Source organism: Amborella trichopoda, chromosome 5 (assembly GCF_054954075.1).
Source record: "Amborella trichopoda isolate Santa Cruz 75 chromosome 5, AtrichopodaSantaCruz75HAP2 v2.0, whole genome shotgun sequence".
Taxonomy (NCBI): domain Eukaryota; kingdom Viridiplantae; phylum Streptophyta; class Magnoliopsida; order Amborellales; family Amborellaceae; genus Amborella; species Amborella trichopoda.
The window spans coordinates 9751333-10025217 of NC_142340.1; the positions used below are offsets into that span (position 1 = coordinate 9751333).

General features: G+C 36.1%; 7 protein-coding genes, 5 long non-coding RNA genes and 2 pseudogenes across 29 annotated transcripts; 7 read left to right on the plus strand and 7 right to left on the minus strand.

Moving 5' to 3' along the window:
- Nucleotides 1–14522: 14522 nt before the first annotated feature.
- LOC18443683 (bet1-like SNARE 1-1) lies at nt 14523–32469 on the plus strand. The gene is made up of 5 exons (XM_011628559.3): nt 14523–15122; nt 22042–22192; nt 31617–31673; nt 31778–31837; nt 32188–32469. Exons 1-5 carry the CDS (start codon nt 15109–15111, stop codon nt 32275–32277), a joined length of 372 nt encoding a protein of 123 aa, XP_011626861.1. The 5' UTR covers nt 14523–15108; the 3' UTR covers nt 32278–32469.
- Nucleotides 32470–32658: 189 nt separating this feature from the next.
- On the minus strand, nt 32659–33069 carry LOC105421381 (pentatricopeptide repeat-containing protein At3g62890 pseudogene; annotated as a pseudogene).
- Nucleotides 33070–33208: 139 nt separating this feature from the next.
- LOC105421380 (pentatricopeptide repeat-containing protein At1g08070, chloroplastic pseudogene) lies at nt 33209–33796 on the minus strand (annotated as a pseudogene).
- Nucleotides 33797–45461: 11665 nt separating this feature from the next.
- Nucleotides 45462–47433, plus strand: LOC148781942 (uncharacterized). The gene is made up of 2 exons (XR_016055919.1): nt 45462–45684; nt 46104–47433. It is a non-coding gene; the product is annotated as an uncharacterized LOC148781942 (long non-coding RNA).
- Nucleotides 47434–76056: 28623 nt separating this feature from the next.
- Nucleotides 76057–127612, plus strand: LOC18443681 (tRNA synthetase beta subunit family protein). 9 transcript variants are annotated; one of them, XR_016055920.1, is made up of 23 exons: nt 76057–76181; nt 77117–77372; nt 77502–77557; nt 77664–77767; nt 81152–81281; nt 81383–81498; nt 84475–84541; nt 88931–88972; nt 99932–99973; nt 100381–100457; nt 106531–106657; nt 106770–106937; nt 111474–111602; nt 111743–111853; nt 112371–112505; nt 115164–115238; nt 124776–124883; nt 125029–125094; nt 125184–125301; nt 126506–126601; nt 126708–126791; nt 127069–127165; nt 127275–127612. XR_016055920.1 is itself a non-coding variant. In XM_006853863.4 (21 exons), exons 2-20 carry the CDS (start codon nt 77315–77317, stop codon nt 127135–127137), a joined length of 1794 nt encoding a protein of 597 aa, XP_006853925.1. In that variant the 5' UTR covers nt 76057–76181; nt 77117–77314; the 3' UTR covers nt 127138–127165; nt 127275–127612. The 9 variants fall into 9 exon arrangements, 3 of the variants coding, with proteins under 3 accessions (XP_006853925.1, XP_088723524.1, XP_088723525.1); XR_016055921.1 differs by lacking the exon at nt 125029–125094; XR_002282514.2 differs by lacking the exons at nt 125029–125094; nt 125184–125301 and having other exon boundaries at nt 126715–126791.
- LOC148781943 (uncharacterized) lies at nt 117542–117820 on the minus strand. Its single transcript, XR_016055925.1, has 2 exons — nt 117744–117820; nt 117542–117575 (listed from the first exon to the last, which is right to left on the minus strand). It is a non-coding gene; the product is annotated as an uncharacterized LOC148781943 (long non-coding RNA).
- Nucleotides 127613–132971: 5359 nt separating the features above from the next.
- LOC148781944 (uncharacterized) lies at nt 132972–134927 on the minus strand. The gene is made up of 3 exons (XR_016055928.1): nt 134188–134927; nt 133485–133604; nt 132972–133214 (listed from the first exon to the last, which is right to left on the minus strand). It is a non-coding gene; the product is annotated as an uncharacterized LOC148781944 (long non-coding RNA).
- A 5036-nt stretch (nt 134928–139963) lies between these two features.
- On the minus strand, nt 139964–143110 carry LOC148781945 (uncharacterized). The gene is made up of 2 exons (XR_016055927.1): nt 142978–143110; nt 139964–140405 (listed from the first exon to the last, which is right to left on the minus strand). It is a non-coding gene; the product is annotated as an uncharacterized LOC148781945 (long non-coding RNA).
- A 1879-nt stretch (nt 143111–144989) lies between these two features.
- LOC148781946 (uncharacterized) lies at nt 144990–146299 on the plus strand. Its single transcript, XR_016055929.1, has 2 exons — nt 144990–145484; nt 145977–146299. It is a non-coding gene; the product is annotated as an uncharacterized LOC148781946 (long non-coding RNA).
- A 3747-nt stretch (nt 146300–150046) lies between these two features.
- LOC105421373 (protein transport protein Sec61 subunit beta-like) lies at nt 150047–158758 on the minus strand. 3 transcript variants are annotated; one of them, XM_088867400.1, is made up of 3 exons: nt 158637–158758; nt 150616–150660; nt 150047–150512 (listed from the first exon to the last, which is right to left on the minus strand). In XM_088867400.1, exons 2-3 carry the CDS (start codon nt 150617–150619, stop codon nt 150235–150237), a joined length of 282 nt encoding a protein of 93 aa, XP_088723526.1. In that variant the 5' UTR covers nt 150620–150660; nt 158637–158758; the 3' UTR covers nt 150047–150234. The 3 variants fall into 3 exon arrangements, with proteins under 3 accessions (XP_088723526.1, XP_088723528.1, XP_088723527.1); XM_088867402.1 differs by lacking the exon at nt 150616–150660 and having other exon boundaries at nt 158652–158758; XM_088867401.1 differs by lacking the exon at nt 150616–150660.
- A 2422-nt stretch (nt 158759–161180) lies between these two features.
- LOC18443679 (uncharacterized) lies at nt 161181–177357 on the plus strand. Of its 2 annotated transcripts, XM_006853861.4 has the most exons (4): nt 161181–161654; nt 161884–161991; nt 174047–174214; nt 176900–177357. In XM_006853861.4, exons 1-4 carry the CDS (start codon nt 161553–161555, stop codon nt 177020–177022), a joined length of 501 nt encoding a protein of 166 aa, XP_006853923.1. In that variant the 5' UTR covers nt 161181–161552; the 3' UTR covers nt 177023–177357. The 2 variants fall into 2 exon arrangements, with proteins under 2 accessions (XP_006853923.1, XP_088723535.1); XM_088867409.1 differs by lacking the exon at nt 174047–174214.
- A 4711-nt stretch (nt 177358–182068) lies between these two features.
- On the minus strand, nt 182069–217745 carry LOC18443678 (RNA methyltransferase family protein). 7 transcript variants are annotated; one of them, XM_088867403.1, is made up of 12 exons: nt 217275–217745; nt 215542–215784; nt 210655–210819; nt 207580–207689; nt 202745–202853; nt 198949–199104; nt 190197–190312; nt 189910–190076; nt 186454–186584; nt 186160–186336; nt 182843–182920; nt 182069–182303 (listed from the first exon to the last, which is right to left on the minus strand). In XM_088867403.1, exons 1-10 carry the CDS (start codon nt 217599–217601, stop codon nt 186229–186231), a joined length of 1632 nt encoding a protein of 543 aa, XP_088723529.1. In that variant the 5' UTR covers nt 217602–217745; the 3' UTR covers nt 182069–182303; nt 182843–182920; nt 186160–186228. The 7 variants fall into 7 exon arrangements, with proteins under 7 accessions (XP_088723529.1, XP_088723533.1, XP_006853922.1 ...); XM_088867407.1 differs by having other exon boundaries at nt 202745–202899; XM_006853860.4 differs by lacking the exon at nt 182069–182303 and having other exon boundaries at nt 182675–182920.
- A 6577-nt stretch (nt 217746–224322) lies between these two features.
- Nucleotides 224323–225148, plus strand: LOC18443677 (small ribosomal subunit protein eS30z/eS30y/eS30x). Its single transcript, XM_006853859.4, has 3 exons — nt 224323–224371; nt 224656–224793; nt 224949–225148. Exons 1-3 carry the CDS (start codon nt 224368–224370, stop codon nt 224993–224995), a joined length of 189 nt encoding a protein of 62 aa, XP_006853921.1. The 5' UTR covers nt 224323–224367; the 3' UTR covers nt 224996–225148.
- An 18247-nt stretch (nt 225149–243395) lies between these two features.
- LOC18443676 (glycosyltransferase BC10) lies at nt 243396–260517 on the plus strand. The gene is made up of 2 exons (XM_006853858.4): nt 243396–244090; nt 259460–260517. The coding sequence occupies exons 1-2, from the start codon at nt 243581–243583 to the stop codon at nt 260096–260098; spliced, it is 1149 nt and encodes a 382-aa protein (XP_006853920.2). The 5' UTR covers nt 243396–243580; the 3' UTR covers nt 260099–260517.
- The last annotated feature ends 13368 nt before the right edge of the window (nt 260518–273885 follow it).

Genomic DNA, 273885 nt, shown 5'->3' on the forward strand with positions numbered 1-273885 from the left:
GCAAGTATTGATTGTTACAAGAAAATGGTTACCTAATATTCCGAATCAACCAGTATTTTACTTCAATGGTATCAAAAAAGACTCCCCATCATATTTAATCTCCTGTATTTGAGCTAATCGCCTCCTTCGAAAAGCGTGTCAAGGCTTTCTTGCCTATATCAAAGAAGATAGGAAGGAAGAGATATATTTGGATACCACTCCGGTTATCCGAGAATTTCCCTACGTTTTTTCGAAAGAGTTGCTAGGATTACCGCCTGACAGGGAAATTGAATTCTCTGTTGAATTATTGCCAGGGGTAGCCCCAATTTATAAGGGACCTTACAGAATGGCACCTGCAGAACTTAAGGAACTTAAACAACAATTGGAAGAATTGTTAGATAAAGGTTTTATTAGGCCCAGTGTGTCACCTTGTGGTGTTCCGGTACTGTTTGTTAAAAAGAAAGATGGGACTATGAGATTGTGTATCGATTATAGGCAGTTGAACCAAGTGACAGTGAAAAATAACTATCCATTACCTAGAATTGATGATTTATTTGATTAATTACAAGGATCATAAGTGTTTTAAAAAAGTTGATCTTAGATCTGGATACCATCAGTTTAAGGTTAAAAGTGAAGATGTTCCCAAGATAGCTTTCAGAACAAGGTATGGCCATTATGAATTTTTAGCAATGCCTTTTGGATTAACCAATGCAACGGCTGCATTTATAGATTTGATGAATCGGGTCTTTAAGCCTTTTTTGGATAAATTTATTGTGGTATTCATCGATGATATTTTAATTTATTCCAAGAATCAGAAGGAACATGAGCAGCATGTAAGAATGGTATTGCAAATATTAAGAGAGAAGAAATTATATGCCAAACTTAGTAAATGTGAATTTTGGCTTCAACAAGTGACAGTTTTAGGACATGTCATATCAAAGGAAGGTCTATCAGTTGATTTTCAAAGGTTGAAGCCGTTGTTAATTGGAAACAACCAAGTAATGTGACAGAACTTCGAAGCTTTTTGGGATTGGCAGGATATTACAGAAAATTTGTAGAAGGATTTTCTCGACTCACAACCCCATTGACTCGATTGACACAGAAAAATGTCAAATTTGAGTGGACAAGTGAATGTGAGGAGAGTTTTCAAGGACTAAAAGTTCGATTAACTTCAGCACCTATTTTAACTATTCCTGAAAGGAGTGAGGGATTTGTGATTTATAGTGATGCTTCACATAAAGGCTTGGGCTGTGTATCAATGCAAAATGAGAAAGTAGTGGCATATGCATCCAGATAGTTGAAAGAATATGAGAAAAAATATCCAATTCATGACTTGGAGCTGGCTGCAATAGTATTCACTTTGAAAATATGGAGGCGTTATCTATATGGTGAGTAATTCGAAATATACACGGATCATAAGAGCTTGAAATATCTCTTCTCTCAGAAGGATTTAAATATGTGACAGATAAGATGGATGGATTTATTAAAAGATTATGATTGTACAATCCATTATCATTCAGGAAAAGCTAACGTTATGGCCGACGCTCTAAGTAGAAAATTTATGGGAGTCTTAGCTCATCTATTGATCCAAGAATGAGATTGTTAGAGGAAATAGTAGATTGGCATTCGGTTCCGTCCATTAATGGTGTGGTAAGTATGATTGCCAACATTAAGGTAGAACCCCAATTAATCCAACAGATTCGATCGGCACAAAAGAAAGACCCTCAGCTTATAACAATTGTAGAAGAGGTGAAGCTGGGAAAGAGAGAAGAATTCTCTATATGTAGTGATGATTTGCTAAGATTCAAAGGTCGGGTTTGTATCCTGAATGATGAGAGTGTAAAGAAAGCTATCTTGGAAGAAGCACATCACTCTCGTTATACGATACATCCCGAAAGTATTAAAATGTATCAGGACCTGAAGAAAACCTTTTGGTGGAATAATATGAAAAAAGAGGTAACACTATTTGTGTTTAAGTGCCTAACATGCCAGTAAGTAAAAGCTGAGCATCAAAGGCCCGCTGGGTTGTTGCAGCCTTTACCCGTGCCAGAGTGGACGTGGGAGCACATCTCTATGGATTTTGTCTCTGGCTTGCCTAGAACAAATTCAAGACATGATAGCATTTGGGTCATTGTGGACCGGCTGACCAAAGCTGCCCACTTTCTGTCGATTCGCACGACGTACACTTTGGATCGACTGGGCCAATTGTACATTAAGGAAATAGTGCAGTTGCATGGAGTTCGTGTCAGTATTGTATCGGATAGGGATACTCGGTTTACTTCTAAATTTTTGGCTAGGCTACAGTCAGCCATGGGGACGAGACTCACCTTTAGCATTGCCTTTGACCCCCAAACTGATGGACAATCGGAGATGATCATCCAAACTTTGGAAGATATGCTGAGGGCATGTGTCATTGACTCTATAAGAAGCTAGGATGACCATTTACCCCTGATTGAGTTTGCTTATAATAATAGCTTCCAAGCCAGTATCCTGATGGCACCATATGAAGCCCTGTATGGAAGGAAATGCAGATCACCCATATGTTGGGACGAGGTTGGTGAAAAAAAGCTTTTGGAGCCAGAAATTGTCCAGGTAACCAATGATAAGATAGCATTAATTCCAGAAAGGCTAAGGACAGCTCAGAGTCGGCAAAAGAGTTATGCCGATAACCGAAGGAGAGATCTTGAAGTTGAGGAAGGCGATCGAGTTTTCCTAAAAATCTCACCAATAAAGGGCATTATGAGATTCGGCAAGAAAGGAAAGCTGAGCCCACGTTACATCGGACCATTTGAAATCTGGGAAAGAATCGGAGGTATCGCTTGTAGACTTGTCTTACCACCCGAATTAACAAATGTCCATAATGTCTTCCATGTATCATCACTATAAAAATATCAGCCCGACCCATCCCATATCTTGAAATATGAACCTCTACCGATCAGAAAGGTCCTATCCTTCATTTAGCAGCCAATTTGGTTATTGGATAGAAGGGCACAAGTGTTGCGCAACAAGGAAATTCCTTTGGTCCGTATATTATGACAGTGCCATTCAAGAGAGGAGTCGACTTGGGAACAAGAAGACGATATCAGAGAAAAATATCCCTTTCTTTTTCAGTAATCAGGTACACAAATTTAGAGGACTAAATTTTTTTAAAGGGGCGAAGAATATAATAATCCTAAAATTTCAAAAAAAAAATTAAAAATAAAAATAATAAAAATAAAAATATTTATTAAGAAATTGATAATAATAATAATAATATTAACGGTGTTAACAAAAATAAATACAAAATAAATAAATAAAATGATAATTATATATTAGTAATGGTAATAATAATAATAATAATAATAAATTTATACCGTTAAGATATTGCTATTTTTTTTTATATTAACAATATATAAAACGATATTATTGTTAATATACTTGAGGGTTTAACTTTATTTGGGTGGACCTTAGGTCCACCATCTTAAAACTTTATGTTAAACTCCTGGTACAACACCTTGCATTGAGGTGTTTCCTTTTTATTTGTCTTTCTCTCTCTCTCTCTCTTTCTCTTAAAGCATTAGCAGGTTTTTTCTCTCTCTCGTAAACAAAAACCCCATCAACGGGTTTTTCTCTCTCTCTCTCTAGCGTGGTTATTGTTTAGTTTATGTTTAGGTAATGATACTTGTGTGCTTCCTTTAAAGAAGATTGGGGATGTGAAAAAGAAGGAGGTTGTCGATTTAGTATGCAAAATAACTTTTGCATACACAACTTTCATTTGCTCTTGTAAATCACAATCCCTGTTAAGTTGATTTTATATGCTTTTTTTCTCTAAAAAAGATCCTTCACTCACATCGAGTCTCTGAAGAAAGTACCGATGTTTTTGTGTGGGATGGAACTGATGCTTCTCCAGTTTTGGAGTTAAAGTAAGTGACTTCATTATCTTAAAAAATAATACGTTCTTTTTAAAAATGAAATAAAATAATTATTTCTGCTTATTATCATGAATTTTAGGCGCGATAAATTTTATGCGCAAGCTACCTCATTAATTTGAAAAATAATCTTTTTAAAAAAATTGTGATATTTTATCTATGTTAGAAATTCTAAATGCTGTAAATTCTTAAAAATAAATATATTTATTTTTCTTGTCTATTGTTAGAAAATTTTAGATACTATAAAATTATTAGAAATAAATGTGATATTTCTGCTTTTAGTAAAATTGTGAGATTTCTTTCTACTGTTTTTTAATATTTAGACATTGTAAATTTCATGTACAAATGACTGCCTTATTATCTGAAAATTGATATTTTTGTAATTGATTATAGCATTGTCTGTCAAATATTTATTTGCGAATTGACATCCCATAAATATTGATGATTCCGTATTCTTGAATTTCTATAAGAGTTTTTCTATACATATTAGATTGGCAATTATGCTAGATGTCTTTACGAACTGCTACCTTTCTAAATTTGAGCCCAAAATACTTGACTGGTTATTTTTTAAATGTTATTGAAAGTGATTGTTATTAATGGTTTCAGTGAAATTCATATTGATAATTTCAGTAATATGTTGAGTACATGATATTGCTGCTTTCGAATGTTTAAAGAGATTTAGAAATACTTTAAGTAGACAAGTGGACTCATCCGGTTCGCCGGTGAGGTATAAGTGGACCTATCCGGTACCCCGGTAGGGATTAAGTGGACTCATCCGATACGCCTAAGTGGACCTGCAGGGATTAAGTGGACCTATCTGGGATGCCGATAGGGATTAAGTGGACCCATCAAGACATTGATGGGGTATATAGGTGACCTACTTGGGACGCCAGTAGGGTATTTAGTGAAATCCTTTGAATTATGCACTGCCGTTAAAATGTTATATGCATTTCAATTATTCGGATTATACTTAATTATGCATTTATTGAAAGTGAAACTGTTGATGCATTTCTGTTAATAGATCTCCTTTTTGAAAATATTGATATCTTTTAACCATGATTATTTTTAGGATTATGATGATCACTTACTGAGTAGCCAAACTCATCAAACTATGGTCAACATTTTTTCAAGATAACTGCGGTTTCATTTTGAGTGCTCGTCAAGATCAACCTTAGAAGATATTGTTGTTGTGCTAGCTTTCTTTTGTTACTTTGTAAGATCTCGCAACTGTAAATTTGTCCTATCAAGAGATGTATATATGTTTTGACTGTCACATCTCAGGAATATCTGTATTGTAAATTCTTGGGTGTGACAGATTTTGATATGGAACTGAATACTATTTAATATTTTTTTTAGTCTATTTCAATAGTCAAAAGGTTTTGAAGATTAACTCTTTATGAGTTGAGAGTTATCATATTTTTATCATGGGATGTTCAAGTTCTATTCTACAGTAAATTAAAAAGATGTGGCATGTTAAGACACATCTTTGAATTCTTCATTATGTAGACCTTTTTTATGACTCACTTAAAAAGGTTTTATAGTGTGCTATGAGTATGATTTATTATATTAAAACTTCAGAGAGAGGTAATACAGAGTTGACAAGACATGACACTCTATGTGAAGAGTATTTGATCTGGGAATAACAGAAAGAAGAAGAAATACAATACCTATAAATACATCTTGGTTTCTTTGAAATGAAGGGATATACAGAGAGACTTGATGGTAGCATAGAAACACTAAAGATCAGTGGGAGAATCGAAATTGTGATATTTGAAATAATAGGATGAAGAATATATTTTCTTCATAGGGTAAGACAGGAGAATCCAAGTGCCGAATAGATGAACACTTCGTGACATGTAAAACCAATGACCAATATATTCTCCATCAGTTGCGTGTACTTCCAATATCACAAAAGCTTGTCAAACAAGTAAAAGCGATAAATCAAAAAAATCCAGGTACCATACTATATGATTTTGATGTATGAAATATATCCCACATTATATGGTAAGGTCATATAGGAAATGGTCATATAGGGAAAGATGATTCAATAAGTTTGTTTACTGTGCTTTGATTATATTTTGGCTAATTATTTTATGAATATGTATGGAGTGTATGGACATTAAGTGATAAGTGCTAACAAATTTGGAAGTGCTGCTTTTGAATACATTGTGTTTTTGTGCCTACTTGTGCTTGAGTATAAACTACTTTAGGTAGTGATACACATGGAGATGTGATTTGATCAAGGGCTTTGAGCTCTAAGGATGAAACACGAGAGATGGGTGTGACTCATTCAAATATGTAAGCACAAAGGGAGTATTATGATGAAACTTGGTCTTGGTGACCATCATCTCAATAATGTCTATAATATGATGTGTTGCATGTGATGATGATCTCTTGGTAAATTCTCCATAATTGCAAAAAATGAAGTATTTTATCAAGGCTTTAATAGACATTATTTAATCGTGCTTTATTTTGGATAAAATTATAAGATGGTATATATGATTTGTTTTTGTGGCCATGAACTTGACTTGGTAGAAAATTAAAGGTGAATGCGGTAAAATGATTTATGAAGGTTAAACATGTATTTTAAATTGGATGATTTGAGAAAAGCCTAAGTATATGAATATGGTTTTGAGAAAACCACATAGTCTTGCAAGGTCCATTAAGTTTTTATGACAATCATTTTAAACTGTCATACTATTATATAACTATTGCTTGCGAATGCATATATATATCCCAAGTCAATTTTCTTTTTTCCTTTTTTTTTTATTAAAAAGAAAAACATTTTGTCTTGAAGATATTTATAAAAGTGGGAGAAAATCTATCATGCACTATTTTTTTTTAAATACCTATATGCCTTGACCCATGTTTCTGGTTATTTAGAATCCTCGATTACCTAAGACTTTGAACCATAGGGAATGTTGTAGGGATGCCATCATGTTGGGCTTCTCTAACACATATCGTGTTGATTAGGTAACTTAGTTTGTATGAATTTACTACTAAGATGTCTAGTGTGGTTAGCCTTTGTGGTTCAAGAGGGTTTGTGCATATTGTGAAACCAATGGGTATTGAATTACATATTGCATGAGACTTGATATGCTACCTCATGATCCATGCATAAGAATGTTGAGAATGTATATGTTGTATGTGCAATAATTGAGTGAGAGCTGCTACAGTCCCATGTTTTTTTAGCTGCTTGGATATTCAAATATACAAGTGCAAGCTATCTCACAGATTCAGATGATCCGAAGTCCACATCTGGATATGTATTCATGCTTGGAGGGGGTGCAGTTTATTGAAAATCAAAGAAACAGGATGTGACGAAGTTGTCCACCTTGAAGGCAGAGTACATGGCGTGCTGTTTGGTGATCAAGGAGGCCGTATGGATTGAGAAATTTCTTAATTGACTTGACTTTCACCTCATGCGTTGTGAGGCAGTAAAAATTTTCTACGACAGCACGGTGACGATATGCGTGTCAAAGGAGCCACGATTCCATAAGAACTCCAAGCATATAAAACCATGTTTTTGTCACCTGAGGAATGATATGAGATTGAGAAAGATCGAGATCTAGATAAACTAAATATTCCTGTGGGAGCACCTGCTAGTATTTGACATGCCAAATGGAACAACAAACTATAATGTTGTTCACCCATAAAACCCAAATGTTTGGTGCTGGTTGTATGGTTGCAAAAGGGAGCAACTTATTTGAAAAACTATTTTGAGCCCATGAACATACGACCCTATGCGATGAGGGTACATGATGGTCTTTTACGACAACATGTCCATGATTCGTGATGAGATGTGAAAGATGAGCTACGATCATTTTTTGGATGAGATTCGAGCAGCAAAAAGAAAAATGTGTTGCCTCTATAAATCCTTTTGTGAAAGGATTGATGGTGAAAGCCATGATTAATATATTGAGAGAATATATAAAAATGCTTGAGAGATATTGTAATTGGAAGAGAGATGAGAATAAGAGAAAAGGAGAAACAGAAAATGTAAGGCATTCAAAGGTCAAGTGGGAGATGTTGGGTTTATGTGGCCTTTAAAGGCCTTTTGAGTGCTTGTAAAATGAAATGATATAGTGAAACATGAACTCAGTGGAAGTATGGTCCCTCCATACTAAGCAAACGATGGTTTGTTGATATCAATATGTGCTTAACGATCTTGATCAGTCAGTTAGGAAAAACCCATATTACTGGGGCATGAAGAACAAACCGATGAGGGTTTATGGGTTAAGCCTTGATGAGGTTCGAGATCATGCCCAGATGAGTGAGCCGAGGGACTGTGTGACCCCTGTGTGTGATGGTAGCCTACAGAGACAGGGGTCAAAACCTCATCCATGTACCATCACACGGCATGCATATCGATAGATTGTTCGGGAAAGTCGGAAATCCAACTTTTAAGGTGAAGCGTATGCATGAGCAAGAGATACTCCTATGCGTCATAGAGTTGTGGTCGCATAAGGTCTTGGTGACCTTGACTTGTCTCTAGGGGAGGACTTGTAATCCACAGACTAGGATTGCGACCCTTTGGCTCATCCGTCAAACTTTGGTGACCCGCTAATGAGCCCCTGCTTGTATTGTGGGTCATGGAAAACACTAGGTCGGTTCGATAAGGCAAGTATGGTCTGCAGTCTACAGTTGAAGATGGAGTGCCCCATGATTGCAGATTAAATTCCTTAACCATATGGATCCATTCCCATCAAGTTACTTTAATTATGTTTGTTTTATTATATAAATTATTTTAGAATTATTATTTTAATTTTTATGAGTCATTTGATATTTTATTTATAATTTTTTGGACTTATAAAAATGAAGATATTGATTTTACAAAATTATAAAATTTAAATAATATTTTAGATTTTTTTGTTTGATAATTTAAAATTATATAAAATATTATAAAGGGGCTCATAGTGCACATGGGCCCACCATGTGTCAAGTGGGTGGGGCCCACATGTGCCACACATGGGTGGCACGCCTCACCCATTGGATTCTTTCTTGGAGTTTAAGTTATTTCATGTTTTGGTAATATTATGTTATGGCATGGAGTCAAATAAGATATATAATATTTTGACCATATATTGACCAAATATTGAAAGTATATATTGACTTGATATATATTTGGAATATTTTGTGAAAAATTATGGAATGTATAATATTTTAATTAGATTTAATTTATCTAATTTTCGTTGATGGGAAAATGGTTAAGAAAAAGGGGATAATGGTCCATGCACTTTCCATAATGTTGATGGCTCATCTATGGAACAAATGGCTCATATCTCTCACCCAACAAGTCACTCTTGATCAACAGTCTATGTTTAATCTCACAAGAAGAGGCAAGCCAAGGAAAACCCTAAGAACCTTGTTCAAGCATATAAAAAGGGATTGTCTCTATTCAAAATCTCTACATCTTATCTTTCTATCTCTCTTTTAATAAAGTTTCTCTCTCTCATGTTTGATCTCTATTTTCCATATTGTGAAAGAACCTAAGCGTTTAGGTTATGGAGTTCTTCTTTCTCATATCTCTCAAATATGGATTTATGGCTGAGGGTTTTAAGGTTTAGCAAAAAGAGAATCCATCTCTCTCAAACTAGGTTGCTAAGAGAATACACCTAGGGTTTGAGTTTGTGATCAAAGGGGTTCATGTTCCGTTGGTGTGGCTTCGTCGAAATTTTCTTTCTCGGTTCGAGAATGAAACTAGACCGTTGATCCTACGCCATCGGATGGTGGTGACTCGGTGTGGGGTGTAATAAATCCGGCTGAGGTAATCTCTAGCACTCTTCCTTTTGTTTCTTGCAATCTTATCTTTTATTCTCAAGCATAGTGCATAGTTGTTTCAATAACATCAAGTTATTATGATCTTGGTTTTATTGTTATGTTGATTTTATTTTGAAATTTATCTTATTATAATAAAGACCACATGTAAGTGATCTGCTGCCAAAAGAAAGGGGTGAAAAAAAAAAAAAAATGCATTTCCCGATAAATGATCACATAGGTCTTTCTTTCATCTAAAGCCTTGATTTCATCCACTGTTTGCTAGTTTCGATTCTTGTATCCGATTTGAAGACTGAAAATACAAGGAGTGCAGCCGAGTAGCTAATTTCCCAATAAGTTTTGTGCTAGATCATCACAAAATGAGTTGAGATGATATTAGAGCTCATGCTTTCCCAAGGGATGGGTAGTGCGAGCTTTGCAAAGAAAACACATTCTAAGCTAGCACCCGTGTTATATGGATACTAGCATGGGTGGTAGTGTCGACAATCGTTCAAGGTGCTTTGCACTTCAGGATAAAGGGTCGATAGGGGTTGACAAATTTGTATAGTTGTTACTTATAAGAAAACATTAGGAGCGTGTGTATTATGCTCCCTTGAGAGCATACCATACATTTGTTCCCTCGGGCAAAGTGCTCACTTCACATTCCCTCTAAAAATTTGATGGCTCCAATGCAATCTTACCCAAAATTTGAGATCGACAAAATATTCCTCACGTGTAAGTTTTGCCCTAGGGAATGGGTGGATCATGTACTCCCCCGTAAGTAGGAAAAATTATGGGACACATTATATATTTTGTTATATGGATCGTGTACTACCATGGAAGTAGGAAAACTTTCGGAAAACGGTATGTATTTTGTTTTATATATAAGGGATTGTATACCATGATACCATTTACTTTTGATAGAAGGTGGTCACAATTACTTACAACCATCTGATGTGAAGTTTAATAGCTTGGATGTATCATAAAGTTGGAAAAAATTTCTTTTGAAGTTTGAGCTTGGATAATATAATAATTGCAGCCACCCAATTTTACATCCAATGGTCAAGATTAATGTTTCACATTGTACCAAAAGTAAATGGTCTCATTCTATACTTTTTCTAAAATAAGAAAACACATAGTGATATCACTATGTATGATTAAATAACTCTTATCTTTATATCGCTTCACAAGTGACAAGATTGTTTCCATCACTCTAAATGAAAAAAGGTAAAAATTACCACATTCAATTATGCTCATCAAGCCAGCCACATATCAAAAGAAAATCCTAGCCATGTATCTTCCATATTTATCACCACTTTTATTTTTCTTTTAAAATTTTCTAGAATCTCTCACTCTGGCTCTCTCTAAATTCTTTATCCTAATCCAATGATCAAGATGCCAAAAATAATCATGTCATTTCTTGCTGAAAAACTCTTTTAAGTTTTATCTTAATCCCAAATTTGAAAAAGCAATCTAATATGGAGAAGAAATAGAGCCAGTATAAAAAAAAATGACTTGGAGCTTTTACATGCTCCTTACTCTTACCCAAAAAGTAAGTTAACAAAAATGTTAAAATATTTGACAGAATTTAAAAAGTAAAAAAATAAAAGAAAAAAAAAATCAAGGCTACCACCTTAAAATGTAGAATTAAAGGTGCACCTCAAAAATCCATCATAAAAGGTTGTTTGGATGTTGGAAAACCCTCTAATTGATCACTTCGACATTAAGATGTATGAATATGAAAAGAAAAAACGATTTCAAGCCCACGGAATAGTGTATCTTGCAACACATTATTTAGACCATCTATTTTCAAGATTTTCATGTGTCTATGGATCTACTTGAACCATTTTTAGAGTTTAAAATTTTATAATTAGAGATGAAAATAGACTCTCAAGCCATCCTAAGAATTTTTTTGATATCAAAATTACATTTATAATAAAATTCAGAAGTGCGCCCTAATTGGATTGTTTAATATTGCAAGTTTGCAACCTTATGCAAACCACACTAACTAAAATTAATCAAATGAAAAAATTATCTTCAGTTAGATTAAAATTTTCAAAAAAAAATTTCTACTTGATCTCTTAATATGACCATTGTGCATTAGCCCAAGTGATGCGAGCTAGTTCCTTCAAACATTTGATAATCTGCATTAGCTTTCAAACATGATTAAGAATTTTCTCAAGATGTAGGAAAGATATATTATCCTTAGAAGGGAGCTATTGGACAGGCTGTTGAGAGTTTTCACAAAACAAAACAAAACAATTAACACAAGATGGATGCAAGGCATGCTATCAAATTTCAAAAGAAGCCCTAGTGAGCACAAACAACACGGTCTTTGAAGGGTGTGGTTTCTATAAGGTTGCAACCTTAAACAATCCAATTAAGGTGCACCTCCAAATTTGATCATAACATGTAATTTTGGTGTAAAAAATTCTTAAGATTATCTCAAAATCTATTTTCGCATCCAACTATAAAATTTTAAACTCTAAGAATAGTTAAAATCAAGTAGATCTATAAACATATGAAAATCTTGAAAATGGACGGTCTAGATAATGTGTTGCAAGATGCACTATTTCTAGGAGTCAAAACCTTTTTTTTTTTTTTTCACATTCATACATCTTGATGTTGAGATAATTAATTATAAGGTTCTTCAACATTAAAACAACATTTTCCAATGGATTTTTGAGATGCATTTGTAATTCTACATTTTAAGGTTGCAACCTTATATAAACTTTTCCAATCTTTTAAATTGTTCCAATAAATAACATTACTCATGTCAGCTTTCTCACTTCTGATATCTCTAGGTGTTGTCACCACAAACCTTCCTCGGTTGACAAAACGTCCCGCTACTGACACTTGAAAGTGCTTTCAATGTGTCGTCGCTTTGGTGAGTCACTTGAGTCCTGATATATTTTCAAAGCCATGGAGCTAGCGAGACCAGTGAGCTATCACGCTTTCTTCAAAGTTTTCTTCATAGCTAGCACACACTATATTTTCTTTGCGCACTAGTGCACTGCAGTTTTCTTCACAGCTTGCATGCCCTATGGTGCTTTTTATGCCTCTTTTTTTTTCTTTTTTGCTTCAACCGCGATGGTTTTGACAAGATTAACAAAATTCAAAATAGATCAAGAACCCCTATTCTTGAAGTTAACAGCCACTTAATTAGAATTAATAAAGGGTTCAACAATTACATCCTTGGTTCAACTAGACCCGCGAGTGGAGTGCACATGTAAACTTTATCATAGAAGTAATATTACTCTTGTGAAAAAAAGAAATAGAAATAATAATACTTTTGTATAGTCTGTTTGAGTTTAATAGAAGGAAAAAGTTTATATAAGGATGCAACCTTATAATGTAGAACTACGGATACACCTCAATAATCCATTGGAAAAGGCAGTTTTAATGTTGAAAAACTCTTTGATTGATCATCTCGACATCGAGATGTATGCCCATGAAAAATAAAAAGATTTTAAGTCTAAAAAGTAGTGCATTTTACAGCATATTTTCTACAATGTCCATTTTCAAGATTTTCACATGTTTATAGATCTACTTGATTTTGACCTTTTGTGAAATTTAAAATTTCATAATTAGGTATAAAAATAGATTTTGAGATAATCTTAAAAATATTTTACATCAAAATTATATACCATGATAAAATTTGAAGGTGCACCTGGCCTCTACACCTACGGATGCATCCGTATGCCAACTGCACCCTTACTAGAATAGTTTTGACATAGTTTTTAGGGAAATTATAAGATGGGTGCGGTTGGAATAGAGCTGAGGCTCTAAACTATCAAAGTAGAGCGCACCTTCAAATAGTGCCGAAAAATGTAGTTTTAATACTGAAAATCTTTGTGATAGCCTTAAATATATTTTCATTTCTAATTATAAAATTTAACGCTTAAAAAACAGTGTAGATCAAGTAGATCTATGAAAGCATGAAAATCTTGAAAATTGTTCCAAAAATATATTAGAAGATGCACTGTTTCCAAAACTTGAAATCCATCTTATTCTCATGTCCATACGTCTTGATGTTGAGATCATCAATTTGAGGATATTTGAGCATTAAAATGACCTCTTCTAGTGGAATTTTTGAGGTACTCTCTAATTTGATTGTTTAAAGCTTCAGCTCTATATAAACTTGTTCCTTATAATATATAAGTAATGATCCTATGAGACCCTCCCATATTTATGTGTGTAGGACCTCAAATGATCACCATTAAATATGACACATATATCTAAAAAAGTTATCACATGAGTGTGGAACTTGACTTTTTTAAAGATCTGTGCTAAATTTAATGGTGATCCTTTGAGGTCCTACACACATGGTGTGGGAGGGTCTCATAGGATCATTACTCATAATATATCCCTCAAAGTTTTGGATAGTACAAATATACCAAAATTTCACTTTTTTACACTCATTATCTTTTTTAGTATTTTTTTTAATCATGCCCATTTTGCCTCGTTACGTACTTGATTCATCAATGGTGCTACAACCTCCGCGGATCTAATGTGAAAATTAAACACATTAATTAGGTCATGTCAAATTTATAAGATTTATTCAAACCAAACGGTAAATTACTGCAATTTTATTTCTGCAAGTAGCAGTGCCTCGTATAAACCTTTTCCAATAATAAAATTTATAGCTTTTTGTCTCATATTTCCTATTAGAAAAGATGTTACGGATCTACTATGTTCGTTGCGATACCGCTACAGATATAATAAATCTATGGAGATCAATTTTTACGATAAATCGTAACGGACCTATTTTGTCTATTGTGGGGGACAAAATCCTTTTTAGTAGGACTAAGGTTTGTGTTTGCAATTTTTCTTCCTAGGTATGTGTATGAAATACACGTGTTTGCAAGTAATGATTCTACACTCAATTTAGCATAGCCACAAAATTTTGAATGGGTGTGGTTTCTACAAGGTTTAACCTTAAAGAATCCAATTAAGGCATGCATCCAAAATTTATCAAGTAATTTTGGCGTAAAAAATTATTATAAATATTTGAAAATCTATATTCATATCAAATTATAAAATTTTAAAATCCAAAAATAGTTAAATCAAGTATATTTATAAAAAATAAGGAAATATTGAAAATAGACAATATAGATAATATGTTGTAAGATGTATTATTTATGGGACTCAAATTATTATTATTATTATTTTTTAATTCATAGGTTTGATATGGAGAAGATCAATTAGTGGATCTTTCAACATTAAAACAACATTTTCAGATAGATTTTCTTAGGTGCATATTGAATTCTACCCAGGGAACCCCAACAAAAAAAAACAAAAAAAAAAAACTTATATAAACTTTTTGCAATTTTAATTGAGCGAAAAGTATGTATACGGAATAGTGTCGGCGCAAATCTTAAGAAAATTAGTTAAAAATATCGTCTTCTGCTTCTAAAAATGTAGGGACTGATACACCAGAACAAAGCAACCACAGAACTCAACAATGAATTCCAGAAGGTGGCTTTCCAAACCCTAATTACCTTGTCTTTCACTTCTTCCAAATCTCGATCCGCTGTTGAATTCTGCATATTTTTATTTTTAATTATGATTCATACGTTCTCCCTCCCTTTTCCCTCTTTTAATTGATCGTTTGAATTTTAGGTTCCTGGAGAAAATATGACTATGTACTGGTGACAGGCCTTTTGTTACGTGATTTCTCTTTCCATTTTTGTTTTTTAATTTGTTGACATTCGTGTAAGAGGTTAGATCCCTATGAGTTCTCTTTCACAGATCAGATGACATTTGTTCCTTTTCCATTTAGGTTTTACTTGATGTTTAATAATATTGATTGATTTTCCTGTATTGTAGCCTAAGTTGAGAGTAATCACTGCTAGTTATGCTTCTTTCCCATGAGTTATTCTGTGTAATTTGTTGATACTATCTTTATAGGACGGGAATTCTGGATTGTATATTTAGTGCACTTGGATTTTGCATCAACTGGATGCAGAAAAAAAATAAATAAATAATTTTTATTATCATTAGTTGTTTTTGAGTTTATCTTTTATCTCAAGAATAGGATGTTCTAGATGGGCATATGTGTGAATTGATATCTTATCAATTTGTTGGTTAGTTTAGGAATGTAAATTAGATAAGGTTAAATCTAAGGGGAGTTTTATCTTTTCAACAATACGAAGCTTTTGAATTCGTGTCGTTAAGAGATCGTTTTTGGGGTGGATTCTCTTACCGACCTTGAGAGAGGGTATATTCTGTCAACTTTTTTTTTGTTTTGTTTTCTCCCTGTATCAATTGGTAAATTCTCTTAACCTTTCTTTTTTTATTGTTATTATTCCCGTGTTATTTTATCTGTGTAGCAATTGATATCAAAGCAAGTTATTTGTATTGTTGTTATTCCTGTGTTATTTTCTCCATGCATCAATTGGTATTAGAGCAAGTTAGATCTGTGGAGAAGTAAGAGCCAGAGATCCGGTTTGTTTTACAATGCCACCAAAAGCTAATCAAGCTAATCCTGCTGCTTCTAATCAAGCTAATCCTGCTCTTGCTATGGATGATCGTTGGGGACAAGCTATCAAAATTTTGACTAAAGCCCTAGAGCATGTTCGAATTGAGATGAAACAGAGGATGCACCGATTGGATCAGGAGATGAATCAGATGAATCAGGGGATGCAATGATTGGATCAGAGGTTGCTGCGGTTGGAGAATAATATTCCTCGTGAAGAGCAAGGGATGCAACGATTGGATCAAAGGTTGCAGCGGTTGGAGAATAATCTTCCTTGTTTAGAAGGTACTCACAACTACATTGATCTTGCATCAATAACTCCACGACAAACCCAGGGTGCTGATTTTGAGCGTAACGAAGATTACAGGTCAAATCTGTGTTCTATAGTGCGTTCTATAGAGCGACCACGAGATTTTAGTATTAAAATTGATCTCCCCAAATATCATGGTCAAGGGTGTTCATCGATTGCAAATGGCGCTTTTTGGAGCTGGACCCATTCTTAGTTAGGAATAATCAGACCAAACTCGTATTCAACAATTACTCTTGGAACACAGGCACAGGTAAAAGTCTTTCATCAATCTTGAGGAAATTGAAGAAAAAGTACCAAGGCTCATGGTGGGATTTTATCACCAACTTTGGAAAAGGCCCCTAAAATATTTGAATCAAGCTCGAGGTCGGGCTTTTCCCAACCCTGGGCAAATGATGCAAGAAAAAAAAAAATTAATTTTATTATTATTAATTGTTTTTTATTTTATCTTTTAACTTAAGAATAAGAAGTGCGCAGGGATAGTTAGGTGGGCAAATTTTGTTCGTGAATTGATATCTTATCAATTGGTTGGTTAGTTTAGGAATGTAAATAGGATAAGGTTAAATCTAAGGGGAGTTTTATCTTTTCAACAATACGAAGCTTTGGATAAAACGTGGGAAGCAAATCTTTTTGGTACGTGAGGTTCAGAGATAGGGATGAGAGAGAAAATAGATCTTTTTGGTATGTGAGGTTAAGAGATAGGGATGAGAGAGAAAAGATGGGGATGAGAAAGAAAACAGATAAAAATAGGAAAGTGTTTATCTTTTTTTTTCTATTTTTTAGTCTATTTAAGGGAGATCTCCCTTCATTATAAATCAGTGAATGAGTTGAATAGAATTTGGTCTCGTAAAGAGATTTTTTTTGGGGTGGATTCCCTCTCAGACCTTGAGAAAGGGTATATTTTCTCAATCTTTTTTTTTATTGTTATTTTTTCTGGTTTTATTTTCTCCCTGCATCAATTGGTATATTCTCTCAACCTTTCTTTAAAACCAGAAAAAATACTTTTTTTTGTTTTATTATTTCTGGTTTTATTTTCTCCCTGCATCAATTAGTATATTCTCTCAACCTTTCTTTAAAACCAGAAAAAATAACAATAAAAAAAAAAGGTTGAGAGAATATACGCAAGGGAATCCACCCCAAAAACAATCTCTTTACGAGACCAAATTCTATTCAACTCATTCACTGATTTACAATGAATGGAGATCTCCTCCCTTAAATAGATTTCAAAAAAAAAAAAAAAAGATACACTTTCCTATTTTTATCTACTTTCTCTCTCATCCCTATCTCTTAACCTCACGTATTAAAAATATTTGATTCTTTTTCTCTCTCATCCCTATCTTTTAACCTCACATACCAAAAAGATTTGCTTCCCACGTTTTATCCCAAACTTCCTATTGTTGAAAAGATAAAAACTTCTCTTAGATTTAACCTTATCCTATTTACATTCCTAAACTAACCAACCAATTGATAAGATATCAATTCACGCACAAAATATGCCCGCCTATTTATCCCTGCGCACCTCCTATTCTTGAGTTAAAAGATAAATTAAAAAACAACTAATAATAATAAAATGATTATTTTCTTTCTACATCATTCTCCCGGGGTTGGCATGCTTGACCTCAAGCTTGATTCAAATATTTTAGGGGCCTTCTCAAAAGTTGGTGATGAAGTCCCACCATGAGCCTCGGTACTTTTTCTTCAATTTCCTCACGACTGATGTAAGACTCTTTGCCTACGACTGTGTTCTAAGAGTAATTGGAGTAATTGTTGGATATGAGTTTGGGCTAATTATTCCTAATTAGGAATGGGTCCAGCTCCAAAGAAGCACCATTTGCAATCAATGAATACCCTTGATCATGAAATTTGGGGAGATCAATTTTAATACTAAAGTCTCGTGGTCGGTCTACAGAACGCGGAATCTGGCCTTTAATCTTCGTTACGCTCAAAATCAGCACCATGTGTTTGTCTTGGAGTTACTAATGCAAAATTAATGTAGTTGTGAGTACCTTCTAAATGAGGAAGATTGTTCTCCAGCCGCTGCAACCTCTGATCCAACTGTTGCATCCTTTGTTCTTCACGAGGAATATTGTTCTTCAACCGCAACAACCTCTGATCCAATCGTTGCATCCGCTGATTCATCTCCTGATCCAATCGTAATCGTTGCATCCCCTCTTTCATCTTAGTTTGAATCCAATCGCAGCAACCTCTGATCCAATCGTTGCATCTCCTGATTCATCTCCTGATCCAATTGTTGCATCCCCTGTTTCATCTCAGTTCGAACATCCTCTAGGGCTTTAGTTAAAAATTTTATAGCTTGTCCCCAACGATCATCCAAAGCAGGAGCATGATTAGCTTGATTAGAAGCAACATGATGAGCTTGATTAGCTTTTGGTGGCATTGTAAAACAAACCGGATCTTTGGCTCTTACTTCTCTGTAGATCTAACTTGCTCAGATCTAACTTTCTCTTATACCAATTGATGCACGGAGAAAATAAAACCAGAAAAAATAACAATAAAAAAAAAAGTTGAGAGAATATACCCTCTCTCAAGGTCTACAAGGAAATCCACCCCAAAAACAAGCTCTTCACGAGACCAAATTCTATTAAACTCATTCATTGATTTACAATGAAGGGAGTTCTTCTTTAATAGACTTAAAAAAAGTAGAAGGAAAACACTTTTTTATTTTTATCGATTTTCTCTCTCATCCCTATCTCTTAACCTCACATACCAAAAAGATTTGCTTCCCACATTTTATCCAAAGCTTCCTACTGTTGAAAAGATAAAACTCCCCTTATATTTAACCTTATTAGTATTTACATTCCTAAACTAACCAACCAATTGATAAGATATCAATTCGCGCACAAAATATGCCCACCTAATTATCCCTGTGCACCTCCTATTCTTGAGGTAAAAGGTAAACTCAAAAACAACTAATAATAATAAAAATTAAAATTTTTTTTTCTGCATTAGATATATTTGAAGGAAATCTTGCTCCTGTGAAATAATTTCCTTAACTTGACGAATGATTCCATTTCATGCCAAATTGATTGATTTTCATGTATAAGTATTCACTCCATGCCATTCTACCCTTTTTGATCCAGCTAAGTAGAAAATGATGTATCAGAATAATACAATGCAATCTATTCCTCTTTTCATTTAGTGATTATTTTGTGGTTATGTACCTCCAGACATGGGTACATTCGCTGGAAAAATTCTTCGGAAGTTGGAACTGATGAAAAAAATTATCATCATGCACATGCCTAGAAGGCTAGAACTATCCCTTCCACATAGTGTCAAATGTATTGTTTTAAGTGGAGGAGGGGCTGCAGATTATGTAGATGTGGGAACAAAGCATTACTGCCTGATTATTTGAAACCTATTGCAATGGGCGAAATAATTCTTTTGAATTATGGATATTGAAGTTTTGGTGAATATACTAAATATAAGCTGCCCCTGATTACGAGCAGCTCCCGTGAAGCAGTTGATTGCATGACAAATATAATAGAGCTTTAGATGATAGAAAAGGTGGTAGATAGTGATTGCTCCAAGTGTAACATATGCCAGATAATGGATCTCATATTTTATATGTTATATTTTCCTTGAGAGCAGCTTTGTATTGGTTTACATCAGCTTTCAACCAGATTTATGGTCTTGAAATCTTTGAGTTCGACAGTATAAAAGGCTTTGAAATAATGGTCCTGGAAGAAGTGGATGTGTAAAACCTTGGTAGTTTATTAGGGATCAACGGCCATTTCCTTTGATCCATGACTATGCAACTATGTAATTATTGGCGATTTTGGTGGAATGGTTGAAATTATTTGGAAGCCATAGATCTTTTGCATGAGGCATGGTGAAGGTTAGGACAGACTGCATGAAACAATGGGAAAGCACATTCAAAAAATATAACTTTTATAATCATGAATAATCCTTAATAAGAAATTGTTACAGATGGAAGAAAGTTGGTCAACTAGTTACATGGCTAATTTTATTACACTGCAACACTTGGTTGAAGAATGAGATTGATTCTTTTTCAGAACTTTAGCTGTGGTGAGATCTGCAATCATTCTAGGTGGTAAAGGGGTCTAGAAATTATGTTGAATTTAACTTTTCTGGAGGGGAGTGTATGAGCTTTTAGTGCTTTTCTCCTTCATACGATGGATAGGAGATTATAAGCCTAGAGGTATTGCTGTCCTTGCCATTGTTCAGGTCCTCAGAAATGAGTGGATTGTGTTTCTTCATATTTCAAACTGTGGATGGAGAGTTGGAGACGATAAATTTATCTTTAAGATGATATCAATAAGGCTGTATCTGCCATAATATAGATTATCGAGTCTTAAATGAGGTAGGAATTTGGGAAAATATTAATAATGGCTCTCCATGCTCTACTTTTAATGGTTAGTTTCTTATTTTCACCGTATATTATATATTCAAGCACCTATTGTGTAGAGATCCGGCATGGCGCTAGTATGTAAACTTCCTTTGTGGATTTCCTCCTTGTTTTGCATTGGATATCTCACTGAGTTGCATTCCTTCCCTTTTTGCTTTCGTTTTGTCTCAAATTTATGTTGTTTTAGTTTTTGTTTCTCATATTATTTTTAACTCCTATGCACTAAGGTGATTTTGTAAAGTGTAAATTACACACTGCATTTTTGTACCTTGGCCTACATTTGGTCACGTAGCAGAAGGTCCTTGTGATATCCATTAAATATAAGGTGTTTATAAGGTTGCAACCTTAAATAATCCAATTAAGGCGCACCTCCAAATTTTATCATAACATGTAATTTTGGTGTAAAATATTCTTAGAATTATCTTAGAATTTATTTTCATCTCTAATTATAAAATTTTAAACACCAAAAATAGTTAAAATAAGTAGATCTGTAAACATATAAAAATCTTGAAAATGGACGGTCTAGATAATATGTTGCAAGATGTACTATTTCTGGGACTCAAAATCTTTGTTTTTTTTTCATATCCATTCATCTCAATGTCGAGATGATCAATTCCAGGGTTTTTCAACATTAAAACAACCTTGTCCGATGGATTTTTGAGGTGCATCTTTAGTTCTACATTTTAAGGTTGCAACCTTATATAAACTTTTTCCTTAAATATATCCCTTTTTAGATTCTTAAATGCTATTTCCCTTAAGTTGTCATTGTATTCAGCATCTTGATATAAGCCCCTACGCCCTTCCATCTTGAATACAATTGGAGCACCTTTGGTCTAAGTGAATACAAGCATTAGGAATTGTAAGAAGAGTTATTAACTGTCCACATCAATCTGAAGTTACAGAACGTCCATTTATGAGTTTGTCATATTCTATCTCTGAGACCCATGTGCCTAGTATGCAGTCTCCATTCTGTTATGGAGAATCTTGGAGTTGTTTATGTAATGGTAAATACTTTTGCCGTTCTGGCTGACATGATTAGTATGGAATGTAATCCTTGATTATAGACTGTGCTTCTGCCGCTGTCATCATGGTTCTTGCTAGTCGAAATGGGTTTGTCTATTCTTAGAGCGTTTGCACTTGTGCAACTTCTACCAGATTGAAGTTCGAATAATTTAATTGCAATTGAATGTTACCCAAGTAATAAAAATGTTTGTGTTATGTTTAGGGACTACCGGAGCACTAGGAATGCTTTATTTGATGGAATTGAAGAAGGAGGAATAAGGGCTGCCTCATCTTACTCCTCTCATGAAATAGCTGAGCTTGATAATGATAGAGCAGTGGATGGATTGGAAGAAAGAGTTAATATTCTCAAGAGAGTAAGTTATTTTGGCATGATTTTTCCACCATTCTTTGTAATGATTTTACTATTTATCTGTGTTCTGAACTTATGTGGTAGGATTTGAGTGCCATTAGTTTCTTTTCATGATTATGGCCAGGGTTTCTGTGAAATTAAGAAGGTTTTGAAGTTGAAATTAGTGTGCACACACTTTAATTCAGTCGCACAACTATATGCCCGTGTCTGGTTGTGTAGGCACACATCCTGTTTACCTACTTTTGGAAACAATCTTGATCTATTTGACCATCAATTTCTTTTAATTTTTTTATATCAGGCTTGTAGTCAATCACTTTACGGAGCATTACTATGACAAGTACGTATGCAAACTGTGCCAAGGGAGTGAATACAAGTGTTTGCATCACAGATATACGGATACATTTCTTCCATTTGGATATTACCATGCTTCTCTTTCAGTTCACGCTTTGAAGAATATAGGGCCTAGACAGTCATGAGTCATTTAGTGCCTTATTTCTATTAATGTGAAAGTTAGCTCTCAATAGCTAAGGACTGTGTCTAATGTAGTAAGAATTATTGGACTACGTTTGATGTACGTGTTCTACAAGTTACAAAATCAACCCCATGCCAAACCCCAAATAATTCCCACCTCCTCTCTTTCAGTTGCTCTATTTCTGCCTTGTATGACATATTTTACTCCAGTATAGGAATCTTGTTTTCAATATTGTGAATCTGTTAAATTTGGGTTTGAATATTGGCTTTTGAAGTTGATAGTTCAATGCCGTATATTATGTTGCATATCTAATGTTTTTGGGATCTTTGTTTTCCTTCTCATGCAATCAGCCTCAGTTTTTTTATAAGCAGAGTATTTGTTTTGAAGTCAGAAATAGGTTTAGGAAAACTAGAATGTTCTGGTTCTTTTGGAATAGCAAATAGCTTAAGGAAGATTATGAGGATCGCTACGATGTTAATGATGGTTGTTCTTAAATAAAAGGATTGATGTTGGCTCCTAGTTGTTTTATGTGTTTTCCAAGCATCTGTCTTGTTTGAGAAGTGGCATAAGCCTATATTGTGATTGCAGATGATCACAAGCCATAAAACAAATGTATTTTTTTATTTGGAATTCACATGCACTATCTTTATCCGTCATTGAGTCAGATTGGATACTCATGCTTGTGACCATATCCTAGATTTTGAAAAAGGCTGAATAATATCCTCACTCTCTTCCATGTATCTCTTGCTTTATCTGTGCATCTTAGTTTTTATTTTTTTACTTTTAGTTTTTGATAGAGCAGAGTGGGACTAGGACTCATCTAGCTGATCCCATATAGTTCGGAAAAGGCTCAGACGATGATGATGATGATATTCTTTTTATTTTTAGTTCGTAATTTCATTTCAAGAGACATTTTCTTTACGAGTAGTTGGTCTCTATTTCCATGATTTTACTCTCAAATTTGTATGGTTTCAATTGTCGAGACTTTATATGCTTTATACTCAATATAAACGTTAACAGTCTACAAAAAAATAAAAATAGAAGGGCTTATTACATTTCGGATTAGTTGAATGCAGGTACATCTTATATACTAAGAACATAGATATCCCCTGTTGTATGGTATTTGTGATTCCTGGCTTACCTTAATCACCCATTCAGCTGGTTGTTATAGCTACTTTGTTAGCAACAATGCTTTTCACTTGCAAGGTTCCCAGCGATTGTTTCTGTGACTACTTTTGTATTAAGTGTCAACAAGTGTTATTTAAAGAATTGATGAGTTGCAGGTTGTTAACGTGATTTATTGCCTGATTGTTGTAGTAAATTTGTGTGGATAAAGTGGCATCAAGTCCTATGGCTTTTGGAGTTGATAGTTCAATGCCGTATATTATGTTGCATATCTAATGTTTTTGGGATCTTTGTTTTTCGTTCCTTCTCATGCAATCAGCCTCAGTTTTTTTATAAGCAGAGTGTTTGTTTTGAAGTCAGAAATAGGTTTAGGAAAACTAGAATGTTCTGGTTCTTTTGGAATAGCCAATAGCTTAAGGAAGATTATGAGGATCGCTACGATGTTAATGATGGCTGTTCTTAAATAAAAGGATTGATGTTGGCTCCTAGTTGTTTTATGTTTTTTCCAAGCATCTGTCTTGTTTGAGAAGTGGCATAAGCCTATATTGTGATTGCAGATGATCACAAGCCATAAAACAAATGTATTTTTTTATTTGGAATTCACATGCACTATCTTTATCCGTCATTGAGTCAGATAGGATACTCATGCTTGTGACCATATCCTAGATTTTGAAAAAGGCTGAATAATATCCTCACTCTCTTCCATGTATCTCTTGCTTTATCTGTGCATCTTAGTTTTTATTTTTTTACTTTTAGTTTTTGATAGAGCAGAGTGGGACTAGGACTCATCTAGCTGACCCCATATAGTTCGGAAAAGGCTCGGACGATGATGATGATGATATTCTTTTTTATTTTTAGTTCGTAATTTCATTTCAAGAGGCATTTTCTTTACGAGTAGTTGGTCTCTATTTCCATGATTTTACTCTCAAATTTGTGTGGTTTCAATTGTCGAGACTTTATATGCTTTATACTCAATATAAACGTTAACAGTCTACAAAAAAATAAAAATAGAAGGGCTTATTACATTTCGGATTAGTTGAATGCAGGTACATCTTATATACTAAGAACATAGATATCCCCTGTTGTATGGTATTTGTGATTCCTGGCTTATCTTAATCACCCATTCAGCTGGTTGTTATAGCTACTTTGTTAGCAACAATGCTTTTCACTTGCAAGGTTCCCAGCGATTGTTTCTGTGACTACTTTTGTATTAAGTGTCAACAAGTGTTATTTAAAGAATTGATGAGTTGCAGGTTGTTAACGTGATTTGTTTCCTGATTGTTGTAGTAAATTTGTGTGGATAAAGTGGCATCAAGTCCTATGGCTTTTGGAGTTGATAGTTCAATGCCGTATATTATGTTGCATATCTAATGTTTTTGGGATCTTTGTTTTCCGTTACTTCTCATGCAATCAGCCTCAGTTTTTTTATAAGCAGAGTATTTGTTTTGAAGTCAGAAATAGGTTTAGGAAAACTAGAATGTTCTGGTTCTTTTGGAATAGCCAATAGCTTAAGAAAGATTATGAGGATCGCTACGATGTTAATGATGGCTGTTCTTAAATAAAAGGATTGATGTTGGCTCCTAGTTGTTTTATGTTTTTTCCAAGCATCTGTCTTGTTTGAGAAGTGGCATAAGCCTATATTGTGATTGCAGATGATCACAAGCCATAAAACAAATGTATTTTTTTATTTGGAATTCACATGCACTATCTTTATCCGTCATTGAGTCAGATAGGATACTCATGCTTGTGACCATATCCTAGATTTTGAAAAAGGCTGAATAATATCCTCACTCTCTTCCATGTATCTCTTGCTTTATCTGTGCATCTTAGTTTTTATTTTTTTACTTTTAGTTTTTGATAGAGCAGAGTGGGACTAGGACTCATCTAGCTGACCCCATATAGTTCGGAAAAGGCTCGGACGATGATGATGATGATATTCTTTTTATTTTTAGTTCGTAATTTCATTTCAAGAGGCATTTTCTTTACGAGTAGTTGGTCTCTATTTCCATGATTTTACTCTCAAATTTGTATGGTTTCAATTGTCGAGACTTTATATGCTTTATACTCGATATAAACGTTAACAGTCTACAAAAAAATAAAAATAGAAGGGCTTATTACATTTCGGATTAGTTGAATGCAGGTACATCTTATATACTAAGAACATAGATATCCCCTGTTGTATGGTATTTGTGATTCCTGGCTTTCCTTAATCACCCATTCAGCTGGTTGTTATAGCTACTTTGTTAGCAACAATGCTTTTCACGTGCAAGGTTCCCAGCGATTGTTTCTGTGACTACTTTTGTATTAAGTGTCAACAAGTGTTATTTAAAGAATTGATGAGTTGCAGGTTGTTAACGTGATTTGTTGCCTGATTGTTGTAGTAAATTTGTGTGGATAAAGTGGCATCAAGTCCTATGACTTTCAAAATGTGAGTGTCCAAGTGATCTATATGCTTATATCGAGCCTTTTTTGGTCAGTTATTCTGCTTTGTAGTTGGTCAAGCAACAAATTAATTTTTTGCTTTTCCATGTTGTGAGCTTTTCTCTGATGCATGTATAGCATCCTACACTAGATCCCTGATGACATACATTGGACCCAATATTCAAAGTTTGCCCCAACATGCAAGGACCTACTTTGAGCATGTATTGTGCCTCTCTAATTTATTTTAGAGTCCTGTGGACTGTGTTGAGTTGCAATTCTGAGGCTGTGCATGTGGTTGCTTATAGTTGGGCTTGGTAATTGTGGGTTTTTTTTTTTGGGTAAGTGGTAATTATGGGTTATATGCACTTTAGACTAAATTCTATTAGTCTGCATTTCTTCATGTAGCTCTTTAGTACTAGGACCTGGGTTGTGCTTTGGGAAAATTGGAGTTTTACAAGATTTTGTTACTATTTGTTAGTAAATCAGTGTTGTCTTTATCCAATGTAACTCACCTTTGTTCAAAAGTTAAAAGGGGAAAGAAAAATAAAAATGTCCTTTGTTCAATGTAGATATCTCTTCGCGGCCTGACCATTTCTATTGTGGTGATAGTTTTTTCTTCTCAATGTTACACTGGGCTGTTGTAGATCTACTCGATAAGAATGAGTCCCCTAAGTATATCTTATTCATCAAGATGAAGCGCTCAATACTAGCTGCAGTGAAACCACTCATGACAGATTCAATATGTCTATATGATCTAGATGTTCTCCATCCTTAGTTAAATTTTTTGGTTCTGATTGGAATGATATTTTGTTCCATCTTATGGGGACAACCTACGTTGGATGCCAATTGCCAACCTAGTTACAATTATGATAAGGGGTTTAAAAAAAATCAAAGGACACACAGATATCATAATGCTTGGTTAGACAGTTTGCTAAGACAATTATGACTGGTTCCTAGGTTGACACATGGTTTCCTTATTTGCAAACACTTCTGAAGTTAATTGTTTTGAAGTTTGAACCAATGTTGGAGAATTTGCCTGCCCGAGCACCTAGGCTGCCTGCCTAGGCAGCAAAAGGCCCTGGGCGCATCACCCAAATGTAGGCGGGCGGGTGTGGGGGAATATGCTACCAGGCAGGCCCCTAGGCATCTGATGGTGGAAGGGGCTGTGATATAGCTAGCGATGATGATTGATGAAACTCAGTTTCCTTTATGAATTATGAGTTCATCATGCTTGTTTGAAAGTTGAAACATTGGATCAGTTAACAGTTTCAAAAAATAAAAAGTTGAAACATTGGATGCTTTTTGTTCTGATTTTGAACTTTAATACTTTTATCATTTTATAAAACATTGGATCATTGGATGATGCATGTTTTTTTTTTTGTTTTGTTTTTTTTTTCTTTTTTTGTTTTTTTTTTAACCCTGTTGTAAATCATATCCAGGGTATTTAAATGAACCTTGAAAAAAAGAATTTGACATTTTCATGCCCATGTCTCTAGCGCCTGCCTAGTGGCCTAGACACCTCAGCCCCTAGGCTCTGCCTAGCAACTTCTCCAACATTGGTAACTTCATTTAGGTGGTATAGACCACCTGTCTCTTGCTCTTCACTGATAGCTGCTCCATCATCAAGGCTTGGGAGATGCAAAAAGTTGGATAGGATTAGGAAGTGATGGAGTAATTATGAGATATTGGAGGAATATCAAGCTTCTATTGTGCAATAATAAGGGACAATTCATAAGTTTGCATTGTCTCATTCATACTTCCATTGAAGGACAATTGTCAAGTTCACTTTCCATAATGTTTGCTATAGAAATAGAAGTAGCAGAATTCATAGAGTCAAATTGAAATGCTTGACATATGCTTTGTGGCTCGATTGTTGATAACTTTCACTGTGGATTAATTTACGCCTCATAAATGGAAGTTAAGAGTACCTAAATGTGGACAAGCAAGCTTCGAGGGCAGGGCAACAACCTTGAAAGATGAAGCTGATGCATTATTGGCGCAAAATATGTGTTAGGTTTCTCATTATATTTCTGTGTCTATGTAGCATTGACAATAGATGGGCATGTGGTCGCGACCATGAAAACTATGGGCATCTCATGTCTCTTGATGTGGTTTTCCTGCATTTAGCCATTAGTTGCATTGAGTGAGAGCAGAGACCATTTTGCAGTAGTTTTCTGATCAGGAGTGCCATGGGAACAAGCTATGTGCACGTGTTTGTTATGTACAAGCACACATTGAGTCTTGTGTTCTGATTGGTTGAACCCTGCTATCCCATTCACTGAACATGGATCTTGCAGAGAACAAACAACCTGTTAGACTTTTATCATTTTATGCATGAGAAATCGTTATTGAAAGAGAGAATTTGGAGAAGCAATAACCAGGTTTGAACTTCACACAGCAGGCCTAACTGCACCTAGTTTCTCTTTTTGTCGGGGGAATCAGGTGGAGGAGGTCTTCAAAGTTTCAATGGCATGGATATAGTGAACTCAGAAGTGCCAGTTTGGATGTGCCCAAATTCTGTCGTTTTTTGGATGACAAGCAAATAAAATATGTTGAGGTGGGTTTGAGCCCATTTGGATTTCGCTAGATTTTTTGGATGCAAATTTAGAAAGCTATCAGTTTCGTACCAAAATCATTGTCCAAAAGAATTCCACTCGGAGTTGAATTTTTTTAGCTTGCTAGTATCTGGCTTGAAGTTATCTCTGCTTATCTGTTCGTCTTCTCACACCCACCCTTATCTCTTCGTCTTCTCACGCTCACCCTTATCTCTCAAGAAGCACAGCCCCCAACCCCCACCACCTCCCCCCTAAAACACCCAACCAACCACACACCCGAACGTTTTTTGTGCCCTGCGCTTCTCTCCTTTCTAATGGTGTTGTGACCGTTTATCTCCATAATCTGCTCAAAACCAGAAACAGAGGTAGAGAAAGAACCATTAGAACAATAATGGAATACAAGGGAAACATACTCTGCTGCTTGTTAATGGCAGTCTCACGCTGTGTATTTCTGCAAGCAATGGATATTGCTCTAGTGGCCCAGAAAGCACACCAGCCAGAAATCCATATTTCTCTCCTCCATAAAAACAATCCCCATAGTTCACATCAGGAGACAATTCACATCTGGAGATAAACCATATCCTCCCACAAATCTCTGGTCATCAGATTGCCCCAACAAAGTAGGAAGTCTAAGAAGCAGTTTTGAATATCAGAAAGCACCTAAAAGCACTTGTTTCTCCCACTAAACTCTAGAGAGAGAAAGAGACCTACTCTTTGGGATTGAAAAAGATGGGAAAGAGAGAGCAATAAAAAGAGTCATAGGAGATCTTGGTCTCTCACAGAGCTATGATATGCTCCTCCTTTTTCAAAAGATGGCAATAGAAACGCTGGAGCACTCTCTCTCTCTCATCAAAATCAACTCACTGCCCCATCTTCCCACTAGAAACTGTGGGAAATGGAACCACCTCTCTCTCTCTCTCCATCCTCCCACTCAAAACACTTGGAAATGGAATCACCTCGCTCTCTCTTCAAATCCAAATCTTCTGTGCTATGCTCCTCTGTTCTCTTTTCTTTTCTTTTTTTTCCCAATGTTAACTTGTATCAAAAGGTATGCGTATACAAAAAATTACCCCCTGATGGAGCAGAGGTCCAAATTGAATGGGCACTATACGGTAAGAACAGGAAAACAAAGCATTACAACATTCATTCGCTCAAAAAATGGCAGGTAAGGGTCTAAGGTGAGGGGATAATCTCTAACTGGGATTAGCACCTTCTCTGGCTACAGCATCTGCAGCAGTGTTTGCCTCGCGCCAAAGTGTTTCCATGACTGTAGCCCCCGCATCTATGCTCGATCATGTCAAAAAGATGGCCCAATCTCCAAGGGCTTGGGACATGGCCAGAGGCCCATGATATAACGTTCAAGGAGTCTCCCTCTACAAGCTACGAAGTGCCCCAACTGGGGTCAAGGTTCCTGACTCCGTTTAGGAGGGCTAAGGTCTCAGCAGTCTCCCCAATGGCTCTGGAAAAGGAAAAGAGGGTGGAGCCCTCATGGTCCAGTCCCCATGGGCTCCAGGTTGCCCAACAAGCAGCCATCAAAGTTTAGCTTTAGGGTGAGAGATGTGAAGTCAATCAGTTACATGGAATAAGGTAAAGAGAGAGACCCCTGCATAGATATAGAGACGGTGATATTCATTGAGGTTTGATTCGAGAGAAATATTGTTTTTGCTTCTGGAGTTTAGAGAGAGAATATGAGAGTGAGTTCTTGTTTGAAGAATGATGGAGCTTCTTTTTTCTGGGGATAGAGAAAGCAGGAAGGAAGGGTTTCCATTACTTCACAGGATTGAAGATAGAGATGGAGAGAATGGAAGGGTCTAGGAAAGAATGAGCATGGAAGAGATGTGAGGAAAATTTTCAGGAGACCCAAACAACCTTTGAGCATCATAAAATAGAACGGCAAGATTTCTCAGTTTAGGGCGAAGAAACTTGCAAGTTTTTTTAATGAAAATAATTTTAAATCATGCTTCCAAACTGGCCATAAGTTGTTTCGTGATCTGAACAGTCGTCCTAGGGGGTCTGCAACATGCTCTGGACTTTGATCTGTCAGTGGTAGTTCAATCCAAGGACTAAAAAAGTTTCTGTAATAATAGTTGTTACTTGTATGTTATGTTCTCCATTGTAATTGATCATATAACACATTTGTTACATGGTAGACAGTACAAAGAACAGTGGTAAACCATGACCTTTACCACGAAAGCGACGTTGTAATTCTTAAAACCTTGGATGCGACCATCCTACTGAACTCACACCCTCTGCTCATAAACCATTAGAGCACAACTTGGGGTAGGACTTGAGGGAATCTACTGGCAGGTTTTGGAAGCTCAACGGACTTTGGAAGGTCCTCTTACAAATGCAGCTTTTGATGATAAAATTTGAATTCAACAGCTATTATTGTAGGGTTGGATGGATTATCCCTAAATATTTTGTTCCAGCAGCTGGGTATCTTTAATTGACCAACTCTTTTACAGTAAGTTTAAGAAATTTCTTCTGTATGACGACTACATGATTAGAAAACATCAACTTAGGATTTATTCTTCTTGCGATAAGACGGGCTTTCCCTTACTAGTAATCTTTCTTAGTGCTACATATGATTATACCTTCTCAATGTATAATCTACTATGTTACTGAGCAGATAAATGTTCCTTGCTATCTTTCCAAAGGGCAACAGGCTGTCGGCAGTAGAGTACCAGATCAACTTATCTATTTCTATCTTAGACATATACTGACCTTACATATTCACAATTCTTATGTGCCGTCTTTAGGTAAATGCTTGCCATCCTTGATTAAAATGGAGACTGCACTTTCAGTTCCATCTGTACTAGACTGATTCTGATTGTTTGCTTGCCCCTTTGGAACAGTTGACAGGAGATATACATGAGGAGGTTGAAAATCATAATCGTGCATTGGATCGTATGGTATGCAATCTTGTTGTCCTAGATTGATTTCCTTTTTTTTTTTGCAGATGATCTAAAAGCTGTAAATGAGACTTCGGCTTTGCATTTTCTTTGATGTAATACAGGGGAATGACATGGACACATCACGAGGAGTCTTATCTGGAACTATGGATAGATTCAAGATGGTACATCAATAATGCTGCCTCTTATCCTCTCTTTTTGTTTTTGTGAAAGTATACTGCAATTCTATGGACTTCTGAAAAGCATAGTCCATGGGGCCTTTTCTCTCCATTGACACAATGGTGATCGTGACATAGAGTATGTGGGCAGGCATACCATTCAGGTGATCCTGTTTTGATGAGCCCACACTGTCACCATGTATCATTTCAATGAGTGCCGATGGCCCCGACATACTTTGTTTTTTCATAGCCCACTGGAACTGTATTTATTGTCTACATTTCATTTCAGAATAAGTGAAAATGTTTTCTACCAAGTAAGATTTGTGAAATGTTAAATGAAGTTTCAAAATTTGCAGGTATTTGAGACCAAGTCAAGAAGGAGAATGGCTACATTGGTGGCATCATTTGTGGCTCTGTTCTTACTCATCTATTACCTCACCAAGTAGTGGAGTGACCATGGTTAAGTGCAGAATGTATGGTGACTTGACTGCTACATTACTTAAGCTCTGTTACACCTATAGCAAGCAGTTCATAAAAGATACTGAACATTGTTATTCCTTTGTATGGTGTTTACATTGTTTCTCTAGATTTTATTCTCCTAGAAGAATTACATGCTAGAGTCCGGTTCTGTCCCTCAATTTTCCGCTTAATGGCTTCTTTGACGTTGGGAAAGTTCGTGGGCAAGTCCTTTGCATAAATTCCTTAATGTTTACATTCTCGTAGTTGATTATTCATCAATAATCCTGAGAAGAACATGATCCCTGCTGAAAGTGGTGGACACGTTTCCTATCCCTCCCTATAATTTCACGATTGTGAGCCTCTGAAATTTATTTGATGAACACACGACAGTCTCCATACATATTAATGTTCTTTACTATTCGAATGGGGATCATTGGACTCAAACTAAGAAGCCCAAAAGCAATTGAGAGCTTCTCAATATGGACTCCAATAGCATGTTCCTTTTCCTCATCTTCTATATCATACAACACTAGTGATGTATCAGGTTTATGCCCACTTTGCTTCACCTCTCTGTGCATCTCATCAAGCACGCTCTTGATTTCTTCGATTTGCCGGTGCAACTTTTCCCCGACTACAAACTCATGTACTACAATATCCACTTCAATTAAACTACAACCTGGCATCTTCTTAATGTTTCCATCTGCCATGAAATCTCCCACCCTTCTGGCCTCCTTCCATTTACCAGCACATGCATAAATATTAGATATTAGAGGATACATCGCTTCGTTGCGTGGTTTCAATTCGAGAACATGGTCAATCTCTCGCTCTCCTAGCTTGACATTTCTATGGGTTTTACAGGCAGCAAGAAGAGCCCCCTACACCATGACATTAGGTGGAAGCCTCATGGTTTTTAGAAGCTCATAGGCCTGATCGGCCTAAGAGCTCAACCATGCAGCCAAAGTGTTGGATACCAGGCTTCACACAATATTCCTCATCCATACTGAGGAAGTGACGTAAACCTTTGATCACCAAGCCTGCATGACTACATGCACTCAACACCCCTGTAAAGGTGATTTCGTTGGGTCTCAAGCACGTAATTGCTTTCATTTTCTCAAACAAATCAAGGGCTTCTTTGCCGAGCTCGTGCATGGCTTGCCCACATAATGTGGAGCTCCATGTGAGCACATTTCTTCGGGGCATCTTCTCAAACACTTGGAGAGCCGCACGCAAGCATCCACGCTTAGCATACATGTCAACTAGAGCTGTCCCCCAGGCTAGACTAAGAGGATCAAAGCCAATCCTTCCCGATAAGGCGTGCAACCATCTCCCTAAATCTAGTGCACCCAAGAGTGTGCATGCTGTGCGCACATTAACCAGGCTCACCTCATCCGGCTTCAACCCAGATAGCTGCGTATTTCTGAAGAGCAGTAACGCTTGTTTCGACTGGCCACTCTGTGTATAAGCAGAGATCACAGCTGACCAAGAGACAAGGTCTTTATGAGGCATTATAAAGGGTCCTTGCTAGGTGGGTAGCATGCGATTTTGCACAAGCAGAGACCATGGTGTTCCAAGTGACTCTGTTTTTGTGGGGTTAGTTCGTCAAATAAACGCTGGGCTTCTTGGAGGAGGTTGGAAGCTCCATAGAGGTGGAGGAGGGCAGTGACGATGTATACGTGGGAAAGGAGAGAGAGAGAGAGGTGCATGCATGCCTTGATTGCATGGAGGTAGGTGAAACTGACAGGCGTGGTGCCCTGGCTGTCCATCAGACGCAGGGATTGTTTGGGTGCGGGTGGACTGGAGCCATGTGCGCATGGGCGGTGGCCCAGTGGTTGAAGCATGGTCTGTCTGTGTTCAGCTTCTTAAATTCAGTAGATGTAGAGCTTAGCTTTGTTTTGGTGCTCACCATCTATTTTGCCAAGTTGGGTTTTTGTGGCCTATAGACTCCCTGCTTAAGATTTGGGTAAGACTTAGCTTAGGACTGTTTAAAGCAGTCTTCCAAAAATCGAACCTCTTAAGCTCGTTGTTGGCAGACAGAACTCCTTGCCGCCCTATTACTCCTCCCTCACTACTCTCTCCATTTGTGGTTAACCATTGGAAAACATGGTTCTATAGCCGTGGGCGATCCACATACCTTGTCCCCAGTTCTGCAATGGTAAAAATGTACAAACATCCTCTATCAGTGAATGATGTTTCTAAATTTGAAATAAACAAAAGTTCAGAAACCTCCAATTGTATACCATTCCAGAGCAATTACAATAAGTTTTGTGATTCTCAATGATAAAATTCCAGAGCAATTACAATAAGTTTTGTGATTCTCAATGACAAAAGTAATATGTTGTATATTGATATCTGGTTTTCTGGTTCGCCTTATCGCACTCATAAGTGTGCACATCCGTGAGAGCCTAGGGTTATCATCGGCTAAACACCATCTACAATGAAAGTTCCAGTCATATTACTCCCATTAAAGGACAATATTAAGCAATTTTTTGGAAAAAAAGAAGAAGAAGAAGAGAAAATCAAATTTGTACAGATGAAACACATCCCCTTAAAAAAAATAAAAAAATTCTTCATTACTCTCTAAATCATAGAAGAATGTTATCAGCTTGAGCACATTGATATAAATCCCCAAAAGGACTTCATACTTGGAACATCCTCGCACAGAGTAACATTCCAGCTGCATGAATTAAAAATTAGAACGGACACACTAGCATGTAATAGGACCAAAAGGATGGTTTATTCTTTCGATAAGTTTTCTATGAAATTGCTTCATGAGGAAGCGAGCATAAGAAGATTTAGAAAATCCTGAGCTCCAAGAGAAATGTTTGACCAAGGTAAATTCCATTTTGGTTCTCATTTTATGTGTCCCAGTTACTTTAGCTTAACAAGACAAAGTGATCAAAGCCAAATTTCGATATTGTTGTTGATTCAGTAAAGCATTGTAACTTATGGGGCTATCGAAAGCTCAAGAACGATCACACATTAACTTGAATCATGTAGGGATGTAGAAGTGCTTTAATTTTGTTCTTGTCCATCATAAGAAATAACAAGAAAGGTTCTTGTTTGAAGTTTCATGTCTAATATACAATTAAGTTGTCAAGGGAATATGCTAAGGTCCGTTCTCGTAGAAAAGTTTGCTTACAAAAAATAAACACACACACACACACAACTTCTGTGGGCACTTTCCTTTTTGTACTTGCTTCTAGTATTTAATAGGTAAATTATCAGAAATATAACTTAAATTTTGGTTTATTAGAAGAAACCCTGTCTTTTCATTAACATCGTCTATACCCGTTTTTTTACTTTTCGTTTTTTTTTTTTTAATCAAAATAGCATTCACGGTAATCATATGACTGTGAAGGCATCACGGTATTTTAACTACCATAATGAGGCATCACAATACTTAGAAGAGAAATAGAGGCATCATGGTACTTCAAGTACTCTTTGAGAACTATCACGGTACTTAGATGACTGTAATGATAAAGTACTCCTTGAGAAACATCACGATATTTAGATGATGTAATGATTCAATGATTTCCTTCAAAAAAAAAGGAAGACAAGCCCAAACATATTTCTTTGAAATCGAGAGAGATTCATGTGTCCTTAATCATGGTATCCTGGTTTTCATTGAAAGGTTTTAGAAATAACCTTTGGGATAGGCTAGGTCTTGATAGTTGTATATGGCTTTGGGTTTGAGGGCCTTGTTGATCAAGTCTTGAAAGGGAAATATTGATTTGGGACCTCCTCTTGTTTTATATATAACTAAATTAACTCTGGTTTAGATAGGGGAAGCCTAGTTCAATCAAGTTCTAGGGTCTGACTAAGATAGATGGTTTTGATTGCATAAGCACCATTAAAAGTAATGTTCTGAATCTGGACATGTCTAGCTATGTAGAAATGACAATTCGTCATCCATGTGTGCCCAGTTGTGCAGTTTAAAATAATTAAATTGTTTCATGCGGCTGGACTGTATTTCTACAATATGTGGTCCAAAGGTATAAAGCATTCATCTCGAAGATGGATGTAAATAGATGGTCCATCTAAAAACAATTGTAGCTAACGGTCCAAATATTTTCTTAATATAACTATTATTTCTAGTTTTTAAAATTTATTTATCTTTTCATATTCATGATCTCCATGCTAAAGGTTATATATTATCTAAAAATTAGGATCAAATTATGTTTAAAAAATATATTTAATGCTAAGCCCACATTTCTACAATACGTGGCCTGGCAGCATAGAAATCGTGTCCTTAAAAGAATAATCACATTGATTCAACATTTAGGAAGTCATGGAAATTTTTGCAATTGATCGTTGCAACCAAGAGCAGAAAGCAGAACTCATAAGGATAACAGGATTCAGAACAGAGGAAGCCCCCTTCACGCATAAAGAAGACCCGTTTGTTAACATATCTATATATATATATATATTTCAAAGAAATATGTTTGGGCTTATCTTCCTTTTTTCTCAAGGAAATCACAAAATCATCACAGTCATCTAAGTACTGTGATATTTCTTGAGGAAATCACGGTACTTTAAGTACCATGATGCCTCATTACAGTAGTTAAAATACCATGATGCCTTCACGGTCATATGACGGTCGTGAAAGCTATTTTGATAAAAAAAATAAGAAAATTAAAAAAAAGAATGTATATGAGGTTTATGAAATTATAGGGTTTTTTTTTCCAATAAACCAAAAATAAGGTATAGTTTTTATAATTTCCCAATACTATAACATGTATCCAACTCCAAATGTGATAAAATAACGGAAACCGTTACGGGTCATCTCATTAAATGGACCACAAATGTCAGATTGTATTATATCTAGAAGACCGGTTGCTCTCTTTGCTTTGGGAAAGGATTTTCTAGTTGATTGTTTAACTATACATAGTTCACAGATAGGCATGTCTATTTGGGATAAAGGCAACAATCCTTCTTTGGCAAGCCTAGTTTTTCCTATATGGGCAAGTCTACCATGCTATGTTATAAAGTTGTATGTAATATAAGAGGTGGAAAATGATGAAGATGTCATATAGGTGGAAGGAAGTGAAGCATTAACATCATCATCATCCAAAACAAACAAGTCATTCATAATCTGGTCATAACAGTGAAAACCATGTGGAAATGTAAATGTAGCATAACTAAGTATGAAACTAATGAAGCAACCATCTCTAACTAGACATAGAACTGAAAGCAAATATTTGTTTCATTCCAGGAGCATAGAGGACGTCCTTCATAATCGAAGTTAGTAAGTTCCTACCCCTAGCACATCCTCAGATGTGCAATTTCCCATAAAAATCTTCTGGCTTCCAACCGGCAAAGTTTGGAGTTCAACAAACCCTTCTCGATCTCTCGTTATATGCTTTGTCACTTATGAATCCACAATCCACCCAGTAAATTGTGAATGAGCAACAAGCACCTAAGTGCAACTATTTGCATAGCTAGGAAAATCAGTTTGTACATTTCTAAGTTCAGGACATTTACATGCATAGTGGCATTTCTTCTCGCAATTGTAGCAAATTATCTCATATTTGTCCCTTGTGCACCTCCCACGTCTATGCTTGGCCTTTTTTTTTCCTCGGCCTCTTGTTTAGGTTGCTCCTTCTTTTGAGGCGCCCTATTCTTTGACTTACATCGAGGTTTACAGCCTCGAGGCTTGCTTGATTGAGGAACTAGAGTTGTTCCAGCTCTAGAAGATGAGCAGAACTCAGCCTTTATCTCAAGGTGATGAGAAACTGGGAAAAAATTGTTACAGCTTCATTATGTAACATTAGTAACTTGATATTTTTCCAAGATTCTAGAAGAGACCTAAGCAATCTGAGTATCTATTGCTCGTGACTAAGTTTATTTCCTGCTGCCTCTAGGTCACGTACCATTTGAGACATTTTTCAAACATGGTTTGCCATCGACACAATTGGAGCCATTTTATGTCTCAAAAGCCATTGAAAAGGCTCGTAATTGAGCAGCGGAAGTGTCGACATATTTCTACTTAAGCGCATCCCATATGGCCTTTGCCGTGGTGAATCCCTTGAATTCATGAATGAGGCCATTAACTATAGCTCTTAGTAAAGCAAAATAAATGTTACGGTCAGCATTATCCCATGCCTCATATTCACAGAGAAGTTCCTCTATGGCACCTTGTTCAGGGTTTTGCTTAATGGTAGTTAGGTGTTCAAGAGTGCCTTGCTTGTTTAGAAGGTATTATAGTTTCCTATGCCACATAGTAAAATTTCTTCCACTCAACTTTTTGCCTTTAGTGGGATCTACGATTACATTTTTAGAAGCCATTCTAAGTTCAAGAAAAAAATTGTACCAATTACTATGGATGTCTGATGATTTGTTTGATCCATGATTGTACTAAGAGTATCATTTTTACGTTAGTTAATTGTTTAAGTCTTGATATGAAAATTTCGTGTGGCCACATTTAGCTCTTGCTTGTAATCAATACCAAGTTTCTTTATTGGATCTAGCATCTCAAATACCTCACAATTTGCAAGCACTCCCACAAAAAATGACTTTATATGCAGAGCCTTAAAACGCCAAAAAAATGAGTAGGGCATGCCATGCATGGCTTAGCATACGATGCCTATAAAAATTAGGTAGCGATGACACTCATGGTCAATGAGATATCAACTTGCATAGCCCATGCATAAGGCTGACAACTCCTAAATGCATAAGGCCTGCATGACTATGTGGTCAGTACATAAGATAATATCGTGCACATGCCCATGGTCTTAATAGAACCATCATGTGCACTTTGTAACATCATAAGCTAACCATAGCCAAGCCTTCAAAAGTAAGGCGTGAATGTTAATGCAGACACAATTGAGAACATGGTTCCGTGATGGCTCTGATACCAAGGTTGGAATTAACTGATCCAACGACTGAAGCGGAAGCAAAATAAACAACTGGGAACTGAGCATCATACTTGAGTGCTTGTAAAACATTTTTGGTGAACTAATATAGAAAGGAATGATCAACTCATGTAGGCAAGTTCAACAACTATTAGAATTGCAGAAATCAATTCCACACTGCAAATCCCGAGCGAGGTGAAGGCTCACGAACACTCTCACAAATGCTATCTGAGGAGCAGTCCAAGCTCGACTCTCTCATACACAACTCTATCTCTTAGGGTTGAGCCTCTCATAAGATCTCAAATGGGAGAGAGATTGTACTCTCTCTCTCGAGAGGAGCTCTCACACCTTTCTCGTGTGTGTTATTGTGTATGGAGTGCTCCACCCCTTCCCTTTTTATAATGAGAAAAAGCTCTCTCATTCATGTGGGAGTAACTTCTTCATGAATGGACACCCTAATGGTGCATGGTGCATGTCATTTATGAGAGGGTAACCCCTACATGAAGAGGTTAAACTTCTCCCCACCTCCTTCTCATGAAGTAACGTAAGTCTCTTTATAAAGGGAGTGTAGTCCACTTGGGTGTTCCCTTACACTAGGGATGTACCCTCATATCTACAAAAAGAATAAAAGCGACAGTCACTCTAAACGAGTTTCCACTTTCTGTTTATGGTTTTGAAGCTCAATAAATAATGCAAGTCTGATGATTTGAGGAGAAACAAAATTAACAACGAAAAAATAAATTCAATATAGTTTGTTCTTTATCTCAAATTTTCTTTTTAAATTCATGATGGCAGTGGTTGAGATGATCAACTTGCAAAATTTGAAACCAAATTTATCTCTAAGATGAGATTTTGGAAGGGAACTGCATTTGAATAGGTGCAACAAAACCTTACCCTTCGAAAACTGCAACTAATTGAATATGAATCAACATCAATCAAAATGAGAAACAATACCGGAATTTGTTAAAAACAATTACCATATATATGAGGAACATTTGGAGGGAAATAACAAAAGGGTGTTTTGAAGGAGAAAACTATGGAGATTGATTGGTTTTCGACACACAAGGAGTGCAACTTTATTCCTAAACACCAGGTTACTCAAAATCTATTTGAAGTTGCCAACCTTAAGAATCGACTTAATAGTGGACAAGCTAGTTAGGTACCACCGCAACATGACAGTTTCAAACTTAATTTTGATAGTAGCTTGTTGGGGAATCTTGGGCCTGCTGGTTTTAGTGGACTCATATAAGAGATTATACTCTCGTTCTAAGGGCCAAGTGGAGTATCCATGGTAAATGAGACGGAAAAAAGAGGATTTGCTAGAAGGACTGAGATTACTCTCACGACTAAATGTGGAGGGAGATTCTGGTAATATTATTGCATGGGCTAAAGGGGAGATGAAACCATGAAGATTGAACCCCTCTTTGATGAGATTTCTTCTTTTTGGCTTTAGGCTCTTTTGAGCTCCTCTATTGTTTTCGAGAGACTAATTCTGAAGCAAATTCTTTTCCTAAGGATGGTGTACACCAATCATTGTTGGTTGTAACTTCTTACGAAGATTAACATTTTTTTTTTAAAAAAAGAAAAAAACAACAATTACCATAGCTTATAAGTGCCATGCGATAGATAAAACACTTCTTAAGTGTGGGAGGATATGCAATGACATACACCATATTAATTTTTATATAATGCTGATCATCGTGCACCATATTCAGTTTTATATAATGCTGATCATGCACCATCTTCACTTTTATATGTTGATGATAATCGTGCACCATCTTCCATTTATATAATGATGATAATCATGACTATACTATTACCATGACCACATGGTTATAGAATACTTACGTAGTTACCCCTCATATCGAAAGCATATAAAATAACCATCCTTTTCTCATCAAAAGTTTAGGCTCCGAAAGTACGTGGCTGAATTCAAAATTATAAGAATCATCGGTGAAAATGACTAGAATATGATATACATTGAAATGTCATGCTTTTTACATACTTTAACTATGCTTCTCAAATATTCTTTTTCATAACATACTTCCATTGTGAATAGGCATTATAAATGTCCTCATTTTTTATTTGAACTTGCTCATTTCATACTTCCAAGTTAGATGATTTTAATTTGCAATCGACTTCATTTAATCCTAGAACATTGGAGGAGATTGAATGTAAGTTGATTATAAGCTCTTTTCATCTTCAAATTTTATAATATTTTAATGAGATTTCATCAATATAAGATGATTAGTTAATAAATTCAATATTTTACTGGCCTACTTAGAAAAGTTAATATTTTATTTTTGCTAGTAGAATTACACATATGTTGCACGTTATACAATAAACGATCATATAAATATTGATGTAAAAATGCAACGGATGATATGTAGATGCGCAATAAGTGGTCACGTCATATGCTTTTTAAAACAAAAATATATAGAATGGTATATAATTACTAATAACAAAAATGAAAATGACATGTGCATCATAGTGTATTCCGTAGTGATTAGGCGAAATTATCAAACAAAAGCTCCCAGAAAATATGTATAAATTACAATAGAGTGAAATTATCAAACAAAAGCTCCCGGAAAATATATATAAATTACAATAGAGTGAGACGACTAAAACCAAACCTAAAATTGCTTTTGCATAATCAAAATATCTATATATAAGACCAACAAGTATTATAAAAAAAAAAGAGTACAAAACATTAACGTCAATGGAAAATAATCAAAACAAAAAGAAAACAACAGTTATTTTACAAAATTTATTACTTCAGATAAATGAATATTATTGGTAAGATTAGAATCAAATTTGTTTGTTAGAAATGAATGCCCACATTCATCCTTATGATGAATAGCACATATAATCATATATCTGGCAATAAATAATACAAATACAATTGAACCATTGAAAGATAATATAGCACATAATTATATAGACAATAATTATACAATATATGATAAAATAGATAATATAGCACTTAATAGTTTTATTTTCCCTTTCTCTTTGATAAATTGTTTCCTGGTTTCTTCTAGGGGAAGGGTAAAAGGAAAGCTCTTGTATGATTTTCTAAGTCTCATATTTTTCGTCTCTATTAAATAAGCTCTAGGGGACAGCTCTCAAATTCGGGAAAGCTATTTATTTTTCTATCTCTATCTTTTGTTTGAATCTGTTTGTGAATCCGCACATTGCTGAATCTGTTGTGTGAATCCACACATTGCTCATGTTCTTTAATAGTCTTGTTGTGTTAATCCGCACCTTAATCTGTGGTGTGAATCCGCACATTGCTCATGTTCTTTGATAGTCCTGTTGTGTTAATCCGCATATTACTTATGTTCATATTACTTCTGTTTTTTAATAGTCCTACGTGCGAATTTTGATGATGGGTGCTTTGTTATTTAGAGCGAGATATTAGAGTTATTTATGTATGTTATTTAGAGCGAAATATTGAACTTAGTGATCTGCTTATTGTTGAGTATAGAGAAAGGTTTGGGTGTAAGAAAAGGTTTCTATGATGATGGATGCACTGCTTATTGCTGATGTTTATTGAGTATGGGGAAAGGTTTCTATACTTTTTATAGAAGATGTACGCTTCCCCTACCATCCAGCCATTCAATTTTGATTGAGAAGGCTATTTACCATTTGATTTTAGATCTGACATCTTAAAGTATTTTCTTTTTATTGTTTTTTAGACAAATTGTAAAAATATAAAATTTCGTACGTGGCATCTTGTCATTGGGGCGCAGCTATAAAAAATATTAAAAAATCGATAAAATATAATGATCAAAATACCCCTTGCATAGGTATTTTGGTCATATTGAAAATATTTTTTATATATATTTTTTCTAGTGTGAGTTTAATAGAGGATTGGACGTATAAAATTTGGTGTCAAAATAGTTTATAAAAAAAAAATTTAAAAATAAAATAGTATAGACATAATGGACGATTCGACCAAAGGACGTATATAAGTTTTATGCTAGTATAGAAAGCTTGCCCTTGAGTATAATCTATAAATTGCTTAGAGTTCTTTATTTGTGTGATTGCTTATGTTCTTTGAGTATAATCTAAAATTTTTTTATTAGTCCTACGTACTTGTTTTAATCATCTTAGTGAGTTCTGTTATTTAGAGTGAGATATTGGAGTTCTTTATATGTGCTATTATTTAGAGCGAGTTCTTTATGTATGTGAATCTGCTGTTCATATTCGAGTACAATCTAATGCCTCACTTGCTCATTTCTTTCATTTTGTCAGCCGTTTTTTTGTGTGTTTATTATCATTAAATAAACAATTTTCTTTAAAGTGCAAGTATCCTTTTCTCCACCATTAGAATGGCTCTCAAAATTTCATAAAAAAAAATAGCAATGGAATTATATACTTATGTGACCAGATTGTTTATAATGTGCATAGGCACATTGCTCAGTCAAACAAACAAAGGGATAGAGAGGTGCTAAGAGACGTGTTTTAGATCCGGACGAGTTCCGATAGGGGTGGCCATGTATCGGGTTGGGTTTGAGTCGATCTCGGCCTTGACCCGACCTGACTAGGTTTCACTTGGACCTAGACCTAACCCGAAGCCAGGTTGGATCTAAGCGACTCCGATCCAAACCTAACCTGGACCCCGGTCAAGTCCAAGTCATTTGGACTCAGACCCAGACCCACCTTGGACTTGGATCTAGAATTTTTTTTTAAAATAATAATATATATATATATATATATATATATATATATATATATATATATATATATATATATATATATATATATATATATATATATATATATATATATATATATATATATATATATATATGAGTAATAATCATATAGGACCCTCCCCTACCCATGTGTGTAGGACTCCAAATGATCACTATTAAATTTGGCATGGATCCTTAGAAAAGTTATCACATAGGTATGGGATTTGACTTTTTTAGAGATCCGTGCCAAATTATAGATCGGGCTGGGTTGACCTAGACTTGACCCAACCCGATAGGGTCCATGCCAGATCTGACTCGGCTCAAGTCCAAGCCATTTGGACCTAAACCTGAGTCACTGGGTTCAAAACATGAAACCACATTTCTCAACAGTGCACTTTACTTTGATTGTTTAGAGCCTCGGCTCTATACAAATGGTACACGAAATAGTCAAAAGAATGAATTTTGAGTGGTATGGTTTGCATAAGGTTGCAACCTTAAACAATCAAATTAAGGTGCACCTTTAAACTTTATCATAAGATATAATTTTGGTGTTGCAAGTTCTTAGGATGGTGCAAGAATATATTTTTTATCTTTAATTATAAATTTTCAACTCTAAAAATAGTTCAAATCAAGCAAATCTATCTTAATGAAATCTTTTTTCTCTATATCTATAAATCTCGATGTCGAGATGATCAATTGCATTTTTTCCAATATCAAAACAACTTTTTTTTTTTTTTTTTAAGATTTTATAAGTGCACCGTAATTACATTTTAAGTTGCCAACTTTATATAAACTTCTTCACTTTGGTATTGCCCTCGTATCATTTTTACGGTTATCAGTAAAGGTAGGGCCCTAGACCATCCATCTTAGTTATAAATAAAGATGAAGCTCCGGACCGTCCATCTTAGTTATAAATAAAGGTGAAGCTCGGGACCGTCCATCTAAGTGGTGGATGCATGTGAGTTTAAAGGGAAAGTGCTGTAGGAGTAAGGGACTTGCCATTTAAGATGGAATTAAAAGCAAAGGACCTGGACATTTCATAAACTAGATGGAGTAAAAATAAAAAAAAATATAAATATAAATAAAAAGAGTCCGAAATAGTCACTTTAGGGCGTATTTGATAACAAGAAGTTAGAAGAGGAAGAAGGACCTTTACCTATTACTGTTCATGTTATGTGTTTATAAAATGATAACTCCTTTTTACTGTTCACATTCCCACATTTTAGGCTGAAGTAAAGTTATATGGTAAGCCATAGAACTTGAAAATATAACTTTTTATTTTGTCCATGATATATATATATTATATTATATTTATATAATAGATATTTATAATATTATATAATAAAAATATATATTAATAGAATAAATATAGAATACAATGTACAATATACTAAATTATTTTATATAAATATATGTTATGTAATAAAATAAATAAAAAATACATTATTGTGTTTTATATATATATATATATTAAAAATAAATATAAAATGTTGTATATCATATATTATAGTATGTTATAAATATTATATATTTCTATTTAAATTATTATCTATGTAAATATAAATATAAGATATTTACCATATATCCTAAGAGTTATCAAACACACAAACTATGAACTTCTTAACTTCTCAGGGAGGTTATCAAACACAAAAATTATGAACTTTTTAATTAACTTTTAATTTCCAATTTTTTTAGTAACTTCCAATTTCCAGTTCATGTTCTTGCTTCTTGTTATCAAACACAACAAATATGAGGTTGTATGTGCATAAATCAACAGGTCGAAGCAGCTCGAACCAAGGTACAACATTTGGACCTCATTCTGGGTTCGGTCCAAAGGCATTCTTGGGTCAGTCCACTTTAGACCTAACCGTTATTGGGTTCTATGGGTTCTAGAGCACAATTATTGGGTTCTAGAGCACAGTTTATTTTGTCGAATCCAAAGTAATCATTTAGCACAATTCTAAAAAAGTTATCATCTAAGTGAGGGATTTTATTTTTTTTAAAGATCTGTATCAAATTTAATAGTGATCTTTTGAGGTCTACATGGTTATGGGAGCGTCTCACAAGGTTATTTCTCTATGAGTAATGATCCTATGAGACCCTGCCATGCCTATGTGTATAGGACCCAACAGTTGAGATTCGTTCAACGCGAGAGACACGCCTATGTGTATAGGACCCAACAGTTGAGATTCGTTCAACGCGAGAGACGGTGATGCCTATATCTTTCAGTTCATCTGCCCTCTCTCAGTTGATTTCTATTTGCAGGAGGAACCCGTGCCTGTTTGCTGATTTCTATTCGTAGTCGTACCTCTTTCATCAGAGCATCAGACCATTTGGATTTGCCCCTGAAAACAGGGGAAGCTATGCTCTTCGATGATTTCTATCTGCAGCCGTGCCCTTTAGCTGATTTCTATTTGCAGTTGTGCCTCTCTCTCATGAGATCATTTGTATTTGCCTGTGAAAACAGGTGCTTTTTGCTGATTTCTATTCGCAGCTGTGCCCCTTCGCTGATTTCTGATTTCTATTCGCAGCTGTGCCCCTTCGCTGATTTCTATTTGCAGTCGTGCCTCTCTCTCATCAGAGCATTTGGATTTGGATTTGCCTGTGAAAACTCCTTTGCTAATTTCCATTTGCAGCAGTGCCTCTCTCTCATCAGAGCATTTTGATTTGCCTGTGAAAACAAGAGGGCATTTCGATTTGCCAGTCGTGCCTCTTCGCTGATTTCTATTTGCAGTCGTGCCTTTCTCTCTCATCAGACCATTTCGATTTCCTTCTCTTCTATTGGTATTTTATTCATGGAGTCTACTTTATTCTAGACCATTTCAATTTCCTTCTACTTTTAAGGTATTTTTCTTCTATTGATATTTGATTCATGGAGTCTACTTCTCTAGGTTATTATGGATTTATAGATTTCTTTCTAGGTTATTATGGATTTATAGATTTCTTTCTACTTTTAAGGTATTTTTCTTCTATTGATATTTGATTCATGGAGTCTACTTCTCTAGGTTCTATGGGGTCTACTTCTCTAGGTTATTCTACACTCGTAGATGCTATGCGGTCATGCGACAATTTCTTTTTGTTTTATGCCATAGAGTACCCCAACCATTCTTGTTAGTGTTTTTTTGGATTCCATGTTGTTTGTACGTTCTTGTGGTTGGATGTGTTATTTTGATCTACCTCTTCTAATAGAAACTCTTCTGGTTAAGCAAAATCGATAAAATCTTTTGTATTCAGAGTTGGGGTTTTTGTATTCAGAGTTAGGGTTTCAATGTTATTTTTCCTTCGCTCTCTCCAACCAGATTATTTTGTTTTTTTTGTTGTTGTTTTTTTGGCACATATATAATTTACTGTTTTTTTGTTGTTGTTTTTTGGCATATGTGCTCATATCTGTTCTGTAAATTAAGATTCGACTGTGAGGATGAGGATGTAAAATGAGATGCAGACCCAAAATAAGATTCGACTCTTAGCTATCAATTTTATTCTAAGACCTGATTTACCAATTTTAAAAGTTGAAAATCTAAATTGCTACCAATTTCTAGTTCCCAGTGAGCACTATTTGGGGCTTAATACAGCTGAATTTTAGGTTTGTGCTTCAGATTTTAAGTGGAGATTAAATGTTTTTTTTTTTTTTTTTTTTGCACATATGCACATATGGTTACATAAAGAATCGTCAATTTTGTATAGTTCAATATTGAATCATTTGCTAGTGTAGATGCATTGCTCTGTAAACCTTGATCCTTGAAGGGTTATTTCCTTTGCTGTATTTCTATTTCCATGGCTCCACTTGAGGGCTGTGGCTCCACTTGATGGTTGGATTAATTATTTTACTTCTGTAGATGACCTTGTTCTATAGCATAGGTTATAATTGCTAATGCAAACGCTTTTTTTTTTTTAGCTTTTCATCATGGATCTTAAGTTTTTGAACCAATATTGTAATATGGATTACATAATATAGTTCAATGATGAATCATCAGAGATCTCATGGGAGAATGATCAATTTGTTTTGTTGGCCCATCTCATGGATGCAATTGCCTCAAGAACTGGGATCCTTTTGGTTGTCACCATAATTTATCAATACTTTGAGACCTTTGATAAGTAGAGAGCTCGCTCGGCTTCTTCGTATCTGTTTTGTGATAATTCTTGCTTATTTATTGTAGCTTGGATCTTATAGACAAAGAAAATTATGACAGTGTCAGTGTTTCACTCTATTCTGTCTTTAAATCTATGTTCTATGCTATTTGGCATTCATATCTGCCACCTTTTGTAATATGTCATCTAATGATAGAAACAGTTAAATGCATGAAGTGTGCTACTGAATCACTCCTTGTACGTAGAAGCTACTTCCTGCTCACACATTGTCATGGTACAAGGTGTGGATTTTGTTACCTTTTTGTGTACTATATGTATTTGGGGTTCAACCTCCTGGCTTAGTGGTCAAAGCATAAGGGCTTCAGCACTATGATCATTAAATCCTTTGTTTCTTTTATTTTCTTTTTTTTAGAAAACAAATAACTCTTCCTCATAGTGGTGGTTCTTATACTTTGATTCTTTGAAAATAGCATTACAACTATGATGTGAGAAGTTACAATTGACTTCAAATTTCCTCGGCTTGCATTTTTTTTAGTTGATGAGCATTTCGTTTGGAATAAGTGATTTTTCTAGAATAAATATAGATAAACAGATTTTGCATATTTTAGTTGATGACCTTTTGTTTGGATTAAATTCTTTTATAACAGAAATATAGATGGCAAAAGCATGAAAAGTGAAATAAGATAAGGGAGATACCATCAACTGACTTATCATCATTGTCATAATCTTAACTACAACCAGTTGATGCCACCCTCTAGTGCTTTAACTTCAAACCACAAGGACTAAAGAGTGGCCAAGACTTTAAGGGACTTCACCGAGGCCATCCAACTTGTGCCAGAGACTCAAACGAGTTAATAACTTTTCTCTCAAGTTCTAAGACAACATTAAGAGAGAGACACCATCTTAATCTCAAGAACTAAGACAAGATCGACAAGATAAAGGCAAAATTGAGAGACAATATTTATTGCATGATAAGATCGGCAAGACCATCTCAAGAATTGAGACAAAATTGAGAGAGGGAGAGTCCTGATGATAAGAGGGGAAGACAAGATTAAGAGAGAAGTCTGACCATGCAGTAAAATTTGTAATTTAAAAACTAAAAAATTTGCTCATAATGGAGAAAATTATGGGAAAGAAATCACAGTTGAGTTGGAAGTTCAAAACCAGCAATAGAGAAAAGAAATCATTCACACTAGGCTGCACTTAGACTCATTACTCATCACACTCTCTCTCTCTAAGATCTTTGGAATATCACATTCACAATTTTCAAAAGTGAGTAACATAGAGAGAGAGAGATTGCAATCTCACTCTCTCTGCCGATGAGAGAGAGAGAGGGAGAGAGTAGAATCCTACAACTACAACATGAATATTTTTGTTACTTTCAACTACAAGAACCATAATAGGAGAATGAGTTAGAATTCTACAATGGGAATAATTATATTAGTAAAAAGGCAACCCCAAAAACCTATCACATCATTTCGAATAAGGATTACAAAAATAAAAAAGATGAGCGCAAGCAAGCACATATTTATTATACATAAAAAATGCAAAAGTTGTTACAAATGTCCAAAGGCACTTAGTAAGAATTGTTGCAAACGCCCCATTGCACCGAGTATCGTATTCTGGCCAACACTTCTTTCTTCATCTTCTGATTCATTCATCGGAATCCTCTGTTGTGTATTGTGATTCCTTAAATTGACATTTTTCACAACAGTAACATAGCACCATTGGAATAACCCACATAATAGACACTTATGGTATATCCTGTTCGGGTTATTTGGGCTTGCCGATGCTTTCGTAACACAATCTATATTGTACTTTGGGCATTGTCAAGGTATATATCCTTGATTACTTGTAGAATGAGATGACATTGTTAGGGCCTACAATAATCGCATCAGAACCACATTATGAAAGACTAAATAAGTATGTACTTCAAGCACATCATAACATATTGCAAATATGTCAATGAACATAGTACATTTAAAATGTAAAGATCATGACAAATTGCGAATGCAAAGCTAAATATGGAAATATTTATTGATTTCATCTATAGAAGCAAAAGAATTATATCAGTCAACAAGTGGAACCATGGAAATAAAAATACATCAAAGGAAATAACCCTTCAAGAATCAAGGTTTACATAGCAATGTGCCTACACTAGCAAATGATTCAATATTGAACTATACAAAATTGACCACTTTTGATATAATCAAAGTATTACACTAACAAGGTCATCTATACAAGCAAATATGCAGAAATTTTGTCTTCCTCAAAATGCAGAAATTCCTTTATTATATTTGTTTCCTATTTCAAATATAAGGGATTTCATGACCCCGCCCCAGACCCTATACATCGGAGGGCATCAGGGTGCGGGATCGCGAACACAGAGGTCGCGAACGTCACTCAGGTGAGAGTGGCTAACGCATAAAAGACAGAATCAAGAGCAAACCACAAAATAAAATCTAAAATCCATTCACAAAAAAAAACAAATACATAATCCAAAAGCAAGGTCATAACCATTATACATTCTCCAAAATCTCTTTACAAACAATTTAAGGCACTATCGGCCCACAAAAGATACAAGGCTAACACATAACATACACATCTCGTTGGTCCGGCCACCAACACCTACTATGGACAGCTTCTGCAGGATCTCTTCTACAAACTCCAACTCCACATCGGCACGCGAGCCCGCTGCCTGTCTTCCAGGTCAAGACTATCACTCTACAATCATGAGAAAGAAATAGAATAAGCGAACAACCCAGTAAGTAGGTCTACACCATTGCATTCCGACCTATAATGGTAACAACAGTTAATAATGCTCACTAATATATGTGTCAAGAGGATTTCTTTGTTCATACTCGTGAGTACTGTAACAGTGCGCGAGTACAAATAGTTCAATTATAGAGTAATATGCAGAGTACGAGCCATCAGTCATTTAATTTCTAACATAATAGTAATGCTAACAAGCCCAATTTCACATAGTAAGAGCTAAAGGAGCCTACTCCTAATATAGAAGTTCCACTGATCAGGTCAAGTCAATCATGTAGCTTGGAACTTCTACCCTCGTTCAGGAGAGATGACAATGATAAGTGGGTGTCCCACTTCGTACTATCCTCACACATACACACACACATCCCCAACGCATTTTGGGGTATTTGATAGGCAATGGCCTTGCAAGACATGACCCTTTCCTTGTGCCCTTTTGCCAAAAGTGCGTTACACTACCATTAGGTGACCCTATGCGTAGTGCCTATATAATTCTGTGGGTGCGACCCTCCCAAATATTCACATTAACATCCTGACTCTCCTATCATGGGGAGTTAGGGAAAGATAGAAGCTGTCAGTACCATCATTCACACAGTAGGTGTCTATTCACATATCATATAAATAATATGGTACCATCATTTACACAGTAGGTACCTATTCACATAATATATATACAATACGGTAACATCATTCACACAATAGGTACCCACTCACATGAGCAGCATGGTATCACATTATAAAGATATCAGTATCTCATCATGATGGCAGTAATACCACATTTTAATAGCGTCACAATGTGTCACAATAACAGTATCACAGTAATAGTAACAACATCATAGTAACAGTGGTAGGCATTACAGCTCAATTTCCTACATTCATAAACAATGACAGACTCTCACAATCAGGGGCGTAACTTTTGGTCCATTTGGAGTTTAAAGATCGTTTTAAAACTAATTTTGTATTAAACGCACCTACCGTTCAATTAGGATCAGTTTGAAGACAATTGGACCTCGTTTGACCTCTTAAAGGTTCAAAGAGGTGAGGGTTAACTAGCTGCACCTTGTTGTGCACAGTGGACAGCGACATACCCTTCTTCATATTACTATAACTTTCAAACCGTGAGGAATTCTGAGGTAATTCCAAAATAACAATTCAAGCCAAGACATATACCTTTCTAACAAGATTAATTTGAAAGTATTTGGACTCCATTTGGTTATTTAAAAGTTCGTTCCAACGAGGCAATGGTTCTAGATTTTATCAAAATTGCCCACAGTGACATCCCCTAATAAAAAGACACGTAACTTCCAATATAAGAGGAATTCCAAAATAATTTATCATGCAACTTTTAGCCCACTCAATTATCTTTCAAATGGCTGGAGTTTGGCAGAAAATGAGCTTTGTTTGGTTAGTTAAAATCAGCGCCCACAGTGGTGTTAGTGAAAAATCCAGGAAAACAGTCAACAACGATATACCTTCTTATTTTGAAACATAACTTTATTTTTATAGAGAATTTCATTAGTGGACAAAAACAAAGATTTTACTAGACTTACACATCTTTCCAATAGTGGTAGTTTGAGGTCAATCGGACCCCATTTGGCCATTCAAACAATAACATATATAATTCTAGAAATTCACAGTGGCATATAACATGTCTCAAGAACACATTCCCTGACCTTTATTTCATGGTAAAGAACCTGATAACAACCATTTTCTCACAATGCACACACATAACATACATTTCCCACATAATCTTAGAATCATACATTCATTCACAATATCTACCATTATCATAGAATAAAAGCCCCAAATTTCAGTGAAAAAGGCGTAAGGATTTCATACAATACATATACTTCCATTACTCATTTCACATGCATAAATCTTCATGGATCCTTATGACTGCAATACAATGATGATGGATTCACTTACCTAAAAAGCAATGACGTCTCCAAATCCCCCCTTTCGCAGGGCCCTCAAGCTTTTAATAATGGCTTCTTCAAGGGAGCAACAATGAGCTCAAGGGTTGGTTCTAATGAGAGAGAGAGTAGGAAAATGAGTGGCGTGAGAGAGAGTGAGAAGGGCTCAAATACTCTTATGTTTGGGGTGGTGGTCCAAGTGTCATCAAAAGACTTAAAATCTGGATAAGTGGCACTTACATCAGCATGCATCTAATAAGTAGCACTCTCAATCTATGCATGTCAGAACCCAGCTGACGTTGGTCTCCCTCTCTCCAACTCAACCGGCGCTCTCCTTCTCTCCAACTCAACCGGCGCTCTCCTTCTCTCCAACTCGGACTCCTTTCTCTTCCTCAACTGACGCTAGCCTCTCTCTCAACTGACAATAGCCTCTTTCTCAACTGGTGCTGGCCTCTCTCTCTTTCTCAACTGGCACTGGCCTCTCTCAACTAGCACTGGCCTTTGGTGCTGGCCTCTCTCTCTTTCTCAACTGGCGCTGGCCTCTCTCAACTAGCACTGGCCTCTCTCAACAAGCGTTGGCCTCTCTCTCAATTGGCGTTGGCCTCTCTCTCAACTGGCGCTGGCTTCTCTCTCAACTGGCGCTGGCCTCTCTCTCTCTTTCTCAACCGGCGTTGGCCTCTGGGTCGTCACAGGGGAAAATAAATCACCAGAATCAATCTGGTTGTAGAGAGAGAAGGTGCACGGCTTCAAGCACATAATTGTATGATATACTACTATCTACAAGGTTTCAACTGCAATAAATCTCTCATTTGTTTGTAATTCATAGGGACTGTTGTATTCAAACTTGGAGATCTTGTGAGTTTGTGATACATGATGATATTCTTGTGTAAATGTGTAGGAAGGAACATTAGTTGGAATTAAATCTTGGCATCCTATTATGATCAATGCATAGTGGAAGTGAAACTATAGTACAGGGAGGGTCTTCTTCTCCTCCATTTTGTATTGATGATAAAAATGTCATTGCTTGAGAATATATCCTTCAAGTTATATGCGTTATTGCCCACTTGATCCAAGGAACCACATAATTAAGTTCTTGGAGTGTGCAATTTGGATGTGGAGCATTGTTTCAATAAAGATTCCAAAAAAATGGCACTACTTTCATCTTTATTATATTGAGAAGGAAGGATTACAATTCACCATTGGCATAAGGGTGGAATCTTGATATTTAAAGAAGGAAGATGCTACAGAAGTGGAGTCTTCAATCCCTAAATATATAATCTTTCGAAGGCAGAAGATGAGCTAGAAAGATTTGAAATCACCTATCGAAAAAATATAATAGGCACCAAAGTAGTTAGGAAACAGCCTGATGAGGTTTCGCATGTGTCTATCAATACTCCTAAAACATTGACAAATTGAGCTAAGGCATCTCCCTTAACCCAAGCTCTGAAAATTGTTCCTGCAGTTATTTAGGTCAATCAATTTCAGTTTTATATGAATTAACAAATGAAATTATTTCACTTTAAAAAACACATCAACTTATATGATCAACATGCCTGTCTATATGCAAATTATCTGATGAAATAAATGAAAACCATAGCTGGACACAAACCTTGGAAGGAAAATTCAACTGTATTAAAAACCAAATAGCGCTCACTGGGAACTAGAAATTGGTAGCAATTCAACTTTTAAAATTGGTAGCAATTCAGCTTTTAAAATTGGCAGCAAATTAGATTTTCAGCTTTTAAAATTGGTCATCAGGCCTTAGAATAGAATTGAAGGCTCAGAGTCAAATCTTATTTTGGGTCCTCTTCTTATTTTGGTTCCTCACCCTCACAATCGAATCTTAATTTAAAGAGCAGCTTCTCTGTAAATTACATATGTGCCAAACAAACAACAACAACAAAAACAAAACAATCTGATTATAGAGAGAGAAGGGGAAACCCTAACTCTGAATACAAAAGATTTTATCGATTTTTCTTAACCAGAACAGTTTCCATTAGAAGAGGTAGATCAAAATAACATATCCAACTACAACAACATACAAACAACATGCAGGAACAAAAAAAAACCCTAACTAGGATTCGCATACTCCGTGGCATAAAACAAGCATTGTAGCATGACCCCATGGTATTGATAGAGAAATCTACAAGTCCAGAATAACCTAGAGAAGTAGACGCCATGAATCAAGTAGCAATAAATAGAGGGAAAATACCTTGAAAGTAGAAGGCAAATCGAAATGCTCTGATGAGAGAGAATCACGACTGCAAATAGAAATTAACAATAAATAGAGGGAAAATACCTTGAAAGTAGAAGGCAAATTGAAATGCTCTGATGAGAGAGAATCACGATTGCAAATAGAAATTAGCAAAGAGGCACAGCTGCAAATAGAAAGCAAGGGGCACAGCTTCCTCTTGTTTTCACAAGCAAATTGAAATGCTCTGATGAGAGAGAGGCACGACTGCAAATAGAAATCAGCAAAAGGGCAAGGTTTCCTCCTGTTTTCGTAGACAAATCCAAATGCTCTGATGAGAGAGAGGCATGACTGCTAATAGAAATCAGCTAAGGGGCACGGCTTCCTCCTGCAAATAGAAACCAGCTGAGAGAGAGAGGCCCTGTCATGTAGAGAGAGTTGAGAGAGTGAGAGACCATATCGTGTAGAGAGAGAAGATCAGTTGAGAGAGAGAGGGGAAAACATGAGGTAGCATGCGAGAGAGGCCTGCGAATGTCCGGTTCTCTATTGGGTGAGATGACCCAAAAGATATGAGCATCATCGTTTTCCCTCGTTGAACGAATCTCAACCGTTGGGCGTTCCCATTTCTTGTACACGAATGGGCGTATGGAAGCATTTTCCTATATATATATATATATATATATCCCTTGTTTTTTTTTGATATATATGGAATGATGGTCCTCTATGGACAGAGGGGGGCACGGCCTCCTATGCATAAGATGCTTATGTAAGGTTTCTTCTTAAAGAGAATACTGCTTCATTTGAATAAAAATATTAGGTCTGTTTTTAAAGAGAATAGAGTTTCATTTGGACATAAACATTGTGACAGGGTCTCAATAGACTCCCGAAGATTGCGAGGCTTGTTTATTATAGAGAAGTGGTTCCCAATTTTGGGTGGTTTCCCTTTTAGTCAAAGAGAAAGTCATTTCCCTTTTTGGTTTTGGGTGATTTCTCATTGCCCTTATATCTAATAGTTGCCAGAAGGAAAGAGAAGGAAGGGAGAGTGGTTTAAAAGGGTTTGCTCGACTTGGGTTTTTGTCAAGGTTTAGAGAGGTAACTCTATGTTCCAAAATCTTTGATTTAACTTTCATTGGTATAGTGGATTTCAGTTTGCCATTCCTGCAGATGTTAGCCCATCTGGGGTGAACCACATAAATTTTTGTGTTCTTGTGGTATGAGTTTTATGCTTTATTTCTCATACTTTATTTACCAAATATTAACACGTCAAGTTAGAGCTTTCATGTACAAAACCTCCATGACCCACTGCTCCCCTACTCCTTTTATGTTTTGTATAGATTTACTTGAGACTTCTCTCAATCTAGGGCTCTCTCTCTAAACTGTATGCAACCGCCCCAACATCTTAAAAGGTCATAACAACCTCTGCAGCCATCTCTTATGCAATACTCCTTCCAACCTCCCTAAACATCATACCAAAGAGGTCCTTATATTTTTTTCCTTTTTTTTGGCAACTGTTACATTTTTTATTAATTAGGGATCTATTCAAAGCAAATTACTTCATCTGAAACCGAAAGAATAGACAGTGAAGCCCCACCTTTAGCGAGAAAGTCTGCTAAAGTGTTCGCCTCCCTATAAACATGTATAAACGAGACCGTCAAATACTCTACCAAGTCCATAATCTGCAGCCACCAAGATCTAAGTTCTCAATGACCTCTTTGCACCTTGTTACACCAATTAATTACATTCATTGAATCTCCTTCAATGACATAGCCGTTCCAATATTTCGGTTAACAAAGATCCTTAGCCCGTAGACCAAGAGAATTTATTCTTTTTTTTCAATGCCAATCCAAATGGGATTTAGTAAATACATGGGTGGAATTTTTTTTTTTAATAGGGAATTGGCAAGGTTGGAGAGACTTGCGGTCAGGGAATCGAGCAATAAGCATGAGAACCGGGCTATTCAACAAAGAATCATGTTCTCTAATTTTAATTCCTACTTTAGATGTTTTATTCCAGTTTGATCACCAAGGCAGACGAGGTGAGTAAGTTCAACTCCACAGTTCTAGGTGAGTATTCATAGTACTCAGATGAGTACAATACACATTCCCATGTATTCGAGTGAACACAGCCAAGTCGAAGTCGACTCGGCCATGTACTTAGCTATATATGAAGGCCAACTAACACAGCCAAGTCGAAGTCGACTAGACCAAGTACGTAGCTATATACAAAGGCCAACTAACACAGCCAAGTCGAAGTCGACTTGGCCAAGTTTTAGCATGCTGCTTCACCATGTGGAATTGAGAACTGCAATGGATAGGAGAAAATGCAATGAGGTCCCTTTTCTTCAAAATGCCGGTTGCATTTTTTGTTTGGTGCATTATCAATGCCTTAGGCTTGTTTTTGGTCTGTTTGTATTGGAAGACAGAGTAAAGAGAAAAAATTATTGTTTGCTAATGTTCTTATCTTTTTTATTTTTAGTATTATAAGAAGAAGAACCCATTGTTCAAAAGAGATCATTTGTTATTAGAAATATGAAAATGTTTGGTTTTGGTGGGATGAATTTGTTGGCTAATCTCACATCAACATTCACTTCTCCCTTTTACCAATGAAGAAAGTACTCGTTTTTAATGATTTAGAATGTTTTTCTTTAAAAAATATTTGCTGCTTTAGAATGGTTTCATTGTTGCGATGTTTTATCATGTGGTGTCAAAATTCATTTATTGAAGTTATATTCTTTGGTTGGCTTTGGGTTTTCTCTTAAGGGTCATTTGGATACTTGGAAATGGATTGTCACTGTTTCGGTAACATTTAGATGCAGCTAGGAAAATAAATTGCTACCATTTGGTTATGTTTGAAAGAAATATAAGAAATGCATTACCATCCAAATATGAAAAAATATGGCTATGTTTGGCTAACATGATTAGACTTTGGTTTCAACATGATAAGTCATTGGAATAATATGATTGGAATAACATGATTTTATTATGACAAGCTTTATTTTAATTTATTTTTTATAGAAGTCATTCAAATGTCTCTCTATATATAATTTCAACTAAGCAATAAATTTATGATACCAAAATCAAAATCTTTATGGTACGAGTTAAAAAATTGGAAAAAGTTTGATTAGTAAACTAGAAGGTTTGGTAATTACAGTAGAAAATTTTGAAGTATTGGAAGAGACTAAAGAGGTATCTTATTTCATTTGAGCTTTTACTAATCTCTTATGAGGATTACGTTGTGTGAAATTTTTTATTATGATTGTGTTGTGTAATTTTTCATCAATTACCAATTATTTTTTTTGTTTTTATACGAGAGTTGATGGCAGGCTACAACCCAAATTGAGGATATAGGGATATAAAAATTGTTTTTTTATGATTGCAGTAGAAAATTGTCCCTCATCATGTTTTACAACGGTTCAAATCAATTTAGATTTCCCTTTACTTTCATTTACCAATTATTAAAATTTTTTGTTTTTATATGAGAGTTAGATGAGGGCTACAACCAAATGATAGAAGGTTGTAGAAATTTTTATTATAATTGCAGTAGAAAATTGTCCTCGTACACCTGTTCAAATCAATTTAGATTCCTATTTTCATATCCCCTACTTTCAGCGTATAGTTGAGAGAGGGAAATGCTTTTTTAAACGGACTTGCGAGAGGAAAAATGTGTTTTTAAGTGGGGATAGGGCAGAGAGATGCACGTGAAATATTTCCAAAGATTACCGTCAACCTCGTAAAGATTTTTCACCCCTCACCGTGCGTGATGGAATTCGTGATTTTTTAGGAAATCTCCAATAATCTTTGGTAATGTCTTTCCATTTTCTTACTATTAAAGTGTACCCAAACAGTGTAAATGTCATATTTCCTTGTAATCTATTGTCACGTATTAGATTTTCACTTACCCAAACGGCCCCTTAGGGTGCCGTATGTATAGAGCCAAGGTTCTAAACAATCAAAGTGGAGTGTACCTTCAAATAGTGTCGAGAAATGTGGTATCAATACTGGAAATCTTTGTGATAGTTTTAAAATATATTTTCATCTTTAGTTATAAAATTTAAAGCTTAAAAAATAGTGTAGATTAAGAAAATCTATAAAAATTTGAAAATCTTGAAAATTGATGATCAAAAAATGAGTTACAAGACACATTATTTTCAAAACTTAGTATCCATTTTTTTCTCATATCCAACCATCTTGATGTCGAGATGATCAATTTGAGGATATTTGGGCATCAAAACAACCTCTTCTAGTTAAATTTTTGAGGTAGGCTCTACTTTAATTGTTTAGAGCCTCCGCTCTATATAAACTTTTTCTTTTCTCTTATTGGATGTAAGGTTTTGTGTTCTTTCGAATTTGAGGGTGTTAATGGACCTGATGGAATTGCCCAATCTAGTCAGGTCATTGTAGCCTTAAAAACAGGGTCGGACTGACCCTTCTTTCATTTTTTTTCTTTTGTTTTTGTTGATTCTATTTTGGCTTGACCTAACCTAGCCTTCTAGGCTGGGCCCAAGCCGGCCCTGTGGGAACTAGGGCCAGAGCTATCCTATTAGCCACTCATGGTACATGAGAATGAAGTATGGATGTCTGGGGATAAGAATAGAGTATAGATCTTTGCGGATGATACCAAAGAATGGGAATTTAGCTAGAACTGGTGATTATGAGAATGGAAGGGTCATGAGAGGTAAAGAAATTATGCATTTTATGGGCTTTAGTAAGTTGAAAAGGGTTTATTATGTTGGAATTGATTGATGAAAAATCAGCAAGGGCTTATAACATACACAACTATTGTGCATTCATATCAATATAAACAAGCAATGGAAACTGCACAATATCAAAGCAAGAACATGAAATGAAAAATTCAGCAACATTCAATCCACAGAGCGCAAAGATTTAACATGGTTCGGTCACAAATCGTGTCATACATCCACAGGAGAATGGCGCGAGACTTTACTTACTAATTTAGGAATATTACAAGGTGAAATCGAGCTCAAAATATCAATTTCCAGCAGTCATTTCTCATTCTAAACTGAGCCAAAAAACAAGGTTCCAAGAACACCCAAAAATGGGTTCTCTTTAATACTTTCTCTCACTAAAAACAGAGCATACCAAGCTCTCAAGAGAAAACCCAATTGCAGCCTAATCTCTCTATCTTTTTCTCACTCTTTCTCTCTCTAAACAAAAGGGTTTTAATCCCTTTAAAAGAGTAAAGTTTCTACAACACTACAACCATTGGATTAGATGCAATCCAATGGCCCAAAATAAAAGAGAAAAAAGTTAAATTAAACTCCCACATGTGTGATTTATTTTGACGCATGTAACAATCCCCCACTTAAAGACAAATTACAAAGTGTCTAAAATAATCACTAATGTACCACTCTCCATCCACCCGATGTTACGTCTCCTCCAATCCCGAAAGTCTTCTACATATCATATTCTTTTCAATTGAGACAACATTTGTCAACATAACAGCAAGGTTCTTCTCAGTGTGAATCTTGTCCACTTGCAAATCTCTACGCTCGGGGGCCAACCGAATAAAATGATATCTAACATCTATATGCTTTGTCTTTGAGTGATAAGTTGCATTCTTAGCCAGATGAATTACATTTTGGATATCACAATGCACAACATATTTATCATGTTTCACACCAAACTGGCCAAGTAACATTCCCAACAAAATCATTTCGTTCGTTGCCTCAGTCAATGCTACATAGTCAGCATCTGTTGATGACAAGGCAACAATATCCTACAACCTTGACATCCAGCTGACAGCATTACCACCAACATTGAAAATGTATCCAGTGGTAGACTTTCAAGTATCACGGCATCCTGCATAATCTGCATCTACATAACCAACAACTTTCAATGATGAATTTCCAAAACACAAGCATACATTTCGTGTCCCCTTCAAATACTAAAGAATCCACTTAACTGCTTGCCAATGTACCTAACCTGGATTAGATATAAATTTAGAAACAACTCCCACTGCATGGGCAATGTCAGGTCTAGTACAAACTATTGCATGCATCAAACTACCCACTACATAAATATATGTAACATTCTTCTTCTTACTTTTATCTACCTCCTTCATTGGAGAGTCCCTCTTAGACAACTTGAAATGTGCCACTAATGGCGTAGAAACAGGTTTACAGTCAATCATATTAAAGCGCTCAAGAACTTTACAAATATATTCTGATTAACTTAACCAAAGCTTACCTTGCTTTCTGTCCCTATAGATGTGCATGCCCAAAATCTTCTTGGTTGGTCCAATATCCTTGGTGGCAAAATGCTTAGACATATCAAGCTTTAAACGCTTGATTTCACTCAGATCATTGCTATCAACAAGCATATCATCAACATAAAGCAACAAAACAGTAAAATAATCATATGTTGAACCCTTGAAGTACACACAATGATCAAAATTGCATCTAGAATAACCTTCACCTAGCATAAAACTGTCAAATTTCTTATACCATTACCTAGATGCTTGTTTCAAACCATGCAATCCCTTTTTCAACTTGCAAACCAAGTTAGGATTGGTTTTGTTATCAAAACCTTCAGGTTGACACATAAATTTCTTTATCAAGATCACCATGTAAGGAGGCAGTTTTACTATCAAGTTGTTCTAGCTCCAAATCCAAGTTAGCAACCAAAAACAAAACAACTCTAATATAGCTATGCTTAACAACATGAGCAAAAATTTCATTAAAATCAACACTTGGTTTTTGCCCATATCCTTTTACCACAAGTTTAGCCTTATATCGCATAAGACTATTTCCCTCCCACTTAATAGCATAAACCCACCTATTCTTCAGTGCTTTCTTCCCATGTGAAAGTTCCACCAACTCCCATGTATCATTCTTATGCAAAGCATCAATCTCTTCCTCCATTGCCTTATGTTACCTTTCAACATTAGGGTAATAAATAGCCTCCTGAAAAGACTCAGGTTCTCCACTATCAGTATATAAAGCATAATATAAAGAAGGAGAATACCTTTATGTGGGCTTATGAGGATGTGTGGATCTTCTCAACTCTAGCTCAAGTGTAACTGGTAGTCCTTCTTTGTCTTGAATTAATTCAGTGTCATCCTCATAACTAGCATCACCTACATCAAAACTGCCTTGAGCTTGAGCTTAACTCTCTTACACTTGCCGATGTGAAACAATGTGATTTGGTTCTTGTATATCCACAACAAGCCTTTCTTGTTTTGACTCTTATTGCTTCTTTTCAGCAAACATTGCATTCTCATTAAATAGAATAACTCGACTTTTAATAGTCGTCTTTGCAATAGGATCGCAAATCCTATAACCTCTATCATCACCATCATACCCAAGAAAAACACATCTTCTTGACTTGACATCCAGCTTGGCTCTACTTACACTAGGCACTTGAACATAATTTTCACACCCAAATGTTCTCAAGTGTTCATAAAACATATTTTTTCCTCTCCATAAAATATCAGGTATTTTACCATTAAATGGTGCACTGCGAGGTCTATTGATCAAATATACAACTGTATTAACAGCTTTTGCCCAAAATTGCTTACCAATACCACATTGTGATAGCACTCTTCTTACTCTTTCAATGATGGTTATATTCATCATCTCAATGACACCATTTTATTGCGTTGTCTCAGGAAAAGTCTTTACTCTGCGAATGTCATTCTTTTTACAAAAAGTATCAAAAGCATTCGAGCAATATTCACTATCATTATCAGTTTGCAAGCATTTTATAAATCCCTTTGTTTCTTTTTCAACCTTGACTTTGAAAACCTTGAAAACTTCAAAAACTCCAAAAACTTGATCCTTAGATGCCAATGGATACAACCAATATTTTCTAGAATAATCGTCTAAAAAAGTGGCAAAATAAGAAGCTCCACCAAGAGATTTAATATTAACAATGTCACAAACATTAGAATAGATCAATTCTAATGCTTTACTTTTTTTATGAGATTCATTTATTTTAAAACTAACTCTACGCTGCTTACCCATGGCGCAATAATCACAAAAATCAAAAAATGAATGCTTAAAAATAAGAATAAGATTTTGAGTTTACAATACCTTCATACCATGCTCACTGAGACGACCCAAATGGCTATGCCAAATCTGCATATCCTTATGCTTACTAGCTGCAGCAACGATCTACTCTGTAGCATCATTCCTTTGAGTTGTGCCATAAAGAGTGTAGAGACTCCTATCTTTTTGCCCTTTCAACATTATCATGCAACCTCTTAAAATCTTCCATAACCCATTTTCAAAAGTTACTATGAAACCAGAGTCATCTAATTGCCCGGTTGAAATGAGATTTTTTTCCAACTCAAGAACATGTCTTACATTTCTCAATGTGTGCTTCTTTCCATCTTATTGCTTTATAACAACATTTTCAATGGCCAATATTTTGCAAGCTCGATCATCACCAAGATAAACCAAGCCACCATCCACATCTGTGTAGGATGAAAAATATGACATTTTTGGGTAAACATGAAATGAAGCATCATAGTTTAAAACCTAAGTATCTGCAATAGACAATATTGTGCATGCAACACTAAAAGTGACCCCGTCTTCACCATCTGAAACTGTAATTATTTCGGCATAGTTATCTTTGCCTTTGGCCTTTTGCCTATTCTTTAAAGCATAACAATCTTTCCTTGTGTAATCAGGTTTCTTGTAATACCAACAAGTTTGACTTGAACCTGCCTCTGCTATGAGATTTGCCCATGTTAAATCCATAGGGTTGGTCTCTATATTGTGTTCTTCCTCTATCTCTTGCTATCAATGCTTGATTTGATTCAGCAAGTATTTGTGTGGATGTCTCTCTAGTCTCATAATTTAACAATGAAGCCACAACATCTTTTAAATTAAACTTATTACCTAGTGTATTAGTCACAATGGTAACCAAGGTATCCCAACTAGCAGGCAAAGAACTTAGCAAAAACAAACATAACACTTCTTCATCCAAATTCAATTTCAAAAACCTCAATTGTGCAGAGATTGAATTAAATTCACTCATATGCAACCTAATTATAGCACCTTCTATTTTCAAAAGAAATAATTTTTTCATCGCATGCATTTTATTTGTACCAGATGGTTGTTCAAAAAATTGCTTTAAAGATTGCCAAAGCTCTGCAAATGTTTTACATTGACGAACATCAAATAAAATTGATGGTGAAATACATGGTCTAGTAGTTGCCAAACATTTTCGTTCGAGAACATCTCATTCCCAATCGTCCATTCCAACAGGCATGACCTCTTTACCTCGAAGTAGCCGATCTAATTCTTTTCCAACAAGATAATCTTTTATCATTATTTTCCATATTGGCCAATTACTTTGATTTAATTTTTCAAATTCCATTGCCCTTTCCATTTTCAAGGAAAATACAGAAATAACTACAATAGCAAAAAACCCCTTTCTTCACAGACACAATGAAGAACAAACCCTAGGCTCTGATACCAGTTGTTGGGATCGATTGGTGAAAAATCAGCAAGGGTTTATAACATTCACAGCTATTGTGCATTCATATCAATATAAACAAGCAATAGAAACTACACAATATCAAAGCAAGAACATAGAATAAAAAATCGAGCAACATTCAATCCATAAAGTACAAAGATTTAACGTGTTTCGATCACAAATCATGACCTATATCCACTGGAGAATGACGCAAGACTTTACTTACTGATTTGAGAATATTACAAGGTGAAATTTAGCTCAACATATCAATTTTCAGCAGCCCTTTCTCACTCTAAACTGAGCCCAAAAATATGGTTCCAAGAACACCAAAAAATGAGTTCTCTTTAATACTTTCTCTCACAAAAAACAGAGCATACCAAGCTCTCCAGAGAAAACCCAATTGCAGCCCAATCTCTCTATCTTCTTCTCACTCTTTCTCTCTCTAAACAAAAGGGTTTTAATCCCTTTAAAAGAGTAAAGTTCCTACAACACCACAGCCATTGGATTAGATGCAATCCAATGGCCCAAAATAAAAGAGATAAAAGTTAAATAAAACTCCCACATGTGTGATTTGTTTTCACACATGTAACATATTATCCATCATTGCATTACATTTAGTTTACAATCCAAATTGTTTCTCTTCTTGTCCTTACATCTAGTTGCAACGAGGAGCAATTGATAATCAATTAAAAAAGTTATAAATATTTAAAAAGATCCATAAAAGTGACATGTTTCAAATACATCTACATGATAAAGTTCAAAATATTACCTTGAACTAAGAAATAAAATTAGGTGAGTGCGTAATGGCCTGAGTAGCTACAATCTTTGGAGCATACAAGGATAGTTTGAAGGGAAAATAAGGCTCTATAGGTATAATGAAAGGGATGATTTTTCCTAAGAAGTTTAAATTTCTTTATCATATTCGTCCCACTCCTTAAATTGTATAAAGAGAGCTCCACATATGCATGTGAGCGGTATGAGGCAACAAGAACATAATCACAATCTAGGACAATGTGTAGGCATCTCTTTGGGACATCTTCTTCGATGCTTAATGCGGCCACCTCCTTCCAAACATTGTGCAGACCCAATTCCCATATTAGTAGCTTGCCATTTTCTAATTCAGGCCCTTTCTGAATTTGAACTAAACACACCTTATCGCCTCAAGCCATCAACCGGCACAAGTCGAAATCATCCTCTAAAACACCATCCTTGTCATATTTTAAGGTCGGAGGTAAAATAATATTTTCCCACTCTTCTATCTTCATATCAAGAGCTTCTAATTTGCGGTCAAGAAAAAGACCATAGGATACCTCTTTCATACACATGAAGGCCACATTGTCCCAAAAACTACAATTCCACCAACCGTGAATGTTGTGCCCCTCAATGCATTTCCAACTTCTACTTGATGAGCTGAATATCCAGTGCTTGGTAGAGATCTCATAACACGGTATACAGTTGGCATACTGTGTAGAGCTGACAAACCGTGTGAAAACCGTATGCCTGGGTGTTTCTTTTATTTTTTGGATCTTCTCATCAACTTATAAATTGTAAGGAGGCTATCAGAACAAAGTGAAATAAACCGTATTTTTCCTTCCTCGTGGATATAGGTTGTGTATAGTCGAACTACGTATATGCTCTTAGTTTCTTTCTTCTATTTTTTTGTGAATGAATGATTATTTAACATGGTATCAAAGTAAGGTTGAACTTATTTGGTAGAGCAATTCTCAGCTTTTGGTAGAGCAGATTGGTCTCATTCTTCTGTGGCATTTGTGGTTTTATACTCTCTTTGATTTGCGATTTGGCCTCCAAAATTTTTCTAGTCTTCCTTTCTCTCTTTTCCGTTTCTCTTACAAGGTAAAGGTGATCTGCACAAGAAAGGCAAAGTTCCTGTACATAACAAAAATGAGAAAGAGGTTTACTTTTTTGCAAAATGGAAAAGAGGTGGTCCATAGGGACCATATTATATCAAAAGCATATTGGAGCAAACTTTTCATATTTGAATGGTGTTTTGGTATTTTAAAGAGATCGACAATGGGTATTCTTTGAACCTTATTTTTTGTGCGCCTCTTCTAAGGTCAGTGATTTTATTTTGACTATATTTATTTTTTTCATCATGGCTGAAAATTAAAACCCAAATGACTCAAATCAAAACCTCAAAATTACTACTGAGGTCTTGAAAGGATGGATAAATTATCTTTTTTAGTCAAACTCAACCCAATTGTTTATAAGTGGAAAAGGCAAGTTGGGGTATTTGACCGGCTCTAAGAAACCTCCTGAAAAAGATGAACCATCATATGAAGACTGACAAACCAATAATGACTTAGTCAAATCTTGGTTATTAAATTCTATGGATATAAAAGTTGCCACATGACTTCAGTTTCTTCCTACTGTTGCTGCAGTTTGGAATAAAGCCAAGGATATTTATGGCAGAATAAATAATGCCTCCAAAATATATCAAATGAGGCAAAACTAATGAATTTTAAAAAGGGTGAGCAAATATTTGGAGAGTTAATTGGTGTTGTGCATGGTTTATTTGATCAACTTGAATACTATTTGCCTACTACTATGGATCTTGCAACCCTTACTACAAGAAAACATCAAGAGTTGATATTTGCTCTTCTGTCTGCTCTTGGTTCTGAGTATGAAAGTCTTAGAAGTCAAATTCTCCTCACATCCACCATGTCTGATTTCAACACCGTTTGCAATAATTGTGTCAAGAGAAGAAACTCGTAAAGAAGTTATGACTGAAACTCCAAAAGATAATCTTAACAGATCAGCCTTGAAATCTGAAGCTAATGAGGGTGCTAAAAAAGTTTCTAGTTCCAAAGTTTGTATTACTCGTGGTAAAGGACATAATTCAAATTGTCCCTACTGTCGTGAATGCAGAAAAGAAGGACACTCTAAAGATGATTGTTGGAAACACCACCTTGAGAAGAAAAAACAATTTTTTGAAAAAAAGAATGCTTCCAACATTACTGAAAATAATGCCCAACAAGCCCCTGAGAAGCTAGCACAACTTGCTCAAAATTTTGGTAAGGCTTATGTTGCTTCAAATTCACAAGATTCCATCAATGTTCTAGGTAATACATCATTGCTCTCTCAGTCTTTCGATTTTTGGATTATTGACTCAGGTGCCACCGACCACATGGCTGGTACTGACACAATTTTATCCAATTTTGATAAATCTCCTAAAAATGATCATGTCACAATTGCCAATGGCTTTACTGTAGCTGTGGAAGAAGGAGGAAAAATATAATTTTTCACTAATTCTTCCAACTCAGATGTTCTGTTTTTACCGAAATTTTCATCAAATCTTCTTTCAGTCAATAAAATTACTCATACTCACAATTGTGATGTTATCTTTACCCCGACCAATGTTACTTTTCAGGACCGGGCCACGAGAAAGAAGATTGGTGAGGGACGGTTGGTACGGGGTCTATACATTTTGGATATAAATTGCAAGGCTTTGATGACTTCAAAGGAGAAGGTAACTGATTGTCAAATGTGGCATCGGCGTTTTGGCCACCCATAAGACAGAGTTATTGGTTCAGTATGGTGTTAAAATTAAGATTTTACAGTCTGATAATGGAACTGAATATGTCAACAATTCTTTTTCTACATTTTTCACAGAGAATGGAATAATTCACCAAACATCTTTTAACAAAATAGAATAGCCGAACGCAAGAATAAACACTTACTTGAAGTAGCGAGGTCTCTCTTGTTCCAAAACAACGTCCTTAAAAGTTTTTAGAGTGATGCAGTTTTAACTGCTTGCTATCTCATAAATAGATAGCCAAATAAATTTGTGCAGGAAAAAACGCCAGCTAAAATGTTGAAGGGAAAGAAAAGTTCTCTATCAAAGTTCTCTATCACACTTGAAGATTTTTTGTTGTACATGTTATGTTCATAATCAAAATTCTGATAAATTAAGTCCAAAGGCAAGGAAAGGCATGTTTCTTGGATGTAGTCCCACTCAAACGGCACATAAATGCTATGATAGTCTTTCAAAAACTGTTATTATCTCCAGTGATGTTATTTTTCAAGAAAATGAACCTTACTTTCCTCAACTTCTCATGATTGTAATGCCAGACGTCATACACACGATTTGACGATTTACTGTGAGATTCAACATTTTACGCAAGAATCGACATGAGGTGACTGATTCCCGTGTTGACTCAAGCGACCGTGTTACAAACATCCCTCCCCATTTTCTTTCTCCTTATAGATTTTTCATTTGTTGATGGGCCAATGGCCTCGTGATAGGTTTTCCCGTTTTCTTTGTCCTTAGAGATTTTTCATTTGTTGATTGGCCAGTGGCCTCGTTATAGGTTCTCCCATTTTCTTTCTCCTACGAGAATTTTCATTGATGGGCCAATGGCCTCGTGATAGGTTCTAGTTATGTAACTGTAGTTATTTGGTAAAGCATTTTGTTTTTCTCTTGTGGAGGAGAGGTTCAATTGTTTCATCAAGGTCTTACAACAAAAAACGAAAGTCATTCCTCCTTATAGTTTTTATATATTAAATTAAAGGAAAAAGTTTATATAAGGTTGCAACCTTAAAATGTAGAAATAAAAGTGCACCTTAAAAATCCATTGAAAAAATATAGTTTTAATATTAAAAAACCATCTAATTGATCATCTCGATATCGAGACGTATGAATATGAAAAAAGAAAGATTTTATATCGTAAAAATAGTGTCTTGCAACACATTATCTAGACCGTCCATTTTCAAGATTTTCATATGTTTATAGATCTACTTGATTTTAACTATTTTTTATTTTTGAGGTTTAAAATTTTATATTTAGAAAATAAATTTCAAGATAATCCTTAGAATTTTTTACACCAAAAATAAATGTTGCGATAAAATTTGGAGGTACGCCTTAATTGGATTGTTTAAGCAGGCAACCTTAGAGAAACCGCACCCTAAATTAAATGTTCTTTGGAGGTCGTTTCTTATAAATGGCTATGTATAAATTAAACTTAGTTAGTTTAATCATTAAAAAAAAAGGCTGTGTATAAATTAAATTTAGTTAGTTTAATTATTCTAAAAAATTGTTTATGTTGGTTATGTATAAATTAAACTTAGTTTAATTATTAAAAAAAAAGCTGTGCATAAATTAAATTTAGTTAGTTTAATTATTCTAAAAAATGGCTTATGTTTTTTAATGATTTAGAATGACTAAAAACAGGGAAGCAATTGAAGGCTATAGAAGTTCATTGGATGGCTAAAGGTAATTAGTGATTATATTTGATTTAATTGCAAAACTATATTATACACACATCTGTACTAATTTGATTTTGATAAACACATCATGATATTTGAATCACGTTTTGATCTGGGAATTATTTCGTTCGATCTTTTTTAAGATTTTGATCAACTTTAGAAGGAAATTTTAATGAATTTATTCTAATTTGATCAATAATGCTGCTGAATCCACTTCAAATAATATATCATCTATTGTTGGTTTGGCCCAATAAAATAGGGTAGCACGCAGTTAACGTTGGGTTGTTGTAATGATGAACCATATAAGTTAAAAAGGAATGAGTAGGGGCTCAAATTCCCACCGACTTATCATTTTTTTTCTTTTCTTTTAGAATGGCATGAGGTCTTGATGGTAATATTGTCGAATCCATGATTAGGTCTTTAACTCCATTCTCACCAAGGGTAGGGACCCAAATCTCCACTGACTGAACTTTTTTGAGAATGGGGTTAAGGTTGGGGTTGGGGTTGGGGTTGTGGTGGTAGCACCAATTGTGTCCCAGCTAAGGTTTAGGCTTTCATTCTCACCTAACTTTTTTGAGAATGAGGTTGGGGTTGGGGTTGAGGTTGGGGTCGTGGTGGTAGCACAAATTGTGTCCCAGCTAAGATTTAAGCTTCCATTCTCGCCTAACGCATTAACGATTTCAAAAACAAGTAGGGGCTCGTCATCCCTAATGAATTACTAAAAAAAATCTTCACAGTCTCTAATAGGTGTGGAAACAAAACTCTTGAATGGAAATGGAAATGGAATGGAGATATAGCGCCACTTCCTTTGGACATGGTAATAACGTGGAAACAAAAGTCTTGAATGGAAATGGAATGGAATGGAGATATAGCGCCACTTCCTTTGGACATGGTAATAACAGTAAAAATCTCTTAAATTTGAGCTGCATAAATTTCAGCAACAATTTGATGGGAATTACTGCTCATTTTGAACAAGAAAAGAACCACAAAAATTGAAACTCAGCACTTCTGGGCCGGATCCGGTCCAAAATGGAAAGGAGACGTAGCGCCAGTTACTTTGGACATGGTAATAACATGAACAATCTCTCAAATTTGAGCTAAAGAAATTCCAGCAACAATTTGATGGGAATTATTGCTCATTTTGAACGAGAAAAGAACCAGGAAAATTTGAAGTAAACACCATCTGGAAACTCAACATTTTTGGGCCGGGTCCCATCCACAAAATACATCGGGCTTACTTGAGCAGCCTGCTGGCTTATCATGTGACTCAACTTGACTGAAATGGTCTCGGCCCATTAACACAAAGGGCGACAAATGCCGTTGGAAGAATAATCTTTAAAAGAGAAGGCTTTGGTTTGAGGAATAAAAAAAGGATGGATCGTCATATTTCCTAACATGAACAATCACTTGATGCAATATTGCTCAAGTTTATCATTGAGGCTTTTAAATACATAGAATCAAATGCACCAAAATAAGCCTTTCTTAAGAAGGAGAAAGAAAACCTAAAGAGTGTTAAATAGTTGACCTAAAGTGCTTATAACATAGGCATTTCAGAAAAGTGTGCCTCTAAACCATCAAAATAGAGAGCTCAACTTCAAATAGTGTCGAGCAATGTGGTTTCAATACTGAAAATCTTTGTGATAGCCCTAAAATATATTGTCATCTTTAATTATAAAATTTAAAGCTTCAAAAATAGTGTAGATTGAGCAGATCTATGGAAACTTTAAAATCTTAAAAATTGACAGTCCAAAAATGCGTAGATCCAGCAGATCTATAAAACCTTGAAAATTGACGTTCCAAAAATGCGTTACAAGATGCACTATTTCCGAAACTTGAAATCCATTTTTTTCTCATATCCATGCATCTTGATATTGAGATGATCAATTTGAAGATATTTGGGCATCAAAACAACCTCTTCTAGTGAAATTTTTTATGTGGCCTCTAATTTGATAGTTTAGAGCCTCAACTCTATATAAACTTTTTCCTTTAGACATGAGGACATTGGATATCCACATTACTTCAAGGACCGGGTTTCTATCATTATTTCAAGGATATCCACATTACTTCTCATGCCTCCACTAAGATTTGGCTTAATTTGATATGTGGCCTGCATGATCAAACTCTCATCAATGCAAGTTGATATAAGACTTTTCAATGCCTTTTTAACTCCAAATATTGCTTCCTCATGGTCACAAGCCAAAATTTCTGCCAAGTTGCCCTGATTTGGCTATTTGGAGCCAAATGCACCTTCTACACCAAAAGCTTTTATTTGTTTGAGGTTCTTGAGCCATATTGATTTGGCTATTTGGAGTTTCTAAGTTTGCTGGTGATTTAAAGTCCTCTTTTTTTGGGAGCAATGAGAGAGATGGAGGAAGAAAATGAGTGAGGAACTAAGATAAAGAAAGCTTGGGGATGGAAGAAGAGAGAAAGAGAGGATCAGGGGCGATGATGAGAAGAAGAAGACAGACGAGAGAGGGACAAGAGGAGTGTGAGCGGAGTGAAGGGAGAGGAAAGCGTGCTGGTAGAGAGAGAGGTGGGAGAGGACAAGAGAGAGGCCACAGTTAGGAGAGAAGAGCAGGAGATAGAGGCACACAGATTTGGGGTTTTTAAATTCATATAAAATAGGTCTTAATTGTAGGATTCTCGTGAACCCCTAGCTTGCAGAACCGGGAATCCCAAATATCGAGTCCCACCCAAGATCGTGTACATGATTTACTAAATGTGAAGTAAATGAATACAACTATAAATCGAGTACCAGAAATAAAGTAAACATAAAAAGCACACCACAATAACACACGATTTACGTGGTTCATCTTGTAGAGCTACATCTACGGCCTCAGCAACTAGAAATCCACTATCACAATGAAGATTACAGTTTTGGATTACAAGAGATAATACTTATCTCTAAACATCCGTAAAAGACCATCATCAATCTTTCTTTCGAAACCTGCTCTCCCGACCAAGTAACACTGTCGATCAATATCCTCTTTCCCACCGGAATACTGCTACTGGAAAGATAACTTCAAGAGCAATATAGATATTTTCTCTCTCTAGAAGTGGAATTTAATCACTCCAAAACTCATGGGAATATCGCCCCTCTCTCAGGGGCTATGTCTCTCTTGGGGATACCGCCCCTCTCTCAGGGGCCATGTTTCTCTTGGAGCCTCATCTCCATATTGGAGATCCATTTCCCATAACCCCCAAAGGGATGACCCTCAAAGGATGAATATTATGTCTTCTTTTACTCTCTTATAAAGATATCACTTTCTTGCTTCCCAAGAAAGTCAATTTTTTATTTCCCATAATACCCTAATCTTTGGAAGAAAATATGGGTATGGTGATTTAACTATCACTAAACTCACCAATCTTCGCCTTGATAGCAAAATCACCATAATTGTCATGATAACCTTCATTGAATAGATTTCTTGATTTCTTCATACTTGCCTCCAATGTGGAATTTTTACCAACACTTTGCCCTCATATTTCTCCTTTCTTGATTTCTTCTCACTTGCTTCCATTTTGGAATTTTCACAAACATTTTGCCTCCATATTTCTCCACCTCAAATCATGTATCCATCAAACTCCACCATTCATCATTTGTTTAGTGCAAGCCTTAGCCCCCCGTACACACCTTGTGTTGCTCTAATGCCAATTGCAGGATTCTTGTAAACCCCTAGCTTGAGGAAACGGGAATCCCAAATACCAGAACCCGCCTAAGATCGTGTACATGATTGACTAAATATGAAGTAGATGAATAAAACTATAAATCGAGTGCGAGAAATAAAGCAAACATAAAAAATACACCACAACAGCACACGATTTATGTGGTTCACCCCGTAGGACTACATCCATAGCCTCGGCAACTAGAAATCTACTATCACAATGAAGATTACAGTTTTGAGTTACAAGAGATAATACCTATATCTAAACGTTCGATAAAAGACCATCACCAATCTTCACTTTTAAACCCGCTCTCTCGACCGAGCAACATTGTCGATTAACATCCTCTTTCCCACTGCAATATTGCAACTGGAAAGATAACCTCGAGAGCAATATAGTGATTTTTTCTCTCTAGAAGTGGAAGTTAACCAACCCAAAACTCATGGGAATACTGCCCATCTCTCAAGGTCATGTCTCTCTCTCTTGGAGATCCATCTCCATATTGGAGATCCATTCCCATAACCATTAAAGGGGTGACCCTCAAAGGATGGGTATTATGTCATCCTTTACTCTTTTATAAAGATATCACTTTCTTGCTTCCCAAGAAAGTTAATTTTTTATTTCCCATAATACCATAATCTTTAGAAGAAAATATGGGTATGGTGATTTAACTATCACCAAACCCAACATTAATCTCATCCGTTGGATTGCTCAAGAATCCAATGGTTAAAATTTGGCCAACTCACCGTTTCATCATAATATGATACAACAGTTGCATCAGATCGCTTCTCGTCTCAATTGATTGTTTTTCTAAAAGCTTTATGTGACAAAATTGTAATACTGTACAGTCCAAGAGGGTCCTTAGGAATTGGGAATTCCTAAAAAAAGAGAAATCTAGATAATTATCTATATATGGTGATTTTTTATAAAAAAAAATTATGTGGTAAAATTGCTATACTGTACAAAATACAAACCAAAAGGGCAAATATTCTTACAATGTTTCTTAAATTCTATAATCATAAGAAAAGGCATGGCTATTTTTTTAGGAAGATGATTATTTAGGAGGATATGTTTGGTCATTACAAAAAATATAGATTTTTTTGTTTTTTTTTAACCGTCCATATTTTCAAACCAATGGATTTGACATCGCTCAAATTCTAGTCCTAATGCATTAGGGTTTAGGATTCAGAGATTAGGGTTTAGGGATTGGTTATAGCAAAAAAGCCAAAGTGGAATTGCATCCCTCTCCAACCTCAACCTCCTCTGTATACCTCTATTGTTTATTACTCTTTCCATACTCATCATCTTTTTAATTCATTCTCGTTTCAACTCTCTTACTTCATTCCTTTTTCCTCTGCCCAACAACAAAATCCTTCAAAGAAGACCGATTCCATAACAATTGAAAATATGACTGATTCCATAACGATTGAAAACATGACAACGAAGAGATGATCACAAAATAGGGATTGTATACAATGAGACCATTTACCTTTTGTACAAAAAGATTACAATTACTTATAATCGTCTAATGTGAAATCTGATAGCTTGGGTGTATTATAAAGTTTGAGATAATTTTTTTTTGAACTTAGCTTGATTAATGAAATAAATCCAGCCAACCAATTTTATATCCAATGGTTAAGATCAATTGTGATCACTTTGTACAAAAGGTAAATGGTGGTCTCGTTATATAATTTCCTCGCACAATAATAGTCAAACATAGTCTCTCTCTCTCTAAGTGATGCAATAGGTAAGCTTGGCTCTTATAAAAAGAATTCTTCCAATTCTCTCTCTATTGTCATGTTGAAATACAAGGACTACGGATTTGCCGGATCATAAATATGGGTAAGCTTTCTATGCTTCCCTTACAACATAAAACTTATATGTTTCCCCTTATCCAACCGTCCATTCTAAATGGAGGGCTAAGATTGCCCCAATCACAATATCACGTCGCTACACTATTTTATTTTTAATTTTTTATCTAAAATATTTTGACACTAAATTTTAGGCTTCCAATCCTCTATTAAACTCGTATTTGTAAAAATATAAAAAAAATATTTTCAATAAAATAAAATGATCAAAATACCCTTGAAAGATTCAAGGGGTATTTTGATCATTTATATTTTATCAAAAAATTATTTTTATTATTTTTTATAGTGCTCCGCAATAAGACGATGGCATGTACCAAATTTTATATTCATACAATTTGTATTAAAAAAATTAAAAATAAAATACTCTAAAGTGTTGGATCTAGGATCAAATAGTGTGACTCACTTGATCAAAATTGGACGACTGAATGGTAGGGGAAGTATAGATATTTTATGCTGCAAGGGAAAGAAAGCTCGACAATACATAACCTCTGCATAGAAAGTTCGTGTTTAATATAAGGCAACATGTGGATGGACCGTTCAGTTTGCATAACAAATGGTTGACATTAATAGTACCTCGGTGTTTGATATACGGGCAACTACGGTCGACGTCTTAATGTGGAGCTTGTAAGTCCCATAAAAATGCCAGTTGGCATTTTTCTATAAATTTTTTTGATTTTCTAAAATCTTGTTAAAAATTTTCAGTTTTAAAGAAATAATATTAAATAAAAAATTCCGTTTTTTCGAGAAAACTTGTTCGAAAAACTTCTTCCTTGATCGATCTAATGTTCTCATTTTTTAAAATTTCTTGAAAATTTAATTCTCATTTGTTTGAAATATTTGAACTTTTGTTTCAAGATGGCTTATTTAAGGTCGATAACATCAAGAATCTTGGCTTAATAAATTGACTATGGAACACCTATTTGATCCATCTTTAAAATGGACGCTTTATACCTTTGGACTGCATATTGTAGCAATACGGCCCAGCCCGAATGACACAATTTTCCTTCCCAGAAAGTTAACGGGCAAGGAACCCCGATAAAACTCTGGCTTTCTTCTGTCTCTCGCGCCATCAAAAGCGCCACCGCCCTCTACAAGGGTACTCTCTCTCTCTCATCTGCTATATCAGTTTCTGTTCCCCTTGGGCCGGGTACTTTGCAGCAGGATGTTTGTTCCTTTCTCTTTCTAAAAAGGTATATTCTCTCGTTTCCTTTACTGTATAGCTCTCTCTCTCTACAAAGTAACTTCCTTCCTTTTCATGGTATCTATGTTTCTTCTCCTTGTTCTTCGTGAATTTCTGAAATTTTCGTCGAGATCCCTTGTTTTTGGGATCCTATTGTTTCATGGTGAACTTTCTTTGTGGGATTCTCTCTCATGTGTAAGACGTAGGTTTTTTTCTAGGGTTTTGGGTCATAAGGTTTTTCTGTACGAGTCTCGAGAGACTTGAATTCGCTTCTGTATTTTAGAGTTTTGATCGAAAGGGCTCTAAATTTGGGCTCAATCTAGGGTTTTTGGCTCCAAGAGTCTGTAGCATTGGTATTGAAAGGCTTGCTTTTGGTTATGTGATTTAGGGTTTTAATCATAAGGGTAATGTGTTAAACTTTTCTAGTATTTTTTTTCTTATGTTGAGGGGTTTTGGGTTAATGGCTCTCTCTCTTTCTGTTTTGAGGTTTTGGTTGATTGAAGACTTTGAGGAGAGATTTGGGGTCTTATGGGTTATCTTCTGTTTTTTATTTTTTTTGCTGGTGTATTTGTTTAGTTTATTTTCTGCTTTGGATGTTGTGGCCCGTTGATTTCTCAATTTCTGGTTATGAAATTTGTTCTTTATTGGTACATATTATGCGCTGCACACAATGTTGTATTATGCTTGTATACCAAGCATTCAGAGTTTTGGGATTAGTATATCTAGCTATACAAGTTGTTGACGTTGTTCTTGTAGTAAAATTATTTGTGATACTTCTCTGAAGATTAATTTTCTTAAGTTACATAGATGTGAGATTAAATTCCAATCTTTACCATAAATGGTAAGAAATGCATTAGATAGGTAGTTGCAAGAAAATCATATTAGAAAATATACATTACAGGCATCAAATCATGGAAATACATAATGAATGTTTAAAACATGCAGCTTTGTGCTTTCCCAGCATCAACATTACCAAACAGGAGAAAGTAGTAGCACCACGGTTTATCAAACAGGTTCCCAACTTTCAGGCTACCTTCTCCTTCACACCTATGAACTCTTGGTGTCGCATGTGCAACTTCTCCCTTCTCCTTTTTTAATCGCCTCTCTCTTGCTTTCCACCTCTCTCTATCTCCCCTCCCCGCCATGCCTACAGTTAGCATTGGCAGGGATTGCCTCTTTGAAGAACTAGGAAGAACTTACAGTAAGTTTTCCCTCTTCCTTTACATCTCTATCTAGCTTCCTTTCATTTCATTATCTTGAGTTTAGAGCTGCTTGTTGTCCTATTCTAGGGTTTGATGTTTTCTTTGTCATGATTTCCTCTGACTCGCAGCTCAGGAGGAATTTGAGGAGCTTTGCTTCGACTTTGGAATTGAACTCGATGATGTAGTAAGTAAATTTCGCAAATTTGTGTTTAAAATGCTTTGGATGCAGTGAAGTTTCTCGCCATTAATGCATATTTACTGGTTTAAAACTTTGAATTTCTTGTTTGTAGACAACTGAGAAAGCGATTATTAGGAAAGAAAAGCATTTGAAAGAGGAAGAAGGAGCTGATGGCGATGAAGAAGTTATTTACAAGATTGAGGTGCCCGCTAATAGGTAATTGACGTTCAATTTATCTGATGACTACTGGATCATAATCTTATGAATACTTATATATATACATATGTATAGTGATAAAGTCTACGATATATATTAATATGATAAAAGTGATTACAAAAGTACTCACAAGATGTGAAGTATCGCTTATATGTGGCTCCAGAAATACTTTTAAATTGCAAAATATCTGCTTATCTGTTCATTTTGTTTAGAATTTAATTGCTTTTCAATTTAGTTGGTTAATTTCTTTGATAGGTGGGAACAATGGTCTAAAAAACGGATCGGTGCCTCGGATCGGGCACTCTAAAAACCCATCCGGATCAGTGAATCGGCGATCCGGATCGGGAATCGACCGACTCGGTCGGATTAAGCTTTAAAAAAATCCAAAAAAAGTATTAAAATTCATTATAAATGTTGTCTTTTAGGAATCCAATAAGAAATGAGGGTACTACATTGTTAACTTTCATTTTTTTCATCAATTTGTGAATATTGAGATGTTCTTTCCCTGTATAAACTTATATTAACTATTAAGTTTACATCGCACAAAAGAAAAATCATAGAATTATCATGGACAAAGTATATAATCATTCATGGACTACAATAAAGACTAGATTAAATAGATAAAAAAATGGCCACTGAAATCTCGAATTGGCAGAAAACCCTAATCCACTAAAAAAACCCAAATTATTACAACCTAACTAACTATAATATTATATTCTGAAATTAAAATTGTTGGTTTACATTTTAGAATTATTTTTAGTAACAAATCCAAAATATTTTATAATATCATCAAATTTAAAATATATTATTGACAACTATAAGAAAAATAGTACATTACATGATTTATAATGCAAAAATTAATAAATAAAATAAAAGATTTGGTTATCAAGATAGAAATTATTATAATGTGTACCAATTTTCGAAATAACACTTTAATTTTTCAAAATTTTAATTTTTTAGATTTCTAGAATAAATTTAGTGAAAGAGATTGTTAGTAGAAAGAGAGAGATTTCAAATGGAATATTTTTTTTTTTTAACAACTTTATTTTTTACTTAATTTTTTTTACAACAAAAATTTAAATTTTTTTTTTTTTAACGACTTCATTTTCTGCTTATTTTTTTTTACAACGAAAATTAATTTTTTTTAACAACTTTATTTCCTGATTATTTTTTTTACAATAAAAATTAAATAAAATTACACGCGCTGGTTAGGATTCGAACCTCAAACGTCTAATAGGTAAGTAGGAGTGATAACCATAAAGCCGAGTGATAACCATAAAGCCACGTCTCTGCATATGTGTAAAGTTTCCATATTAATAATACTTATTCAATTGTCTTAATTTAATGCACTGCTTGTGGGAATTATCCCACATTGAAGAATGAGAGTTACATATATGCATCTAAATTGCTTTGTCACATGATTCTAAGTGCGCGCGTGAAAGCGTGAGGGCATCTCGGACGGGTTGAAGGTTTGCGGCCACGTGTCGCCAACAGGGATGAAGGTTGTCACGTGTCGCGCCACTTGTTGTTGAGAATCGGCGATATTCTGACGTCATACGGGCTGATTCTGGCCGGTGTATGACATCATCTAGAACCGGGCGATTTCCGGTTTTACAAAATAATCGGCACGGGGTTACCGAATCCTGTGCCGACTCGTGCAAGTCCGTTGCGACTCGCCAATTTTTAAATCACTGCGTGGGAATAATAAATGCTATTTGATAGTCGACTGTCTATAGGTTGATTTTATGCTGGAATCTGTGGATACATCCTGTTTTGCAAATATTTGTTATCAATTTGAACCATCATGGAAAGAATGAGAAGAGAAATCTCAACTCTGTTAATAACCCGCTCATTTTTCTTTGCAGAGAAGTTATTATTATTTTCCTTCCTTTGGTGGGATAAGTGAACATTAATGGTCTATGAACATTCAAAAATCAGGGCCTTGTAGTTGTTCATGGTCACAGTTATGAGAGTGGCGTCCTTCTTATTATTACTAGTCTTTTGTCATTTTTTGGAATTTGTAGTGATAATTTGTGGGATCTAGTGCTCTAGAGAATTGAAGCTAAGGTTGCGTAAATATTTTATATGGTTAGCTGTGTGGGTCTTGCTGTTGGAAGAGATTAGGGCTGGCAAAAGGCCGGGCCAGCCCTGGCCCTAGTGTCCATGGGGCTGGCCTAGGCCAGGGCCCTGGCCCTGTGGGGGCGGGTGGGGCTGGGCCAGGCGAAATAAAATCACATAAAAAAACTAAAGGAAAAAACTAAAAAAATAGGCTTGGACTAGGCCAGGCCAAACAGGGCTAGCCGTGCCCCCTGCTAGGCCCTCGGGCCACATTATGGGGCCCAGGCTCTAGAGTTTGAGGGCCAGGCCACCCAGCCCATTACCACCTCTAGAAGAGAAGTAAAAATATATATTCCTGTTTTTTAAGAATCTTTAGTCTATTAGAATATGTCATGGCAGACTATATGGACGACTTACCTAGTCTTTTTCTTTCTTTTCTTCAAGGTAAATTTGTGGTGTGTGTTTGTTGAGCCTAGTGTTTTGGTTTTCTTTCTAGATAAATTGCATTTGCTTAACAAAGCTTTACAGTATTGACAAACACATTTTTCTAAAAATGCATTTGTTTATTGAAATTTGCCTCTAGAAATGTTCAACAAAAAATTGAATGTTTCGATAGTAGCTAATTACATGGAGATGAAGTTCTATATTTATGAGGTGGAGTGGATATGATAGGTTGCATAGTTGGGTTTTAGGTGGGTGTCATTGGAGACTTGGAGTAATTTTGCGGGATGGAGATGCCATAAGTACTCACAAACATTAATGGTCACATATGGAGAGTGCTGCCCATTTAGCCTGTGCAGTTTTTTGTACTTTTTAAGCTATGTTTTGCTTAAGGATTCATATATTAAATCCACTTATGGACTGTTTATAAGAATTTTTGGGAAGAAGCTTCTGATACATGGGTAATGCTTGGAACTTCTTCAAGGCATTATCAGTGGTAGTGTTATAAACGTTAGATTGAATGGGGACGCATCATGTTTCATTTGTTTCAAGTGTCGTACCATCCAAAAAAAAAGAAAATGGAAAAACTGAACACTTGAAGCTTACTTTTGAGTTTCTTCATTTTTTTACTATCTAAAAGACTAGGATTGTATAGCTTGCTTGCTATGCTGCGCACTTTTAGATAACTGCTATAGTGCCTTTGACCTGCCACTTGCAATACAATTTGGGTACTCTCCTATATGGTTGTAATGTTGTGCTTTGATGTATTTGTAATGATTTTGATCTTTTTTTCTTTTTGGTCGGGTGGTGAATAATATTTTTCCTTCTTATCAATCCAAAAAAAGAAAGGAAAAAATATTTCATATTTTTCGTGTTAATAAACAGATATGACCTGCTGTGCCTTGAAGGGCTTGCACAAGCCCTTCGGATTTTTGTTGGAAGTCAACAGACACCAACATATACTTTGGCTGACGTTCCAGTTAGTTCCATGCATAAAATTTACATACGGCCTGAGGTATGCTACATGAGGTTGTCTTCAAGGAAGCATTTCTAATTTGTATTATGAATTTGCAAAAAGATTTTTTATTTGTTCTTTCATTTGTTTATTCAATGCAGACTGCACGCATTCGCCCCTACATTGTTTGTGCTGTTCTAAGAGGGATCACTTTCGATGAAGCTAGATATAATAGCTTCATTGATCTCCAAGATAGGCTCCATCAAAATATTTGCAGGTAGTTAGATTCACAAAGTTAACTAATTTTTTTTTAAAGGCTAATTCTTTCCATTTCATTTTTTGTAGAACCTCGTTTGTGGATTATACGATACTTATTTTGTTCTTGTTTGGATTTTTGATTCAAATGAATCTTTACTGTCAAAAACATAAAAGAAGGCCAACTTGACCTGTAAATATTTATGATCTATATGGAAGACGCATTTCATACACTTCCTACTGATCTCCTACTATTGATTAATTGTTCATTTAGCTGCATTTCCTCTGATTGTTTCCCAACTGTTTCTACTTTCTAGTACACTTTTGTTGACTACATGCAACTTTTGGGGTGATGCATTTCTCTAGTGCTTTCTTAGCGTTGCATCTTGGAATTTCTTGTAATTTTTCTAGATATTTCCTTTTTCATGACTTGCTTCTTTTTCTAGCATCTCCTTTCCTAGGCATATTGTACAAGTTCTTTCTAGTCCCATCCTGGCAATTGTAATATAAACATATTCCCATTTTCTTGGTTATGAGATGTGAATATGTTTTTGGAGCCATAAAGGTCCAACAGTGTCCCATTTGCAATATGCGAATGACACTCTGGTGTTCTTAGACGCCTCCCTTAGGGAAGTAGATATCCTGAACCTTTTCCTCAAATGCTTCCAGGTAGCAACTGGCTTCAAAGTCAACGTGGAAAAATAAAAAATGATGGGGGTAGCAATTTCAAATGTTGAGATTAGAGGGCTCATTCCCAACTGGGAATGTAAAGTGGAGGACCTCCCTACAACCTATCTAGGTCTCCCTCTCGGACTAGGCAAACCTAAAAAAGGTCAATGGTCCCTTGTCATTGATAGGGTGGACATATGCTTGGCGGGATGGAAAGGTAGCCTCCTCTCTATGGCAGGCAGGTCGACCCTGATTAAAGCTACCTTATCTAACTCTCCAGTCTACCTAATGTCTCTCTTCCATATGCCTGCTCAAGTGGCTAATCGCTTGGACCAGCTCATGCGTAACTTCCTATGGTCAGGGCAGGCTCAGAAGACTAAATTCCATCTAGTGGCTTGGGACAACAATTGCATTCCAAAAAACCAGGGTGGCCTAGGTATCAGGGTTCTCAGAAAGCATAATCTTGCTCTTTTAGGCTAGTGGTGGTGGCGACTTGCAACCCAGCCTGATTCCCTTTGGGCTCAGGTCTTAAGAAACAAGTATGGGATACCTGAAGGACCATGGGTGCCATAGAAGTCCCACAGACATAATGCCTCAAGAGCATGGAAATCCTTCTCTTCGGCCTTGCCTCACTTCAAAAAACAAATTAGATATCATTCGAGAGAGTGTTCCCGTTTGAGATTCTGGTCAGATCTATGGCTAGGTTCTTCACCACTGTGGGAGGCTTTCCCAGCTCTCTACTCGCTGGCTACCAATCAAGAAGCAACAGTGGCCGAGGAATTGGTTCTTATAGGAGAACGAAGAGCCTGGAACCCTTCCTTTCGGAGAAACATAACCGAAGAGGAGTTTGACCACTTTCAAGTGTTGTTAACAGGCCTTCACTCTCAATTTATTCCAAACCAAGGGAGAGACGTTTTGGTCTGGACACCCATCCCTTAGGGTGAGTTCTCGGTGGCCTCCTTTTATAAAATCCTTTCACAGCCTCCCATCTTTCCGGCCAACCCCACCTCAGTCGCTTCGAAAGTGTGGTCTACTTTTGCTCCACCTAAGGTCCAAACATTCAACTGGCTAGCCTGCTCCCACAAAACTCTCACTACTGACCACCTCCAAAAGAGAGGGATTCCTTTCCCCAACAGATGTGCTTTATGCCAAAATGATGAGGAGTCAAGCCCCCACCTTTTCTTACACTGTGACTTCTCATTTGAACTTTGGGGGAAAATTTTGCAACTCTTTGCCATCGAATGAGTCACTATACCAACGGTAAAAGCGCTCATCTCCTATGAGCTTCATACTCCATGGCCAAAGGCTGGCAGAGCCCTTTGGAAAGCTACCTTAGCGGCAGCCTTGTGGACCATTTGGGTGGAAAGAAACAACCGAATCTTCCGAGGTTCAAAATTACAAGCTTCAACTCTCCTGTACAAGGCAATCTCCATGGTAACCTTCTGGGCCTCAAACCACAAGGCCTTCTCGGGTATACAAAGGACCCAGTTCCTCCCCCAATGGAAAAATATTCTCTTCCACTGCCCACGACAACCACAAAGATCCAGCTTTTAGCAACCGCCCCCAGAAGGAACCATCTAGCTAAATTTTGATGGTTGCTCCTTAGGGGACCCTAGGCTGGCGGGGGCTGGGGGGGTTTTTAGAGACCACCAAGGAAATGTTTTTCTTACCTTCTCAGAGCACCTAGGCTTCTTGGAAGTAGAAATTGTTGAAGCCTTGGCCCTCCTTCAAGGCCTGAAAACGTTTAATCGCTCTTGGGGATTACACCTCATCATAGAAGGAGATTAAAAAAATGTTCTCTCATGGGCTAGTAGGGCTTCCCTTCGGCCATGGTACCTAACCAATACTTTTGATGAAATTGATCACCTTTGCAGTGATATGGACGTCTCTTGGCAGCATACATGGAGGACGTCCAATGACTTCGCGGATCGCTTGGCGAAAGAGGGAGCTAATATGCATTTACAAGATCAAGCCGGGGTCGTCCCCTTTTTTGCACAAGACCTCTGGCTCAGCTCGCATCCATAACTCATCACCTGGCTTTTCTAGGCCTCCTCATTTTTTGTATATTTTGAAAGCTTCATGTAAAACATTTACATCGGGCATAAGCCCTTTTTGTATATGATACGCTGTCTGTATTTTTCCAGTCCACCCCTTAGGGGGTAAATTTGGCCTCTTCCATCTTGTACACTTCATACCAAGTAATACAATGTTAACCTTTTCAAAAAAAAATATGTTTTTGGAGCCATAGAACTGACACAACTTTTCATGATTCCTTGCAAACTTTCTTTATGCCAAGCTTTTGGAGTTGAAATACCTCTCTTTGTACCAGGAGGAGAACTCTGGTTGCTATAGGGACCCATGATTTGGATACTCTACAAGGTCCTTTCACATATGAGGTAATCAATTGATTATTTGCAATTTGTTGCTGAAGGCATCACATTTCTTTTCTTTGGTGGCTTCCCCCCAGTTTGCTGATCCCAAGGATCTTGTCTTAGTAGATGTATGAGAAATTGTTGTGCCTTACCAGTATGTAGACACTGATTATGTTTGTAGTCATTTTGTACTCTTGAAAATTATTAAATAGTTTCCAAGTTTATTCTTGAGTAATGCTTCCTTTGCCTTGTTTTCTTTGGGTTGATGAAGTGTTGAAAAATTACATTATAACACACACATACATTTGCATGCAGGTGAATCTATTTTGTGGCTGTTGTTGTTAATCATTGTCAAGAGTGCGTCTAAATTTTTTTGTATCAAAGCAATGCTTCAAACCAGATTTGTCTTGAGTTTGATACTGTGGTCCATGTAGTAGTAAAGAAGACTATTACTGTTTCATACATGGTTACAGGGACCTTATAAGGAGGGTGTCGCTCCCATTCCAGAAGCTCAAATGTTGATCCCATGTTCTGAGGCCCAGGATCTCGATTCCGGGCAAACCCATTGATTTAGGGATCTCGATCCTGGAAATGGAGGAACTAAATCCTAGGTTAATGGGATCCAGATCCTTATGCTCAAAATCATAGTTCCATGAGTAACTGGAACCATGATTCCACTTGTGGGAATCAAGTACTTCTGCTTTGGGATTGAGTTTCACTAGCCTTTTTTCTTGTTCATATACAGTTGAGTGTGGACCTTTAGGTTTTTTGTGACCTACAAATCTGATAGCTTGGGTGTGTCACAAAATTTGAGAAAATTTGTTTTAAAGTTTGAGCTTGATCAATAGAATAAATGTAGCCATCCAATTTCACATCCAATGGTCAAGATTAATTATGACCACCATGTACCAAAGGTAAATGGTCTCATTGCATGTAGATATGTGGCCTTGTTTCATGATCTATATTTGAGATAGATTTTGGATTTTATTTTTCAAGTTTATATAATCTCTACATGAAAATTATTAATAAGCAAAAAAAAAAAAAGACGTTAATTTTGAAAACGAAAACCGACAATTTTGAAGAAAATATTTAGGCCATTGATATATATATATATATTTTCGATGGACTATCATTATACATCCACCTATATAATTTTTTTTAAAAATTAAATGGTCTCTTCGTATGCTTTTCCATATATACTTAGTATTAAAAACACAAGGGGTATCTTTGTTATATCAAAAGCATGTCGTTAAAATTGTTACTAAAGAATGAAGGTACTTGTACTAATAAAGTTCTAGGACATTGGTTTTTAAACTACCATCTACTTTGGCAAAAAATATTTATGTACTCTTACTTAATAATTAGGCTACCTATAAAGAACTTTTTTAGGAACAAACAATGACTTTTGATAAATACACCCAGCACAACCCATTATAATATTAATCCTTATATGTATGTAATAGAGGGCACCGGTTGATTTGGCTCAATTGGAAGGGCTTTAAAAGGATTAGGAGAAGACCCAAAACGATATAGATAGAAATTTTGAGAAGTAATATGATGATTTGTGGTCTGACTGAAGGCATGGCCCTTGATAGAGCGGATAGTTGAACATAATTCGTATAGTTGATCCTTAATATTTGGGATAAATCTTAAATAATAATGATGATGATAATATAAAAGTGAGAGAGAGTTCATTGGGTTCTCGATCCAATTATGCATTTGACACTATGCTTTGTTGGGGAGTTGGGCCTTGCATGGAGAAGCATGGGCTTGACTTGGGTCTAATTGACAAGCCCAACAAATAAAGCTTCCTTTGGTTCTTTAGGACGTGGTTAGCATACGCGACTAGCCTGCATATTGTAAAAATATGGGCTTGGCAATCCTATATTTTTTAAATATACTTTGTTCCTAATTTTTAGAGTATATATAATCTTTAACATGGAGATCATCAATATGAAAAATAATAATAATAATTGAAAACTAGAAATGATAATTATATTAAGAAAGTATATATACCGTTAGTTACAATTGTTTTTAGATGGACCACATATTTGCATCTATCTTTAAGATGGATGCTTTATACCTCTAGATCGCGTATTGTAGAAATGCAGTCCAGCCTGCATGAAACAATTGTTCGGTTCTTTATGGTCATCTATTTTTACCACTAATTATATTTTATTAATATGAATAAGATTCCAATTGTTTTTGCCCCGTTCACTAACCATGCATAAAAGTGTTTTTCTAATAAATTTGTCATAGAACAGTTTAGTGAAATGTATGCTTAACTTCAATCTTCTCAACTGTGAGCCCCCTATGTGAACACACAGCAGTTGGCTACTAAAGTTAATGAAAAGTTGTTAAGCCTCAAGTTTATATTCAAAGTAACTAGAAAATATACTTACTAAAGAAAAATAGTCTTTCCTAGCTCGCCCTAAAAGAGCAAGATCAGGAAAAATTACATCTCTACTATATATTTGAATATGTTACAATTTTATACGTCTTGTGAATCATGACTTGCGACTAGTTTTAAAGAAATGCAACAAGAGAGGGATGGGAAAGAGAAGGAAGAAGATGGAAGGAGATAGAAGATATAGTCGAGTTGCCGTTCTATTCAAGGAATGAGGTTGGGATCAGTAGGATTAATTTCCTTGGGCTTAGTTCATTGGGTCCTGTTGACCTTTCGAGTGTTTGTCACCAGATTGAGCCACTCATGGGGTTGCCTTATGGGTGATGGAATAACATATATGCTTTGAAATGTGATGTCTTTCTTGTCTATATGTCCTTTAGCCCAGCAATATTTAACAGTAGAGAGCTATTGAGAATTATATGGCAATGTCTTTCCTTTGTTTTGTTTTTCAAAGGACAGCTTATCTATCACAACATTTCCTTTTGAAAACAATCTATTGCAACATTCTTAAATATCATCATAAATTAATAGTTGAGGGGGCAAGTCGTCCAATCCAACTGATTGGTGCCAAAAATAAGGTCGGGTGTCTACGTAGGCAGACTGATGTAGGTAGGTGTGAAATTTTTATGATGGACCCACATGAGTAATTTTTTTGAGTGAAACTTGCTTAAATAACAGTTGAATTGAAATTGCTCCTGAACTAGAATACCTTGGATAAGTGGTCTTTGGGAGAGCTCAACAAACCACGATTCCATTTAGTTTAGTGTTAGCTCCTCTGCAGTCGTGGAACGCGCTTCCTTAATGTTAGGAGACTCGGTCCCTCAACTACGGATGTGGTTCCGTAAGCTACAGATCTTTGAGTCTGCTTTGCTCCGGCATTCTCGCTTCCATCCTAGAGCTCCCCACTCTCCTGTTCCTGGTAACAATGGTTTCACATCATATGCTAGGATCTGATTTGATATATGTGGCATGATTCACATGTGATTAGGAAGATATACTAGTAAAAAGTTGGCTCTTTGTCACTGATGACCATAACCATAAGTGCGAGATGCTAGGTAGTTAGGTATTTAGGATCTTATAATCTTCAATGGGACTGTGAAAAGGCACAGAACAAACAATGTTGCGGAAATTTTTTATTGGTGAGTTTTATAATTTTATTACTCCCAATAAAAGCATTAAACTATGAGCTCTGAATTGGATTCTCTATGAACATAAGAACCATCTCATGTAGAAAAACAGAAAATATGCATCCAAATTTTGAGTTATATACCATCCATGTATCCTGAGAGGACGTTCGACTTGCATTCCACGGTTTCCACCAAATAAAGTTAAAATGGAGAGGCATAGGCTCTCTTTTTCAATTAGATGAAGAGGTGAACTCTTATTTATTCTAAATCTCATAAAGCATGAATTTTGCTTCCATATATATATATATGTTCTTTTTTTTTTCATATGTAAACAACATTAAAGTATGAATTATAAAGAAAGCCTAATGTGGCCTGCACTCCCAAAGACACCACCTCGACTTCATTGGCATCTCTTGGAGCATATGAAATTAATAATACAAATTTTTCCCAATAGACTCTAGATATTTTGTGAAAATTGTCTAGTTTGCAAGGTACTTGTGAGACACTTTTTAATAAGTTTAACAAATTTAACAAATCTTCTTCAATTTTAACTGGTCCTTCGAAGCTCCGGACCAAGATTTTTACTCCTTCAAGAGCTGCATTGGTTTTGCATCTTTCTTCTTTAATGGCTACAGAAAAAGTATGCTCACTAGTGGATAAAGATTATCGTGCGTTCTCTTTTTAGTCAATTTATTTTGATGGATTTGTGAAGTCGGTAATGAGTCATCGCTCTTACTTCAATTTTGAATGGTCTTAATAACTTCTTGTAATGTATACCCCTTTGTTGTTTTTTATAAGTCATTTCTTGGATCCTTTGTATGTGGGATGCCTACAGCATTTAACATAAATTGCAATTGACCTTACATAATTCTTTTCCAGGCTTTGCCACCTACAGAGATCAATTTTGTGCCATTGAAGCAGGTAAATATGTGCATCATTGATATACATTATATTTTGTTTGGTCATACTAAGTTACAACTTGCAAATGCTCTATGAAGAGATACCATTACCTCATTTTGTTTGTTTTCAAGCCTTCTCTGTAATTCTTTTTTTTTTTTTGACCGATCTCATCCTTCTAATATCCTTAACCTAGAAGTCAACTTTGTTACTAATTAGAGTTCTATTTCTGTGATTATTTTATCCAATTTTTCATTTTTTGTGGTGAAGAAATTAGCAGTGAGAAGCATCATCATAATTATCATTGGAGCCTTTTCCCAACTTTTTGGGGTTGGCTACAGAAGGCAGTGAGAATGCAATGAGTTGTTATTAACTATTGTGAAAATCTGACTTGTCCATTTGATAAAAGCATGGCTAGGGAATATGACCAGGCAATAATTGTTCTTAATCAATGTTTGGTTGACTGATTATGCCCTTGAACAATTTCGGAACTGCCTAGTCATTTGGTAACTGGGAGTTCTCTTATTTTTCACTAGTGTTATGCAAATGAAAGTTTTGCTCTGTAATTTTGGTTGCCACAAATGCTTTGTGTTTATTTGTTTCAATTAAAGGGTTGCTGTTCACATGTTATTTACTGTTAGTTGAGGACATTAGGGATCTAGGAGATCCTTGGAGGATCACAGTTCACAATGCCCTATTGGAAGCCAACTAAGATTAACAGCACATCCTTATGCAAAGCTGTGTCCTTTTTGTTGTTGCTTTACCCTCTTCTCTTTATATCTTCTTCCTCTTTTTTCTCTTTTTGCTTCACCATTTCTGGCTACGATCTTAATTCGATATGCGGGTTCCCTGCTTGCAGTATGTCTTTGTTTGGTCTGCACTTATTGCTGACTTCATTATAAGTCTTAAAATTCCCTATATTAACTCTTAAAAAAAAATTACAAAAAGGAAGAAAAACTTCAGAACTAAAAATGAAAAGGTCCAACAATTTAAGTTGTGGTGGATTTGGTGCCCAGAAAGAATATATTGTTAAAAAAAGAAGAAGAAAAATTTCAGAACCAAAAATGAAAAGGTCCAACAGTTTAACTTAGCTTTGCTTGACAGATGGTGGTGTTGCTTCGCAACACATCCAGACCATCTATGGGATGCTGTTATTCACTATAGGTTCCCTTGGGACAGTTCCCAAGGGTTGGGCCTGGGATTTTAGAAGATTATTTCCCTAAACGTCTCCAACTTCATGCAAAACATTCGTTTCAGAGTAAGGGTGGGATATATGGTGAGATTTTGGAAAGAGGTATTGGTGGGTGAAAGAAGCTTGGCAGAGTAGTGGCCAAAACTAACATGAATAGCAACCAATACAAATGCCTGGGTCACAGAGACCTTTGAGGTCCAAGGGGCTATCATTGTGTGGAACCCTTGCTTCATGTGGGCTCTCGATGACGAGGATACACATAATATCCTAGAGTTACTTCAATTCACACTATGGTCCCCAACAAACTTTGGCATTTTTTCGGTATCCTCCTTTTCCCAGTCCTTGGTAGTTCCCATGCCAAGTACCTTCATTTATGTATGAAGCATGGATTACCCCATCCTACTCATTGTCCAAGCATTTAATTGGATGGTATTGTCCAAAGGAGCCCTCGGGGTCGACCTGCTAAAAAGAAGAGGATACGAAGTTGCCAACCATTTCTTACTTTGTATGGAAGCGGAGGAGACCAACAACCCTCTCTTCTTACTCTACGTGCTCGCCGATCACTTGTGGGCTGCCTTGCTTCAAATCTTCAAATGGTGTTGGGCCATACCTCAATCCATTCAATAGCTCTTCTCAGCTGCTCTATTGACTGTGGCATGAAAGGCATAGCTAGGCTTTCAATGGGAAGGAAACTGCCTTCCAAGCCGTTGAAGACCAAATCAAGGTAGCCATCATAATCTGGGAAAGAAACTTCAAAGGACTTTGAACTGCCTCATTGGCTGATTTCACCACAAACTGGAAGGTGACAATATCTCACAAACCTGCGCCCATCACGAGATCTCACCTCTGTCGCTTGCCAAAGCCTTGATGCATTCAAATAAATGTGGATGTATTTTCCCTCTGAAATCCGGGATGAGCAGGATTCATAGAGATTTATAGTGACGATCTTGGTAACACTCCCTCCATATTTACCTGCTGCACAGGCATTAAGGACTCTAAATGGCAGTAATGGGCCTTTTCCACTTTGGTAGTGAACAGGGATTGAAAAAATGGTATCATTTGGGCCTTAGGGTGTCAACCGTGCCCCTGGAGACTGTAACACCTATTTGACCACATATTCTTCTGATGTTGCCAATCTCCAAGTGGTCTTCACCCACATTTTGTGGGAGGCCAATCAAGTGGCCAATTCACTAGCAAAAGAAGGGGTGGCTGGGGGGCCACTGGGCTTGGGTAGTGTCATCAACAGCCCACTGCGGCAATTGAGGACTTCACCTGCATTTTGGTCACCGCATCTCACTTTGGATACCACACTGTCTTCCCCTTCTTTTCTTGTCATAGTCATACCCATCCTTTTTCACAATGTAGGTTTCTGTAGTTCCTTCTCTTTGAATCTGTGTATAGAGCACCCGATTTGTGGGCTGCAACATTTTTTGTTTTGTGTTCTATAATTTATTTATATTTTACATATACACTGACTTCTTTTAAAAAAGATCAAATACATATTTTTGAATAGGAATCATCTACAAAGAGACCATTTAACTTTTGTTCCTAGAGGTCACAATCATTTTTATTCCTTAAATTTCAAAATGGGTGGTTGTAAGAGTGTCGTTGAATAGACACAAAATTACAAAAAAATATTCTTGGACTTCGTAACTCACCAAAGCCATCCAATTTGACATTTAATGAGTGAGAATGATTGTGACCTCCATGTACAAAAGATAAATGGTCTCTTTGTAAACAAACCCTTTTGTATATTACTGTTTAGGTACTTATATATGAGAATGAGTTATTATTCACAAATTTTATTTGAATAAATTTTTGTATATATAATAAATATATTTTTAATTTTTAATTTTGCATCTAAATATTGTTTGAAAAATATGCTTAGTCTTTCTTTTTTAGTATTTCTCCATTTTTATATATTGTTGTATGGGGGTTCCCTAACTAGGAAACTCCTAGCAAGCAACGATCCCATGCTCCTACTCTAGCTCTTGCTTCCAATAACTAATTTAGTACTCCGATTAAATGATCTATACCCTTAATTACAGTGTTTGCAACTTCAAAGCTAGGGTTGGATATAGGCTATTGAAGATTGTTCTAAATCTAAATGTATGGAGCCTATCTCACTTATATCGTTCTTAGGGGTTTATGAAAACATTCCTGATAGCATAAACCAGGAACTGTGTATTTGAGGACCAAGGATATGCGTGAAAGTTGGTCAGGATATAAATGGAGCACACAGATAATGTTCAGAGCACAATTTGAGTTAACTTGGTGATGAGCCTTAAGAGAATCAGGCGATTCTACAACTTTGTGGATGTGAAAAATGAGATTGAGAGAGAGAGAGAGAGAGAGAGAGAGGTTCCAAGTTGTTTCATACCCTTTTCAGATTGGTGGGATGATCTATTCATTTCCCATTTGTATATTATAATCAGGGTATAATATATTATAATTAGGGTAAATATTATTACAAACAGAATATATTATAGCTAGACTCCTTTACAACTATGAAATTACAACAATGGCCCCATACTACTCCTGCACATCAAAATTGCAAGACATGACTTCCTAAGGGTATAATATATTATAATCAGGGTATATTATTACATTAATACTTTTACAAACAGAATACATTACAACTAGACTCCCTTACAATTATGAAATTACAACATTGGCCCCATACTGCTCCTGCACATCAAAATTGCGAGACATGGCTTCCTAACAACCCTTGTCAATCCACTTGTTTGATCTGTGGACACCTTGGCCTGAAGAAACTAATGTTTGATCTTCATCAATGCCCTAGTAAAGACATCCGCAATCAGTGTTTCAAAAAATGCTGGGTGGCACTTAGGTAGTCTAGGCCATCCAGCGCCTAGGCGAGCCCCCAGAACTTGCGCGACCCAGTAGAAAGGAAAATGTCTCTAGTATATAACACATAATCCATAATCTATATTTCCATGAATGAGGAGAATTTAGATAGTCCATAATCCATATTTTCATACAATGCTAGAACCATACAAGCATACACACAACAGTTAGATAGTAGAAACTAGAAACTAAAAAATAAGAAAAAGAAAATATACAGTCTAAAGCTCAATAGTCAACACCAAGAGTCAAGCATCTTCATTTTTTAGTCATAATTACCATCATCAGAAGGAGTTGGGTAAGCCTCATCATATGCATCAGATTCGATGCCATCATCATCAAAGTCATCTCCCTCTTCAACGTAACGATTGTCCTCCTCTGTTTCTTCTGAATCTGTCTCTTCCTCCACTTCTTTTACCTCCCTCTTACTCTGTGCAGATGAGGTCCTAGGAGTCTTGGCTGCTTTACTTAGTGCCTCTTCACCTTTTTCTTTCTTTTTGTGCTTCCTTGAATTCAAATATTGTATAATCTCCTCCCAGGTAGCCTTAGGGACATTTTTACATAGGGCAACATGCCCCTGAATACTGGTAAGGTGTTTCTTGAACCAGTAAATACCCGCATTAGTATCTTTTCCACAATAATTATACCTAATACGATTTTTGTCATTCGGATTCGGGTTGTGATCATACTTCCAACCCGGATCACCACTTCTAAAAGAACCTGGAGATATTTTCATAGAACAAGGCTCATTTTCTTCCTTTTCTTGTTCTACTAAATTCAAATATTGTCTAATATCATCCTAATAGCTCCAAGAACTTTTTTATAAAAAGCAACATTCCCTTTAATACCGGCAAGTTGTTTCTTGAATCGGTTAATACCCCCATTGGTATCTTTTTCCCAAAAATTACACCTTATTATCGTTTGGTTCCGGGTGATAACCATACTTCCAACACGGATATCTCTTCTAGCAGAACCAGAAGTAGATGTATCTAAATAATAAGGATTTTGTTCCTATTTCTGTTTTACTGAACTCATGTATTGGTTAATCTCCTTTTTGATACCAACAAGATGTTTCTTAAACCAGTTATACCCTCTTTTGTATCATTTTCACAACAATTGCATCTTATACAATTTTTATCCAAAGCATTTATGTTATATCCAGATCACCACTTCGACTAGATCCTGAAGAAGACATCTCAAAATAATACAAGCAATCTAAGAAATAAAATTTTGTACTTCTTTTGATTGCTTAATCTCCAAACTTCTACCTCTAATATGTTTTCTAGTGGTAAAATCTTCAAAAACATAATCTAATAGGCTTAAAAAAACTCCAAAACTAAATATAATCTTAATGGGTGATGTTTGGATTCATTTCCCGTAACTTTGAGAAACACTTCGATCTAAAAAAAATAACAAATACTAGTTTTTTTTTTTTTTTTTTTTTGAGGCTTCTCTCTCTAAAATGGCTTTGGTGGGTTTAAGTTTCAAATGAACCTAAACACCTTTAAAAACAATTTTTTTTCAAAAAAACCCACAAAAGCCCCTCAACAAGGGCATTTCCGCCTCTAGATGGGGTGCAGGCCCTGGGCGCTCGCCTAGGCGGGTGTCCTATTGCCTTTGCCTAGTTTTGCCGCCTAGGGTAGGTGAAGCGCCCGAGCCTTCTGGATCGCTTTGGTGTTGGGCGGTTCACTTTTTAAGTCATTATCTACAATCTGATTTTCAGTACCAACAAACTTGGCTTAAATGTCATGGTCTTCTACTTTTCTCGAAAAGCTGTTGATCTATTTCTATATATTGTTTTGTTTTTACATGACTCATTGGATTCAAAGATGTGTATTACGCTTTGGTTGTCACATTCACAATACAATAATGAACCAATGGTGTCGGATTCACTTCGAAGTCTTCTTTGGTTTGATGAGAAAAACAAAGCCATTCGGTGCTTCGGGCGATTCGGGGAAGACTTCATACTTTTTTTTTAATTTAATATAAATAGATTAGATATTTATATATAAATATATAAAAATAGTGAAAAAATAAAAATATAAACTTCAAAAATAAAATAATAAAGAAAAACTATTTTTACCTAAATATTTATTTTCTTCAACCGAAAAAGCCGAAGCTTGGGCAAATCGACTCGAAGTTGACCTAAGCGGCAACACCAGGCCTCGCTTCGCTTTGGTCTAGGCCTAAAATCTGATGACTTCAACCTCTTCGGCCGAAGCAAAGTGGATCTAACAGCACTGAAATGAACTCTAGATATTTTGACCAAGTGAAGTGAGAAGGTGATGAATCCACACAATTTTCGTTGTAATAGTGTCCACTGATCTATATTCAGCTTCAGTACAACAGGTAAGATTGTTAAGAAATGCACAATATTCGGAACTAGACCTTTTTTTAGGATCTCTTACCCAATTTGCACGCAAAGAAGCTACTATAACAAAAGGTTGTTGATTAGCTAAGTGTGAAAAAAGGAAAAGAAAAGAAGAAGAAGAGAGATTCTGGTTAAAGGTGTGGCTATGTGGAACTAAAGGTATTAAATTCAAAAAAAATTTCTTTTACTTTTATTCCAAATACTTGAATTCCACTTACATGGGTCACAATATGTTGCTGGAAAATTAAAACAGTGCCCTAGATACAACCTAGGACCTTTATTTTTACTGCCAAGAGAAATAGAAACTATCTTGGAACTTTAGACTAACTTATTACATTTTTTAACACTACAAGTTTGTGGAAATTTACAGAAAATAGAAAAAAAAATTAAAATTAATTGTAAGAATTATTGGAAGATGCCTGAAGTTACCAAACTAGGACTTGGTACACTCCACACCCGATTCCCTGACCAATGCACACTTTTTATCCTTAAAGTGTTACTGGATAGTCTAAGATAGGGAAGATTTGTAGGCAATCTTTATCTAGGGTTTTAGAGAGCTTAAAAATAAACTAGGATTTATACAAACCCTGTGGGAACAAATTAGGGCTGATCTAGTAAGTTGATCTCTCTGTAAGGTGGTCTTTTCTCTTCTTTCAAAAATACAACAAAACTGTTTTTAATTTCCTCTTCTTTTCCTTTAAAAATAAACTACTTAAAATAAAACAAGACAGAAGGAGAGAAAAGAGTATGCGACTCTCTAGCATGGAGAGAGGTTGGCGTGATGTCCAAAAGAAAATAGGAGAGAGAGAGAGAGAGAGAGAGACATGAGAGAGAGAGTGCTTTCTGTTTTCTTGTGCGTGGAGGAAAGGGAAGAGAGTGCGTGAGAGAGAGAGGATCTTTGGGCGAGAGAAAAGATCTTTTTGTTTAGATCTCAAATAGGTCCAAACTAGGTCTTTAAATAGAAGTAAATCTTGAAGAAAACCTATCCCCTAGTTTGAATAGGATTTGCCCTATCTAATTTACGACTAAATCTTTTAGGATAAATTGAGAGATTTAATAAGAGTCATCCATCCCAAAAATCAGCTATCATGGTTTTGGGTGGAAAGAATAAGAACCTTATCCCCTTACAATTTGACCCTATCCACTCCTATTTAAAATACATCCAATAAAATTTAAATTTTATACTTTTTAAATTTGAAATCAAACTTATATATTTCCTATATAAATATTATTTAGATTTCTTACAATATTGGGAAACCATATCTCATTAGATTTCCCATTTTAGATTTAGCAACTTTAAATTTCAAACAAATAATGGGGCGTGCCCTATTTTACCAAGAAGGGGGGTTTAAAAGTGGCGTGCCACTATTTTACTAAAATAGTCGTGTGTTGCATGCCATCTATTTAAAATATTTTAAAAAATGTAAACTATTAATAGAGGGCGTATCCCCCTTGTTCCACAAATAATGGTGTGCTACTATTATGCTTTACAAAAATAGGGCGTGGCCGCTAGGGTGCACGTGGTCCCACATGTGTTATTTAAAGTTATGAAATTTCAGAAATACCCTTTTATGAAAATCTACAGCAGAAAATAATATTATAAAATTCTAAAAAAATATTTAAAATAAAAACCATTTATAATACCAAAAAAATATATACTAGGAGTGGACTGATACCAATGGGTCAAAATAAGCGACACTAAGGGCACTCAACTCGCCTAAAAAACTATGATCCATTACTGTTTTCTTATCCAATCCAACAATGTCTCTTGACCCACAGTCTCTTTACAGGGGCTCATGATTGGCTTGTCAAAGTTGGATGATAAACAATGGGACCATAATCTTGGAATGTGGATTTCAATTCCCCCCTTTAAGAGCAAATCAAGCATTTTTCACCAAAGTGCAAAGGAGGCTCTCTCAATGCATATGTACACAGGTCCTTCTAAAGGGCTGCTTCCCATACAATTGTCCTATGTACATGCCTTGTGGAAGTTTGTTGAGGATTTGACCTTGCTCTCCTAGGTCTACAACCCTGCACAGGAGACCACCACACAGTTCTTCTGGCATACAAACATGACCGCTGGGTATCTCTCCGACCTCAACAAGGGATGACCTTATGCAAACCCTTCTCAGTAGTGCCACATGCCCAGGGCCAAGGGTTTTTGGACAGAACTAGGGGCATTAACCACCCAACTTTTGGTCAGTCATCACACACACTCGCATTAAAGTGCATATTTCACTATACACATCATTTTTACAAGCTCTTTAGGCCTTTGTAGGCCATAAAACCCAACATATGGGTCCCCTGATTATGCTGAGAATATCTTTTATCCTTGTTTTGATACCATGTGAAAAATGAGATTATATTTTGGAGAGAGAGAGATAAGCTGCTCATTGTTCCACGCCCTTTTTAGATTGGTGGGACGATCTATTAATTCCATTTAAAATATTATAGCTTTAGGGCATGATATTCATTAAAAACCTAGAGAGAGAGAGAGAGAGAGAGAGAGAGAGCGAGAGAGAGAGAGAGAGAGAGAGAGAGAGAGAGAGAGAGAGTTGTTCCAACCTTTTTCAGATTGGTGGGACGATCTATTAATTTCACTGTATATATTACAGCCTTAGGGCATGAGATTGCATTAATACCTTGACAAATACAATGCATTACATCTACATGCACTTACAGTTATAAAATTATTCTCTTGCACTCTCCTACACATCACTTCCTAACAGTGAACGTGGTAAATATTTAATGCGAGTTGACTTAGATGAGTCCCTAGTAGTCTCATCCTTTTGGTAAAAAATTGTGATTCTAAGTAGTGAAGGAGTAGGAAACCAAACAAAGATTTCACATTGAGTTTGAGTGAAGCCAGTGTTATAAAATTGTCAGGCATGTGATTCTGGGTGACAATACCCTAAGATCACATGAGGCTTGGGTTTTTTGTAGTTTCTACACTTCATATATGTAAGATTGCCTGGTTCTACTTGACCTCGCGTTAATCAGACCTGGGTTCATGGTTTCGAGCCCTTGGTGAGTCAGCGTGCGAGTCTGACTTTTTAGACACTTATTGAGGCCATTGATCATGTATTATGGAGTTGTTGGGGCCTGTAGACATGTGATCCATTTTATTTGTTTGTAGAGGTGCTATGGTGCATGTGATGCACAAAGGTAGGAGGTATCCCGTTTATTGGCCAAATGAAGAAACATATACTTATGGTATGATCGCATAGATTGGGATTATAGCATCTCTAGAGCCAACTTAAGATACTACATACAACTTATAGTATTCTCTCGCTCACACTCTCGCTCTCTAAAATTAATGGTATACTGATAAGGTACTTGTGACTTACAGCATCTTAAGTTTTACTTACAGCATCTTAAGTTTTACTTTAAGTTGTAACTTAGTGAGATAAGAAACTACAAATAATATGCAAAGTGGATCTAAAGAAACCCTATGCTCACATAGATTGGGTCTTTCGATATCGGGCAATGACTTGATGGTTTTGGTTCGAGGTAGAGGAGTTAAATCTATGGGTGTCTATCCTCAACACAATTTTGAGTCTTAGCATATGGAAGCCCAAAGGGGCTGCTTTCAAGCTCCAACGGTAGCATACAAGGTAATCCTGTATCCCCCTTTTGTTCCCTATTGTTGGCAATGCATTTAATGTTAGCAGAAGCCTATGATGCTCATTTAATGACTGGATTTAAAGCAACCCAAGGAGGAATAACTATTCACATCTGCAGTATGCAGATGACACCTTCTAATTCTGTGATTCAGAGACTAAACAGCCAAATAGTTTGTGGTTGTTTTAAGATGTTTTAAGGCCATTTCTAGACTTCAGGTCGTTATTAACAACACCAAACTAATTGGCAATTTTATAAATGTTGCTGCTATGAGAATTTGTGAGATGCATTGGACGAGGAAGAGTGATAATCCCCAATAAATATGTTGGTTTACCTTTTTTCCCCGTCAAGCCCTAAAAGCCATTTGGGATGGAATTATTGAGAGATTTGACAGAAAGTTAGATTTATGGGAGGTCAAATACTTGTCCGTGGGCGAAAGGGTAACATTGATATGGTCATAGGATAGAACTGATAAAGTTCACTTTATCTAATTTGCCAGTATATGCTATGTTCCTTTCCTCCATTCCAAATCGCTTTGCTAACCATTTACATCGACTTAAATTTGTGATAAATTCTATATGGAATGGCTCATTTGGAAACCAAAGAATACATTTAGTGAGCTGGAAGAGGGTTTGCAAGTCAAGAAAAGGAAATTTACTTTTTTTTTTTTTGCTTTTCTTTTTTTTAAAAAAATTATAACAGATGATACTGGGCCATGGTCTGAGTTGTAATCTTGATTTGTTTTTCTGTGTTTTATGCGTTGATTCTCATAAAAAGAAGACCCTTCTCTGGGTAGGTAGGAAAGAATTGCTGATCATTCATTCTTTTTGTTTCTTTGAAAAGCATTTGTATAATGATTCCATAAGTATATTTTGATATGTCCTAAAAGAGATCCCAAAGTTTGACACCATTAATGGATATTGCTTACTTTCAGGTGAAGAATTTCAGAGCAGATGAACTCATGGACTTTTACAAGGTAAGTATGGTATAAGATTTACTATGTTGATTAAACAGGGCATTCTTGCACTTTTGTCCTGTGCATTGAATCTGTAATTGGTGCCGGCAAAGTTTATCTTTGTCTCTTGTTTATTATTATTGTTGTTAGTCTTGTTGTTGTCGTATTTCCTTCTTTTAGGTTAAGTGTATATTAAAGTAGCTGAATGTGAATGAACCTTGTACATTTGAGTCCAAGGTTTGATGCTTAACCATGTGATCTTGAGCCTCATGCAAATTTTTGGGAAGTAGCTAAATTAGTTTCGGGTTAGTTCCATGGTTGTCTTAAAAGCATTAGGTGATTGCTTACTCATGGTCTTTTTTTACCGTCTCCTTTGAGTTTTATAGTTTCCTGGTCTCTAATGTACTGTTTTTTATATTTCTTGGCAGTCGGATATGAAACTGAAGAAGTTTCTACATATAATTGAGAGTTCCCCTGTATATCCTATCATATATGATGCGAACAGGTATGTTGTGTTTCCTAAGGTATTGATAAAACCTTATTTGCTTGTCCATAGTTTAAGATATTTATTGATCATTTTTTATTATCTACTTCAAAAAGGAGAGTGCGTGAGCTACAATGAGCACATAGATTGTGAGTGTAGAGAGCTAAAATCTCTCGATGGGAATCCTTAATTGAAGTCCGTCCCAAATCATAGGCTCTTCCAGCCTTCCCCACACTAGTGTCTAGTTTGGTAACTATTCCTTCCTTGAATGGCCTCTCTCCCACCGAAACCTCTTAGAATTGCAATCTCCCATCAGCAATTACTCTACATCTTTAGTTGACATGTTAACGGGTAGGAATGGAACCCTTGACATCATGGCTCCGCCACCATGCCCACCTAAGCCAAGGGGCCAATTCCTTACTCTATCCCATCCCTGTGCCCTAACCTAACCTCCCAAATCTGTATGACTTCTACTGTCAATTTCTCCATCCTTAACCTTCTAAAACACTTGATAGCCTTAACCGTTCCAACAAAATTGATGTGTATAAGCCCGAACCCTCTTCCTCGTCTGGGACACAAAAGCTTCCCCCCATAATCTAGTTAGTCAGTTCAACTTAGGTATTTTTCAAAATCCCAAGTGTCTAAAACCTCATTTTCTCAAATCGTCAGTCTAAACATCCCCAAAATTCTCTTAATCCTGATCTCCTCCCCGCAATCTCATGATCCCTTAACCACATAACCTTTTTGCCCACCCCACACCAAACCAACGCCTAAAGAGCGCTATTAGGAGTTTGTCAATCACCCTTTTAAGACAAGATTAGAGAGGAAAGGAGTTCTCTACTTAAAGTGTCACTACTGCATGAGTTTGAGCTGAATGGAAATCTTCCATGGTGAGTTGCAGAATTAGCGAAGGGGGAAAATGGCTAATTTTTTGTTTTTTGATGAAGGGGAAATGGCTATTCTCATTCTCATCTCAACCTCAGGCTTAGCAAGCTCTCATGAATACCAAGCTGGATATCAAGGGAGCTTCGCTCAAACTAAATCCTTGTTCTATGTCTTTCTAAGCTTTGAAAATTCGTAGGATCTAGGTTATGGTCAATGGAATTCCAATGCGCACATGCCATTAAGAGGTTTTAAAAGAGATGGATAAATGCATGCAGAGGTTGTGTTTCAATGGATTGGAAGTCATTTGGATCTCTAAAACTGGGAGTGGTGCAAAACCATTAGGAGTGCTGCAAATATTGGTCCAAACCATGATTATTGGGATTTCGAACCAAGGGGTTGATTCTGCTTTGGAATCTCTCTATTGTGTCCCATGGAAGGAAATCTTGCTCCTCCAATTAAACTTGGAATCTTGATCCTTCCCTTACAAGTGACGCAGAATCCCTAGCATTGCGTTATAGTATATCAATATACTATAGTATAGTAGCATAGTATTGTAGTATAGTATAGTAGTAGGATCTAGCAGTGTGGTAAAGTATGGTAGTATACAATATAATATATAAGCATAGCATTGTAGTATAATATTGCAATTTAATATTGTATGGTAGTATTGTATAATATAGTGTATAATATACTGCCATATTAGTTAAGTGCTCTTAGGGGCCTCAATTTTTAAATAGATGGAGTTTGGTCCTATATAGTTTTATCATTCAATCCCTATTAAGTTTTGATTGAAGTTTTCATTGAGCTCCCCGAATATTTGGGATCGAGATCCTTAAATTTCAAGTTCTATGGACCACGATCCCTTATACAGGGAGTTCTTGGTAGTCATGATCTTGATCAGATCCTGGTAACTATAGTTCAAACCATTGATCCACATGCCATTCCGAGTACTATCCCACCTTGATTTGTATTGCTCTAACTTCAGACATCCCACACCATGGTCAGTACTATAGTGGTCACTCGAAGTCTCCAACCATCTTAGTCTTCTTCCTAGCCCTAGCTATCCTTGACAAATGCATAAATAGCCCAAGTTCTCCCCTCAAGACTCTGAAGCTGATCTTAACCATAGAGTGGATCATGATTGATGGTAGTCGGTTAGAAGCAGTATTGAAACCCTAACAAACAGAGAAATTCTAAGCTCGTACCATTTATATGGCAACAAGTTGGGGCCCAATAAGAAATGAGCTAATGAGAGAAAGCAACTTGAATCTCGGAGTCCATGTTTGCTGCAAAATGTCTACTTGGTGCAATACTTAAATTCAAATGATGGTGACCTTTTGAATGCAGAATTTACAGACCTGAGTGTTGATACATTTGTCATCTCACTCAGAGCGAGCTCCCTTCATCTCAACCATCCTTCTTGAGGCATTGGGCAATCCCAATCTATTGTCCTAACCCTACTCCACGTAAATCACATTTGCCCAATCGCATCCAAAGCCTTAGCCGCTCCAATCCCCAATATTTATTCAACCATCTCAAAATCCAACATTTAGGAAAGACTTTATTCTTGGGACATCACAGGTGCCTTATCATCCTGCCAGATGGTGTGCCCTGCTCCTAGAACTTATCCTCGAATGCTGATTGGAGACACCGACCTTGCTTCCAGCAGTGCCATTTTCTCTCTTGCATCGTCATGGGAGTGAGTGACCATGTTCTTTAAAGCCCATGGTACGGAGACCCCCCATCTTGGAAGGCGACAACTCACCTATAAGAAAATCCCTACAAGAAAGCGTCATGGGAGTGGGTGACCATAATCTTCGAAGCCCATGGTACAGAGACCCCCCAGCTTGGAAGGCGACAACTCACCTATAAGAAATCCCTTAGTGATTCAAAAAGCGGAATCAGGCCTAGGCGGTCCGAAAGGCCTGGGCGCATCCCCCAAGCCTAGGTGGCCAATCTAGGCGGTCAATTCCTGGCCGGCCGCCTTGGCGATACGGAACTCGCCTAGCGCCCAACCCTGGGGCGCCGCTCAGGGGCGGAAAAAAAAATTCGTGAGGGCTTCTTACATCATTTTTTTTTTAAACCTAAACCTTGTTTGAGTTAAATTTAGAGAGAGAAAACCACCAAAAAACTAGCTTATGGCGAATTTTTTAATACCTAAGGGTTAGTCAAAGTTAACCAAAATTGATCAAAACATCACCCATTGGTATTATATTTACTTTTTGATGTTTTGCAAAGTTAGTAGGGGTTTTAGAAGATTTGAGTATTTAGAAACATCTTTGAGGTGGAAGTTTGAAGATTGAGCAATCAAACTCAAAGAAAGTAATTTTTTTTATTGCTTTAGTAATTTGCATTATTTTTGAGATGTCTTCTTCGAGATCTAATAGGAGTGGTGATCCCGGTTGGAAATATGGCTATGACCCAGATCCTAATGATGATGAATGAATGTTGATTGTTGAATAATTATTAAAATTTGTTACTTTGAAGTTTGAACTTTGATTGAAGTATTGAACATTTGAACTATTGATGATTCTTTTGAGTCTTCAATTATTACTTTCATAGTTTTATAATTTGGTTGGTTGGAATAATTTAAGTTTTACTTGGATATGGATTATGGAGTATGAACAGACTTATGGATTATGGTTATGCTTATGGAATGTGTGCTAAATGCTAATATGTAGTATAATTTGAATATAACTGATAGTTTGATACTCAAATAACTGCAGAATCCTTATTTGTATTCAATTGGGCCGTCCAGGTTTTGGGCGCCCGCCTAGGCGCTGGGCGGCCTGGACCCCCCAATCCGCTTAGGACTGCCTAGCGGTTTTGAAACACTGAAATCCCTACAAGAAATTTTGACACTGCCAATTATCTCAGAAGTTGGTGTCAGCCCTCTTCTCTCTATCAACATGTGGCACCAAGCTCCAGCTATTCCCTACAGGGAACCATCATAGCTACCCTCTTGTTCCCCTTGTCTTACCCTGGACAATCTCTTCTATCCCCAAGACAATCCCTCTCGATATCTTAACTGTCCATCACCCTTGATTTAAGAGGCATATTGTTAACACCCACGCATTTACCTTGCGCCCCCCCCTCCCCTGCCCCCTCTTTTTCCCTGTGATGCAGATTAGAGAAGATCTGGTCCATTCCTTTAAAGGTTCTCCTGTGATTATCCCTGATTAATCCATGATACTTTCTTCCCTCCCCCCTCTCTCTCTCTCACTCCCCCTCTTATCAGCCACTTGTGGAGCAAAAAGCTCACATGCTTCCCATCACTTGCCCCTATGAAGCATGGATCCTCCCATCCATTTGCTCCTTGATCAAAATCCAGATCCCTATGGAACCAAAAATATGTGCCCCTGTTCCTTCTTATTCTCTCTTTTCCTTACCCTCTTTCTCTCTCTCTCTAAATCAACTAGTTAATATGCAATTAAGTTGACTGACGAAGCTTTTGAGGCCTATCTAAATGTGGGAATTAGCCCAAATCTTCTCACTCTCAACCCCCTCTTTGTTACTGGAACACTAGGTCTCTAGGAGGATGCGTTGCACATGTCATCAACTGGAGTCCAATCCATTATTCCCTCAACCATCTATCTTCCACGAGTGATTTTAGAAGACTTGAAGGCCCATATGAAGAGCCTCCTCAACCCCATGTTATCCCTTTCGCTCTCCACATGCCTCCCCCCTCTCTCTCTCTCTCTGTCTTGTACCCCACCCTTCTCTCTCTCTCCCTCTTCTCAATCTCCCTCTTTCATGTCCCCCCCTCCTTTTCTCTCGCATCAGACCATTACCAAAGTTCTATATCTATTCTTTTATATGTCCCGTATTCTAGAATCGATCTCCCTCTCTCACTCAGACCATTACCAAAGTTCTATATTGGTTTCACTATTCTTTTGTATCTCCCATATTCTAAATTCAAGCCTCCATCTTGTGTCTTTCTTTGTCATCCCAGCTTGCTCTGAGTCTTAGTTAATGCTTCCCATTCTCTTTCCATCTCATATCCCCTCTGGCCTCCTTCTCACCTCATTCCTGCGCTCAATTTCTTCGTCTCTTCCTCTTTTAAGTCTCAATCATCTCCCCGCCCCCCCTTGTCCATCTTCATTCCCTCCTTCCTCCTTCCCTTGAATTCGTGCTTCCAAAAGCCTCCTTCTCCCCATCATTGTTGGAGTAGTTCTTCCCAAGCTCACTCCATTGAGACCACAGAGGAAACTCTCCATCTCCTTCCCCCCAGGAGGACAGTCTGATTCCCTACCCTTCAATTCATGCCTCAAGCACAATGGAGTCAGCAAGGTTTTTGATGCCTCTGAGTCTTCTCAGTCTGAGTCAGAATCAGACAAAATGGAGGGCGACATAAATCTTGTGCTAAAGGCAATGGGATTTGAGTATGATGGTCTGGCCTCTAATATTAGCAATGCTAGAGTAATATGGAGAAGGTTACAGAGAGGTCCCTGAAACATCACCTATGACAAGCAGGAATCCTTCCTGTGGGTGGTTTCCACTCAGTGGTCTTCCCTCTTGGGAGACACAAGCAGAAGGCACTCACCTAGGCGCGTGCCGCCCCCGCTTTCCCCCAACCCTTTCCATCATGAGGGTTCTAGCATGGAATGCCAGGGGTCTTGCGACTCCATCAAAAAAGGGCAGCATCTAGCTTCTCATATTCCTACTCACCCAATATTGAAACCAAATTGGAACCTCCCAACCTGGGTTTAGAATGTTGTGCTTGGGGTAGAGGGGGTGCTCTTAGCCCATGGTGCTTCAGTTGGGGTCTTGGTTGTATTTATATTCAATTTTATTCAAAAGGAAGATTTTTACTGTGTCTCTCTATCAATGTTTGTTTTGTCAAAGCTGGCCTTTTTTTTTTCTGTTTTTTTCTTGTCTTTTCTTTTTTTAATGCAATGCATTGGCAGTACTGTCTAGTTCTTTTCTATGTTAGGATCTGGTAGACATTCAACTTTTAACTTTGCAAGTTTATGATAGAGTTGCTGAGATGAAAAATAATACTTGTTTTACTACTTGCTCCTTCAAATCATGGTTGTCACTTGTTCCTAGAATGTGCAAGAAATTTCTTTGACATAATGCTCGCAACAAGCTTCTTACTTAACCTTTTGCGGAATAATTTTGTTGAGGGCTATTTAGCTTGTACTCTTTCTGAAAATGTATCTTTGATCACGTGTTTTATTTAATTTGGCTTTACCCTTGCTTTCTACAGGACGGTGCTGTCCTTACCTCCTATCATTAATGGGGCACATTCTGCTATTAGTTTGAAAACAAAGAATGTCTTCATTGAGTGCACTGCAACTGACCTGACGAAAGCCAAAATTGTTTTAAACACAATGGTAGTCATGATATAGTATGAAATCTGTGCTACTGTTTTTCACATTGAGGAACTTTCTTTAGATGTTGTTTTATGCCTTCTTAGTATGTTATTTTTCTTTTGTTTTGGCAAAGGTAACCATGTTTTCAATGTACTGTGAACGAATATTTGAGGTTGAACCAGTTGAGGTGGTGGGTCCTGATGGAAAATCGAGCATGTGTCCTGATTTGTCAGTGTTTGAAATGAAGGTTCCCCTTTCTTATATCACTAGCTCAATTGGTGTTTCACTGGAAGCAAATGAGGTAATTGCCATGGTTTTTATACTATGTTTCTCTCTCTCTTCTCCCCACACCCGCCCCAGGGTAATGATGGTTCATTAACTGCTTGCAACAATACTTGTGCAGTTCATAGGATAGACTCTTTCGTGGCTTTTCTACCTGACCAATTAATCTGCATCTGAGTTTGTTAGATCTATATCCGTTTTGTCTTAACGTGATTGATATTCGAAAAATTTCTTGGAATGATTGCAATTGGATACAAGTTACCTATCTGTAGTTGTCATGCACTTTAATTTTCTACTTGTTCTGCATTGGTCTAGGCCTGTACTTTCAGATGGAATGATTTTGCAGAGTACGCATGAATACAGGTGGGGCTGGACCATAATAAAAATCTATAATGCAATATATTAATGTTATAGATGCAATTTGTCACCTGTTAAAGTTCCTTATGAGACGGTTACGATGTTAAATAAAATTTAAAAAAATGTTAAATGGATGTATGCGTGGAGTGGAATGAACTGAATGGTTGTTTTTTCTCGTAAGTTGGTCACATACAGAAATTTTTTTAACTAATTGTTTCATGATTGAAGATGGTAAGATTTCTGATAATGACGTTTTGCGATGGGTCTTCCAAGGAGCTTCTTGTGAGGTGGGACTTAATGAAATAGGGATGTGTGGGCAATGATATAGGAGTCGAAGGATACATCTTTTTTGGATGGTGAGGAGTGGAGAAGAGGGACGGAGAATGGGTTGTGTTGGTCATCTGGACATTTCTAAGTTCAATAGAAAAGGTAGGAGCAAAGATAGAGGTAGCTAGAGTGAGCATTTTCTTTTCGGTTGGCGACTTAATTTCTTTAATTGTGTGGAACTGTACATGTGTATCTCTTTGACAAACAATCAAAACGAAATCGAGGAAAGGATGGTCAGCTTAAGTCTGGGCTATTGCGACCATTAAAGCAGTTCAGTTCATTCCCTGTCTAGCCAGCAACTCTGCCGCCTCTTCTGACTCCCTTCAAATTCACAAGCTCAAATTGGACTCCTTCCAAGTTCAGGGTGGGTTGGAGCCCTTGGACAAAGCTAGGGAGGTTCTTGGATTCTCTTTTCAGGAGAACAGGGTGCATCTGCATTAGTAGCACCCCTCTCCTGAATCTTTGAGAATATAAAGAACTGGTTCCCAAAGCTGATGAGTCTTTCCTGGTGCTAATTGTTGGCAGAGAAGCAGAAAAGAGAATGCACAAACATGTAGAAGTCATTCATTTTCTTTCATGACAAGGATCGGAAACTTCACTTTCAGCATGCAAAAGGGGCATTTACTGTGGAATATTTGATGAACCTGGCAGTCCACAAGTCATTGTGAAACACAATAATGTTGGAAATTGGTTTTAAGTGCCAAATGCAGAGTCTGTGAACTTTAGTTATTTATTGATAGGGTCCTGTGTGAGGTAGGCAGCATGAAACTTTGCCACATCTTTTTATGAATCCTGAACCTATGGCCTGTGATAGAGAAAAATGGCGGAACCGGATCTGTATAGCCGACGCCAAATAATTGGGATAAGGCTTGAATCATGATGATGATGATGACTGGCATCCTTGAGAAGAGGCTGTGCAGTTGGTGAAGGAACTGGGTGGGAGGAGTGTGGAAGAAGAACCTACGTGCATGCTAATGTGGAAGGGTGGGGCTTTTCTTAGCGAGAGAAATCAGTGGTGACTTTGGGTAATTCTTTTTCATTTCGAATTATACAGGATCTAGTAAAAAACTATGAATGAGAAATTGGAGGGCCTCTCCGAAGTAAAGAAAACTTCTATGCACACCCCCTGAGGGAGCTGAGGGGAGGACTTCTATAGAAAACAGAAAGGGTGCATTATGGATATATGTGACAGATGGTTGAGTTCAAGAATTGATTGGTAACTCGTCTCAGTGGGATATACCATTCCTGGTAACCATCTTTATATTTAAATGATATTGATGAAAAGTGTTTTTCTTATTATAATGTTGACGTTTAATTATAGTAATAAGAGAGAAGTAAAGAGAACTTCTATGCGCACCCCCTGAGGGAGTTGAGGGGAAGACTTTTATAGAAAACATAAAGGGTGCATTAAGGATGTATGTGACAGATGGTTGAGTTCAAGAATTGATTGGTAACTCGTCTCCGTGGGATATACCATTCTTGGTAACCATCTTTATATTTAAATGATATTGATGAAAAGTGTTTTTCTTATTATAATGTTGACGTTTAATTATAGTAATAAGAGAGAAGTAAAAAGAACTTCTATGCACACCCCCTGAGGGAGTTGAGGGGAAGACTTTTATAGAAAACATAAAGGGTGCATTAAGGATGTATGTGACAAACGGTTGAGTTCAAGAATTGATTGGTAACTCGTCTCTGTGGGATATACCATTCCTGGTAACCATCTTTATATTTCAATGATATTGATGAGTAAGTGTTTTTTTTTTTTGGATACTGTTGACGTGTAATTATAGTAGTAAGAGATTACAGAGTTTGAGAGAGAAGAAGCTAACCACAGAGGAAAGCACTAAGCACAAAACCCTTATGAAAAGGGGGATGAGAGAGAAGAGGCTAACCACAGGCAGAAAGCATAGAGTACAGAACCCTTATGAAAAGGGGGGACGAGAGAGAGTAGAATAAAAAAGCCATCTTTTTAATAGTTACAATGAACGAGACAAAGCAACCAGAAAAAAGATGTTGATCCCCAAAAATTAAGGATGAACTTGTGCTACTCCTGCCTTAGCAGATGTGTCTGCTGCTAGATTTCCTTCCCTCCAAATATGCCTCCACGAGACGCGCATATCCCTGCAAAGATGGTGAATCTCATAAAAAATATGAGCGATGGTCCATGGTGGGGTAGAGAATTTTGACGTCCAAGTGTTTACATTATTGGAATCTCCTTCAATACTAAAGCACTCAGAGTGGAAGGGAAGAAGTAGCTTGATCCTTTCAAGAAGCGCAATTGCCTCCACCTCCATAGAATATGAGTGACCTATAAATTTGCATAAGGATACTATGGTAGAGCCTAGGTGGTTCAATTCCAGTAGGGCTTGGGTTTTCGAGCAAACAACTGTCAAAATTTAGTTTGAAGTTCCCTGGCTCAGGAGGTCCCAAAAAGACAACCGAGATGGACGCTGCCTGGTATGCCATAAGATTGAAGTCCAATCCAGGAAAAAGGATGACAGGGGGATTCCTTTGAAGCTTTTGTGATTGGCTGCCCAAAACACAATGGAGGATTTGAGCTTGGTAATAGTATCGTATCAGGGGGAGAGCTCTCCTTGGAAAATTCTATATTTATGCTCAATCCAAATAGCTCGAATAGTGGCTGCCACCGCTGATTTCCACATTAGAATCCTAGGCTTGGACCAGGGATAAGGTTGCACTGAAGTAAAGATGAGGGCAATGGAGGCAGGTAAAACCCACTCCACATTGAAGAGGTCGAGTAATTTACCCCAAATACTAAAGGCATAAGGGGCAGTGCAAAAATAGGTGCGCGAAGGTTTCCTCGTCCTCCATACAAAGAGCACAACGATTAGGTATAGGAATGCCGTGTCTTCGTAACAGGTCGACAGTGAGAACCCTCTGAGAGAGGGCAATCCACATGAAGATCTTAATCTTTGGAGGGGTAAAAGAGGACCAGGCTAAGGCAGTTACTGATGGGGGTGAGTGGGGGAAATGTTGGCAATTGGGTGAGTTTAAGTTAAAAGGACGAAATAGTGACAAGTCTTGAGGCATTTGAGGTCCAGATAAGCCGATCATCTCCCTGAGGGGCAAGGAAACAGATGTGTAGGGTTGATGAGAGTTCCAAAAATAAAGAGTATCAAGGTCATTGAGGAACTACCTAAAATTTCGATTCCAGAAGCGAGAATGTCCCGTGGTGGTCATCTCATCAGTAACTGTAGCATCAGAATAGCAGGCTAACAAAAAGAGGGTTGGGTAACAATCCCTAAGAGTTTCTTGTCCTAACCAGAGATCAAGCCAAAACCGGACTCGGTTGCCTGTCCTCAAATGTAAATGAATGCAAAACTGGTAAGATGAACAAAAAGATCTCCAGAAGCCAGATGATCGATTGCAAATTCTCACCTCGGGGACCCAAGGCATAGAGGGGATGCAATATTCTTGTCTGATGATTTCGATCCACAGGTGGTCCCTTCGGGTGGCAAGACGCCACCACCACTTACCAAGTAAAGCAAGGTTATGTTTTTCAAGATTCTGATACCAAGACCGCCTTATCTTCTGGGAAGGCACAATTTGTCCCGAGAGAGAAGATGGAATTTTTTATTACCCCTTCACCAGACCAGAAGAATCTACTGAGAAGTTGTTTAATCCGAGCGCTCACCGCAGCCGGCACGTGAAAAATGGACATTTGGTAAACATGGATATTTGCTTTAATAAGTGTTAACCTTCCTCCCCGCTTTACTTTGTCCTTCTGATTGATGAAATCTTACTATGGGCAAAAAGAATATATATGTATATAACATTAAAAGAAGGCCGTAATGTATGTTCACGAAGCAGCTTTTTCATGCCTTTATAATGTATCTCTTTCTCCTAGGTTGTAGGTCTACTGAACAGAATGCAACTGCAATCTGATAAATCAAAATCAAATGATGGGTCTTGGGTTATCCATTTGTCTGTACCACCAACCCGAAGTGATATTCTTCACGCTTGTGATGTGATGGAGGTATGAGATAGCATCCTGATTATGTTCGTTCTTTGGCTAATCTATGTTTCATAGGTCTTGCAATTCATATTGGGATCTTGTATTCTGGTCTCCGGTTTGTTTGATGCTTACTTGAAAATGATGTATTATTAATATGATAGGATGTTGCAATTGCTTATGGGTACAACAAAATCCCAAAAACGAAGCCAACCTCATTGACCCTAGGGCAGCAGCAACCGTTGAATCAGGTCACTGATCTCTTAAGATTGGAGGTAATGAAGACTAGTGTGTATGTTCCTATGAAACTATTTTTAGGTTTGTTTATTTTCTTTTGTTTTATTTTATTTATGTGTTTCCATACTGGACAGTGCATTTGGTCTATTTTTATCTTTCTATTGATCTGTCAAAGTGTCTCTCTCTCTCCTCTTGCTCTCTCTCTCTCTCCTCTTGCTCTCTCTCTCTCTCTCTCCTCTTGCTCTCTCTCTCTCTCTCTCTCTCCCCCCCTCCCTTCCCTTCACACACACATATATCCATATAGTTGTTAGTTAGGTTCAGATGTCATATTCACTGTTCCTGTCAGATGTTTTTGTTGCAGTATTGTTCTTTTCAATGAATCCTATTAGTTACATAATGTGGATTGTGCATTCCTAGTCATACATACTAAATTCATATTATGTAGGAATTTAAGCCATCATTATGCAATTTGAAAAGGCTAAGTTGATCCTTGTGATACATACAACAAATAGGGCATTCTACTGATGCAAGATCTGCTTCAATTTTCTCTTTTAGGTTGCAATGGCTGGATTTTCAGAGGTGCTAACATGGATTTTATGTTCTCACAAAGAAAACTTCTTGATGTTGAACCGTAAGGATGATTCAAAAATGGCAGTTGTCATTGGAAATCCTCGTTCTTCAGATTTTGAGGTTTGCTTTCTTGTCAGAACATCTGCATTTTATTCTACATGCCCGACTTCGCAATTGAATTTGTGAATTTCGTTTTCCGTTCTTGTCTCATAAGGTGATGACACCAAAAAAATGGACAAGAGAGAAAAGGGTAACTTCTCTTTTTTTTTTTGGGAGATAAGTTCTCTATAATTGCATTACACATAATAGTAGAATTTACAAAAAGTGGTGACCCAATTGGTCACATGACACAAGTCCCAGAGGTTCCAAAAAACACAAAACCAGCTGCTAGAATGGGAACATAAGGCTTCGCAACGGCGCAGAAGCCCAAGCGGAAGAGGTAAGGCAGGCCCCTACGAGAAAAGAATCGTGTGAGATTAAATCTTGCATTACCCCTAGCTGAAATGACCTTCACCCATGCCATGAGCACTGTCACCTATTTGCTCTTAGCATAACTGCTTTTTCGGGCTTTCTATTTCAGGCCTTCTGCCATGCCACAAGTGCCAATTTCTTATGTAGACCACCTCCTTCTCCTCCTCCCTTCCCCTCCCACTGCTCCCCCACTTGTCTGTTGTCATTTAGCTTGAGCGTTTCTAAGGACCACAAGATTGGAGGCACTGCATTAGCAACCTTGGCACCAAAGAGAACATGGCATTCTTTTTCACCAATTCTGCATTGTCAGTTCCTGCCATATGGATGCTCCTCCCCTTTTAGGGCTTCCATATTTTCTATAGGATTATTAGTACTGCTTCTGCGTAATTTTGAGGACTCTACCTGATGATGAGCATATGATTCTCTTATGCTTTCCTATTGCAACTGCAAAATCATCACCATTTTCGATCTTCCAATTTCAGCATTAGTGGCATCTTTTTCTCGCAGATTGCATCATGAGTCACAGGCGGTTATTAGTATCAGTATTACTGTCTGGCATTCCCATTTAGGTTTCATAGGAAATCATATGACTCTTATTTGTTTGGGTTCTATTCACTTCATCTATGTATTCCATATTTTTATAAAAAAATTGTTGTGGGTGATCAGGCTGATGGCTGCTTGTGAGAGGAGTTATGAATATTCTAATTTTTTCTCTTCAGCTTTGTTAGTGTGCCAACCATGGATGATTTAATTTCTAAATATAATATAATACTCGTGTTTGTATTTTTTAAATCTCATATGGATGGGGACTTCCATTGGTGCCTTATAAGTTAGAGAATCTCATGAGCATGCACTTCTGTAATAACCTTTTACAGACGCCTTGTTGGTGGGTGCATCTTGCAATTAAGAAACATGATCCTTAAGAAATCTTGTGCTTGTGTAGCATTCCTACTCTTCAACCTGATACATAAAATACTGTGTTTACTTGAGGATTATCTCTCTGGTTACTCATGCGCTCCACACCACTATGTTCCTTTAGGGACATTTGGTTCCTTTTACTTCATTATAAACAAAAGGGCTGTACGGAGTTGCTGTTTCTTATGCATGTACCTTTTTACTAAAATAAAAACGCACTAAGGGTGTTTGGAAATTTTCACCCAAAACAAATTATGATGGGTTACTGCAGTTTCAATACTATAGAAATAGCTTACAAACACTTATTGGCTCAATTCCGTTCATAGTTAGTAGAACCAATGGCTGTTGGATTTGAGTCTTGTAGTTATTTGTTTCCAAATAAACATCTTTGTCTTGCAAGCTTTTTTGTAGAAAGCTTTATTTAATTGCGCCTTTTCTTTTTTCATTTAGTTCTCTGTGCGTTTACCAACTATGAAATAAATATACTTATCAGTTGTGGATCTTTATTAATCCATCATTGAGGGAATGGAAGTAACATTTTCATGGTTGTCTATTTACATCCTTGAAGCCCTTGAGAGGAAAAGCTTGTGTAATTAACATATTAATCCATGTTGTTATAAGGGAATTACTGTTCAAACTATTTATGCAGTGGCATGTCAAAGTTTTTCTTCAAACTTTTGGCAACCTGGAGCATTATTGTCATGTAAATTTGTGCTTATGAAGCACATTATTTGCCAAATTTCACTGTATATTGTTTCTTACACTTTGAATTTCACAGTTTAGAATATGTGAGATATGCTTGTCAATCTGTGGAAGTTTGTTTTGTATTTAATCATTTTAAGGGTTGAATGGACATAGTTCTGAGCTCAAAAAACTAGCCTAGCATGTTATTGTCAAGGTGGTTCCGTGCTTTCAATGAACGAAACAGATCAAGTTTCATTGAGGTCCTTTTCTTCATGGGTTGCACCTTATTAGTGGTACAAGGGTATTTTTATTCGACTTGTTTGTTAATGCCTATAATACATTTAAGGGCTAACTTACAGAATCAAAATTTCTATGCCAACTGCATATTAGGGGTCACTATGGCGTAGTCTTTTAATAATAAGCAATAGACACTTGTCCACTGTATGACTGTATCCCATGCTTTGAATCTCAACTTGTTTCTCGAAGAACAACACTATTATGGGCGAGATTTCCTTGAATTCCTTTCATGACATCTGCACGCTACCAACCAAAGGTAAAGAAATACTTTCTTATGCCTCTATTAGATATTTATGTTAAGGGCCTATTGAAGTTCTATAAATGCAGCACTGCTGAATTTCATTGTGCTTCTCTAGATCTTGTGAGCTATTTCTGAAGATGATACACTTGCTATTATCACTTCTTTCTCAGGTTGTTCGAACAAGTCTCATGCCTGGCATCTTGAAAACAGTGGGTCACAATAAAGATCATCCAAGGCCTATTAAGGTATTCTATACCAAGTTCTTAATTGTGGTACAATTCCATCATGCAATTGTGTTTCTCTTCTTAACTTAGTTCAGCTATTTAATTTCAATGGGTTGGTGACTTTGACTGTTCAGTTCTGTCTTTGATAGTTAATGTTTTTTCACCTTGGAATGTATGAGATTTACATGTATTAGACTCAGTTCATTGAAACTGTGGTAAGGACACCATTACAAAAGATCATTGCATGTGGAAAACACAATAAAACATGTGATGGGGTTTAATCTTCAGGCGTAGCTGTGATCTAACCACGTGTAGTTGTGATCTGCTCACACCCTCTTATGCTACAGAATCCACATATATATATATATATATATATATATATATATATATATGGAACCCATGCCAAGTGTGTCTAAAGAATTTTCAAAATTTGTGCATCCAAAACTGTCATCAAGCCGATGAAGTAGTTTTTCATGGGAATGCCATTTCCTTTTTAGTTCAGGAAATTGCAGAGTCCCCTTCAACAAATGGAGGACCCCCACTCTGCTGAAAATAACTTTCTGCCTGTTAGCAACTCCTGCACCTCAGCCTCACAAAAATAATATATTCCAGCTGGGCCTGAGAAGCTAAAGGCAGAGAGCCCCATGTGTGCTCTGAAAATGCCTCCCAAGTCTACTACCCCAGGGGTTTCCTTGTGAGGCACCATTAAATTTCTTATTGATGATAGGAGGCTGTTACCAACTCGAGGGTGTCTTTGCTGAGGGACACTGCTCCAGGTTATATTTCTCCACTGCACCTCCAAGTCCACTATCTGTAATCCCCAATATTCTTTCTTCCCTGAAACCCAGACCAAAATGAAGGGGTTGATTTTGTCCATAAGCTTTGAGTTGTATAAATATCCACCTTCAGAAATTCTTTGGTTTCTCTCCAGCCAAAGTGACCATAAGGTGCCCCGCTGTTAAAAGCCCTGTTTGGCAGTCATCGATTGTGAGAACCATTGGTGAAAGTGGGTGTGTCTACAGAGGCCAGGCAAGCCCAAGAGAGGTTGAAGGACCCCAGATGGCTGAGGCCAGTGTGCGGTGTAAGTGCATATGGGTGACAAGCTCCAACTGCTCCTTGCAGAGGATGCATCTATTAGGGATAGGTATCCCCCCTTTTGTTGGTCATCTACGGTAAGCTGTTTGTCAAGCACAGCCAAGTGCCCACTACACAAAAGAAAACATCCTATATGGGACCGGAATTCCCAAACTATTCTATGGTCAGGCTTTGTGGCGATAATGCAGTTTGGTTAGCACTTGGTAAGAAGACTTGAGAAGTCCCGCGTGCTATTGGGGATGCAAAGAATATTTATCATCTCTAGCTTCTGAGCAAACAAACTTGCTACAAGAAGCTGCGTAACAATGTTAACTGGTCTATTTCCGAGTCTCTTATGTTTCTTCTAAATAAGGTTTCAAAAAACGGCAGGCGGCCAGCCTAGTGCCTAGGCGGGCGTCCAGAACCTCAAGCACTCTGTAGTACAAATTCTTTAGATATATACATATATGTGCTGTCCAAACACACATAGATGTATATATTTGTGTTAATTATGTAATTTATCGCATTTGTATGTATTGTAACATCCTTTTTTCATTACAAACATATCACATGTTAAGAATAAACCTGTTCAAAATTTCAAAACTCAAATCACAAAAAATTTTAAAAAAATTTTAAAGTCTGGTCTATGTATTAGTAATAGTCTCCAATTCTCCATGTTCTGTAATAATATGGACTCCAACTCTCCAAGCTCCAATAGCACCCTAATAATTCCAATGAGAAAATAAAAATTTAGGATGCTTCTTCAAACCACAAAAATACTTTAATTCTCAGAAATAAATATAGCTAAGCGATTTAGGGCTTATGGAAGTGTTTTTTTTATTTTTAATTTTGGGGGATTGAAAATAACTCCCATAAAATCGATTTAGACTTTTTTGGGGGTCAAAATTACCCCTTTTGCCCTTTTGGGCATCTTTAAAAATTAAAAAAAGGCCCATGGCCATGGGCGACCGCTGAGAGCTAGGCGCTGGGCACCTGCCCAGGTACAGAGGTCTCTAGGGCGCCTAGGTGTGCAGCCTGGGGTCTCACCAGACAGGTCCTCCACATGGTCTGAGATGGCTGCATTTGAGTTAGTGGCAATCCGAGAACAGTTGGGGAAGCACCTTTCGAATACCTCCTCCCCAACCAAAGGTCAATCTAGAAATGAATTATGGTTCTATCACCTTGAACCCAATGCTGTTTGTGAATGTGCTAGATGTGCATGCATCCTTACAGACCCCTTGACTCTTAGATGAACTTGACTATTGGCAAATCACCCACAGCCACCTGAACCATATATGTCAGAGTTAAATGTTTCAAACTAGTTTTCTGCCATCACAAACCTCCATAGCGATTTTTCTAAGAGTGAGATTCATCTCATTCAGCTGTCTGAAACCTAGTCAATACTAGTAGGTTTATAAACATTATCCTATTCAACGAGGTAAAATTTATTACCTTTGATTCCACTCTGCATTATTTTTCATAGGAGCCTTTCGATTTTGTGTACGACAGGCACAAGCATCTTGAGCATCGACATATACTAGATAGAGTGATCGATCTTCAAGAGAGAGATGTAGTGTCTTCAATGAGGCTAGTCTTCGCTCAAAGCATTCAACTGGATCCCACTGTGCCTTTCATGGCCTGCACAAAGTGAAAGGCTTAAGTATTTTTTCGTTAAGACTTCTACACTACATCCCAGGGTGACTGCAAGATGTTGCAAATTACCACCACTTACCCAATATCTGATAAGGTAGTTCTCTCCGTGTTTACTCTTTAACTTTGAGGCATATTTGAAGCATATGAGGAATATTGCTAGTGACCTTGAGGCATGATGCATCTTAAATCTAGAAGAAGAAACCTGGAAGGTTCCACGAAAACCCAGAACAAAGATTACTTATCAATCAAGGAAATTTCTAGATAATTCTCTGGAGAAAGACCCAGAAATTTTCTGGGAAACTTCTCTCTAGAAAAATCTCTCTCATGAATAGAAACCTACCAACTCAATGGCCAGGACCTTGCCTGGCTGAGATTTATCAACCTTTGGGCTACCCAAATTAGCCCCAAAATACTCCGCAAAAGGGACCATTCCTGTGGATTAGAAGTTGAGCTTGGGTCTTACGTCGGAGTGAGAGATTCCTCTCTAAGTGGTGACTGATTGCCACTTGGGGTTGGGTGGTTTCCCCTTGTTCTTCCCTTCTTTTCTATCAAATACAATTGTATTTTGCTTCGTTTTGAAATAAAAGAGTAGTAGTTCAGTCCATTGTGTCCTCTCTTTAGTTTTGTGCTTTGGAATATATCAATTGATATTATAGCAAATGATTCTATGGTGGGGTGAGCAAGACGTGGTCAGGCAGCTATTAATGCAACTACTTTGGTGGAATTTACTGAGCTAAAAACTCTAGGGGAGGATGTGGTTCATGAAGTGCGTAGAAGTGGGAGGAGTTCCAACACCCCTGGTAGCCAAGAAGAACATGTTTTTGTTGATAGGAACCTATTTCCACGAACAATTGGTAGGTAGCAAAAGTTAGTACTAGAGAGGCTGAATAAGGCTATAGAAGGCAGTGACAAACTTTCGAGTTGATGTTGAAGATTTCTTAGGTAAACTCGATTTCGATTATGTCGTTGATTGGTGAATAGAGATATTCAAACATTTTTTGAATGGTGGGATCTACTAGCACCTAAGAAGGTAAAAGTCTGTCGCCACTAAACTTAAAAGGGCATGCTCTGATTTGGTGGAAAACTTTACAACATGACCGAGTTCATCTTGGAAAAGAAAATATGCATACACTAGTGAGAATGATGGAGAGACTAACTGTCTGTTTCCTTCCTTGTTACTCCAATCAATCCTATATATACAAGGTTCCATCATCTAAAGCAAAAGGTAGACTAAAGTGTGCAAGCCAAGTTTTAAGCTGAGCTAGGGTTCTGGAAAGTGATGAACAATTAGTCACTAGATGTGCTGGCTGAAACCTATGTTACAAGATGAGCTGACACTATTGCACCTATGGGATATGAATGAGTCTTGTCAAATGGCCTTAAGAGCTGAACAAAAACTCAAACTTTTCTTGTCGGTTGGAAAGAGGAAACCCTTCAAATGCTCCAAGGGTAAACTTAACACAGGTGCATAACAAAATTCTAGTTTCCCAGACCCTCAAGTATAATGGAACTAGGAGAATGCAAGTAGCTCAGGGCCTGTTTGATTGCTACAAGGTAAATGTTCCTCGAAAACTAGAAGTTCTTTTTTCTTGGGAACTGGTATGTTATCTTTTGGGATTGTATTGTAAGTTTGATAACCTGTCTGGAATGTTAAGTTCTGGGTACTTGTGTTTTATTGACCCTTAGAAGTTTCAACTGTTCATTCATTTTGTAGTGATATGAAGCCAATATGTTTTGTGTGAAGGAGATAATTAAGACACTAATAGTTGGGTACACATCTTTACCAATCCGCAGGAGAAATTCGTGCAAATGCTTCTAATTGTCCCAAAACATCATACCAAAGCGTTTAATTTTGGCACCAGAGTTTTGGTCATCCCGACGAAAAACTCAATTCATATGAACCTAAAAGAAAATGAGGAAAATGAGTTAGAAGCATCACATAATAAGCAAGGTAAGAATATGAAAACTCATAGTGATCAAGGACTCCAAAGCTCCATCTTTGTCATATATTCCATATCACACTCTCCAGTTTCAATGAATTCTTTGTTCTTGTAAACACCAAAAAAATAAAACAAAAGAAAAAAAAACCACCAGTTTAGTGAAAACCGAAATCTTACTTGTGGGTTATGGGCCCGCTGAGCTCTTGCCTGAAAACGACCCTTAACACCCCCGGCTTGCAGCCACCAAAGCCCGTTAGTCGATCCTACAAACGGCCTTTTTCTTTACTTATCTCTTTCCGGCCTAGTAGAATCTTATAAAGGCACACTCTAACAATGTTTTGGGAATATCAGTGAATAGGTTTAAGGACAGAGAGTAATATTAAGGCCTTTAAAAAACGGTTAAGCACACAAAGCAAAGTTGGAATCAACACACCACAACATATTTTTATTGGTATAAAACCATCTGATACAACATGACTCTACTCCCTATAAGCTTTGGGGGTTTTAACAAGCCATCAAGACTCAAACCGAAGTTTCTTACTCTATCTTACAATCCCCAGCCTCAGCTGCCCTGTTGCAACCGCTGGTTCTCCTTATATAGAGCTTTGTTTCTTACAACCCAAGCAACTTAGATTCATAGGTTCTATTGCTGATGCCTTAGATTTGTCAGTGCCGTCCTCCTTTAAGGTGCTTTTGATAACTTTTGAAGATGTTCTTGTCATGGCTTATTCTTACATCATGTTTTCAAGATTCACTAATCTAAAATCATTTAGGCTGTTGTAAAAGTCATAGCCAGATTCCTCTATTATGGGTAGTCGAGAATTTCTATCGAACTTTTCTCTCAAAATTCTTCAAATCTTTGGGCTTCCTTTGACTTGAGCAGCTTCAATAGTATTAAGATATGTCCAAAAGCTTTCAAGTCTTTTTTACCATTCTTGGGGCATTAGGAAAGACCATTCTTGGGGTATGATGACAATTACTCTTCCATGATGATGGATTTCCCATATATTTTTATGTGATAATATTATTTCATAGCCGTTTTTGAACCCTGTAGCTCTTCCTTCTGGGATATCTTTCTCTTGATAAGATAATCCCTTTGAGGCTGGAAGCGGAACTATTCTTTTTTCTTCTTGATTATAATGAAAGTTTGATGTGCCCCAATATAACTTGCCCTGATATATTTCTGGAATGGCATTATAACAAGTGATAAAGAGTGGACTTGATAATATTTTAAACAGGAAGCATCTACGCAATGCCTATGGGCGAAATGCTACAATGATTTCGCCCATAGGCCAATTGCCGTCCAAAAAAATTGGACGGCTTGCATTTTTGGATTGCCACGGACATGCTAGGTCTGTGGCGGTCCAAAAATTCACACGGAACCGTGTATGTTGCGGGTCCGTTCAATAAACCGCCAAGGAGATAGCAAGTCTGTGACGGACGCGAAACACTGTAGCATTTTGCCTATAAGTGTTTTTTAGGTTTTTTCTTTTAAACAAGATAGCATTCTTGGAATTCCATTTTTCTCTCTGTTGTCCACTTGGAAACCGAAACTAATCCTATTCTCATTAATAATTATTTTTCTTCATTTGTTTGGAGATGAATTCCTGGAAATTTGTTTTTCCAAATAATCATTTTTTCTTTGTAATACTTTTCTTTTTGAAAATACTTTAATTTTTCTTCAAGATGTTCTGTTTGTACTCTCTGACATATTTGTTTTGATATTTCTTCTGGCCATTGATTTTGATATGAACTTTCTTCTTTTTCAAATTTTGTTTGCGTTATCTATTAGCTCCTTTTCTTTGTTTTCTTTGGCTGTTCTTACTATTTGGGCTTGTGGTTATCTTTTTTATATTTTCTTCTATTGCTATCATCTTTTCTCCTCTTCTTCTTACCTCATATCCAAACAATGGTCTGTAAATATTTATTACTTCTTGGAAGATTTTTCCATAGAGGAAGGCTAATTCATCAGCTTTTATATGGTTTTTCTCATACCTGGAATGTTCTTCCTTTATAGTGTAAGCTTGTCTTCTTAGAGAATCATAGGTTTCCTCTTCACCTGCCCATCTCCAATTTCGTATTTCAGCCATCATTATAATTTCCTCCATTTCTCTTCTTTCGAGTCCTCTGATTCTATTTTGGAGTATACACTTTCATCTTCCGATATATCTCTTTCACTTATTGGTTCCAGGTTCTTTTCTTCCGCTTCATCAATCTTTCTAATAATCTTTTGTTTTTCTTTTTTATTTTTCTTTGGACAGTCAGTTGCTATATGTCCCATTTCGTTATTTAACCAGCATCTACATTGGGATTTTGGCTTTCCAGATGGGCGAGGCGATTTACCACATCTTTTTTTTTTTTGCAATATTTTTTCTTGGGTTATTCTTCTTCTTTTTATAGGTAGTATATTTTCTACAGCTTTTGGGAATTTCTTAATATTATTGAAGCTGCTCAAGTCAAAGGAAGCTCAAAGACCCAAAGAATTTTAAACGAAAAGTTCGATAGAAATTTTGCACTACCCATAATAGAAGAATCTGGAAATGACTTTTATGACAGCATTGATGATGTTGGTTTAGCAAATCTTGAAAATATGATGGAAGGATAAGCCACAACAGGAAGCATCTTCAAAAGTTATCTAAAGTATTTTTAAAAAAGAAGGGCGGCACTGACAAATTTAAAGGCATCAACAAAAGAAAATATAAGTTGTAAAGGTACATAAGTTGCTTGGGTTGTAAGCAACAAAACGCTATGTAAGGAGATTCAGTGGTTGTAAGAGGGCAGAGGCGGCACTGAGAAATTTAAAACTCGTTAAGTCTACAGGGAGTAAAGTCTTGTTGTCAGATGGTTTATCTATATCAATGAAAGTGTGTTAGTGGTGTGTTGATTCCAACTTTGCTTTGTGTGCTTAACCTTGAAAAAACGCCCTTACATTACTTTGTCTTGAAACCTATTCACTAATAATTCCAACAAGAGATATTAAAGCTACAAGAAAAATTACAATACATAGAAAACAAGAGAACTTATCCAGAATATTATGGAGAATATGAAGAAACAGTAGGAAAAAGAGAAGAACGGGAAACTTCTTATGAAGAAGTATATATTGACGTTATCCTTAGGTTTACTAAATAATCAGTTGAAGGGTCTATCTCCTTCAAACCTCACATATAAAGTAGTTGGTTTCAGCGATTTATCCCAATATTATGAAAATGACAGCAACTTTCAAGAGATCCTGAAGACTTGGCAGATTTCAAGGGGCTCATCTTGATTGCATCTTCCATGAAGGTGTTTATTTAAAGGAAGTCGCCTTTCTATATTTGAATAGTCCCTTGAAATCATTTGTGAACTGCATGGTGGTGGCTTAAGGGGACATTTTGGTCCAAACAAGGCCCAAGCTCTTGTAAAGAGAAGATACATTTGGCCTAAATAAAAATTGAATGATGGAAGGTTTGTCGAAAGATGCAGAATCTGTTAGTGCATGAAGGGATGTACACAAAATGTTGGTTTAGACACCCCACTACCCATCCCTATAGAACCTTGAGTGGACATCAGTTAAGACATTGTGGTGGGACTTCCGAGATAGAGGCAAGGGCTGGATGCTCATTTTTCTAAAATGGCCCACTTCTTACCGTGTAAAAATACATCAGATGCTACCCAGACTGCTATCCTCTTCTCTGCAGGGAAGTTGTGAGGCTTCATGGGGTGCCAAAACACATAACATCAGATCGAGACACAAGGTTTATGAGCCACTTTTGGAGTACATTATGGCGACTTGTGGGCACACAGTTGCACTTCAGCAGAGCCTATCACATACAATTTGATGGGTAGACAGAGATTGTCAATCGAACTTTAGGGTATCTTCTTAGAGGCGTGCAGCAGATTGACTAGGGTCATGGAATTTTGTGCTTACACAACCCGAGTTTGCCTATAAAAGTTGAAAGAACTGATCCACAGGGAAAGCGCACTTCAAATTGTATATGGGTGAAGACCATTCAAAACCCGGCTACACACGTAGTAGGAGCTCTAGTACAAAAAACTGGTGAGGGACATTTGTGAAGGTAGTAAGCCTATAAGAAATAGACCAACAACTTGGACACAGTAGTAGTGAAAGGAAAAGAGTGGGGGAAGAGAGAAATGGAGGGAGAGGAGAAGGGGAGGGAGAAGGAGCAATAGAGAGAGAGAGAAAGAAAGACTCCATAAAAGGCCGAAAAGGTGGCAAGTAGCATCATGGGGAAGGGGTGTGAGTCGTGGGCCCTTTGGCTGCACCATCCCTGGTCACCCTATCAGGGAGGTTATTGGTTGCTCTCGATGCATGGCAGACGACGACTTGGTTGTTCCTGCAAAGCATGTGAATATGTTCAAAAACATGAGCATGTATTTGAAAAAGGATATTTTTGAGGTCGGTGAAGTAGATTAAGGTATTTGAAAAAGCAAAAGACTCCATTGAATGGTATTCAAACACCAAAATTTTAACCAATGATATAGGGTGATTGAATGCTCTGATATGGGGTCGGCTCAGTAGGGACCAAATGAGTGCTTAATATGTGGGCTGCACTTAAAAATGCAATGTATTACGTGCTAATAATTGCATAGTTTTGGTTAATGCAATCGTGTAGTAAAAGATGCATATAATTAGTATCTGAAGAATTCAAGTTGGTATATGCCCTTGGTAAGCTTGTTTCCTTGTTGTTTGCAGGGCTCCTTGGTTTACTAGATTTCTAGAGATATTTAAGTAGCTTGACTTGAATATATCTCGTGCTTGCATATGTGTTTTGTATTGATATATTTGTCATTCTCATGACAAAATATTTGGTTCTCTTTTCCCTTGTGACAGATTTTTACCATCTAAGTTTATGTATTCTCATCCTTTTTGGCATGCTATTATTGATCACAGATATTTGAAGTAGGTGATGTTGTGTTCTTAGATGGTGAAAAAGATGTTGGTGCAGCTAATCGTCGCCAACTTGCTGCATTATACTGCAATGCTAATTCTGGGTTTGAGGTAGGGTTTCTTAAGTGGAATGGATTTGCATTTCTTTTATGTTCTCCAAAGAATATAAGTACACACAAAATCAGAACTGTTACATATTTCATTTGCAAGTTTTGTGTAAACATTTAGTAATGAATAAGAAAAATTTCATGTGTAAGTTTCTCATTATCCAAGGTTCCTTTTCCCTTCCTATCTGTCAGCATGTGATTTTTTTTAATTAACTGTAAGTTTAATGAATTATCTGAACTGACATTGATAGGCTGCTTTGGCTTTAGAATTCGATTTATTTATTATTGTAAATCCTGGATGCAGGAATATTAAATACTTTGGTATTGTTGGAGATGATATTGGGATTTCTGTTGGATGTGGGAGTAGAGATTTGATATGAAGAGTATTTCGTAACTTATTAGAATTCCATTTCCTGATATTTGTATGCATCACAGTTTTGTACAATTGTGGAATTGTGAGTATTAATTTTTTATAATATGTAAAACTTAATGAGCAGCCAGGATTTTTTGGAATGCTATGTTGTTTAGATATTAGAAAGTTTTCATGGACTCCATATGTTATAGTCAAAATGTAAAGCTTTCAGGAGCCTTTTGTTGATGGATGTGGTAAAAAAAAAGTAACCTGGTATTGTCCTGTGGGCTCTCATTTTTGAAAGACTTTTTTCACACAGTTACTGCTGTATAGGTTCCACTATTTAAGGAGCCTTTTGGTGATTGATGTGGTTATAGTTGAATGTAATTTGGTATTGTCCTGCAGTCTCTCATTTTTGACAGATTTTTTTCATGCAGTTACTGCTGTATAGGTTCCATTATTTATAGAAAACTCTTTTGTTTATGGATGCGGTTATAGTTGAATGTTACCTGGTATTGGGCTCTTATTTTTGACAGATTTTTTTCAGACAGTTACTTCTGTATTGGTTCCACTATTTTATATAAATGTGTAGAGAAATCTAGGGAGTGAATGGGAAACTCTTTCATTTGACTGTAGAGAAGATATGAAAACTTAGATGTTCCTAGAGAAGAAATGCGGCATGGAAGAAGTTCACATTGGTATGCAAAAATTGTTGTAATGATGTAGAGTTAGTTAAAACTTCCCTTTTGGGTTGGTTTACATGGTCAAATAATCTCTCTGCAGTTGACCCTATTGGATGTAAGATTCAAATATTGATGCTGAATAATGAATTCTTTACCTTAGTAAGCACAGGAAGTTGGTTTCTAAGCTAAAGATTTCATTTGTGGTCTCACTATTCCATTGCATTCTGCCATGCAGCTTAGCAGGAAAAAAGTCTTTTTCCATGCATTTAAAGATTTGTTTTTTTTTTTGTTAGGATCAGATTTATTTTCTATTCCTCTTTCCTTCACCTGCTTATAGTGCTGTGCCATAACAAAGCAAAAATATTATTTTAGAAGGCTTTGTTATGCTTGTGTGTTATAACTGGAAATTTTCTCCATAGAAACTGCTTCTGATATATGAGTTGGTTACTGATTTCTTCATTTCCAAAGTTGCACTATTTCCTTTATGGTTATGATATGCTTTCCTTTGGTTCATATATCATCGTGTTCTTAACCAGCATCACCTTCATTTGAGATGTATGTAGCCTGAAGTTTGTATTTCTACAATTTCAGGTTATCCATGGTTTGGTGGATAGGATAATGGAAGTACTAGGGATACCTTTTGTTCCAGTTGGAGATGATACGGGATATTACATCAAACCTTCTCATGTATTTATCGTTATAGTTGATCAAATTATCAAATTTTTCTGAAATTTGTGATAATTCTGGTCAATTTTTAGCTAATTTTAATATATTGTACTTATCTCTTTTGAAGGAGCCAGAGTTTTTTCCAGGGAGACAAGCTGTAATCCTTTATAGAGGAAAGCAAATTGGCCGCTTTGGTATTGTACATCCAGAGGTGCGACAACTAGTCTTTGTGATGAATCATCACAGCTGAATATGTTTTCAGCACAAAATTAAAATATTCAAAATTTAGTTTCATAGTGAGGTCTATTACCTCAGTGTGAACCATGTTTTCTCTACTCTTGCTTAAACTAGGTCTAGCTTGCAGATCTTGTTTTTGCCAGGTCTAATTTGTAAACTTGCATTTTATTGGTGTGTTTGTTTCTTTTACTCTCTAGCTGTTTATTGGGTGTGAAAAAAAGGTGGTTATTGTTTGTGCTTTCTATTTCTAGGTTTTGGCCAACTTTGACATCCCAGACCCATGTTCTCTGGTCGAGCTTAACATCGAGGCATTACTGTGAACATTCCATACATTGGTAGCCCTTAAATGTAAGCATTTCATGTCCTTTTGCTGCTGCTTTTACTTCTCGTCTCTCCTTTGCTTTTTGGATTCATCAAAGTCATTTCATATTGACACATTTAGAGTGGCTTTTTGTAGTTTTCCCTTGTGGCCGCAGGTTTTGTGGCTTGCGTGAGATGGGGATACTATAGTTGCAATTCATGAGAAAGTAAATTTCACAAGACAGACCAAGGCTGAATATCAAGCCCATGGTTTTTTAGCAGGAAATGATGGTTAAGATGCACCATGTGCAATGTAATTCTTAATATTTACTTGAAAATTTGGATTTAATAGATTATTGAGTTGCTCTCTTATAGTTCTCGGATACTGGCCTGAACCATGGAGTGGTTCAGTTTTGTTGATGTTGGCGATTTTGTCATTTTTCCAAGAACCTAATGTAAGTTGATTTAAATATCATGAAAAATGTTTTTTTTTTTTTTTTTTGGTGAAGTGATAGTTCCTGATGATGAGTGTTGTGCTTTTTTATTATTTACTTTTTGTTTAAGGAGTTCCTAATGATGAATATTGGTCCATGAAGTTGCATATCCTTTGTCCATCATTAGTGTATGATGTAGGGTTTCCTGAAAAAAGAATAAAGAAACGAGCATTTTATGGGCCACTGCAAATTAGAAGCATGTTTTGTAACAAAAAGGAAACTCCTACAGAGCTTGCATTGGAACAACTAAACTAGGAAAAAAAGCCCTCACTTGCCTACCTGAAGTTGAGGAATTCTTTTCGATTTCACAAATTTGTAATATTATTTAAGGAAATTCATTATGAATAATGTTCACGGTTGCCCATCTACAACTTTTCTAGCTCGAGATCAATGTGTTTCTTCATGGGTATTTTGAAATTAAATTAAGTGATACAGGCAAACGACTAAATTGTTGGGAAAATTATAGATGCCCTCTGATTTTGTACTGTGTGGGCATCCTCTGCCAACAATTTTGATACCACGTTACTAATCCGAATGTTTTTTTTTTTTTTGGAAAATTACAAAAACCTTTTTAAGCATATATTATTCACTCCATTTACCCTCACCCAAAATTTTCTTCACACTTTTTCTTTCCACAAGCTTTCCTGGCAAAAACCCCCTCAAAGCAAACGGTTGTAATTTTTGGGACAGGAATGTCATTATCGTATATGTAAAAATTCAATTGGCAGTCCCAAATTGCCTATTGCTAGAACGAAGAACAACGTTGGACCGTTATGAAATGACCGTCGGATTGCAATAGCCACTGTTGGAGCGCATTGCCACACCATTGGGGCGATGTGCTCCAAAGTGTATTGCCAGAGTGCATGTAGATATCGTCGAAGTGCAAAATGTATCGCCGGAGCGACGTACTAAACCATCAGATCGAAGTGGCTTACTGTCAGAGGGGCTAATCTGACTGTTGGAGCAGTCTGGCTCCAAGAGCTTGTGTGCCGAAGGGGTTGAATTGATTGTCGGAGCGCTTTGGCTCCAAAAGTTTGTGTGCCGGAGCATGTTTTTATAGTGTCGGAGTGCGTGGGAAAAGCTTCGGGTGTGTAGAGAAGGGGTATGAAGACAAAATGATGTTTTGGACCTTTTTGTACTTTTTTTAGGTTTGCGGGGTTTTTGTGAAGATAATTTGCAGAAGGGAAAAAATGAGAGAGAAAAGTGATAAGTTGAGTGAATAATATATTCTCGGGAGGTTTTTGTAATTCCCTTAGAAAAAGAAGTTTATTTTTTTTAACTAGAATACCCCCAGTTTTAACCTATATATTCAAAACATGATGCCCAATTTGTGTTGGTTTGGCACAAAATGTGTAGGACCAGTTACAGAGTTGGTCTGATATAAAATGTGTTGGCTCTGTACAAGTTGTGCCGATTCATCACATTTTGTGTTGGACTGGTTTAGATAAAGTGGCAAATGTAGCTAAAACGAGGGAATTTTGTTAAAAAAAAGTCGACTTTCGTACTTGAGGGTGGTTGCCAAAAAAAAAAAGGGATCTATAATGGTATCAAAAGTGTATGGTTCCAAAAAGTCTTGGGCATGAGAATATGAAATTGTCCACCAAGAAACACTCAACTCACACATAATTATTACATTTTCAAATTTTAATGTTTTTTTAGACCCATACTCGGATTTGGGTTGGGTCCAGGTCCATTGCCACCCAACCTTGCCCTATGTCAGTTAGACTGAAACTAAGATGAGAGAGTATAGGATTCTCTCTCCTTATCCATTGTTGCTTGAAAATGACATTCAGAGAGAATTGTTTCTTCATTGCTCTGTAGACCAAAATTGAGATAAAAAAAAAAAGTTTGTTTTGGGTAATTCAGCAGGGAAGATAGGTCCTACCCGTTGTGGTGATTAGAGTGTGAGGTGCTATCACCACGACCTTAACCTGTTACCAAAAAAAAAATAATAAGTGAAATTATATGGCATATGAGAATTTATGCCCCTATAAATCTTTTCACCCTTCTGAACATCGAATTTAATTTGGGAAAGGTTTTTACGTCTTCGAAATGGTTGATATCCAAAAGTAACCGGCATGAGGAAATCCCTTAGATATGGTTAAGGCTTGAAATCAATTGAAAATTAGTATTTGGTATTAGACTCCTAGCATATACAGGAAATGAATGCAAGGATTATGTGCCCAAGCTGGGTCATTTTTGGAGAAATATGGATTTCCTCTTGAGCGAGAAGCAGGTGCCTTCAGTGCAGAGAGGCAAGGCCTCTGGAAAGAGAGAAAGTGAGAAGTGCGCTTCCTAGAGAGAGACCGAATGATGGTGCCTCCGGCAAAGATAGAGAATAATTTTTATGGAGAAGCGGTACCTATGAAAATTTTGGACAGTAACTTTTTTAGTGGGAAAAATTATCAGTTGTTATTAATCTTTTTTTGGACAGTGATTTGGCTGTTGAATAGAGATGTTTGATTGACGGTTGATGTCGGGTAGGAGAGTTGGTCTGAAAGAATTATTCAATTGGGTTTTGTTGAGAGTTAGAAAGATAGTTTTGTATTCCAAAATTGATGGCATAATTGTCGATAAATTTTAGTTTGCCATGCTTGTGGACGATGGCTCTTTAAGGTGAACCACATTAATTTCTGCGTTCTTGTTGTATGCTTTATTTCTCATGGTCATACTAGATTTACACTAATTTCTTTTTAGCCCATTAAGTTTAAAATCTTGGTGGGGATAATAATATTTAAAATTATTTTTTCTACATCTATACAGAGCGATTGGTTTAGTACATGGCTTAGGTTTGAGCATTTAATCAGAAAAAAAAAAAAAAAGAAAGGAAGGTGCATAGTGAAATATGCGTTGGTTTTGTTTGATAATGGCCAGCGCAAACTTTTTTAGTAGGAACAAGTATAAGGAAATGTGGGAAATAGCGTCAGAAAAAATAAATATTATCCTTCTTGTTTTTGTGCAAGCAGCAGCGTTCTCTCAAGACTATATTTGCCACCTTTTAATCAGAGCCTATAATCAGAGCTTATAAATTGGGCAAAGTCATCCTCACGATACAGGACAAACAAAAGGTTTCTAAATTTGTTAGAAAGAGAATGGAAGTTTGAGTTAGAGAGAGTGATAGATACTCGGGTAGAGAGATAGAGAGAGAATGGGAGAGTGAGAAAGAGAATAAGGATCCAATTGGATTAGCCTCATCAACGGTTGTAACAGTTACAACAGTCGGCTCGGCTAACAGTCACTTGATTACGACGACTATTATCACAGCCGTTGGATGTGCAAAGTGTGCCATCAAATGCCCTTGCATGTGCATGATACACTTCGCCCGTGCCAAACACTTTCATGCTTTGCATTAACACCCACACTCTCACCTTTGTTCTAGGAGAAAAAGGCATGGGAGCGCTCCTACATAAATACGACTTAATCCTCTTTCAAATGTTTAATGTGAGACTAAAACACACTACTTTCTCAAACAACATTATTAAAAATTAGGAGGCAAAACAGATGCTATCATTATGACATTCAATAGCGTAGGCATGATGAATAAGCCGTTTTTGATGCCAAGGTGGAGATTTCTGGCTTAACATCACTTGCATAAACGAATCTTTTATTAAAAGGGATCGACAAATCCCTTATTAAAAGGGATTGAAATTATTAATGTTTAAAATCCATTTAAGTTTTTTATTTGGTGTGGGTTTCCTAATATATTTAAGAATGAGAAAAACGAGTATGTGCACCCTAGTTGAGTGATCTTGTGGAAAAATGAACCTTCTTTGGAGAGAGAGGCAAGGGCCTCTTGCATGGAGAGGCAATGCCACCAGAAAGATAGAAGTGGGAGAGAAACGGTAATGGCGGTACCCCCCACAGATAGAGAGGATGATTTGTTATAGCAAAGTGGTTCCCACACAGATTTTGGGTGATATTCCTTTTATCAAGAGAAAGACATGGTTATTCTCGAGGTTCTCACCCCAGAAAATGATTCGGCTATAAGAATAGAGATGTGTGATCAGCGGGTGATATCAGTAAGGTAATTAGTCTTAAAGGATTGTTCCACTAGATTTGTCCAATGTTAAAAAGATAACTTTGTATCCTATTACATGATCTTATTTTGTATCACCTCTCGTCCATATTTTAAGTCATATTATATCAAAATTTTATTTTTTGAGTCATTTTCCTTTTATTTTACATCAATTTGAAAGGGAACGACGCAAACTACAAAAAAAACTAGTGTAATTAGACTGTTAGAAAGTCCAACTTCCATAATTCGTGAAACATGTGTTTGGGCAATTCAGAAATCTAACTTTCCAACAACTTAAGCCACAAAAGAGGGATGTATTGGGTGCAATTCAAAAGTTGGACTTCCACATGCATTATTACATTTTTTTTTTTTTTTTGGAAATTATCATATACCCTCAGAAACTTGGATACTTATAAAGAATTCTCCTAATATTTTCGTTCAATAAAAATTTACATACTTTTATATCCTTTTTCTCATTTTTTTTCTCCTCCTATTCTTTTTCATTTAAGAAGAAATTACTTGAAATTTCATTTACCCTATATCCTTTTTCTCACCTTCTTCCAAAATATAACATTGTTAATATGATTCGATGGATGTTGTAAGACTCGTGGATCCCTCAATTTTCCCCTCTCATGTTTTTTCTTATATATTTTCCTCGACATAAATCACACTTGGTAATAGAAGAGTAACAAAACCCATCTTTCAATACTGGAAGGAGTGTATATGTGTATAAGGTTAATTATAGAAAGTGTAAATTCAGTGTATATGAGAAAGATAGGTGCACTATCGTGTAATTTTATTGTAACTGTGCGTATCATAGAGGTGTGTTTGATTTATCTGTAATTTTATGGTAACTGTAGTAGAGTATTATCTATACTAGACAAGCTTGGATATTCATGTTGATTATTTGACATAGAGAGTCTCTTCATAAAAATGTGAGACTCTTCACATAGCATAAGAGCAAGTTTCATTTTGACCTTGCTATTGGAGTATATCCACATCTCACTATGTGTTATGTCAAGCAATTTTCATCAGTTATGTCAAGCAATTTTGCTCTTCGATTCTACGTTTTCTATTGGAGTTTACCACATCCCTCTGCCTGTTATGTCGAGCAATTTTCAGTGGTATTGGATGCTCATGGATTCTACGTTTTGAGTGCCCGTCGTACCACGTGGTTGGTGTACTAGACTGATCGATACTCTACTTTTCGGATCTCGCACCTGCTCCCGGCCCGGTTTGGTACCCAGCTCTTAGTGGCTTGGCTCTATGTCCGGTCGTGGGTGGTGAGTTTACGTTAGCTTCATATTGTCCAATAACTTAGCCTAATATTATTTGGATGGTTCAATGATCGAAATTGAGAAGTAGCATTATTAATGCCAATTACTAACCATTGTTAAAGGCCGATACCCAATTTATTAATGTTTCTTTCATTGACAGACAAAAATTAAACAATTCATAAAAGATCAGCTGGAAATAAACCACCAAGCTAAGATTTCAAATATGAGCACTCGATAAAACCAAGCAAACAACAAACCAAACGAATTGAGATTCACATCATGAGAGCATTCATTTTCATCCCATAAGTCACCTGTGAAAACAAAAGAATGATAAATTGACAAAGTTAATATGCAAAAGCCAAGCAATATGTAGTGAATTTAAATAACATAAAAAAAAATTAGTGGTAAACAAAGAAGAGAAAGATGGGGCAAGAGCAAGATAACCTAAAAAATACTTACCATCACCCAGAAAGAAAAGAAAAGAGACTAATAGAAAAATGAAATTATGATTTAACAAGATGAATTTATTGACAAAGATAAATCCTCGCATTAATAGAGGCTTAGAGTAAAGCTTTACTTACTCGAGATATATCTATCTGCCCCAAGATTTCCTTTCCCATTGGTTTCTCGTTTTTCCATCTACCTCTCACTTTCCTTTCGGCTTATTTTCTTTTTCATTCTCGTTTACTGTTCATGTACATCTGTTTTAATGAAATGAATTTATGTTAATACCGAAAAAAGTATAAATGAAATTAATTTCTGTTAACACTAAAAAAAAAGTATTAAGGTTAGAGAAAAACTTTGACTCTTGAGTACATGTTTCGATAAAAATAATGGATTTAACCAATAAGTTAGAAGGTAATATGAAATTTAAGGCATCTATCTATATTATAATGCTTTTGCATTGAAAGTATACTACTCTGAATATAAAATATAAAATAATTAAATTAAATTTAAATTAATTAAATTTTAAAATAAAAAGCTAGAAAACAAAACTCAATATTTAATAGATTTATGAAATGTCAAATTAATCTTCTAGTAAATTCCTATTTAAGATCATAAAAAATTAAAATACTAAGTATTTAAATTATGAATTTTTAAATCTAAAAAATATCACTACAAACTCATGTGAAAGCAAGAGTTCAGATCAAATTATCATTATTATTTATTCTATTTACTATACACCATGGCTAATTTTAAATTTGCTTAGAAAATAGGAAAAACAACCTTAAAAAAAAAAAAATCTAAAAATGGCATAACAAATTCACAATAAAAAATACATACCATAGCTGCAGTAATACATTAATAAAAAAATCATATCCCTTCATTCTCCTTCAATACCGCATATACCCACCAAGGCTTCTAGTTTACTACCCATATATCTCGTGACTCTTTTGGCATTTTTAATTTGATCAACTGCATTAGCCAAAATTTATGTGGATAGAGACCCTGCTTGAAAGGATTCTAACGAATGTAAAAAGAGCAATTATCACAATAAAAGCATTTTATTCCAAAACCTTATCATGTTATTATGTTGAAGGCATGTGCTTTTGAGCAAGGAGTTAAAGGCATGCAAAGGAGTAGTCAGTTAGGGGAGTATGTAATATGGTATGTTGGACCACACCAAACATTTGTTTTACACCCCAAACACCAAGTTGAAATATTTTTTAAAAACCTTTTCGAACTGTCACTAATACGTTGGATACACATATATACACACACAAACACACACACATATAAACTACCATTAGGTTGGCAATGGAATCCTATAGTCATCTCAGTTAGCTTCTCAATTGTTAGATTTGGGTCAGGTGGTCAAGAATGCATATCAGTTAATTCAATATCAATTTTTTTTACGCATTGATTTGACTTCAAATTTGGGGGTTATATTTCTCACCTTTTCTCGGATGTATATGGCCTTTCAAAGCCTCAACATATTGTACTCATAGTTGTTTATGGTACCATGTGGGGGCGGGGACCCAAAATGGGCCCAATTTTGGGTGACTCACCTAGCCTATGCATTTTGACACCCCGGATTCATCAAAACACAAAATCAGAAAAAATCTATGCCTACGGGGATTTGGCTCAAGGCCCACATAAGTACTAGTGAGAATTTGGGGTTATCCCATGGTATAGGTCGAAGATATCGCCATGGCTTGGCCAAAGGGTAGAGGAACCTTGGCATGGGGAGACCAGCATGTGAAGACGAGGGCTAAAGCCTGACCACATGTGCATATAAACTAAATACCAAACAAGAACACTCAACACAAATATCGCCCAAGTGGCCAGATGTATCTAATATTCAACCACGTGGGGTCCACATGGTTTTGACATCATCATTGACACAATCAAGGTTTTAAAATTCAGCCCCTCAGATCGGAATCATCCGATCCAAATCGAAAATCGTGAACACTGTTCTGATTCTCTCAATATATTGAGATTCGATCGAGTCCATCCTAAACCGACAGTCCTATCAGAAATCGGCTGACTCTGTTAGTTTAGAACCAGCCGTTTTGGAGGATCCCGTTTGAGAAAATTTGAAATGTATTTTTTGAATTTCATTCTCAAGGGCACTTTTGAAATATTCTTCAAAAGTTTGAGAAGCTTTGACAAATGTATTTTTTAAATTTCAGAAATATTTTTTCAAAATAAAAGGCCACCTCTCAATAATGGGCGTCACCTTAACGTGGCACACCACACCATCAGGTAATACCTTCATTGAACTTTCGATGTGGGACAAATAGTCCCATTTCTTCTCATTTCCTTGCGAAAAAAATAGTCACAAAGTGCAATACCTTCAATAAATTTTCATCCGAAGTAGGACTATTTGTCCCACATCTCAATTACTTTGGCGCCCCTCTCAATTACTTTGGCGTCTCCCTCTCTCTCCTTCGCACCCCTATTGGTCTCTATGTATACCTCTCGTAAAAACTTCCTTGAGGTTCCTATTTACTTGGACGACAATAACATCCATTATTTTGAAGGCTAATTATTTTTATTTTTTTTGGGGGGATGCAAATAAAATATTACTTTCTAATTAGTGACACAGTTGCCTCAAAAATAACAATATTCTATTATTTGATTATTTTTTAATGTTAAATTATGAAAAACCTTCAATACAAGCTAGAATTTAAAAGTTTGAAACCTAACCATCATTACTTAAAAAATACATTTGCAAACTTATCATTTATATTTGTAGTTCATGTTTGAAAGAGATTTAAAACTTCCTCAAATTTTCATTTGATTATCTAGAGGATGTGGTTTGTATAAGGCTGAGGTTCTAAACAATGAAAATAAAAAGCACCTTCAAATAGTATTGACAGATGTTTAAGTACTAAAATATTTTGTAATGGCCGTAAAAACTCCATTTTAGGATGAATGTAAGAAGGCCTACTTAAAATTCCAAAAATGCTCAAATATTTGTTGTTAAAATTCAAAATTAACCATATGCCGATCCACCGATCCGATACGGGTTATGAAGTGGTCGATCTAAGTCATTGATCTGTTTTTTTTTAAAAACAACCTTGACATAGAGCAGCCCATTAGTTTTGCCCGTGTTTGGTTGTACACTTATCGTGAATAAGTGTGTATGATGTTTAAAAGGTAAGGGGGACCACTTTACACGTGTGAAAAATGTATTTTTTCTGGAAGGGGCATTGGTTGATATTTATCTAAAGAAAATGCTTCTATCTGGCTGCAGCCCTATCGCAATAAATAAGGCCACATCCTTCAACTCTATCTATTTGTTTTGGACGGTGCAGATATTCCTCATTCTAAATAAGAGTGACCAGGCACCTTTGGTTTTCTTACCCGTACCCTTCTCATCTACAAGACTCTCTCTTTTACATGCTATTTGAGAGGGAGTTTCCCTCGTTTTTTCCCAGGAAACCCAAAACACCTTCATAAGAAATTCTCCGAAAATGATCAAAGATATTGATATAAAATTGATTAATAAAACTCATTATATCTTTATGATTTATTAATAGTAGAAAAAAAATAAATTTTAAGTTAGAGCAAAATGATTTTTTAATATTTGTAGAGTTATACAATATCGTTTTAATGATGAATGGAAAAAATAAATTTCTTAAAATTAGGGGATTTTATAAATCTCTTTTTTATTTTATATGTTTTTTTACAAAGAACATGCAGAGCTTTCCGTAGTTGATCGTGTCCACTTGTCCTTTCTTCTAATTCCTCTGCTCCTTCATTTACAAATTTCTACAATAACATACTCCTTTCATTTCTGACAGTGAATTTAGATAACCTACCAAATACTGTCATCATCAAGAAAAAAAGAAGAAGAGAGAAGCAAAAACATCAGATAAATAGATGAAAAAAATTATGATTTAACAAGATGAATTTATTACAAAAATAAATATATTTGAAAAAAAAACTCGCATCTATCTAATCCTATTTCTTTCTCCATTTAACCTTTCCTTTCGGCCAATTTTTTTTTTTCCATTCCTTTCAATTGTTTACTGTTCATTGCAATTCTATGTTATGAAATGAATTTACGTTAACATTAAAAAAACTATGAGTTTAGAGAAAAACTTTGACTCTGGAATGCACGTTTAGAAAAAAATAATGGATTTAACTAATAAGTTTGAAGGTACTGTGAGATTTAAGTCCTCTATCTATGTTATAATGCTTTTGCATTGCAAGTATACTACTCTAATGGACTTGCATTGAATGTATATTAATTACATCAAGCATAAAAAATATAAAATTAATTAAAGTTTAAAATAAAAAGGCAGAGAACAAAACTCAATATATAATTGATTTATGAAATCTCAAATATATATTTTAGTAAGTCCTATTTAAGATCATAAAAAATTTAAATACTAAGTATTTAAATTAAGAAAATATGAATTTTTAAATCTAAAAGATATCACTACAAACTCATGTGAATGTAAGAGTTTAAATCAAATTATCATTATTATTTATTTCTTTTTACTATAAACGATCGCCAATTTTAAATTTACTTAAGAAATAGGACAAACAACACTAAAAACATACGTAGAATTGTCACAACAAATTCACAATAGAAAATACATAACATAACTACAGTAATATATTAATAAAAAATCATACCTCTTCAGTCTCCTCCAATACCATATATACTCACCAAGACTTCTAATTTACTACCTATATATCTTATAACTCTTTTGGTATTTTTAATTTGATCTACTACATTAGCCAAAATTTATGTGGATAGAGATGCTTGAACCCTATATATCTTATAACTCTTTTGGTATTTTTAATTTGATCTACTACATTAGCCAAAATTTATGTGGATAGAGATGCTTGAAAGGGTTCTAAGGAATGTAAAAAGAGCAAACCAATAATGGCTTATCACAATAGAAGCATTTTATTCCAAAGTCTTATCATATTGAAGGCATGTGATTTTGAGTAAGGAGTTTTTTTTATTTTCTTTTATATAAGTGTTATGAACTTTTATTAAAACAATGCTTCAAGAGCATGAAATTACAAAGATTGGATTAAATCGTTGGAAACTTGCAAAAAAGAAAGAGAAACACTAAGTTTAGCTATCCCATCGGTAGCATCATTTGTTGCGTGCATGGTGTGACCGAAGCTTATCCTCAAATTAGGTCAGGCACATAGGTTTTGAATTTTTAATCAAAGAGTAGATAGGGATCAGGGGATTCTTTGCTCTTTTCTACACCAATTGATAACATTCAGGGAATCCCCTTCACCGATTCAAAATTGTTGCAAAGAAGCCCACCAACAACTGTTAGCCCTGGATTTCCAAATGAGCTGCCATCAAAATTAAATTTGAGGCAAGCTTCTAGAAGTGCAATCCAAGTTCTAAGGGGGTGACTAGAGTGAGAAGAGGAATGAGCCAAAAATTTCAGATTGATATAAATATCAGTTCGAAGAGCACCCCGTCCTTCAGGCGTGGAGGAAAACCAGTTCCAAAGATATTGTAAAATGAGATCTTTTACCCTTATAATACTCAGAGACACCCCATCAATGGTTCTCCTGTTACGGTCTAACCAAATTTACCATAAAATTGTACTTCTGAAAATTTTCCAAATCACAACTCTTTTCTTTGGTATTCCAATGGCAGAAATATGGTTAATAATGTTGATGAGATTCAAATGTATCATGAGGAAAAAAACCCAATAAAGAGAAAGCCTAGAGCCTTAAGCTAGAGGCAAAAGGACATCGAATGAAAAGATGAGAGTAGGATTCTTCATCATTTTTGCACATCAACCAAATGTTTGGAAGAATTTTACCCCTCTTTTGTAGATTTATTGTTAACCATTTCCTTTGACAATCGACCCATATGAAGGCTTGGATTTTAACTTGAATTGGTCATTTCCAAATAGAACCCAGAGAGATATCAACAATATGGACCTGATCCATAAAAAGGAGAGCCTATACACTTATTTGACATAAGAAAGTTTGTCAGTTTTTTATTCCTATATGACCAAGTCTTCAGCATTAGAAGAGATGTAAACTTGTTCAAGTTGTTGGAGAAGATTATGAAGCTGCGAAGTAACCATGTCTGGTAGTTTATTGTAGCGGCATCCGATGTTCCAGACCATACAATTAGACAAATCAACTTTGAAAGATTTGCATCAGGTGGATCAACTCTGGCAAAGAGATCAGGATAAGTAGAAGAGAGAGATACATCACCAAGCCATTTGTTTAACCAAAAGAGAGTGTTTTCTCTATTGCCTATTAGTCATCTGATGTTGCTGAAAACAATATTTCTGCAACTATAAATATCATTCCAAATCTATGAGGTGAATTTGCCTCCTCTACCCTTTTCAATCAAGTGGGTGAGATGATCGAAACCATATTTAACAATTTGCACATCCTTCCAGAGATGAGAAGAGTCTTGAAAGATTCTCGCCATTTATATAGAAGTGCCCAGTTTACAAGTTTAGCTTTCTGATACCCAAACCTTCTAGCTTTGACGGCGTACAAACCTGGTCCTAGTTCACCAAATGAAACTTTCTGTGGTTATCCTCCATATTACCCCAAATGAAGTTTCACATATATTTTTCAATAAGCTTGATTACTTTACTAGGTATTTGTAGGACTGGCATCAAATAAATACGAAGATGTGCGTAGGTGGATTTAACCAAAGTGATACGCCCATTAAAAGATAAAAGTCTTGGTCTTCCATAGGTCAAATTTAACTTGATACCTATGAATAAGACAGTCACAGGCTGCACAGGTGAGCTTACGATTAGAGATAGAAACGTCTAAATATTTAAGGGGAAGCTTCTAAACTCTGCAACCCAAAATTGAAGCAAGAAAATCCAAAAGTTTGTTAGAGTAAGAGATGCCCACAATTAAAGTCTTATGAAAATTTACTTTGAGGCCCAAAGCTAGTTGCCAGCATAGGAGGAATGTGCTCAAATTCTACATTTTCTCTTCATTGGCGTCACAGAAAATCAAGGTGTCATCTACATATTGCAAATGTGAAATTGTATGCCCAGATGAAGAAACTTGAAAACTTGTAAGAAGACCTGCATTTACAACATTCTTAAACATCAGGCTAAAACCTTCTGCTACTAAGGTAAAAAGAAAAGGAGATAGAGGGTCTCCTTGTCTAATGCCCCTATAAGCATGGAAGAACCCCTTAGGAGATCCGTTAATAATAACCGATAAATGGGCCGAAAAAAGACACCTCATAATTCAAGAAATCCATCTGACACCAAAACTCATTCTTCTCATAATCTCACTGAGCACTTATCATTCAACTCTGTCAAAGGCCTTCTCCATATCTAATTTAATAACTACTCCCAGCTGTTCAGAAAGATTTCTAGAGTGAATGCATTATTGGGCAATAAAAATGCTATATGTGATCATACGGTCTCTGATGAATGTTGATTGTTCACCAAAGATCACAAAAGGGATTACCAACTTTAGTGTCTATGTTAAAACTTTTGCAATAATTTTATAAAGACTAGAAAATAGGCTAATCGATCGAATATCTCAAATATCAGCAATTATATCTTTTTAAGGAATTAAAGAAATATAAGTAGAAATAATACCCTTGAAAACATTCCCAGTGGACATAAATTTCTTAATCATTAAGTAAAAATCATCATGTAGAAGATCTAAAAAACGTTGAAATAAAATAAGCGGGAAACCGTCAAGGGCCAGGGGTTTTATCCTCAGAAAGAGTAAAAATGCCAGTCTAACTTCTTCCACAATAACATCCCTTTCCTTATCAGAAACCAAGAAAGGTGGCAGTGATTTAAAAGGAACACCATCTAAGATAACCCCAATGTTAAAATCACTAGAAAAAGAAGACTCAAAATGTCGAACAATGACCTCATCACGAGCTAAAACGTTGTCTTCCGATACACCCAGTAGAGAAATAGCATAAATATCATTTTTGCCTTCTACACATATTCGCGATAGCATGAAAAAATTTGGTATTTCTGTCACCGTCCTTAAGCCATTTAACTCTTGATCTTTGTTTCCAATAAATCTTCTCCATCCTAAGGAGATCATGTAGCTTATTAAGCAGATAATTTTTATTAACAATCAATCTCATCAGATAAAACTTAGTTTTCCTGAATAAAATTTTCAATCATCTCTAAGTCCATCAAAGTAGTATCAATCTTACCTTGAAGTTGGTACTGGTTTGTTTTTTTTCAAAAGATTAGTTTGTGCTTCAAGCAAATTAGCTTCTTATGAAGATGGAAGCCAAAACTGCTCAAAACATAACAACTACCCCAAATTTAATTGATGTTATCCACAACCTCAAGCTCATCCAGCCAGTGAATATCAAAACGAAAAGGTCTAGGCCCAAATAAGATCTTCTCAGTATGAAGACAGATAGGGAGGTGATCACAATAACATCCCTTTCCATATCAGAAACCAAGAAAGGTGGCAGAGATTTAAAAGGAACACCATCTAAGATAACCCCAAGGTTAAAATCACTAGAAAAACAGACTCAAAATGTCAAACAATGGCCTCATCATGAGCTAAAACTTCACCTTACGATACACACAGTAGAGAAATAGCATAAATATCATTGTTGCCTTCTACACGCATTCGTGATAGCATGAACAAATTTGATATTTGTACCACCCTTCTTAAGCCATTTAACTCTTGATCTCTGTTTTCAATAAATTTCCTCCATCCCAAGGAGATCATGTAACTTATTAAGCATATAGTTTTTTATTAACAATCATCTCATCAGATAAAACTTGGTTTTCCTGAATAAAATTTTCAATCATGTCCAAGTCCATCAAAGTGGTATCAATCTTGCCTTGAAGTTGATACCGGTTTACTGTTTTCCAAGAGATAAGTTTGTGCTTCAGGCAAATTAGCTTCTTATGAAGATGGCAGGCAAAACTGCCCAAAACATAACAACTACCCCAAGTTTGATTGATGATATCTACAACCTCAGGCTCATCTAGCTAGTGAATATCAAAACGAAAAGGTCTAGGCCCAAATAAGACCTTCTCAGTATGAAGACAGATAGGGAGGTCATCAGAGAAAAGTTTGGTAAAAGCATTAACCTTGACCAAAGGGAATACTCTTTCTCAAGATTCTGAGACAAGAAAGCGGTCAATCTTGAACATAATTAAATTGGAAGTACAGTTCTTGGATCAACTAAACCTGTAGTAGGAAGATTTAATAAATCACTTCATAATTAAGTCATTAAATAGATGCATACGATAATTAAATTGGGAATGAATGGAGATGTCATTTGGGTGGTGCATAAGGTTAAAATTCCATCCAATGCAAACAGAAAGTCCCGAAGAGGAAATGAAAGATTTCAAACCATCCAAGAAGACACCTTTGAGGTTAGCAATATTAAGCTCATAGACATTAATAAGCACCCAACGGAAGCCCTTGACAGGACCTTCAAAAGTAATTGCCGAGAACCTATCAGATTTAAAAACATCCAAGCAAAGCAAAGATTTAAAAACCCCCAGAAAATTAAATGGCAACCACACCCTCAAAGCATATAAAACCATTATCCCACAGAGTTTTGACATCCAAAAGAAAGGGGGAAGCACATTTAGTTTCTTGCAAAATAAAAGCAAAATGTTTAAATTTAGAAATCAAGAAATTGACCTCTTTATTGCGTCGATCAGCACAGAGACCACACACATTTCAACAGCTAATCTTCATGGGCGAGATGAAGGTTCACCGGGTCCCTCGAAGCCACATCTTCATAGGGACGAAAAGAGCTGGACGAACAAGTGTTACCGCTACTAATAAAAGATGATTGGTTTTTTTCTTCGAAGTTGCACGGCCTGAAAATCACTCCACTTGAAGGAGAAGCTTAAGAGCCACGAGTAGCCACTCTAGCCGATGAGCGCATAGCTTTAAAGTCTGCCTTTAAATTGGATTTCAGTATCACCTTAAAGGCAGGTGAGGAGACCCCCAGGTCATCCGTCAGACCAAAATAAACGGACAAGGAGCACATGGAGCTTGGCTAGATTTGTCCGAGTATCATCCTTCAATTTTTTGGACATTTCTTGGACCACCTTAACCACTGCATCCATGCTTGCAAGCACCACGTCTAGAGAAGCAACGAAAGTAACACCCATGTCCTTAAACATACAATTGAAAATTTCATGGCTGGGGTTGCTTGGTAGAGTATTGGAATGCTGCTCAATCAAGCATCTGGCTGAATTTCAAGGGCCGAGCTTGAAGAGATATAGGTCAATGAATCTGAAGCTTCTGCAAGGAGTTTTACAACCATCTCCGCTAGGAAAGCTTCATCAGCCAAAGGCTCACCAATAGTTTCCACCAAAAGTGGTGATACATTCAGTTCAACCATAAATAGAGGGACCGCAACAAACTCAAGATTATCCGCCACAATTGTGGCTCCAAAAGCCACATTATAATAGGATTAGCGTAAACAACCTCATCTTCATCAATAGAATCGAAGATATCAACAATCATAGCTAGTCAATTGGCAATAGGCGATGGTGTCCCTGGAACGCCTCGCGGAAATATGAAAAGGAAGAATCCTCTGATTGAACATGGTGAAGGAAAAAAGAAGAGCGAAAAGAGGATGACCAAGAGAGAAAATGGAGCAAATGAAGAGAAGCAGGTCCCCAGATTGAAAGGGGTAAGGAGCCTAATAGGAGAGGCTGACATCATTGGGAGAGAAAAAGCATGAGAAGATGATGAAGAGACAGAGGTGGTTGAAACAGACGTGAGAAGGGGCAAGGTGGACGATGGAGGCAGTATTGGGAAAAGGTGCGGGATGGGTAGGGAGTGGCAAGAGAAAAAGGGCAAGATGGGCGGTGGAGGCAAAATTGAGGAAATGTGCGGGATGGGTAGGGCGAGTCGAGAGAGGCAGTGACGGAACAAATGGAGGCAGCTGAGCTAAAAACACAGGATAAGAGCCCAAAAGATGGGCTTTGGACGAAGAGGCAGGCCCATAACGAGGAGGCTTAGGTGCGGCACCCAAAAAGGTAGACAAAGAGGGGTCAGAAACAGAATCAGAGAGTAAACGCTTATTTCGTTTATTTTTCAAATTAGCTGACGGTTTCAAGGAATGAAAGTCCAAAAAATCCTCCACAAAATAACTGCCAGTAGGCTTCCAAATTTTAACTTGTTTGGTGGAGGAGGAAGAAGATCTAAGCGATTCAACCTCAAATCTATTGCCACATGGCCTTGCCAATCTGGGGTTCAACCGATGAGGACCATGTTTTTCCAATGGAGGTCGAGCCTTAGCAGGTCCAAGAATAGCTCCAAGAGGTTGAACAAGGGGTCTAGCTTTAGGCTTTCTAAGAACCTCAACCCAAGAGCGGTCTTCCTTGCCAACAGAAACTTCAAGAGGGACCATAGTCGGAGGGTTGGCAGTCTTCAAACCGTCATTGGTGACATCAATGATAAAAGGTATGAACCAACAAAAATGTTGATTGATGAGGGAGTCAGGGCCTTGGCACATCTAAGAATATTGATTTTAATAAAAGAGAGATTATGACCCACAATGCATTCCCTGTCAATGTCAATAAAAACACCCACCAAATTAGTTAGATGTTGAAAGATTCCCATATTCCAAGCATGGAGAGGGATACCTTTGACCGAACAAGGGAAGCATGGAGTGATATTAACGTGATCCCGCAGTTTCCAAGAATCCACCGATAAGAGTTTATTTTGCACACACCATGTGATGCGAATAAGGAGGACTTTACAAATGTCATCAGCAGAGGAAAGAGAAAAAACGATCATATTTCTCCCAAAAGAACTGACCACAGGGGAGTAAGGTAGATTCCAAGCTCTCTTAGCCCAAGAGCTAAAACCCCAAATATCAGTAGAGGGTGGGGAAAAAAACCGATAACAAGAAGAGCAATGGCTTTAAGAGATTCAAAAAGAAAGGAAGGAGGTAATAGAAAGGCTTGGGAGATGAAAATCCATCTAGAGTCAGGGAGCTTCACGAATCATCCATGGATGGCTACCTTCCCTTGAGCATCACTCCTTCTCTCACTTTCTCTCTCTAAGGCTTGTTCGACCATGCAACTATCGTTGGATCGCTCCAACGATTGCCTCAGTGCAAAGGTTCTTGAGTAAGGAGTTAATGGCATGCAAAGGAATGATCAGTTAGGGGAGTATGTAAAATGGTATGTCGGACCACACCACACATTTATTTCACACCTCCAACACCAAATTGAAAGATTTGTAAAGGCTTTTTCAAATTGTCCCTAATTTAATGAACACGAATATACGCACGCAAACACTCACACATAGAAACTACTATTAGGTTGGCATTGGATTCCTGTAGTCATCTCGGTTGGCTTCTCAGCTATTGGATCTAGATCGGGTTGTCGAGAGTGCATATCAGTTAATTCAATTTCAATTTTTTTACGCATTGAATTGACTTCAAATTTAGGGTGTGTATACTTATCACCCTTTCTTGAACGTATATGGCCTTTCGAGGCCTCAATACCATTATACTCATACTCGCTTATGGCTACAATGCACAAACGTGCACCCGAAAGGGGCTCAATTTTGGGTGACCTACCCAGCCTATGCAGTCTAAGGCCCCGGATGTGGGGATTTGGCTCAAGGCCCATGTAGGTACTAATGACGATTTGCGGTTATCACTTGTCTAGGTCAAAGATGTTCTCATGGTTTGGCCAAAGGGTAGAGAGGAACCTTCACACGGGAGACTGCGTGTACGGACAAGGGCTAAAGCTTGACCATCATCTGCCCACAGCACGTGCATATCACAATTGCAACTTGAGAAGCCTCCTTCTCTATGGAAGTTCTCGAGAAGGCTGTGCAAATGTGCATGAGAGAGGAAACCCCTCCTCTAAGTGTGTTATTTGATTTGTCCTCGGGGGTGCAATTAAAATCCATTTTAGAATATGGAATCTTACCATCTATTGTTCAAAGTTGACAGATAAAACATGAATCCTTGTGTAAAATTGTGGATCATGGGTATGTTAAGTAGATCCGAGAAAGTGGTGATGGCTTTCATGTTAAGTCGAGTGAAATGTCCTGGCAGTATGTTTTTCGAGCCCTAGGTACCTGATTTCTCTCCATAGTTTTTTAGACTCCCAAAGCTCCAAAACCTTTTGAAAAACATATAAGTAATTTTTAGGGATTTTTAGAAATTTTAAATAATTTTTTGAGTCCAAAATAGCCTAACAAACTTGGTTTAATTAAATACCAAATAAAAACACTTGACACACATATGGCCCAAGTGGCCAGTGACCACATATGTATTCAAGATGTCCACCACGTGGGGTCCACATGGTTCTAGCATCAGCCTTGACATGAACCATAGAGCAGCCCATTAGTTTTGTCCGTGCTTGGTCATACACTTATCGTGTGTATGATGTTTAAAAGGTAAGGGGACCACTTAACACATGTGAAAAAGATACTTTTTCTTTAAGGGGGAATTTGTTATATTTATCTAACAATTTTGTAATTTTAGCCTCCAAAGTGATACATATCACATAGGCAATGATCCACGTAGATGACATAAGGCTTGTTTTTATTGTTCAAATACATGGGAGGCCATGTAAATTGATTAAGTTCAAGGGAATATATGTGTCACATTTAAACTAGAACCAATACGAGGCATCCAAAATGAGAGAGTGCCGAAACCCCTAAACTATTGTGATACGTCTTTGGGCAAAGATGTCTTCTCTAGAGATATCGGTCCCTTCTAAGCAGGGATAGCAATGGAACCGGACCCAACTCGGGACCCAAGGGGTAGACCCGATCAGGGTCTAGTTATGGATTCAAAAATTAGATCCGATGGGTTGGATCTAGGTCTAAATCTTGGACCTGAACACTATTCAAGTCCAGATCCATGATAATATTTTTGGATCCTAATATATGAAATATAATTAAATACATAGATAGTTTAAAATTATTGGGACGGGTCCGGGTCTAGATATATATCCCACATTATACGGGTCTGGTGAAGTTAGATCCGATCAAGTATGGGTCCGGGTCATATATCATTTTTCGGGTCCAAGTCCGACTTGATCTGACCTAACCCCTTGCCACCCTTACTTCTAAGGGAATGGGGTAGGGGCATCAGTGAATGGGTGCGAATGCCTCACTATGACGTCTCACCCTTCATTTCCACTTTTAACATTAAAAAAAAAAAATAATAATAATAATAATAAGATATTGGTTCCTTTTAAGAAATAGAGCTTTCTACATAAAATGTGAAAATGAGATTTTTCCAACATACATTCACTCCCTCGCATAATGTTACAAAAATTTGGACGTGGTCAAGTAGGGTCTGTGAAGTTTTAACTATTGGAGGTATATGAAAAAAATTGAAAAGAGGTCTTCTTATTTTTAGATACGTGAATGCACTATGGTAAGATAACGTTTGTTCCTTATTGATAATAATCAGCGTGCATAAAGTTCTTTGGACAAATTTGCACACAAAATACTTGAAAATAAAAATAAAAAAACTTGTATGTCCAATGCATGAATAGCAAAATCACAGTAGCACCAGAATTGCCTTTCTTTTAAAGAGAGAATGCGTTGAGAAGGAAGAGATTCTTTTAGAGAGAGAATGCGTTGAGAAGGAAGAGAGTGTGTAAACGTGTATTTTACAAGTAAAATGAGACTGCTTACACTTTATAAATGTCTTAACGATTTTGATACAAATCCAACATGTTTGTCATCCTCGCACATATGCATCCCTGACATGGCTAAGCGATGTGATGCTTAGTCGTGCACTCACGCGATATTGTGATCCAACATCCATCATAACCGGATCCAGGTCCGGGAAAGTTTCGGGACCCGACGGATCGAGTCTACATCCAAAAGACTAGATCTGACCCGGTCATGTCCAGGTTTGAGTCGATTCAACCCAACGCAACCTGGTATATACAAGTATAAAATACAGTGCGTGTTTGCATGTGTGATGTGTGGGCCCAACCTGGCCGGTGGGTTAGGTCCGGATCCCAATGACTTGGACCCAACCCGTCGAGTCTGGGTAAATGTTATACCTAGTCGGTTCAGGGCCAATCCCCCTACCCAACCTGTTGCCACCCCTAGTCCATCACCGGTTGTCGTAATTTTGCCAACGAGAAACTGTGCAACAACGTGATGCCGTGTAGACAGCTTTGGTTAGTGACCCCAAAAAGTAAGCGAGGTTAGTGACCCCAAAAAGTAAGCGAACTTGCAATGAACTGAATCAAGAAGAGCAGTGGGTTTTAATCCCACGTTGGGGAGCGAAGAAGAGAATTGAAAATAAATAAATATTTAAATTCAAAGATGAGAATAAAAAAATGATTTGGAAGCCCTAAACCATCTAAGTAAGACGCACCGTATCATGTTTACTATTACCAAATCCAATTTTTTTACTATTTCCAAATCCAATTTTTCTTATGTTCATACATCTTAAAATCAAGATGATTGATTTGAGATTTTTTGAACATGAAACCGACATGCGCAGTAATTTGATGGTTTGGAGCCTCACCCTTGTATAAAATTTTTCCATATTTCAATTGTGTTCTACAAACCAAGCGGCAAGAAAACTCATTTTAGAGCAAGTAGCCTACAATCCAACGGACAAGAAAGCTCATGTTGTAGCACGTGATATGTATGCAAATGAGCGGACAAGTGCTCCACACGACACGTGCTCCTACATCAGCCTTCCCGTCCCTTGTTTGTAGTGCATAATAAAAGAGAGTATTATCATATTTAAGCACGACTCTTCTTTCCCCAATGACGGACTAAAAAACCTCCATTCTTTCTATATTAATACAAACTTGCACTTCTCAAAAACTACGATAAAATGACATTATTTCGATATAACAGCCAATACTATTCCATGGAAAAATACTGACAGGTAAAACCCTATTTGGAGGTAATTTTGAGGACCCCAAATTTTGTAACCTCAAACCTAGCGACTAACTGCAAAAAAGAAAATTTCATACGGATTCCATGTGCCAAGAAAAAGAAAAATGTATTGATATCTTCCTAAAAACGAGAATGTCTTAAAGTTGAAAAAAGAAACACCTCTCCTGCCCCCATCCCCCAACAAAAAATCAGATCTAAGGTTCAGGAACTCCAAAATCCAACTTTTTATTTAAATTACTGACATGTTGGTTCTAGAAAGAATCCCAAAGTTGCACATCGAAATTTCATTTCAAGTAGGCTTTTGCTCGAGTTACAAAGTGTACACCATACACGCTCATCATATGTCATTAATTTTTTATCAGAATTCTCAACAAAGTTCTGTTTTTCTTCTATGGTTTTAAATACTGACTATTAGACATTAGATATCCCTATAGATCTCTATGAGATGAAGAATAGAACAAACTGGAAAGCACAAAGAATGCATACATTGATTGAAAGAACAATGTAAATTCAATCAGAATATCACAACACACCAAATATGTTAAAAACTTAATAGACAGACATCCATCAATACTGATGTAAATTCAATCAGAATATCACAACACACCAGTATGTGAAAAACTTAATAGACAGACATTCATCAGAGCTGGCCATCTAGTGTGGCTCAATTGCCAACATAAAACCTCCTACCATAATAATTTAACAACAACAAATTTGGTGACACCAATCCATTTGGAGGACGAAATTTATTGTGAATGAATATCACCAAGATGCAAAATTGATTTTTCAAACGTATGACATAACAAAGATGCACGCCAAAGAGGAGAGGTAATCCAGGAATCAGTGACTCAATAAGTATGGAGTTCTTCTCATCTTTTCACCAAGGAAATCAGCTAAACATGATAATTCGTTTAGGAATCTCAAAATGAAAGAGAAAAACACGAGTACAAAAAGGTCAAACCTGCAACTGAAAGAAGGCTAGGAACCCCAAAGCAATAAGAGAGGTCAAAACATTGGAACAGTCTCTCTCTGCTAGTTTGACCTCCCAAGATCTCTTGGGACAAAATAGAACTTGCCAACGACATGGAGAATGGCAACAAAAGCAATGAAACCTATGCTCATTACGAGGACGACAGTGGGGCTGATCTTGAGACCAGGGGCATCATCTGTGTAAAATTGCAACATTGTGTTGCCACCTGCTGCGGCTGCCCCAGACCCAGTACCACTGCCTCCAGCCCGACGTCTTCGTAAGTTCGCTGTTGCCGCAGCACTGCCTCTTGGAGGAGCCCCACCATTCGCCACCATTTTGCCTGAAAATTTCAGCACAAAATCAATAAGCAATGTGCTACTCTCTCTCTCTAACACACACACAAATGACTCGAAATTGTTCTTTGTTAATAGTAAAATACTCACACATACGGTAGCGGAAGCCTTAAGCAATGAATGTTTTAGTCATGACTGAGGAAGAAAAGTTAGCCATAGTTGAGCAAAAACCAACAAGCAACTGCATAACGAAAGACCTACATCTAGAACATAATGATAAAAGGTGTCCCTTGTGAAAGGTTTCTCAGGATATAATCATTAGTTTCAACAAAATGATGCCGTGCCCAAAAGTTTGATCTCGATATGGTCATCAGTTGCGACAAGATAATGTTTTTCTATTTGAAAACAAAATCCACATGGCAGGCCCTGGACTCTTTCACACTTTGGGCCGAAAATATCACTGAGCTAATGATTCAATCCTTGACCCTCTCTAAAGATAAGCTATTGCCTTAAAAAACCCTGCCCATTCCATTCTAACCAATGTTTTAAAACCCAAATTGGGAGACTCGATGGGTCATCCACTTGACCAATGTGGATCGCTGATCGAGGCTAGATCAGACTCCTTCTCCAGTATGATAATCGACTTGAAAACAATTAAACAATATTTCAATTTGAAAGAAACTAAATATTGAAAGGAACAATAAAAAATGAAATGGGTGGGAATTGGCTGATCTAGATCATAGGATTTCCTGATAAACTCGCCCAATTCTCTAATAGAATTAGGTGAATCCAGTAATTTAAAAATCATGGTCTAGATGGGGTATCGTCCAATCTAGACCAAGAGTCAACTAGATTGAACCAATCCTAAGAAAAAATCAGTACCGGCCCAGTGCCCCTGACAACACCTGCTTTTATTTTATTTTTTCCTCTTTTTTTTAGCTTTTCTAATGCTTTCTTAGGTATCTTAGTAAGTGACAAAACATAAACCCCTCTCTAAATTTTTCTTTTTTATTTTTCTAGATCGTCAATTCAGACCAATATGGATCACGGCCATCTGACACAGGATTAGTGAGGTGGACCACCGATCCGTTTCTTTCAAACATTAAGGCATGCCCAATGTTTAAAAACCCCCTGATCTGGATAGAGAACTGCCTATCCAGATCGGGAATCAATCCTAGAGGAACCAATTCCCGATTAGAACCGAGAATTGGTCTGATTCACGCCAACTCACCCAGTCCACTTAGGCAACCAGGGATTCATATCGACTGAATCACATGAATCCCTAATAATGTATTTTTTATCAATAGTTTTTTTTTTTTTTTTTTTCATTTTTTTTGGGTTTTTAATTGACTGATTCTCACATAAGAGAATTGGTTGAATAAGTGTTTAAAAAACCATTGATACAGATCGAAACTGCACAATCTAAATCGGTTTTAAGGGAGTCGGGCCGGTTCCCGCAATATATCGGGAATTGAGCGGTTCCAGGTAGGAACTAGCCAGTTCCCTATAAGAACTGGTCGGTTCCCTGACAGAATCGTTGGTTCATACAGAGAACCGGTCAATCAGACCTTATTTTTATTATTTTCAGTTTTTATTTTCTCAAATGTTGATTTTATTCATTTTTCTTATCTATCATAAATTTTAATTTTATTAATTTTTCAAATTTTTTATTTAACAAATGCCCTACACATCTATGTGGATGACCCCTCAACCATTTGGTGTGATGGGGTGAGGATGCCTAAATATTACAAGGAATGCCTCCAATTTTTCCCCTAAATCCACGATGTGAGTTAAAACTTATTAGGGTGCAAACTTACATCTCCAGCAACATATGCACATTACAAGTTTTGTCTCACATCGGGGATGTGGGGGAAAAGTTGGGGGCATTTCTTATATAAAAGACCACCGACATTTAAGCATCTTCACCCCATTGCAAAAAATAGTAGTGGGGCCATTCCTATATATATGTTGGGCCCTTGGTAAATAAAGTTTTTTGAAAAATAATAACCTTTTAAAATTTATAACAAATAATGAAATTGAATAAAATAAAAAATTGAGAAAAATAAAAAATTGAAGAAAGTAATAAAAATAGGGCCTGATTTGCCAATCCCCAAATGGGTATCAACGGTTCTGTTAAAGAACCGATCGGTTCTTACAAGGAAAAGGCCGGTCCCTATCAGGAACCACCTCGTTCCTGATATATTGCAAGAACCGGTCAAGCTCCCCTAAAAAGCGAGCAGATTAAGCGATTCCAATCCAGATCGGCTTTTCTTTTTAAACACTAACTCAGCCAATTCTCTGGAGCAAGATCGATCAATTAAAAGTGAAAAAAATGAAAAATGAAAAAGGAAAATTCAATAAAAAAAATAGTGTCAGGAATCGAGTGATCCGATCAATCAGAAACCCCCAATTCCCCAATTCCCATACAATTCCCTTTGGGAATTGGGTGAACTAGCGTGAACCAGACCAATTCCCAATTCCAATTGAGAATCGGTTCATCTGGGACCGATTCTCGACCTAGATCGGCTATTCTCAATCTGGATAAGAAGTTTGTTAAACTTCGGATTCACCCTATTGTATAAAAGAAATGAACATTTTGTCCATCCCACCATCTTGTTGTCAAGCCGCCAGATTGTTGATCTAGATTGGCCCAAATCGAGGATCTAGAAAAAGTAAAAAATAAAAAAATAAGAGTTTATATGTTGTCATTTACTAAGATGCCAAAGAAAACATTAGAAAAGTTAAAAAGAAAAAAATATAAAATAAGAGATCTTAGAGGAGCACCAGGCCGGTACTGATTCCTTCTCGAAAATGGATCATCCCGGCCAATTCTCGGTCCAAATCAAACGATTCTTCATCCAGAACATGATTTTTTAAATCAATAAACTCACTCATTTCTGTCAAAGAATTGAGCGAGTCTATCAGGAAACCATGTAATCCAAATCAGCCAGTTCCCACCCATTTCATTTTTTATTGTTCTTTTCAACTTTTCAATTTTTCAATTTTCAAATTGAAATTATTATTTAATTATTTTCAGATCAATGCTCCTACTGGAGATTCAATCCGATCAAGCCTAGATCGGCGATCCAAAACAGTCCAACAAGTGATAGATCCGGGTTTCAACACATTGATTAGAGCTGAATGCGTAGGGTTTTTGAAGGAATTAGCTTGGCTTTAGATAGGGTCAAGAATGGACTCATTGCCTCAGTGATATTTGGGCCCAAAAGAGTCCAAGGCATGACCATGGTGGATCTTCCTTTCAAATGGAAACAAATCAAGATCAAACCTTTGGAATGTGGCCTCATAATGGGGAGGTGAAACTAAACTTCAATGGTTTCCTTGGGAAATGGGAGTGAGATAGGAGGCAATTCAAGGTTCTGAAGTAGGGTACCGCGAAAGGCTAGAAGATCCTTATGGCAGGGAGCACAGCCTATACAATGCATAATGCATATCCAAGGGATTTTGATCCAACCTTTTGGGGATCTTGATCCCAACCTTCTGAGGATTACACTCCCAACCTTTTGGGACAGTGCGGGAAATTAAGATCATTATTTAATTTTACAACTTCCACTACAAATAATAATTGAACAGTGTATTCTTGAGAAATAGATGTTTTTAAGACTACAATGTTTAATTCTTGCAAACATCAAACATCATAATCTTCAAAAGATTGGATTGCTCCCAACCTTTTAAGATCTCTTTCCCCTAATAGTAGGAATCGAGATCCAAAAATTTAATAATCAATAGCCCCTGAAAATCCCTTTTTAGGAGTCCTAAAGGGAGATTCTAAAATGGAATTGCCACATGGGTTGAGGAATCCCAATGATCATGAGCCCAATAGGAATTGGGGGGGACTCTTCGGAGACAACTCATCTCAGATCATGTGATCCCTAAACTTCTTGTAGAAGACGACAAGCAGCTGTTATTTCATGGGCTTCCAGAACATCTCTTGCCCATGGAGACTCAAGGTCATCTTCAACCAATTTTTTGATGTCATTAAACCAATATATGCTGCCTTAGATAAGATGAGAGATTCTGAAAACCAATCCCCTCAAAGCCGATTCGGGCAATTTCGATCCGGATAGCCTTTTTTTTTAATACTGGTACGAACCAAATAAAGCCTGGATTCTTGATGATAACCAAGCCTTGTTAACTATAGCTGGTTGGGCTGAATTGAGGTTGTGAACTTGGCGAAATGAGGAGACAAAAAGGACCTAGAGGTGTTCAAGGTGTGTAACATAGTATCTCTACCAGAGCAGGAGACTATAGAGCATTCCTGAGAGATAATAAGGAACTAAACTCATATATTTCAGGGTCCAAAAGCCTCCCCCTCAAAGTGGAGGATGAAATCACCTATCTTTCAATGACTTTGAAGGGTTGTCCAACTGCAGCCTCCTGGATACTTCCAGTAGAGAATAGCCTCGGGTAAAGTGATTCCAAGGAGGAGGGGTGGACCCAAAGGTCTTTTCACAGCATGATTTCACACCCATTTTGGCCCTAAACCCATATGTTGTTAATGGAATTCAGGTCACCAAGGCTATGGCCTTCCAAGCATTTGAGGCATTGAGATTTTCTCGACCATGGGGGAGCAACCTGAGCTAACACGCCCGTATATGTGACGGATCATTTGCTACCACAAATGGCCCTCTTTGTTCGAGAAACACCACCACCACTTCCTCAAGAGTGCTGAGTTACGCTACCTCACTTTCCTTATTCCCAGCCCTCCATATTTCTAAGGAGTACAAATAATGTCCCACTTTACTAGGTGGAAATTTCGGGCACCCACCGTACCACACCACAAAGAATATCGTCAATCTCTCTAACCTATTAATCAAAGACATCGGCATCCTATAGAGGGGCAACTGGAAAACAGGAATCTTAGAGCGAGTCACTTTGATGAAAGTGACTATGTTGTTTAAGAAACGACAGCAGCAGTTCCAAGCTGCAAGTCTCCTGCCGACCACTCTGTGACTCCTCCCATTGGACTTCACGATGTCTTCCACAACAAATAGGGAAGCCTATGTACTGGCACTGAAGGGAATCCGTAGTAGAACCCAGTCTTTTTGCTACCATCGATGCCTCACTCTGGCGCTATCCCAGCAAGCTTCTTGGTTTTGGCCACGGTCACCTTAAAAGCAATTAAAACTCAAACTGAAAAGAAGGAATGTCACATTGAGGTTCAAATCCTTGGTTAGTACCAAACAAAAGAAGGCAGGTCACATTTTAAGATTCTTGACAATTAAATTAACAATCCAGATGCCGCATATAATCAAAACAAAAACAATTTCAAAGAGATAGGTGTCAAGCCAATGAGCATCACATGGATTTGAGATTATATATTACTTTCTTCATTATTTCAAACCAAGAAGAACATTGGCTGGATTAATAATAGTTCAGATATTGTTAGTTACTAGCTTAGGGCTCCCTTTCTCCATATAGGCATGGTCCATGCATTTACTCAAATGAGACTGCCGAAGTGGACCTTCCATATCAATGCATTAGTGTTGCAATGTCAAAAGATAAGCCTCCACTTTAACTAGTAAGCTCCATGCTCATGAGGATTACCTCCAAACATCAGGTAACAATTTCCATACATAGCACATTGCCGTTAAATCCTAAAAGGATCTTCTGTTGAAAAATTCAGCAAGAAACAGTACCACAAGATACAAAATTGAAAACATTGAGGCTAACAATGCACTTCAAGCAACATTGTCCCACTCAAAAGAGCAATCAGCTGGATTAGAGATTCAGAGATGGCATGGATGCTAGCATTAAAGTAAAATTAAGAAAAGGTTCTTTACACACACAAGCATGAAAGAAATAAAAGGATAAAGAGGAAAGTAAAGTAATATTTTGAAGCAAAGAATTGAACTGGTTTAATATTTGCATGGTCAGGTTGTGTAAAGCATTAGGCTATCAAGCACTAAATATAGGTCCCAGAAGAGATGAATCAGCATAAAATCAAAGCCAAATTCTTCTTATGAGGAGGACCATAATGATTATGGGTTCAACTCTTTCCACCTACTTTGGAGCAGCATACTTCGGGAAGACGTAAAAGTTCAACTAACTTCCCAAGATGAGATTGTTTATGAACTCTTGTTGTTAGATACCTGTTTACTAAAATTTTGTTATTGGTAATGACAATGTCTATTAAGGGAACAAGCAGAAATTAACCATGTTCTAGGGGAAGCCAACAAATGAGGAAGATTCCCTGGCCAAAGAGGGGGTTTTAAGAGTACATCTAATGTTAAGGGATTCTATCCCCTCAAAATCAATGTTATTAAGACCAAACCAGATTGTCTGATTGGTTGGACTGATAACTAGTCCTGTCAGATCACCAACCAAAAATTGTCCAAAGCATGTCAAAAACAGGCCTGAACCAACTGTCTCTATCAGTTGAACCAAATGGTTCAAACTGGTTTGAACAGTTTTTTATACTTTTTATTCGTATTTCGCAGAACAATGCAAGTCCAAAGATTTGGACCGGACTGGTGTACACGCCCCTTTTATGATGGGTATGGTCCTAATAACATTGCTCTGAATGTGTATACGGCGCTGTTTGCCTGTGCCTTTCCCAACTTGATGCATGCCCAATTAAAAAATTTATTGTGAAGTCAATCATCTAAAACAACAAGAAGCATAGAAAGAGTCTATAGAAAGTAGGAGTGCATTTAAAAGCAAGATCGTGTGGGGCAAATTGGAATCCAACAATAGTGAGGGGTAAATCGAACCCAACAACAGTGTGGTTAAGACTATATGATTAAATGGCACATATCTAGGTTTAGGAATTTCACTGAAGTTCCATAAAATCCCTACTAGAAAGAGAACGATCAAATCATAGAAACAAAGAAAATTCCAAGAATTTCGTAAGTTTTAAAAGGGGCCTTTTACTCCCAATTGCAAAGTAAAATCACAATATGCGTGCAAAGGAAAATCTCCTTAAATGAAATTCTCATGTCAATTATAAATTAAAATCAAAGTTTAGAAACTCGGCTCAGGCTCAAGACTAGGCCCTTGCCTGAGCCGAGTATCTCAGGCGAGTCCTAGGGGACTCACTCAAGTAGTGTATGAGCATTAAAAAGGCTCAACTAAGAAATAATTTAATATTTGATAAAAATTAAAAAGGGTAAAGCAAATTAAAAGGAATTCAAATTCTATAAAAGATCGAAAATTTGCATAAAAGATGGAACATGGAAGAATTTGATTTATAGCTCAGAAGAATTTGAAAAATATAGATTGTAATAAGAAAATTTCACAAATCATGATAAGAAACCAAACAAAGCATATGAAAATACATTTATACAGCATTGATTAGTGATTAAGTAATATTAATTGTAGAGAAATAATAGAATTTCTATAACCCTGAGTTTGTAGATACAAACTTGCCTCAGCACCCTAACAAGGCAGGCCAAGTCCGAGTGGACCTGCCAGGTCTCAAAACACTGATTAAAACAACATACAACAACAATTCTTCGGCAGAGAACTGGCACAAACAATCCATCGCATGATCCGAGCCCTTCTTTAACTAAACTCAGGAATTAAACAACAGACTATAATTAAAAAGAGAATTACATACTAAAAATATGTATCAATTTGGAGGCAACAAACACTAGCATAATATGCCATTTCAAAAAAAAAAAAACACTAGCATGATATAAAGTGTCCATTGCGCCCCTAAAAATCATCATACAACATGTTCAAGAGTCAAGACCAAAATCCACACTGCATATCTTTGAAACGTTCATCCCTAAGATAGGATATTATAATGCTTAAAATGAGAAATCTATATTAAGCATGAACAAGCACATCTACCATTTCTATAATTTATTTTCCAGCATTTTGCACTGTTTATTAGGAGGAAAACCCATCAATAAAGCACAAAAACGTATAAGAAATTCTGGTTAAATAAATCCTTACAGTAGCCCCAAATGCACCATAATTTGCGCAATAATCTAACTTAACTGCTCAGAAACTCCATAGAGCAAAAATCGGAGGATCAAAGTGAGAAACATAAGCAACAAAACACGCAAAAACAATCGAGATTCATGTGAAATCAAGTAAATATTGATTAATAGATACAGATTTAAAGGAAATGAGACCTTAAACCCTATTAATCTAATGAAGTAGATGAAGTACAGATCTTGAAAAGATGAAAAACATGCCATACTTACAGAAAAAGATCCTACCCGAGACACTAGGGTTTTTTGTACATCAACCTAACAGATCGCCCTTGAGGAAGCTCAGGATGTTAATGGCGGCTAATTGATTTATTTCTTCTACACCCCACGGGACTCCGTGTGTAATTATTATATTCTATGGTATATGGTACACGTGTCGTGTAGTTGTCTTTTCGGAAGACCCTACTATATACACGTCGACTCGTATAACAGGACGTGAGACCCGAATGAGTTATTCGAGCTCGGCCAGCCGGGCCGAGTACGTGGATGAAATCGTGGATAAAATCGGGCTAATTAAGAAAAGGAACAGAGTGCGGTTTGTATAGAGCCTAGGTCCTAAACAATCAAATTAGAGCCTACCTTCAAATAGTATCGAGAAATGTGGTTTTAATATTGAAAAATCTCAATGATAACTTTAAAGTATATTTTCATTTTTATATGAAAACTTGAAAATATTTGACAGTCCAATAATGCGTTACAAAATACACTATTTCTAAAACTTGAAATCCATTTTTTTCTAATGTCCATACATCTTGATGTCGAGATGATCAATTTGAAGATATTTGGGCATCAAACAACTTCTTCTAATTAAATTTTTGAGGTAGGCTCAAATTTGATTGTTTAGACCCTCGGCTCTATATAAACTTTTCCCAAAGGAAAATGCTATGATAGAGTTGCGGAATATCAAAAGGGATCGTGTACAGTGAGGCCATTTACCTTTTATACAAGGAAGTAACAATTACTTGCAACCATCCAATGTGAAATTTGATAGCTTGAGTGTATCATAAAGTTCAAAAAAATTTCTTTTAAAGTTTGAGCTTAGTCAATGGAATAAATACAATCACCCAATTTCACATCCAATGGTCAAGATCAATTGTGACTACCTTGTACTAAAGGTAAATAGTCTCATTACATACTTTTCCATATCAAAATGAGTAAAAGCATCACTTCAAAATCTTTTTTTTTTTTTGACAAATGTCACAAAATTTATTAGTAACAAAAAATTACATTGTCAAATTACATCATTTAAAACAATCAAAAAAGGCAACGAACCACCAGATTACGCAAGATCATCTGCTCAATCATTGGCCTCTCTATACACATGAAACAAAATAATCCTCGGCACAGCCAAGTCCAAGATCTCATTCCATATAGAGTTTAATTCCCATGGCACCCTTTGTTCCTTAGGGCACCACTTAATAACATTCATAAAATCCCCTTCCAACATGCAACACTCTCCCAAATTTTTACTCTTGAAAAGCTTCAATCCATGATATAGTGATAAAATTTCAGCATGATCCACAGTAGCAATACCAATGGATCCTGCATAGGTGAAGATCGATGCCCCTCTCCAATATCTCAAAACCCTTCTTATACTTGCTGGCCCAAGATTGCTTGCTTAACTCCCATCGAAGTTTAGTTTGTACCAACCTAGGTGCGATGGAACCCAAATACTTCGTGGCATGCTTATCACCAAGCCCATTTTGAACAAATTTGGTAAATTTAGTGAGACATACACAGTCGCTCCCCACCCTTCTTTTGTAATAGATAGTATATTATTGAGCACTCTATCAAATGGTAAAACAACTCCTTCGAAGGTTCGTCTGTTACGTTATTTCCAAAGTTCTCACATAGTCTTCTCCTCTGGCAATCTTCCACAAAATACTACTTTCGGTAGATTTTGGAAGGCCAATTGTGTAACAATCCCCACAACATTCTCTGGCAAAGCGGCTCTCATATCCATCATAGAGAATAGAATACACCCAATTCTTGAAGTAAGGTGGGATCCAAATTCTCCATCCTGCTTTTTACATAAGACAAATGTTAAGAAAATTTTTACCTCTTTTAATTAAGTAATCTATAGTAACTATTTTTTCTCGAGCCGCTAGCTATAAGAAAGCTTGCAACTTGTGGGGAATCGGCCATTTTCACACTTAAGCAATCCGTGGAAATGATCACCACCATCTATCATGAAAATAGTAATCTATACAATGTTTTCACTAAGAATTCCCCATCACTCTCCATATCCCAAATGACTTCATCTTCCAAGCTACGAGGAAAATAAACTTGATCAAGGTCCTTCAACAATGCCCTTGGACTGTAGAGCACTTCAATAATCATTAAAATTGTAGTTTTGACATTGAAAAACTTTTAAATCGATCATATTAGCCTTGACCATTATAGTTGTGAAAAAAAATTAGAATTTCAAACCTTAAAAATTGTATGTATTGTAAGACATTATCTAGACCATCTATTTTGTCTTAAAAATAAGTGTTCACAGATTTATAAGATCTTTATTATTTTTTAAGCTTCAAATTTCATAATTGATATTGAAACTTAACTTTAGAGGCATCATGGAGATTTTTATACTCGATGTGCTTTATGGACAAGGATTTGAGATGATGCTTTATTTTGAAAGCCTTGGCCTATAAAAACTATATACTCAAAAAACAAAAAAAAACAAAAAGAAAGAAAAAATATCTCTATACCCCCTCTCATGCTTAGGTAAAACTTCAAAAGATCACCACTAAATTTGATACCTATCTCTATAAAAATTAAGTCTCATGCGATAATTTTTCTTTTTGTTCGAGATATACGTCAAATTTAACGGTGATTCCCTTAATTCTACTTGATTCATCGATATAAAAAAATGTTGGGGGCCGAAGACGCCGGGAAAGTTAGAAATTTAATTTCCTACATTTGCTTGAGTGCTCTTTTAACATTTTCGACTGAAAAAAGTGTCGTTTCCACGCAACATCTCTCTCTCGAACAATCGAAAAACATCTCTCCGTATTATGTTTGAGCATAAAATCAGTATTCAAGCAGCTGCTTTCTCTTCCTAAATTCACCATCTGCAAAGCCATTAACCTGGCTCTTTTAAGGCTTCGATTAACAATTCAATAAACAAAAATGGTGAATTTGATGTTAGAAATCAAAGGTGACTTGGAGAATCTCACCAATCTCCAGCCGCAAGGTGGATGTGACGACCCCAATTTCTCTTACTACTTCAAGGTAGGTTTACTGTCTGTTTCTGTCTCTCTCTCTCCTCTTCATTTCGCTGATAATCCTCTTTCTCTTCTTACTTTTTTGGTTTTGAATCTTTGCATTTCCATATCTCTTGGCTCTTATGTGTCAAACATGATTGCTATTCTCTCTCTTTTATTTATGGGTTTATGGATTTTTTTTTGCCATCGTTCTTTCCTTAATTTTTGAGGCATTTCACTTTCAATTATGGTAACAGGTGAAATGTGGGAATTGTGGGGAATTAAGCCAAAAAGAGACCTGCGTTACACTCTCAGAAACAGTCCAACTCCCCAAAAGCAAAGGCTCAGCCAATCTAGTTCAGAAGGTAGTCCCTTTTTCAGTTTGTTATTTGTCATTTCATTTCTCAACTGGTAATTTTTTATTTATTTGTTTTTCTTATTTGATGGTCACTTTTGCTTTCCTGGTTTATTTCATATGCATCAATACATGTCAAACTTTTTCTTTTATTGCTTATTTTTTTTGCCTTTGCTTTATTGTGTAGTTGGGTAGGTTAAGAAATAGAATGAGCATGAATTGTAGTGGTTGAGACAAATAGTTTTTTTTCTAATTATTTTTATGCTTGTCTTTTGAAATATTTGTTTTGTGAACTGTGGTTATTTAGCATTGGTGGAGTTTTTCCAACTGCAGGTTTAATGATATGGTTAGCATAAAGTGAGGGCTGTTGTTTTTTTGCGATTCTGGTGGATTGGATCTTTCTTACTGTAGGTTATTTGTCGGGCAAAGGTTAGGAATAAAATATTTGGGCTTCTCTGTGGCTTGAGTGGCTGCTTGATAGCATATGAATTTTTTGTGGACGCAATGGACTCCATTGAAGCTGCCTACTTGTCATCATCATCATCAGGGCCTTTTTTCAACTAATTGGGGTCGGCTATACTAATCCTGGTCCACCATTTTGCTCTATTAAGGGTCATACCCTACAGGAGGCTATAGGTCCCCGTATTTTTACTTTCTACTTCTAACCATGTCCTTTTGGGTATACCCCATGCCCGTTTTTGGCTTTCCACTTGAACTAACTCTCATCTTCTAACAGGTGCTGTACTGGGTCTGCACCGAATATGGCCAACCCATCTAAGTCTATTTTCTCTCATCTTATCGCATATTGGTGCCACTTCTAAATTGTCACAAATATTTGCATTTGGAATTTTATCCTTTCTTGTCTTGCCACTGATCCATCTCACCATCCTTATTTCCGCTATACCCATTCTATGGGTATATTGTTTTTGACCACCTAACATTCTACTCCACAAAGCAAAGCTGATCTCACAGCGGTCCTATAGAACTTACCCTTTAGTGTTATTAGTATGTAGAGATCACGTAATATTTCGGTTGCACATCTCCATTTCGCTCACCCAATTCTAATTCTATATGTAACATCTTCTCCAATCTCTCCATTAGATGCAAAATTAGATGACTAGTGTTGGTTTTTCTTTAAACTTTGAGAGCAATCAACGTTACACTCCCAGCCACTTGATTTGATATCTGAAGGCTTGGAGTGGTCATAACCTTTTTGTATGAAGGTGATGGTTGTAATTGTCTCCCTATGATTTTTCCCATTTTTTTGTTAGGTTCCATACTTTTATGTTTTCTCTATGATTATAACTAAGTCAAGGTTGTCCAACTTGATGTATACCTGTTCTCTACTATTGGACCTCCTAATCTATTCTTGCCTTGGTCCTCCTCTGGGGCTCATGTTGCAGGGGTTAGAAAATTAGTTTTCATGGAATGTGCAATAGGAGAACATAAGCACTAGACCGTACACAGATCTGAGTTGAAGTGAAAGAAGACACTGTTCTTTCCAACTAGGTTATAGTCATTTGGTAACATGAAATGCTTAAACAAGTGATAGAATATATCAAAATTTTGCTCAATATGCTGCAGATTAGGACATAATAGCAACCGATATATTGGAAGAATGAAATCAAACAGTACCAAATCAAAGAAGGCCAACAAGCAGCAGGAACATGACAATGGTCAATGGTTGCAAGTTCCGCCATATATAACCGATCCAACCACTCCAGGCTGAAAACAAAGAGCTGTCTTCTATCCCCTCCAGCCTTGGATCTAGATTTGATTCCCTTGTTTATGAGGATGCATATTTAGTGGAAATTCAATTGTGGGAAAGTTTCAAGTATTCAAAGTTCCAAGAAAGAAAAAGTTTCAAGTATCCAGAATCCCTCAATCTTGCAGGAAAAAGTAGAAGAAACACATCAGATGATGAAGAGGCTGTTTGGCCGACTATAAAAAGAGAAACATCAGGCAAAAACTTGCTTGATAAACGATAAAATAGTGAAAAAGCATGGAAGAAAAACAAAATTAGTGACCTCAAATTTTAGGTTGAAAGAACCGGGAAAACAAGATACTATCAGTGATATGTTACTGGAAAAAGGAGAGCCTATGATGATTGTAACATAAGAACTCCTCTTGCAGAATCCTTGCCACAAATATAGTTTGACGTTGTCAGGAAAAAGAAGGGGGCATTAAGGGTATCAGAGACATGAACAATAAAACCCATTCACAAACAAAAACAATCAACAAGGTCTGCATCAACCATTGGCTCAATGCTTATTAATTATGAAAAAAGTAAATGTCCATTTAGTCTCTTCATTGTCAGAAAGATGGCTGCTAATGACCTTACCATTAACCTAATTTAAGTTCAATGAGGCACCATGTCAACTAATCATTCCTATTATAATAGCTTATTTGATGAAATGATGAGAAAGGGTAAACTGGTCATCCATATGACAATGTTCCAAGAGGCAAACTAGACAAAAAAGAATAGGAATGGGACAATTACTGTTCCAACACCATTTCATGTACTTTATATTTGTGGCATTCACAAAAAACTATCCTAGGACTTCTTACATTGTACATTTAAGTCAGTTTTAGATAAATACAGCACAAGCATAGTACAAAAGTATTCGATTATTCATGAAGGACAAATGTGCCCTTATGGGTCAAACCTGTCTACGCTTTCTCTTAAGTTGGTGATTAAATTCTATGAATGCCCAAGTTGCTAATTTATCCCAACCTTCCCGCAAAGTCCTTTAGTAAAAAGGTTTGCAAGCTGTTTAGTGGTCTCACATAAGAATTGGAGATTTATTTGAAGTTACTTTGTTATGCACGTAGTGATAATCAACCTCAATTTGTTTATTGCGTTTTTGGAATCTTGGGTTGGTTGCTATGTGGATGATAGCCTGATTATCACAATATAGAGGGATGGACCCCTGAAAATGAAAACTCATATTTTTAAGGCTGCTCTCAACACACACCAGCTCATTTGAAGTTGATGCAATAACTTGATACTCTACTTCTTCATTGGAGCCAGCTACAAAATTTTGTTTTTACTATGTAATGTAATAATATTTCCCCAAACAAAAAGTGCAAGAGTCAATGGTGGATCGCCTTTTAAGAAGAAATCCTGCCCAATCTACATAGATATATCCAATTTTTAAAAAGCGGAGGTGGCATACAATTTTTAAAAAGCGGAGGTGGCCGCCGAGGTGGGTGCAGGTATCCCTACAAGGGGGGTGGGGGTGAGGTGTGGAGGGGCATCTATTATATCTAATATATGTATGTATGTATATATATAATTTCTATATATGTAAATATGTATACATATATAAGTGTGTGTGTGTGTGTGCGCACGTGTGTGCGTGGGTGCATGTGTGTGTGTGTTGCACACGTGAGGCCTCGCATCAAATACTTAAAATTCATCTTCTTTTTTCTTGTCTGTTTTCTTATATAGTGTATGTGAGAGCATATGCACCTGTGTGAGAGAGAGAGGTCTCAAATTGAACACTTGGAGGACATGTTCATGTTTCCTTCTTTTGATATGTGGAGAGAATATGAATTGGTGAGAGAGGGAGGCCTCACATCGAACACTTGGAGGTCATCTTCTTTTTCGTCTTCTTGTTATATATAGAGAAAGAGCAGATTAAGGCCTTAACTATACTTTTTTTTTTAAGGGGACATGTTTTTTTTTTTTTTTGTTCTTTTTTTTGGTAAATTTATGGGATGACACTAGGTGTATATGGTTTTGGGGTCTAGAATAGCCCCTTAAACCCTTTTCCCCCGTTTTTTGGGGAAAAAAGTACTTTTTTGACCTTGCTGAGGGCATTTTCCTCATTTGGCTAAGTTGCATCTGGTCTCTGCTTAGGCGTCTGGCTTAAGGTGAGAGCCTAAGTTGCGCCTTGGGCACCTAGGAGCACTCCCACCTAGGGCACGTCTAGGTGTTTTTAAAGCGTAGGAGGCCAGGTGGCCAAATTCTTTGAAATTGGATATATCCACATAGATCAGTCGTGCATAACTATCCTCTTCTCTGGCGGCTGACTTTTTTAACATTGGATATATATTCATATATCCCCATAGAGTAATGTGAGTGTTGTCGTGAATAAGTATCCTCTTCTTGGAGATGATTTAGTGCGATTGACTAGTTTAAGATGGCTAGCAGGTGGAACATGTATGAATTGGGTCACCAAGTTAACTGCAAAGATGATGTTTGGTTGAGTAATGGTCCCACCAATCACTGGTACTAACCAACATCCTTTAATGACATACTAGTGCTGAGTTCTGGTTTGAAATTTGGGTTTACTGGTATCCATGGGATGGCCTGCAAACCTCAATGCCCATACTCCCATATACTTAATATTGACCTGCGCGTGCATATACTCCTTAAGCTTTTGGGTTTCTTTAGTATACACCCAATGAGAATGATATCACCAACACATACAAGTAGAATTGCATCCCTTGTTTTTGTTTCTCACAAACATGGAAAGATCTGAGGAGCTACTTGTATATCTGACATGTATTTTGGCTTGGCTTATTTTCGCTTTCCATGCTCGAGGAGATTGTTATAGTCCATAGATGTTTTCTTAGGATATAGGGCCTGGTGGTGCCTTGTGACCATGACCTAATGGGCATTGCATGTGGACATCTTCCTCTGAATCTCATGGGGGAAAACATTATTAACATCCCATTGGTATAATTGACAATTCTTATTTGCTGCAATAGAAACCCGAACAATTCCTATCTTACCGACAAGAGCAAATGTCTCATGGTAATTGAGTCTGTAATACTGGGTAAAGCCCTTGTCCATGAATCCAGCTCAGCACAAATCAATGTACCAATTAGGATAGTCTAACCTTATATAACCATCTGCATCATGCTTCCTTCTTTCCCTTAGGCAAAGAGTCAGATCCCAAGTCTATTTTTTTCAGGCGCCCTTATCTTCCAAGGCATTTCTCCATTTAGAAGATTTTTGGATATGAAATGGCATCACTGGAAAGAGTGTAATGCATATAGGATATAGCTGATTAGGATACAATATTTTCAATTGGACGAGAATTTCTTTTTTCTTTTGACAAAGCAATAGGTCTATCAGAATATGATAGGGATTTACTGAGTCATGACCTGATTGCTGTGAGGTGTTAAGCGAAGACAAGTCACCTTGTGGATATACATGTTGTTCATCAGTAGGACTAAGCTTTTATTATAATTAGGGGAGGAGACTTCTTCTGTGTGGTAACTAACTTAGGAGGCACAGATGGTGAAATAGAAGTTTGTGAAATAATAGGATCCTCCCCTCAAACACGTCATATGATGATGTGGGTTCCTTAGAGAAATATGACCCTTTTGTCAAAGAACCTAATGTTTCTTGAAGCGTAGTGCTTTCTCTTTTTAGGATCAAGACAGTCATATTCTTTTTGAGTGGAAGACTATCCTAGAAAAATGCACCTGATAGATTTATTTTCCAATCTAGTAATTTCTAGTAAAACCCTAAAATGCTCTAAAGATTGTTTGCATCCAATCAGCTTTTCTAAGGGTGAAATATGACTGATGATACAATGATAACCCATTTATTATGAATGATGCAACAGAAGAAACAGAATACTAATAAATTTTGAGAACACCATTTCCTTGAAGTGACTCAGTCATCTACCAATTGACGAACTCTGTTCCGTGATCAGAATGTAGAATTCAAAGTCTAGCATTGCCTTGGGTTACAATCATTTGAAACACTTTAACCACAAGTACTCCTTCATCTTTAGATTTAATAAGGTAAATCCATTTAGTACGAGAACAATTAACAATAAAACTAAGAAAATGCCTATTACCAACAAAAGATGTAACAGGGGTTTGGCCCCATAATTAAAACGTAATCATATCAAGTAGTATCACATTGAATTTTATTACGAGAAAAGAGAATATGAGATCGTTTGGATTACAGAAACACTTCACAATTTTTTAAGGGGTTAGACTGGACTTTATTTTTGGAAATAAAATATGTAAAACAAGATTTTATGGGTGACCTTATTTGTGTGCCCTTACTTCTCCTCTTCCTTGCCATTGGGAAAATTGTAGACATTCGATGATGTAGGAGAGCTTGAAGAAATATAGAAAATCTGCAAGAAGCACTTTGACACAAGCAATTTTGGAGCAACCCTAAGGCTTTCTCCCACCTGGAGCTCAAGCCTTAGGATTTTTTTACAAGACAAAGTCTTTATTTTCTTAAAGAGGAATACATGAATGCCTCTCCAACCCATCCATGCCTTATTTATAATAGAAACTTATTCTTTTGGACAATATTTGTCTATATGATTAACTTTTGACCAAAAGGTCCTAACTTAAGTATAAATTTCGTAATACAGTTTTACCCCTGTGAATAGTACCATGAACATAAATAGTACTTGTGAATAGTATTCATGAAATAAATAAAAAAATTATAAATTCCCTAGAATTCCTAAAAACTAAAAACCCTAAAACTAAAATTATAATATGCATCCTTTAAAGTTGAACAAAAAAAAAAGAATAAGAACAGTTTTTCCCTCCATCATTCTCGCATGCTTGGAGAAGACTCGTCCTCGAGTTTTTAAGTGTGCCAAGATGAATTCAGCAACAAAAACACCTTTAACCTTCTTTTTCTTTGTTGGCTCAAATTTTATTCGTGGTAAAGGTAATTTCTTGAGAAACGGATCCTAACATATATATTGAGGAAACAGGGCCACAATTTGCAGATTTTGACTCGACCATACTTCCACTGCACTACTCTAGTTCCAACACTCTTAATTTATTGAATGCACTACCACTTTGATATTAATGAGATCTTCAAAGGCAATGATTTTGATCCGTCCTCCTGCTGCCGTCTCTCCATCTTCACCCTCTTCCAAAATCTCTTCATCATCATCTCGATCCTTACGTAGATTGGATCTCCTAAAAAATCGTGTTGTTCATCTGAGTATATATCAAAGATTGGTGGTGAATCTTAATCAACAATTACTGACTTTCCATGCAATCTGTGTCAAAATAAAAAATCTCATCCTTCAAATCGAAAACCCTAAAGTGATGTTCCCACATCTACATCTTCTATCGCTATCCTCATCACCTGACTCCACACTCGGAGTGCAAACGTGAAGAGGCTTGCACTCGAGTTCTTCTTAGGCTGAAAGATCACCGTCTTGCTCATTATTGAGGCTCGTGAATTGTTGCGCTAGCTACTGTACTTGCCTTTCAAGTTCCTCAATGATGTCATCTATATAGGATCATGTAGTAGATCTACGAAAATCTCCCTTTTATGACCCCTTCTCACTGCTATAAGTTTGTGAAATCACAAACCCTAGGTAAATATTCAACAAAAATGTATTGAAATCAGCAAGATCTAGGTTGTTTTGACAAAACTTTGGCCAAAATCAGCCCTAGACCCCACTATAACTTCCTCTCTTTGTTGTTGATATAGGGCACAAAAGTAGTGGTGCTACAGTAATTCCGTACTTGCTATAGTAACTTCTGTACCTGCTACATTAACTTTTGTACTTGCTATAGTACCTTTTGTGTAGGTCACGGGGTCTGATGCCACTTTATGTAAGAGCACTTGAAGAAACATAGAAAATAAACAAGAAACACTTTGACACAAGCAATTTTGGAGAAACCTTAAGGCTTTCTCCTACCTAGGGCTCAAGCCTTAGGCATTTTTACAAGACAAAGTCTTTTTTTTCTTAAAAAGGAATACATGAATGCCTCTCCGGCCCATCGACGCCCTTATTTATAATAGAAAATTATTCTTTTGGACAATATTTGTCCATATAATTAAGTTTTAACCAAAAGGTCCTAACTTAAGTATAAATTTTGTAATGATAGTTTTACCGCTGTGAATAGTACCCATGAACAATACTCGTGAATAGTAATCATGAATATTACTCATGAAATAAATAAAAAAAAACCCTAGAATTCCTAAAAACTAAAAACTTTAGAAACAATTTTCCCCTCCATCATTTGATCAGACAAGTAGAGCCCATTGACTCCATGCCTTCTTCAATTTTACTACCAATTATCAGATCCTGAATAACACAATGTGTAGGATAGTCATGGAGCAATTTTTGTTCTTGTTAATGCTACTAACAGAGAGAATATTAGCAGAGAATAAAGGCACATGGAGAACATTTAAAAAAAAAAACTTGGAGAAACCTACATGCTCAACTTTGAGCAGTTGATCTATCAAGAAGAAACATAGTTTGGGGGGAAAGATAAGAGTATGAAAAATACTTGGTTTCAATGGTTCGGTTGCCATGTGATCAGTACGTCTTGTGAATAGCACTCATGAACAGTACTGCAAACAGTGCCTGAACAGTACTGTGACAATACCATTAACAATATAGAGTGTCAAAACTAGAGAGAGAAAGGGAAAAGAAGAGGCCGAGAAAGACAGAAGAGAGAAAAGATGAAAGGGAAGAGAGGACAAAGTGACATGAGATTCGTTCACCCCATACCCCACTAATATCTTTATTTATAATGTTTGTTTAGGGTTTACAAAGGACAGAAATACTCTCAATGAAAATAATCCTAAACTATATAGAAATGATAGAATTCCCCAATACAAAAACGAGTTATTCTTTAACATGGCCCCTCAAGCTGGAGCATAGATGTCACCCATGCCCTGCTTGGAACAAATCTGCTGAGTTTGATTATGACTAATCGCCTTGGTGAATATATCAACCAATTGATTTGATGACTTTACATATGGGGTTGTTTTTTGCGTGCGGGTCACCTTCTAATGAATGAAGTGGCAATCCACGTCAATAGATTTTGTTCTTTATGAAAAACTGGATTGCTCGCAATATGAATGGTTGTCGGATTTTCACAGAACATCTTCATTCGTTCAGTAATTGAAAAACACCCATTTCCTGCATCAAGGTTTTGAGCCATATTAACTCACTTTCGTATGAGCTATAGCTCTATACTCAGCCTCTACACTAGATTTGGCTACCACATTTTGTTTCTTGCATTTCCAATTCACCAAATTTCCTCCAACAAAGGTGTACCAGCCTGTAGTAGATCTTTTATCTGAAGGTGATCCTGCACAATCAGCATCATAATAACTCGCAATGTCAAAGTGACCATTCTTCTTCTAGATAAGTACTCAGCCTGGGGCTTTCTTCGGGTATCTCAAATGTTTCTTACTGCTTCCCAATGTGGTGTTCTGGGAGAATACATAAATTGATTGAGGGTATGGCCCTTGATAGAGAAGAATGGAGGAATATGATTTGTGTAGCCAACCCCAAATTATTGGGATAAGGCTTGGATGATGATGATGATGAACCATGTAATACAATTCATAATTTGATAATTCAAACTCCAACTTAGGCTCAATTAGTCATTGGGACTCGGTGACTCCAGTCTACCAGGTTGGTCAAGCACCCTATAACAATAAATTAATTTTTTATGAAGTAATGAAAATATAAAATAAAGAAAAATATAAAATCTTAGTCTCATTCCAACTCTATATTCCCGTACATTCAATTAAAAAATTAAATTCCTATGCATATTCACTTTTATGATTTATCATTCATCATATGTTTTATCCAAATTCGAAATAAAATTTATTTTATGAAAGGTCATTCTTAATGTAAAATCCAAGTGCTGGTGATCCCATAATCCTATCAATCATTGTCTAAAAGTAAACATTCACATGGATTGTAGTTCTTTTAACTGGATTACCTGTTACTGATGAGCTTCTTGTTGAATTTTATAAGGACCTGGAAATCTCCTCCAAGTCAGATGTTTGTATAGGATTTAGTTTACGAGGTAATGGACTTGCATGTTGGACCAACAGCTCCTCGAGAAAAGGCTTGTTAGATGCAAACACATCTGTTCAGTACTGCCATTTTCATGAAGCTATATGTGCTCTGTATTCACATGTAAACATTGATAATACAATGTTTGCACATGTGCAAAATCTAGACATATGTCTACAAATTTGACGCACATACCCAAATTCTGGACTCGTGTATCTTAGTATTTGGACACCCATTTTCATGCCGCCTGCTTCGGGGGACATTATTTTTCACCCAGATATTCATTTGACATGTTCTGGTACTTGTTTCGAGAAAATCTTCACATACAATTCCACATTTCGTTTCTGTGGGTATGTACAGAACCAACTATAGGGATTCAATTTGGTATGTGAACAGTTTTGGTTGTACTGATGATACAAAATCAACTGAAAAAAAAAAAAAGGAAAAGAAAAAGTTAGAAGTCCTATTCCCTGTACTCTGGCTGATTTCGGTAATTTAGCCTCAAATTAACCCCCAAGTTCAGTGATGGGGTTGTTAGGGTAGTTTATGGCTGAAGTGTTAGAAGTGGGATGTCTGTTTTTGTTGGGACTGTTCTGGGATTTTGGTATTTATGATGGGAGATCTATATGATTAGAATTTCTCACGAGGATATAAATAGTAGATAGAAGCTCATTTTCTTTAGTTTAGAATATTTGATATTTGTACCAATTTTGTGTGGAAACAGGCAGGGGCCATAGAGCCCTGGCTAGGAGGTCTCACACAAATATGGTTTGTTTCCCATGTTGATTCATTTCCTTTGCTGTACTTGATTTGACTCACAGTCCCCTCCTTTTCGACATACAATAAATGAAAAGGACAAACTCAAGAATGTCTAGCTATACTTCCCAAAGGTGTTGGCATGCATATCTAACAGCTCGATACATGTCTGACATGTTTCACTGGCAAACATCCTGAAACATGTCTGCTCATAACTGTGTTGCATCGTTTCGGATTATACCATGTTTGCATTTAGGAGGAAGTGTAGCCTTTTCCACTCAAGGATACTTCAAAGTTTTGGTTGTTTTAATTGGTTCTTTGTCTAGGGCAAGGTTATGATATGAGGAGCAAGGCTCTGAAATGAAAGTTCATGAAAAATTTGTAAAGTATTATTACAGGTTATGATTGAAACGAATTTTTGTTATGGTTTTATGAGCAACCAAATAAGGAAGCCTATGATAATAACAGAAATTTGGTCTTTAGGTGATTAGATGCATATGGACAAACTAACATTTAATGCCTTCGCCTACCAGGAGTATCAAAATTATGCCTTTCTATATTGGTTTAATTTATGCTTCATCACTTCATCTATATATTCTATGGTCTTTCTTTGTGGCCACTACTTGGATGATTTAACTCAAAGAGTTTTACAATCTAGCAAAAGCCTGGAAGAAATTGGCCAAATCTCAGAAAATAACCTGTCATAAAATCCCGACAAGCTTCGAAAATTTTTTATATACATAATTAATACGCATTAAAACATTTCTGAGGTATTATGTCCTTTTTCTTATGTATTTGAGGTAACATAAAGTTATAAGAACTTTACTTAACAAATAGAGATTTATTTCGTTTTTTTGCCTTTTCGTTTTTTGAGTAGTATAATATATATATATATATATATATAATTTTCTGGTAATTATTCAAAAAAATAAGCTAAAAAGTAGCAAGATAATGAGGACTCCCTAAAAAGATGGTATAGCATGTAGAAGACCTTAGTTTTTTTTTAAAGTTTTAACTGTATAAGAGACCTTAGTTTAAACACTTATTTTATATCTCAGTTTTTTAGTCTCCATTCTCCACTGTTTAACACTTAAAACAGTGGTGACATGTTCAACTCCCAAAAGAACCTAGTGTTCTTTATGCAAGTTTTTCTATTGAAAGGACCGGACAGAAAACACTTTTGAGGCCAGCAAGTAAATAAGATTTTATTCGTTCTAATAATAGAGCGAATTCAGTAAATTTTACAAAAAACCGAATTTTCTATGATATGTTTGTTACCTGTACTGTATTCAATTCATTCATCCTGTTAACTGTAGATATCATATATTCATATATAGGATTTTTTGCCATTTCTTGCTGTTGTAATGCACCCCCAGACATGTAGATTTACATGCATGGATGGGTACATAGACATCACTTTATGAGACTCAGGAGAATATCCTAGCTTTGTTTATTTTCTAAGTCAATAATCCTCTGTCAACAAATTAAGTGTGTCAATGATGGGTTTAATAACCCTGGTGAATATGCTTTTTTCAGTGCAAATTTTGTGGAAGGGATGGTAACATTGTAATGATCCCAGGACGAGGCAAACCATTGACTCTTGAAGACAGTGAATCTGGAAAATATGTTCCATTAATGATGTTTGACTGCAGGGGCTTTGAGCCTGTGGGTTTTTCTTTTAGAGATGGATGGGCAGCTGAATCTGTAAGTATATGCCTTAATAAAAGATGTTTGGCATAAGAGCATAAGAGCATACACAAGTTGATAAAACAGGTTTCTTAATAGCAAATTAAATTTATGTCGCGATTTTAGGCTATAAAATGCAAGTATAGGGTTTGTTTAGAAAGTTAATACTTTTTGTTATTCTTATACTCTTGATGTTATTGAATCATGTTGCCTTTTTTTTTCCAAGAAAGAATCTTGGTGCCTTTTTGTCTTTCTGTAATATGGACTCTTACCGATAGAGTTGCAGGAAATCATGCACTATTACTTCAACAGGCCCATTGCGTCATATGAAGATAATCTATCATGAAATAATGTATTTCCAGCAGGTTAACAACTTAAAATAATAATAATGTGTTTCCAGCTTTCCATCAGGTTGCCATGCTCGTTGATGACTTTCTATTCTTTTTTCAATTTATGTGGGCGAAATCCTTTTTTGTAGTATATGCAAATGATAGGAGTATTCCAAGGTTTAATTTGCGTCTGCCATATAGACTCTAATTGGGACACTGTTGAAATATACTTGATTTGATTGTTAAGTAATATACCAAAGGCTTCTAGACTGAATTTTGCTCAGATCAAAGGACTTAATTGGCTAGTTATGATAGTAATGCTTTTCAAATAAATGAAAATTTGTACATTTATTTTGCTCTACTTAACCAACTTCTCTTAGAAAGCAGCTGGTCATGAGCTGCTGAACTTACTTTCCGTAGTTTGGTTTCCTCCTTGAGGAAGTTGCCCCTCTTTGGTTAGAGCTTGAGCAGGCTGTAAGGAATGCACATTCCTAACAGGTGTCAAAAAGGAGCTCCTCATCACTTCATTTCTCCCAGGGTAGTGAGACAATTTAGACACAAAAGTAGCATGTTTTATGGGCCTCTAGTTACTAAATTGTTATCTTTGAAGCCTGTGGATCTTTTATGTGTTTTTGAATGAGCTAATATCTGAGACACGCGTCGACATTTGCATGTCAGACAAATTGTGGCACTCCAAAGACAATCAACTGAGTTACTTCTAAGTGAAATCTGGAAAATTGGTCCCATATGGAATGATAACCCATCAAACTCCTTTTGAATTGGGAAGCAACCCAAAGTTTTTTATACATTGGCACTCAGTTAATTTTCTCTTTTTAGATTGGTACAGTAGCACTCAGTTATTAAGTTATGTCAATGATACAATCAAGGGGGGCCATAGGTATGGAGCAGATATCATGGGAATGGATGATTGCCTCCTATAGATATAGTTCTTTCCCAACTCCCACTTGTGCAAGGGACCTCTCTGTTTGCTTCCCCAATCACTTGGTAGAAGGAAATAGACATCCCGTCCCTAATATGAAAAGTCTGTGTTACTAGCTTTTCCGAGAATAAGTCACTTTTTCCTCTGCCCATCTGATGATGATAAGCAAAATAGCCAATTGCCTTCAACCATGAATGAACCGCAGGAGGACTGAAAGAATACCCTAAGACCTGTCAAGAGGGCTCTATTGTGTGCTTTAGTAGAGTCGTAGTTGCTCTTAGGGTCAACAAGGATTCCAGGTACCTTGTCTTAGGAATCCCTGAGTAAGCATCAAAACCTTAGTGATCCTGGATTCTGGTGGGACTGCGGTGGAAACTTAGCTTCCAATAAAGGAGATGCTTGAAAGTTAAATCTTCTACAAAGATTGGTAAAGGAGCGAGTATTAAATACTAAAAACAGCTGAAGGAACAATAAACAGATTTGGATGTTGTAAAACAATTTCCGAAAGGTCACATAGGCCATGGAATATGGAGAGGACATGATTGTTGATTGAAAGATCTATAACCTTTCCACAGTTCAGCCTAAACTGAAAAAGTAGCACCTGTTAACTAGGAGACAAACGGTCTCTTTCATGCCATAGAAAGGCATAAAACATTGCATCCCTCGAAAACTAGAATGGAAAAGTTTGGGTTTAGCTGGTGAGTTTTTTAATAGAAGGCATGTTATAAAGGGGGGATGGCATTTGAGCTACTGGGTGTAGTTTTAACTCAATGCACCTTATGTGCATGGAAGAATCGAGGATAGCTTTCTTGAGATATTGTGAGGTGATCTCGACACTTACATTCTGCTCAAGAGGTACTGGAGTCATAATGATAGCCCTAAAACAATGTTTTAGTGGGAAGTTTTTCCCTTGGGCCAGAGTTTCATTCTTTATTGCTGGGTTGGGACTTGGAGTTTATTAGGGATTAGGGGGCAGCATTATGGGCGTCATCATGTTGGAGGGAGGTTATATGCCTCTATGAGTTTGGAGGCTGATACACAGACTCAAACTCGTCTCAAGACAGTCATAACCTGGTTTGTTGTCTGCTTTGTACAAGATTTCTAATGTGATAATGGCAATTAGTATCATACGCTTCTTTCCCTTCAATTTATGCTTTGATCAGAGGAATTCTCGACACTACTTTTCCTTCTAAAAATGAGCCAATCAGAATGAAGAAAACAGGCTAAGAAACGAGCACACCCTTAATGGCTCTCTAAATTCATTCATATTGATTTCATAGTTATACATCCTTTTGTGTTTTCTATCTGTTTTAATCATTTTAACACTTAATATGATGTTTATGTGAAACTTCTTCCATGTTACTGCTGGTCGTGTTTGAGGTGGAGAGATCTCCTAAGGGTGTTTGACTGATTGTCGTACTGTTCTGTTTTTAGACTTCAGGGACTAAATTTGGAGATATAGACTTGTCGGAAGGTGAATATGTGGAGTATGATGAGAAAGGACAATACCCTGTCGGAATATCCAACGTCCAAGAGAGATTTGTTGTCGTTAAGTAGGCATTAGCATCCCGATAGTTGGGAAACAATCAAAAGGAAAACTCTGATGGGCAAGCTTCACCATGAATTTTCTTATGATTTGGCCTTGGATATGGCTTTTGGAATCGCCTTCTGCATCATAAACTTGTAACAGATTCTGCAATTGGTGCTATGATATTGATTAACACATTGTTGAAGAGCTTTTGTAAATTATAAATGCTTGTCAGTCTTTTTGTCTTCATTCTTGAAGAGGCGTTTGAATCACCGAAGGCGTTACATGTCTTGTTCATTACAGAACTCATAGTTAGTCATGTCGCAAGCTTTCTTTGAAATGAAATATGGTGTCTTGAACTCAACTGTCCTAAACCTCATACTTGCACAGTATTATACCTCCTGCAGCGGCCAATGAAGAAAACGAAAAAATAAAACCACATTTGTATTGATGAGAATTTGTGCAACTAGCATTCAAGTCTGTCTTTATGATGTTGCATTTATCAATTTATGCCCCAATCTCTGATCCCTATGAACATGTGTGTTTGTGTGTGTGTGTGTGTGTGTGAGAGAGAGAGAGAGAGAGAGAGAGAGAGAGAGAAGCTTCAAAAACAGTGCAGATAGTACCTGAAATATATCCCAAATCTTTTTATCTTGAGTCCAGCCTCAGATCCATGAATTTGAAGCTTCAAAAACAATACAGATATGATCTTTGAGGAATTAATATGATGAGTCAAGAAAAAAGTACAAAATGGCACCATTTTTATAACCCAAAATTCCTGTTCATTTTTTTTATAACCCGAATAAAATAACCCGAATAAGTCTTGGATGATGATGATTCTTAGAATGGTAAAGTCATCGTACAAGTCCTTTGCAATCACTTCCCTGATATTCCTCGCATATGAATATTACTATGCATTATTTCCTATCATGTTTGCGCAGTCACATTCTAACTAGTGTTAAAGAGTGTTGCATCACATGGGCTGGCAAAAAGATTCAAGAATAACAAGAAAAAACCACTAAAAATATGCACTGAAACTTAAGTGTACCAATAAGATTAAATTCTCAAACTCAACGAACTAAGTTTGTGTTTGGATTATTATTTTTTATTCTATTACTTTTCTGTTCTGGATTAAATGGTTTTCAATTGAAATTTTGTTCCTAAATCATATAAACTTCATATATCACATCATCATCCTTTGAACCTAATCCCAACTGTGGGGAAACTACTGCATAGAAATGGGTAGATATTTTGAAAATTTACCCAATAGCATGGCGTATAACAATGCCGATCAGAGATGGCATAAGGGGTAAATCAAATTTGAATGTACGTATTTCGTTTATTTAACATTTTATGATGTATAAGTTCTCGTCTTTCAACATATTTTTAGAATCTACCCAAAAAAAACATTTCATGAGAATAACACTATCTTGCTTATTCTTGTCGAGAAAACAAAATTATCTTGCTATCTTCGTTTCACCATATCCCATTCTCTTGCTAGGGTTTATTGAAATGAGACTTAGGTTCCAGCATCCCGATTAGGAAAGAATATTTTATTAGGGTGTTCATATTATAGAGTATTTTATAATTATACACTTATATACTATTGTTTTATAATACAATATTTTTTTAGTATCAGTATTTTTTATCAATTAGAAGCGTTTTGACATCATCCACATGGGATGTGACATCAACCACATGGAGCATCAAATGTCACTGATGTTCTTCATATGGGTGATGTCACATCCTTCCTAATGATAAAAAATACCCTTAATAAAAAAATACTCCATATACAAAATAAAAGTATGTAAGTGTTTAAAATTTGTTAAGTACAATTATAAAATGCTCTATAGTGTGAACACCTTAATATAACCCCCACAAAATATAAAAAAAACACATAGGCATGTGGTCTAATTAAAGGTCCAATTTTTTGAGTTACGTGCAATGCAAAACTTTCATGGTGATGGAAGATTTTTGTACTACTTTGAACTGTTTACCTATCTCCATGACCCGATTCTCTAGATGAACAAGCTTATATCAGAGAATACGGCATCAACCTTGCAGACCTTGGGTGGGAGGGGAGGGTGGTAGAATGTGGTATTCGGACAAAGACCCTTGTGTGAAGCCCTAGGCAAGATGGTAAAAATAAATAGTTAAGTTAGCATGACTTAATGGACTACTGAGACCAACAGGTTAAGGCTGGTCAAACAATGGACAATATTCCCTGTTAACATGTGCATGGTTCATGTGCAAGAGGTAGTGGACCATAAAACTCGTTGGGCCAATGTTATTGAAGCAAAAGTTAGTGCGGGATTCAGATTCAAATTATGTAAGTGCTTTAAAATAGGCTTGTGCAATGACTAGGTTGTGGGAGTGGATAAGTGCTTATATAGTGGGCCTGGGTGATATAAAAGTGATACAATGATCATGCATGTTTGAAATGGCATAACTTAATGCTAATACTCAAGTGCGAGATTTGAATTTAAACGGTATAATTGCCTCATCGTGGGCTAGTGCAATCACTTGTCGCGTTCATCACTAGTATTAAGAGAGATCAAATGTCTGAAAATGATATGCATGAACAGTAATGACTTCAAGAGTGGGAGCGGGACGACGTTACCCCACCCCTTCCGCGCTTTTTGGCGAATTTTTGACACCTGTTGAAACTTCAGCAGTAGTCAATCCTGAGAAGGATGAAAGATCCCTTTCATATTTACCTTAAGTTCGTCAGTTGCATCATCAGTTGCATCAGTGTACAATGAGGATGGTATGTCGAGTGTTATATGTTGCTCAACATGCAGACTAAATAGAGTCCCAACAAGATCTTTTAAGCCCTTGGTGGTCAACTAACAAAAATCCCTTTTCCTAATATATTTGGATCACTATGGTGAATCATTTTTATGACCATTATCATCCTTATGCTTTGGCAAATTAAGAGTGTCATTTTCTCATTAGATATGCTCTGGCAGATCATAAAACTTGTCTTCCCTTTAATCTATACCTCAAAGATATGCTATCAATTACAGTATTTTCTAGGCCCGTACTAATCAAAGCATATGTCATGGCAAGCTTTTTATGCTTCCCCTACGACATAAAACTTATATACTTCCCCTTATCCAACCGTCCACTCTGAATGGAGGGCTAAGATTGTCCCAATCACAATGTCACATCTCTACACTATTTTATTTTTAATTTTTCCTATAAATTATTTTGAAACCAAATTTTGTACGTCCAATCCTCTATTAAACTCGCACTAACGAAAAATATAAAAACAATATTTTCAATAAAATAAAATGACCAAAATACCCCTAACAGTTTCAAGGGGTATTTTGGTCATTATATTTTATCAAAAAAAAAATTTAATATTTTTTATAGGTGCAACCCAATGAAAATATGGCACACACCAAATTTCATATTCATAAAATTTATAAAAAAAAAATTAAAAATAAAATACTTTGAGACGTGGGATCTACGGTCAAACGGTGAGTGGCTCCCTTGATCAAAATTGGATGGCTGATAGGGATCTTCTACGCTGTAGGGAAAGTATAGAAACCTTTTCCCCATAAGTCAGGAAGCCTAAATACAAGTACGATGAAATTATTTTTGGTGTGGCGGGGTACAAAAATGGAAGGGGGAGTTCTTCCATTTTTGTAAACATGGGGAGTTCCCAAATCGGTCCAAGACAGAAAAGTTTAACATAAAAATGGACCAAGTAGAGTGAAAAAAAAATTCATACCGAATCCCATGAAGGACTTATTTAAGGTGAAAGTATTTTCACAAAAACCTTTTCGTGCGAACCTAGCACAACATTACAAATTTGGAAATAGATTTGGGGAGAATTTGAAATTCAAAGGAAATATGGATTTTATAGGGAGATTTGGAACGTTTTGAATTCAGATAATTAGAGTAGAAAAATGGTTTGATAGGGCTGCAGTCCTATCAAAATAAACAAATCTTCATCTCATAATTTAGGAAAAATTGCAATTACAAATATTCTAGACTGTCCATTTTGCCCTAAAAATAAGTGTTCACAATCGCCAAGATTTGTAGATTTTTTTAGTTTTAAATTTTTTATTGTATCAAAATTTGATTTTAGAGCCATCATGAAAATTTTCGATGCCGAAGGTGCTTTTCTGAAATCAAGATTTGAGGTGACGCTTTATTTTGTTTTCATAAAGCCTAGGCCTTATATAAACTTCATCCTTTATTTTATTTAGTAAAAAACTAAAAGATTTATTATAATTCATAATTACACTTAAAAATATAATATAGTTTCTTTAATTTTACAATTCATTGCATACACATGATAAATTAACTTCTAAATTTCCCATTAATAAATGCATATGCATTCTTAAATTTTTCATATTAAATAAAAAATAAATATTATGTGTTCATTCTTTTCAAATTCTTATGTTCCAATGAGTAATACCTTGTTGATCTTGTTATACTTTTATTTTATTAAAAAAATTTGAATAATGTATTTAACATTAAGGAAAATTTTCTTTATCTTACACGACACTATAAACTTCCTTTTACAAGATGAACACTAGAATTTAATTTATATTTTGATCAAGGATCACTTAAATTAATGAATTTTAGATATGGATTTTCTCAGACGTTCACTCAAATCAAGAGATAACCCATCCAAAAGTAGGCGCGGAGATAAAACTCACCTATAACCAACTCAGTCAAAATGAAGGTCTCCATCTTCATAAAAAGGGCAGGCTGTTTTAAAATTTAAACAGCATTATTTACACTTAAAAATAAATAAATAAAAAGAAGCCAACCGAATTTACTTTGCCTTTCAACTTTTGATTTTGGGCCATTGTACACTCAATTATCCTCCTGGAGTGTGCTACACTGAAATATTCCACTAGGTACTTGCAACTGTGCAAGCAATATATCTGTTTCCTTTAAGCAAAGGAAAAACGTTTATATAAAGGTGAGGCCTCAAACAATCCAATTAAGGCGCATCTAAAATATTTATTAAAGGTGGCTGTTTGGATGCCCAAAAATCCTCAAATTGACCATATAAACCTCAAGATATATGGACGTAGGAAAAAATGGATTTTAAGTTTGGGAAATAATGCATCATGTAATGTATTGTTTAGACAGTTAATTTTCAAGAGTTTTCGAGTGCTACAAATCTACTCGATCTACACTACTTTTGACACTTTAAATTTATTATTAGAGATGAAAATAAATTTTAAGACCATTACAAAAAATTTCTGTACTGAAACATCTTCAAACACTATTTGAAGGTGTGCCTTACTTTGATTGTTTAGGGCCTCAGCCTTATACAAACCGCACCTGCAAAGCAAAATCCAAATTATTTCATTTCTCTTCACTGAAGATAGTTCTGGGGCTCCATTTTTTTCGTCTTTTTATCCCCTTTTATTTTGGATTGAAACCAAATTAATCTCATTTTTCGTGTTAGGCAATTATCTTCATTTAGCATATTTGCTAAATATGTTCAAGACTGTAAATGAAGTCGGTTCACTGGTATTTAGTTAGCGAGGATCATTTTCGAAATGTTAGTAACTGAGTGACATTTGAGAGAGAGAGAGAATGTATGTGTGTGTCAGAGAGAGGAGAGGTTCAAGCGCCCACACATTAAAACTAGATGGGAGTGGGAGTACTATTGAAATATTGTTATGCTGGGTTTGATTGGATCCAGATCGTTTTGGAGTTCTATAACCATAACTTTAATGGGGATTTCTATTCTATTGTTCTTTAGCTTTACAAATTAACAATGATAATTGAAGTTTCTTTCCTTTAGTTACAACAAGAAATTGGAGAAAATTGTCTTACAATAATAATAACACAATTAGCGGATTTCGATAACTCACCAGCAATTCGCCGATACATTCGCTGATAGCCTCAAATTCTTTTACTGTTTCTCTTATATATATTGGGATTACATTCACCTGCCAACAAATAAATAAATAAGTTAATCTAAGGTTTCAACCTTAAACTATAGAATTAAGGTACACCTCAAAACATCCATTCATAAATAAAAAAATTTGTTTCCGAAGTCGAAGAAGGCAACGAAACGAATAAAAGAGAAAAAACGAGAATGAAAGAAGATACTCATGAATTTTGGCAAAATTACTATAAAAAAACTTCAATCAATTTAGCAAATAAAACCTACCAAATTAGTAAAGACAAATCGCCAATACTAAACATGCAAAATAAACCAAACAAACAGAACATATATAAGGGAATGACTGCTTGTTAACCCCGGAACATCAGACTTGCTGTCTCCCAACTCAGAAACCACTGTAAGGCATTTGATTTGGAGCTCTGCACACCCCCGTACACAATGCCCACTGATAGTCCATATATGATTATGGCGAAATGTGAATTAGGCGCAGTTTTGAATCTCTAATTCCGTTTATTTTTTAGGAAACTGTTCCTAAACTCTAGGATAGTGATTTCCACAACAAAAAATGAGGGGGAGGGGGGTGGTTGGGGAGCTTTGACGATGTGGCAAAGCCAAGTTTCATCCCATGGATGTGGGGGATTGCTACTGGCACCCTCTTTTTGCTATCTGTACCCTATATTTTGATGGGAAATAGTAAAAACATTGATGCAAAGAACAATTTCCATACCTATACTCCATAAGCACTATGATAATTGCTGCGGTAATCCAATAGTCAATTACTTTTAAGATTTCAGGGACAATTCCATATTAGCCCCTTTATCGTGTTGTCAACGGAACCTATTCTTATCTTTCCCTCTGAAACTCTCATGAAGGGCTTCATCCCACAAACAATTCGGAAGGCATTCAAATTTTGCAGCAAGAGCTGCTTCAACTCAGTGAAGAGAGCAATTTTCCTCTTGAACCACCGATTTTCTCATAGGGGTGTATCGAGACATTGCAAGGTTCCAAATGAAATTAAAAATTCTATAAGGTAGAGAACATATACTCATCACCACCTTCTTAGAACTTCAATGGATTTCCCAGAACAATATTCTCTGTAAACATTTTGAGACAGTGAGGTCCAACAAACTAATATTAAATCATATATCTCGATTATACAGGGCAAGAGTCTAAAAAGGAATCCTAAGTAGCATAAATCAGATATGATGGCTACTGTGACTGCACCCAGTAGAGTGCAACAGATGAAAAGATTGTGACCTGAGACCTTTAGCGCACAATGAAAGATCACACCTGTGTTCCCTCAATCAAAGGTTCTCACAGTTTGACAGATTGAACTGACACAAGGTAAATAAATACCATCTGAGCTCATTTTATTGAAGGGTAGTGATTTTATGCAACGGTTGTATCATAGTATAATGTAACAACCTTCAAAAATCATGTTATGCCCATTTGTTTGATCCAAAATTTGAAATATACACTCCTTTCATTTTAATGAACAATCACAAAAAAGAAAAATTTGTAAACACAACCTAGAAAGTATTTTTTTAGCCTAATTAACAAAGACCGTTCATTTTGGTGAGATGCTTATATCAAGACTTTAGAAGGATTTTTTTCATTTCCAAATTTTTTGGATGGCTTTATTTATCATTAGATGAACAATGTTAAAAGAAAGAAAACAATGATTTTGAGTTTATAAAGGCTAAGATCTTGAAATTTACCAAATGAATGGTCTAGATTCGTTTTTGGAGGGGACTCATTTTGACCATATCTAGAGTTCAAATTGAACTTTCTTTTTTTAGGATTGATTATTGAGATGAAGAGAGTGTGTGCAAAATTTTGGATCATACAAATACACAAACATGGTTTTCTAGAAGGGTCGTTGTATTATACTATGATGCAGCCGTTGCATGAAATCATTGCCTTTTATTGAATAGTAGGAATGTCAAAAACCTTCATATTTCTGCATGAATGACCCATTTCGACCTGCCTCTAGCATTTTTTCATATTGGGCCACTCACCAGAGTTAACTAGAATAGATTCCCGTTCACACTTGAAATCCTCAGATAGATGATTTTTCAGGCTTCAAGAACCCACAAAAAAACCTGGTAATCTAGTTTTCACTAGCAATGAAGAAGCCTTCTCCATAACTTTGTTCAACGTGGGACAGATGCAACATCACCTTTAATCCCCATGAAATTTTCCACATAACAAGAAAGTAAGCTTTCTACATGATTACAAAATACAAAGCATGGTGCCAGCATCAACTACAGCATTTCAAATAAAGGAGATTTTGACAACGCTGCACCAGCTTTCCCATACGTACGGGACAAAATATTCAAAGATTGTCACTCATCATCTTGATTTTATAAAATCCACTTTGTGATGCAGCCCCTGTCCTTTAAATTTCTCAGCCAACATCGGTTGAAATCCCTTCTAAATAGTAGAAAAATTAAGTACAGTGGCCACATGTAACTGCATCTCCAGAGAGAGATTGGAATGGATGGCTACTAATCAATTAACTGTAAAGCCATTTTCCCCACCTAGGATTGAAATTTTCTTCTACCCTAGAAGCAAGAGAAAAGTTGATCCATTAATGTGACCATCGCGATTTTGAGATTGTAATCTTTCTAATTGTAATCCTGGGACAGTTCCCAATTGGCACCAAAAAGGATAAAAAAGGATGAAAATGTGCTAGAAATTTGAGAAGAAACTAGGATTTTGAAGAAACTAATAACAAGAAATCCCAGAAAGAATCAAATTAAGCAGCTTTTTATAGAAGTTCATCCTACTGGCTCAACCGTTTGGATGTAAGAGTAGCAATACTCTTGTCTAAGGTTTAAATTTCATCCTACTGGCTCAACCATTTGGATGTAAGAGTAGCATTACTAATGTCTACGGTTTAAATTCTGGCTTGCTCACCTAGAAGAAAAAAATTGAAAATGAGATTCTATTCCTCAAATCCTCCAAAGTTGTGCACACATGAGGACTGCTAAATCAATTCAAGATTGGGGGGGAAACTCTGGGCCAATTGTGCTTGAAGGTAGTATTAACTTTGATTTACGGAAACCAAAATTATCCAAAGGGTAGTAAATAATCAGCAGAATACAAACAAATAAACAGCAAGAAAAAGCTATTTTAAAAACTTGATGATGATGGAACTGTAAATCCTGATGGCTCTGAAGACCATGATGAGATGACAATGATGATGATGATTATGATGATGATGATTATGATGATGATGATGATGATGATGATGATGATGATGATGAGTAATATTCATACCTCATGCCCAATGAGAAGAACCAAAATTGAACCACCCTGCAACCTGCTGTCTGCCAAAACTATATTTATTCATCGAAGCTCAAGCAGGCATACACACTCAATGTGGGGGGTATGTGGGAACATATCTACTGGCTGCAAACTTTTCAGCTGGTAGCACCCTTTGATGCCATGCTCAACCTTTATATATAAGGGGGAAAAAAGAAAAGAAAAGAATAATTAGCTGCTGCAAAATGCAAAAATCTAAACTCCACTTAATTCAACAAATGGATGACAAAAGAAAGTAATGATTTGTACCATGCCATGGCAGAGATAGTCAATGTCACGTGCACATGTGGCAGGATTACATGATACATAGATAATGCGTGCGGCTCGTATCCACAAAAGAAATTTTATCAACTTCATGTGCAAACCAGGACGATTAGGATCTGCAGCAAAAAAGCCATGATAATGACAAAATCAACAACTCGTCTGCTCAAGGGGTGCTAATGGCCGGGTCGACCTCGGTTCAGGTTGAAAGGAGTGGCTGTGGAACTCGAGGTAGTAAATACAAAAGAAAATTTATTTTCGTTTATTCAATATACCTGAATTCCACTTCATGGGGTCCACTATACACTACTGTAAATCAAAATTAAAACCCTAAATACAACATAGGATCTTTTCTTTTACTGCCAAAGCAAATAAACACCATCCAAGAGCAATAACTAATCTTCCACTACATTTTTAAGTACAAAATATGTTCTTGGGAATTCACAGAAAAATATAAAATATGACTGAAAATAACTAAATCAACTGGGAAGACTTCTTAGATGTTGCCTAAAGTCACCCCCAAAGGGCTTGATACACCCCACACCCGATTCCCTAACCGATGACACACTTTTAATTCTTTAGTTCTTTCTGGAATTTCTGAGATAGGGAAGCTTTTCAGGTAAATACCTTTCAATCTGGGGTTTAGAGAGCATAGAAACCTATTTAGGATTTGTAGGAACCCTATAGGATCAAATTAGGATGAGGCTTGAGGGTTTGTTTCTCTCTTGGCTGGCTATACCTCTCCTTTTCTTCAAACTTTTAATCCTTTAATTCTTGCTGGAGTTTCTGAGATAGAGAAGCTTTTCAGGCAATACCTTTTAATCTAGGACTTTAGAGACCATAGAAACCTATTTTAGGATTTGTAGGAACCCTTTAGGATCACATTAGGACTATGCTTAAGGGTTTATTTCTCTCTTGGCTGGATATACCTCACATTTTCTTAAAAAAAAAATGCAAAGTTCTAACCTAGGGTTTCAAAACAATGGCGCCTTGTTATCTTCCTTTTGGGTGGTGTTACCCCATGAGCAAAGGGGAGAGAGAGGCGTGACGTAAAATTTGAAAGAGAGAGAGAGAGAGAGAGAGAGAGAGAGAGAGAGAAATATCAGGGCAGAGAGAGAGAGAGAGTTTTTCTTGAAGTGAGAGAGAGAGAGGTCATGTCATAATTTGAGAGAAGTGTTCAAATAGGGTTTAAATAGAAGCAAATCTTTCCCCCACTTGAAATAGGATGTCTTCTAGGTATGCCTTATCCTATTTACCCAGCTTGACCATTAGGATATTAGGCAATCTGTGGGGTGAGAGATATTAAATCTGAGCCATCCATCCCACAAATTAACTATCATCATTTTGAGCGAAAATTAGGAACCTTATCATCTTATAATTTGACCCAAGTCCAACTTCTATTTTAAAAGTGGTTGTACTTGGGTCAAATTATTACAACCACTTTTAGTATTTTTTGTATCTTTTAAAATCTATAGGATATCAAGGATAATCTTTTTTATTTTGGTCAAAAACAAAACTCCCATTTGAATAAGAAACAAATCAATTTAAATTTTAAAAGATTCCCTAACTAACTAAACATTTAACTAAAAGTAGTACACAAAATAAAATAAGTGGGGCATACGACATTATGTGCGCCCCACAAAGCCACACGTCCCACTAATGGGTGGCACACACATGTAGGGCTGGATCTTTAGTCACTCATCCTAATTCTGAAGATTTTGAAAATACCCTTCTAATGAATTTTCAGCTGATATAAATTTTTAAAATTCTGAAAAAAATTGTAAAAATCATAAAAACATTTCTAATCCAAATATAAAATATTTAGAAGTGGACTGATACCAATGAGTCAAGATTAGCGATAATAAAGACACTCCACTTGACCTAAGAACTATGATCCACTATTATTTTCTCCTCCAACCCAACAAAGACCCATGACCCACAGTCTCAATGCTAGGGATTATGATTGGATTGTCAAAGTTTGTTAATAAACAATGGAATCATGATCCAGAAATGTGGATTTCAGCTCCCCCCCACCCCTTAAGAGCAAGTCTAGAATTTGCCACCACAGTGCAAAGGGGATTCTCTCTATGCACATGTACATGTGTCCCTCCATAGGGCTGCTTCCCAGTAATACGGCTGTCAATGTGTACATGCATGTAGAAGTTTGTTGAAGCTTTGGCCCTTGTTCTTACAGGTACTACAACCGCACACATGAGACCACATAGTTCTCCTGGCCTACAAACACTGTCATTGGGTATCTCTCAGACCACAATAAGGGATGACCCATTGTAAACAGGGCCACAAATTGCCCAACCCGTGGTCAATGCACACTCCCACTAAAGTGTATATTCCATTATAAAGTTATCATTTTTACAAGCTCCCTAGGCATTTCAAGGCCACAAAGGCTAACACAGATCTAAACCTAGGAACTAGACCCAACAAGTCGGGTCGGGGTCCAACAGAGCCAGACCTGACATGATCAAGCTCTTGTCAGGTCCCACCTAGTTTGGGCACGATTTGGAGATTGGCTTTACCCAACCTAGTTATATTCATATCTATCTATGTGTGAGTGCGTGTGGGTGTGTGTGTGTGTGTGGACACAATGGGTTGGGTCAGCCCTGATGGACCTGTAACTAGCTAGGTCCAAATCCGTTTTGGTTCAGGACCCTACCAGGCCAGGCAAAGTGAACTAAACTAGGCATGATCTATTTACAGCCCTAGTTTGCTAAAAAACAACCTAAAGGGAATAAAAGATTATATTCTTCTCTTTTCATATGATAGCTCAAATTTTTCACGTAGTGACATACATTTGGAAATTTTTTGCCAATTAAATAAGATCAGAAAAACCATTAGACATACATATAATCATAATGGAAGTTGTTAAATGAATGCTGGTTGCTCTCGATCTCCTATACCACATTAAATTGGGGGCTATTTTTGCCAGAAGACATCATATTGACTTTATTAAAAAGAAGGCTGATTGTGAGTTTGCGAGAGGAAGACATCCCTGAGCATACATCTTACAACTTGTTTCAGCATGCACAAATGACGAATGTCCCACACAACCAAGATAACTAAAATATTTCGTCCACTACTAAGAGACTGACACTATACAAGTCAAAGGAAATTTGGATAAACAAAAGTAGATGCAACATTACTCAAAAGTCCACAAATCAACAATGTAGCACCAGACTTCAGATGGACAAGAAGGCAAACAGACTAGTGGTTAGAAACCACCAGCGCCTTAGTTTCTGACTGCAGTTACATAGTTATTCCCCAAAGTGGTAAATTTAGATATTGGATCCTCTGTACACCTCTCATTAGGGCCTTCATACTATCCATTTAACAACATCAGTTTAGCTTTGTTTCAGAATGTCTTTATTATTCTTAGAATGGCCCAAAGAAGCTATATGTTAAGAACAGAACCTCGGGACAAGAAAGTACCTAAAATAATAATATCAGGAGAAGGAAAGTCTTTCCCAAAATTATCATTGATCTTGTTTAGATCTCCTTGGATAAAAGCAGCATTGCAGATGTTGTTTATTTTTGCATTCTGGCGAGCATCTGCAACAGCTTGAGCCACAACCTCATAACCATAAACATGTTTCACCCTAACATTAAGAACCGACGGGAAAAAAATAACAATGTGAGTCTTGTATGAACAAGAAATGATCGACATCCCAAACTTAATGAAAGAATCAGCAAATCAAATCAGTTCAGAGAAGATATACTTCTTGGCAAGTGTGAGACCAATTGTGCCAGTTCCACAGAAGAGATCGAGGACATTTTCTGAACCATCACCCCTAAGACCAGCACATTCTTCGATCAGCTTATACAGAACCTCAGCCTGAATGAAAAGCATAGTTGTTAACAGAAACAATCATTTATGAAATCGAGGCAAACGGAAGAGGGAATAAACAATTCTAAAACCTAGGTAAAGGAAGATGGATGATAAGGAAACTACAGATGACAACTGAAGTTACACATCAAAACTAAAAGATTATTCTTATACTAACTTACATGAGGTGTCTCTTGCAAGAAATCACCATCCAAAGAAACTATGACCACAGCTCAAGCTAAGACATTAACACAAAAAAAAAAAAATTCAGATATAATACTTATACTGCAACAAAAGGAAAGCCAGCGATATAATATTTATAAAGTAACTGCAACAAAAGGAAAACCAGCGTATCCAAATATTCGATCATGTGTACATATGGTCCATGCGAGGAACTTCATACAATGCAATGATTGCACACACTATTTGCTTTGGGCAAACAAACATAGATCCCCTCTTCTCCATCCTCATCAATGGTTCTCCAAAGGGATTCTTTCCTTCTACCAGGGGACCTTCGCCAAGGAGACCCCCTCTCCCCTTTTCTCTTCACCATTTCAGCCGAGGTCTTCAGTCAATCCATTTCCAGAATGTATTCGGCTGGGCTTTTGCACGGTTTCACTGTGGGCCACCACGGGCCGACAGTCACACACCTCCAATATGCGGATGATACCCTGGTTTTTTGCAATGCCAACCCTGAGGATATTGACAACCTCTTCTTGTTTCTCAGATGTTTTGAGTTCGTCACCGGCTTTAAAGTAAACTATGACAAATCCAAAATGATGGGGATCAATGTTGACCAGACTTCCCTCAATAGCTTTGCTGACAGTTGGGGGTGTGGGACCGAAAACCTTCCCTCCAAATACCTCGGGCTGCCTCTCTCTGTTTGGGCAAGCCTAAAAAGTGGCTATGGTCTCACATAGTCGACAAGGTCGATCGTAAACTAGCAGGGTAGAAAGGCCGCTTCCTATCACCGGGAGGTCGATTGACTCTCATCAAAGCCACCTTGCTAACATAACGGTCTACCAAATGTCATTGTTTCATATGCCAGCAGCCATCAGGGCTAGGATAGAACAACTGATGAGAAGGTTCTTTTGGTAGGGGGATGCTTCCTCCAACAAATTCCATCTTATTGCCTGGGAGAAACTATGCCTCCCCAAAAAACTGGGAGGACTCGGGATCAAAAATCTTAGAAAGCAAAACATCGCTCTTCTAGGCAAATAGAGTTGCCGATTGGCAACCCAAAGGGACCGACTGTGGACCAACATCCTCAAGCATAAATACCGAATACCAACCTCACCTTGGATTCCAGACATCAAGCCTAACCAGAGATCTTTTGGTATTTGGCAATCCATTTGTGGGGCACATCAACTCTTTCAATCTCTTATCAGGTTCCACCCTAGAGAGGGGAACCACATCCTTTTATGGCAGGACCTTTGGTTGGGCCACACCCCTCTCGAAAGATTCCCTGATCTATACTCTCTTGCTCGAAGACAAGGCGTTACTATAGCAGAAGAGATCTTGGAACCTTGTTTTCAAAAGGAATCTTTACGAACTGGAAGTTATCCACTTCACCGAACTAGCAGCTGAACTTCAGACCATCTTTCTAGCACACAGTGGTCCAGATAGCATCATTTGGTCCCCAACTGGTTCTAGAATTTCTCGGTCTCCTCGTTCTACCAAAGCCTTTCTCAGGTTACAACAGTACCAGTAGCTCCTTCACCCTCGGTTTCACAGGCCTGGGTCTCCTTTGCCCCTCCCAAAATTAAGATTTTCATGTGGCTAGCACTTTGCCAAAGAGTGCTAATAGTCGACCAAATTCAACGCAGAGGCATCCCACTTCCAAACCGATGTGTCATGTGTTTAGCAACAGAGGAAACAAACGACCACCTTTTCTTGCACTGCCCCTTTGCCCACAACCTATGGGGGGGGATTCTTAATCTCTTCGAGATCCAACACCCGAGCATGTTTCGTCCATCCTCTCATCCATCCAACCCTTTCCTTGGCCTAAATCAGCGATTTTACTTTGGAAATCTATGGTGGCGGCCACTATTTGGGCTTTTATGGATTGAGAGAAATAACATAATATTCCGGGGCGAATACTCCGCGTGGATTAAAATTCTCACCAAGCTTAAATCCACGGTTGTTTTCTAGGCAACCAATCATCATAGCTTCAAAGGAGTTTCCACCTCAGCTTTCTTTCAGGATTGGAGCTCGGTCCTAAAGCATAATCGTAAACGCCCAGCCCGGGCTTCCCTTTGGAGCCCCCACCACAAGACTGCCTTAAACTGAACTTCGATGAATGTTCCCTCGGTAATCCAGGACCATCCAGAGTGGGAGCCATCATAAGGGACCATCTTGGCACTACAGTGGCTTCCTCCTCCATCTACATCTGCCACACCAATTCGGTGGAAGCCGAGGCCTTTGCACTTCTGGAAGGACTCATGCTCCTTCAAACACTGAGTTTGAACTCTATCTTGATTGGGGGAGACTCGCAGAATACCATTTTGTGGGCCCAAAGAATTCCCTCTTCACCCCCACCCTAGTCCCTAGAGCACATATTTGATCAGATTCATTACTTGTATAGGGATATGGACGTCTCATGGATGCATACCTGGAGGGAGGGCAACCAGGAAGCAAACGCCCTAGCTAAAGAAGCGGCTTTAACGGAGGGATTTTAGAAGCTAACGTGTGTCACTATCTGGATTTTTGGATCCCCTTCTTTTTCTTGGTTGCTGTTTCTACACTGTAACCTTCTAAAAGAAGGCTTTTGGTTTCCTTTTTCTGGTTTTCTTTTCCCTAGAGCATTTGACTTTGTGGTTTGCCTAGGCCTTTTGTACTCATCTTCTTTCTTAATTTAAGGTTAACATTCTCATAAAAGAAACATAGATAACTAGGAAAATAGACAAGATTGGTGATCTCAAAAATCTAAATTTATTCCTCCAATTTGGCACTAAACCATACAAAGCCCCATGATGCAATGGACATCCATCTGATGTATGATAGTAATCATGGTCACAACCTCCAAATAAAGGACAAGAAACAGAAATGGAAAATGGATGGTAATATAGAATACATCGGGAAATACAGAACATTGTTACAATTATAGAAAATTTTATGGGGAAATACAATACTGTAGTAATAGAAGAAGAATGGGAAAGAAGCAAAGAAAACATGCCCCCTGGTAATTCTTGAGAAACAATAAAAGCACATGGAAAACACATGGAACTTGGGAGCACATGAAGTAGCTTGGTGGAAAGGCAATGGAATCTGGGGAGACCTAGAAGAAATGAAATGAAAGGAACAAGGAGAAAAAATAGGTAAGGGTATGTTTGGCAAAACAGAATTTCAATATTCAGATATTAAAATTCCAATAAAGGCATTATTGGCTTTTTACTTATTTAAATTATATATTATCTTGATATAAATTTTTTGGTGCCTGTATGCCTATCTCTTTATATCATTTCTTCAAGCACATTGCAAGCACAAATCAGACTAGGGCTCCAATAAGTGAAGTGATTTGAATGAACATATCCAACAGCCCAAAACACAACATGTTAGAGATTAAGTATGCAACTAAAAAAACCCACTTGTTTCTTAATATATATAAAAACCCATTAACCATTACAATTCATCTCTCCATACATGGTAAACTCTCTCTCTCTCTCTCTCTCTCTCTCTCTCTCTCTCTCTCTCTCTCTCTCTCTCTCTCTCTCTCTCTCTCTCTCTCTCAACCCAATCAACCGCAAAGATATTGATACTCAGAAATGTTGGGAATAGAAACGATTTCAGAGAAGGCAAAGAGCGATGGATGAGAAGTGGCCTCTATGATGACATTAACTAGAGAATTTGCTTTGAGACTCTCTCTGCCTTCTTCACAAAATACTCTATGAACTACGCCTGTTTTTGTTCGATATCCATGGATTCTTAGGATGGAAAAAGGCTTAAAACCAGTAAAGCCTTGAAGCCATTAACGAGAGTGATGGAAGAGGAAGGAGCAAGAAAAAGTAGTGAATGTATAGCTTTTGAAGAGAGAGAGAAAGAGAGAGAGAGAGAGAGAGAGAGAGAATCTTTATTTTCCTTTATGAAGCCATTAACGAGAGAGATGGAAGATGGAGGAGCAATAAAAACTAGTGAATGAAGAGCTTTTGAAGAGAGAGAGAGAGAGAGAGAGATTGTTTATTTTCCTTTACGGACTTAGGGAGAATACAGGAACCGCATGTTATTGTTGACAGGCAAGATGAATCCTGCAAAATTCAAGTGTTACTTGAATTTTAGAGAATACAGATTTGAGGTCTTTATCTTAATATTTGAGGATACAATTTTGACGTATCAAATGTGTATTTTCTCTTTCAGCATTCAAACTCTTATGATCACTTAAAATTCTGAAATATTCAGATATTTGGATGCAATCAAACATACCAGAGACCTAGAAGAAATGTAAGGAACACTAAGAAAAAATAGGTAAAGTTTCCGTAAGAACAACCTAGAACTACATGTCAAACGGATGGAGTTGCATAAAAGGGTTCACAAAATTAAGAAGATTTTGTGAGGTTTATTCTACATAACCTAAATAGAATCATTGATTAGTGAACTGACATTAAGGTGGAATATGAAAGTTTTAGAGGGCCCACCAAGAAAAACAAGAGTGAACCAAATTCTACATAACTCTTGGTTTTATGGTCTAGTACAATGTTCCAAAAAACACCGGGCGAGGAAGCCGCCCAGGTTCTGGGTTCAAGAAGAGGGGCACGAGGCAGGGGAATATAAGTATACATCATAAAATATTAAAAATCCTATAATCCAAAAAGTTCCAAACCCTTGTAAATTTGTAATAGATAGACTACTAGCACAATCAAAAATAAAATATAATAGTAATCAGTAAATTAGTAATACAGGTACAATCCATAATTCATACTCCATGCTCCATAGTTCATATCATGCCATAATCCACAGTTCCACACAATAATACAACCATACAATAAGAGTAGATCGGTAGAAACTAGAAAATAAGAAAAAGAAAATATACAATCTAAGACTCAACACGAAGAGTCAAGTGTCTTCAATCATCATTAGAAAAACTAGGGTAAGCCTCATCAAATGCATCGAAATTGAGGTCATCATTATTAGAGTCATCTCCCTCTTCAACATAATGCTCGTGCTCCTCCGTTTCTTTTGAATGTGCCTCTTCCTCATCTTCTTCTACTCCCCTCTTACTTTGTGTAGATAAAGCCCTATGAGTCTTAGCTGCTCTACTTGGTGCCTCTTTACCCTTGTCTTGCTTTTTGTGTTTTACTAAACTCAAATATTGCTTAATCTCCTCCTTGGTGACCTCAGGAATATTTTTATACAGAACAATACCCCCCTTAATACCGGAAAGTTGTTTCTTGAACTGGTAAATACCCCCATTAGTATCCTTTCAGCAATAATTACACATTATACAGTTTTTGTCATTTAGATTTGGGTTATGACTATACTTCTAACCCAGATCACCACTTCTAGAAGAACCGGGAGAAGATATTTCCATATAACAAGGCTCATTTTCTTCCTTTTTTGATTTTACTAAATTCAAATATTGTTTAATCTCATCCCTAATATCTTCATGAACCTTTTTATAAGAAGCAACATTCCCTTTAATGCTAGCTAGGTGTTTCTTGAATTGGTTAATACCCCCATGGGTATATTTTTCACAAAAAATACACCTTATACAATTTTTACCATTTGGTTTCGGGTTATAACCATACTTACGACCTGGATCACCCCTTCTAGAAGAACCTGAAATAAATTATCCAAATCACAAGGCTTTTGTTCCTGTTTGTGTTTTACCGCACTCATATATTGCTTAATCTCCTCTCTGATAGCTTTAGGAACAATTTTACAAGGGGTAACATTCCCCCTAATACCGCTAAGGTATTTTTTGAACTGGTTTATACCCCCATTAGTATCTTTTTTGCAATAATTACATCTTATACGATTTTTGCCATTTGGATTTTGGTTATAATCATACTTCCAACCCGGATCACCACTTCCAAAAGAACCCGAAAAAGGCATTAAAATAACAAATAAAATCCCAAATATGAAGATTTTTAACTAACATTTTTACTCGAACTTCAATCTTCAATGTTTGAGATGTTTCACAATCTCAAATAACTTCCAAAAATCATCTAATAAGCTTCAAAAATCATTAAAATCACATCCAAACCAAAAAGACGATGTTTGGATCGATTTTTTAAAACTCTGAAATACCCAATCAAGCTCTTAGAAATGTAAAAAAGTGATTATTTTAAAATATTTTTCTACTCTAAAGGTAAACAAAAGGGTTTAGGTCACACAATAACATAAACACCCCTTTTTCCCCTTATTTAGGCATAAAAAAGATGAAAAATGCCCCTCAACAAGGGCCATTTTCTCCCCCTGGGTGGGGCGCAGGCCCTAAGCAGCTGCCCAGCCTAAGCGGGGTCCCAGGAGCGTAGGCGACCGCCTAGGGACTCCCTGCCCAAGATGCCCACCTAGGCCTGGGCAAAGCACCTCCCCTGAACTGCCTAAGCATTAGGTGGGCCGCTTTTTGAAACATTGGTCTCGTATGTCTAGGGGAATTTGGTCAACATGGTAAAGATGGCTACTAAAAATGGCACAACACCTTGGGGAATTCGTAATACCATGCAGAAATTTAAGATACCTACATTGGACACAACATGCTCTTTTTTCCATTCATCCCCTTTCAAGATCAACTGTGGTCTTACAAACCCTACCAACGGCATGGATGAATCTGTTGCTTCATCCAAATGCGTAAAAGATCATAGTCGCACTTAAAAGCCGAGTACTCTACTATAGAGTTAGCAACCCAAAAAAAAAAAATACGACACGATTGAAATGAAGCAGTAAAGATATTGGCTTGCTCAACTCAAAAAAAAAAGCATTGAGCTAGTAGTAAGTCAAGTATAGAAGAGGCGTATGATTATCGATGATGAACATCAAGATGAAGAGATGTTCACCAAGTTCACAATGTTAGATTGTTGGAGAGATGGTTACTACAAGAGGGATAGGAAAAATAAAATGTGCAAGGAAAAAACTAGCTCAAAATCCCGATTAGAAATATGACCAAACACTTCACATGCATAGACTATTGAGTACATAACATAACCAAAAGAAGCATGCATCTAGCCTCTGAGGGCTTACACAAAGTACGCAAGAATGACTCAATCTACACTTCCACATTTCTTGCTATGTTTCTGTCACATAGAATAAGTAAAATAAAAGGATGGAACACTCATGAAATCGACCGTGCACCAAATCAAGTTTGGAGAAAGAGGCACAAACAACAAAAGAAGCTATGATTTGGTCCATGCTTAGGTTGATCAACTCTGCAACATACAAGCACCTTGCAATCGATGTAGTGAAAGGAGATGAGGGAAGAGTGAGAGAGAGAAAGTCAACATGGCTTCGCAAGGCTTGTTTTAGGGTGTTCCTTGCAGGGCAACCCTATTGCTAAGGCACCCAAGAACAAGAATAAGGAGAGATGAGATAAGTGTATCATGGCTCCTGCCTCCCACCCATGTCATTTTACACAGCTTATTTTTCCTAAAAAGTTGATATGGGGCCATGTTTTGTCTAACGCATGTCAAAAGAAACCCAAGCAAAAAAAGTACCAAAATAAACAAAATGGCACCTTTAAAATTAATAACTTTGTGGGGTAATCTTGGTCATTTGTAAAGGAGTAGTCATGGTAAGTAAAAGATTTTGTTTTTCCTCTTCTTCTTTTTTGTGTGTGTATCAAAACAATGGAGAAGAATCCCATGCCCGAAAGAACATTGGCTGATTCAAAGGCTGACACTAGAGGTCTAATCAATTTTAGGTGAAACTATTGTAACGTTAAAACTCTTGTAACATATCGCTACTCTTGTGGTCCTTATTGGAAAGCTCGATTCATTGTTGCTATCATAACTTTTGATGTTTAAGTAAGAAGAATTGTGAACTTTGGACCTGACTGCATGGAACTAGGGACAATTCCTGCAATGGCTGGTTGCCACAGCAGAAAATGTTTTATGAACCCTAAATCAATAACTATGCTAGGTCTTATTAGAACTGGATATGGTCCCAGTCTCTTCCATTTCCCTTATATTTCTATTTTCTTCTCAAATTCTGAGCCGGCTGATTTCACTGGAGGGCACCCTCATAGGTACAGGCAGATTGCAGATCCAGCAGCAAGAATAACAAAATACAACACAGTTGTGAATACAGATAGAGAGCAACACGTTTAAAGAAATTTCCACAAACAGAATGGAATCTATGGTTTACCTCTTCGTCAGTAAGGAAATTGAGACTATTTAAAGATCTCAAACTGAATAAGAAATTTCATGATATGATGCACAACTCCAGGGCATTAATATTTTCATTTTTGTGCAGACATGGGAAATGATAAATGAAGTATATTGAACAGCTATTTTTATGGATCTAAAAGTGTTCTCTTTCGATAGCCCATGTCCAATTCAAGATTAAAGAGAAAACTGAAAACATCAGCAACATGTTTGAAGAAAAGTCAAGCTCAAACCACCCAACTCTTGCAGATTGGTATCCACGTGCAATTGTTAATAAAAGTCCTATTAAGCATTAACACATAATGAGCGTTATACTCTGTAACAGTTTACCTGGTGAGTGTTAGTCTGGAAGAAAGAGTTGGCTGATATTTGAAAGGTAAGCCCTCTAAGAACCTCAGTAATTGTGGATTTACCATATAAAATATGCTCTTCCTCCCCAACAGATGTGTTACCAACAGAAGTATTTACATTGTTAATGATGCATGCCTATCATCAAGAAAATGATTGTTAGCAACAAAAGAATAATCTTTGCCAGATCAAAGAAAAACTAGATCATACATTTAACCCATTCAGTATGAACCTTTTGTCATCAAGTATACATTGGTATGACAAAAAACTCTCGAGAAAAATGTCATTTCTTTCTTCTTTGATAATTTTAACAAAATAACTAATTTCACATTCTCTAGTAAGAAAATAAATTACCTGAAATTGGATCAGAAAATTCCAAAATTTCCATAGAATCTTATGTCAAGTTTTGTGTGCAAGAGAAAACAATTCAATAGTAAATAGTAATTAACCATCTTATTTTTGGTAGATGTCGTGTTCAGAATTATCCAGTCAAAGTTGTTTTTTGTTTTTTGGGAGTCGGGCATCTGGCTTGATGGTTAAAGCTTTAAATGGTCCCTATATGTTTTGATTTTCCTAAACATTATCTTGTTCGATGTCGTCCTCCTTTTTCTTTTCTTTTATTTATCCTCCTTGCTCCTTGTTGTATGATTTCTTGGTCGTATGATTAAACATATACTGAAATGTGGGTATCGGTTATTGCACACCACACGTCCTTCAATAGAAAAGTATGTAGTTCTAGTAAGGAAGCAACAAGATCCATATAGGAACCACTTCTATCCTTGTCCAATAGACTAGACTAGGCTTTAGCAGTTTAAGATATTGGCTCCTAAATGACCTGAAAATTTCTGTGTCCACGACTAGCTTCTTTCTGGAGAAATGTGGTTGATCCAAAGATGGGAATACAAAAACATTCATAGAGATAGTGTTCCAATTATCTTCGTTCTGATCTTAGGGCTGATCAACTTCAATTTTCCAAACTGCACCTCCTAATCCCTGGGCATAAACCACATCCCTCAGTCTTAGTGACAAATAGTGGTTGTACAACAAGAATCCTCTAGATCTTGGGGACATCTGATAGTGGAGGAAGACGCCCAAAATATCATCACCTAGACCTCCAGGCAAGCTCCCCCTCCATGGTAACTTATGCCTTTGTATGACGAGATTGAACTTATATGCAGGGATACGCCCGTCTCATGGATGCATATGTTGAGGACGCCAAACGCCTTCGCGAACCTCCTGGCAAAGGACGGAGCCAAAGCCCATGAGGAAGACTAGGTTCACAACACCTCTCTTGCATCCCGTGGGCCACACGCAGTATAGCATAACTTTTGCTCTCTCTGTAAATTTATAGCAGACCTTGTAAGGGGACTTATTTATAACCCCATCTTTCTATATTTTGTAAAGGGACGAACCTATAGCCCCATTTTGTATAGGGCCTGAGGGCCTTTTCTTTTTGGCTAAGAGTCCCATCCTCCAGAGTGCTCTTGTACTATCTCAGCATTGTAACTCCTCTTTTATGGTTAATACAATTGTCAACATTTCAAAAAGAAAAAAAATCATTATAGAGCACAAACCAATGTCAACCATGGGCTATTGCCACAATATAAAAATGTGTCAATGTGTCAGACCAGCACCCCACATCCTAAAACTTGCAAACAAGACATATTAGCATCAAGTACGTGAATATGCTGTCCACGCAGACATCTTTAATGATCATACATACATACATATGATGCAGACATCTTTGAATAGTCTAAAACACATGCACACACACACATACACATACACATACACATAGGAGCACGCCCGCACACATGCACACACACACAAAAGAAATGATTCTATGGGCCCACCAGCCTATAGCATAGAATAGGTTGAAGGTAGGACTGAAGTAGAAGAGATGAAATGAACGGACAAGAATGGCAGACTCATTTTACCCAAATTTTTTATTGAACTCCTATTTTTTCATTTTTTATTTTTTTTTGAGCAACTAGATTAGACCTACTCATGCACAAAATTTGGCGCCCATCAGACCCCTACTTTTCTTACAAATCCTAATTTTATGAACATGTAGATCTCTTTCTCCTTCGATCTTGTCTGTCAGGCTTATACTACATTATAGGCCAGTCGGCTCATAGCGTGCACACACACGTGCACTTGCAAACACACACAAGCTCTCGATATGCATGACCTGCAAATGCTTACAACAATAAATATCTCAAAAGAAAACGAAAAAAGAATCACAGGAAAGGACAGGCCCTAAGCGGAGATACCTCCAAGCCATCTGTGACCCACATGCTATGAGAAGTCCAGTACCAGTAATCTGTTTAATATTGCTAATCCAAGACTTTACCACAATCAAATTGACATGTATAGTCACTCCAAGGCTACTTGAATAAAAGTTGCTTCTGCCCTCACATTCTTATACGGAAAAAGTTTATATAAGGTCTCAACCTTATATTGTACAGGTAAGGTGCACCTAAAAAACCCATCGAAAAAAACTATTGTCACTTGAAAATTCTCTAATTGATCATCTTGACGTAGATATATATAGATATGAAAGAAAAAATGAATTTCAAGTCCTAAAAATAGTGTATCTTGTCACACATTATTTAGACCGTCCGTTTTCAAGATTTCCAAGTGCTTATAGATTTGCTAGATTTGTATCATTTCTGGATCTTTCAATTTCATTATAGGATTGGAAAGTAGACTTTTAAGCCATGACAAGGGTTTTGTACGAAAATACATCTTTTAATGAGATTTTGAGGTGCACCTTACCGTTATTGTTTAAGGTTGACACCTTATACAAACCTCACCCTAGTCTAGGTAACTTTTTGAGGTTCAAAGTTGTATTTGATCCTGTACTCTTCAATACAGTCACTAAAGGTTGTCATTTCAAGCTGCATTTGTTCGAGAACTCCAATTAGACAACTATCTTCAGATTAAACCAAAGTCGCGGGAAAGAAGCAAAGAACCTAACATCAGATAACAAAACAGGATGCATATGCCCATCATAGATAAGGGAAAGCTTCTATGCTTCCCCCACAGCATAGAAGTTCTATCCTCCCCCTTATCCAACCGTCCATTTTTGCTAGGATTGCCCCAATCACAATGTCACGTCTCTACACTATTTTATTTTTAATTTTTTTTCTATAAACTATTTTGATAGCAAATTTTGGACGTCTATTCCTCTATTAAACTCGCACCAACGAAGAATATAAAAAAAAAAATATTTTGAATAATATAAAATGACCAAAATACCCCCAAACATTTTTAGGGGTATTTTGGTCATTATTTTTTATCAAAAAATTATTGTTAATATTTTTCATAGGTACACCCCAATGAGAAGACGGCACGTACCAAATTTCACATTCAGAAAATTTATATTAAAAAAATTAAAAATAAAATACTTTGAGACGTCGGATCTAAGATTAAACGGTGAGTGGCTCTTTTGATAAAAAATGGACGGCTGGATGGTAAGGGGAGGATAGAACTTCTATGCTCTAGGGGGAGCATAGAAAGCTTTCCCCATAGATAAATGTCAAGGAACAGATGTCGGTCAAAACAGAAATATACTGCAGATTTACTTATAAGGAGCAGGCTCTAGGGGACCACATGAAAACATCGACAACATATAACAATGAAAGCATTGACTGAATGTTACCAACTTGTTGGCTGCACAATAATAACTGAATAACCTCATATGTATTATGTAGGAAAGATTTGCAACACAAAACAACTCAGAGTGATCCTGTGAATTATTAACAATGAAAAATACCATTTCAGGAATAGTTGTTAACTTCTGGATAAGAGGTCGCAATAAATCCGGATTGTAGGATGAGGTCACAAAATTCACCATAAGCTCTGGCAATCCAGTCTTGACATCCCTGAGAAAATGACCATTGAATGATGTATTTCATTGTCTGAATGAACCTGAACAAATTATACATCACCACCCAAAAAACATTGAAGGTTTCGAACAACAAAATACACTTCCGACTCAAATAAAACAGCAGGTTCAAACTATGAAAGCATCAATATTAGTGGAAAAAGCATCATCCTCAGGAAATCAAAATGAGAAATGTAAAGAAGAAAAATACAATCAAACAAATTGCATGAAACTGTGTAAGTGGGGTGGGAAAACACAAATTTTCAACACATGTAAACAGAAGAACAATTAGTGATAAGTGCTAAAAGCAAATTTCTACTCGAAAACCATCTACTACCATGAAGCCAACATTCATTCCATCAAATTCTTGAGGCAGTACAATCTTCATCAATCAGTACCCAAATATATATAGCTCTCTCACCTTTGCAATCGTGACATGTTGTTCATTCCTTTAAATTTTTTGTTAGCCAAGAAAGTTTTGAGGAACAGATAACACTGCGGCTTCCATTACGCAAATCAGGGACCACGTGGACTCTTCATACTTCTATATTGAATTATGGGAAAAGAACCTTCTTAAAAAAAATTTATTTTGAAGAAACCTTCTTCAAAAATCACCGCCTACATTCTTACCTTCAGGAAGGGTTGATGCATTCAGAAGAGATTTTCAAATTTTGAGCAAGAAACTGGAAGATAATATTTTATACAAAATAAACCATTCATTCTTTCGCTATGAAGTTTGCATAGGCTCTTTTAGGCATGCCTTCCAGCAGATGACGATTGTACACAATGTAGAAAACCAAAGCATCTAGGAAGCTTAAACTAAAAAAGAATTTTAAAGAAAAAAAAAACAGGTCTGCTGATAAAGTATGTACAGTCCGCACCATGAGACAAAAGATCAAAAATATGTTTTCCAGGAATAATTTAGTTATCGAAGTAGGTTAATGTGTACATGTCCCTGACAAGTTTCATGGAATTATGATTCACAGATTCATGAGAATCGCCAAATTATGGTTCAAACTTAAAATTTTGAACACATAATTGTGATCTATCATTGGTCAAAGCTGATCCCCCTAGGAGCCAGGGAGTATTCCAGAGATGTATATATCTACTGCCAACTAATTGTCTTAAATGCATGCGTGTCCACCGCACAAGACTATCTCAACCCCTGATTTATTTACCAACCGCTACTTTTGATTGTCTTTGTTCACTTGGCACCCTACTATTCCCATTAAAGATAAAACTAATCCAATGAAGAAAAACAAAGGAATTTATATCTTTATTGAATCAGTCTTTACTGAAATCCAATGGAACCCCCCAAAAAAGATTCAGAGATCCCCTCCCCTCTGTCTCTCTCTCTACACTGGCCCATGGATATTAAGCTTTTGGATGATTTCAAGTCTAGGTCTGACAAAATGTTAGAATATGAGAAACCCTCCCAAAGAGAAAGAATAAGAATGATTCTCATCAAAACTGATTGATTAATTACAATGCAGGGATTCATCATGAATATATAGTATATACAGACATATCGATGTAAATATTCATCTAATATGGGGCGCAATTGCATCCCATGACGCACAGCTAGAGGTTTCCACACGAAAAGGCAACCCAAGATAGTCAAACTCATTTACTTTTGCTTAGTGAAAAGACCTTGCCCAGCTTCCACTTGGCTCAAGTCCCTAAGCACCATTCTCTCATTCAAATAATCACCATCCTCTCATTAAAATAATCTTCCTTCAACCAACTCATTATAACAATAACTAAAAAATGAATATTCATCTAGTAATGACCTGATGATTTGCCTTGCAGCTAGGAATCCATGTCTCATCTAGTTGTTTAGTAGACACAAGTGCACAATCCTAACGAAACAAAATAGAACAAGAGAAAGAACATCAAGTAAGAAATAGGGAGTGTCTCCAATGGAGAAATCAGCCCAAAACCTCAAAGAGAAAAATCATGCAACAAAAGGACTGTTGTGACTTCCGCCAAATGGCATATATATCCACCCATAACAACCCTAAACAAGTCATCTGGATGATGAACCTGAACAATTCATTATCTAACTAAAAAACAGTCTGAATTCAGGTAGCATAAACCCCCAAAAAACTCCTATAACAGAAATATAAAATTAGTGTCCAGCCACTATTTGAAATAGGAAACATCTCCTAACCTAACAACTTACCCAAACAAGTCAAAACAACCTCAAATTAGTCTTAAAACAGTTCTCTACTAATATGCTCCTGCACCAGTTTAGCAAAATATCTCTTTGAATTAAGATTTAATAGATCCTAAACCTCAGACATTCGTTGTAGGGTTGGTTTCAGCCCCAACCCGGGTCAGCCTTATTAAGTTATTGGGCCAGCTTGGCCCGTTGCCCAATTACTAATCAGGACTCGCTGGACAAGCTCAAAACCAGCACAAACCACTAATGCCCGGCCCTGAAGCGGAACCGGCCTCGGGCCAGGGCCAACACCACCAGACTAAGGTTTATTCAGGATGGGACAAGCCACGCCTATTAATTTAGATTTTTAATATGGGCATACTAACATACATTATATTTGGTGCTAGCTCTTATCCTTCACCATGAGCAAAAGACATAATTGACCTTCATCTTATAATCATGGGGGCAGTTATGACATGGATAAAATTGAATTTTTTCTTAAAATCAATTCCTCAGTGGGTCCCTTCCCCCCATCCTCATTTGGGATGCTTGCGACCCTATTCTTTCCCCGCTCCTCCCTCATCAAATCTATTTTCCTCCACCCCACCTTCCCTTTTTACTAATGGATTTCTTCCCCTTCCACATGCAAGCCATAAGAACAACAGGAAACAAGGAATTAAATGGCTTATCTACGCAGAACCTCTCTCTAAATGTAAAAATAGCAAAAGAGGACCATTGATCTTTCTCTTGAAGAACCATAAAAAAGGAGCCACATCTTTCCCTCTGTCTAAAAGCAAGTAAAAATATCTTCCACTTGGATTTTGGGGATTGTTTTGGATAAATGTATACAACTCCCTCAGTAGAGCTGTAATCTAGGATTTTTTTTTGCACAAATGAAAACCACGCCAGATCTCAATAGATTATCCAGACATCCCCAAACCAATCTCCTCCTATGGACTCCCAGTCAAACACTCAAACTTAACTGTTTGACAGCAAGCATTTCCTACCACCTATATTCCAGGCACGCAATGAAATACCAGAGGCTTTGATCCAAATCTGCTTGCATTATTTCAAGAAGCTTGAAATCTCCAGGTTCCATCTATGGAGGATTATCATGGTGCCTCTTAAGCCACAAGCTCCACAAGAGAGAACATGATTGGCAAATACCTCAGATGGAAAAGAGAAGATGATGTCTCTGTTGTCCAGAAATCAATAGGAAATTTGAGTTGGCAAGTGCCATCCTCTGGAAGCACTGGTAGATCTGAGAAGAAACTATCTCCCCAAAGATGGATGCCTCTACCATAATGGCCGGCTTACTGTTCTTATAGCTAGTGTTACATCCTTGTTTTTGAAATGGGGGTGTGATCAAGGTTGGGTATTTGAAGTCCTTGGTGATACTGAGTTTGTTCTTTTTTAGGGTTTGTATTGGGCATTCAGGTTGGAGGTACTACTGATAGAGTTTTTGACAATAAGGGTGAGAGGCCGTTTTCAGAAAATGAGTTGGGTTTATATGTGGTCAGGCTATGCGGGCAAGGGCTTAACCAAGCTGTATACAGGATGGGATAGTAAGGCTGATGAGGTAGGTGATAGGATGAGAAATATCCATTGTAATGGCGTTAATGGTAAAAGTCACGGAGTTGGAGGTAGGATTCTGGCCTTTGTTAAGGATGTTGCTGGCAGTCTGTTTTCACTCTTCCCTGTCAGACTTGGCCCAGCCATTGCTTCCTCTCACAGCCCCTAGGCAGGGCCATTCAATGCTTGGATTTTAGCAACCAAATCAAGAAATTCAATCATAGGGGAGAGAGCACTGAAAAATTGAGAGGTGAAGCCGAGAAGAATGCAGCCCTACCCAACTTTAACTTTTCAAGCGGAGAAGAATGCAGCTTTACCCAACTTCTAAGTTCCCCACCAACAAGATCTTAAAGTGATAACATAACATGGCATGTCAGCATCTCGAGGCATCATTTTAACATGCCATGCACAATGGTAAGTGATAGCATTACAGATGGATCATGTTATGCTTGTGGTCTCATTTTTTTGTTATCAACTCGTGACCTCCATTACACCCTAAACCTAGACCCAATCAATACGACAATACCCAATTCATATGCTACTGATGTAAGGATCTTTGAGGCCAGTGTCAGAGAGAAGCACATTAAGAGCAATCTGCCACATGCTAGGGTGACAATAAGCCTATCTAAGTTGCACGTCTCATGATTGAGACCATATGAGACTCATGGTTAGGGATCCACATGTGCCCCTTTGGTTCACAAGGATGCTAGTAACCATATCATGTGATGTTTTGACAACTATAGTATCAAACTATCGATTGGTAGACTGAGTTATCATACTAGTTTTGATGCACATTAGTCATTCCCTATTGTCCATATCATAAACCTCATTCGGAATAAAATCAATCATTCACACATGACACGCTTATACAAAAGTGACAATTCATACATGGGAATATGCAGATTAAATATATCGGCCACAAGTAACTCAATTCCAGAGAAAGCCAAAATGTTAATAAAGACTTCCATTAAATGGTTCTCAACCCACTAACCTGCCTAATCTTATCATGAGATGTTTAAGAAACCCTTTATGTGTATGGACATCATAGGGTGTAAGCCCTAGAAGAGGATCTCGCCAAGATTCCTGAATTGTTGCAAGAACCTAACACGAAGCAAGTAGAATCAATATTAAAATGCATGGCCATGTGTTTGAGCAATTAATGGCATTCAAGCAAATTTGCTAATCAAGCATGAAAGAGATTGCCAAGTCCTAGTAGAAAAAGGAATGTGCATCCATGTAAACAGAATTCTTAGTATCAAGTCATCAAGACTTGAACAAGGATTGACAATGCGGGAAGATGATCCTAAACAAACTCAGTGCTTTCAAAATATAGGAGGTATGGTAGAAGTAATCATGCCCAACATGAAAATATATATCCTTGCACAAAGGATCGCAACCTTGTAAGGATATATATGATGCCATATCACTAAAAACAGAAAAAATAAATAAATAAATAATGCAGGCATTACAAAAACAATTGTGTGCATTTTGAAACCCAAAACCACTTCACTGTCAATTACATCTTCCGTTCATGACTGCAGCTCCCCACAAAAATATTAATGATAATAGCAATAATAATGGTAACTATAATAGCAATCGACATAGAGGTGAAATAGACAAGAAGAGACAAGAAACTATAACACAGGTGATCAGATTTTTGATAAATATAAGCCTTTCATCTTTATCCTAGGATGCAGCCTATCTCACAAATGCAATACGTGGATATCTAGATGACACAATCATCTTTAGTTGCCAATCAGTGGAAGAAGGGTAACATTCCATTTTATGTCTGAAATGCTTTGAGTTTGGCTGACTATGTAACTTGGACAGATGTTACACACCAGTGACACAATGTGCGTCTGATGCTTCTACTTATCCTTTCCTTGGAATGTCACTAGGAAACAAAAGTTACATGATAAGGCCTCCCTTTCTTCTATCAAATGACATGCAAATGTATCTACGTGGATATCGGATGACACAATCATCTTTAGTTGCCAATAAGTGGAAGAAGGGTAACATTTCATTTTATGTTTGAAATGCTTTGAGTTTGGTTGACTATGTAACTTAGACAGATGTGCCTGGTTCTTTGTACAGGTCAACACACCAGTGACACAACATGCATATGATGATTCTACTTACCCTTTCTTTGGAATGTCACTAGGTAAAAAAAGTTACTTAATAAGGCCTGCCTTTACTCGATCAAATGACATGCAAATGTATCATGTCAGCAAGGCCAATTTCAGGGTGTTGTTTCCGATGTGGATGTTTGCATTGAATGCGGACACACATGTCCACAACAATAACACAAGTGATGTTTGCATTGAATGCGGACAAAGATGTCCCCAACTATAACACAAGTTCTTTATCAAAAAGTGAATCTAGCAAAGACTGATATTAGAATCACCAAAGTGAGGACTAAAAGTATTGGGAGGTGGTGAAAGCTATGAAATGGGGAACTGATGTTCCACTTGGATCTTATTTAAAGCTGGATATTATACAGCAAGCCTAGGTATACTTGATGCCAGCACCCAGGTAAGTGAAATTCAGACCAGAATGGTCACTCAGGTTCAATTACAAGTTCCAAAAGTGGTGCATATTTGGGACTCACAATAACATTCAAGTCTAGTTACAGTGGTTTTAAATGGCAACCTATGAATAAGAAAAAGTACCACAGAAATGATGGGGTTATGATTAAGACAAAAGGCCATCTAAAATCAGTATGCCAGATCAGGAGTTTCAACCTAGTTCTGATCACACAATAAAACATCTGGCCATAAGAAAAAAATCAAACTTTCAAAGCATAATCATAAGCATATAGGTACAAGATAACCTCATTATCAGCAGATTTGATTGGAATTCAAGTATTCAAACCAATTCTATCAGATTTCTTAGTAGAGCTCTTCATTTTGACCAGGAAAGGGAAGTAGATTGGCTCATTGGCCAATTTGAGGGAAGTCTTGGGGTGCATATATAAAAAAAAAGATTCCAAAAAAAGTTGAAGTACAATTAGATTTTTCAAAAACATATTTCAATATTTTGGATATATTTTCCATAAAAATTTAGAACAATCCAGGCATATTTCCAATATTTTGGAACACATCAGGTATGTTTATGATGCTTTCCAAATGATTTACTTCAATTTGGTCTAGGGGATGAAGCTGAAGACATTAGCGCAAGCGAAGTGAATCTGATAGCACTGCTTGAAATAATCAATAATGATAGAAGCGAATTTTGTATTGTGGGGAAGGCTAGAGAAGAAAGCTCAATCTAATAATAGCATTTGTTGAGGTTGAGCAGAAAGTAGCATCATTATCAGGAATTCAGCATAAAAATTATCTGCGACTCCAATTAGCAGAATCTTCACGTTTCATGTTTATATGTGTTCAATTCATGAATTGATCTGGTTAAAAATTAAGTGAATATGAATCTGGGATTGCACAAATTTACCCTTCTCTTTTTCTTTTCACATCGGTAAGTTGGATGTGAGATCAAGACCATCGAGAGTGGCGCTCATAACCTAACATTCTAACCACTAGAAATCCAGCAGAAACTCGAACTTTTTCAATGTTCTGATGTCATATGTCTTTACAGACTGACACATCACCCAACTGGTAGGAACGATGGAAAATCTAGTTTAATTGTACCTCTGTGGGATTTAGAGAAAACTGAAATTTTAATGTGCTCCAATGCATCAACTCATTAATGCTACAGAGAAAGTCCAAAAGTCTCACAGTAGATCTTTGTGCAATATTCCACTGAAATTGAACAGTTTTAAGAAGCAATGTGGGAGGAATCAGCGTAGACCAGGTATAACCCAAACTCTGCATTTATTTAAAACATTAGAAAACAGAGTTTATAATCTTCACTTTCTCATTGATCACAAATAATCAGATTATTTAAAGTTAAAGGCTATGTTTTACTCCGTGCTTGCATACTTTACTTTACTTATACTCACAAGAAAATAATAAAAAAGAACCTAGAATATGATAGGCAATTTAAGATAATAATTCTAGTTTAGAATCACTACTTTGACATCCTAGCTGGACAAGTATTACATCCCTTGTACCTTATTGGCAGCTTCACTTTGCAATAAGCATTTCTCAATATGAAGAACCTTATCAAAAAAGCCTGGAGCATGCAGTCCCAATGCATAGCCATTACCATTGCAATTGTCTTCCTCATGAAAAAGGGCTCGAGGGAGCCATTTCTTTGTTCCAAATGAGAATTCCATCTGCAAAACAAGAAAAATAAATAAATTGTATTATTATTAAGCTGCAGCAACACTATAAAATTTTAATTCACTTTGTTCCAGGTACAACTTAATTTTAACATGTCCAAATTAATATGCCTTAAGGAACTTATGATAACACCCCACATAAAAATAGTAGCATGGCTTATTTGCAATCTTGCAAGCCAATCTCAAAAATGACAGATAACCTTCCCATACATAGAATCAAAAAATGTTAAAGTATCGTCACCAGACATTGGCACAGCACAGGCATTAGTAACGAACTGGAATGCTGCAATAAAAAAAAATTTCCTAGTTATTTGCATTAGAACATACATAATTAAAAAAAATTCTATGCAGTTGGAATGGAGCAACAATAATGCTCTAGAAACAATATTCACAAAAATTTGGTAAATACAATAAAAATTTGGCACAGAATTTCAACATTTTTTTTTAATCAGTTAACTTGCACAAAGTTTCAACAATTTAACATTTGAAATGATTATATCAATAAAAAAAACTCATTTGTTGAATCCATTAAACAAGTGGATGTGCATGAATTAATATAAGAAGGGTGTGGTTCTATAAGGTTGCAACCTGAAACAATCCAATTAAGGCGCACCTCCAAATTTTATCATAACATGGAATTTTGGTGTAAAACATTCTCAGGATTATCTCAAAATCTATTTTCATATCTAATTATAAAATTTTAAAACTCCAAAAATAGTTAAATATCAAGTAGATCTATAAACGTATGAAAATCTTGAAAATGGACGGTCTAGATAAGGTGTTGCAAGATGAACTATTTCTGGGACTCAATCTTTTTTTTTCATATTCATATATCTCGATGTCGAGATGATGAATTAGAAGACTTTTTAACATTAAAACAACCTTTTCCGATGGATTTTTGAGGTGCATCTGCAATTCTACACCCTATATAAACTTTTTCCATATAATAATCGCAATGCACATTATGTTGGGTAATTAATATAAGAATTGCAATTCACATTATGTTGGGTGGTATGATTATTGGGTGCAACCATGTAAAATTTTCATGTCATATACTACCCATACACCAAGAACACAGAGATTCACTAAGCAGCCAGTTGATGCCATTGAGAGTGTTGTTAATAATAATCAGCAGACCAAGAAAAAGTTCCTGAACACCCTCATCACATGAACTAAATCTCAAGCTACTCAAACAAACCCACAGACCTCGGAAGAGCCTCAAATTATTCAACCTTAAGACGAACCCTCCATCTTCTGCTTACTGAAAGCAGCTTATAATCTCGAATGGGGCCACTGGAGCCGGTTTAAGAAGTTTGGTGCACATGTGATCACGCAATGGTTTGTTGAAGGTGATCATGATTCAGCCATGTTTGTTCCCACATCATCTAAGGCCATGACCTTTTATACTGGACATCACAGCCATGCTTGTTTTCCCAATGCACCCTCAGGGTTTAGTAATTTGGCATGCAAACTATGGAGTGTATGATCACTTTTCTAGAAATTTTAGGTTTGTGATTGAGGATGAGGCAGGCACTGGGGACTAGATATCTGGCACTATTGAGGATTGCTACTAACATTGATTCAAAAAGCGGTCCACCCAGCGCCTAGGCAGGATGGGGGGCCTAGGCACACCGCCCAGAACTGGATGGGGTGCCCGCCTAGTACCCGCCTAGGCAGGCGCCTAGGGTACCTGGGCGAGCGCCCAGAAGACTGTGCCCAACTAGGTGAAAAAATACCATTGGGTGGGGTATTTTTTGGGTTTTTTTGTTTGGATTATAAAGAATGCATGACTATGCATATTTTGTACAAAATATGTACCTAAAACACAATTACTGGACACCATTTGCCCCCTTTTTAACCTAGGTCTGCCCAGCGTTTTTTGGAACACTAGCTAGTAACCCAATGCCTGGGTGATTGATTGTTTTCAGAGGTTGGGGGATCGGGTGACATGGTGCTTGATCTTGGCAGGGATCTTCGAGATGATGAGATGGGAGAGTTAGCAAGATTATTGTCTGAATTGGAAGATATTTATGTGCAAGGGGTGGATTGGTGGGTGAGGAGTTGGAAAAGTCAAGGATGGTCTACTGCTAGACTCCCTCTTATAAGATTATATTAGGTGATGATGGCCACTTATCTCATTTGAGGGTTTCTTGAAGTGTCCAGGCTCCACCCAGAGTTTAGATGGTTGGCGTGCTCCGGAAGTACATTGACGGTTGACCACCTTGGAAGGTGTGGTATGCAGATTCCCAATATGTATATTTTATGGCAAGCTGAGGAGGAAATGGCAAGCCACCTTTTATTCACTATAGTATGGTTTGACCATATGGGTGTATGTTATTAACCTCTTGGACAAGCAAAGGGTGACCCAGCTACACTAGAGGGCCCTATATTGAGGTGTTTCTCATGGAAATCACACCTACAGGCAGAGTGATCTGGCAATTGAGCATTATGGCCATTTGGTGAATTAGGAAAAGCAGAATGCTCATATTTTTAGGGATCAAAGGGTGCACAAGTTGGTTCTCAGGGTGAGGATTAGGAATATGGTGATCTTATGAGGGTTTCAAGGCCATTGACTTAGACAAGGATCGGAAGATTTTGGCCTTATTAGGTCCTGCCTTATATAGCCTAACTTTGCTTGCTTTGGTGGAGGGTGCTACGAAGTTAAATTTTGATTAATGTTCATGGGGTAAGCAAGAAGCAGCGGGTACAGATGTGATTTTTAAAGATGACAGAGGCAGGAAGTTTAGAAGCCATCAGACACATCGAGGATATGTGGTTTTACATTAGCAGAGCTTCTTCATTGCTTACAGGTCTTCAGGTCTGTTACTTCCATTTAAGGAGATGATAAGTAATAGAACGGAATTGTATCAACGTCATAAGTTGGGATCACAAAGAGTCCTATTCTGTGGATGTTGGTTGTGATATTCGGTGAGATCTTTGGCATTTGTGACAATAAGAATGTGACCTTTGAGCACATTATCAGGGGAACCAGCCAGGAGGCTATGAAGGGGTTCTTCGAGAATCACTCTATGTTGACATAATTTTGGTGTTCATAATGAACAAATATGGATATCCTAATTGCTTTCTTGGTTGCTTTCTAATCCAAGGTTTTTCGATTTCACAACAAACTATAATCAAAATTTTATTGTTCAACCCCGTATCAAAGATGATACAACTGTTGATCCTCCAATGGAGCTCAGTGTTAAGCATGCCTCCTGCTAGTTTCTGCAACTACAAAGTAATCAGTTAACCGTTCAATGAAACTAATTGTACAACAAGATAATAGACTTTTGGCACACACTGTCTTTCATGCTGAGATCCAGTTGATGGTGACTCGTTGGTTTGGTCAATTCAAATTAGGCATTTAGTTCGAGATTGGGATTCATGATACCTCTATTCCTCTTACATAACCTTCTTTATTCCAAAATCGTGACCTCTTGGTGACAAACTTATGTCTCCAGTTGAGTTAAATGAGGCATTTGATCGATCTGGTCCGTGCTCCACCACAAGATATGGATTTGTATTATCAAAAACAAAAAGGAAAAATAGCTTTTTTTTGTTGAAGATCCTCTCATCCCTTTGGAAAAGCAAAAACAATAAATACTTCCTTGTTCAAGTGCCAGAACAGATTCAGAAGCTATGGTCGGCTCACACTGCTGATCAGATTGCTTGGGTCCTCTTTCTACGATCTGATCATGGTCTTCAAGTCAACATGACAGCAATGAGCCCTGTCTTCCATGAATGACCAAGCACATTGAGGTTGACTATCAGCTTCTTGATTACACAGTGTCCTTGACTCGTGTTCCTGTTCCTTGCAGTTTACCAACTTGTTCCCCAATACTCATACAATTGTTCAATACGATTTGTAAAGCCAGCCTTTAAAAACACAGTGACTCGAGCTCAGACTTGCCCAAGTCACTCAGACCCAGCAGGGTATCGGCTTTGAATGAAAAACCATCAGACTCACCTGAGTCTGACCGGACTTGCTGTGTTAAATTGTACAGAAACTAGGAGACTTCGAACAAGTCGAACCACTGACTCGGGCTTGAGACCCTAGCAAGCCCTGACCAGAGTCGAAGTTTTAGATCACTGCTTGAAATAATTCTGGATGCCCCTTCTTGATGCATAAGGATTTTGAGAATGTTAAGCTCCCTTTACTCTTTGGCTTTACTCCTTATCTTTATTACTTACCACCACCTTAATGTGTTCAGTAATGAAAATATGATGACTCTTCTCAGTATAGTTAGCAATTTCCCTTCAACTTACACCAATACCTCAACAGGTCAGCTTTTCAAGCGAGAATGGGGCTGGGTTCGTGGTGATAGTCCCACATGAGCCACAGTAAAAGGTCACGGCCCCCATTTCTATCTAACACTTTCAAAAAAATTGACTCTTTCCAAAACGGGTAGGGGCTTGTAATCCCTACTGATCTACCCAAAAAGAAAACTGATTAGCTTTTCGAGCAGTAATCAATCAAAAGCATAATCCATGGTTTAGAAACATAAAACTGTTTCTTCTTTTGGGACCGGGGGGGGGGGGGGGGGGGGGTTGTCAGCTTATGACTTTGCAAAACTGATTGACTGAAAGCAGTGCAAAATAAATAAAAATAAATAATTTATTACTTATTCTGGGCTCCTAGTACCCTGAAACAAATTTAAAAGAGCTTTTTAATCAAACCATACAGAAGGATTATAATCAATTGATGATCATACTAACCTTATTCCTGTAATGAAACTGAATATCACATGGAACAATGGGTTTTACGACATTTGCAAATTCTGGCACTCTAATAGGAAACCTTCCCACATGAATCATCAACTCATGGACTTGTTGCTCTTTAGCTCTAACCTGTGCATCATATAAGAGGTTTTGTGTCTTGCATCCTCCACAAATCTCAGCGTATTCACATGGGGCATCTACAATGTCCCAATGAGGAGAGACAGTCTGCACTTTTTTGACCTACAAATTCATCAACACAGAACAAAATGCAAACAATGTGAATGAGTACACTAACGCACAAGAAAAACTCTCATCAGAATCTAATAAAGGAATTCATCAAGCAAATTATTGAGCAAGTGAATATAAAACAAATGGCACGTAATGGATTTCCGAAAAACTCCAAAAGTTCATTGTATATAAGTATTATACAAATCCTAGTGAGCTGAACGTATATGAAATACTTTAAAAAAAATAGTGGAGTTCTGTTTTTTTTTTGGGTAATTCAGTGGGGATGACGAGCCCCTACCCTTTTTTTGAAATCGTTAGTGGTTTTTGAATGAGTTAGGTGAAAATGGAAGCCTAGACCTTGGCTAGCGCACAAGTGGTACTACCACCATGACCCCAACCCCAATCTCTAGTGTAGTGAGTTTGCAATGAAAAGCTCTCCATGACATTAAAATAAATACAAAATCCATAATCAATCACTTACCATCGAAAGTGACAATCAAATCAAGAGCAAAGAATGGATTTGCAATAAACTAAAACTGCTCACTGTTTACGAAGTCAGTTTGCAACTCTATATCTTTTTTTCTTTTTCTTTTTTTGAAACTAATTAACTGTTAAATTGAACGAAATTGAATACAAAACCACTAGAGGTGGTAAAACAGCAACCCACAAGGCGGGTGCTCAGAGTACAACGGGGAGAAGAAAAAAGTAAAAAAAGTTTGCCATTCTATATCACTAGCCAAAATTTCAAAATTAACAACTGTAGATGAAGAAATTATAGTAGAAGCATCAGTAATCACCTAAAATTATAACTTAAAACCAAGTATGGTATCAATGTAGCATTTGCATGTTTCTTAAGATTAAATAATATAATGAGTCAAGCACAAGACATTAAAAGATAAATGCAAGTGGGATATACATGCACATAAGAGTTTTAAGAATAAAATATAACAAATAACCGCGATTATGCCGAAAGCAATAAAACATTTTTTTTCTGATATTAAAAAATAAAATGTACTAATAATATTGCCTGAGAAATGATTGGTATCTACTATTACTACAATCACTGTTCTATTATTCTTATTGTTATTATTGTTCTTATCATCATCAAAAGTTTGAATGGAACAGAAGCCTCTTCAGATAGTTCTAAACTTCAAATTCTTCAACAAAATAAACAATGAGTAACCATAGAAAGAAAACCCAAACTAAAATGAAAAATACGAATACAAATAAACAGCAATCAAGTAGGAAAGGGGCTGGGGTCTCGTGGTGGTAGCATCCCCATGGGCAGTTACCACATCGTGGTATCCATTCCTACCGCTGAAACCTCCAATTAACACCTTCAAAATGTAACTCCCTAATCTATTGAAAAAAAGGGTAGGGACCTGTCTACCCCACTGAATTACCCAAAAATAAACAGCAATCAAGCATTGCATTACTCACATTAAAGTAACTACTTCATAATAACAAATCATAAAACACTAAAAATATAATATCAACCAAACCTCAGCATAGTTTCCCTTCTTTCGAGAGACACGCCCAATGAACCTCTCACCAGGAAGAGCACCATTACACATCACCACAAAACCAGTTTCCAATACCTTGCACACCCCTATCCCCTTAAAAGCTAGGGTTTCACAAACAAGCTCCAATTGCTGGCCTCTTTTAGGGAAAAAAGATGGAGAAGAGGAAGAAGCAGCTTCTTTTGCAGAAACTGACGAAGCCTCCTCTGAAAATGAGAAGGAGCAAGCGCAATGAAGTCGAGAGAGAGGAGACCTAAGAGGAGGCGGCCATAGCCGAGTTGTTAAGCGATGGAAACCAATGGTCGCCATTGATAAAGAAGCTCTGAGCTGCTTCTTGTTAACTCTGCTTCTGGAATGGCAATCATGTAATTAACAGGAGAAGTGTACTGTGATCTTCATGACCATGGGCTGTAGTCATGAGCATCATAACCGTCAAATATGAGATTTAACGGTGATGGAAGGAGATTGGACCAACCATTATAATCGTGTTTATGTTTTGGATGGTCCGCCTCTTTTTCACTGACTCATCCTAAAGATGGACGGTTATAAAGTGTATTGTTCATAGATGAAAGGTGCATAAAAAAATACTAAAAAAATTCTATTTTAAATTTTACAAATTTATTTTTCTTTTCATATTTAGGATCATCGATGATCATGAGGATCATAAACGACAAATATGGGATTTAACGGTGCTGGAGGGAGATTGGACCAACCATTTTAATCATGTTTATGTTTTGGATGGTCCGCCTCCTATTCACTCACTCATCCTAATAAAAAAAATACTAAAAAAAATCTATTTTAAATTTTACAATTTTATTTTTCTTTCCATATTTATGATCATCGATGAGGAATCTACAAACAAAAAAATTAAAAATTAAAAAAACAAATATCTAAAATTAATTTTAGTGGGGGCTGCATATGTACATATGAGTCGGCTTAGAAACCCCATTCCAAGGACTATTTCATGAGTGAACGGCCACAAGAGTCGATGACTTACAGACATTTACCCTAAAGATGGATGTTATATAAAATATATTGTCCATAAATAAGATATGAACGGTGTATAAAAAAAAGCTAAAAAATTATCTTTTAATTTAAAATTTTATTTTTCTTTTCGTGTTTATGATCACCTTGGCTTAGATGATGAATGTAAAAAAATAAAAATAAAATAAATAAATAAATCATTTAAATGAATTTTAGTGGGGGCCCACATGTGTACTTATGAGTTGGCCAACTCATAGAAACCCATCCTTCACAAATAGATACTTGCTCAGTATATGCATTGGATTTTAAGTATTGGATTTTAAGTGTGGTTTGTATAAGGCAGAGGCTTTAAGCAATCAACATAAGGCGCACCGTCAAATAGTGTTGAAAGATGTTATTTCAATATTGGAAATTTTTATGATAGCCTGAAATTTTATTTTCATCTCTAATTATAAAATTTAAACCTTCAAAAATAGTGTAGATTGAGCATATCTATGAACACTTTAAAATCTTGGAAATTAACGATCCGAAAATAAATTACAAGATGCACTATGTTCAATATTGAAAATCCATTTTTTCTCATGTTCATGCATCTTGAGCTCGAGATGACCAATTTGAGGATTTTTTGGTATCCAAACAACTTCTTTTAGTGAAAATTTTGAGGTGCACATTAATTTGATTGTTTTGGGCCTCGCCCTTATAAAAATCTTTTCCTTGGATATTGATTCTTTTATGGGGGAAATTTTAGATATCAAAACAATCAATCTAAGGTGTATGCTATAGAAGTGAGGGACACCTCAAAAATAAGTAGAAAATGTTGTTTCGATATTGGAAAACTACCTATTTGATCATCTCAACCTCGAAACATATGGATATGAGAAGAAAAAAAAAAGTTTATTATTATAATATATTATTGGGACCTCTGTTTCAGTATTTTATTTGTATCTTTTTTTAATTTTAAATTCCATAATTAGGAGTAAAAACATATTTTAAGTCTTATTACAAAAGGGTTTGAAGATGTACTTTGATGGTTAAAGTACGTGGCTTATATAAGCCAGACCGTATCTTAAGGAAAAAAGTTTTTATAAGGTTATGACTTTATACTATAGAAGTAAAGTGCATAGGAATGGGCTCAAAGCATAGGTAGTTTGGGTGGCACAACACGATGTCATGAGTTCAAAGCACAGGTGGTTTGGGTGGCACAACACGACGTCATGAGTTCTAACTTTCAAATAATCTTCACCTAAGAGACATGAGCTTGATCTTCCAACAAAAAGAACGTACTCCATTACTACCAAAACAAATACAAAAGGCATCCCGAAAACCTTCCATAGATAAGTGTTCCCTTATGTGACCTCTAAGTCGATCTCTAAGTGGTTTATTATTATCATCATCATTATCATCATCATCATCTTGAATGAAAATAGAAGCTTTCAAATCGAACAATGTTGATAGCAGAATGATCAAGATCCTATTCAATAATGCAGACTCTTCAACAAAATAAACAATGAGAAAACACAAGAAAAACTATAACTAAAATTCACAATCAAAACCACAAGTACCAATAACAACAATCAAGCATTTCATTGCTCATATGAAAGCAGCTAAATCATGATAACAAAGCATCAAGCAATCGTAAATATGATTTCAAACAAACCTCGGCATAGTTACAGAGAGATACGCCAATGAACCTCTCACCAGAAAGAAGGATAAGGAGGAGGAGAAGCAGGGGGAGCTTCTTTTGCAGAAACCAAGGAAACCTCTTCTGAAAATGACATGGACCGTGAGCAATGAAATTTGAGAGAGAAGCGGCCACAGGTCAGCTGCAGTGTTCGTTGGATCGAACCGGAACAATTAACCGGACATGAGCCCAGAAGCAGTTTAATCGGTCTAACCGGTAAACCTGTCGGTTAAACCGTTCTAACTGGGCAAGTCCCGGGCGGTCAAAAAGTATTGGAAATACAAAAAAAAAAAATATCTACTAAAATATGAAAAACATATAAAGAATGATTTTAACCGAACACATTCGAATGAAATTGAAAATTAATGAAAAAAATAGATTTTAACAAATTAATTTTTAAATTAAAGTGGGTATTAATGACAAAAACAATTTTAAATTTTTTCCATAATGTAAAGAATATTAAAAGATGCATTTCAAACCAATTTTCTTATTTTTTAGAATTTTAAATTATTTTTTTGATTTTTTTTTTTAAATACCTGTCGATCACCAAAACTGCCCAAAACTAAAACCTGCCACTTCTAACCGGGCGGTCAAAAAGTGTTGGAAATACAAAAAAAATGTATATATCTACTAAAATATGAAAAACATATAAAGAATGATTTAAACCAAACACATTCAAAAGAAATTGAAAATTAATGAAAAACTAGATTTTAACAAATCAAATTTTGAATTAAAGTGGGTATTAATGACAAAAACAGTTTTTAATCTTTACCATAATGTAAGAATATTAAAAGATGCATTTCAAACCAATTTTCTTATTTTTTAGAATTTAAATACATTTTTTTTATTTTTTTATTTTTAAATACCGATCGATCACCAAAACCGCCCAAAACCAGAACCACCACTTCTAACCGGACGGTTAGTGGTTGGATCACCCAGTTTTTCTAACAATGGTGAGTTGTTTAGCAATGGAAACCAATTGTGGCTGCTGATTAATAAGCTCTATGCATCTTCTTGTTAGCTCTGCTGCTAAATGGTTCGAGAGTAATTCTGGCTCTTTGGAGTGGCAATCATGCAGTTAAAAAGGAGAAGCGTACTGTGATCGTCATTAACATTATGGGATGTTGTCATATCATTACCGTCGGATTTAACCGTGAAGGAGAGAGATGGACCAACCATTCAAGTCATGTTTATGTTTTGATGATCGACCTCCTATTGACTCATTTTTTAATGGAGGTTAAGAAAGGAATTGTGTCGTCAAAAATATGTTCATAGGGCTGCATCCTATCAAAATAAATAAATCCTTACCTCAAAACTCGCTGAAAATTGCAGTTATGGATATGCAAAACCTTTAGATCAATCATCTCGGCTTTGACCATTATAGTTGTGAAAAATTTTGGGATTTGAAACCCTAAAAATAGTGTATACTTGGTTATAGTGGAAAATCGAGAGAATGGAATTGGCTGTAAACAATATTGTAACACATTATGTAGACTATAATTTTGCCTTAAAAATAGTGTCCATAAATCTACATGATATGTACCATTTTTCAGCTTTAAAATTCATAAACGGTATTGGAATTTGATTTAAAGCCATCTTCGAGATTTTCAATACCAAAAGTGCTTTTTGAAAGAATATTTGAGGTGAAGCTTTGCTTTGTTTGCATGAAGCTCAGTGCTTAAAGAAAGCGCATCCTATATATGTTGGATTATTTATTTTTTGAAAATTTTTACAAATATAGGAGGAGTCTATGTAAGTTTCACGAGTACGAGAATATTGTATTTGGTAACTTTTTTCTTCAAACAATTAGATTTTTTGCTGGAATTAATCCAAGCTATAAATTACCAAGATTTCTTTTGATCAAATTAAATCTAAAGCCTAAGATATCCGTTGCAGTCTTTTCACTAATGGCAAGTTTCAAACTTGAAGATGTTTCCCTTCAAATTACATAATTCTAAGTAATTTGCATATTTCGTCATGCAAAATATGTTACAAAATCATAGGGTCAAATGATCACAAATTATATTTAAGAGTTTACTTTTAAATTTTTATTTCAAGTAGGCAAGTCTTAAAAAAATGTTAATACATCCCCAATTTGCCCATGTTCAATATTGGGAAGATTTAATAATTAGAAGAACTTTGATAATTTTACACCTAAATAGGCATTTACATAATGACAAGAGTACCACGATATTTACATCATTTGATATAGGAGAGTGATTTCATATCACCATGTCATTGTAATATAATCAAATCACAATTTTAAAAATCATATTTGTAGCACTTGTAAGTCACAAAAAATTGCACACACTTCATCCCAATTATGTAAAATTCAATTTGCATCCGAGATATGGTCAAAATGAGTCCCCCTCCAACAATGAATCTGAACCATCAATTTGGTGAATTTCAAAATCTAGGCATGTATGAACTCACAATTATTTTTTCATTTTTTAACATTGCTCATCTAATGATATAAAGCCATCTAAAAATTTAGAAAAGTGAAAAATATTCTAAAGCCTAGATCTAAGCATCTCACCAAAATTGATGCCCTATGTTAATTGAGTTAAAAAAAATATCTACAGTGTGTTTTCAATTTTATTTATTATTATTATTTATTTATTATTATTCATAAAAATCAATAAAGTGTATATTTTAACATTGGGGTCAAACAAATATATCTAACAAAGATAGATTGCCCTCACGCTTTCTCTCTCTAGAACCACAGTGAGAGTAGCTACTACCTTGGAGTAAGCTATTGCTCAGAGCTTGAGAAGGCCTGCGAATGGGAGGTTTGAAGGCATCGTGAGCATTAGGTAAGTAGGTTTAGCATCTATGCATCAATAAATTTTATAGAAATCAAGTTTTAAGTATTGAAAGTGGGTAAGACGATAGAATGAAAACTATGACTGAAGATAGGTTACAGTGAGATTGGAATCTCAGATTTGTGCCTCTAAATACCATGATTGATCGAGCAATGTAAATGACATTTTTAATCGTGAGAAATTGTGACATAGTTCACTAGTAATACTAGTTAAGGAGGATTGTATTGCATACCATGAGACAATTTATCTTTGTTACAATGAGGTCACAATTACTCCTAGCGACTAGATGTCAAATTGGATGGTTTGGAGGTGAGTCACAATGTTCGATAATTTTTTTTTTATTTGTAACTGTGATTCTAATCAATGACACTTTCACAACCAACCCATTTGAAATATGAAGATTTTTTCTCTCTCTCTTTATATATATATATATATATATATATATATATATATAAAAAATTAAAATATAGTCTCATATATTTTATATTTACATTTAAGTTACACTTTTGAAAGCATAAAATATAATTTTAATTAACCGTTATTTGATACATCAGATTACGTTCAAATTTAGTATGTCCATATTTCCAACAACCAAACACCTAAAAAATTTTCAAAAAAATAAAAGATAATAAATAGCCAAAATACTCATACAAATATTTTAACTTATAAAACAAAATACACTATGCTCGAGATCATATCCTTAAAAAAAAAAAAAACCATAACTTTATCATTTGTGCACTTGAAAAAAAAAAGAGTCTAGAGATTGAATAGAGATCATCCAATTTTTACATGATAAAATCTAAGTGTTAAAAAATTCAAATTCTATATTTATTTTTTAAGAATAAATCTATAGTAATTAAGGAGTGGTTCCCAAAATTTCAAATTACAAAATCCTTCAAAATAGATAATCTAACCCAAGGAGCATAAGTAAACTATGCTCATGAGGGAGCACGCACACGTGCTCAATGAAGTATATAAAGTTTTTTTCAATGGAAAATTGTTTCATGTGGGCTCGACTGCATTTCTACTTATGCGGTTCAAAAATGGATGCAAGTAAGTGTTTTATCTAAAAAATAGATTTATTAAGAGGCCCGTATTTCTACATATACGAGTTTGGCCATATAGAAACCCGGTTTCTATGCGGCCAAACCCGCATATGTAGAAATTTGGGCCTTTAAATAAATCTTATTTTGAGATAGACTTTCGGACTTAATTTTTAAGTATATGTAATCCCTAACATAGAGATCATGAATATGAAAAAATAAATAACTTTTAAACAATAAAAGTAACAATTATAGTAAGAAAACATTTGGACCTTTAGTTTTCATTATTTTTAGATGGAACACCTACTTGATACTATCTTTAAGATGGACGCTTTACACTTTCGTGACTGCATATGTAGAAATGCGGTCCAGCCCGCATGAAATAATTTTCCATTTGTAAACGAATTAAAGGTTTTTTCTGTACATTTCCCTATATAATGAGCAGGGTCTTGCGCCTCGCGTGAATGTGAAACCCTAATTTTTGGCCCTCCCCTGTATCATTCGAGAACCATAAAGAAGAAGAGCTTGATCGTTTTCACACAACCATGGGTACCGTCTCTCTCTCTCTCTTATAATTCTACGATTGCAACTGTAGATTATGAAATAAACCCTAATCTCCATTACTTCCAGTTGCCAAACCCCAAAGATGGTCCTGTTGTTTGTCATACTGAACGCGCCATACCCTGGTTTTGCTATGCCTTTGCATGCCATGTTCCCTTTATATGCTCCCTCTCTCTCTTCTTTGTGTACAGAACCAGTATTACTGTCTGCTACATTATATCTCTCTCTCTTTAATATTGCACTCTCTCTAAGTGTACAGTTTGTGTTTTCAGGTAAGGTTCACGGATCACTGGCACGTGCTGGGAAGGTGAGGGGCCAAACCCCGAAGGTTGCGAAACAGGATAAGAAGAAGAAGCCGAGAGGGCGTGCTCACAAGCGCATGCAATACAATCGACGTTTTGTAACAGCAGGTAAGCAATCTTTGTTTACAATTTTTTAAAATTTGTGAGGCAATTTTTTTGGGACGAAATTATGGGTTTTATTTTGTTTGTTCTTTTTCTTGAGTTGATTTAGTTTTACGTTTATGTCATTTGGTTTTGAATTGTTTGTGTTATTTTGCTTGCAGTGGTTGGGTTCGGGAAGAAGAGGGGACCCAATTCGTCCGAGAAGTAAATTCAAGAACATGAATTTTTGTTTACTTTTTTATTGGTTTTTTAAGGGCTTTTTTTTTCTGGACCTAGATGTTTAATGGAATTATGGGGCATTGTATGTGACTTTTGTTGGTTAAGATAAATTGCCAGTAAATGCCTCGACTCTATTTAGAAATTGGAAAATTGCCCTTTTTTTTTTCTGGCTTGGATATATCTTACTGGAAAACACAGTGATTGACGTTGCGATAGTATTCTTTTAAGCATCGCCTGTGGCATGATGATTCCGAACTTTGCGATCATACTTGTTTATTTTGAGCTTGAGCCCTTTTCGAGTGAAACATCTTGACTTGGAATTCTCAGGTTTTAATCTCGAGACTTTCCTGTTCTGCCGAGGTGCTTCTCTTTTCTCTCTCACTCTCTCTATCTTTCTCTCTCTTTTTTTATATATAGATAGAACAATTAGGTAGATGGTTGTGTCAAGTTGCATTATACATTCTACCAAAAAAGAATAGAGAGAGTCCCTAGAACTTCCTCATGAGGCAATCTGTGACATTATGGGCTTCTCTGACTACAGGAGAGTAAGAGATAGTTATCCCTTCTCCTCTTTTGGGGAGATTAATCCTCTCTGATATTTGTCAATCTCCAAAGGCAATCTATATCTTCATGAAACCACCCATTGATGTCATGTGAATCAAAATTTGCAAGCAATGGGCTTGAGAAAATGGAAAAAGGCTTTTAAACTTGTCAGAAAGCTCTGGATTTTGATTCTGTAGATTACCTTCTAATCGGGCTACTCTTGATTCCTTTCATCTATAAATATTTGGATATAGAAACGTGTTACTTCAATTCTTTTGAATTTTTGAGCTGCGTTCTTCTCGGTCTGGCATCGTGCCTAGTCTTGGTTCTGGAATTTCACGATGATGGTTAGTATGTCATTGTGGGGCTGCTGTTATCAGTTATTATTTATTATTCCTTCTGAAATGCAGCTTGATGGCATGGGTTTCATTGAGGTTCTTTTAATCTTTGTTTAGGAAATTTAGACCATATGTTTATTAATTTGATGTGTTATGCTACTAATGGTGAGTTTTTGATAAATTTTAAGTATCTTGTGTACTTCTGAAGTGACACTTCTGTTTCTAATGCTAGGACGATCACATCTGATATTTTGGTTTGTTTTGGTATTATTAGTAGTCTGAAAATTCAGAGTGCCTATAGAAAACACTGCTCAAATCAGTCAAATTTAGAAGTGTTTTAAATGATTCAATGGATATATATCTACAACTTATACCCTTCCTCTGGGGCCTGGAAGGGTATTGTCACCACTTGTGGTGATTTTATCAGGGAAACTCTGTTTGTTGTGAAAACTCTGGAGCACGATAGGCTGTGGCGGGACATATGCTGGGGCTCCACTTTAGAAGGCCCTTGCTCTAGCTTATTCACCCTGGCCTCAGATGAAAATATTTCATTTCCACTGCCTTGTGAAGTTCTCGGTCCCCTCTATGTACAATAATTTGAACACCCTCAACAAAAACGCCTGTCACAGCAAACAAGCACTAGTCTATCCCTATTCCACCAAAGATCCAACGGTTCATTGGCTGGTTATTTTCAAGAAAGCTTTGACCACAGACCAGATTCATAGGAGTGATTTCATTCCTAACCGTTTTGTCCTGCGCAAAGGAGAGGAGGAAACTTGTTTATGAATGGGTCTTTGTGAATGGTTGTGGGTTTTGCCCAGAAATGTACAACAGCACTTCTTGGCCTATTTCTCTCCACCATCCCCTATTGCTGATCTTTTCCTTTTCACTAGCCCACCATACTGGCTTCTATTTCGATTATGTTGCGGCACTAGCCCATCATACTGGCTTCTATGTGGATTATGTTGCTGCAGTATGACAAGTGCATTTTTGAGAATAATGAAAGTTGGTGTGACCTTTTGGCCAAGATGAAAGCCACTGTTACCTGTTGAGCCCAAAACCAAAGGACTTTTTTGGTTGGTCCATGAGTTTTTTGTTGGGGCATCTTTCATTTGCCATCTGATGACTGTTTAAAGATCCTACTTCTTGTTGCTACTGCCTCCCATAGTCATTGAACTCAACTTTGATGGATGCTTCATAGGCAACCTGAGCCTGACAGTGAATTCGGTCCATGGTTATCTTTTGGGGACCCACATTGGTACATATGAGTCCGGGTACTCATAGAATCTGTGTCCGATAAATAAACACTATATTCAATCTCGCTCTCTTTCTCATGTCCCAGTATGGACAATTGCAACCTAGTATGAACCAGCAAAAACCAGCAAAGGGATAAATTTCATCCGCAATATCTTTCCTGCATGAAATGGCAATTCTCAGGCTAAGAAACTAGAACAACCGGCCGCCACACTTTTTCAAAGTAAGTCGAAGAGAGGCATCATCAATAACCCAGATCGATCAAATCTTTGGAATTTAGAGACGGGAGTTTATATAGCCAAGAAGCATTGGAGGCCTATTGGTTCAACTGTCATCTGCTGTTAAAAAAATGGGGGCTCAAGAAACAATTAACCAAAATCGATCAAATCTTCAGAAATTAATTAATAACCCAGATCGATCAAAATCTTCAGAAATCTAGAGATGGGAGTTCTATTAGCCAAGAAGCCTTGGAAGCCCGTTGGTTCGGCTGTCACCTGTAAATGGGGCTCAGGAAAATGCTTGGGCATTGCGTAATGCCTCTACATAGCCTATAAGACTCCATACTTCTTAGGGGTGTTCTTCAATGGCCACAGCAAAAATGACCCAATTTACTTGAGTGAGTTAAGGGCTAAAAAACCAGGTGAATTGGAAGGGTTCCTTGACCAATAAGGGCGTGAAACCTCAATGAAAGTTGGAGCGCCCCTCCATTTTTTTACTTTTTGGGTAAGTCAGTAGTAGGAATCGAACCCAAGACATATCGGTGCTAATCGAACCCAAGACGTATCTGATTCCTAAAATTGGAGTTTCCAGAGGGAGAATGGTGTGGATAAAATTTGAACTTGGAGAGATTGAAGATGATATTGATGTGCATATAATTACATCAATCAAAAAACCATAGTTGGGTCTTCATAATGGAGAAAAATGTAAAAGACCCCAATTTGCTCTAATGAGGAAAGAGCCCCATGAGAGAAACTGTACTTTCTAGACAACGAAAGGCTTAAAACCTCAGCAAAATTAAAAGTTGTAGAGAGAGAAGGGCGGAGGTATTGATATGATTGACTCCATGGGAAAATCAAAGTCGGTTCATCGAAGCAAAGAAAATTGAGAGTGGAGAAAGGGGGTGATGGGAATTTGAACCAGGACTGTTTGATCTCTTTGCTCATGTTATGGCTGCCGACTGGTTGATCATAGATGTCCAGATCAATGACTCACCCTGGCTTAGCAATCATTTGGTTTTGGGGAGTGCATAACAAGGGACTCTTGGGGCAAAAGGGCATCTGACTTTATTGTAGAGGATATCATAGAGTTTATGTATGATCTTAACAATTAAAAAAGAATGGATGTATGATCTTCATTCCTTACTGATGCAAGGTGCAACGGACTTTCAAGCCCTTGGAGGTAGTTGCCATTTCCTATTTTTAATCTTTTTCTATATGACATTTGTTTCTACTGTTAATCAAACTTAGAAGGGGGTTTCATGACATTAGGGATATGGCATTGGAATTAAGTCTAAATTGCCTGTTCTTCAAATTTTAGTCTAAATCTCAGAAGAGGATCTTAGAAGGGGAAGCTGAATATAATTGAGGTGGAATATAATTTTCCCGAAGGTTCGCTTTTCTCACCGGAGATCAGGTCTAGTGTGTCATGCTGTTAGAGCCTATGCCTTTGTGGGCCGAGGTTGATTCAAATGGACAATGGCTCCGGTGTTTTTTGAGTTTTTTTTGTTAGATCGACTGATATGGTCGAATGGGACTGGTGGAAACAGGGAAATGAAGCAGCGGGTGAGAGTAAAAGCTGAATGGAGTGGCATAGGAATTTAAAAAGAACAATTGTTTCGTCGTGCAGGCTTGACAAATGCGGTTCAGACGTATAAAGCGTCCATTTTAAAAATGGATGCACATAGGTGTAACTAACTTTCTGTTCAAATGTTTTCTTAATATAATTATTATTTCTAGTTTCTAAATTTAGTTATTTTTTCATATTCATGATCTCTATATATTCTCTAAAACTTAGGATCACATTGTATTTAAAAAATATATTTATTGCCAAACCCGTATTTCTATATGTGGGCTAGGCCGCATGCAAAGCATGGCCATTTAAAAATTTGTATAATTTGTGTCTTCCAAAAACCGACTTCAGAAACTGTGATAAAGTGGTGCTGAGGAATGTGGTTTCTTTATTTATGGTAATTATTATTATGTTTTTACTATCAATTGGAGACATATTTGGTTAGAATGATTATTTAATTTAAGTTCCTAAAGTTGTTTATCAAGTACTGAGTTGCTTGAAACCAGCGTTTAAAAACCTGGAACCATCCCTTAGATCGTCGACCCATTGTACTGATCCTGATCAACCCAATTGGCATTCTAGCAAAAAAAAAATGAAAGAAAAAAGATAAATAAATGATCGAAGAAATAAGAAAAGTTGTATAGATCCATATTCAAAATTTGATGATTAAACTAACATAACTTTTGAAACAAATTTGTTTTGATAAATCACAAATTAGGGAGAATGGGGCTGTGATTCCCAACGGTATCAGGCTTGTGTGCTGCTGATTTTTATCCGAATCGGTGATTTTCAAAACGTTGCTAAACTACTAAAATTGGGATGAAGCGTCGATGTCTTTTTTTTTTTTTTTTGTTCAGTCGAGGGTTATTTCCTTGTAAAAATTTCCTTGAATTTCCTTCTTTGCAAGCTTTGGTGCTCTCTTGGCGCTGTCGATTCCATAGTGTAGCTTAAGTCCTTTTGCTATTCATCCAAGGGCAAGCTTTTTATGTTTCTCCTACAGCATAAAACTTATATACTTCCGTTTATCCAACCATCCATTTTGAATGGAGGGTTAAGATTGTTCTAATCACAATGTCACGGCTCTACACTATTTTATTTTTTTTTTCTTCTATAAACTATTTTGACACCAAATTTTAGGCGTCCAATCCTCTATTAAACTCGAACTAGTGAAAAATATAAAAAAATTATTTTCAATAAAATAAAATGACTAAAATACCCTTGAAAGTTTCAAGGAGTATTTTAGTCATTATATTTTATCAAAAAAAAATTTTCATATTTTTTTATAGGTGTGCCGCAATGAGAAGATAGTACGTACAAAATTTCATATTCATGCAATATTTGTAAAAAAACGAAAAATAAAATACCTTGAGGCGTCAGATCTAAGATCAAACAGAGAGTGGCTCTCTCGTTCAAAATTGGACAGCTCGATGGTAAGGGAAGCATAGATCTTCTATGCTGTAGGGGAAGTATAGAAACCTTTCCCTTCATGGAAGCCCAATTTTTGTTTGGTGAGGATATCATGTAAAAGCAGAGGTTTCTATACTTCCCCTCCACCATATATAAGATACATGTTTCCCCCTCTGTCTAGCCTTCCAATATAGATAAAGTGAGCCAGTCACCATTTGATCTAGATCCGACGTCTTAGAGTATTTTATTTTTAATTTTATTTTTATAAATTGTATGAATATAAAATTTGGTACGTGGCATCTTCTCAATGGGGCGTACCTAAACAACATATTAAAAATAATTTATCGATAAAAAATAATAACCAAAATACGCTTGAAATATTTTGGTCATTTTATTTTATTGATAATATATTTTTTACATGTGCGAGTTTAAGATAGGAGTGGACGCCCAAAATTTGGTGTCAAAGTATTTTGTATAAAAAAATTAAAAATAAAATAGTGTAGAGATGTGAGATTGGAGTCATCTCAAATGTCCATTCAGAATGGACAGTTGGATAGAGGGATGCATGTAAGTTTTATGCTATGGGTGATATGGGTGAAGATCAATAACATTTTCATTTCATCGATAGTTATTTATAAATCTCAGCCTGATAAACTCAGATACAATTATTACAAAAACACAAAAACACCCTTAAACTATAACTACCTCACCAGCATTAACGCTACATGAATTAGCCAAATTATCAGCTTCCATATTACATTCTTTAAACACATGCTCAACAGAAGTGACAAAATGTAAACAACTTCCATATTGTACATTTATTCCCCCTGGGGAAAGTTGAGATTTTTTTGATTTGAAATTTTGAGATCATTTAAGAATCACTAGATGATTATTTTTAGAACAAAATTGAACTGAGTTCCTCAATGCTTCAGCGGTTCCCATTGGAAGTTAGATGGTCTTTGTTCAATCTTAAGATATTATTTTTGTGAGATGTGTACAAAGAGAGATATGAAAAACTTCTTCATTTTGAGGTTATTTCCTAGGTCAAAGATGTTACATTCCCAAGATGTAGGGTCTCAAAAATACTCAATGGGTTCTTGCCAGAGGGATTAAATAGATAGTAATTTCTCTCTCTATCTCTAAATTCCACACCTAGGGTTGGCAACGGGCCAAGGCCCTGGCCTGACCCGGCTCAGCCCTTAAACTGTTGTGGCTCGGCCTTGGCCCAACCCTTGGGCCCTAGCCTAGCCCTTCGGCCAAATTTTGTGCCCTATGCCATAATTGTTTGAGGACCAAGCCAAGCTGGTCAACCGGCCCATGGCCAACCTATCTCAGCTCGCACCCTACCAACTCTAGTTTCCCAAACGCCTCATAAATCATCCAAGTTTCTCCTTTCTTTTAGGATGAGGGGGATTCCTAACATGGGTCTTTCACATATTAGTTGGCCATAACATAGCAAGAAATCGGGAACTTTTGCATATCATAGTGCTGCAGCCCTTTCACTTCGTAACTCATTGGAAATTGCAATTCATAAGAAAACCTTTACATCGAGTATCTTGACTTCAGCATTATGGTTGTGAAAAAAAAAAAAAAAATTTTATGTTCTAAAACTATGGTTATTGTAACAAATTATCTAGATCGTCCATTTTGCCCTAAAACAAGTGTTTATATATTTGTAATACTTGTATTATTTTTTGAGTTTAGAAATTTTTTGTCAGTGTTGAAAATTGATTTTAGAGTCATCATGAAGATTTATGATGCCGAAAATGTTTTTTGGACCAAGAGTTGAAGTGATATTTTTTTTTTATCATAAAACCTAAACCTTATAGAAACCTCATCCTATACCAAAATGAAACAAATGGAAGTTGAAATTATGGAACTCAAAAGTTTAGAAAATGAAGGGACACCCCGGGATTGATACCCCCAATACCCCACCAAAAAAAGCACATGGAATCCCAACATTCCAAATGAAGTTCAGTGGAATCTCTACCATAATATATACATACATTTAGTAGGGTGGGGCCCAGTTAACTGGGGTCCCACTTATCCTGTTTTGTGGTTCAGAGCTTGCGTGGAGCCCTTACAGAGATCTATGACTTCATAATGAATTTTCCAGACATGGGGGGAGGTGGGGTTACAGACACTGGGTCTTGAGGCACCATTAAATTGGGGCTGGCAATCAGCCGGGTAGCCCGGTCCCAAAAATCAAAGTCCTGGGCCACATAATATGGCCCGTTGGCTGGGTTAGGGGTGGGCCTCCACTACTCAATGGCCTAGGCAAGCTAGGCCTTTAGTAGGGTCACGATAGAGCTGGCCTAGTTCGACCCAAGCTGCCCGGTCTTGATAGGATGAGGGTTGGGCTTGGGCCATGGCCTTTTCCGCCCCATATGAGCTCGCCCTATGGGGACCAGGACTGACCTGCCCTACATTAAATAATCCTACGTCTCTTGGAAACATGTTAGTTACTGGTACATGCAACATGATATTATATAGGAAAATTGTTTCATACGGGTTGGATCGCATTTCTACATATGCGGTCCAAAAAGTGTAAAGCATCTATCTTCAAGATGGATGCAGGTAGGCGTTCCATCTGAAAATAATGGAAACTAACGGTCCAAATGTTTTCTTACTATAATTATTATTTTTAGTTTTTAAAAATTATTTATTTATTTATATTCACGATCTCCATGTTATAGATTACATGTCCTTAGAAATTAAGTCTTAAAATCCATCTTAAAAATAGATTTATTAAAAGGCCTATATTTCTACATATGCGACCTTGGCCACATAAAAACGAGGTCCTATTACATATACCATCAGACATTTTTTTGAGAAATTTTTTAGTAGTCTAAGGGCACGTTTGAGAAGCCATGGCTTCCTATTTTTAATGTTGGTTTGGGTGCTGCAGCTCCCAAAAAAATGTGTAGCACTCCCCGTTATCAAATGGAGAAGTACCACTACTTCCAAAAATCAAACATGCTATAAATTTTGGGGACGTGACCCACGAGCCTAGGGACCAACCAAAAAAGAGAAAAAAAAATAAAGAAAATCTTGAATATGCACCCTAAAAATGCATGAAAAAAAAACCTTAGGATGGTACGCTGACTTTCAAATCTAAGTGTTTAGGTACTAAACTCAACTCTTCTTTTTGAGTTCTTTATTATACTCTGGTGATTAAAAAATGGGTCACAAAATTTTAGATTTTTTAAAAATATAATATATATAAATAATGACTCAGAAAAACAAAAAAAGAAGAAGAAGCAGGAATCCTCCTTTTACGTCGTTGGCCCTAGGGAGAAATTGTGAAGGTTGCTTGCGCATGACCATTGCATAGGAGGCCCAAAGAGGAAAAAGATAAACTGCTCACAATTATAAGTTTGTGGGTAGGGGTGGTAATGGACCGGTACCCGGACTTGAGGGGTAGGCTCAATCTGGGTTCGGGTATGGGTCAAAAAATTGGATTCAATTGGTCGGGTTTGGGTCCAGTAATATTTTTAGGTTCCAATATATAAAATATATTTAAATATAGTTAAATACATAGAAATTTTAAATTTTCGGCTAGGTCTAACTAGGTCCGAATCCCATATCATTTTTTTGGGTTTGGGCAGGCTGGACCCTACATGACCCAACCCGACACAACCCATTGCCACCCCTATTTGTGGGGCACCTATCTCTTGCCTTGCCATATAATAAGCCCTGCAAATGAAAAGGAAACTCGAAATTAACAAAGCACGCATCAAAAACTTAATAAAAGAATTCTGGTGCATCAGTGTTCATATGGTGGCTCTTCCAAAAGTCTATCTTGCATATGGATTTTGGATCTAACATTTCAGACGATTTGACTACCATAATCATGAATATGGAAAAAATATGGAATTTGAACCTCACAATTGGTGCAACAAATTGTTTAGACCGCCATGGGCCTAAGGTCAGTTTGGTTGGAAGTCGGACATTGCAGCAATATGGAGGTTTTCTTTAACCATGTTTATATGAAAGCTAATGAAGTAGTTGGTAGTGTGGCCAAAAGGCGGAAAATCTCTATATAAGCCTATAAGCCTGAATTGTTGGATTATATACTATGAGATCATTTACTTTTGTTACAAGGAGATCACAATCACTTTTAGTCATCGGATGTGAAATTCAATAAATTGAAGTGTTTCACAATATTCATGAAATTTTATTTTGGACTTTAAACCCAATCAATAACATATCTCCAACCATACAATTTCAGTCCGATGGTCAATAATAATTGTGACTTCCATGTATCGCAAGTAAATTATATGTTGTATACATTTTTTTCAATTATAAATAAAAGAAAGTGATCTCGTCAAAAAAAAAAAAAAAGAACTATCCAAAAGAGTAAAAACAAAGTTGTAAGTTATTTAATTTTAATATTTATCTAGTATTCAAATTCATGATATTGATTGTCGGCTGCTCAATTATCTTAGAAATGGGCTCAAGGCTGTGTGATCAGGGTGGTGCGGCGTCACAAAGTGACATCTTGAGTTCTATTCCTGCTATAAATAAGGGACTCTTTCCCAACTTAACTATGCAGCAAAAAAAAAGATGTTCAAACTTATCGGTTTTTGAATAAAAAATCCATCTCTAAGATCGGTTTTGAAAAGAGACCGCACTTAAACATGGTGCGTCTTAAAGATTTAAATATGAAAGGGAATGATAGTGTCTATACAATGACAATGTGGCAGGAGCAAAATGATATTCGATTGCAAAAGCAACTGACCAGATTTGAATGATTTATTTTAAATACATGACAGAAGCTGGGGTTTAAGAGACATAATTGTTGGCCTTGAATGAAGGAGTACCCACTTATGAATTTATGCCTTTTATAAATAGATATGAGAAAGTCTAAGTTGCAGAGTGAGAAAGCATTAAAATCAATCAATGTTGCAGTGCACCGTCTCTTTCTTTGTTCTATCTCGTATCTCATTCATACATGTCCTCGAATTCATGCAGCAAGGTACAAGCATTTCAAGGCCAATTTGCCAATTTTTATTTTTCTATTTTGGAAATATATTTAATAATATCACTTATTTTTTATATAAAGAGATCACAATCACTATTGACTGTTAGACGTGAAATTGAACGGACAATAATGTGTTGTTTATTGGGCACAAAGCCCCAAATATGATTTATTGAATGCTATGACACACTTTAATATATAGGATTTTGCATCAAATGGCTGAGAGCAATTGTGACCCCCTTTGTACTAAAAATAAACGGTCTCATTATACAATCTTTTTTTTTTTTTTTATACCTACAACAAATTCTCATGTAAAATATTATCTTTCTCATATTTGGTATTGTTGAGAATTATTTATAACTTCTATACCAAAAATCTTCTACAAGTCTTCTTAAAAAAGAGATTGTAATTTTCGTACATTTTGTAAGATTTACCAGAAATACCATCATTCTTTAAGTTTTCCAAAATTTCCTTACATCGTTTTCTAAGGTTTCATGGATTGTTATCAAAATCAGATCAGATTGCCTTGTCTCACTAGTCGGACTACTAATCAGTGCTTTGACTAGTTTGGTCAAAAGCAAAAATTGAATTTGTGAGAAAACATGAGATTTTTTGTAAAGTAATTTTATGTTTGTAAATTATTATTTTATTATTATTGTTATTTTTCTTCTTCTTTTTTTTTTCTTATTTTTTTTTAAAATTTGATCCAACCAGTATTATCAATTGAATTATTTTGATTGGACCAGGGCCCTTGTCACACCCCAAGAATTTACAATACTATTATTCCTGAGATGTGACGGACAAAACATATATACATCTATTGATAGGACAAATTTACAGTGGCGAGGTCTTACAAAGTAAATAAAAAAAGCTAGCATAACAACAGTATCTTCCACGGTCGATCTTGACTAGCACTCAAAATGAATCCGCAGTTATCCTGAAAAATGTTTACCATAGTTTGATGAGTTTGGCTACTCAGTAAGTGATCATCATAATCCTAAAAATAATCATGATTGAAAGATATCAATATTTTCCAAAATGAGATCTATTAACAGAAATGCATCAACAGTTTCACTTTCAATAAATGCATAATTAAGTATAATCCGAGTAATTGAAATGCTTATAACACTTTTAACGGCAGTACATAATTCAAAGGATTTCATAAAATACCCTACTGGCGTCCCAAGTAGGTCACCTATATACCCCATCAGCGTCCTGATGGGTCCACTTAATCCCTATCGGCGTCCCAGATAGGTCCACTTAATCCCTGCAGGTCCACTTATACCTCACCGGCGTACCAGATGAGTCCACTTAATCCCTACCGGCATCCCAGATAGGTCCACTTATACCTCACCGGCGTACCGGATGAGTCCACTTGCATACTTAAATTATTTCTAAATCTCTTTAAACATTTGAAATCAGCAATATCATGTACTCAACATATCGCTGAAACCATTAATATGAATTTCACTTAAACCATTAATAACAGTCACTCTTTATAATATTTCAAAAATAACCAATCAAATATTTTGGGCTCAAATTTAGAAAGGTAGCAGTTTGTAAAGGCATTCTAGCATAATTGCCAATTTAATATGTATAGAAAAACTCTTATAAAAATTCAAGAATACGGAATTATCACAATTTATGGGATATCAATCCACAAATAAACATTTCACAACAATATTATAATCAATTGCAAAAATGTCAATTTTTAAATAATAAGGCAGTCAATTGCACATGAATTTTTCAATGTCTAAATATTCAAAACAGTAGAAGGAAATATCACAATTTTTTACTAAAAGCAGAAATATCACATTTATTTATAACAATAAACAAGAAAAATAAATAAATTTATTTTTCTAATTTACAGCATTCAAAATTTCTAACATAGATAAAATATCACAATTTTTATCAAAAAGATTATTTTTCAAGATAATGAGGTCACGTGCGCATAAAATTTATCGCGCTTAAAATTCATGATAATAAGCAGAAATAGTTATTTCATTTTATTTTTAAAAAGAATGGATTATTTTTCGAGACAATGAGGTCATTTACACACAAAACTGATAAAATAAAGATCCTAGACGGAAATATCACTATTTATTAAAAATAGACTATTTTTCAGAAAGACGATGTCACTTACTCACAAATGTTTGAGAGGGAGCTTTCGATAAAAAATTCGGTTCGAGAGAGGAGTTCACTGTGTTTCGACCAGAGAGAGAGAGATCTCAAAATTTTCTAGGGTGGGAGTGCTTACCTTCCTTATTTAAATTCTTATAACGTATTATTATAATATTTTATTACGCTCTACCTCATACCTGAGGTGTCGCGTTAAGCGTCTGCTTTTAACATACGAAAACCACGTCCGCTAAAGGACGTAGCCAGCAGCAACTGCAAAGGCTGCAAACAAAAGCAGTAACAAAAGTTTAAACCAAGTAAAAAGTTTTGAAAATAGTGATGGTCCCCAAAGACCATCATACTCAATCAGACCATCACCTATTTAAAAGCATCTTTTCTCCTTTTTTTTTTTTTTTTTTTTTTTTTTTTTTTTTTTTTTTTTTTTTTTTGAAATTTTAAGATCGTTACAGCCCTCACCAATTCGATCCTAAATACTTACTTCATTAGCACTATAGGCTTATTTTTGTGGAACATGCTTCCTATTGTCAGCGAAAACAACAAATACCTATTGTCAGCGAAAACAACAAATTTTCTCTCCTCTTTGTAAGATGGGCATTTCTCTTTGAGGAATTGTTAACCATTGGACCCCCTTTATGCAACTTTTTTAGTGAATTCTCTGCATGTGGCATCACCAATCACATATAAAATAAAAAGGCATTGCAAAGGTGTATATTTTCAATGGTGCCCCCTCATATTCTACTTATAATTGTTTAAATCATTATATTAATTATTTTGAAAATAATAATAATTATAAAATTTAAAATTATAATTGATGTAATTACTATTAAATAATACTAACGATATATTTGTAGTATTCTAAGAATGTTATAACAAGTACACGTACCCAAAAAAAGAAAAAGAATGTTATAACAAGTACACAAATAAGTAGAACCCTAATTAAATATTATAAGTATGCTATATAATTATTATTTTGTAAATGGATGATGATGGTAATGCAATATTATATTGAGTTATAATAGTAACAATTTAAATTAATTAGTTGATTATATATTTACTAACTATAGTTATAATTTAATTTATGATCTCAGTAACATTCCCTTTGTTACTTAATTTGATGTATCACTTTCATTAGTTATATTTAAATATCACAAAGAAAATTTACTAAGCAAATGTCTAATATATTATAAAGAAAGGCTTAGTCATATTTTCATTCATTACATAATTGCTCAATTATTGCTATCAATTTTGTACCATTTATATAACCTTTTAATAGCTCATGCGAAGCAGGTTTTCAAGCATCTATTCTTGATCGAATGGTTCATAGTTTGTTATTTTTATTTTTATTTTATACATCATTTTGAAGTGAAATTTGGGTCGTGCACATCTCTTATAGGGGCCCATTTAATTAAAAAAAAAAGAAGCATTTATGATAAAAAAGAAGAAGATCAAATTAACTCCATAACTGTAGGGATGTTTACATTTTTTTTTTTTATCAATTGCTTTCCTAGTTGTGCCACATATTGATAAGAGACCGACCCAAGTTTTATGTAATATAATTTCTCAAAAAATTAAAAAATAAAACAATATAGGCTTGACATTGTGACTAAATCTATCTCAATTATCGATTCAGATCGAATAATAAGGATCACCTTTGTCTACTATGAAATATGCCAAATCTCATGTAATGTTTCCCATATTTTTACCCTTAAGTATAGTACTCTAAATCAGTTAAAAATTGATGTAGAGAAATCGATAGAACGATAAAATCTGGAAGACTTAAAGTTTTCTTCTCATCAAATTGGTGTTTTCAAAGGTCTAAGGTTTTCTTTCTTTTTTAATTCTGAAAATTATGTGGAATGACACCTCTAGGCCCATGCACCTCTTAAATAATAATATTTAATGTTCAAAGACATTAAATACGCATACAATAATTAAAATAACTCAAAAGTCATAGCTTAAATACAAAATTTGTAATGATAATTTTACTCTTGATAAAATAAATTATTTTATAAATACTCTAATTATTTTAAACAATTCCAAAAATCTTAAAAGTATAAAAAAAATATAGAATTTCTAAAAATATAAAAAATCCTAAAAATAAACCTTAAAATTAAAATATATATGCTTTGTAATTAACTTAAAAATTAAAAATATAACAAATTTGTCTCCTCTAAACATTTCTTAACCACATAGATCACAGACCTTTTCTTGAAATGCCCATAGTGTTAGTAACTCTTTGAGCAAAGAGTTACCCAAAACCTATTTTGGAAATGGCAGAAAATTCTATTACTTTAATGGTAATTAGGGAGCTGGTAGGAATAAAACTTAAATCAAACTTTGTGACACCCCACCACCCTAAACTCCTTTGCCTTGGGCTGGATCTTGAAAGTAGCATCTCTATGTACATTTCTTTGATGGATAGGCAGGTTCCAACTTATAACCTCAATGTACAAATATAAGTGCCTTGTGTTTCTTTCTTGATGCCTTTTAATTAGATATAAGCTTGTCAATATGGGAGTACTTTTTAAGACCTTAAAATTTTGAAGATATAACCTCTTCAATCTAACAACTAATATAATAATACAAATTTAAACAAACTTTACATGGGCCTACGAAAAATAATCATGCAAGATTAAATAGGCCGGTCGAATTTTTAGATGGTAAGATTTTAGTGTTTAAGAACTCAAAGTCTATTTTTTAAAAAATTTTCTTTTGCTTTCGAGCCCAAGGGAGCAAGAATGCAATGTACTCCCTCAATACCATGTTATGCCCCCGAACTTGAACTCATACTGGCATGCGTCTCTACATAAATACATATGCATGTGCTTTTTCAGATTCCAATAGGTCCAAGTTTTGAGGAAATTGTGGGACTTCGCATAAATCTCTTTTTCGACTTGAGTATCTTCTCTTAACCTCTTTCCTTTCTCTTTTTTTTTTTCTTTTATTATTATTATTATTATTATTTTATGTTATTGATTGGGTGTGGGGAGGTAAGTTCCAAAAATTAGAACCTTATAAGATAACTCGAATCAGAAGTATCTTGGATTTTTGTTTTTTTTGGTGTAAGTTCCAAAAGTTAAAACCTTATAATATAACCCGAATCAGTAGTATCTTGGACTTTTTTTTTTTTTTTTCTGGTAAAGGTAAGGCTTTTTTTTTTGTTTTTGTCTTAAAGAGGTTTCTTTTTATGATGGCTTAATCACTTTGTTACCTTACGGTATTTTAATTTTAATGTAAGTAGGCAATGATGATATCAGATAAGTATACTAATGGGTCGTTGGGACCTGGTATTTACAAAACCTGGTTATGCGTCAAATTTTGGATATGCAAATTCTAAAACCTAAAACCGCTTTCTCTTTTGTAGTACCCGATGTTTTAAAACCAGAACCCTATACCGATCCAAATTGCATGAATTTTGGAAAACTGGGTAGAAGAATAAAGAAAACAATGGTATTTGAGGATCTCAGTTGGGTTCTTGATTTCCCACCAACTGAATCTGATATGGATAGGGGGACTCCTAACCCAGATCGTCGGATTTTAAAATATTGTTCGAATCTAAAAAGCAATCTGGTGATCAGAAATTTAAATGTTAGAATGGCCGATAAGTACCCTATAAGTTTCTATTTTCCCAAAAGAAAACCCATAATTTCTTTTCTTCTTTTCTTTTTTTGTTGAATAACAAAATTTGCAAATTCTATGAAGCACCTAATTTCACAGGCCTTTCTTAGTAGATCAGTAGTCACTTGGAAAGACCATAAATGCCTTTCAAAGATGCTATAGTGCCCCCAACTTCCCCTTAAATGACTAATAGCCTTTTGTTTTGGATAAATTTATCAAATATGTTTAATAGATGAATTATTTAACATTTTACTCATGTATTTTAATTTAAGTTAGAAAATTCCATAAAAACACACGTAATCATGAGTTGGAATTATTGAAATTGGTTAAAATGTTAAATAATTGATAAGTTCTGAGTAATTTTTTTTTTTGAAGTAAGACTTAATTGGAGTGATGATGCTTTTTAAAAAAGGTGTGGTTTGTATAAGGTGGCAACCTAAAACAATCCAAGTAAAGTGCACCTCAAAAGCTCATCGAATGATATAAGTTTGTTGTTAAAAATTTCAATGATAATTTGAAAATCTACTTAATATCTAATTATAAAATTTAAAATTTAAAAAATAATATGCATTAAGCAGATCTACAAACACACAAGAAACTTATAAAACTTTAACCATAGTTATGGAGTGACCATAGTCATGGGCATGCAGAAATTTGGGTTTCACACGTCATAATTTACGGTTTAAAGAGAGAAGAATGAAGAAGGAAGAAAGAAGGAACCAAAGAAAATAGTCCTAGGCTCATGGCGGGTTTATAGAGAGAGAAAAAGAAGAAGGAAGAGGTAATCGACTTCACAAACTTTAATGGAAGAAGCCCTCACTGATTTTACTGATTTTTAGAGAGAGAAAAGGAAGATGGTATGGTGATTTGGGATATTTTGAAGATAGATTTTTATCTAATTTTTAGAGAGAAAAAAGGAAGATGGGATGTGATGCTGATTTGGGATACTTTGAAGGGGTTTTTCTCTCTCATTTAGGATGTTGTTTGAGAGAAAGCCCTAACTATATTGTTTTGTGAAGAGGCCCTAACTGTATACTGATGAGGCCCTAACTGATTTTTATAGAGAAAATGGAAGAGGGTTTTTTATTTTTTTGGGAAAATAGCATGCAGAGCCGTAAGTTTGGGGAACTCCTTTAAGTTTACAATTTATTCTATATCGTTTATCTTTGTTATCACATAATCCAAAACAAAATATTAATTACTTGGTCCTGTAGTCACACTCTCCGTTTCTCATTCACCGGTATATGTTTTGAGCTCTAATTTGTGCCATAAATAGCATTTTCATAAAAATAATTATCACAAATAATAACAGATATATGCATGTTTATGATTTTCTTTACACAATGATTTACTTTATAAAATGATTTGCTATAAATAGTATTTCATTTACACAATCATTTACTTTACAAAATGATTTGCTATGAATAGTATTTCATTTACATAATGATTTTCCATAATAATAGCTGAAATCTGCATCTATTTGTTTAAGTTTAAAAAGAAGGGAAAAAAAAATTCATACCTTCAATCGGTAAGTGTGGCTTTGAAGAACATAATTTTGATAAAAAAAAACGTCAGTTGACATTTAGCAACATTGTATAATAATAGCTGAAATCTGCATCTATTTGTTTAAGTTTAAAAAGAAGGGAAAAAAAAATTCATACCTTCAATCGGTAAGTGTGGCTTTGAAGAACATAATTTTGATAAAAAAAAACGTCAGTTGACATTTAGCAACATTGTATCTCAACTTCGATTCATGCCCCTAAATTACCAAAAAAATAAAAAATAAAAATAAATACATGCATTAAAATTATTGAGTTTTTACACACTTTTCACCAAATAACATCACACTAAAACTAGGGAAAATTAGGCACCAACAAAGGGAGACAGAGGAGAGAGGCGGGGGCACAGTCAACAAAGTACTACTCATTTGAGAGAGGAGAGAGAAAGTCCAGTCTTTATTTAAAGTCTACTAGCCCCCAAATCTTTGGAATTTTGCCCCCTTCATTTCTACAACCCAGGCCCAACTTTTGAAATTTAGGTGGGGTGGCGGATCAGCTTTTCTCTAATTTAACCCACTTTCTTAATTTCAGATATTCCACAAAAAGCCCATTAATTCTTGCCCAATTTTGCCTTTTAATTATTTGTCTTTTCCGCCGCTGTTGACTCATTTGCATTGAATTCTTCCCCAATGGCCTCCTCCTTTTGTAGATCCATCAAACCCCATTTAAATGTGTTTCTGGTAATCGGTTTTCAGGCCTGTTATCGTCATTTCGATGATTTTCTAGAGGTTTTTATGTGACAGAAAGGATGAAATTTGTTTCATGAAGAGTTTGGAGGAAAACCCAACTTGGGTCTTGCAAAAATATCATATCCTTGCTGTTTTTGCCGGTATAAACGCATATAGGTGTCTATAAAACCAGAATTTCAAGACGCAGACGCTGAATTCTGAATTTTGAGTGCTTTTCTACAGAATTCCATTTCCCCACCTTCTTGGGTTTGTTGGAAGATGCTGCATAAGGCTCCTTCATTGGAGGAAGGCAAAGATTCATGTCCTAGACCGAGAAGGGAATGGCCCGTAAAGTTTGTCAAGTTTTTCATGTTGTTCGTGATATTGGGTTCTGCTTTTACAGTAGTTAGCATGTATATGACTAAATATTTTGGAAATCAGAGCATGTTGAATTCAAAGCCTGGGATTTTGCCCTGCATCGAACAGCCAATAACAGAGAATCTTGACCATTGGATCAGACCTGCAACTAATTTGATGCACAAGATGAGTGATGAAGAGCTATTTTGGAGGGCTTCGATGGTTTCTCGAATAAAGAAGTACCCATTTGAGAGGGTTCCTAAGGTTGCTTTCATGTTCTTGACCAGAGGTCCTCTCCCTCTCTCTCCCCTTTGGGAGAAGTTTCTCAGTGGCCATCAAAAGCTGTTCTCAATTTATATTCATGCTCTTCCATCTTATAAGGCTGAGTTTCCTCCCACTTCGGTCTTCTATAGAAGGCAGATCCCCAGCAAGGTAAACTCCTCTTCCTTATATTTAATTTGCTACACAATTTATCTTGTTGGGTAACAATCAATAACAAAGAATTAAATAGTTGCCAATTCAATAATGTTTTCGTGCAATTGAACAAGTGATTACTTGGTAGGGTTGTACTCCTAGTTTTCTTGTAAGGAAGAACCCAATTCTCCTAACAATTCAAGGCTATGCTTTCTTTTCCTTTTTCTTTTTCTTTTTCTTTCATTTTTCCCCCCTTTTTAACTGTTAGTCGAACATTAGGTTTATCACTCTTTGCAAATAAAATCTAATCGGACACCTTGTTAACCAATTTGAGCTACCTCTGTCTGGAATGATCCTTGTTCCAAAGGCTAAGTAGGGAGATCCCACAATCTCCAAAGGACGTTATCTTCAGTCAGTAAAAGGAAAACTTTTGGTATTGTTCTTGTAGTGAGGAGGGAGTTCAAGGGAAGGTGTTTTGGTTAAGGGGCTCACCTAGTACTGCATTTCTTTGTACTTGGAAAACTTGAGGTCCCAGAGTTCTATTGGACAAAACAGTGGACTTTCCAATATTGTGCTGAAAGTGATTGTAAAGAAAAGGCCAACTTGTAATACTTGTTCTTCAATTTATGATACCACTTCTCTTCCTTGGGTCTTTGGGAGGGATCATAAGTCTGATAGAGCAGGTGGGGTTGAATTTTTATTCGTTCATACTGCTTCTGTATCTTATGCATTAGAGTAGGCTTGAGAGGCAGTAGATTTTATGTAATATGGTGAAAGGTAAACTACCCAATTGGGAAAATTTTGGTTGTGTTGTGTATCTCTTCTTCATGGTGTTGCCTTGTTTGTATACTTGCTTTTGTCCATTGTAATAACATTTAACACTATCGATAAAAAAAGATCGACTTTAGTGTTTGCATTTTTCCGCTTTCTTTTTTTGGGAGAGGAGTTTGACTTTCATTAACATAGTAATAATTACAGCATCGTGAGGTGTCAATCTAGTGAGAGGTGGTCCGATGCTCATAGTGACATGGTCTGTGTACAAAAACAGGAAGGAGGCCGTGTAATATTTGAAAGTAGGGGAGTGGTGAGAAAGAGAGAGAGCACGGAGTTAATATATATTTAGAAAATTGGGAGAGAAGAGAAGTGGTGCATCCTCTATCAAAAAAGATGGTGAACCTCCTTGGCAGCCCATCCCTCAAAAGGTGTCCATTGTTGCTATGGCTGTGTGATAGTCGTGCTAGTGACGCCTACTCAGCAGAGTTGCCTGCTCTCCTGCTATGATGTCTGATGGAAGATGATTCAAAGAGGCTTGCATATGTGAAATGTACGATAAAAAATCAATTCCAGTCTCCAAGGGAAGGGTGCGGCTTTGGTCGCCCAAGGAAAACCGTTGTGATTGCCTACCATGACAATTAGTGGCGAACCCCAAGAGGGGTCATAGCCTCTTGGGACTAGGAGTGCCATAGCCTCAGCCAATGTTGAGTCAACAATTCTCAGGGAACAGGAGAAGGAGCTAATTATCTGCCCTGAGGAGTTCCTGAATGGCCAGTTGTAACTGGCACGCCCCAGATTTCCAATGAGTCCCCTTTGATGTTGAGCTTGATGGCTTCACTATGGGGTGGTCACCAAATCGCCATATAGAGGATCTCGTCATTCTCATTGGCTGTCAGAGTAGGGTGGATTTCCAGTTTGTTGCAAAATCCACCGTCATGAAGTCGCTGAGTACTTTTATTCCCTTAGCTCAAAAGCTAGTAAGGGAAGTAATATTCCTTCTTTGATTACATTTACCAATTCATCTTTCCCTTCGAAAATACAGCAATTGATTTCAAGCCAGATGGACCAAATGGTTACCCTCCTTTGGGTAGGGTGGTAAGTAAAAGGCTTGAAAGAGTTGGTAACTGTGATAGTCACGCACGACTGTTTTAGGGACTTCAGCACTGAGGCCGAAAGCTGCATTGCTACTGAACAGTACAGGACTAGATGTTCACCTGTCTCTTCTTCCATTTTGCACATGGTACATCACTTAGCTAATTAGATTCCTCTTCTGGTTTGCATTTTCCATTTAGACAAGTACACTGCTCATTTGTGTTGACAACACAGTTTGTAACATTGTGTGGATTGTGCTTGACTTTCTGGTGCAAGTCATGAACTACGCACTCATGCATGTTATGTTAATCCAGTGAGTGCATTTTATGTCGATATCTTGTGTATGAACTGTTTTGTGTGAACTACTTTTTGGTTCTTGAGCAGTGTTACATGACTCGGCCGAGTCAGGTCCAGTCAGGTTCAGCTGAGTAATTCGGCCCTGCCATAGTGGTGAGACGAGTTGGGCACCCAACTTGTCCCCCACAAAAAAACCCTTAAAAATAAAAAAAATAGAAAGAAACATTAAAAATATAGAAAAGTGGAAATCTAAAAAAAAAACAGGTTGGATGAAGTCATGGAACATTCGGTTTTTCTCCTTTTCCGACAACTTTCTAATCACCTGAATCATTTTCCGGTGATTTTGAACTCCCATTTTCTACCCCATCTTCCCCCCCTGCATTCTTTACCTTTGGCATTCTCTAACTCTGGCAAGAATCAAGAGAGTTTTGTAGTCCATAAATCATTTTCCGGTCAAAGATTCAGCACTTCCAGTGAAGTTATCCTATGTTCTGACTGATATCTTACTTTCCAGCTAAACTTTTAGAGAAATAAAGAGTTGAGAGAGAGGGAGGGAGGGAGGGAGGGAGGGAGGGAGGGAGAGGCATCCTGAAATTTTGGTGAGAATAGAGGCGACCCATAAAACTCTCTCTCTCTCTTCCTCTTGCATCACTCCCACTGATGCCAAAAACTTAGAGAGAGAAGAGAGTGAGCTGTTGAAGAGCTTGGAGAGAGAAAGTTCAGGAAAAAAACAAAGGAAGAGCTTAGAAATAGAAGAGAGAAAGCTACTGGAGGAATATGAGAAGCAGGAGAGAGAAAGATTTCAGGGGGCATGAAGCAACAATGGGGGGAATGGGGCAAAAGCTGGTGTCTCTAGTGCCATGTGGGTGATGGGATTTAGAAAGGGTTTTATTTCTGTTTTATTTTTCCATATTTTTTTAAAGGAGTTCTAAAGGTAAAGTGCAGATGGGGGGTTTGATCCCAGATTCCCAGGTATCTTTCAAAAGGGTCGCACCACGATGATGCCCTTTCAAGTTTGTTGTAAGAAATGGGTAAGTCATCTAATATTTACTACTTCATCATCTTCTTCTTTTCGTTTTTTTTTTTTTTTTTTTTTAAATCGGGTGAGTTACTTGGTCATACCCGAGTAACTCGCCTTTGCCAATGGGTGAGTAAAATGGCTAAGGCAAGTCCTTTTCGTTTTTTTTTCTTTCTTTTTAAATCGGGTGAGTTACTTGGTTATACCCGAGTAACTTGCCTTTGCCAATGGGTGAGTAAAATGGCTAAGGCAAGTCGTGGCACCTTGTTCTTGAGTATCGGATGAAATATGTGCTTACGGTAATAAAAGAGTCGCATATGGTCGAAACAGCCTCGGTCCAATTTTATTTGGAGGGTTGAGTGATCAAGTCTGGTTGCAAGATATACGCACCCAAATTTGATCTTTACTTTTGCAGCTGATGCAACACCATTTGAGAGTTTTGTTGAATTGTTTGGCATGTGGAAGTATGGGTTTTCTTAAAACATTCCTCATGTAAGTGTCATGCATGAGACAATTTATTTTTGTGAGTTTTAGTTGGAATTTCTTGAGAGACCTGTTTGGGCATATGGAGAAAAGCTCATATGAGAGTTTGAGGATCATTTTTGCAGAGAAGAGATCATGTTCAAAGAGGTTGGAACTTCACTTTTTGCTTGCTATGATATCACTAATACCATTATCTTTCTACACACGACTTTGGCTGAACAACTACAAACTTTCATCTATGAGCCAAAAGGCTGAAGAATTGCAGCTTTTTGGAACTTTTTTGGAGTGTTTTTGGCTGTTATCCACTAAAAGGAATTCCTTATGACAAGAGCAAAACGGTTAATTTGTAGAAGCTAAGACTTCTCGAAAACATAAGCCCTGCCACCTATCAGTTGAATCTGGTTACTTTGTCTTGAGTTCTTGGGGTAAAGCAAATTAAATTAAGGTAGCTATGGGAACCTGCTTCCAACAAGCACCAAATCTGGAATAACCTTTAGAGAGGCAAAGCTTATTACCTCATTGTTTACAATATTGAAGAATTTATGACATAGCCTCTGGTCCACCAAAAGAAAAATCTTTAGGTACCTTATCGTGTGCCTTCTCTAAATCAATAAAGACCAAGTGGTGGTATTTCCCTTCGCCTTAAACTTCTCAATTTGTTGCCTAAGTAGGAAAATGGCTTCGATAGTTGACTTTCCTGACATAAAACTGAACTAATTTTCTGCTATACTCATTTCACGCCTTGGTCTTTGCTCAACCACTCTCTTCCACAGCTTCATAATGTGGTGCATACGTTTAGTCCCTCGATAGTTCGTACAATTCTGTATGTCTCCTTTGTTCTTGTAAATAGGTACCACATTAATTTTTTTCATTCGTTTGCCATTTTCTTTGTTCTCAACACTTTATTGAACAATATGGTAAGGCATCATATGCCAATCTCCCCATGTACTTCCAAATCTCTATCGGGATACCATCTGGTCTTAAGGCCTTCTCTATCTTCATCTATCTCAAAGCTTCTTTCACTTTATCCTAATTCCACAAATGTAACTATGACCTCTGCCCTCATTTATGTCAAAGGTTTCTCAATGTTGTGTTCTTATAGTGTTCTTTATTTAACAAATTTTGAAAACAAATTCTCCACCTTTCGTTGACCTCGTCATCTTTTACGGAGATCCTCTTATCTTCTCTCTTAATGCATCTAATGTGATCTAGATCCTTACACTTCCTCTCTCTCATTTTGCTAGTTTGAAGACATCTTTACAAAATCAAAATATCCTTATATAATTCACATTCAACAAATTACGCCTATTTTATGTTCCACCTAGCATCTTTACAAATTGCGACTTCAAAAGAAGTCTTCAGAACACGATTACTTGCTAGTTGATCGACAATCTCATTTGTCCTACACAAATGGTAGAAAAGAGAGATTAAGTCTCAAGGTAACTCGAGGATTTCTTAAACGATATTTGCTAACCTCCACGAATACTACTCTTTTCCTACTGGCCCATGGGAACATTAAAGGAGTCTCCGTATATCGGTGTGTTCCGCCATTCCGGGTGTCGATTTCTCAGCCCTAGTAATGGTGCCCATGTTTTGGCTTCGTTTGCATATAACTAGTATTGAGTTGAGCTTTATTATCGTCAAACAGTGATCATAGAATCCCTTAATACCAGTTGGGCCTGGTTTTCCTTTCGAGCATCTACCCAAGTTCAGTTTTATCACTCCTTCAACAGGTGTTGTCCATTTAGCGAAATATCGTATCGGGTTTGATCTGCTCCTACTTTTTCTGGCAATTTACTTAGAAAATTCACTATTGAATATCCCCAATATTCTTTTTTCTAGTTTTAGCTCATGAGATGATTAAAGCTCTAACCTTATATGATGTATGGAAATTTGAGCAAGCAATAAAATTAGCAAGGAACAAGCCAAACATAAGCACAAGTCAAGGAACCTATAGTTTCTTCTCCATATCCCAAGCTAGGGTTCCAAAAGCTTAAGCTTCTCTCTCTTAATTTCTAAAAATCACGTAGAAGTGGAATGACCCCTAGATCCCCCACAAACCTCTTATATATTATAATTTGATGTTTAAAGACATTAAATGCCTATATAATAATTAAATGACCCAAAAAAACTTAACTTAAACACAAAATTCGTAATAACAAATTTACCCTTATGAACAGTAACCCATGAACAGTACCCCATGAATAGTAAGGAATTGATACAAACTTATCAAATTTGGTTATACTTGAACTTGCATTGAAAATTGCATAGGAAACTTCAAACTCAATTTTTCTGGTTCTTAGAGGCTTTCTCGACATCTATTTTGTTACATTTTGAAACTGTTGTTTATGAGATGCCCATGCTACCTTTGCACTACTCTGATTCCAATGCCCTAAATCTGTTGAATGCTCCAACTGTTCGATATCCTTGGGATCTTCAAGGGCCATAATTTTGATGAATCCCCCTGCTACCTTCTCTCTATATTCTTCACGAGCAAGATCCTCTTCTGGAACATCTTCATCTTGATCCTTATTATAGATCGGATCTCCTAAGAGCTCTTGTTGTTCATCTGAGCATATATCGAAGATTGGTGGCAAATCCCAATCTACAACTCTGTATCAAAATAAAAAATGTCCTCCTTCAAATCAAAAACCTAGAGTGATGTTCCCCCATGTCTAGATATTCTATCGCTTTCCTCTTTACTCGACTCTTCTCCATAGTTAGCAAAACGCCAATAAAAAGGTGATCTTTTAAAAAATCGCAGTTTCGTTTTTAAAATTGTTTTAATCTACAAATTTTTCAAAAGAGCGTAAAAAAATAGCATTTTTTTCATAGAAAAGTTTAAAATGCAATTTTTTGATATTTACAATAAATCGTTTCAAAAGTACTTTTCTACTAATAACCTCTGAATTTTTTTTGGAAAGTTCATTTTCCATTCTCATGTTTTATGAAATTTCCATTTTCTTGTTTTATAAAAAAACTCATTGTATTTACGGTTTATTTACTTGTTATTGAATCACTATTTATGATGTTCCATGGGTACACAGAGAGAGAGAAACATAACCATCTCAAAGAAATTCGGGGTAAATGGATTAGGGAAAAACAGAGATAGAGAAAAAAAACATAGATTAGGGAAAATTAAGGAAAATTTTAGCATCTTATAGAAATTAGGAAACATAGATTATGGAAACAAAGAACCATGTGATAGAGAACTTTCAAAGCACAGATTTAACGTTACTTATTAAAAATCCCAAATTTAACATAGCTCATAATATCCAAATTTAACATAGCTCAAAGAACATTACAAGGGAAAAATAAATTAGGGAAAAAAATAGATTAGGGCTTTTCCCTAAACTTGATTCAACAATCCATCAGCCTCAAAAAGACAACACCATCACCATCTGATTTTGACACTCAAAGCCCATTTGATTTTCTTCATACACCATCTGCTGTAAAAAGGCAGCACAACCTGAAAAACCTCTGCATGTGCCTATGCCTGCTCTTTTGCGCTCCTCTCTGAGATACACATGGTCACCCCCTTCCCCCGGCTCTCTCTCTCTCTCTCTCCATTTTTTTTCTCTGCATCTACTTCTCTTTCTCTCTGTGCATTCTGCATCCACTTCTCTCTTCTTTGTCTGTGCATTCTGCATCCACTTCTCTCTTCTCTCTCTCAGCATTCTCTTCTCTCCATAAAATGATGCTTTCCTCAACATGCGTGTTTGGTAGCTTGTTCTTTACTTGTCACAACAAACGTCTTTGGTTGTTGGGCATTAAGTTCGTCTTTACACTTTACAACACGTGTCTTATAAGTTCGACTTCACCTTTGTTATCCATTAAGTTTGGGCCTACAATTTATACCTATGTCTTTAATTTGAGGTGAAGTAAAACTTTAATTAGGTTGTGTTCCCTCAAGGATCAAGTATTTGTACTTACATATTTTATTTGCAAACTTTAATTTGCACCTACATCTTTTATTTCTCTGGGTCAATATGATTAAAATGAGTTGTTATTTATTTTTTAGAATTTCAAAATTTCTAATATTTTAAATTCATCCTTTGTTTTTTTACTCCAATTTTTTGAGCCTAGTTCAATATATTTGCGATATGTTTACATGAAATATTTTTGCCGATCCATAGTTTTGACCCAGTTTTTTCATCTGACTTTTTAAAATAAAAACGATTTATTTCTGATATTATGGTGAGCTGATTTATTGATAGTCCCCGACTTGCTAACCATATGTTCTTCACACGGAGCACGAAGGTGAGAATGGTAGCACTTGATATCTTCTTGGGTGGAAAGTTCACTGTTTTACCAGTGAATGATGCTTGTAAACTGCTGCACCAGTTGTTGTACTTGCCTTTTAAGTTCCTCAATTTTTCATCTCAGGGATCACAAAGTGAGTATGCGAAAACCCCCTTTCCATGGTATCTTCTCGCTGCCATGGGTTTGCTGAAATCACAAACCCAAGGCAAATAAGTAACAAAGACTCACCAAAAACAGCAAGACATAGGCTGATTTGGCAAAACATAGCCCAAAATTAGCATACGCTAGGGTTGTTTGTAGTTTCCTGGCCTTGTTGTTGAAGAAAACCTGAGCTCTGATACCACTTGATGTAGGGAAATTTGATAAAGCACTAAAATCAGCAAGGAACAAGCCAAACACAAGCACAAGTCGAATAAACCTATGATTTCTTCTCCATGCCCCATGTTAGGGCTCCAAAAGCCTAAGCTTTTCTCTGTTTGAATTTCTAATAATCATGTGGAATACCCCCTCAAGGCTCCACACCCCTCTTATATATTATAATTTTATGTTCAAAGACATTAAGTGTTCATACAATAATTAAATGACTCCGGAAAACCTAACTTGAACAAAAAATTCATAATGACAAATTTACCCCTGTTAACAGTAAACCCTCACCCGTGAATCGTACCTATGAACAGTACCCATGAATAGTATAGTAAATACAAATGTAAAAGAACCTTAAGAATCCCTAAAAAAGTTAAAAATCCGAAAAAATTAACCCTAAAACTAAAAGTAAAATATCATCCTTTGAAATTGAATAAGAATTAAAAATAATAATTTTGCCCTCCATCATTATCTTTTAGTCACCCTTTTCCATTGTATTTAGACTTCAATATGCGACGCTTTCTCTCTATCCAAATGACCGATAGAACCACCAAGATATCAGCTTCCATAGTATAATTACAGCTTTGGAGAAACGCAAAGATAACCAGTGGCCGGAAAGATCTTCAACTGATTGGGGGCTTACCCATTTGAAGCGAAATAAATTAGGGATGAGTCCCCAGATTTTGGTGGCGGTTTCACTTTTTTTTTTTTTGTGATAATGTTAACTTTGTATTGTTGTAAGAGAGAGTACAAGTGAAAAGGGGAAGAGAGGACCTCGAGTCCCCACGAGGCGGGTACCTTGGTCAAAACAATAGGTCCGGAGACCTATACAAAAAATCGGCCCTGTCCTGCCAGATTACAAAAATTAGAGTGTAGAAAAAAAAGGGCTCATAAGAGATGCCCGAGTACAATAAAAAAAGAAAGGTAACTATAGTCCAGGGAAGCCTCTATGGTCCAGAGCAAAAAAAGAGATGGACCGGTCAGAGTCTTCCACACTTGCCCATGCTCCGTCTTTAGCAAGAAGATCAGCGAGCTTGTTTGACGTCCGCCAGGTATGCCTCCATAAGACTCCTTACCTTTCTTGCATACAAGGCACCAATTGGGAATTGGTATTTACCTAGTCCTCAAATGATCCACTGTTAACACCTTGGCAATGCTTGCTAGCCACCTGAAAGCTTGGGTCTTCAGGGTTGCTGGAATAGCTCAAACCATCAATCAGGTTATTTGTCTAGTTTTTCCTGTTAATATTTTGTGTAAGAGTTTCGTAGAGAAAGCATGTGTTGTCACGGGTCCATACCATTTTGTTATCCTCTTCTAAATTGTAGAAGAATCCTTGGAGCTCCTGAATAAAATGTGTGAAGGTTATGATCTTTTCATCTTTTAAATTCCTTCTTAGTTTTGCTTCCATAAAGCTGCCTTAGGCTTTATGTTCAATCTGTTTAGAAATAACTGTGTTGAAAATGTATAATACTGTGCTAAAGATGGTATTATTATTGATATTATTGATCCATAATAATATATGCATTGCTGGTCTTTATGTCAGCTAAATGATGGAAATATATCGATTCATGGTTCTGCAAAGAATAACTTTGGCATAAATATCTATTCATGGTACTTCTAAACAATTTGGCAGGATTCGAACCTTGCGTTCATTATGAGTATATACTACAATGCTTATCTATTACCTAAATCTTACATCAGCAAACTAATTCCTATGCTTCAATGTGGTTTTCTCAAAAAATCTGTGTTTTATTCATGATACTCCTGAAAACAATTAAGCAGGATTCTAAAATGCTAACGTTGATTGTATGTGTATCCTACATGGTTTGTGTATAATGTGAACTACCTAGTATACTCAACTCTTAGAGTCATTTCAAAGAGTAATTTTAACTTCGAAATATACCCATTTGCTCCATCATACCCAGGTAATGGGAAGTAACTATCTACCATGGGCATTGATCTTCTCCTCCAGTGGGCCTCTTAAGCTAATCTTTAGGCTTGGGGCCACTTTCATTCGACCTTGCTTGATAGTATTGCAAGAAGAATACACAAATATTCAAAAGGAAATGCAACACCACATGGCAATACTAATATGAGAACCCTCCTAGATACACCGGGATTTTATGTACTACTGTTACTGGCCTTCCTGAGAAGTTATACAATATCTAACAAGAGGGCGTGTTTGATAACAGGAACTTACTTCCCAGAAGTTGGAGCTTACCTGTTACTGTACATGTTTTATGTTTGATAAAAAAAGGAAGTTAGATATGAGAACTTGATATTGCTGTAGAAGTTCTCCTCTTTACGTTTAAAAAACTTCCGTCCTTTCGGACAGAACTTAAAAATTGAAGTTTGTCTTAAACTTTTTGTCCCGATAAACTCGAGCCGCTCTGCTTATATGAGAAAGCATATTGTAGAGAGAGAAAGTCCATTTTCGTGAGAGAGAGACAGCGACTCCCATCGTTTATGCAATTTATGGAACAAAAGCTCATTTGAAGTCTGCCATTTCTTTGAAGCTCCAAGCTCAGTTTTTTTCTCCATAACCTTTGGTCCAAAGGTTACAGGTCAATTTCATGTCCTATGGTTATGAAATTTATACCTTAAAACTTTCACTTTTGAAATTTGAGTGCAGTTGATCGTTTTCAGCAATATCAGTGAGATCAATGGGATGTTCATGTAATATTTTTGTGTATTTTCCTATTGGGTGACTGATGAGAAGATCCAGATTCTCCCTGTTTGTTTGCTCTGCAAATTAGTGGCACAAAGAAGACCTTTAGGGCTGATTAATCAAAAGAAAAGAAAAGGGAAACTTTAGGTCCCGTGACCCTGAGAATCAAGAGCTCCAGTATGTTTAAAATCTTTCATTTGTTTGTTTGATCATGTGTGTCTCCCTCAAACATGGGGTCTAGGTTGTGTATGACTCTGTACTCAATTTCTAGGGTTTGGGATCACATGGGAACTGAGGAGCAGTGATTTTGATATGTAATGATTTTGTATTGTGCAAATCTCTTATATTTCTTTAATTTTTGAAGTTTAGATCTTATTCATTTCATTGGAAGAATCCAGAGGTTCATTTAGCTGTAGGATATGTTAGATTTTAACTGAAATTATTCTTTACAAGCAACACTTAAAAGCTGTGACAGACTATATACTTTTTATTTGTCCATTGGCACAAAAATTTGAAGCAATGAAAGTGAATTTTGATGTCCTCAGTTTATGGTTTTTTACCTTTTCTGAATTCGTGTTGCTTTTTAAAGTTGTTGGAATATAGCTATATGGTTTTCGCAGAGAGCATACGTGGTTTCTTTTATGTCAATTACATTCTTTTGCAAACTATGTTTTATAGGGGATTAGATTTTATGAAATTGGCAGAGGTTGACTCAAGGAGAATATATGGTACACTTCCATGACTGCAATATCCATGTGTTATCTATATATATATATATATATATATATATATATATATATATATATATGAGTGATTGAGGTATTCTGAGCAACTGTTCTTTGTAGTAGTAAGCCACTGGTGGCATTGTGTGTCTATGTATTTTTTACCTATCTCATTGGAGCAATTAAGATCTTTATTATATAATATAATGTCAAATGAAAGAGAAATATATATTTCAAACAAAAAACATGAAAGAGACATCTAGAGAGATTTTCCTTGATAACAACAATATCCTTTTCTTTCTCTAGCTAGATCCCTAATGCGATATTGTGTATCCTTAGAAGCCATTTTTTCTCATATGTTAGAAGGCCATGACTTAAACAAGTATGCTACAGGGACAATCTAGTGTACTTTGATTCATATACTCAAATGTTCGGAGGAAGCAACACAGAGAAGAGTTGTATCACTGAAGAATTGCATGTCTACCATGATTAGTAGTTCAGACATTTACTGCATGAATCAAAATCCTGTGATCTGATTCACAGCACACTGATTAACTCAAAGATAGTACATCAATTAGCAGAAATATAAAATAATGCTAAAGCTATGGCAGTACTTCTATTTTCCATTTACAATATATGCGCATGCTAAGGCAAGCGTAAGCATCAAAGCCTATAGCACGAGAGGGAAGAATCAGAGTTTGGGTGGCGGGTGGTGGGGAAGATATTTCATATGATTTTTCCAAAGAATGATTCTCCAATCGTACATAATAGCCACCCCCATCTCCTGCGTATGCTTTCAATTGATATTGAGGCAAGTGAGTCAGGATAATGCCCGGCAGGGGCAGGGGGAAAAATCGATTATCAAAAGTATAACTGCAGTAAAATATTCACTAACAAATAACCAATTGGGATTTCCACTCTATATTTCGGGGAAACAATCATAGACTTGCATTTGGGACTTTCCATTAGGATCTGATTCGAGTTGGAAGTTTTGGTCATTGAAGCAAGCAGTTTCTTGTCACTCTACATCAAATACAAGGCAACACTGCTAATGGGATGGTGGTGCCCTTTTCATGAAAGAGGTTTGGAATCATGGAAAATGTGTAGGACAAGTGAATGATGAGAGCAAGCATGCACAGAAACTATTGGCTTTTCGAATGACGGTTGGCCGTTCAAACACTGAAAACTGTCATTTTTACTTTTTCAGTGGAGCATAAAATCGTTTGCCTTATATATTTACAGTGCACAATATTTATCTAGAATGCCTAAATTTTTACCTTTTCCTTTTAATAATCATGACTTAAGAACTGAACTTGGAGTTTCTAAAGATGAAGTCTTCGTATTTGTTTTAATTTCACAAATTTCAATCTTAAAAGTTATCATTGATGAAAAGGACAATAAAATCTTGATATAAGTAATGGGGTTAGTTAGCCTTATGCTTTCTGTTGGGAGGTTTGAGCCCCATCTACTTGTAGCAAAGGTAGGGCACTCTAGGGACACTGCTGCATCTGCATGGGCTGATATATTGGTATGTGGATATATGGTCACATCATTTGCGTTTTACTTGTCCTAGGCCGCAAAAACATGGTCTCACAAATGAAGTTAGGATACCCCTATCTCCTTTTCTTTGCTTTGGTGCGCTCAACCTATATGGATTCCCGTTTGGGCTTGTGTTTCAACTAATATGCAATTTCATTTCTAGGAATGTGACTCAAGCTAGTGTGACATTGGCTTGTGTTAAGGGATATGCAGTATCAATGGTGATGTTCCCCTAAGCTCTTCAATAGATTTCAATACCTGTGTTTGTCATTTGCATGTGCTCCTCCAAATTATCCATTCTAGTATGTCTTGCATGAGATGCTCATGAATGTTGCAAGATGATGAATTGGAGCTTGAATTGACAATATGGATTAAATGGATAGGTTCATAATGGATGCATTTGGGTTATTAATCTGACCCCCTTTATGTTGTTAATGCATAGTTGTCCCCTCCACCAAGAGACATGTCGGTTGGACCAGTTATTAATGTTTCTTGCTGGTTTTTCAGTAAGGTCTACTTTGGAAGTGCGTGAAAATTTTGTCACTATATTTCAACTGCTGATTACCAGATAATAGTTGGTTGTGGATTGGCCTTCTCATTATTTGCCAGCTTAGTACTGGTAGATTCTACTTTGTGTGGCACTCTCAATACAAAGTGGTTGAGTCCCATGTTCTTGTTTCCTTGTGATTTCTTGCTCATTCGTATTCTGGTTTTCTCCCTCCCTGTTGCTTTGCATCTCTTTTCTACATCAATTGAGTTAGTACTAGCTGGGAAACACAAGACTTGTTGTCTAGCTTGATATAAGTGCTTGTAGCGCAGTAGAAGTATTGATGGACTTGCCTTTCAATTTTAAGTGAATAAATGTCATGGGTTTCTCTTCTTGGGGTTCTACAAATTAATAAAAAATAAATAATATCTAGGTCTCAATTTTAACATTTTACATCTTACTTATTTAAAGCTAATCCAACACAGATACCCAGAACTTCTTTAACTTCTCAGGTGGTTATTAAACACAAAAACCAGGAGCTTATTAACTTCCCAGGAGGTTATCAAACATAGAAACCAGGAACTTCTTAAATAACTTCTAATTTACAGCTCATGAATTTGCTTCCAGTTATCAAACAGGCTCGAAAGCTGCCATTTTGGCCTTCCTAAGAACATGTACAAATACTTGACACTATGATCAGCAACAATCCAAAGAATTCAAGAAGGTCCTAAAGGTCTCGAAGTTATTAGGCTGCCTTCTTTTCAAAGTGGACCGTATTGATTGTGTTGTTGTTGATTATGATGGTGTCTAGAAAAGCTCTAGGAAATAGGGAATGATCCTTTTCCCACCAATATGTCCATCTGAAAAATGAGCCATTGAGCCTTGTCTTACGATATTATTGAATTATGTAGGGCTAATATTTCCCTCATCAAAGTGAGCTAAACAACACTTACGCCTGACTTTGGGGTTTCAGTCCCATGCTGCATTCCATTGTTTAAAAACTCGGCAAGTCGACTTAGACTCACCTGAGTTGTCTCGTCTCAAGTCCCTGATGATTCCTGTGGAAATACCAAGATGGAAATTCCTGTGGAAATACCAAGAAATACTTAGCCTGTTCTTTGCAGTGCTGTGATCTTTGGCCTTCTCTCAACTCTCAAACTTTCCATTTAAAAAAAAAAGGAGCAATCTTTTGCTTACTGTCCTTTATCCTTGTCCTCCCATTTTCTGACTGCTTTTACATAGGCCACTAATTGGAACATAGCTCCAAGTTTGAGATCCGAACCAGTCCATGTTAAACCACTTCCTTGAAAAAAAAAAAATGCTCCTATCTATAACCTTAAAATGCCTAGGCAATATAGAAAACACCATTATAATCATCAGGAGGACCTGAAAAAGAATGCTCTTTCTATATCCTTATCATGTCCACAAAATTTAACAAACTCTCCCAAAACCCCGTCCCCCTCAAAAAAAAAAAAAAGGAAAAGGAAAAGAAAAAAAAGAAAGAAAGCTCCAAGGTGTCTATCGTAAATTATTATAACTAACATCTCTTTATAATCACTAAATTTCAGAAAAACCACCCCAAGAAAATAATGCTATCTTATAATCTTTTCTAGCTGTTATAAGAAACACCATTACCCCGTTTAATGTTTGCTATGTAAAGTTAACATTCCTTTCTTGGCAGGTAGCTGAGTGGGGTGAGATGAGTATGTGTGATGCAGAAAGGCGACTTTTGGCAAATGCTCTCCTTGACTTCTCCAATGAGAGGTTTGTCCTCCTCTCGGAATCATGCATCCCCATCATGAACTTCACCACTGTTTATCACTACCTCATGAGATCACGCCACAGTTTTGTGGGCTCCTTTGATGACCCCAGCGTATATGGTAGGGGCCGTTACAATGAGAACATGGCACCCGAAGTTAACATTACTGAATGGCGAAAAGGGTCTCAATGGTTTGAGGTTAATCGCAAGCTTGCATTAACCTTAATTGAGGATACCACTTACTACCCAAAATTCAAGAACTTTTGTCGCCCTGCTTGCTATGTGGATGAGCATTACTTTCCCACCATGTTTACCATTAAGGCACCTTACCATATAGCAAATCGAAGCATCACTTGGGTTGACTGGTCTAGGGGTGGAGCCCACCCTGCAACCTTCGGTAAGGTTGATATTACAGTGGAATTCATTGCAAGAATAGTCAATGGGAATGAGTGCAAGTACAATAACCAATCCTCTTCAGTTTGCTTTCTCTTTGCACGAAAGTTTGCTCCGAGTGCACTAGTGCCGTTGCTTGATCTTGCGCCAAAGTTTATTGGGTCTTAAAAGTTTCAAGGAAGAGTTATCTAGTCAAAGAAGATTGCTGAACATCTTCAGGGTGGGTTCTGGAAAGCTTCTCTGAAGCTTGTTTTTTAAGTAACAAATGCCAGATCATGTTTTCAACTAACCAAACTGAGTTTACCTGAAAATCTTCTATGGGGAGTCTTTAACTCCTGTGATGGTCTCTTTGGATCAAGGCCGATGTAAGAATCATACAAAGGTAAGTTCATATATTTTGATCGGAATGCTCAAGGCACAGTTGCAGGGCTCATGTTCTACGTATTGGTTAATTTGTTTTTAATATGAGGTTCCACTCTCTGGCTCACTTGTGACATGGTTATTAGTTTCTCTTTGTCAAAAGGTGCATAAAATTTACCTTCTTTATTGGAATGGAAATCACATATGGAGATTCACTTCTATGGAAATCATACAAGGGTTTGGTTTGTCTATTAAGACCGCCGTTTGGTGCTTTGATCGGTTTGGTCTAAAGTAAAAACCAAAATATTTTATTAATTTGGCTGGTTGAAATAGTCAATTTTAACCAATTTGACCAATTAAATGTGGTTGGGGAAATCTTTTTTGATATATTTTTTATTATTAAACTATTATATCTATTTTTATTTTCTTATTTTTTAACATTCCAATCTAATCCATTTAATTAGTGATTAGACTGATTTTGAATGGATTAAACCCCTCCTTGGGTAAGTGGCGGCTATGATCCGGACAACATTGTTTTGAGCAATCGAGGTATCAACCAAAAGATCCAATAGGGTCCATGTGCATACTAAAACCACAGAGGCACACGTAAGGGAGAGAGATAGGTCTGATTATTTTTGTTAATAAACTGGACTGAAATTTCTTCAATGACGGTCATTTGTTATTTTTGTTTTTGGGGAAATGCAATGGTTTGTACCTTGTGAATTGAAAAGCAAAATGCGATTATAAAATGCGAATGTTGCTTACATGGCCTTGATGTTTTGCCGAAGTTCATTTTTGTGATGCTTGCCTTAAAACTCCAATTTTTTAATGGTGAAATCATACGCGGTGATTCATTATTTATTAACGATTGACTTTATGTATAAAAATTTTAAACATGAAATGAGGTCGTGACCGTCAGATCGGTTATGTTCATATGAGCTAGTAGGTTAATCTCAACATTTTATATATATATATATGGGATTGTATACAATGATACCACTTACCTTTGATACAAGGTGGTTACAATTTTTTACAACCATTTGATGTGAAATTTGATAGCTTGGATGTGTTCCAAAGTTTGAGAAAATTTCTTTTAAAGCTTGAGCTTGGTCAATGGAATAATTACATCCACCCAATTTCACATCCAATGATCAAGATTAATGTGACTACTTTGTATCAAAGGTAAATGGTCGCATTCTACCTTTTATCAAGATGAAAAGTGTTTTCACCAAAAGGTTCAACACTGTCCGATTTTTTCAGACGGTGTGGATAAATCACCGCACTGGACATGCTATGTTCATTGCGGTACCGCAAAGCACATAACATGTTTGGTGCGGTCGATTTTTCACGTGACAAATACGAAAACACCATACTAATAGTGAATCTAGAATTTAGTACTGTAAATTTTTTTACCATAAAACTCTTACATGATAAAAAATGACTTTTTACCATAAGTATTTCATTTACTTTGAAAAATGGTATTTTGATCTTTTTAAAATCCCTTTAAAACTCAATTTCAAATTTAAAAAGATTTATTTGATTTTTTTTATTGATGATTGAACTTTCAAAATACATTAAAATTACAAAAATGTTAATACACTTTTTTTATATTTGTAAAGGCATTTGATGTAAAAAAATTTGGAGTACAACAACATCCTAAATTCATCAATAAATATATATATATATATATATATATATATATATATATATATATATATATATATATTGAGGGGGAGAGAGAGGCGCACACATACACAAACGAATGAGCTGAAATTTGAAGAGTTCATTTTGCACTTATAAAAAATATAAAACAAATATTTTAAAAATAAAAATGACCAAAACCCTCTCAACCCTATAAAGGACAAGAGAAAATATAAAAACAAATTATTTTTTTTAAAGATCCGCCCAAATCAGCCCCACAATTCAACATGGGTTAAAAAAAAAGAAAAAAAAAAAGTATTGTATGACGCCTTACTCCATACTTATCTTCCAAACCTTTGTCTTACGTAGGGGCCATGCAAGGCCGCATCTCTCATCTTTCAAGAGGTAGAAGTTGCAACATCCAGGTTTATTGTAGCACTTCCTATTTACAAACATGGAAGTGCCACGTAAACCCAGAAGTGGAAGTTTCGGAAATCAAGAACGTAGTAGGGATGTCGCTTTTGGAGTTTTATTTCATTTAGGTATCTTTTTAAAAAATCTAGTAAGAAAATGACCAAATTTTCATGTTTAAATAGTTCAAGTAAAATGATAAAAAAAAATACCCATGATTGTTCAGAGTTAAGCGGCATTGAACAAAGCTTAATAATGAAAAAAAGAAAAGGAAAGAGCTTTGTTAACTAGCCCCAAACAACTAGAGGTGTTTTTGTCATTTTGTAGTTTTATGTTGCTAACCCTAAACATGCATACGTATTTTCATCAAGCCATTTAATGGGGCTAAATTACTAAATTGTAACAAGGGCTTGCAGTGAAATAATCCAAGTTCTCTTAACTAAGCCTAAACAACTTTAGGTATATTATTGCTTTCCAATTCTTTATTACTAAATCCTTAACAAGTATAGGTATTCTCATCATTTTTCTCGAGCCACTTAATGGGGCTAATTTTTAAAGTATCCTTAAGTGTCTAGGGTTTTCAACTCTGAACAAGAGTAATTTGGTCAATTTCACCACATAATTTGAGGAGGTACCTAAATAAAATAAATTTAAAAAACAGCACTCTTTAATGTCAAATTGAATGATTCGACATTTTGATTGACTTGATGATTTTATAAAGTGGTCTGGATCCTGCAATTGATATTTTTCATGACTAATATGAATTAATGCCCTCATGGCCCCATGTTTCATGAGAAAGGCAATTTCGTACTGGGGATCAGGAGTAGACACCTAACTGTTGTTTGGCCACAACCCAATGCCCATGATGTAAATTCAATTGAGAGATTGGGAATGTCTTTGCTATATTTTTCAAGATTTTGAGATAATGTTATTTAATATTGTATCATTACTCCTCCTTTTTCACAGTATGGGCAAAGGTGGATTCACCTACATAAATTAATATTTTTGCTATTTATCTGATTCCTTTTCTTTTTGGAAGATAATTTTGTTTTACATAATAAAGTTGGGATATGTTTATATAATGGAAAAAGATTATATAAAGTGTGAATCTTATTCTATATGGATAAGGTGCACCTAAAAACCCACTAGAAAAGGTTGTTTCGATGTTGGAAAATCCTCAAATCGATCATCTCGACCTCGAGATTTATGAACATAAAAATAAAAGATTTTTAATACTAAAAATAATTCATCTTTTCACACATTATCTAGAGTGTTTATTTTCAAGAATGTATAGATTGTTTGATCATCACTATTTACAAAACTTTAAATTTCATAATTGTAGTCAATAATTGACTTTCATATCATCGCAAGGCTTCATCGCAAGGCTTTATGGCATCGTAACTGCATTTTTGACATAGTTTCGAGGAGTATAAGGTTGACACCTTATACAAACCTCACCCTGGCCCAAGGGTGAAGCTGTAATAAATAATAAAGGGCATTAGTGGGAATTTCAGAAGAATTGAGATGATTTGGAGTCATTCCCCACTTGTGAGAGGAATCTTTTTCTTCAAATATTTTAAACTTTATAACACTTGTATTATAAATGAGAACAAGAATGACTACAATAAAATATAAAAAATGACATTGACAACAACAATAGCAAAAAGCATTCCTAAGTCAAAAGACTACAAAACGACTGGTTATCAATGAAACTATGGGATCAAGTGATTCCTCTCTCATCAATGAAACTATGGGTCAAGTGGTTCTTCTCTCTCTCTCCCCATCCATATTTTAGTAAAAATAATGTTATTGACCAATGAATTATGGCTAATATATTAAGAAAAAAGTTTATATAGAGCCGAGGCTTTAAACAATCAAATTGAAACCCACGTCAAAAATTTCACTAAAAGAGATTGTTTTGACGTCCAAATATCGTCAAATTGATCATCTCGACATCAAGATGCATATACATGAGAAAAAACGGATTTCAAGTTTCCATAGATATGTTCGATCTACATTAGTTTTGAAGCTTTTAAATTTTATAATAAAAGATACAAATATATTTTAAAGCCATTATAAAGATTTTCAGTATTGAAACCACATTTCTTGACACTATTTGAAAGTGCGTTTTATTTTGATTGTTTAGAGCCTCGGCTCTATACAAGCCGCATCCATAGAATCTCTCTCATGGGTCAGTTTTAGTGAGTGGTATTGATTAATGAATAATGGCTAATAGATTAAAATATACATATAATAGTAATATGAATGCCTAGAAAACTAATAATTCCACCCACTTACATCCAATCCTTGAACCTTGGTGCAGTACTTGTTGCCCTTGTCTCTATCCTCTTATCATTTTACTAAGTGGTACTGGCCACTAAATTAAGCCTAAAAGAAAATTTCATGTACAAACAAGCGTACATATAAAATTGATATGAGATCCGAGTCCTATACCGAGTCAGTTGTATCGGACCCCCCTATTCAGTGAGTCTCAATATGGGAAGTGTTTGAAAAACGACTTCTTCTGATTCGGATAACTGATCCAAATGAGAATTAATTGGAACTGAACGGGCCTGGGATGGTTTAGGTCCCAGCTTGGTTCCCTTATATATGTATATATATGGGTAGCGATCGTATGCAACGGTTGTATGGTAATATAATACAACAATCTTCAAAAATCATGTTAGGGCCATTTGTTTGATCCAAATTTTAAAATATACACTTTTTTCGTTATAATGAACAATCACACAAAGAAAAATTTGAAAATGCAACATCAAAAGTATTTTTTTAACTCAATTAACATAGGCTGTTCATTTTGATAAGATGCTTAGATATGGGCTTTAGAAGGATATTTTATTTTCCAATTTTTTTAAATGGCTTTATTATCAACAGATGAACAATGTTAAAAAAAAAAAAAAAAATGAATTTGAGTTTGTAAAGGCTATTCACCAAATGAATGGTCTAGATTCGTTGTTGGGATCATATCTAGAATTCAAATCGAACTTTTTTTTTGGGATTGATTATTGAGATGAAGAGTGTGTATGTGCAAAATTTTGGGTTATACAAACACCACAAACATGATTTTTAGAAGTTTATAATGAACAATCACACAAAGAAAAATTTGAAAATGCAACATCAAAAGTATTTTTTTAACTCAATTAACATAGGCTGTTCATTTTGATAAGATGCTTAGATATGGGCTTTAGAAGGATATTTTATTTTCCAATTTTTTTAAATGGCTTTATTATCAACAGATGAACAATGTTAAAAAAAAAAAAAAAAATGAATTTGAGTTTGTAAAGGCTATTCACCAAATGAATGGTCTAGATTCGTTGTTGGGATCATATCTAGAATTCAAATCGAACTTTTTTTTTGGGATTGATTATTGAGATGAAGAGTGTGTATGTGCAAAATTTTGGGTTATACAAACACCACAAACATGATTTTTAGAAGTGTGGTTGTATTATACTATGATACAACCATTGCATTATATATATATATATATATATATATATATATATATATATATATATATATATATATATATATATATATATTAAGGCACACTTTAAAAATTCGTTAAAAGAAGTTATTTCAATGCCCAAATTCCTCTTTTAATGAATTTTTGTACGAACATGAAAAAAAATGGATTTCAAGTATTGGAAATAGTGCGCTTATAAGGTATTTTTGCACTATCAATTTCCAATAATTTCAAGTGTTCATAGATTTGCTAGATCTACACTATTTTTTAAGCTTGTAATTTTATAATTAAATATGAAAATAAACTTTCAAGCCATAACAAATATTTTTAGTATTGAAACAACATCTTTCGACACCATTTGAGGGTGCCCCTTAGAGAGTGTGAAGGGTGGATTTACTAAATATGATGAGTCTTCTTTCAAAACAGTTTGTTTAAAGTTAATGACTCTTCAAAGTACAAAGGTTAATATTGGGATTGTATAACAAAAAAATAATTTACCTTTTGTACACGGAGGTCACAATCATTATTGTCTCTTAGATTTCAAAATGGGTGGTTGAAAGACTCTCATTGATTACAGGCAAAGTTCCCAAATTTTTTTTTTCAAACTTCATGACTCACTCCAAGCCATCCAATTTGACATCTAATGAGTGAGGATAAATGTAGCCTTATACAAAAGGTAAAATGATCTCATTGTAGACAATGTCGGTTAATGTTATAATGAGTTGCGATGGGTGTATTTATTGAAAAAGGTATTACTTTATGTTTAAAAATTTGTTTTTAATAGGTAACATAATCATTAAGTAATGACAAATTAGAAATTCTTATAAAAGTACAATAATATTTTTGAAGTTAGTATCCTGAAATTTTATTTATAGATTATCATTGCCATTTAGTAAGACAATTAGTACTTTTATCAATTTTAACCCTTACGAAAATGATAAAAGTACCAATCGTCTGTTAGTAATATTTACACAAACACTCTTACTTATTGAGCGATACATCACAAATTTTTTTTAAAAGGGATGATCTAGTAAGAATTTCAATTTTAAGCCTACAAAAATGATAAAAGTATCAATTGTCTTTTAGTAATATTTCCATAAACACTCTTACTTGATGAGCAATACATCACAATTTTTTTTAAAAAAGGGATGATCTACAATTACAGCCCTTCAAATTACAAAGGTTAATATTAGAGTGAGTTGTGAAGGGCGGATTTACTAAATATGGGGAGTCTTTTTTAAAAAAGTTAATGTTAGAATGAGTTGTGAATGACGTATTTACAAACTATGGGGTGTCTTTTTAAAAAAACTTTTTTTTTTTTTATGATATCTTACTTATTAAGTAAGGGTGTTTGTGTAAATATCACTAAATGACAAGGAGTATTTTTGTTATTTTTGTAAAAGGTAAAATTGAAATTATTACTAAAAGGCAATGGTACTCTACAAATAAAATTTTAGGACCGTAGCTTCAAAAATATCATTATATTTTTCTAAAAATTTTAAATTTGCCCTTACTTAATGATTAAATTACTTATTAAAATAATTTTTTTAATAAAAAAATGACTCTTTTTCCATAAATACACTCATCACAACTCATTATAACATGGAAAAAATTTATATAAAGTTGCAACCTTAAAATGTAGAAATAAGGTGAACTTTAAACATCTATCATAAATGGTTATTTTGATATTAAAAAATCCTCTAATTGATCATCTCGACGTCAAGATGTACGAATATGAAAAGAAAAATAGATTTCAGGTCCCAAATATTGTATTTTGCAACACATTATCTGGACTGTCCATTTTGAAGAATTTCATGTGTTTATAAAATCTACTTGATTTGAACCATTTCAATAGTTTAAATTTTTATAATTATAGGGAAATAGATTCTCTAGCCATCCTAAGATTTTTTTACACCAAAATACATTTATAATAAAATTCGAAGGTGCACCTTAATTTGATTGTTTCGCACCCTTCTAATATTAACCTTTGTATTTTGAGGGGTTGCTAACTCTAGAGTCTAGACAAACCCTGTATATATACGGTGTGGTTTCTATAAGATTGCAACCTTAAACAATCCAATAAAGGCGCACCTCCAAATTTTATCATAACATTTAATTTTGGTTTAAAACATGCTTCGGATTATCTAAAAATCTATTTTCATATCTAATTATAAAATTTTAAACTCCAAAAATGGTTGAAAACAAGTAGATATATAAAGATATGAAACTATTGAAAATGGATATATTGTAAGATGAACTATTTTTGGGACTCAAAATCTTTTTTTTTATTCATGCATCTCAATATCAAGATGATCAATTAGAGGGTTTTCCAATATTAAAGCAACTTTTCCCCTTAGATTTTGAGGTGCACTTTTAAGTTTACATTTTAAGGTTGCAACCTTATATAAACTTATATGGATCGTCTACAAAGAGACCATTTATCTTTTGTACATGAATGTCACAATCATTTCAACTCATTAGATGTTAAATCAGATAGCTTCGGGTGAATCATGAAGTTCTAGAAATTTTTGTGAGCGTTGTGTCTATTCAATGCACTTTTACAACCACCCATTTTGAAATTTAAGGAACAAGAATGATTGTGAGCACCCATATATATATATTATTTTAGAGATGTAATCAACTTATTTAGATACTCATATGCCCTTGTTGCGTAATACAATTTTTTGTTAGTATGTGCACTTTTTGTAATTAGGAGGGGTTGGATAGATTTTTTTTAAAAAGTAGTGCCATTTATTAGTGGTTAAGAAGTAATCATTGCTCTAGATAGGTAATATCACGATGATGTCATCATTCACTATAGGTAATAAATGTTATTCTTTCTTTTGAGAATTTTAGTTTTATACATGTTTAATTATCTAAAGTACCTCTAGGCAAAAATATTACTATTTGGTGCAATAATGATATTAAGTGTTTAAAACTATTGAGTACATTAAGTAAATACTTATATATGGATTATGTTAGGATATTCTTACATATGAGTATTTACTTAATATACTCAATATTTTTATACACTAATATCTTACTCAACTATGTAGTAAACTTTTTGTCAAGGGATATTTACATATCTATCCCTCCTAATTACAAATATCTATCATACCTCTCCTAATTACAAAAAGTACCCTTACTAAAAAAAATTGTATTATAAGATAATGATATATGAGTGTTCAAATAAGTTGAGTACATTAAGGGAATACTATCTTCTAAGATATATATATATATATATATATATATATATATATATATATATATATATATATATATATATATATATATATATATGTGTGTGTGTGTGTGTGTGTGTGTGTGTGTATGTGTGTGTGTGTGTGGGGGGAGGGGAAAAGTTTATATAGAGTTGAGGTTTTAAACAATCAAATTAGAGCCCACCTAAAAAATTTCACTACAAGTAGTTGTTTTGATGTCCAAATATCCTCAAATTGATCATCTTGACATCAAGATGCATGGACATGAGAAAAAAATGGATTTCAAGTTTTGGAAATAGTGCCCCTTTTAACGTATTTTTTGACCGTCAATTTTTCAAGATTTTCAAATTTTCATAGATCTACTCAATCTACACTATTTTTGAAGCTTTAAATTTTATAATTAAAGACGAAATTATATTTTAAGGCTATCACAAAGAATTTTAGTATTGAAACCACATTTCTCGACAGTATTTGAAGTTGCGGTTTACTTTGATTGTTTAGAGCCTCGACTCTATACAAACCGCACCCTATGTAATGCAAAGAAAATGATTCCGCATGATTATTCTAAAAAAGAATATCATTTAAATAGCAGAATTGGGTCTGACATGATTAATTAATTGATGTTACTCCTAAGAATAATCATGTGGAATCATTTTCCTTGTATTAAACATATGGAAATGGCTTTAAAACACATCAACTCTCAAACATAATGTAATTTTGCACTTCATTTTCTTCTCTTAATACAGTGAGATAAGACTCACTCAACCCCTTAAGAATTTAGTGGAAAAGAAGTCTACACAGAGTGGGCATCGTGTAAAACCAGAGCAATGACTATTTGTGCTTGTTGAGAAAGTAGTAATTCCACTATTAAATGTTTGCGAAATCTGCATTTGAGATAAAGGTAACTAACCTAAATATCCCTTATATTTAAGGGTATTTCAAAGTGACTTGAAAATTTTAAAACTTATATTGAATGTCCATTTTTTTTGTATTTTTTTTTCTAAAAATACCCATTAGTTTGGTACTCTCAAATCTGAACTGTGTTGAAGTTGGTTTCTCTCGAAATATTATTTGGTACCAAGAGTACTAAACATATTCACGCCTCCAATAAGTTGGGTACTAAAAGTATCAAACAAGTTTATTTTTTAAAATATTATGTTTGGTAGTTTTAGTAGTGGACTATTACTTTTGTCTTAACTGAGAGTGGAAAAAATATCATGTTCAATACAAAGATTATCAACCATACAACATTTTTCGTAAAATCCAAATTCAAAAGAGTTTAGAACTTAGAGTACTTAATTAACAAGCATTCTAAGAGAAAAATACGCACATAAAAAGGAACTTGATATAAGGTTGACACCTTAAAATGAAAAATTAGTGCACCTCTAAAATCTTTTGGAAAAGATTGTTTTGATGTTGGAAAACAATCTAAGTGATCATCTTGATATTGAGATGGATAGATATGGAGAAAAAGTGGGATTTCAAGTTTTAAAAATAGTTTATATTGTGAAACCTTATTTGGACCGTCTTTTTTCAAGATTTTTATGTGTTTATAGATCTGCTTGATTTGAACCACTTTTGAAGTTTACAATTTTATAATTAAAGATGAAAATATATTCTTGCACCATCTTAAAAACTTTCAACAACCAAATTTTATCTTGTGACTGTGAACAGACATGGCAACTACAACAGATATGGCAACTGGATATTGAGATCTGTCAGTGCCTAATTGTATGTTATACCTATATAGAAACTGTATCCTAAGAGTTTTAGCAAGTATTGGTTGTACCTACTCTATAAATCCACAATTGTGTTTTCATCTTATTAATAATTGAATACAAACAAAGATTATCTCTCACATAGTATCAAAGCCAAATTCATCTTAGCGGGGTCAATTTCTCATCCCTGATGCATTGTTACCAATTTTCCAGACGATTCTGTTGGTGCAACTTCTGTCGATTCGTGTTTTGATTTGCTGCTGAGTTGTGTTTCAACTTGATGCTGAGTCGTGTTTCGACTCTTTGATCTGTCATCTCAGCCGAGTCGTGTTTCAACTCGCTGATGTGTCCTCTCTGCTGAGTCGTGTTTCGACTCTCTGATCAGTCTTCATGCCGAGTCATATTTTGACTCTCTTATTTGTTTGATCTTTTCCAATAGTTCCTGAAGCCATATGTTCTCGAGGCTTGTTGATTCGCCACTGCTTTTCATGCTTATTGATCAAGCAATCTGCGTATGCACTTGAAGATCCAATTGCTCGTTTCCGCGACTTGGTGTTCAAACTCCTGCTGTTTTCTTTCATAGCATCTTGAGTTTGAGGGGGAGTGTGAAAGGAAAGTATATATTATATATTCGCTTGATATGAAAGGTGTATATTGTAATCAATAAATATGGAAAGGGTAGAATATTATGTCCTGTATTTTATAGTAAGTCTGTGTCACACCCCAAGAATTTACAGTACTGTTATTCTTGAGATGTGACAGACAAAACATATATACATCTATTGATAGGACAAATTTACAGTGGCGAGGTCTTACAAAGTAAATAAAGAAAGCTAGTACAACAACAATATCTTCCAAGGTTGATCTTGACTATCACTCAAAATGAATCCGCAGTTATCCTGAAAAAATGTTTACCATAGTTTGATGAGTTTGGCTACTCAGTAAGTGATCATCATAATCCTAAAAATAATCATGATTGAAAGATATCAATATTTTCCAAAATGAGATCTATTAACGGAAATGCATCAACAGTTTTACTTTCAATAAATGCATAATTAAGTATAATCCGAATAATTGAAATGTTTATAACACTTTTAACGGCAGTACATAATTCAAAGGATTTCACAAAATACCCTACTGGCGTCCCAAGTAGGTCTCCTATATACCCCATCAGCGTCCTGATGGGTCCACTTAATCCCTAGCGGCGTCCCAGATAGGTCCACTTAATCCCTGTAGGTCCACTTATACCTCACCGGCGTACCGGATGAGTCCACTTAAACCCTACCGGCGTCCCGGATAGGTCCACTTATACCTCACCGGTGAACCGGATGAGTCCACTTGCATACTTAAATTATTTCTAAATCTCTTTAAACATTCGAAAGCAGCAATATCATGTACTCAACATATCACTGAAACCATTAATATGAATTTCACTTAAACCATTAATAACAGTCACTCTCTATAACATTTCAAAAATAACCAATCAAATATTTTGGGCTCAAATTTAGAAAGGTAGCAGTTTGTAAAGGCATTCTAGCATAATTGCCAATTTAATATGTATAGAAAAACTCTTATAAAAATTCAAGAATACAGAATTATCACAATTTATGGAATATCAATTCACAAATAAACATTTTACAACAATACTATAATCAATTACAAAAATGTCAATTTTTTAAATAATACGGCAGTCATTTGCACATGAATTTTTCAATGTCTAAATATTTAAAACAGTAGAAAGAAATATCACAATTTTACTAAAAGCAGAATTATCACAATTTTTTCTAACAATAGACAAGAAAAATAAATAAATTTATTTTTCTAATTTACAGCATTCAAAATTTCTAACATAGATAAAATATCACAATTTTTATTAAAAAGATTATTTTTCAAGATAATGAGGTCACGTGCGCATAAAATTTATCGCGCCTAAAATTCATGATAATAAGCAGAAATAATTATTTCATTTTATTTTTAAAAAGAATGGATTATTTTTCGAGACAATGAGGTCACTTACACACAAAACTGATAAAATAAAGATCCTAGACGGAAATATCACTATTTATTAAAAATAGACTATTTTTCAGAAAGACGATGTCACTTACACACAAAACTTATAAAATAAAGATCCTGGACTGAAATATCACTATTTATTAGAAATAGACTATTTTTCAGGAAGACGATGTCACTTACACACAAAACTTATAAAATAAAGATCCTTGACGGAAATATCACTATTTATTAAAAATAGACTATTTTTCAAGAAGACGATGTCACTTACACACAAAACTTATAAAATAAAGATCCTGGACGGAAATATCACTATTTATTAAAAATAGACTATTTTTCAAGAAGACGATGTCACTTACACACAAAACTTATAAAATAAAGATCCTGGACGGAAATATCACTATTTATTAAAAATAGACTATTTTTCAGGAAGACGATGTCACTTACACACAAAACTTATAAAATAAAGATCCTGGACGGAAATATCACTATTTATTAAAAATAGACTATTTTTCAGGAAGACGATGTCACTTACCCACAATTATTTGAGAGGGAGCTTCCGATAAAAATTTTCGGTTCGAGAGAGAAGTTCACTGTGTTTCGACCAGAGAGAGATCTCAAAGTTTTGTTTTAGGGTGGGAGTGCTCACATCCCCTATTTAAATTCTTATAACGTATTATTATATTATTTTCTTACGCTCTACCTCATACCTGAGGTGTCGCGTTAAAAGCAAACGTTTATCGTACGAAAACCACTTCCGCTAAAGGACGTTGCTAGCTGCAAGCAACAGGAGGCAAAAGCGGGGAAAGAAAAAAAGTAAAGGCAAAGCAAAAGTTAATTCAAAGCAAAAGTTTTTGAAAACAGTGATGGTCCCCAAGGACCATCATACTCAAACAGAACATCACCTATTTATAAGCATATTTTCTCTTTTTTTTGTTTTTTTTGAAATTTTAGGATTGTTACAGTCTGTGTATAGTTTAGGTGTCTATGATTTAGTTTCTATTAATATCATTTGTAATTTGTCTATAAAAGATAAGTTTGTATATTTCAAAAAGGGAAAAGTTTATATAAGGTTGTAACCTTAAAATGTAGAATTATAGATGCACCTCAAAA

What these genes read in the sequence shown, in the direction of transcription:
- LOC18443683 (XM_011628559.3), top strand. An exon ending in GAGTTAATATTCTCAAGAGA is followed by an intron (nt 22,193 to 31,616) that starts GTAAGTTATTTT and finishes CCTTTGGAACAG; the next exon opens with TTGACAGGAGATATACATGA. An exon ending in ATCGTGCATTGGATCGTATG is followed by an intron (nt 31,674 to 31,777) that starts GTATGCAATCTT and finishes GATGTAATACAG; the next exon opens with GGGAATGACATGGACACATC.
- LOC18443681 (XM_006853863.4), top strand. Translation starts at nt 77,315, where the DNA reads ATGCCTACAGTTAGCATTGGCAGGGATTGCCTCTTTGAAGAACTAGGA. An exon ending in CTCCATCAAAATATTTGCAG is followed by an intron (nt 81,499 to 84,474) that starts GTAGTTAGATTC and finishes TCTTTGTACCAG; the next exon opens with GAGGAGAACTCTGGTTGCTA. An exon ending in ATCATATATGATGCGAACAG is followed by an intron (nt 100,458 to 106,530) that starts GTATGTTGTGTT and finishes TGCTTTCTACAG; the next exon opens with GACGGTGCTGTCCTTACCTC.
- LOC18443679 (XM_006853861.4), top strand. Translation starts at nt 161,553, where the DNA reads ATGGTGAATTTGATGTTAGAAATCAAAGGTGACTTGGAGAATCTCACC. An exon ending in ATTTCTCTTACTACTTCAAG is followed by an intron (nt 161,655 to 161,883) that starts GTAGGTTTACTG and finishes TTATGGTAACAG; the next exon opens with GTGAAATGTGGGAATTGTGG. An exon ending in ATGGATGGGCAGCTGAATCT is followed by an intron (nt 174,215 to 176,899) that starts GTAAGTATATGC and finishes TTCTGTTTTTAG; the next exon opens with ACTTCAGGGACTAAATTTGG.
- LOC18443678 (XM_088867403.1), bottom strand. Translation starts at nt 217,601, where the DNA reads ATGGCGACCATTGGTTTCCATCGCTTAACAACTCGGCTATGGCCGCCT. An exon ending in AGAAGGGAAACTATGCTGAG is followed by an intron (nt 215,785 to 217,274) that starts GTTTGGTTGATA and finishes ATGAATTTGTAG; the next exon opens with GTCAAAAAAGTGCAGACTGT. An exon ending in ACTATCTCTGCCATGGCATG is followed by an intron (nt 186,337 to 186,453) that starts GTACAAATCATT and finishes TTATATATAAAG; the next exon opens with GTTGAGCATGGCATCAAAGG.
- LOC18443677 (XM_006853859.4), top strand. An exon ending in TCGACGTTTTGTAACAGCAG is followed by an intron (nt 224,794 to 224,948) that starts GTAAGCAATCTT and finishes TTTTGCTTGCAG; the next exon opens with TGGTTGGGTTCGGGAAGAAG.
- LOC18443676 (XM_006853858.4), top strand. Translation starts at nt 243,581, where the DNA reads ATGCTGCATAAGGCTCCTTCATTGGAGGAAGGCAAAGATTCATGTCCT. An exon ending in GAAGGCAGATCCCCAGCAAG is followed by an intron (nt 244,091 to 259,459) that starts GTAAACTCCTCT and finishes CTTTCTTGGCAG; the next exon opens with GTAGCTGAGTGGGGTGAGAT.